Below are 249,958 nucleotides of genomic sequence, written 5' to 3'. Positions count from 1 at the left end.
AATGTAGAAGAAGAAAAGGGTGAAAACCTTGCTGAAATAATAACAGAAATCCTGGCAGAAGTATTAGAGATAACTAAAGAGAAGATGATGGATGGAATGGATGAAGTATTCTGTGTCTATACAAGATACGCAATGAGAAATCAATTGCCAAGAGAATTTCATATTAGAATTACTAAGAAAACTATTAAAACACATACTGCAGGTGGCAAGGGACAAAACGTTAAAGTACAAAGACAAAGAAGTTGTGGTACTGAAACAAGTATCAAGAAGAGTGAGAGAGATGAGAATACCTATTTCTGACTAAAGAGTTACTCAAGAGAGGAGTAAACTACAGATGGTTGATACCAGAAGGTCTCATGTTCGCCTGGCAGGAACAAAGACACAGAATTGACACAGTCGAAAAAGCTGAGCTATTCTATTTAGAATATTTTAGAGGAAAGGTGGAAGATACAAGAAAAGAAGAATCGCTAATTGAATTTGAAGAGGAGTGTATAACAGCAATTGAAAAAGAAGAAGGAGCAGTAGGTGGTGTACCCAGAGAGCAACGAGAACCAAGATCTACTAGAGCAACAAATCCTTCTTATAAAGTCTAAAATGGAGGAGAGAAAATTGATTGCAATTAATATAAATGGACTCAATTTAGCTACTAAAAGAAAAGTATTTCACAAACTAGAGAAATTAAAGTTTGATATAATCTGCTTACAAGAAGTACATATTAAAAAACATGAATGTATACTGAAACAACAAAAATTAGGGAAATTATTTACAGCATTGACACAATGTAAAACGAGAGGAGTGGTCTTATACATTACAGACACAATCCCCGCAGAACAAATCTATACAGATGATGATGGAAGGATTTTGATGGTAGAGATAATGAACAATAATGTAAAAACACTTTTAATAGCAATTTATGCTCCAAATGATAGCCAAGAATTCTACAGGAAATTATATATGAAAATAATTGAACTGGACTATGTTAATATCTGTATAATGGGGGATTTTAATGGAATAATTAATGATAAATTGGACTACTAAACACAGAAAACAACAAAGAAAATTAGAAAGACATTGCCAAAATCCTTCTTTCGAATGATAGAGGAAATAAACTTAAAAGATGCATGGAGAGAGAGAAATGTGGAAAATAAACAATATACTTTTTATTCAAATAGACATGCATCATGGTCTAGAATAGATATGATATGGATGTCAGCAGAATTGCTTTCCAACATACAAGAAATTTAAATAGAAACGAGTACTTGGGCAGATCATAACCCAAAAACAGTTACATGGAAAGGACAAAAGAGGAGATCTAGATGGACTTTAAATAATCAGATATTAAAGGAAAAAGACTTTAAACAGAAAATTGAGAGAGAACTGGCTTTCTTTTTTAAAGAAAATTAAAAAGAGGATACATCATTACAGAATCTCTGGGACATGATGAAGGCCTACAGAAGAGGTTTGGTAATAGAATACACAAGAAAAAGAAATATAAAACAGAAAAAAACTTTTAAAACACTGGAAGATGAGCATAAGAGACTGGGAAAAGAGTTACAGAAATTTCCACAAAAAAAGACATTAAAATTAAAATGGACATAAGTAAACATAAAATGGGATTAATGGAAAAAGTGGAATTAGCACAAAAAAATTAAAAATGCTAAACAGAACTATTTTGAAGATGCAAACAAACCAGGCAGATGGTTAGCTTATAAACTGAGAAAGGAATCAAGAAGGATAAACAAACTAACAGATGAACAGATGTCTGCTATGGAAATGCGGAAAAAAAAAATTATACAAGATTATTATGGAAAATTGTATCATCAAGAGAATGTTCAGGAAGAAAGAATTAAGCAATATCTACAGGAAGCGATTTACTCCAGATACCCAAAGACATTGAAACAATGTTAGAAGGGAACATAATGATGATGGAATTAACAGAAGCTTTAAAAAAACAAAACATTGGAAAAGCACCAGGTCTGGATGGATTGCCAGAAGAATTTTATAAGACATTTCAGGAAACACTGAATCTTCAATTACTAGAAGTTATGAATGAAGTTATGTCAAAGAAGCGAATACCCAAAACACGGTCAGAAGCATACATTATACTTGTACCGAAGGAAGACATAGACCCACAGCAAGTTAAAAATTATAGACCTATATCCCTACTAAATTCAGAGTATAAAATATTTGCTTCAATTTTGGCAGAAAGACTGAAAATAATTTTATACATTCTGATCAAAATGGATTTCTGCCAAAAAGACAAATAAAAAACAATGTGAGAATAATTCTGGACACTTTGGAATACTATGGGGCACATCCTGAAAAGCAAATAGACTTGATGTTTTTAGATGCACAAAAAGCCTTTGACAACGTGAGTTGGCAATTCATCTTACTGCAATTGTTACAAAAGGTAAAAAATTTATTCAAGTCATAGAAACAATATGTATTATAAGCAAACTGCAAAGGTTATGATAAATGGAGAGTTAACAGATTCGATAGATATAAAAAAGGGGACCAGACAAGATTGTCCACTGTTGCCTCTGCTGTTTGTATTAACATTGGAAGTGTTGAATAGGAACATTAGAGAAGAAAAAGAAATAAAAGGAATGAAAATTAAAAAGAAAGAGTATAAATTGCAAGCCTTTGCAGATGAGGATCCACTGGAAACAGCACCTAAATTAATAGAAAAGAAAAGTATGGAAAAGTACCAGGTTTGAAAATAAATAAAGATAAAACAAAGATATTAACAAGGAACATATCCGCAAGATGAAAGAAAGAGTTGGAGGAAGTCTTGAAATCCAGGTCACAAACAAAGTTAAGTATTTAGGGATATACATTACATCAAGATGTAGCACACTGAAGGAGGATAACTATCGTAAACTCAAACAACATATTGTGTCAGATTTGATAAAATGGGAAAATTTACAATTATCATTGATTGGGAGAATATCTACAATTAAGATGAATGTATTGCCTAGAATTTTATACTTATTCCAGACAATTCCAATCAGATTAGGGAAAGAGTTTTTTGAGGATCTAAATAAAATAGTGTTAAAATACATTTGGCAAGAAAAGAAAGTGAGAATAAAACTTAAATTGCTACAAGATGCAAGAATAAGAGGAGGATTCGCTTTGCCCAATTGGGAATTATACTATCAGGTGACAAACTTGATGTGGGTAAAGGAATGGATAACATTAAGGAACAGTAGATTATTGACTTTAGAAGGACATGACTTGCTGTTAGGATGGCATGCCTTCCTCTGGTATAAGGGAACTAAAACACAGGGGTATTTTAAAGACATTATATTCGAGAGGCATTGTTTTTAAACTGGGAGAAAATTAAAAAAGCAATATTATTTAAAAATTCCATTATGGTTATCTACTATCGAAGCTTTTTCTTATCCAATAACATATAAAAAGGAACAAACAGATATGGTGAGATATTGAATGAAAAGTGTGAACTTAAATCTATACAAGCATTGGAAGAACAAGGTATAAAGATGAATTGGTTTTCATATGTACAAATACAATCTAGATTCGATAGAGATCTTAAGACAGAATGTTTCTATGATAAGTTGACTGATTTAGATAAAATCTTGATAGGTACTGATGAAAAGGTAATTAAAAAACTCTATGGACATTTACTAGAATTTAAATTAGAGGAAGAACAAGTTAAAGAAAGAATGATTGCTTGGGGGTGGAAATTTGGATATGGGAGTGATTTAGAGAAATGGCAAAAATTGTGGTCTCAAAACTATAAAATGACAATGTCAACTGCTTATAAAGAAAATTTGTATGTTTTACAGGTGACATCTACCCCCGACAAGAATTGCGAGAATGTTTACGAACAAATCAGATAAGTTGGAAATGTCACCTGGTTCATATTACCATATGTGATGGACGTGTCTGGATGGAAAAAGATATTGGACTAAAATCAACACATGGTTGGAAAAAATGATAAAACACATAGACTTTAAACCAGAGATATTTTATTGGGAATTATACTGGAAATATACAATAAAGAATTGAAATATTTGATTGTAAATGTTTTAACAGCGGCTAGAATTGTATTTGCTAAGAATTGGTAAAATGAAAAAATACCTATGCAGGAGGAAGTTATTAAGAAAATTATGGACTGTTCTGAAATGAGTAAATTGACATTTGAAATTAGAGAACAAGAAGATAAACAATTTTATATGATATGGGATTTATTTTATCAGTGGTTAGATAAAAAGGCATGGCAATGAAATAGATTAGGAAATTTCATGATAGAAGACTAATAGATTGATATAGAATACAATACAAAAATATAACCATTGGATGAATGCATAATATAAATTTATAATAAAACTTAGAATATCTTGTATAAAATGATGGAACAATAGTTTAGTCAAATGAATGATTAATAACTGATAAATGTATAAGTATATGTTAGATTGACAATGTGAGAACTTATACAACCTGTGAGTAATGACTATGAAAGGATAGCACAAAAGATTTGTAACCAACTGACACACTGTATGTATATAACTGGAAGATGGTTTTATGTTTTTATGTTGTTTGTATATGTTTGTCTTAAAAAATAAAAAAAAATAATTAAAAAAAATCCCAATTTGGCTATCCACAATGGAAACAATGATCCACCCAAATAATTTAGACTTGAACAAAATGTTAAAATATAAAGACCTATTAGATATTCATGAAAATTTAAAAACAATGCAAGACCTCCAAGAACAAGGGCTACGAGTTGACTGGTGGACTTATCTCCAATTACAAGACCAATACAAAAAAGATATAAAGGTGTTGTGGCCCTGATTCCTGAGCCTATGCTGTCAGAGGAAGAAGACCTGGAAGATGAGGAGGAGGAACTGGGAATGCCTTCCTCCCCAGGACCTTCCTCTCTGTCAATTCCTTCTTCCCTGATAATGCCTCAGGTTTCATCAGACAACCGAGAGGAACAGCCTGAGATTAATCAGGAGGAAGGCATATCGGAGCAGCCCCTGACAGGGAGTAAAGAGGAAGAGTGTTGGCTTGATCCTAAGCAGCGTTCTAGGGAGAAACGTGAGCAGCAACATAGGAGGCGTGGGAGGGTCAGAGAGTGAGCTGAGTCATTGAGCCACACCCCAAAGTGGGTGTGTTTTCGGCTGGAACTTTGTATGGGACAAAGTTTAATCTTACTTCAGATTTTCTTCGTGAATGATTTTTGTGGACTGCCTTGTAATTTTCTGTGAGTAGATTTTTATTTGTTATCAGTTCGGACTTGGCAGGCAGAGCATGTTGGAATGCCAAGGATATTATCAGTTCCAAAGAATTAACTCTATGAAGTCCGAGCCAGCTTGCCTGCCTGTGTTTGTGTGAGTTTGTATTCTTTCATCTTTTGAGAAAGAAGAAAAGTGAGACAGAACATAAAGGATCATGGAATATACCTGAAACCACAACAATTAGACAAAATTCTATTGAGACCAGATAAAAAAATATATCTAAAATTTACAAATATCTTCTGGAAGTAGAATTAGAAGAAGTAGTGAAAGGATGCATGGGGTCAAAATATTGGACATAGTATAAACTATCAGATTGGGAGAGCATATGGAACAGAAATCACAAAATAACAAAATTAGCAATTTATAGATTAAATGTATATATTTGCACAAATTATATTTATAAATATGCACAAAAGATAGAAATGTATGAGATTGATGTCACAGAACTGTTAATGTAATGATTATCTTTTTGTTTTTAAAAGACATAAAAGACTAATAAAGTTTAAACAAAACAAAAAATAAAATCCGAGCTCTGTGTCAAAAGTTGTATTTTCTGGCTGAATTGAGTTCTACCCACCATTTTGAGATGTGATGGGATAACTCCTCAGGGAAAGCTCAGATCCGAAAATGAAGTAGATTTTCAACGTTTTCCACACTGGGAAACATGAAAATGAAGTCCTCTTCAAAATCCGAGCTCTGTGTCAAATGTTGGGTTTTCTGGCTGAATTCTACCCACAATTTTGAGATATGCCATGGGATAACTCCTCAGGGAAAGCTCAGATCTGAAAATGAAGTGGATTTTCAACGTTTTCCACCCTGGGGAACATGAAAATGAAGTTTTCAAAATCCGAACTCTGCATCAAAGGTTGTGTTTTCTGGCTGAATTGTGTTCGACCCACCATTTTGAGATATGCCTTGGGATAACTCCTCAGGGAAAGCTCGAATCCAAAAATGAAGTGGATTTTCAGTTTTCCACCCTGGGGAACATGAAAATGAAGTTCTTTTCGAAATCTGAGCTCTGCGTCAAATGTTGGGTTTTCTGGCTGAATTCTACCCACAATTTTGGGATATGCCAAGATAACTCCTCAGGGAAAGCTCGGATCCAAAAATGGTTTTTCAACATTTTCCAATGGTGGAGCGTGAATATGTGTTTCTTTTCAAAATCTGAGCTGTGTGTCAAAGTTGTGTTCTCTGATGAATTGAGTTCTGTGTTGAAAAACCACTTCATTTTCAGATCCAAGATTTATCTGAAGACTTAGCCTTGTATTCAAGGTTTCCCTGTATAGTTGGTAGAATTCAATTTAGCCAGAAAACTCCACTTTTGACACAGAGCTCAGATTTGGAAAAGAAACACATATTCATGTTTCCCTGGATCAGAATCGCTGAAAAACCAATTCATTTTCACATCAGGTGTGGTATGCTGGCTTGACAGCCGCAGATAGAAAGACATTACAGAACGTGGTGAGCAAAGCACAAAACATCGTGGGCTGTTCCCTAATCCACTAGATGACATTGCTAGGGCTCACTGCTTTTTTTTAGACTCACACCATGGTCAGTGCTTCTTCACTCTCCTACCCTTGGGTAGGAGCTATAGAAATAAAGCAAGCTGCACCCACAGGCTGAACAGTTTCTATCCGTGGGCTGTCAGATTCCTGAACTTCATGTCAACATAGTATGACTTGAAGGGCCAGCGTGTTGTGCAACAAGGTCACATGGTGCAATAAGTTTGGGACTGGGTTAAGGACTTCTGTCTTCACTGTGAGTTGTGTTGGGGGCATGGGTGGGATAAAACCTGGTCGGACCGGTTCTATAGAACCAGTTGTAATGATTCTGCCCAGTTTGGAGAACCGGCAAATTGCATCACTGGCTGGCCCCTCCCCTCTCCTCCCTGCCAACTCACTCCTTACCTGGCATACGCAGCTGTAGGTAGCACCCTTTAGTTTCTTTAAAAAGACACATTATTGATGACAGAAGCATTTTATATATTTTATTGATATTAATGCATATTATTACTGGTTTTCACATCTGCAGTAAAGAAACGCAAATTATTCTTGGTGAGAGCATGAGAACTATGCCCATGAAATATTGCTGCTCTTCTTGGTTTCTTTCCCACTGATTATGCTGGTTAGGCTTGCCGGGTAGTTTTAAAACATTTGAAGGTCAGAGTCACATACATTTGCTCTGCACAGCATTTACAAATCAGAATATTTTCATTTTTTTCTGATCAGCAATATTTAGCAGTTATGGTACTTTATCTTAAATAAAATATAGTATAATAGTAGCAAGTTTTTATAGAAGTACTTTCTAAAACAAACAAGTAAATTTCTTCTGTTGTTATGGAACATAGAATAATAGGGTTGGAAGGGAGTTTGAAGGTTTTCTAGTCCAACCCTCTGCTCAAGCAGGAGATCCTATACCATTTTGTGCAAATGATTATAATTTTTTAATGCTTTAGATAATTTTCCATTTGGCTAGATACACTAAATGTTACTTTTTTAAAAAATTAGACAGCCACACTATTAGGAATTTGATCTGGGGAAAGATAATAATAGGGAAGTTTTTTGTTCCTGTTACGTTCAGCAATGTAACTGGCAATTCCATCAAGATTCTTGCGGAATTTCCTCATGGCCTCTTTTACTGGCTTCTCTGTGAAGTGTTCATCTGGATATATTCCCAGAAACACCTGAATGGAGAAGACCAAAAAAATGCAACATATTGGAAAAAGTAGACAAGGTTTACAAATATTATAATCAGAATATAGCAAAGATTTTAATTGCAGCTCACCCGAGTACTAGTTGCTGGATCTTTTGATCAGAGGTGGTATTCAACAGGTTCTGACCAGTTCTGGAGAACTGGTAGTGGAAATTTTGAGTAGTTCAGAGAACAAGCAAATACCACCTCTGACTGGCCCCGCCCCCATCTATTCTCTGCCTCCTGAGTCCCAGCTGTTTGGCTGGGTCTTCTTTTGTTGTCCTGCACAAGAGAACAGAGCTGGAAAAATGGGGTGGGGAGGGAATGGGATTTTGCAGTAACCTTCCCCCAGGAAACACAAAAGCTATCTACCAGTTAGTTCAATATTGTAGTTATCAGTACTGAAGCTGGTTGTTCATTACTTTAGTACATTTAACCTCTTATATGTACCATAATGTTGTACCAAATTTTAATTTATTCAATTCAAAGATAATTTGATCCAATCTCCAAATCAAATTAATTTTCTGAATAGTGTTGACATTTTCTTGTTTTTATTTCTTTGTTCCCCTCACTCCTTTTCATTTATATAGCTATCCATGAACAGCTATCCAATGTCTACTACAATGCTTGTGGGGAAAAAAGGCCAGGTCTTCAAGGCTTTTTAAAAGGCTAGGAAGAGATTTGCCAGACCACAGGGGAAAGAGTAGGTGTCTCTACTGAGAAAGTATGATACACCTTTTGGATGTAAGAATTGTCTGGTAGTTGGGTAACTCCCCCCCCGCCATCCAACAAAACAAATACAATGCTTCTAAATCAATTCAGTGCAGGTAAATTAATATGATAAGGCAATCATATTTCTGATATTGGCAACAATACAGCAACCAAACCAAAAAAGTAATGCCTACTATGATTGACTGTCAACCTGAAGCTGTCCTGACCAAAGCCATTTTGCCCACTTCAACATTGCCACACTGAGAGGTCAGGGAGGGAGGATTTGAGATTTTTGTAGCCAAAACAAAGTACTTTTCTTGGGACCAATGATTTTCCACGCCATGATTAGTGGGAATCATGGCATGAACCACTTCTTTGCATTTACTGCCCAGCCTGCCTTGCAAGCCACAACCTGTGGTCAAAGCCAGGTGAAGAGAGCTATAGGAAGGGACAGTATGACCCAAAGACTGAGAAATGAACTGCAAGCAGACCTTGTTGTAGAGGGATGACAAGGAGGCACTGACCCTAAGAGATGTACTACCTGGAAAGGCTCAAAATTGTACATCCCCACAAGTGTATGGCTCCAAGTTCTCCAATAAAGCCACAACTCTAAACAAGCAGGGCATTTTGGCTACTTGAAGACCTTGCATTTAGCTCAAAGTCAGTTTTGATGACTGAAAAGGAAAAAAGACATTGAGGACTATGTCAAAAGCTATGCCACTTGTGCAGCCATTAAGAAAAGGCCAAGAAAGCCTCCAGGGCTATTGCAGCAAGTGGAGGACCCCTCCAGGCTTTGGGAGGAGATTACCATTGACTTTATTGTGGAGTTCCCTGAAAGGAGGGAGAATATGGTCATTTGGACCATATTTGATCCATTCCCAAAGCAAGCCCACTTTACCGCCTGCCCAGGGCTCCCTTTCACAAAAAAGCTAGCCAAGCTATTTATCAAGCAGATCTATAGGCTACATGGCGTTCCCTTCAAGATTATTCTGACCGGGGGAGGGGGATTCCAATTAACTTCTAAGTTCTGAAGGGAGTTTGATAGGTCCATTAGGTCCTTGCAGGGACTTAGCTCGGCCTTCCATCCAAGTACCAATGGGTTGGTGGAATGAACTAATGCCATAATAGAACAGTATATAAGGTGCTATGTTAACTACCAGCAGTCCAACAAGGCAGAGCTGCTGGCATTTGCAGAGGTGGCGTACAACAACGCTGTCCACAGTAGCACTGACATGACCCCATTCCAAATCACAACCAGTGTGGAATTTGTTCACATGCCCGAATTACCCAGAGAGCCCCCTTCGTCCATGTCACTACATTAATGGATGGAGTCTCTGAAGCAGGGGTGGGAGAATACAAAGCAGGCATTGCAGGAAGTGGCAAAAACTTATAAAAAAACACATTACAAATGCCATTCTGGGTTGGAAGTAAGGTTTACCTCTCCACAAAATACCTGAAATTAAAGCTTCCATGCAAGAAGCTAGGACTGAAGTTTATCGGTCCTTTTCCCATAGTGAAAGTGATTAACCCTGTTACAGGACAGCTTAGTCTCCCTCGCCTTTTAGGGAAAGTGCATCCAATCTTTCACAATAGCTTGTTAAAGCCAGCAGTAAAGAAGTTCAAAATAGCGGAGCCTTTTCTGGAGAGCCTTGCTGCAGGGGGCACAGCAGGTGCGGCTGCAAATGGAAGTGGCCCTTTCACCTTGCAGGGATCGGGAGGCTGAAATCCTGCAGGAGCATCAAGTGGATTCCGTCTTGGGGACCAATTCTTGGGCATTTTAAGAAGGCAGCCCACGAAAGGAAGGGCTGAACCTGGGTGAGCTGGGTAGACTGGCAGCAGGACAGATGCCACCAAAGCCCCAGGTGAGCCTTTCCACTGAGCATCCCCCGACTCCCCCACTTCCCAGCAACTTTCATCTTAAAATCTTAATTTGGTTCCTGTTCAAATGTACTTATAAAGAAGGCTTAGCAATTCTGCAATCAACTGTATAAGTTATCCATTTTTTATTAATTTTCTTCTCAATAACACAGAAGAGGAGAAAGATCAGTTATTGCTTTTTCTGCACCTGCAAGCCCCCCCATCTGAATGTTGCTGGTTGCTGCCAAAGCCATGCCACCACTGCTTTCCAGCACAGCTGCTGCTGATGCCCCCTGTGCCTCTTGCCAGTGGGCATGCACCAGAAGCATGCCAGAAGCATCAGAGGTGAATTTAATCATCTTGCAGGGGAATTGGCCATGCAGATTTGTGTTGTGAGGCATCACCCATGACTAGGCATTGATGGAGAAGTGGTGTAGTAGTAGTGGCAGCAGTATATCACTGGAGGGCCAGCCATGGACGAAGGCCTGCAGTGGGTCAGCTGAGTTGGAAAAGTCCAGGTGAAATGGTCATGGTCATGATGAATTGTCCTAGTACCTTTTTGACAGCTGACAAGCATATTCCAACTGAAGTGTAGCCTGAACCTCCTTCCTTATATTTTTAGACCAAGTCATTATAATTTTAACTTATTGTTTGATCCTCCTCCATCCTATATTTAGGCATTAGGTTTTTCTAATCCAGATGCAGAACTTTATATGACCTCCTATTAAATTCCATCCTATTCATTTCAGCTTACTGTTCAAGGTGGTATTTATCTTTTTGAACTTTCTTTCCAACTAAAGTATTAGTCATCCCAATTTTGTGCTACCTGCAGATTTTAGAAATGTCCCTGTACTGCTTCATTCAATTAACTGATAAAAATGTTGAGCAATAGCCTGTAAAATTGTGACGTTTCTTGGAAGGAAGTTTCAAGTGAAGTCCTCTTGAAACTATACCTCCTCAATTACACTTGAAGCTTCCTTCCAAGATGGAGTAGAATTATTAACAATCATTTTTATATATTTGTGTGCATTCAACTGTTAAGTCCATATAATAGTAGTATTCTCTAACTGATATTTTAATTTTATGAATATTTTTAGAATCTTATTGAAGGCTTTCCTTGAGGTCCATGTACACAATACTTACCTCCAGTCCACTAAAACACACAAACATACTTCTAGGAAGAATGTGGAGTCTGGAGTTCACTTTTATGTTATAAATAAAAAAGCATTTAAATATTGAGACAAGCCTCACTTCATTTTCTTGAAATTGACTCAAAGCCCAAACAGCACCAAGATGCCAACAAGACCGTCCCCTGTCAGGTAAACTCTTGATGATATACTCAATGGTGGTTTTCCCCTTTTCTGTAGGTGGTGGGCAGCGCATAGTTGGAGGAGCGTTTGGAATCCAGGAACACCAATCATACTGAAAATCAAAGAAAACAGGTAGTAAGATTAAGTATTAGGCATTATTGAGAAATTAAAAGAAGAAACAATAGAACAATAATATTGCAAACTGGCATGTAATCTTATAAAATTAAAATGATCTTAAACAAAAATAGTCAATAATTTTTAGGTGACTGGAAAATACTTCTGTTTACACAGCAATAATTGGGAGGCATTCCTGCATCTACCTCCTGTTAATTGTATTTTACACTAGAAAGATAGAAAACTTTATGCAGGAAGTCCTTTTTAGTGACTATTCACAATTACTATCCTGATGAACAGTGTCAGCATTTAGTACAAAAGGCTTCAGTGTGAAACTGATTAAAATGTGGTTAGTTTCAGGCAGCAGCGTTCTCATTTGATTAAAACCACAAAGCTGATCCGATAAACTTTCACTTGATCTTTTTTAGGGAAGTGCTGTGCGGTGGAGAAAAGCAGCTCAGAAAGAGGTGGCTTGTTTAAGCAATCTCTCTGCAGTAGTGGAAATCAGAGAACAAACATGGCACAGAAACGCCCAAAACCAGCAATGGGAAATAGTCACTCATACCCCTTTAAGGAGAAAGCTGAAACAGATTGTTACACATCTGGGGATCTTGAGCTCCACCCCACTCAAAAGACATGTAGGCTACATCAACTCAGCTTCTAGTACAATTTGTCTGACCAAGAGTTTGAGCGGATCATATTAACATAGCAATAGCACTTAGACTTATATACTGCTTTATAGTACTTTACAACCCTCTCAAAGCGATTTACAGAGTCAGCATATTGCCCCCAACAATCTGGGTTTTACCCACCTCAGAAGGATGGAAGACTGAGTCAACCTTGAGCCTGATGGGATTTGATCTGCCAAATTGCAGTAGGAGTAGCTTGCAGTACTGCACTCTAACCACTGCGCCACTGAGAACATACCCCAAAGCCTGCACTAAATGGCACATTTACCAACAAAATCTTAATTTCCCCAATTCAAGTGACCAGCTTCAAAACATTGTACAGAACATAATGAATGGCACCCATTATGTTTTAAAGCCATTGGGAATCATCAGGAGAAAGAATTCCCTTTAGAATTCTGCAATTTCTATTTATAGTACCATTACATAGCTGGAACAAAACCTTCTAATAAGAGGGATGAGAGGTGAAATATGGGTGACATCATGCAGTGCCCTTGGAGCAAGCAGTCTTTAAAAGGAGCTACAGTGGGCTACAGTGCCCTGAGCAATCTTGATTGGGTGAATGGAGCAACAAAGTAATCACTTTGGAAACAGATTTTCAAGAAGCAAGGAATGTTGTTAGACATGTTGGGGAGGAGAGTAAAGAATGTGAGGGAGGTGCAAGTAATAGAAAGATGGAAAGAGATAATAGGAATAAGAATTTGTGGGGCAACGAGGGACAGAGAATGAAGAATAGAGATGAATGTGTGCAAATGTGATAAAAACTGACAGATTTAGGAGAAAACATGAGATGGGATGAGGTTTCTACTAGGACAGGGGTGTCAAACTCAAGGCCTGGGGGCCAGATCCAGCCTGCAGGGTGCTTAGATTTGGCCCCCAGGCCTTGAGTTGACCCTGGAAACAGCAGACTGGCCTGCAGTGCCTCTGCCAGTGAAAATGGAGGCCCGCCCAAGCTCTGTTTTCACTGGCAGAGGCAGAGGTTGCAGAGGGATGCAGGAGGCCATCGCATCCAAAAATGGAGCTTGGGCGCCCATTTTATCTGGCAGAGCACTCAGGCCACTAAAGGCACCCCTGACATGAGTGATACCCAGCTGGCCCCACCCCTTGCCCATGCGCCCCTTCCCCCCAAGGTCAAACACAGCCTGATGTGGCCCTCAATCAGTGGTGGTATTCAGCCAGTTCGCACTGGATTGGGCGAACCGGTAGCAAGAATTTGGCATGGCTCACTGAACCGGTAGTAAGTTCTGGCTGGCCACGCCCCCACCTCGTCGCCCTGTCTGATGCTCGCTCACCCCACCCGCCTGCCTGACATTCGCCTAAGGTATTTCTTTCTTTTTTTTTCCCTCCCAACAATCAGCTGTAGATAAGATCAGCTGTGCCCGGATTTCCCTTACTGAGGCCCAGGAAGGCAAAAAATGGTGGGAGGAGCTCAGCCCCCCCTCCATTTTTTGCCTTCCAGAGCCCCAGAGGAGCCTTAGGGGAGCAAAAGAGGCTTCTCTGAGGCTAGGAAGCTCCCAAAACGGACCTTGGAGGGGTGCTGTGTGCCCCTCCCATGCTTGTTCCTTTTCTTCCAGAGCCCCAGAGGAGCTTTAGGGGAGCAAAAATGACCCCCCCAGAGGCTCCTCTGTGGCTAGGAAGCTCCCCAAAATGGGTGGAGGCTGCAAAAAAAGAGCCATGCCTACCAAAGTCACATGGCCACACCCACCAAGCTATGCCCACAGAACCAGTAGTAAAAGTTTTTGAATCCCACCACTGCCCTCAATGAAATCAAGTTGACACCACTGGAGCTTGAAGGAACAGATGCAAGAGTTGAAAAGAAATCAGCATGGAAGGCATGATCAGAAGAGGAAAATGAAAGGAAAGTTAAGGAGAAAGAGCAGCCTCTCTAACTGTTCCAGCAGGAACAATTAACAAAAGCTTTAAAGAAAGTTCCAATCCTAGCTGTAAAAAGGGAAAACTGATTTCTGAGATTCTGAGGAAACTGGTCTCAGAACATCTCTCCTTAATCAATTCTAGGGTTGCCCCATTGCTGTGGTAGGTAAACACAATACTGCCTGGCAGTATTGGAGGGGATTTTGAAAAACCCTTCAGGATATAGATAAGACAAAAGTTGTCTACACCAAGAGAGAAAAAGATGGACCAGAGATGGATTGCACTTCATGAAGACTGGCAAGAATGCATTTGAAAAACATCTGGCTCAGCTCATCTACACTAAATCTGGTGGGGAAGAATGACCAACTAATAGAACTAAACATAAATCAGATAACAAGGAAGGGAAGGTAAAGTATAAATCAGGAGAAAAACTAGGGCCTCAGATTAGCACACTGTTGTAGCTATTCCACCATTAAGCAGACATTGTCAAACACGGATACAGGGATGTTTGCACGTATCTAATGACCTTGTTTTAGCCAACTGCAAAATGTTTCAATATGATCGCGAAACACTGACTGTTGTTACTTTCCGTCCCAGGACACGTTAGCTCTGTATGATAAGCATACTTGCAAGCTTGCAAACTATCACATACTTTGTTCTTTGTTTATGATTTTCTTCCATATAAGGTAAAACTCTGCTACCCCCGTGTGCTCCCCCTCCCGCTTGAAATAGAATAATAAAAGAGGTTTGTGCAAAGCACTCGGGGCTGCTGCTGCTGCTGCTGCTGCTGCTGGGACCATTCCACCTGCCCCGGGCGCGATGTGCTCCCTCCTCTGAAGCAATCAGATGTCTGGTGTCTGTTATTGGTATTCACCCTTGCGAGGGTCCCGCTAAACTTCTTCCCTGCGGGGAATTCCATAGGCAGTGAAAGAACGCCGACGGAACAACGGACCGGTCGCTCGGCGCGACATACTGTCAAGCCTGAATTTAGTTTGGCAGTGGAATCGTATGAATTCAGTTTGACACACTTGAGAAATGAAAGTGGGGAGAACTGAAGTGGATGAAGCTCCAGCCAAAACAACACAGCTGGGCAATGGAGTTCTAGCCCAATTGGAGGACTTTTCCATGGAACAGCTGACCACCCCACCACAGAGCCAGGCCCAGCTTCTGTAGCAACACAGAGCCCTGGTCGGACCTGAGGGAGTTTCTGGAGCCCTCAGCAACCAGTCGCTGGGTGAGTCAGGTCCCAGGGAGAAGAGGACTGTTCCAGTATGTATGTGCTCAGTGCGGAAGCGACTAGGGCCCCTGCCTAAGAGGCGGAAATATCTCACCATGCCCAAAGTGGAAGCCCTGAGGGAGATTCCTTGCCAGTCAACTGATGAGCCTGAAGAATTGCAGGAATCCCCTTCCCTTCCAACCGAGGAAGCCATGAGGCAACTGGGGGCCATGAGGCAGCTGGCCCTATGAGGCAACTAATGGCCCCACACTAGAACCAGGTACTTGTGGTCCGATGAGGGGGGAAGGAGACCCTGCCTAGGAGACGAGAGAGGGGAGGATTTGCCCTGCAAGCTGTAGAAATACCTTCCTCCTCCCCTCTTGAGGAAGATAAAACCCCACTGACCTATGACACTGATGACAAAGGGGAAGACGACCCAATGGTGAGTGAGTCACAGACGAACACAATACAGAAGCCTGATGATGGCAGATGAGATTCTGCCGAAACGTTGCTACAACTTTAAAAGCATACATATATATACTGCTCAAAAAAATAAAGGGAACACTTAAACAACACTGATTGACAATCAATTTCACATGCTGTTGTGCAAATGGAATAGACAACAGGTGGAAAGCATAGACAGTTAGCAAGACATCCCCAATAAAGGAGTGGTACTGCAGGTGGTGACCACAGACCGCTTCTCAGTTCCTATGCTTTCTGGCTGATGGTTTGGTCACTTTTGAATGCTGGCAGTGCTTTCACTCTAGTGGTAGCATGAGACGGAGTCAACAACCCACACAAGTGGCTCAGGTAGTGCAGCTCATCCAGAATGGCACATCAATGCGAGCTGTGGCAAGAAGGTTTGCTGTGTCTGTCAGCGTAATGTCCAGAGCATGGAGGCGCTACCAGGAGACAGGCCAGTACATCAGGAGACATGGAGGAGGCCGTAGGACAACCCAGCATCAGGACCGCTACCTCCGCCTTTGTGCAAGGAGGGACAGGAGGAGCACTGCCAGAGCCCTGTAAAATGACCTCCAACAGGCCACAAATGTGCATGTGACTGCTCAAACAGTCGGAAACAGACTCCATGAGGGTGGTATGAGGGCCTGATGTCCACATATTTATTATACCACAGATTTATTGCAACTTCTTGAATTCTTGTGGTGTAATTTCCTGAGTTTTCTGATGTGATATCCTGAGCGGGTGGCTGTGATGTAGCTATTCTGGGTTTTAGTCTGGCTTCAAGTTTGGGGTCTGGGTCTGTGTTCTTGGCATGTGTCAGCTTGTTTGGTTTTGGGGTCGGGGGGTGAGACAGCTGGCTACCACAACAGGATACCACAACAAAAGAACTCGCAAGCCCATCACACAACCCATTACCCAAGCCATTAAAACACGAGAGGCTAATGGAAAAAAGATCACTACAAAACAAACGACCCAGGAGATTACAGCACAAGATCCAGGATATCTCCACAACAAAACTCACAAGGCCATCACACAGCCCATTATACCAACATCAACTCCATCAACCAATCAAGAGGCAGCAGCGCAGCCAACCAGCCCAGCACACCAACCCCCACCACCAGTATGTATAGAGAGGCGGCAGCTCTGATCACACACTGCTTGCACTGGCACGAAGCCGAAAGCACCAGCCTGAGGATGGCGAGTGGGACCTCGCCGAAATGTCGCCAAGATACTCTTAATCTTACACGGAAAAAGACCCAAACACACCTAGACCTACATATATGTGTGTGTGTGTGTGTGTGTGTGTGTGTGTGTGTGTGTATGTATACGTATATATGTTATGTCTCACCTGTACCAATGAGGTGAGAAGTCCAAATTTCCAACTAAACAGAAACAAGCAAACAAGTCCAGTAATTACAGGGTTAAATTCCTTGAGCCGATAAGGTTCTTGGCAGTCTCACACAAGCTGTCTGCCAAGTCCAATAAGAAAGCAGGAACATGAGAGGGCAGAGCTGATGTCACAACGGTATGGCTGGCAATCTCGGGGCTCTGAGATTGCAGCCGATATCTTCGCCCCTGGTCGGTCCAAATGACCTAAACTGTCCCGTAGAGATGGTGATAGTGAAGGGCACATCCTGTGGATCCCAGGGACACCGCAAAGTCCCTGGTTGATTCAGTAGAAGTCTCTTTTGCTGGCGGCGGAGAGGCAGCCCCAAAGCTGCTGAAATTGGGACAACTCTGGAAAGGAAGAGATTGAAAGAGAAAGTGTGTCGGCTGGGTGAGAACGTTTTTTTTTACTAATATTTTGAGATTTGAAAGGACACTCTAAGAATAAGAAGAAATTTGTAAGATTCTTGACAAAATTGAATAAGCGGCGATTTTTAAAGAGAGATGTCAAAGTGAGGCTTGGCTTTTTATTTCTTTACTTTTTTACTGGACCTTTATCGCGACTTAGCAGTTGTTAACTGGACTGATTTTTCCTTTATATATATTCTTTTCTCTTCTCCTTTTTGATTTTTCAACCTTTTGGATTAGAGGCTCCCTTTAGTTATTTTTCTTTTATATATATATGTATATACTCTCTCTTTTTTTTTAACTTCTATTACGTTTTCCCTGGGAAAGGGTGGGGGAAGTGAGAACGAAGAAATTTTGTAACACTGCCAACTAGAGGCTTGAAAATATTTTATTTGAAGTTGAGAGAATTGTGAAAGACTCATTTTCAAGGACATTGCAACTTGATAAGATAGAGGGAAGAGCATGGGTGAGTGTTATTACAAGTGTTCTTCTGGACTTCTATCAACAACTAAATACTTGAAGCTTGGCTTTGAAGCTTGTGGAGAAGATAGTCATAACAAGAGCCTAGGATAATTAAATAAAGTGCAGTGTTTTGTTTTGTTTTTAGTTGTGTTACCCCCCCCTTACCAGCTCTACTGTAAACTTTTATTTTTGTAATATTTTTATGTTCCCTTTTTATTTTAAAGGGAAAGCCTCAGAATTTTTCCTTTTTCTTCTTTTATTGGGACTTTTGCTTCTTCCATCCATGTTTTTGGTTTATTCTTATGGTTTTTTTTTATTATTGAGATTTTCAATTGGATTAAGGTGTGAAGAACCTGAAGAAAATTTTCTTTTATTTTTTTTTCATTCTCTTTATTTTTTTCTTATTATTATTGGGCTTTTTTCTTCTTCCTATTTTTATGCATTATTTTGGATTACAATTGACTGTTTTATAATTGGATTAAGGTTCAGAAGAACCTGAAGAACTTTTTCTTGAACTTCCGGTTGCAAGGCTTCGACGGCGGCAGGAATCCACTTCTCTGTGGGTCCCTGCTGTGCTCGCCGCTGAGGTACCCCCGATCCAACTGGATTTGGGGGTTGTCGCTACCGCAAAGGGGTAGAGGAAGACAGAGGAGATCCGGGCAGGGGTCTGGGGATATCGCACCCAGCTTCATCACTGAAGGCTTTTAAGAAGAGATTGGACTGCCATTTGTCAGAGATGGTGTAGGGTTTCCTGCTTGGGTGGGGATTGGACTAGATGAACTATGGTACAAGGTCCCTTTCAACTCTGTTAATCTGTCTGTCTGACTTAGCCACTTGGATAAAACCTCAGGCCACTTTTTTTTTTTGTCAATGTAGTTTCTCAATTCCTCCATCTCTTTTGAGGTCATTGAGTACATTTTTGGTTTAGTGAGTTTTTCCTGGCAGGATCCCAATGGCATAGTTTGTGAGATTGTGGGGAGGTGGGACATCACACTTCTCGTAGAACGCCTCCACTAAATCTCTGTACTCTTTGGAGATGGATGGCTTCCCTGGTGGCTGCTCAGGTGCGGCCTTCAAACATTCAGGCTTCTCCTCTCTATCTTTCTGCTGTTTGGCATGCCACAGATTTTCCCTGCTGCACTGGGACTTTTCCTCTCTATTGCCACCCTTCTTCCCCCTTTTTGTCAGCATATGACGGGGCTCCATTTGGATAACCAGGACAACCCCAATATCATAGCTTCTGCCATCTTTGGTGCCCCTATGAATCGGATAGTCTCTTGGTGATCTATCTCTAGGTGCACTGGCTCTGTTAGGTACATGGCCAGAGACCCCCCTCACCAGCGAGTTATCCACCTGCTCAAACTTCATAGGGTGGTCCAGCTTCCTCACTTGCACTCCCTCCTTCTACACTATTTGCAAGCTGATTATGTATCAGGTGCATCCTGAGTCTATGAGTGCTCTCATCTCTTCCTGGGCTCCCGATTTGGGTGCTACGATCTTCATGGGACTAACAAGGGGCTGATCGTTCCACTTATCATTGGGTCATCCTCCCATTCACTGTCGTTCTCATTTCAGGTCCTCTCTGGTTGGAGTTCCCTCCCCTTCGCAGATCGGGGGGAAGACCTCCACAACCTGGTGCGCCACTTCTCCTTCCCTCTCCTTGGCGGTTCCTTTGGCTTCAGAGGGGCTGGGGTTCTCATAGCCACCCTGGGTGCCAGTCTCTGGTAGACTGCATCTCGGTGACCCTCCTGGCCACACTATAAGCATAAACCGGGAACACCCCCCAGGGTTTTGGCAGGAATTTCCAGCCCAGTGAGTACCTCTCTTGATCCTTCCATCTTGGACTATGAATGAATGACGCCTCAGGAGAGATGAGGGAACTTGGTTCTGGCTGCATCCATTGCCACTATCCACCATCCACCACAGCTGTCTGGAGGAGGGTCTCAGCCATCACAGCCTCACCCCATGCTGCTGGTGACTCAGCCTCCTCCACCATCTGGGTACCAATGTGCAATTGGAGTCTCTATCACCAGCCCCATATTGGGCTTGGCGCTTGTGCTCCTTTACATTCCACCCAGGCCATCTTCCCCTGAGTCAACACAGCTCTTCTGGAAGTAACTGGACAGGCTTGAGGAGCCCTAGGTTAGTTAGAATCTTGGGTTTGTCAGTCAGAATGTCAAGTTCTGACTGACGAACCCAATCCAACAAGCACTGATGAGACAATCCAATATCTAATGCAAAGTTTTATTGAGTACATCATTTTGCCACAGAATGAAAGTGAAAGCCAGCTCTGGGGAATTCCCAGGAAATTCAGTATAATTAAAGTGTAGAATCCTCTCTCCTCCCATTAGTATATGTCACATTGTCCAATTAGGTGTCCAGGTGTTGTTCTGGAAAGATCTGGTAAACACCAGTTGAAATGTCCTTCGTTCTCATGGGACTGTTTCTTGTTATCATCTGGAATGCACATTCCAATCTCTTCCTCCCTCCCCCTGGTCTATTGGCAAGCTGTGAGGCAGTGAAAATGAAAGCAATTTGAATATACTTTGTAGCTTGATGGCATTTGCATGCATTTGCCTGAGACATTTCAGGTGACGCTTGCACAAGTGGGGCCACAAGTGCCCATGACAAGGCTCATGGGAGTGGGGCTGAAAGAGCTCATGATGATGCTTGAGCGAGTGGGAACCTGTGTGCCCCCAGAGGCATATGCACCAGCCAGCCACTCAAACCAATAGAGCTTTGCCCGCAGCACAGCAGTAGGCCGTGGCCCACAGGTTGGAGACCTGGAGTATATTACAGACCATCCAAACAAGCAGAAGAAATAGATGAACTTTTTGCTAAATAACTAACAATGTATGTAGTAAACATACCACAGTAGTAATGGCAAACTTTAACTACTCTGATATGAACTGGAAGACAAACTCTGCAGCAAGTGGGAGATCAAAGAGATCCTTAACCAACCTAGCTGGCAACTTTGTTATCTAAAAGGTAGAGGACAGAACTAGAGGAAAAGCTATATTGGACCAAATTTTACTAATAAAGAAAAAGTGATAGAAGGAGTTGAAGTTGCTGGAACTTTGGGCCAGAGTGACTATATCATATTGGAATTCAATATAATGCAAACACAAGCAATAGAACATAATCCAGCCAGTGTATTAAACTTTAAAAGAGCTGATTTTAACAAACAGAAAGGGAGCTTATGAAAAATTCCACGGATGAAAATCCTAAAGGGGAAAACAACTCAAGAAGTGTGGGAAACTCTGAAAAATATGATCATAAAAGCCCAGTCCAAAACAATACCACCGAAAAAGAAAAACAAGAAATTTAAAAAATGGAAAGTGACACATAACTAAGGCAATATAACAGCAGGTAGCCCAAATTTGCAGAGATGAAGTCAGGAAAGTAAAGGTTCAGAATAAATAAACACTGGCAACAAATAAAGACTGGCAACAAAAGTCAAAGATGATGATGATGATGGTTGTTGTTGTTGTTGTTGTTGCAGCAAATTGTGTTTGGTTCCTGGTCAGGGAAACAAATCTGATCGGGATTCAACTTTCCAGCAGGTAGGTGCAGCCAATTTAACCCGGGACCAGTGAATCCACGATTTTATTTCAGCAACCTTGACAGCAAGGGAAGAGCACATGACTACAGTATAGGGCCCTTTCCACTTCAGACTCAAAGTTTTCCTTTTCCAATCCTTAACCCAGACTTCCTGCCCCAGATGTATATTATGTGGAGAGGTGACTAGTACATGGGGTTTGCATGTTAAAACGTAGTGTTGTAAAGTATTTAGGAGATACAATAGGGAGGCAGGGGGCAAGATAATAAGAGAAGGGGTAGAAGAGAGATTACCACAGCTTCAGAAAATCAACAAACAAACAACAAGGAAGTCATCTTAAAGAGAAAATAGTGCCAACTTAGTAAACTTAAGTAGTACCACGTAATAAAGAAAGCAAATTGGGTGAGCTAAAGTTCCATCTTCCAGCTAGAGGTTTCTTTTCAGCCTTCCAATCAGCAAATGGTGAAATGTGCTGACTAATCTGCAGTCCCAAAACCGTCTTTCCCAGCCTACTGTTCGCCTCTGGCTTCTTCCTCTTGCTGCTGCTTCTTTCTTTGCTTTCCAACTTTTAAATCCACATACAAATCTTCCAAAGTCCAATATAATGCTCAATTTATCTTCTCCCCAATATTAAATAGATGTAATAGTCATGTTGTGCTCAGACCAGTTCCGGACCTCCAATCTCCAGGTTTTAGCAATCTCCCTCTTTCCCCAGAGCTTCCCCCTCACAGGGTAAAACTGTGCTTTCCTTCGCTCTCCATTATAATCTTTCCATTTTCCCAATTGCTTTTCTGGCCGCTCTCCGCCCAACTTCCAAGAGGTGCTTATCACAACCAGGAGAGAAGAATTTATGCTATCATTCTTCTGTCATTCTACTCCCTTCAGACTTCAAAGAATCCAAGATATAAACCGTTTCTCTGTTCCTGTTACTCGATCTCGCAGGCTGTCACTGCTTTGCTTATTCACTCAAGTGGCAGACCGGATTGGAAGCCGCCATAAAATGACAGCTTACTCTTTAGCGCCCGAGCTCGGGAGCTTCCCTCTTCACTGTCGGGGAGTTGCCTTCCCCCTCTGCAGCTTGAGGATCTCCACGTTGACACGAACCTCTCCGGGTTCATGTATCCCTGGGGATCGCTCCTGACGCCAGAAAAGGTGTTCGAAGCCTGCACCAGACTTCTTCACCTCCGTTCTCCTGTCCTGCCACTCTCACACCCATAATTTTACTTACTGGGAAGAGGAGGATACACTATTATCAAAGAGTTAAGAGTTTACTGTTGTAAATATTAATAGTAAAAAGGGATAAACTTTGTTGATATAATCTATTTATAAATTATTTAGACTACTTATGACATTTAAGATTAATCCCTTAAAGTGTTAATTGATGTACTATTGTTGACCAATTTTCTTATTACATTGACTAGAATATTGTTGCAGATCTCTATTTATGATATAGGGGAAAAGACTGTGGAGTGAGATATAAAATTGAAATACGTGAATAGTCTTTCAAGTACAGGACCCAAATACTGAATGGTGATTTGGGATAATATATTTAAAATTGTGCATCAACAAAAACAAATACTTAGAGAGATGACATCCACAACAACTATGGCCTTAAAAACAGGAAAGAAGGCTATCCCGACCCTATCGACTACGTTGACAGCCACCCCACCAACATCTCAAAAAACCATCGAGGAGTCTTTAATAGGGAAAAGCAGCCCAATGTCCCCAATATTAATATACAAACTTCCATATTAGTCTTGCAGGAAGCTATATCTAAAATGCAAGAAATGATGATTAAAAATCACAAGGAAACTAGAGCAGATATAAGCGAATTGAAAGATGAGATGGGGAAACTGAAGGCTGAAATGAAAGCGGATATATCGAAGGTGGAGGGTAAGATAGGGTCTCTACAGTAGGCCATGGAGAGAAACGAAGTGAAAATAAAAGATATAGAGAGTAGAACAACACGCATGGAGACTAACTTTGAAAGGATGGATGAGGAATTTAAAAATGTACTTAGAGAAATGGAAGACTCTCTGGTCCACCTCGAGATGGACAAAGCAATGGCGTATTTAAGATTCCAGAATGTGGCGGAAGCCAAAAATGAAGAATTGGAACATTTGATGGCAGAAATATTGGCTGAATGGCTAGGAAAGGAAAAAGATGATCTAATTAAAGAGTTTGATGAGGTATATAGGGTTAGCACAAGCTACGCCAGGCGTAACAACTGTCCAAGAGAAATTCATATCCGCTTCTCTAGGAGATGTCTGAGGGATTTAATTTTGAAAATGTCTAGGGAGGAAACAATATCATATAAAGGCAGAGAAATTAGGATTTTAAAACAAATTCCAAAGAGAGTGAGGATGATAAGACAAGATTATAAATTTTTAGCTAATGATTTAAATAAAGAAGGAATCCATTTTAAATGGTTAATCCCGGAAGGGATGTTAATTACATGGAAAGAGAGGAAAATCAAAATAGAATCGATAGAACAGGCCCAAGTTTTTCATCAACAGCTCACAGATAAGAATAGTCAACCCACCAAAGAAGAACCTAAAACAAGACCACAGGAGGTCCGATATTATCACAGAACCCAAAAGGAACGACTTTCTCCAATTTCAGGAAGTGATAATCCACAACATGGGAGAGAAGAGCAAATCCCACAACAACAACAACAAGAGAACCGAATCATTACTAGGCAAAAATCTCAAGCAAAGTAGATAAATGGTGGAGGGGAAGAAGTTGCTCTCCATCAATATAAACGGATTAAATTCATTATTAAAAAGAAAAAGGATATTCTCAAAACTTATTCAACATAACGCAGATATAATATGTCTTCAAGAGACACATATTTGAAGAATGACGAAAGACATCTAATTTGTCCAAAATTAGGTAAACTTTTTACAGCACCGGCCGACCAACACAAGAAAAAGGAATTGCAATTTATGTAAAACAAGATGTAAAGGCAGAATTAATCTGGTTGGATCCCGAAGGAAGAACTCTGGTTATACAAGTTTGGATAAACCACATCACATTTTTACTTGTAGCAATCTATGCCCCAAATGATGACCAGGGAAATTTTTAAACACCTTCACCAAAAAATAGTAGGCTTTGAAAAAGAAACATTTGCTTGATTGGCGATTTTAACTCCATTGCAGATTACCAGAAAGACCATAGTAATATGGGGAAAAACAAGAAGGGGAAAAGGGAACTTTCTGCGGCATGTAAGGAAATGTTGAGAGAGTTAAATTTAAAAGATCTATGGAGGGAACGGAATCTTGAAGGAAAACAATTTACATATTATTCTAACCCACATAAGACTTGGACCAGAATAGATAGGGCTTGGATGGATTTGGACTTGTCTAATGAAATAAAAGAAATCAAAATCCTACCGAATGAATGGGCTGATCATAACCCAATACAGCTAATTTGGAGAGATAGGAGACGAATAAAAAAAAGATGGACACTAAATAACCAAATTGTAAATGAAGAAGAGTAATCAATAAGCTGAAAGAGGAGCTAAACTATTTTCTAAAAGATAATAATAATGAAACAACTTCAAAACAGAACATTTGGGATACTATGAAAGCAATTATAAGAGGCACAACAATTTCCTATAATGCTATGAGAAACAAGAGAATTTATGCCCAACAAAACGCGTTACAACAACAAATCCAAGACTTAGAAATACAATTACAAAAACCCTAAGACCCAAGGACTACAAAATCAGTTAATACTAGCCAAACATAAGCTGAATTTAATTGAACAAGATAAAATAGAAGTTAGCTTGAGAAGGTCCAAACAAAATTATTTTGAACACGCCAATAAACCAGGAAGATGGCTATCTTATAAACTTAAAAAGAAAAAGAAAAGAGATTGATACACCAATTAATAGACGAGAAAGGCATCCCACAACACGAGATTGAGAAGAAAAAGGATATTATATTAAACTATTTCCAAAGATTATATAAAAAGAAGAAATCAATGAGGATAAAATAAGAACTTATCTGGAGAATACGAATGATAAAACAATAGGGGAAGGAGACAAAGAATTACTAAATAAGGATATTACATGGTCTGAGTTAAAATCTGCAATCGAAAATCAATGTAATAATAAATCCCCTGGTCCAGATGGGATTCCAGTAGAATTGTATAAAGCCACAATAGATTTAGTAGGGCCTCTGATGCTGGAAGTGTTTAACGAAGTACTTTTGGCTGCCAAAATGCCAGACTCATGGAGGGAGGCGTTGATTGCGTTAATTCCGAAGGAGGATGTGGATGCCAGATATATCAACAATTATAGACCAATCTCACTTTTAAATGCCGATTATAAATTATTTACCTCAATTATTGCGAATAGAGTAAAACAAGTTTTAAATTTATACATTCATGAAGACCAAAATGGTTTCCTTCCATTCCGCCAAATTAAAAACAATTTAAGAACCATTATTGACGTCTTAGAATATTATGAAGCTCATCCAGAGAAACAATTTACACTCATGTTTCTAGATGCGGAGAAAGCATTCGATAACTTACATTGGCACTTTTTAATACAAAAAATCTATAACATGAATCTGGGCACTAAATTCGAGAATATTATCACAACAATTTACAATACCCAACAAGCCAATATACTAATTAATGGTGAACAAACAGGCCCACTAAGCATTGAAAAGGGCGTTAGACAGGGTTGCCCTCTCTCACCCCTCTTATTTATATTTGCTTTAGAATCATTGTTAACGCGATAAGACAAAATTCTGAAATCCAAGGGTTAGGGTCAAAGCAGAGGAATATAAATTACAGGCGTTTGCAGACGATATGGTTTTCTTCCTAGAGGATCCCATGGAAAAAGGACATAATCTAATAAAAGAACTAGAACAATATGGTTCAGTAGCAGGATTAAAGATTAACAGAAATAAGACGAAATTACTGACTAAAAATCTAACAGAGAACCAGAGGAAAGAATTAGAAAAAACCATGGGGATACAGGCAACAAAAAAGGTCAAATATTTAGGCATATGGTTAACACCACATAGTAAATCACTCAAAGAGAATAATTATGATAAACTGTTACAGCAAATTAAGAAAGATCTAGAATCTTGGAATAAGTTGCAGCTTTCTTTACTGGGCAGGATTGCCACAATCAAAATGAACATTTTACCAAAACTCCTTTACTTATTCCAGACAATCCCAATAAAATTACCAAAAAAATTTTTTGATGATATAAATAAGGTAACTCTTAAATTTATTTGGCAAGGGAAAAAAGCTAGAATCAGTATTAAGGCCTTACAAGATACAAAAAGTAGAGGTGGGCTAGCGCTTCCAAACTGGGAATTATATTATTGGGCAGCCAACTTATTATGGTTAAAAGACTGGGTCAATTTACGGAATAAAAGAACTCTAGCCTTGGAAGGGCACGACCTTCAGAGAGGATGGCACGCATTTCTATGGGATGTGGGGAAAACTAAACAGGCGTACTTTCATAGACATCTTATTAGAGACTCACTATTAACTAATTGGAAAAAAAATATGTAAAAAACATTATTTAAAAATTCCGATTTGGCTTTCAACAATGGAGGCAATGGTTCATCCCAACAATTTGGATATAACAAAAATGACTAAATATAAAGATTTATTAGACCCTTTAGGAAAATTAAGAACTCGACAGGACTTACAGGAACAGGGATTTAAAATTGATCAGTGGTTATATATACAAATCCATAGTAGATACAAACAAGATATCAAAGAGTTTGGAATCTATAGCAAATTACAACACTTAGATAAAATCTTATTAGGATCAAATAAAAAGAATATCTCTAAATTTTATAAATATTTATTGGAGGTAGAATTAGAGCAAGAGATAGTGAAAGGGAACATGATAATGTGGAGTAGGAATATTGGAAGAAGCATTACATTAACAGAATGGGAAAAGATCTGGAATAGAATCATTAAGATTACAAAATCTGCGGCGTACAAAGAAAATATGTATAAAATGTTATATAGATGGCACTTACCCCCTTCGAGGTTAGCGAAAATGAACCCAAACTCTAGTCCAAAATGTTGGGAATGTAAAAACATAGAGGGAACCTACTTTCATATGTGGTGGACCTGTAAAGAAGCCCAGAAATACTGGCAAAAAATTAGAAAATGGCTGGAGGAGATAACCAAAGAACAAATTGAATACAAACCAGAGTTCTTCCTACTAGGGATCTCTGATAAACATTTTCCTAAAAACGAAATATATAATAATTCATATTCTAACTGCGGCCAGATTAGCATTTGCCCAGTGCTGGAAATCATCCCGTTTACCTACAGATCAATTGGTCATTCAGAAAATATGTGACTGCGCAGAAATGGACAATTTAACCATAGCTCTTAAAAATAAAGAGTCTTCAGCATTTGATAATAATTGGAATGCGTGGTATAATTGGTTATATCAGAGATAAACTGTTCAATGAGCATAAATAAGCATAAATAACCATAAATAGGGATAAGATGTGTATATTTAAAGTAAGGTAGGAGAATTGGATCTTGTAGACTGTCAAAAGAATATCTGTCTGGTTTTAACGTATTTTCTTTTTCTTCCGTCTCTTTGTTTTTTTTCTTTCTTTTATACTTCTTTTTCTCCTTTTTCGGTCGCAAGACCGAGCGTTTTTTTTCTTTTTTCCTCTCTTTCTCTTCTTTCTTTCTTCTTTTTCTCTCTCTGTTTCTTATGTAATGTTGTTATGTTATTTTTTTAATTGTAAATTCAATAAAATTTATATATATAAAAAAATAAAACGTAGTGTTGCAATTTCTGGACTATTTCATTGAGGGTCTGGAGCTGTTGCAATCTAATAGTATCCGAAATCTTTGTATTTCCACAAATATTGAGACGCACCAGGTTGGGGACTCAGCCATATAATAATTCGAATGGGGAGACCGAGATGTCTCTGCGTGGGGCGCAGCATACAGCTACTAGCGCTGAACTCAGGGCGTCAGTCCACTGCAGATGAGTTTCCTGACAGATCTTAGCTAATTTGTCTTTAATGGTTCTATTAACCCCTTTCCACCCTCCCTCCAGAAGGGGCATGAAAACTGCAATGTAGCTTCCAAGTAATACCTAACACCTTAGCCAACTGCTGGGTTGCTTTGTGAATGAACTCCGGACCATTATCAGAAGAAATCCTAGAGGGTAGGCCATAACGAGGGATTACAATGTGAAGTAATGCCCTTGCTATTTCAGTTGCCTTTTTAGTGCGTGTTGGTACACACTCAGGCCATCCTGTATACGTGCACACAATTACCAGGAGCGCGTTATAGGGGCCGCAGCGGGGTATATCAGTAAAGTCAACCATTAACGAATCGAAAGGGTAGCAGGCTCTTGGTTGATGGCCCTGGGGTGGTTGTGGGCCTTGCCTGGGATTGTTCGTTGCACACACCTCACATCGGGCACATATATTGGCTGCTATACTACTTATTTTGTTTATATACAGTTCCCTCTTAAGTGCCTTTGTCAGGGCTGTCTTCCCTAGGTGCAGTTGTTTGTGCACCTGACGCACGACATCCCATGCTAAATGTGTTGGTATATACACTCTATTATCTGCTAGGATCCACCAATCGCCTCCCTGGTGTGCCCCAAGTGCCTCAATTTGTGCCATATCATCATCGGAGTAGTGAGGTCGTGGGTGCTCATTAGGCACCCAGATGGCAAGGTTTCTTTCTCTGGGAGTGAATTCCTTCTGGGCGGCTGCACACGCCTGCCTATCTGCTTTCTCGTTTCCCCTCTGTACGTCGGTAAGTACCTTCTGATGACCCCAGCAGTGCATGACTGCCACCTTCCTAGGGGCCCATACGCTTTCTAAAAGGTGTAATATTTGAGGGCCATATTTAATATCCTTGCCCCCTGCAGTGATGAGCCCTTTCTTTATACAGAGCCCCATGGACTTGAACTGTGAGGAAAGCATACTTCGAATCCGTGTAGATGTTGACAGCCAACCCTTTGGCTAGTTCTAGAGCTCTTGTTAGTGCATGCAGTTCTGCCAGCTGTGCGCTTGTTCCTGGGGGGAGGGCCTCCGCTTCCCATACATCATCTAGAGTGATCACTGCATATCCTGCCTTTCTCATTCCCTCCTGTAAGTACCTAGTGCCATCTGTGAACAGGGTGCAATCTGGAGTAGGGAGAGGTATGTCAGTCATGTCCGGGCGACTAGAGTACGTCTCCTCTATCGTCTGAATACAGTCATGGGTTAGTTCAGTATTGGGTTCGGGTAGTAATGTGGCAGGGTTTAATATGGTGGACGGGATAATAGTAATCATCGGGTTATGAGTAAGGAGTCCCTGGTATTTCAGCATGTGAGGATTGGTCAACCATAAATGGCCCTTTGTCTCCAGTGCTGCTTTAAGAGCATGGGGGGTGGGGGTGTAGATATCTAATTGCTGGCCAAAGGTCAATTTACTGGCTTCTGTGTTAAAATGGCAGTCCCGGCCACCGCCTTAAGGCAAGCGGGCCATCCCTTGGCCACATTGTCAAGTTGTTTGGAAAGGTATGCTACAGGGCGATGCCAGGTCCCCACGATCTGGGTAAGGACACCCACCGCCACATTCTGTTTAGTATCCACAAACAACTGAAATGGTTTTTCTAAATCCGGGAGGCCTAAGCTGGGGGCCTGCAGTAGGGCTCGTTTAAGCATCTGGAAGCTATTGTTTTCCCTTTCAGCCCACTCTAGCGGTTCACTGTCAGCACCTTTTGTAGCCTCGTATAGGGGTTTGGCAATGAGACTAAAATTGGGGATCCAAATGCGACAGAATCCCGCTGCGCCCCAAAATCCCCTCAGATCCCTCCTATTAGTGGGTGTAGGGAGCTGACATATTGCTTCCTTACGCTCATGGCCTAAGGTACGCTTCCCTTGTTCTATATCACAGCCCAAATGTCTAACTTTTTGCACAACTAACTGTGCCTTTTTCCTAGAGGCCTTGTATCCTAGACCCTGTAAAAGGGTTAACAACGCATGCGTATTGTTCCAGCATACGTCTTCATTATGTCCAGTAACCAATAGGTCATCTACGTATTGTAGGACTACATCGGGAGATGGTATGTCTAAGTTCTCGAGATCTTTTGCCAGTGCAGCACCAAAGAGAGTCGGTGAGTTCTTAAACACCTGGGGTAGCCTGGTCCAGGTGTACTGCTGCTTTTGCCCCATGGTGGGGTTTTCCCACTCAAAGGCGAATAGATGCTGACTATTTTCATGTATAGGTATTGTGAAAAAAGCATCTTTTAAATCTATAACTGAAAACCACTGGGCAGCCTGGGGGATAAGGCCCAATATCACATACGGGTTTGGGACCACTGGATGGATGGTCACTGTAGCTAAGTTAACGGGCCTCAAATCCTGAATTGGGCGAAAATGGCCTTCTCCCTTCGGGATGGGCAGTATCGGGGTATTCCAGGGTGACTCAGTGGGCACCAGAATATTATGTGCCAAATATAGATCGATAATATCCTGGATGGCCTGCATAATGTGGCGTGGGTATGCTCTTTGTCGGATCCTTACTGGCGCCTTCATCGGTAATTCCTCGACTAAGATAGAAGGATGGTGGGCTGCAAAACCGGGGGGGGGGAGTTATCCTCTGCCCATAAGTGCGGAACATTAAACTGTTTCCACTTGTCCTCATCACTGTTCCCAAGATCCCTGGCTACCATGAGCCGCCATGATTCCTCCAGGGGTACAGACAGGCCTACTTTCCCGTACCCCATACTCATGGATCCATCCTCCTTGAAAGAAATTTGTGCCTGAAATTTGCAGAGCAGGTCCCTTCCCAGTAAGGGGACAGGACAGTCAGGCATATATACAAACTGGTGGGTTATGGCCTGTCCCTTTAAGGTGCACTTAAGGGGTTCTAGGAAGGGGCGTTGCAATATATTCCCGGTTGCCCCCTGGATATTAATAGCCTGTTGGGATGCCTGTGCCAAGGGTTGAGTTAAAACAGACCGGGTGGCACCTGTATCTACCAAGAAGGTGACCGGTTTGCCTCCAACATGTAGGCTGACCATAGGTTCTGGGAGGCTATGTGAACCCAGTCAGCCTCAGTCCCATTCTTCTACCTGTGCTAAACCCATTAGGGGAGGTCTCCCCAGGCCCTTCCTAGCATCTTGCCTACCCCGGCCCCTTTCCAGGGGCCTTCTCTGGCCATTTTCAACTACAAAACTGAGATTCCTTGGAGGTCCCCCTGCATCTACAGTTCTCTCAATTTTATTCCTTTCGGGGCACTCCCCTTTCCAGTGTCCTTGCTTCCTACAGAAGGCGCACTGATTGCAGCTGAGCTCTTGCCTGCCTCCCCTCGGCAGACTATTTCCCCTGCCCCTGGTGGGGTTGAACCCCCTGCCTCTTGGTGTCCACATCATGGCAGCCGCCATTAACTCGGCTTTTCTTTGCATTTTCTGATCCTTTTTCCTTTCCTCCTCCTTATCCCTGTTTGCAAAGACTTTTCTGGCCACCTCCATCAGTTCACTCATGGGTTTTCCCAAGGCACCCTCGAGTCTTTGCAATTTACGCCTTATGTCTGAGGCGCTCTGAGAAATGAATGCCATAGTCAACATTCAGGCATTCTCTGGGTCAGTGGGGTCAATAGGGGTATACATACAATAGGCATCAATGAGGTGTGTGTAAAATGCCTCCGGGCTCTCTGTAGGGTCCTGTAATATTAAAGAGGGCTTTGACATATTGATTACAGGCTTCCCTGCGAGGCGGATGGCCTGCACCATGAGAGACTGGTAATCTCTCAGTTGTGCCTTCCCTTCATCCCTGTAAAGATCCCAGTCCGGGTTATTGGACGGGTATTTTTCATCCATAAGGTCTGTCATGGAATGATACAGTCTAACATCAGGCTTCAGTATCTCACTTACTGCATTCCTAATCTTTTCCCTTTCCTCGGGGGTGAATAATGTCCCCATGAGTTGTTGGATATCTAGCCAGTTGGGATTGTGGGCGTCCACTATCGTCTTCACTAAGTCGGCCACCTCGGTGGGTGTATACCATAGTGTAACTTCCAATTCAGCAAGTCCGAGGAGGTAAAGGGCACATGTTGGAACAGTGAGAGCATGACTGATTCAGAAGGGTTTCTCGGATTGATTGCTAACTGATCAACTTGCCTAAGGGGGGCTACCAGAGAAGGTTGTTCAGTTTTTGCCCTAGTCCTAGCTGCTATTGGCTCGGTTTGATGTGAGGTGCTTGGTATTGCCATTAGTTGGTCCGGGGGAGTTAAATCGGGCGCAGGCAGGATAGGGTCAGGCCATTCCTCCACCGGAGTAGAAGCCGGCTGGCGGGACCCATCAGCCTGCGCTGACCGGTCTGTTCTTGGGGGTTTGGAGGGGCTTCTCACATAGGGAGATAGCTGATCTAATTGGGCCATGAAACCAGATACCACTGTCGACTCCTCACCTTCTGTACCACTATCAAATCCCCCTGGGGGAACTTACGGTGGAGGATGCGGTGCTTCCTCTGGGCAGCTGGTAAAACTTGTGTGGCCTTCTGTAGCTTTTTAAGAGGGACATTTCACGATAATAGGGCCTTACATCGTCGCATTTTGAGTTTTCTCAACCATGGAGGGGGGTGGTTCAACAAATCCAGCCAAACGTCTATGTATGGGGCCTGATCCGGGTGTCCCAGAGTAGGGTGGAATACTAGGCGGTGTACCTGCACTGCTATAGGAATATCTAGTGTGCCTATCGGGGGCCAACCAAACCCAAATGTGGGCCACTCTGTCTCGCAGAATTTCCGCAGTTTCAGCCTACTCCACCTATAACCGTAATCCTGTGATTGATATGCCTCCTTAAAATGCTTTAGCATAACCTCTAACGGGGTCACAGGCTTGCTTTCTCCACCACCCATGGACCACCCGAATAACCAGACAAGACAAATGAGGAAAAGGGATTGGAGAGGAGGGTATGGGGTCCCCCCTTTTCCAGACACAATAAGGAGTTGCGTACATACACGCCCGACCCAGGGAGCTGGATGCACACCGTCTCCAATGGGAACTGCGGACGCCACTCGCTTTCTACTGACCCACAGTGCCGGACACTCACGGTCACCAATGGGAACTGCAGTAGTCTCTCATCACACGCAAACTTAACAGTTCCTCCCACCTTACCTTAAGAGAGGGTGATCAGTCCTCTCCTCCGTCCCTGTTTACAGGGAGGGATTATTTCCCAGATTTAATACTTGCCTTCAGGCGTCTTCCTTCTCCACAGCTGGCCAGTCCCTGTCCTGTTCTCCTCACCTCTCACCAGTGGTTCTTGGGATTGTCGATTGCCGACGCCAGAGAACAGCAGTCTGAGGAAGTCCCTCGGATGCAATGGACCGATGGCGCCTGGGATGTTCCCTTCAACTCACCGATACACTGGCTGTCGGGATGGACCCCCCAGAGGGCCTCAGGGCCCCTTGCGTCCTGCTGCAGTCGCCATTAAATGTTGCAGCAAATTGTGTTTCCGAATCAGGACACAAGACCACGAGAGGTGGAAGAATACAGGTTTATTTGCGCAAAGCGTTCAGAGCATAAGCATGACAAATTCTGAACCCCGAGCCCCTCCTGGGTCAATGCTTTTATACCATAAATGACATCAGCAAGGACTTGGGCGTTCTCCTTATCATATTTACCAAATATGGACAAAAATGTATAACATATTATGAAAACATACATTTCCAGGAGAGGAAGTATCATGAAGATATGAAACATGTTTTGATCATTCAGTTATCTTACACAACCAACATTTTCCATGTCCACCCTTGTTTACAGTAATATGGTTACTTCAAGTTCCTTAAATCAGCAACCCTGTGGGTTTATGTTAAGCAAGAGCTAGAGGAAGCTATAACCTTTGCTAGGCATGGCCTATTATGGCTTATAGTGCAGAGAATATACTTTTGTATGATTATATTCCTTGTTATATTCGTGGTCCACTTCATTATTATTATTATTATTCACAAAAAAAGTGTGGATCGTCGACATTGCCATACCTGGTGACAGCAGAATCAATGAGAAACAACTTGAAAAAATTACCAGATATCAAGACTTGAAAATCGAACTGCAGAGACTCTGGCATAAACCAGTGCAGATGGTTCCAGTGGGTACTCGGCACACTGGGTGCTGTGCCTAAAGACCTAGGCAAGCACTTAAAAACAATTAGCACTGACAAAATCACCATTGGTCAGCTGCAGAAGGCCACCTTACTGGGGTCTGCTCGCATAATCCACTGATACATCACACAGTCCTAAACGCTTGTGTTCGACTAGTGATTTGTGATACGAAACCCAGCATAGTTATCCCGTTTGCTGTGTATCTTGCTTTGTGAATGAATAATAATAATAATAATAATAATAATAATAATAATAATAATAATAATGATGATGATGATGATGATGATGATGTTTCTTTCAACATATAAATAACAAGAAAAAGGTGAAGGAAACAGTAGATCCAAGGAAGTAACAGGCAGCAGAGACAAAGCAGAACTGCTTAACTCATTCTTTGCATTAGTCTTCACACAAAAAGAAATTATTGTCCAATTATGAGATGATCTTTTGTGATGAGACCTGTCAGCCGGATCTCCAGCATGGGGTTCAGCTACCATAGTAATGGGGAGAGGGAGGACATGGCATTTGGATTGGGGAAGTGAGCTGGTGAAGTGCAGTCCCATCTGAATTGAAAGGGAGGTTTACTCTAAAGAATTATTACACTGCTGAGTGGAGTTGTTTACACCCAGTCAAGGTCAACCGTCCTAGAACTCCAGATAGATGAAAATACCTGAAGATGTACTTCACATGACATTATGAGGGACATGGAATGGAATATTCAGGCTGGGTCCCCGAGGGGAGGGATTTGGGGAAACATTCAATCTGTACATTTCACACATTTTGAATCAGATCTTGCCTTGCTTTCGCTGCTATCATTTCAAACTCAGTAAAAATACCTCTTCTCTATCTCAATGGAATTGGGAGTTTTCTTTCTTGGGTATTGAATGGAGGTAGCCCTGACATTAGGCAAGATCTGCTTTATTGGCCAACTGAGAGAGAGAGAGAGAGAGAGAGAGAGAGAGAGAGAGAGAGAGAGAGAGAGAGAGAGAACCTGATACAGTCTCGGAGAGTTATATCCTGATATAACTCTCCAAGTTATATCCTGAATGATTCTCTCTGTGTCTCTGTCTTCTCTCTGTCTTCTATTCTCTCTATCTCTCTCTGTCTCTCTCTGACACACAAACAGGTTGGATCTTTTTTTCTTTCCTTCTGCCCCACTCACCAGAGACCCCTGGATTCCCTCCCCAACCCTGCCTGTCTCCTACAGGCACCACCCACATGAGTGACATAGAGTTGGCCATGCCCACTCAGTCACATGACCCCCCCCAACCATGCCTAGGAAGAATCAGTTGTTAAATTATTTGAATCCCACCACTGGTAGTAAAAACTCAGAATTCAAATTAAATTTCTGTGTTGGCACTTTGTGATAAAAAGTGGATTTGGGGTTGCAATTTAGGCACTCAGTCCCTAAAAGGTTTGCCATCACTGCCCTAAGCCAAAAATCTACTCAATGACCATGAGAGCTGGACGAGCTGCAAGCCGTTATTGACAAGAATTTAAAGCAGGGCTTCATCCAACCAACTAGGCTGTGGGTGGCTGCCCTAGTGTTGTTTCACAAGAAAAATGATGGATCTCTTGTCTGTTCTTGGATTATAAAGGGCTCAACACAGAGTTTTTAGAGAATCTTTACCCACTGCCCCAATGAAGGACACGATGGTGCATCTGGCCAAAGGAAAAATTTTTACTAAGCTGGACTTGAGGGAAATGTATTACAGAATCCACATTAAAGAAGGAGACAGGTGGAAAACTGCTTTCAATTGTCCTTTGGGCTTTTCCAGTTCAGGATGTTCCCCTTTGAATTACAAGGGGCACCTCCTGTGTTTATGCAATTGATCAATTAAGTGCTGCTGAGCATTTGTACAAGGGGGTCCTGATTTACTTAGATGGCATTCTTATATACAGGGAAACTATGGAGGAACATGTGAAGTTAGTGTGTGCAGTCCTGAATCACCATTGAACTGTATGCTAAACTGTCTAAGTGTGAATTTCACCAGGATAAAATGGGTGCCCCTTGCACTGGAAAGCAGTTGCAAAGTTTCCTAGGTTTTGCAATTTTTTTATAGACAATTCATCCCCTCATTTGCATTACCCATTACCAACCTTCTGAAAGCAAAGGGAAATGCCAAGCCTAAACCTAGCCATTCCCTTGAGTGGATGATGGAATGCCAAGCAGTCTTTGAGAAACTCAAGTGTCAGTTTGCAGCTGAACCCATACTTAAGCATCCCAACAAGGATGCCCTGTTTGTTGTCCAGGCTGACACCAGTGACTGTAGGCGCCATGCTCTTGTAGGCCAAAGACAAAGGGGCCCTATGCTTATACCTCCAGGAAATTAACGGAAACTGAGAGGAGATGGGCAATTTGGAAGAAGGAAGTGTTTGCGATCCAATGGGCACTATGAACTTGGAGACATTTCCTTGAAGGGGCAAAGCACCCTTTGAAGTGTGGACTGATCATAAAAACCTGGAAGCCCTGAAAACTCCCTGAAAATTGTCACCCAAGCAAGTTCGTTGGGTGCAATACTTCATTTTAACTTTACCTTGTACTACAGTACATTCATGGGGAAATACTTTATAGTGGATTATCCCAGTCATGGTACAGTTAGAGCTGCCCAAAACCCTTTGGCGGATCCACCCAGTATTTCATGTTAGTTGCTCAAACCTGAGCAAGTGTCTTCCATTTGGCCTGTCCAGCCTGCTCCCCCCCAGTTCCCCTTCTTTGATGTCAAGGAAATCCTAGATTCCAGGAAATACCGGGGAAAACTACAATATTTGGTGGCCTATAAACACTATCTGGTGGCCTATAAACACAAGTTCACTATTAGTGGTACCTAATAGTGAACTTGCATTTTCATGCTTTCTTTTTTTCTTTTTTTTAAAATATAGTTTATTAGTTTTTACAATTAAAATCAACCAACAATACATACACAAATAGGCAAAGGAAAGGAAAGAAAAGAGGAGAAGGGGAAAAGAAAAGAATTTAGAAAAAAGAAAGAAAAGGGAAAAAGGAAAAAGAAAAAAGGGAGAGAGAAGGTTAAAAGCATTCTTGTTTTTACAGTTTGCAAGATCTTTTTTTTTTCATAACCTAAATTTATGTCATGTACCCACACCTGTTCTTTACTTATATCTCTACCTCATTATTATAAGTTAATACTTTTCTCTTATGCCTTAAGATATATAATTTATCTTTGGTCAATCCAATTGTACCAACAATTCCAGCTATCATAATATAATGAAGTGTTTTTGTTTTTTAGCGCCAAAGTCAATTTATCCATTTCTGCACATTTTGAAATTTTTTCAATGATCATTTCATCTGATGGAATTTGATGTTGTTTCCAGTGTTGAGCGAAGGCTAATCTGGCGCTGTTAAAATGTGTATTGTTATGTATTTGGCTTTTTTGGAGATTTGCTTGTCAAAAATCCCTAACAGGAAGGACTCTGGTTTGTATTCGATCTGCTCCTTTGTAATTTCTTCCAACCAAGTTTTGATTTTCTTCCAGTACTTTTAGGTTTCTGTACAAGACCACCACATATGGAAAAAGGTTCCTTCTTTTTTCCTACACTTCCAGCAAGACGGACTCATGATAGGGTGCATCTTTGCTAACCTCTAAGGGGGGAGGTGCCATCTATAGAACATTTTATAAAGATCTTCCTTATATGCTGCCAATTTGGTGATCTTATTATTTCTGCCCCAAACTTTCTCCCACTCCGCTAATGTGATGCTGCGCCCTACGTTCTTACTCCATGCGATCATATTTCCTTTTACGATTTCTTCTTCTCTCTAATAAGTAATTATAAAATTTTGTTATGTTTTTTTTATTTGATCCTTGCTGGTGGCAAGGCAAGGACGGTCAGAGGGGCAGAAATCCGCTTGCGGTTCCAGCTATCCTCTTCTTGAGTTTGGTGTGATCTTTTGGGGTGCTCGAGTCTTGGAGAGACTCGTGCTAGCGTGGGGGGAACCTCGGGCTGTAGTGTGGGGAAGGCAACCCCCCTGCAACGAAGAGGAAGCCCTCCAGAGCCCAACGATCAAGAACAGCCTCCTGTCAATGGAGGCTCCGAAGTCCGGACTGCCACCGATGTGAAGGAAAGAGTGAGTGACAGTTTGCAAGTTCATTGGGAAAGAGAGTGGTGGTAAAAGTTAGTGGCGGAGAGGAAAATTGGAAGAGTACAGATTGATTTTAGGCTGTTATATACTGTGCGAACGTCTGCCTTGAGCCCTAAGAGAAAGCGGCTATAAGAGAATCGGACAAGTGAAAGTGAAGGGGCTTGGCAGGCGGAAGAGAGACGGAAATAACAAAGAATTAAAGAGGAATTTGGAATTTGGAAGACCAGCAGTAGGGAGTGATTGAATAGATTCTGTCACCACTTACATTTGGACAGACGCTATAAAACCAGAGCCAGAAGTAGAACGAAGTCAACCAGGGAAAGGAAAAAAAAACAGAGTGGCGCCATAGGCGGCATTTAGAACACTGAAGTGGCTACAACAAAGTAACTGATTCAATTGACTGAATGGACACAATTTATTCTACAAACTCCGGGAAACTTGAGAACTTGTTTTATTGGAGGAGACAGTTCCTTTCTCTATTTGAAGGAAATCAGAACAATTGATTTAAGGAACACTAAAACACAAGTGAAATCGGAAGCCTTTGAACGAGTGGGAACTTTGCTTACTGGTAGCTGTTACTCAGCAATTTTTCATTTGCCATTTCCGGTGTGCTCGAAGTGAAAGCTCCCAAATTGAAAAGCGGAAACTAAAAATTCCTATCTCTAGAAATTTCCTTTTTCTTCCCCTCTACTCTTTTCTTTTCTCTGTGTACATATTTACTAAAAATAGCCTCTCTTCCTTTCTAATAGTTGATGTTATGTTATGTTGAAATATGCTTGCTTTTTTTGATTTCCTCTCGATAAATATGTATATTTAGTAAAGAAATATTAGAGTGTTAAAATATTGGATTAATTAATTTAGTTAAGTTAAGTTATTAATAATAGATTGTTATATTTTGAACAGGAATATAGGGGAGACAGTAAGAATATTAAGCAATAGTTATTTAACAATTTCAGAGCTCTTTAGATCAATATTATATTTCATTGTGCGACTATATCTATGATTATAATATATTGCGTAGTTAAGGTTACTTTACATTTAAGTTAAACCAGAGAAATATATATATACTTTACTAATTAGTTAAGAATACAGTTATGAAACGGATTGATAGAGCTTGGTCAATTTTAGTAATAGAATTAAGAACACTGAATGCCAATTTGGAATAATATATTTAGCATTGTACAACAACAAAAACAAATCTTAAAGAAAATGACTACTACAATTACCACAGCATTGAAATCTCGAAGAAAGGTCAATCCCACAATAACAACTACCTTGGCAACAACTTCACCTATGGCACAAAAAGCAATAGAGGAAACACTACCAATAGAGAAGCAAACTAGCATTTCGAATGCGAACATTCAAGCAATGTTTCTAACCCTACAGGACTCATTGACAAGATTGCAAGAAACAATGACTAAAAACCACAGTGAAACAAGGGCAGATATTAACGAATTGAAGGAAGAGATGGGGAAACTAAAGATAGAAATGAAAGCGGACATTTCCAAAGTAGAGGATAAAGTGAGAGTATTGCAGCAGGCCTTGGAGAAAAATGAAGTTATAATAAAAGAGGTAGAGAAAAGAACTATACGAACGAAAAGGAAATTAGAAAGGCTGGAGGAAGATCTCAAAAGCGTGAGCAAAGAAATGGAGGACTCATTGGTCCTCCTAGAAATGGACAAGACAGCAACCTAACTGAGATTCCAAAATGTGGCAGAATCAAAAGAAGAAGACCTGGAATACTTGATGGCAGAAATACTGGCCGGTCTATTGAAGATGGATAAAGACGACATTCAAAAAGAGTTCGATGAAGTTTACCAGGTCAATACAAACTATGCAAGATGCCACAAATGCTCCAGGGAAGTCCACATACAATTCACCAGAAGATGTGTCCGAGATATGATATATAGAACCTCAAGAGATAAAACAATAACGTACAAAGAGAAAGAAATTGTGATCCTTAAACAGATACCGAGGAGAATAAGGGAACAAAGGCATGATTATAAATTTCTGGCAGCATATTTAAATCAAAAAAGAATTACATTCAAATGGCTTATTCCAGAAGGGATGCTAGTGTCGTGGAAAGAGAGGAAAATTAAAATAGACACTATGGAAAAAGCTCAGGACTTTTACGAATGGATGGTTGGCCCACAGGAGCAAAGTAGTAGGGAGGAACTAGACACAAATTCTCAAGAAGAATAAAAATAGAACTGGAACTGTAGGGAACCAAGAGAACACTTATCCACAACAAAAGACAGAAGGAACCACATTAACACAAGCGCAAGAAGAGAGAGGAATTGTTACATGACAAAGAGCAAAACAAAACTAAATAGATGGGAGAAGGAAAAAAATTACTATCAATAAACATAAACGGTTTAAATTCGACAAATAAAAGAAAAAGGATATTAACTAAATTAATCAAACAAAATGCAGATATAATATGCCTACAAGAAACCCATATAAAGAAGAAGGATGAAAAATATTTGGAATGCCCGAAATTAGGAAAGTTATTTACCACACCAGCGGATGAGGAGAAAAAGAAGGGAATCGCAGTATATGTGAAAGAGGATTTGAAATCAGAGCTAATATCGTCGGACTCAGAAGGAAGGACTCTGGGTTTGCAGATCTGGATAAATGATATTCCAATTCTTTTAGTTGTAATTTATGCCCCTAGTGGAGACCAAAAACAGTTTTTTAAACATCTATATAGAAAATTGGTTGAAATGCAAAACAGAAACATTTGTATTATAGGAGATTTCAACTCCATTGCTGATTTTCAAAAAGATCACAGTAATGGCAGAAACAATAAAAAGGGGAAGAGAGAGCTCCCTAAGATCTGTAGGGAAATGATGAAAGAGCTAAGTCTGACAGATATATGGAGAAGACTACATCCTGAAAAAAGACAATTTACATCCTATTCAAATCCCCACCAAACATGGACACCGGTCGACATGGCATGGATGAACGGGGAATTAGCAAATGAGACAAAAGAAGTGGAAATTTTGCCTAATGGCAAAATTTTGCCTAATGGGCAGACCATAACCCAATACAGGTAATATGGAAGGGTAGGGAAAAACCAAAGAAAAGATGGACTTTAAATACTCAATTAATAAGAGAGAAAGAATACATTAATAAATTAAAGGAGGAATTACATTTTTTTATAAAAGAAAATGATAAGGGAGAAACCACGAAACAAAATATTTGGGATATGATGAAGGCGGTAATAAGAGGTATAACAATCTCCTATAACACCAAGAGAAACAAGGAAAAATATTCCCAACAAAACATATTACAACAAAGAATTAAGGAGCTAGAAACCCTTCTACAAAATACCCCAAAAGAATCCAATCTGCAAAATCAGATAAGAATAGCTAAACACAAATTGAATTTAATTGAACAAGAGAAAATAACCATGAATTTGAATTTGGCTAGACAAACCTATTTTGAACATGCCAACAAGCCAGGAAGATGGCTATCTTATAAATTAAAAAAAAAGAAAGAGAAGAGATTGATATATCAATTAATAGATAGTAAGGGAGATACATACTAGGAAATAGAACAGAAAAAAGAAATCATCCATAAATACTTTGAAGATCTATATAAAAAAGAAGATGTCAGTGAAGATAGAATAAGGAATTATTTAGATGAAGTGACGGATAAGGCAATTGGGGAAGAAATGGTTGAACTACTAAATAAAGACATTACTGAATCGGAATTGAAATCAGCAATAGAGAACCAGAAAAATAATAAAACCCCGGGCCCAGACGGGATCCCAGGGGAGCTGTACAAGGCAATAGCAGAACAAATTGGACCACTTATGGTGGAAGTCTTCAATGAGGTTCTACTGGCAGCCAGGATGCCGGACTCATGGAGTGAGGCATTAATTTCACTGATTCCGAAGGAGGACACGGATCCCAGATACATAAACAACTACAGGCCGATTTCACTCTTAAATACTGATTATAAAATATTCACTTCTATTATAGCAAACAGATTAAAAAGAACGTTAAATTTGTATATACACGAAGATCAAAACGGATTTCTCCGAACTAGGCAAATAAAGAACAATTTAAGAATAGTATTAGACATACTAGAATTTTACGAAGCCCACCACAAGAAACAAGTAGCACTTATGTTCCTAAATGCAGAGAAGGCTTTCGATAATCTAAATTGGCAATTTTTAATTCAAAAAATTTATAAGTTGAATTTGGGCACCAAATTTGAAAACATTATAACAACCATATATGACACACAACAAGCTAATATAATAGTAAATGGGGAATGTACTCACCCAATAAAGATAGAAAAAGGAGTGAGACAGGGTTGGCCACTCTCTCCCTGCTCTTCATACTAGCATTAGAGACATTATTAATGCGAATTAGGCGGAATTCAGATATAAAGGGATTAACGGTTAAGAAAGAGGAATATAAATTGCAAGCATTTGTGGATGATATGATTTTCTTTATCGAAGAACCAAAAGACAGGGGACCAAAATTGATGAGTGAATTAGAAAATTCGGAGCAGTAGCAAGACTCAAAATAAATAGGAAAAAAACCAAATTAATGACTAAAAACCTAACAGAAAAACCAAAAATAGAACTAGAAGAAACAATGCATATACAAGTGACAAAGAAAGTGAAATACCTAGGAATCTGGCTAACACCACACTGTAAGACACTTAAAGAAAACAATTATGATAAATTGATACACCAAGTAAAGAAAGATTTAGAATTATGGGGGAAACTTCAAATTTCACTACTAGGTCGAATCGCCACCATTAAAATGAACATTCTCCCCAAATTCTTGTACCTATTCCAAACGATCCCAATTAAATTACATAAAAAGTTTTTTGAAGAACTCAATAGAATAACCCTGAAATTTATTTGGCAAGGGAAAAAACCCAGAATAAATGTAAAAGCAATGCAGGATATGAAGAGCAGGGGAGGGTTAGCATTTCCAAACTGGGAGTTATACCATATGGCCACCTCGTTAGTTTGGCTAAAGGATTGGGTGAATTTAACCAACAAAAGAATACTATTTCTAGAAGGCCACAATTTACAAAGGGGGTGGCATGCTTTTTTATGGGATGTAGGGAAAACCAGTCAAAAATATTTCCATAGACATTTAATCAGAGACGCACTATTAACAAATTGGAGGAAAATACGGAAAAAACATTATACAAAAGTACCAGTATGGATTTCAACAATAGAGGCAATGATTCACTCAAACAATCTGGAGATTACCAAAATGATTAAATACAAAGACTTATTGGACCCACAAGGGAATTTGAAACCAAGGCTGGAACTTCAGGAGCAAGGACAAAAAATTAATCAATGGGTTTATCTTCAGATTCAAAGCAGATACAAACAGGACAAAAAAGAATTCAGAATTAATAATAAACTGCATTTTCATGCTTTCAAACTGCTAGGTGGGCAGGAGCTGGGGCAAGGAATTTGAGTGCATCCTGTTGCGCAGCACCCAGATCTTGAGTTTGGGTTGTCAGCTTTCCAGCTGACAAGCTCAGCATCTTTAACTGCTGAACCATCATGCCCCCTTTATCTAAAATTACATAATGGAAATATAAGCATCTCCTTATATCAATTAACTGCTACAGATACTGTCATGTTTCACTATGGGGATAACAATAACTATTTCATTCTTTGACAAAGTGACTAAATTAGTGGATCAGTGAAATGCACTGTGCATAATATACTTAAATTTTAATAATGTATTTGACAAAGTAAACCACAATTAGTTCTTGGTAAATTAAAAATTGTTGGATAGACAGCATTACCATCAGATGGATTTGTAACTGACTGAAAAACAGCATTCAATGTGTAGTCCTTAATGGAACTACATCTTCAGGTCAAGTTTTTTTTTAAATTTATATATAAACATTTTGAATACAGTGTATTTTCCAGGCATACCATTTTATAAAAGAAAAGAAAAAAGAAACATATATACTAATAACAATAGTAGCAGTACAACAGAATGATTTTAACCATATTTATAATTATGTTAACTTATTTGTAAGCCTATAGATTATATTAACATACTCAGTTATAAACCATGTTCATGTTTAATTTATACATAGTAATACTATAGAAATAGTGGGGATAATGGACATCCTTGTCTTGTGCCTTTTTTAATATAAAATTTTTCTGTCACATCTCCATTCACCATTATTTTAGCTCTCTGGTTTGTGTAAATCGTCTTAATCATACTGATCATAATCATTTTTTGCCAAAGTCCATACATTTTAATTGTTGCATCATAAATTGCCAGTTTACATTATCAAATGCTTTCTGAGCATCTAAAAAGATTAATGCCAGTTGTTTTTCACAATGTACTTCATAGTACTCCAGTGTATCTAAAATTCTCACATTGTTTCTGATTTGCCTTTTAGATAAAAACCCATTTTGGTCAGAATGTATAAACTTGTTCAAAAATCTTTTAAGTCTTTCAGCTATTATTGAAGCAAATATTTTATAATCTGCATTTAATAAGGATATAGTTCTTTATTTGTGTTAGGTCTGAATCTTCTTTTGGGATTAAAGTGATATTAGTTCTGTCCATGTATGTGGTATCTTGACTTCTAATAAAACTTCATTATATACCTCTAACATTGACAAACTCAATGTATCTTGTAGATCTTTATACATTTCTGTTGGTAGACCATCTAGACTTGGTGTTCTATTATTCTTTTGTCTTTTAATCGCCTCTACTAATTCTGCCATTGTTATTCTTTCATTCAACATATTCTTCACTGTTTCCAACACTTTTGGTAGGTTAGCTTTTTCCAAATATTATTTTTTTCTCTGGTACTTTTTCATGGTCATTTAGCTTCTTATAGAACTCCTGAATTATATATTTTTTCTTTTCCATTTGATAGTGTAGTATACCTTTCTCATCCTGCAGTTTACTTATCAATTTCTTCTCTTTCTCCTTCAATTTATAGGCTAGCCACCTTCTAGGTTTATTAGCATTTTCAAAAAAAATGTTTTGCTCTTTTTATTTGTTGTGCCAGTTCTTTTTTCATTATATTTAACTTATGCTTAATCATCTCCATTTCATTTTTTAGATTTATCTTTTGTGATTCTTTTTATAACTCTGCTTCAAGTCTTTTATATTCTTCTGAAGTCTTTTGGTATTGTTTCTCTTTCTTATTTTTCTTTGCTACATAGGTTATAGCTAATCTTCTAATATAAGCTTTTGCTGTGTCCCACATGTTCTGTAATGAGGTCTCCTCCTTCCTGTTCTCTTTTTTAAAATCCCATGTCTCTTTCCATCATCTGTATAAATTCTTTATCTTTTAGTATAGATTGATTTAAAGTCCATCTTACTCTTCTCTTCCAACTAATTTTAACTGGACTACGATCAGCCCACAGATTTGTTTCTATTTCTATCTCTTGTGTTTAGTTCTGAGGTCATCCAAATCATATCTATTCTAGACCAAAATTGATGTGTGTTAGAGTACAATGTGTATTGGTTTTTCCCTGGGTTGTATAGCTAGTTCTTCTGTAATTTTAAAAAAAGTTCTGGGTAGTCTTTCTTAGTTTTTGGGGGTTTTTTTTGCTACTTTTGTAGTCAAGTTTTGTATCAACTATTACATTAAAATATCCTAAGAGACAAATATTTTCATATTCTGTTTCAAGTAACTCCTTATGAAGTTTTTAATAAAATTCTTCTTGTCCATTGTTAGATAGCAACTAAGAGTATCTGTTTTTGATTTAAGGTCACTTCCACCATCAAAATTCTCCCTTATTCATCTTTAAAAATTTGACGAGCATTTATTGTTTCTTTGATCTATAACACCACTGTTTCTCCCCTCACTTCTTGTTCCTCTTTCAGGTAGAAGTGGCGATCATGAAATTCCATTGTTTGTCCAATGAATCCAATCTATATCTTTGTTCATGCCAAGTAACTAGTGTTCCCTCAGGTATCAGCCATCTAAAGTTTACATTGAATTTAATCAACATTGAAGTAAAAAATGATACTGTTTCCAAATGTCTCTTACTTTCCTAGGGATCTGTTTCAAGACTACCAATTGTTTCCCCTTATGTTGCAATGGTTTGTCTCTTGTCTTGTTGAGTATCTCGTCTGTTATTGATTTTTTCACAAATCTCACATGTACTCTTCTTGGAAGATTATGCCTCCTCACATAATTTGTGTGTATTCTAAAAGTTTCATCTATTTCTGCTTCCATTTCCTGCTTATCCATCCCTAGAACTACATCTTCATAGAGGAAAGTAAGCAGTAGGGTAATCTAAGGTTCTTTTTAGGCCCACTACATTTCAACATCTTCATAAATGATTCAGTGAGGGGAACTCAGCAAATTTGTAGATGACACTAAACTGAACAGAAATAGCCAACAGTCCAGAACATTAGACCCTATCTAACAAAATGAAATTCAATATAGAGAAAAGTAAGGTTTTATACTTAGACAAGAAAAACCAAATGTACAGGTACAGATTAAGTGAAATCTGGCTCAATAATAGTAACTATGAGAGGGATCTTGAAGTCCCAGTGGATAATCACCAGCATTTGTGGCAGCAGTCAAAAAAGCCAATGCTAACCCTAACCCTAACCCTTGCATTAACAGAGAGATGGAATCAAGATCATGTGAAGTATTAGTGCTGATTTAGAAGTCCTTGGTAATGTTGCATACAGTTTTGGTCACCTCAATATAAGAAAAAGATGTTGAGATTCTGGAAAGAGTGCAGAAAAAAGCAACAAAGATGATTAGAGGGCTGGAGGCTAAAATGTATGAAGAATTGATAGTCTAGTGAAAAGAAGGACTAGAAATGACATGATAGCAGTGTCCCAACATTTGAGTGGCTGGCTCAAAGAAGGGAGGGGTCAATATATTTTTCAAAGCAGTAGAAGGCAAAACAAGAAGCAATTGATGGAAACTAAACAAGGAGAGAAGCAACCTAGAACTAAGGATAAAATTTTCCTAACAATGAGAACAATTAAACAGTGGAAATTGTGGGTGCTCAATCACTGGAGGCTTTTAAGAAGAGACTGGACAGCCACTTGTTTGGAATGGTATAATGTCTCCTGGTGGAGCAGGGTTTTGGACTAGAACAGAGGTCTCCAACCTTGGCAACTTTAAGACTTGTGGACTTCAACTCCCAGAGTTCTAGAAGTTGAAGTTAAATTCTGGAAGTTGAAGTCCACAAGTCTTAAAGTTGCCAAGGTTGGAGACCCCTGGACTAGAAGACCTCCAAGATCTTCTGTTATTCTGTTAATAAGTGCCATAGATTTAATCAGTTGTTTGCCTCTTAATACTTGTGAATAAACACAGTAACAAGTCTAAAAAATTTAGCTGTGTCCAGTTTCAGGGACAGATTGTATGCTGAGGGGTGCAGGCAGTGTGCAAGTTGCCCTTCTCTGATCAAAAGATAATTTTATTTCTTACCTCTCCTTTCACTAATTTTTGCTTTTCTTCTGACACCAATGTGACTAATTAATTAATTAAACATGCCATTTGAAATCCACCTTTCTATTCTGTCTTTCCTGTGTTTTCTGCAGAAGGAAAATGTTTTCTTCCATTTTTTTACATTTCATATTTTTGTCAATTGTAAAAGTTTATAACCCATATGATTACATTTAAATAAACTTACCTGACCAAAATTTACAGCTGCATGTTGTGCTGAACTTGTAAATATTACTACGGTAAGATATTCAGAAAGCTTTTCTCGTGTCTTAATTGTCTTAGGAAATCCTGAAAATCAAAAAAGAGAGGAAGAGAAAATATTTTTAAAACTTGAAGGAAGGCAATAGAATCTTTCCCAAGTTGCTTGAAATGAATTTTCTGTATTCTTCTTGTAAGAGCAAGCCAATGAAATTATTTTATAGGTGTGTGTGAAAATAAACTAATATATTGAAAAAAATGCCAATGTTTATTCCTCTAATTTGTATAGTCAACCACTTCAGAAGCAATTGATTCTGGGCATCCATACAACAAAACTAAAACAATATCTAAAAGAATTATCATCAAGAAATATTAAGTCATTAAAGAACTACAAAAATAACTAAAGCAAGAACAAATGAAGAAATAATAGTAATGGAGCCACTTCATTCATTCACCCATCTCTTGGGGTCCCCAGGCTTGCTGGCATAACTTAGAACTTGGAAGCAATGAAACTATCCTCACCTCAGGGTGGAGCATATTCCATACCACAGGCACCAAAAAAGATCTGCTGCCTAGAGCCTATTAAATGTAGCTTCCTAGACAATGGAAGCCATAACATTCCCTTTCTATTAGATTTGGTGTGATGGGTAGATGAAACTGGGGAGAGGCAGTCCATCAATAATCCAATCCTATGCTATGTAGGGTTTTAAAGGTCAACACTAGCACTTGGTTAACTGGACCCTGAAACAAACTAGTAATCAATGCATCTTACCCAGCAGAGGTGTAACATGTGCTCTGAAATTTCTGAATAGTGTTTAATGGTAGTCCCATGTGGAACAAAGTCCAAATGAGAGGTGACCAGGGCATGAGTGATTGTAAACAGGGCCCCTTCATCCAAGAATGGGCATAACTAATGTCCAATAAAAGCCCACTGTCATCTGTTCATTGATCAGGAACTGGTTGTTAAATTATTTGAATCTCACCATTGGATAGTACCACTTTATTAGTATAGTGAGACCCCAAAACCAGTTCTGGTTGTCACAATATAAAAAAGTAGTTGATATCCTTGAAAGAGTGCAGAGAAGAACCGGAGTCTGTAGGTTAAACTGTGTGAGAAGGGTTAAGGAAACTATGCATGTCTACCCTATCAAAAAGAAGGATTAAAGATGATATGAATGCTGCCTTCCTTACTTGAAGGCTATCACAGAGAAGAGGGAAGACTTCCAAAGTATCTGAAGCCAAGACAAGAAGTAATGGGTGGACGCTTTGTAAAGAGAGATCCAACCTAGAACTAAGGAGAAATTTCATGGCAGTGAGAACAATTAATCTGTGGAATGGGTTATCTTCAGTAGTTATGGATATTCCATCACTAAGCCTTCTCAAGAAGAGATTGGGCTGTTAGAATTATAAGATCTTCTGATCAAAAAGGAAGTTGGACCAGAAAAGGTTCAAAGTCCCTTCCAATCCTATTATTCCATGTTTTACATTTTAAGTTCTGAATATATTTTATTGCAAGAGAAGAAATGTGTTGATTTATGGGTTAGGAGTCTGGTAGTATATTTTCTAAATAACAGATCTTATTAAAAGGATTGAGCTTTTGTTAGTCAGAAAAGATTCTACTGGTCTCCTAATATAGAAGACAACATTTTTATATCAACCTTTTCTTATTATTTATTTATTAAATTTATATGTCACCCATCTCATGGTCAGGTGACTATGGGCAACTTATAACATCATAAAATCTAAAAATTGAAATATTAAAACATTGAAACATTAAATATGAAAATTTATACAGATTAAATACCTGAAAAACCAGAATACAATGGGGTGGGGGTGGGATCTTCTTCCTGGTCCACTAACCATCTCCAGTATGGATTGCCTCCATGGCATTTGGCAGAGCCAGGTTTTGAGGCTGTTTCTGAAGGCCACAAGGATGATAGCCACAGCAGAAAAAGTCTTTCTTCTGGGCCTTGCCCACCAGAATTCTTTGATCTAAAGGGTTTGCAGTATGCCCCTTATACCAGAACAAGTGGGATGAGTCAATAGCATTGGGCTAAGATATTCCCCATGTAGTCTGGATCAATGTCATAAAAGACTTTAAAGGTGATAACTAATACCTGGAATTGGATTCAGAAGCAAACTGGTAGTTCCCCCATCCAGAACCCCAAAGTCTCTAGCCACCATGAGAAAGCAATTACAGCAACATTTAGGTCACCTGGGATAGAAATATAGTATAAAGCATACTGATGATGCCTCATCCCATGCTGGCAGATGATCTTACCCAGCTGCTTCATCTAGATATTAAAAAGAAGTAGAGAGAGAACTGAACCCTGTGGCACACCATAAGTGTCTATGAGCTGGAACTTTTGATCCCTATTAATCCCAATCAGTCTTGGAGAAGAGCCAAACCAGCACAAAACTGTACCACCCATCAAAAGATCCTGCAGCTGCCCCCAAAACATACCATGGTTGATGATATCAAAGGCTACTGATAAATCAAAGTGAGCAAGATGGATGCACTATCCCCACCCTGCTTTCAGCAGAATCATCAACAAGTATGACCAATACTATTTCTGTCCCATAATCAGCCCTGAAACCAGACTGGAAAGAGTCCAGATAATCTGTTTCATCCAGGACCCACTGAAGCTGCCAAGGGAAGATGGTTAACTGTATGAAAGTTGTCCAAGCGGGTGATCTAATAATATTTTTTTGAGGAGGGGGCAAATAAAAGCCTCTCTAAAAGATCATGGGAACATCCCACCCTGTAGTGATGTATTTATCACTGCCTGAACCCATGTGGAGGTCACTGTAGTGGAGACTTTCACTCATTGTTCCTATTCCACTGCTACCAATGGAACGTTCTTAATATTTTATTTTTTATTTTTTCTCAGGCTTCTATTTTTGTCAGAAAAGGAAGATATTTGTCTGTTTGTTTGAAATGTATTAAAGAAATAAGCTATAGAATTGGTTAAAAAAAGGAAAGTTCTATCACATCAGCTTAAGTGCACTGGAACAAAAACAGAAGTGAACTGCAACAGAAGTTGTACATCACCTGAATCCTTGTTGCCCCTCATCCCATAGACAAAGATGTCCTTCACAAAAGCCTTGAGTTCCAAGTCTTCACACACTGCTTCTTCACTTCCATAATATATGTTAATAATATCTGTCACAAAACTTCAGAAAATATAAAAAAACTTAATGAAAATGTATCCTGTCACTTTAATTTTCAACCCTCCCCAGTTACTAACTTGTAAAAACATGTATGCATACACTTTTGTGAAAAATATTTCTAACACAAGTCTCAACTTTACAAAAAAACACTAACTTCTCAGAAGCAAAATGGAGTAAAGATGATTTGCATGCATATAATTTTATGCATGTGTTTATCAATATAGGTTCACCATGAAATAAAAACATGTACAAAGGTTATCTTGCCATTTTCGATTATCTGTCTCAGAGACAATGTATCTGATTTAACAAACAAATCCATGCTTGTTTGTAGTGATTGCCTTGTTCATTTTTAGGTTTTCACAAAGCTGCTGCTTGCTGTCTTCCAGGTTTTTCCAGGTATTGATATCAAATTAACTGGTCTATACCCAAATGTGCTTTTTTCAAGAGGCAACTGGAGTTTCTGATTTTTCTTTGAAGATGTTTTGCTTTTCATCCAAGAAGCTTCATCAGAAAAAAAAGCACATTTGGGACAACCATGATCTGGATGACTGAGAATCTCCATAGACATTAACTATAGACTATAGTTTCTTGGATCCACTTTTTCCTGCTTCTTAAACACTGGAATCACATCAGCTATTTTCCAGTCCTCTGGCAGTTTCCTTGTACTCCAGGAGCTCTGAAATATTTTTTAAAAGATATTTAAGATATTTTTAAAAGATATTTAAGATTTTTTATTATTTTTTCCCAATCTACATCCATATTGTGTGTGAACAGAGTTGATTCTCGGTATTATTCATATTAATCCAGTTCATCATAACAATATCAGTAATCTCCATCACATTTGTCAAATTTAAGTAATCCTCATTATATTGTTTAAACATACATAAACTAAAAAAGCCTAACTCATCTGTCAGATCTGTGCATCTGCCATTCTCCGATGGAAGAAGGCGGAGGGGGTGGATTTGATACATTTAATTCTTTTCCTCTCTATGTATCCTAAATATCCTATTTCTTACATTGGCTTTGTATAATCTTTTACACATTTTCAACGCCGTTGCCTGGCGCCCCAGATGTCTGGAAAAATCTCAACTCTTTGAGGGATGTAAGGGGAGAAGGGGCCATGTGGATTACAGTGCTGGAAGATAACTCCTGGGAACCTTTCCTTATCTGCTTTCTCAGAGACAGTAGGATAATAACATGTTCACACCTGTGGATTGGTGGAATCCACATCTAACTGCGGGGAGGGGTTCTAATTCCCTTTATCTTAGTTGCATGCCCTGAGGGACCCCAGACCCTGCTTTGAATTTTGACCTGCTATTACCCCTCTTCAATAAAAGATTCCTTTTGGAATACAAAGTTTTCAAGAGTTCATACTTAGATTTTGAAAGGGGGGGAAGAGGCTGGTCCTTACATAAAACAGGGTCTGCAATAGTGGTCAATCCGGAGAGATTTTTTTTTTCTTCCAAAAATTTTACTCTACCAAGGGGACCCTGAAACAATGTCTAAACATAGCAGCGAGCAAGGGGAAGCTGAGTGCTGGGGAGAAACCTCAAAAACAACCCAGCCCGACACCAGCTCTGTACATTCCATCAAAGACATCAAAGCTGTCTTCAAAAGTTCCACAAAGCCCAGATGGTCTATAGGTGTAGGAAAAAGGGACAGCTGGGATGGAAGAGCTAGGGGAGTAAACCTCACCTGTGGTAGCCGAAAACCAGGGTGGAAAATGGAACTGGAAGCCCTTTCCAATCAGGAAGAGCTGATTGAGGAACAGCTGGCAGGTAATCAATTGAAGAGGTACATAAACCGCCTCGTGAGGGAAGCCCTGGAAGACCCCAATGTCTGAGATGAACCAGGTCACCAGCGAAGGAAAGTGAGCGAACCAGCATCCGAGGAACCCGAGCCGTCACCTCTGATCTAGCCGAGACTAATCAAGCAACCGACAAAGCCTGTCAACATGACCAGCAGCCGTGCCAGGTGCCCAACCTCCTATCAGTTGAGAGCAAGGGATTAATCCTGGACAACCCAGAGACCTACAGCTGAAGAGAAATATCACACCCTGGAGGCAAAATTCAATGGAGACCCCCCCATAAACTTTTTTTTTTTCCTGGCATAAGTCCTCACCTATATGCAAGAATAAGGGTGGGACTTCCCAACCAGTACACAAATGCGAGTCATTACCCTAGCCCTAGAAGGGGCAGTGGCCAGATGGACGGTAATCCTCCATAACATTGATGCTCCAGAACTGCAGAACCTCAATTGATTCATGACAGCCCTACGCCATCGCTTCGAAGACCCCCTCGCCGATCACAATGCCCGCCATCGCATTAGGTCGTAAAGCAGGGCCTTCGCCTACATCAAGGAATTCCGTGACCTGGCTGACTGAGTTGACTGGCCAGAAGATATTCTAGTCTGATGGTTCAAAGATGGACACAACAATGACCTGTACACTGCCTGTCTGGCCCGCAGGGCCCCTAGCCACCTGCATGAATGGTACCTGGTGGCAGAGGATGCAGAGATCAACATGACCTAAAACCAGTACCGCACCAGCAGGGCTTGGAGAAGATCCCCACCACAGGGGAAGTGGGAACCTTTCAAACCCCAAACCCCCATGGCACCAAGGCCATCTGGCTGCTTTAAGTATGGGGAGGAGGGGCACTGTGCAGAGGAGTGCCATTAGAAAACCCCCGCCAGAAAACCTGATCGTTCAACAGCAGGGGAACCTGGAAAACCCAACCACTGAGGAAAAGAAACCGCTGTCAGTGTGTGCTCCTTTCAAAATCCAAGAAAGAAATACTCGGACTCCATGGTTCAGAGCAAAGTTCTTCTTTTACTGGAAGATGAAAAGGAAGCTACAAATGGAATTCCGAAAGTGAGAATTTGGCGCGCAGATCACACATACAAAGAAATGGAATTGTTCCCACCCCCCGAAGTCCAGAAGTCTCTTCCAATTAAAAGTTCTGAATATGATCATGTGAGCATCTTCAGGTGGTGATGAGGCCTCTGTCCGTTGACCTTGACATATTTTGATAAGACTTCGCAGCTGTGCAAAAAGGATAGAGGCTAGCAAGGAAATGGAAAGTTGGAAAGAAGAAATCCCCCCCTTCTTCTGCCCACAGTAAAGGAATGCAAAACACCTCCAGCTCTCTTCCCCCCCACAATTACCCCTCCCCCCGTTGCTAATGACAGCCGAAAGAAGTAAGCCTAGCAGTAGAGAAACTAAGGGAGAGATAAAGGGGATGGATAGTAGTTGGGGTACCCAAAGAGATCTTGAGGCTGACATTCGGACCCCCCTAGAAAAAGGGCATTAGTCCCTGTAAGAGAGAATAAAAAGATATGTTAAGCATTGCATACATTCTTATGGTTTATCAGGATACTTAGTATAAAATTTCTTTAGCAGGTCAGGAGCCCTAACGTCTTTTTCGTTCACCCACTCAGCATGAGAGGGGGGAAAATGTTTCCAGGCTACAAGATATTGTAGATGACCCCTCCATTTCCAAGAGTCTAAAATCTCTTTAATCTCAAAATGTTGTTCACCCTCAATCAACAATGGGACGGGGGGATCAATCTGGGTCGGTCTCAATGTACAGGTATGTTCGGGTTTTAGCAGGCTAACATGGAAAACAGGATGAATGCGACGAAGAGTTTTTGGTAGAGTCAATTGAACCGTCACAGGATTCACAATTCGCTCAATAGGGAAAGGCCCCACATACTTAGGACCTAACTTCTTTGATTTCTGAGTGGTCTGCAGATACTTGGTTGAGAGGAATACTTTGTCGCCTACTTGATATGACTTTTGTGGGGCTCTCTTCTTGTCCGCAAACTTCTTATGGGATTGATGCGCTTCGTCCAGAGCTTTACGAGCGACTGGACAATTGAGTTGTAGTTGAGATATCCAGTCATCCAATGACTGGATATTGGGTTTCTCATGAGGAGTTCAGGTATGGGTACAAAATCTTGTCCCGTGGCCACTTTGAAAGGGGTAAAACCAGTACTGCTGTGAACGGAGTTGTTATCGCCACTTCTGCAAAAGGTAGCAGATCCACCCAGTTGTCTTGCTGATAATTTATGTAACACCGGAGATATTGCTCTAACACCCGTTAGTCCTCTCACAGGCCCCATTAGTTTGGGGGTGGTGGGCGGAGCTTAAACCTTGGGTGGAGCCTATTAACTTCAAAAATTCCCTCCAGAAGTTCGAGGTAAATTGAACCCCTCGATCTGATATTACACGTTCAGGAACACCATGCAGTCTGTAGACGTGTATAATGAACAGTTTGGCTAATGACTTCGCCGAGGGAATCTTGGAGCAAGGTATGAAATGTGCCTGTTTGGAAAACAAGTCGGTCACCACCCAGATGACCGTGTGCCCAGCACTCTCAGGTAAATCTACTATAAAGTCCATAGAGATTTCTTTCCAAGGGGCAGTTGGTCTGGCCACATTCTGTAACAGACCTGGCGGCTTACCAGGAGGTCTCTTAGCTGAGGCGCAAACTGGGCAGCTTGCTACATAAGTTTCAATGTCTTTTTTCAAGGAGGGCCACCAGAACTGCCGTTTCACCAGGTGTAAGGTCTTCACGAAACCAAAGTGACCCGCTGCCTTGGAATCATGAGTTTGTTGTAATACTTGGCTCCTCAATGTTTTTGGTACATACAGCTTCGTTCCCATCCAGGCTAACCCATCTCTAACGGTGCAGTTATTTGCATTTGCCTGGAACCATTCATCTGTTTTCAAAGCTTCTTTAAATCGTTCGATCAAATCATTGGACAGATCTGCCTCTTGTTTCTTCTTTTCCGCTCTGGTGACCACTGGTGCTGCCAGCTGTGTGGTGGGCACAATCGGACTTATCACTTCTTTTCGAACACTGTTGTATTGTGGCATCCTAGATAAAGCATCCGCCATAAAATTCTTTCCTCCTGGGATGTATTTCAGAAAGAAATTGAATCGTTTGAAGTACTGGGCCCATCTAACTTGCTTAGGAGATAATTTCCGAGGCGTTTTTAAGGCCTCCAGATTTTTATGATCAGTCCAAACCTCAAATGGGTACCTCGCGCCTTCCAGAAAATGCCTCCAGGTCATTAGAGCCCAGCAGACTGCAAAAGCTTCTTTCTCCCAGACAGCCCATCTACGTTCAGTGTCAGTTAATTTACGGGAGGTGTAGGCACACGGTTGTAGTGTCCCCTTCTCGTTTAACTGAAGTAAGACCGCTCCTACCGCCACATCACTCGCATCAGCTTGGATCACGAAGGGGACATCCATGTCCAGATGCTTTAGCACTGGTTCTGCAGCGAATAGTCTTTTTAGCTTCTCAAAAGCGGCTTGGCACTCCATAGACCAATTCAACGGCTGACTGGGCTTTGGCTTCGCTACTCCCTTTGTTTTTAGGAGGTTGGTGATAGGCATGGCTATTTTAGCAAAGCATGGGATGAATTGCCGGTAAAAGTTGGCAAATCCAAGGAAACTTTGAAGTTGTTTTCGGGTTCTCGGTGGGGCCCACTCTAATACGGCTCGTACCTTCTCTGGGTCCATCTCGAGACCCTCGGGTGAGATACGATATCCTAGGTAGTCAATCTTTTCTTGATGGAACTCACATTTGGACAATTTGGCGTACAATTTGGCAGCGCGCAGTTTGTGCAGCACGGACCGTACCAGTTTCACATGTTGGTCTCTGGTCTCCGAGTAGATAAGGATATCGTCCAGGTAGACCAAAACCCCCTTGTATAAATGTTCGTGAAGCACCTGGTTGATCAATTGCATGAAAACAGCTGGTGCCCCCTGTAGGCCAAACGGGAGAACATTGAACTGGAAGCAACCCATCGGGCAGTTGAATGCAGTTTTCCACTCGTCTCCCTCTTTAATTCGGATTCGGTAATAAGCCTCCCTCAAGTCCAGTTTCGTGAAGATCTTTCCCTTGGCCAGGTGAGCTAACATGTCCTTCATTAGAGGAAGGGGGTACACATTCTCCACGGACACCGCGTTCAAATTTCGATAGTCCACCACCAAGCGCTTGGAGCCATCTTTCTTCTCGCGGAACATCACAGGGGCCGCCACTCGAGGTCTGGCAGGTTGGATGAACCCTCGTTTCAAGTTCTTGTCGATAAACGATCTCAATTCCTCTAACTCCCTTGGGGTCATCAAATACATCTTTGGTTTCGGTAGCGTCACTCCCGGTAGAAATTCGATGCTACAGTCGGTTGACCGATGGGGAGGGAGCTCATCGGAGGCCTCTTCGCTAAAAACCTCTTTTAGGTCCCAGTACTCTTTCGGGATTTTCTCCTCCCCTTCTATGCGCTCGGCCCCTGTGGAAGCTGTCTCAGCAGGGGTTTGGGGCTTCGGATGGGGATTCTCCCCCGGTTCCAGGGGGGGTTGCTCCTCCCCTTCCGGAGGTTGGTCAGTATGAATCCGTATCCACCCCTTTCTCCAGTTCACTTGGGGATTCCATTTCCGAAGCCAGGGCAACCCCAAGATTAGGGACTGTTCCATCCCGGGAGCCACAATAAAACACAAGGTCTCGCTGTGAGTTCCCATGGTCATCTCTAAGGGCTCCGTTATGAACCGTGCAGGGCAACCTCCCGCTTCAGACCCATCCAATTGGCAAAAGGATATGGGCGTTTTCAAATTTCTTAGTCCAATGCCCATGCCTTTAACTACTTTCATACTAATTAGGCACCTCGTGCACCCTGAGTCCAATAAGGCCAACATCTCCCCCTCGGTACCCGATGTGGGCACCCTTAGCTTAATTGGGATGGTAAGGGGACCCCGGTTAGGACTTACCGGGATGTCGTCTTCCGAGTCGGTTTCACTCTCGTCGGGAGGAGTCGGAGGTCCCAGCTCCTTTTCCGCTGGGGGAGCAACTTCTATAACCTCCCCTATCTTTAGCCCGGTTTCGCGAGGCCTGGTTGGGGAGGATTCGGGCTTCTTTCCAGGGCCCCGTCCCTTCTTTGGATCTGGTTTGACTCGACAATCCGCAATTCGGTGGCCTTCCTTCCCACAACGAAAACAGGCAGTGGATTTGGCCCTTGTCATCACCCCTCCCCTTCGGGGTTTAGGGATCTCTCGGAGTCGGGGAGGGAGCAGGTTGCTCCATGCAGGGCCTCCTCGGCGTCTGCTTCGGGCTAGATCCATTTCTACTTCTTCCGCTAGCAGGTACCACAACTGCAAGTCATGCGGATCCCTTCTGGAGATGCACATGTGGTATACCTCTTCATTTAGGCCATCTTTGTAGGCTTCTATTAGAGCCTCCTGGGACCAGCCTCGGATGCGATATGCCAGCTGTCTAAACTTTTGGGTGTAGTCAGCAACTGATCTTCCCCCTTGAGTTATGGTTTTCATTCTAATCCTGGCCCTTCTCTCCGCCAGAGGGTCTTCAAACCTCCTCCTCAAGGCAGTCATGAAAACATCAAGGCTTCGCAGTTGGGGGGAGTTATCATTATACAGAGTCACCACCCAGTCAGCTGCCATCCCCTCCAGGGTTCTGGTAACACATCTTACTTTGGCTGCTTCAGAGGTGAACTCCCTTTCATATTCTGCCATATAGCTTCCAACCTGCACCAGGAAAAACCCCAAATCCTTGGGATTTCCTCCAAACTTCACATCTAAGGAGGGCAGGTGGCGTCTTCTAGGCATTACCCCGCTGCTGGGGCTCCCCAGACGGGGGCTGGTGGTTGCGCTGGCATGGGCTGGGCCAGGGAGGTGGTGGCAGCCCGACTTCCCCAGGCTGAACTCGCTCTCTCTTCCCCCTCATATGTTGGAGCCCTGCCGGTTTTCTCAGAAGCATCCTTAAAGCTTTTCCCGGCTTGATCCAGCCTGCATTCCATCTCCTCCCCCTCTTGCCACAGCCATTCCCTCGCACCTCTTCGACTTACAGTGATTCCAGGAGGGGGGGGGGGTCTTCCGGATCTCTCCATCCAACTCCTAACGACCATCTGGGCATCTCAGCTGGAGTTTCTTCCAGTGTAAGGTCAGCTAACAATTCGGTGGCTGGCATCTCTGGTAACAGCATTGGCTGCCCCCCCACAGCTCCCTGCTCATCCTCCTCGCCGGCTGGAGATGACATGATGTGAAAAACCCCTCGGAAGAAAAATTGGTGTTTTCTCCGGGTGGGCTGATGGGACTTTCGGAATAATGTCAGTGTGTGCTCCTTTCAAAATCCAAGAAAGAAATACTCGGACTCCATGGTTCAGAGCAAAGTTCTTCTTTTACTGGAAGATGAAAAGGAAGCTACAAATGGAATTCCAAAAGTGAGAATTTGGCGCGCAGATCACACATACAAAGAAATGGAATTGTTCCCACCCCCCGAAGTCCAGAAGTCTCTTCCAATTAAAAGTTCTGAATATGATCATGTGAGCATCTTCAGGTGGTGATGAGGCCTCTGTCCGTTGACCTTGACATATTTTGATAAGACTTCGCAGCTGTGCAAAAAGGATAGAGGCTAGCAAGGAAATGGAAAGTTGGAAAGAAGAAATCCCCCCTTCTTCTGCCCACAGTAAAGGAATGCAAAACACCTCCAGCTCTCTTCCCCCCACAATTACCCCTCCCCCGTTGCTAATGACAGCCGAAAGAAGTAAGCCTAGCAGTAGAGAAACTAAGGGAGAGATAAAGGGGATGGATAGTAGTTGGGGTACCCAAAGAGATCTTGAGGCTGACATCCGCACTGAGAAGCTGAGAAGCCGTGGGGTTTCGATCCTCTCCAAACCCAGAGGAAGAAACTCCAGAGCCCCGAGAAGACCTGAGCCAGTCCAAAAGTGATCTGGAAGATGACTTCCTGGTAAGCGACCCAATCAAACTGCTCACTCTACCCCAACACTGTTTATCCCCAGCTGAAGGAAGGGGGAGGAAGTAGCAGCATTACTGGATTTGGGGTGCATTCAGTGCCTAATGAACCCAACCCTAGTAGGGAGATTGAGAATCCACCTAAGGAGAATGAAAAATCCCATCGCTTTCTGCCAATTAGACAGGACTATAGTGAGGATGGGGGAGCAAGCCAGCTTTACCACAGAACCATTACAAATAAAACTGGGTGACCATAGGACTTCTGGTTGGGCGCTGCGTTGATGTGGAGCTGAGGAGCGGATCGCTGCTCTGAAAGGATCCAATTTTCGCTGTTTGGTGGCTTCCAGATGTGTGTCGGACCTCGGAGGGGTAGACAGATGAAAGCAGAAGACCTGGAGGTCTCAGGGAGGTGCCGCAAACCTGGAGACTACAAGAGAATCCCCTGAAAACCAACAGCAGAAGAGGGAGATCGTACAGATCGGAACCAAAGACGTGGCAGCCCAGCAGCTTAAAAAAGAAGGAAGGAAGCAAAGAGTAGAGAACAGCAAATTGAGTAGTGGAAAGGTGAAATTAAAGAACATTTTCAGAATACTGATTTATACTACAAAGGGAAATTGAAATTCCAAACCAAACAGTGTAGCGAAGTGGCAGAAACATGGGAAGGAGTACTAACTAAAGAAATGGCAGTAATTCGTGCTGATTAGTGGAGTGCTGAAAACTGAGGAGCTGAAGGGTGAGACAACAGCATTTACTTTTATCTTGGGAGTTGAAAAGTGGGTTGTATAATTATATTTTTTGGTGTTTGACATTTGAGAACTGTGGGAACAAAGATAAAGTGACAGTGATGGTATCCAATTGAGACAGAGAGATCGAAAGAACAGCTCAGAGTAATAACTTGAAAGGAGAACAATTGACACTTTGAAAGATTTAAGGAAAGGATTGAGGAAAGAAACTTTATAATAATTGCAATATTTGTCTGATAGCTGTGATAACGAAAAAAGGAAGAAATAAGATAACTAAGATTTATAAGTGAAATCGGGACCGTGTGGAGAAAAAGAATAAAGGAACAAGAAGAAACCAAAAGAGAAAGGAGAAATGAAACGGTGGAAGTGACTATGCAAATTTAAAGAGGACATTTTGAACTCGAACTAAGAACTGTAATAAGGTATTTATCCAAAAAAGAAGAAGATGACGACGACCATGGACACCACTCAACTGGTCAAACATAGATGTAACTAAATAGTATTGGTAAAGCATAATCTTAATAGATATGTATGTGTTAGAATATTGAGCTAAGAATACTGGTTAATAATTTTTAAATAACTGAACAATTGAAATGTGTTGTATAAATATAGAATTCAGACCTCTAAATAATAATCATATAGTCATATAGTAAGAACTTAAATATTTTTATTCTGCTATAAGCATATAATTAAGATGTCGGTATGTGCTCCTTTCAAAATCCAAGAAAGAAATACTCAGACTCCATGGTTCAGAGCAAAGTTCTTCTTTTACTGGAAGATGAAAAGGAAGCTACAAATGGAATTCGAAAGTGAGAATTTGGCGCAGATCACACATACAAAGAAATGGAATTGTTCCCACCCCCAAAGTCCAGAAGTCTCTGCCAATTAAAAGTTCCGAATATGATCATGTGAGTATCTTCAGGTAGTGATGAGGCCTCTGTCCGTTGACCTTGACATATTTTGATAAGACCTCGCAGCTGCGCAAAAAGGATAGAGGCTAGGAAAGAAATGGAAAATTGGAAAGAAGAAATCCCCCTTCTTCTGCCCACAGTAAAAGAATGCAAAACACCTCCAGCTCTCTTCCCCCACAATTACCCCCCCCCCGTTGCTAATGACAGCCGAAAGAAGTAAGCCTAGTAGTAGAGATACTAAGGGAGAAATAAAGGATAATAGTTGGGGTACCGAAGAGATCTTGAGGCTGACATTCGGACCCCCTAGAAAAAGGACATTAGTCCCTGTAAGAGAGAATAAAAGATATGTTAAGCATTGCATACATTCTTATGGTTTATCAGGATACTTAGTATAAAATTTCTTTAGCAGGTCAGGAGCCCTAACGTCTTTTCGTTCACCCACTCAGCATGAGAGGGGGGAAATGTTTCCAGGCTACAAGATATTGTAGGCGACCCCTCCTTTTCGAGAGTCTAAAATCTCTTTAACTTCAAAATGTTGTTCACCCTCAATCAACAATGGGACGGGGGATCAGTCTGGGTCGGTCTCAATGTACAGGTGTGTTCGGGTTTTAGCAGGCTGACATGGAAAACAGGATGAATGCGACGAAGAGTCTTTGGTAGCGTCAATTGAACTGTCACGGGATTCACAATTCGCTCAATAGGAAAGGCCCCACATACTTAGGGCCTAACTTCTTTGATCTCTGAGTGGTTTGCAGATACTTGGTTGAGAGGAATACTTTGTCGCCTACTTGATACGACTGTTGTGGGGCTCTTTTCTTGTCTGCAAACTTCTTATGGGATTGATGCGCTTCGTCCAGAGCTTTGCGGCGACTGGCCAATTGAGTTGTAGTTGAGATATCCAGTCATCCAATGACTGGATATTGGGTTTCTCGCGAGGAAGTTCAGGTATGGGTACAAAATCTTGTCCCGTGGCCACTTTGAACGGGGTAAAACCAGTGCTGCTGTGAACGGAGTTGTTATACGCTACTTCGGCAAAAGGTAGCAGGTCCACCCAGTTGTCTTGCTGATAATTTATGTAACATCGGAGATATTGCTCTAGCACCCGTTAGTCCTCTCGCAGGCTCCATTAGTTTGGGGGTGGTGGGCGGAGCTTAACCCTTGGGTGGAGCCTATTAACTTCAAAAATTCCCTCCAGAAGTTCGAGGTAAATTGAACTCCTCGATCTGATATTATACGTTCAGGAACACCATGCAGTCTGTAGACGTGTATAATGAACAGTTTGGCTAACGACTTCGCCGAGGAATCTTGGTGCAAGGTATGAAATGTGCCTGTTTGGAAAACAAGTCGGTCACCACCCAGATCACCGTGTGCCCAGCACTCTCAGGTAAATCTACTATAAAGTCCATAGAGATTTCCTTCCAAGGGGCAGTTGGCCTGGCCACATTCTGCAACAGACCTGGCGGCTTACCGGGAGGTCTCTTAGCTGAGGCGCAAACTGGGCAGCTTGCTACATAAGTTTCAATGTCTTTTTCAAAGAGGGCCACCAGAACTGCCGTTTCACCAGGTGTAAGGTCTTCACGAAACCAAAGTGACCCGCTGCCTTGGAATCATGAGTTTGTTGTAATACTTGGCTCCTCAATGTTTTAGGTACATACAGCTTCGTTCCCATCCAGGCTAACCCATCTCTAACAGTGCAGTTATTTGCATTTGCCTGGAACCATTCATCTGTTTTCAAAGCTTCTTTAAATTGTTCGATCAAATCATTGGACAGATCTGCCTCTTGTTTCTTCTTTTGCGCCTGGTGACCACTGGTGCTGCCAGCTGTGTGGTGGGCACAATCGGACTTATCACTTCTTTTCGAACACTGTTGTATTGTGGCATCCTAGATAAAGCATCCGCCATAAAATTCTTTCCTCCTGGGATGTACTTCAGAAAGAAATTGAATCGTTTGAAGTACTGGGCCCACCTAACTTGCTTAGGAGATAGTTTCCGAGGCGTTTTTAAGGCCTCCAGGTTTTTATGATCAGTCCAAACCTCAAATGGGTACCTCGCGCCTTCCAGAAAATGCCTCCAGGTCATTAGAGCCCAGCAGACTGCAAAAGCTTCTTTCTCCCAGACAGCCCATCTACGTTCAGTGTCAGTTAATTTACGGGATGTGTAGGCACACGGTTGTAGTGTCCCCTTCTCGTTTAATTGAAGTAAGACCGCTCCTACCGCTACATCACTTGCATCAGCTTGGATCACGAAGGGGACATCCATGTCCGGATGCTTTAGCACTGGCTCGGCAGCAAATAGTCTTTTAGCTTCTCAAAAGCGGCTTGGCACTCCATAGACCAATTCAACGGCTGGCTAGGCTTTGGCTTCGCTTCTCCCTTTGTTTTTAGGAGGTTGGTGATAGGCATGGCTATTTTAGCAAAACATGGGATGAATTGCCGGTAAAAGTTAGCAAATCCAAGGAAACTTTGAAGTTGTTTTCGGGTTCTTGGTGGGGCCCACTCCAATACGGCTCGTACCTTCTCCGGGTCCATCTCAAGACCCTCGGGTGAGATACGATATCCCAGGTAGTCAATCTTTTCTTGATGGAACTCACATTTGGACAATTTGGCGTACAATTTGGCAGCGCGCAATTTGTGCAGCACGGACCGTACCAGTTTCACATGTTGGTCTCTGGTCTCCGAGTAGATAAGGATATCGTCAAGGTAGACCAAAACCCCCTTGTATAAATGTTCGTGGAGCACTTGGTTGATCAATTGCATGAAGACAGCTGGTGCCCCCTGTAGGCCAAACGGGAGAACATTGAATTGGAAGCAACCTATTGGGCAATTGAATGCAGTTTTCCACTCGTCTCCTCTTTAATTCGGATTCGGTAATAGGCCTCCCTCAAGTCCAGTTTCGTGAAGATCTTCCCCTTGGCCAGGTGAGCCAACATGTCCTTCATTAGAGGGAGGGGTACACATTTTCCACGGATACCGCGTTCAAATTTCGGTAGTCCACCACCAAGCGCTTGGAGCCATCTTTCTTCTCGCGGAACATCACAGGGCCGCCACTCGAGGTCTGGCAGGTTGGATGAACCCTCGTTTCAAATTCTTGTCGATAAGCGATCTCAATTCCTCTAACTCCTTTGGGGTCATCGAATACATCTTTGGTTTCGGTAGTGTCACCCCGGTAGAAATTCAATGCTGCAATCGGTTGACCGATGGGGAGGGAGCTCATCGGAGGCCTCTTCGCTAAAAACTTCTCTTAGGTCCCAGTACTCTTTCGGGATTTTCTCCTCCCCTTCTATGCGTTCGGCCCCTGTGGAAGCTGTCTCAGCAGGGGTTTGGGGCTTGGGATGGGGATTCTCCCCGGTTTAAGGGGGTTTGCTCCTCCCTTCCTGGAGGTTGGTCAGTACGAATCCGTATCCACCCCTTTCTCCAGTTTACTTGGGGATTCCATTTCCGAAGCCAGGGCAATCCCAAGATTAGGGAGTGTTCCATCCGGGAGCCACAATAAAGCACAAGGTCTCGCTGTGGGTTCCCATGGTCATCTCTAAGGGCTCCGTTATAAACTGTGCAGGGCAACCCCCGCTTCAGACCCATCTAATTGGTAAAAGGATATGGGCGTTTTCAAATTTCTCAGTCCAATGCCCATGCCTTTAACTACTTTCATGCTAATTAGGCACCTCGTGCACCCGAGTCCAATAAGGCCAGCATTTCCCCTCAGTACCCGAGGTGGGCACCCTTAATTTAATTGGAATGGTAAGGGGCCCGGTTAGGACTTACCGAGACGTCATCTTCGAGTCGGTCTCACTCTCGTCGGGAGGAGTCGGGGGTCCCAGCTCTTTTTCCGCTGGGGAGTGACTTCTACAACCTCCCTATTGTTAGCCCGGTTTCGCGAGGCCTGGTTGGGGAGGATTCGGGCTTCCTTCCAGGGCCCCGTCCTTTTTTGGATCTGGTTTGACTCGACAATCCGCACTGTGGTGGCCTTCCTTCCCACAACGGAAACAGGCAGTGGATTTGGCCCTTGTCATCACCCCTCCCTTCCGGGGCTTAGGGATCTCTCGGAGCCGAGGAGGGAGCATGGTGCTCCATGCGGAGCCTCCTCTGCGTCTACTTCGGGCTAGATCTATTTCCACCTCTTCCGCTAACAGGTACCACAACTGCAAGTCATGGGGATCCCTTCTGGAGATGCACATGTGGTATACCTCTTCATTTAGGCCATCTTTGTAGGCTTCTATTAGAGCTTCCTGGGACCAGCCTCGAATGCGATATGCCAGCTGTCTGAACTCTTGGGTGTAGTCAGCAACTGATCTTCCCCCTTGAGTTATGGTTTTCATCCTGATCCTGGCCCTTCTCTCTGCCAGAGGGTCTTCAAACCTCCTCCTCAAGGCAGTCATAAAAACATCAAGGCTTCGCAGTTGGGGTGAGTTATCATTATACAGAGTCACCACCCAGTCAGCTGCCATCCCCTCCAGGGTTCTGGTAACACATCTTACTTTGGCTGCTTCAGAGGTGAACTCCCTTTCATATTCTGCCATATAGCTTCCAACCTGCACCAGGAAAAACCCCAAGTCCTTGGGATTTCCTCCAAACTTCACATCTAAGGAGGGCAGGTGGCGTCTTCTAGGCATTACCCCGCTGCTGGGGCTCCCCAGACGGGAGCTGGTGTTTGCGCCGGCGTGGGATGGGCCAGGGGGTGGTGGCAGCCCGACTTCCCCAGGCTGAACTCGCTCTCTCTTCCCCTCATATGTTGGAGCCCTACCGGGTTTCTCAGAAGCATCCTTAAAGCTTTTCCCGGCAGTCCAGCCTGCATTCCATCTCCTCCCCCTGCCACAGCCGTTCCTCGCACCTCTTCGACTTACAGTGACTCCAGGAGGGGGTCTTCCGGATTTTTCCATCCAACTCCTAACGACCATCTGGGCATCTCGGTTGGAGTTTCTTCCAGTGTAAGGTCAGCTAACAAATCGGTGGCTGGCATCTCTGGTAACAGCATTTGCTGCCCCCACAGCTCCCTGCTCATCCTCCTCGCTGGCTGGAGATGACATGATGTGAAAACCCCTCGGAAGAAAAATTGGTGTTTTCTCCGGGTGGGCTGATGGGGACTTTCGGAATAATGTCGGTATGTGCTCCTTTCAAAATCCAAGAAAGAAATACTCAGACTCCATGGTTCAGAGCAAAGTTCTTCTTTTACTGGAAGATGAAAAGGAAGCTACAAATGGAATTCAAAGTGAGAATTTGGCGCGCAGATCACACATACAAAGAAATGGAATTGTTCCCACCCCCAAAGTCCAGAAGTCTCTGCCAATTAAAAGTTCGAATATGATCATGTGAGTATCTTCAGGTAGTGATGAGGCCTCTGTCCGTTGACCTTGACATATTTTGATAAGACCTCGCAGCTGCGCAAAAGGATAGAGGCTAGGAAAGAAATGGAAAATTGGAAAGAAGAAATCCCCCCTTCTTCTGCCCACAGTAAAAGAATGCAAAACACCTCCAGCTCTCTTCCCCCACAATTACCCCTCCCCCATTGCTAATGACAGCCGAAAGAAGTAAGCCTAGTAGTAGAGATACTAAGGGAGAAATAAAGGATAATAGTTGGGGTACCCGAAGAGATCTTGAGGCTGACATAAGAACTCTAAAGAAATAGATTAATTGATATTTATATATAGATAAGAATTTAATTACTTTAATGAATTGGCTGCTTTAAATTAATTAAGCGTATAAGACTGTTGATTCTGTGAGTAAATATATTTGTATTTGTTTAATATTGAATTCTCTTAAGTATTGTAATAGTTGAATAAGTTCAATAAGTAAAAATAGAAATAAGAGCTGATTGTGAATTTCCATAATAGAATTTTGGTAATTAATAATTTAATAATATATGTATTAATATTACTGTTGAACTGAAAAGGAGAGGAAAATAGTACTCTACTAGGGATAGTTGATGGTAGGTTGGAAAGAGCTGCTACAGATAGTTAAAATGGCGACAACTTCAATTACAACTCTAAAATCAGGAAAGAAAACTACAACAACGATGTCTTCACCTATGGGGCAGAGATCTATAGATGCAATGCTATTGCCAGAAAAAACTAGTTCAGCTCAAAGCCTGCAGACAGTACAGGCAACGCTCACTATGATGGAGGAAATGATGGCAAAAACCCACAAATTGATAGCGAGGAACCACGAAGACATGAAAACAGAGATGAGGACTGAAATAGGAGAAGTGAAAAATGAAATACAAAATTTGAATAGTAAGATTGGAAAGATGCAGGAAGAAGTGATAAAAAGTGAATAGAAATTAAATTTAGTAGAGGCAAGAATGGAGATGGTGGAGAAGAAATGAGAGGATTCAGAACAAAATTGGAAAGTGCTTTACTGAGAACTCTGGGATTCGATGGTACACATGGAATTAGAGAAGGCATCATTTCATCTTAGGTTCCAAAATTTGGTGGAAGACAGAAAGGAAGATTTATGTGCAATTATGACAAATCTGATAGCAGCGGCCTTATAGAAACCCAAAATGGAAATTGAAAATGATGTAGATGAGATCTACAAAGTATATACATACTGTGCGAGGGGACATAGACTACCCCGAGAGGTTTACATTTGATTTGCGAGGAAGACAACACGAGACCTGCTCTATAGTAAGACCAGAGATGAACCACTTGTATACAAAGATCATGAAGTGGTTACACTGAAACAAATACCCAGGAGAGTTAGAGAGCAGAGAAGGGGCTACCAGTTTTTATCAACTCAACATTAGAAATGGTATTCCATTTAGGTGGCTCACCCCAGAGGGGCTTTTAGTTTCATGGCAGGACAAAAAATACACGAGGAAGAACAAGAAAGTAGAGACAACTTAAATATGAGAAGCCAAGAGGAACAACTCTCCGGAGAAAAAGAATCTGATCCACACCATGAACCCCAATGGGCTGACCATAATCCCATTCAAATTGAATGAAAAGGAGAGAAAAATTGGAAGATGGACATTTAACAATACCATATTAAGAGATAAATATATCAAAATGATAAAGAAATAATTGAACGTATTTTTTGAAATAAATAAAAGAGAGCATACCTCCCTACAGAATCTTTGAGATATGACCAAAGCCTATGTGAGAGGTCTAACTATTGCTTACAACATTATAAAGAATAAATAAAAAAGACAGCAACAAAATGTATGGAAGGAGAAACTGAAAGATTTGGAAACAAGTAGACAAAAGGACCCGAACAATCCAAACCTTAAGAAAGAAATAGATCTGATAAAACATAAGATAAATCTAAATGTGGAGGAAGATATGTGTTAGGAATAACATAGGTTACCTAACGTAGTTTGGGTAAAATAATATATATAAACTATGATTGTAAGTTTAAGTGTGTGTCACTTTAAAACTGCAAAGCATGTAATTTTGGGTGCGGTGTGAAACCACCATAAGAGGGAGCAAGAGAACCTGATTGATTGCTGACAATTACTGGATTGCATGGATTGATGGTTTGTTAACTGCGTGTTTCCCCTACTGCTGAGTTGCTGAAGGAAGAGAGGAGTTTTTTGACTTCTTCATATCTCTACTGCGAGGAGATATTACTGGACTGATATTTGTAAGTTTACTGACCTCTCTTTTTCGACACTGGAATTTGCAACTGAATAATCCCTGGACGGACTGGACTAGTGAATGATATATGGACTGTTTTGACTATGCTATAACTTTTACCGGAATAAACTGTTTAATTAGCACTGTGTATCTGTTTTACTGAGTGTAAGCTACAAAAACGTTTATCTCACATATTTTGCCTGCCTGAGTGACTGCTGTGCAGATTCTGCTAGGGTGTATCCCTAACACTGATTATGGGCCCAGCTGCACAGTCAGACTAACCAGGATATAACAGGCTTATATAAAGTGAGAGTTAGTGTAGTTACACAATACTGTAAACAGACAGCTGTGTTTTATTAATTATAGTTTAATATCCAGAGAAAGATGGCACAAGTCAATTTACCAAGTTTGTCTCTAATATCCAAACTGGATGGAACAAACTATGTTTCATGGTCTATGAAATGCAGCCTACTTCTACGTAGAGAAGGTTTGTGGAGTAGGCTTGAAAGGGATCAACTCAGAAGGGAACAACCACAAGAAGAGGAATTATCTTCGTCAGCCTACACAATTAGAAAATGTTTTAATTGTGGAAGAAAAGGACATTTGGCTAGATTCTGCAAGAAAGAAAAACGCCACAATGCCAGCCAGAATGCTAAAAGGCATCAAAAGGATAAAAAATGCTTAGAGTTAGCCATGTATAGCAACAAAACTGTGAACAATAATAATTTTTGGGTGGTAGATAGTGGAGCATCGCACTGCATAACAAAAGATAAGAAAAGATTTATTAAGATGTCCACGAGTTCACAGCAGATATCGTTAGCTAATGGCTGGAAACTTAAAGCAAAAGCTGAAGGTACTGCATATTGTTCTTGCATACAAGAAAATGTAAAAATGTTATATGTACCACAACTTAAGTTTAATTTGCTTTCGGTTAGAGTTTTGATTAAACTAGGTTATGTAGTTACCTTTGGGGAGAAAACTGCATAATAGAAAAGGAAGGTTAAAAAGTGACTGCAACTTTAAAAGGTGAATTGTATGTGTTAAATGATAATCAATTAGAGGTGGCTAACACAGTGTATAATAACGTTAAGCCTCATGATGAATGCATACATTTGTTACACAGACGTTTAGGGCATATAAATTTTAAAATGCTCAAGCAAACGGTTGAACTGTCTAAAGGTATAAAACTGAAGCCTTGCAGTAAGTATTTGCACTGCAATGCTTGCAGTCAAGAAAAAAGCAAGGTAATACCAGCAAATAGAGTTAATGGATTTAAAACTAAGGAGCCTCTAGAGGTCGTATTTGCTGATATTATAGGTCCTAAAAAACCAAGTGTGGGAGGTGCTCGTTATATATTAAGTATAATGGATCATTATTCTAGATATGGTTTCTGTTATTTAATGAAGAGTAAAACGAAACATATCAGAATTTCTTTAATTGGTTGAAGTTTGCAGAAAGAAAAACTAAAAGGAAACTAGTAACTCTTGTAACTGATAATGGTGCAATTTATAAATAATAAATTCCAAAACAAGACTGAAGATGGCAGGTGTAGAACATAAAAAGTCTGCACCATATAGGCCACAACATAATTCCTTTATAGAAAGACGAGGCCAAACACTACAGGCAATGGCTCGTACTATGTTGTCGGATTCAGGATTACCTGAAAATTTGTGGGGAGAAGCAATAATGTGTGGTAATCATATATTGAATAATGTTGTTAACTCAACAACAGGTGAATTACCATTCACACGGTGGCATGGTAGAAAACCTGACCTAAGCTACATGCACACATTTGGAGCACCAGCATGGGTGCATATTCCTACACAACTGAGACATAAAGGACAGCATAGGGCTAAAAGATTATTTTTTGTAGGTTACGAATCTAACCATAAATCTTACAGGTTCTGGGAAGAGGGGACAACTAGAATTTACTGTAGTGCTAGTGCACAATTCCTGGAACATGTAGGATGGGAAAAACTGGAGCAAGATTCGAATAAAGATGTAATTATAGAAACCTACAAAAGACCAAACCACCATATCAGTAATAAGAAAAGTCCAATTAAAGAGGAAGTAAAGGAAGAGCAAATAGGACCAAAACAGGAAGAAATAAGTGAACAAGAAGAAATAGATAACCAGGAACAGGTGATAGATAAAAGTCCACCTGTAAGCCCTGTACTACCTAGACGGTCAACACAGGAAAGCAGACCACCTGATAGGTACCAAGCAAGTGTAGTTCGCCAAGTTAGTAAAATTCCAACTACTGTGGAAGAACTAAAAATGTATCCTGCAAAGGATCAAGAGAATTGGCATACAGCAATGCAAAAGGAACTGAATTCATTAAAACAGATGGGAGTCTATGAGAATGCTAAATTACCTCCAGGTGAAAAGTCCATTGGCTGTAAATGGATATTTAAATTAAAAACAGGTAAAAATGGGACTGTTACCCATAAGGCTAGGTTGGTAGCTCAAGGATTTAATCAAACTGCATGTGATTATGATGAAGTGTTTGCACCAGGTCTAAAAGCGACAACCTTGAGAGCAGTTTTAGTGTGGGCAGCTAAGAAAAACTATATCATAAATCATTTAGATGTAGAAACTGCTTATCTGCATGCACCGTTGCAGCACACTATATACCTAAAGAAACCTGTAGGGATTAAGGATGATAAAACTAATAATGACTGCTGGAAACTTAAAAAGAGTCTCTATGGATTAAAAGAATCTGGTTACGAATGGAACCAATATATTGTTAAGGAGTTAAACAATATAGGGTTTAAAGCAGGTTTAGCTGATCCATGTTTATTTAAAAGAGAGACAAATGGAATAGTGTCATTATTATTGTTGTTTACAGATGATATTGCATTAATTACAAAAACTAATAATGAAGCTACTGAAATAATATCATTATTAGGTAAGAGGATAAAATTAAAGCAATTAGGAGAGATAAAACAGTATCTAGGATTGACAATAAATAAAACCAATGGTGGCTATAAGATATCTCAAGAGGATAAGATTTATCAATTACTAAAAACATATAAGATGGAACTTTGTAAACCAGCAAAAACTCCAATGAGTCAGGAATTTTGCCGCACTGATGCTCAGGGTTCAAAATTCGATAAGACTATCTATCAGTCGCTAATTGGCAGTCTATCGTACATTACTAATTGGTCAAGGCCAGATATTGCCTATAGCGTTAATCAATTGGCTCGATTCAACGCTGAACCCGCTGAACGACACTGGCAAGCAGCAAAACGTATCTTAAGATATCTTAAAAGGACAATGCACTATGCATTGTATTTGGAGCCAAAAGATGATTTGATTTTAAGTGCATACGCTGATGCAAGTTTTGCAACAGATATAAACACTAGGAAATCAACTTCAGGAATGGCTATACTATTAGGAAAAGCATTGATTGGTTGGAGGTCAATTAGACAGCAACACATAAGTATGTCCACAATGGAAGCAGAATTTTCATGTCTATCCTTATTATGTACTGATTTAATTCTGTATAAACAGTTGTTGTTGGATATGGGATTAACTGTTAACGATTCCATTGTAGTGTATGAGGACAATCAAGCAGCCATACAGATGGCTACAAATATTGCTGTGAAAACGAGATCTAAGCATACAGATCTTAGATATCTGAATGTAAGACAATCTGTAAAGGATGGTTTAATAAGATTGGAATATTGTATGACTGAACAAAATATTGCTGATCAATTTACAAAAGCCCAAGGTGCAGTCAAACACAAAGAGAGTTGTGATGACTATGGGTTAAGGTTGTAAATAGATATATATATTATTATATTACCCAAAAGGGGAGAATGTTAGGAATAACATAGGTTACCTAACGTAGTTTGGGTAAAATAATATATATAAACTATGATTGTAAGTTTAAGTTGAATGAAAAGGAGAGAAAAATTGGAAGATGGACATTTAACAATACCATATTAAGAGATAAATATATCAAAATGATAAAGAAATAATTGAACGTATTTTTTGAAATAAATAAAAGAGAGCATACCTCCCTACAGAATCTTTGAGATATGACCAAAGCCTATGTGAGAGGTCTAACTATTGCTTACAACATTATAAAGAATAAATAAAAAAGACAGCAACAAAATGTATGGAAGGAGAAACTGAAAGATTTGGAAACAAGTAGACAAAAGGACCCGAACAATCCAAACCTTAAGAAAGAAATAGATCTGGTAAAACATAAGATAAATCTAAATGTGGAGGAAGATATGGCCCGGAAAATTAAATTAGGAAAACAAAATTATTTTGAAAATGCAAATAAGCCGGGGAGGTGGTTAGCCCATAAAATTAAAAAAGAACCAGAAAAGAGAACGATCGTAGCTCTCCAAGATCAGGAAGGGAAATTATGCACGCAGACCCAAGAAAAGAAAGAAATTGCTAAGGTGTTTTTTATGAAATTGTATAAACAGGAAGAAATACCAGAAGAATCTACTGATCAATACTTGAATGAAAAGAACTTGCCCGAAATCACTAATGAAGAGAAACAAAATTCTAATAATAAAATATCTATAGAAGAAATTAGGAAGGCAATCAGAACATAAAAAGCAAATAAGACCCCTGGCCCAGATTGAATTCCTTTGGAATTCTATAAGGAATTCCAAGAAACAATAGAGGAGATATTGGTGGGTTTGTACAATGAAGCCCTGGAGAATGCTAACATATTTAAATCATGGATGGAAGCATATATTACCCATATTTATAAAGAACAATCAGACCCACAAAAAATTCAAAACTATAGACCAGGGGTGTCCAACGTTTCACCTTCCCTGGCCCACATTAGAACATGAAAATTTGGTTTGGGCCGCACATAAAATAAAATAACAGTAACGAAACCTGATCATCCAAAAAAACCATAGAAACCATAGTTAACATATTAAATTTATTTGGAAATGAAGTTAGTGAGATGTTTTTATTATTTATTATTAATTATTTATTAAAAATTATTTATTTTTTATCACGGTTTTTTTATCACGGTTTTTTTTATCACGGTTTATTTTCCGGCCAAATTTTGCCGGGGGGGGGGAAGTTCCCCCGCCTCGCGCCTACCTCTCCTCCTGCAAATGGCCCGGCTGGATGAGGCAGGACTGGAAGGCAGAAGCAGCAGTGGCAGAGGGGGTGGCGGCGGGGCAGAAGCAGCAGCAGCAGCGGGGGCAAAAGCGGCGGCGGCAGCAGAAGCAGCGGCGGGGGCAGAAGCCATGGTGGGGGCAGCAGCGGCGGGAGCAGAAGCAGCAGTGGTGGAGGGGGCAGAAGCAGTGGCAGCGGCGGGAGCGGCGGCGGGGGCAGAAGCAGCAGCGGTGGCGGAGGAAGAAGCGGTGGCAGCGGTGGCAGGGGCAGAAGCAGCAGCGGCAGGGGCAGACACGGATGCGGTGGCAGAAGCGGCAGCGATGGCGGGGGCAGAAGTAGCAGCGGGGGCAGAAGCGGCGGCGGGGGCAGAAGCGGTGGCAGTGGCAGTGGCAGCAACAGCAGGAGGTGGCGCTCTGACGGCACCCGCCTTTTCTGTTGCTGCTTGGCCTGGCGCTCGCCTCGCCCCGCCTCGCGCCTGCCTCTCCTCCTCCTCCTCGCTGGCTCTGGCACGAAGGTTGGGGTGGGCACTGAGCCGCATTACGAGGCAACCTGGGCCGCATGTGGCCCGCGGGCCGCGGGTTGGACAAGCCTGCTATAGACCAATATCACTTTGAAATGTAGATTACAAAATAATGGCCACAATATTGGGGGAAAGATTAAAGAGAGTATTAAGTAGAATTATCCACACTGATCAGAATGCCTTCCTCCCCCATAGGCAAATAAAAACAAATATAAGGACCATTATAGATATATTAGAATATTACGAAGCATACACAACCAAGACAATGGCATTGATATTTTTAGACGCCCAGGAGGCATTTGACAACCTAAATTGGAATTTTCTTACTAAACAACTGATAGCCATGAAGTTTGGTGAAAATTTTATAGGATTCATTAAGACAATTTATAACATGCAAACTGCAAAAATATTAATAAATGTGGAAAATACAGATACCATAAAGATAAATAAGGGAGTATGACAAGGCTTCCCCCCTAGCTCCTCTATTGTATATACTGGCAAAGAATTTTTTTGTAGAATTAAACAAATGTATATCTAAATTTATATGGCAGAGGAAAAAACCCAGAGTGAAATATAAGTTATTACAGGATGCCAAGGAAAAAGGAGAATTTGGCCTTCCAGATTTTGAATTATATTATGATGCTGCTATAGTAAACTGGCTTAAGGATTGGGTTAAATTAGAAAATAGAAGGTTATTAGTCTTAGAGGGTTTTGATCTCCAACTTGGCTGGCACGCTTTCATGTGGGATGGAAAATCTAAACATTCACATTTCCAAAGGCACCATGTAAGAAATGTGTTGTTTACTATCTGGGGAAAGATTAAAAAAAAACACTACCCAAAGGTTCCATTGTGGCTGTCTACATTGGAAGCAGCTACACATCCAAATGTATTGGATTATGAAAATATTGTTAGGCATAAAGATTTACTATACGACACTGGAGAGCTTAAAAATAGGAACCAACTACAAATTCAAGGAAAGGAGATAGCATGGTGGCCCTTTGCACAAATACAAACCCATTATAAAAAAGATAGAGAACAATTTGGCTTTAATATGACTCCACAAGAATAAGATAAAATATGGCTAGAAGAGGAAAAGAAAACAATTAGTAAAACACATAAATATCTTTTGGACTATAAATTAAAAGAAGAAACAGTTACAGAATCTATGATAATTTGGGCTAAAAATGTGGGTCATAGTATTGAATTAGGTAAGTGGGAACACATTTGGCAAACAAATTACAAATTAACCATGTCAGTCTCGTATAAAGAAAACTTATATAAAATGGTTCATTGCTGGCACTACCTCCTGTGAAACTGGCTAAGATGTCCCCCAACTTACCACCCAATTGTTGGATATGTAACTATGCACAAGGAACGTATTTTCACATGTGGTGGACTTGCCCATATGCTCAGAAATTTTGGAGAAATATTAAAAATTGGATTTTAAACATAATAAAACAAAATTTAAAACCTGAACCCGAAACCTTTCTGCTAAGTATGATAGATTCAAACATGGAGAAAAAAATCAATATTTAATTTTGCATATCATAACTGCGGCCAGAATAACCTACGCACAAAACTGTAAACTGTCTTCCATTCCTTCAGAGGATATGGTAATTTAAAAAAAATACATGAATGCGCTGAGGTGGATAGCCTAACCAAGCTGTTAAAAAATAAACAAGATAGGGACTATTATGAAATATGGAACATTTGGTATGAGTGGTTAAAGAAAAGGTAATATTTGATATTTGGATAAGTTATGGAAAAGACAGAAGACATGCATTTAATCACAAACTATATAGAGAAATTAAAACTTTAACAGAATGAAGGAGTTATTGTAACAAGGCAGATCATGTTAATAAAGAAAAAAAAATTAACCATTGCTCAATATATGCTGTAAAATGTATATATGTTGATTTGTCTGTTTTAAATGTATGTCAAATAAATATTTTTTCTAGAATAAAAACAAACAAACAAACAAAACTGGGGTACCATAGTGAGACTCTTACGTTCATTGTAATCCCGGGAATGGAAGGGCCACTAGTCCTAGGACTGACATGGCTACGGACATGGAACCCTAAAATAAACTGGAAGTGAGGAACCATACAATTCCAGAAACATATAACATTCGCAAACATCCTGGGGGGGCGGGAGGGAGGAAAGGAAAAGAAAACAGAGAAATGGTTATGGCTGGCCAACCTGCTGAACCCACTAGCATTCCCAAAGAATACCAGGATTCGGCCGAAATATTTAGCGAGGAGGCATCTGATCAACTCCTGCTTCATTGCACCATGGATTGTGCCATTGAGATCCTGCTGGGGCCTAAATTTCCAAAACCAAAAATGTACTACATGTCCCCTAGAGAACTAAATGAACTCAGAGTGTTTATTGACAAAAATCTAAAAAGGGGTTTCATCGAACCCACCCAACCAAAAATAGCAGCTCCAGTATTATTCCATGAAAAGAAAGATGGCACCCTATGCCTCTGCATGGATTTCTGAAACCTGAACACTATCACTGTGGAAAATATTAATCCACTCCTCCCTATGAAGGACATGCTGACCCACCTCTCTAAAGGAAATTTTTTTCATAGTTAGATTTACGAGAGGCACACTACCGCATCAAAATTAGGAAAGGGTATGAGTGGAAGATTGCTTTTAACACTCTGCTGGGGTGCCATCAGTTTAAAGTCCTTTGAAGCTTTTTGGACTATAAGGAGCCCCTTCCATATTTATGCAACTAATTAACGAGGTGCTCCATGAACTTTTGTACAAAGGAGTGCTAGTTAACTTGTTGACATTTTAATTTACACCAAAACAAAGAACACATAAAATTAGTCTCATGAAATTCCAAGCCACCAAACTATATGCAAAACTTTCTTGGTGGGTTCCACCAAGAAAAAATCGACTACCTGGGATACAGAATATCCCACGAGGGAACAGAGATGGATCCACAAAACGTAAAAGCCATTATTGATTGGGAGCCACCCCAAACTTGCAAATAACTATAAAGTTTCCTGGGTTTTGCAAACTTTTACTGTCAGTTCATTCCAGCTTTTGTGAATATTGCCCTCCCCATCACAAGCTTCTTAAAAACGAAACTGGGGGGGCGGGGAAACCAAAGTCAAGACAACCCCTTAACTGGACAATGAAATGCCAAGCAGCATTCAAAAAACTTAAAGCAATTATTCTCAGCAGAACCAATTCTAAAACACTCAGACCCAGAGCAACCATTTGTCATCCATGTGGACGCCAGTGATGTAGCAGTAGGAGCAATTCTACACCAAAAGAATGAACATGGACAATTGCAACCATGTGCTTACACTTCCAAGAAATTGTCAGAAACCAAGCAAAGATGGGCATATGGGAGAAAGAGGCATATGCCATGCGATGGGCCCTCCTCACATGGAGACATTTCCTAGAAGGGAATAAAATCCCCTTCGAAGTCTGGACTGATCATAAAAATTTAGAAGCCCTGAAAACTCCACAGAAACTCTCCCCCAAGCAAGTATGTTGGCTGCAATATTTTAAATGCTTTAATTTCACTCTCAGGTATCTCCCAGAGGGGAAAAACTTCTTGGCCTATGCCCTGTCCAGGAAACCCAAATACAACCCAGCAACAAGATTGAAATTGTTAAACCCATATCCAACCAACCCAGTTAGCAGAGGGAAAGGGAAAAAAGAACCACTTGCTGACAACGCAACAGCTTCCAAATTTAAGGAGGCACTTCTTCCATCTTCACTGAGTCTTTGCACTTCTCCACCTTTGGTTCAGTGCTGGGGCTCAGCACCCTGGACAAGCCCCCTTTCGGGGTGCTGGTAGTTTTTAGAAATTTGGGATAATGTCAGCGTTCCAACAAACCTACACTCCAACTGATAACTCTGAGAAAGACATTGCTCAAAAGTTCTTTTTTATTTGGATAGTAACTGGGGGAATCCTGAATCTGAAAATTCCAGGCTTGCTTGCAATAATCAAAACTACAAATCCAAACCCCTACACCCATCATCACATCACATGCCCCAATCATCATCCGTCCTTTCCTCTCACATATGCGCACACTAGCATGACCTTGAACTACAAAAAGAATGTTATTTTTTAAAAATAAAATTTTATTTCAGTTTTCCACATATTAAAAACATCTTTTTTAGTGAACAGCATGATGCCAGGTTATCACATTTCCATACAAACATGACTATAATTTCATACTCATCTTTCACATTTAATTTCATATTCATTACTTTACATATTTTGTATTATTTTTATCAGATACTTTCCTCCAGATTATTTTATATATTTTTTCAATTCATTACTTAACCTATTTTCTTAATCTTTAAATAAATCTCATATCTTTATACACATTATACTTTATACTTTTATCTGTCAAGTTTGAAATTTCATCGCATATTCTTATTTCATCGTTCCAAAAATTCCATCTCAATTCAAACATTTCAAAAAAGTTTTCCCCACAATTACCAATTAGAATGTGCCACCCCTAAAGCTTATATATCATTTAATTAATCCCCTTTAAATTCCCATAATTATTTAACTAAAAAATTTATAATAATCTTCTAACTACTATATAACATATATACCTTTTAATTCAGATTCCGCAAGTTCCCCCTTTAATTACATAAAAAATAATTATGATTTCAAAAAGAAAAAATAATCTATTCAATTCATCATAAAGACTGATATTATTCTCTTTACAACAATCCTCATATTTCATTTCAGCTGTAATCTATAAATTCACTAAACTTAGTTAATAAACTTGCCATAATTTCACTTTTTTCATTTCCCTTCCATTTAACTTTGTATATTGTTTAGAAAAGACAAACATTCCAATAACAAAACAATATCAGTTCCAGTCTTTCATTTTAATAATCTATATTTCCCTCTTTTCTAATGAATTTGTTACTTCTAATACATTTATATCACACCTCTTCAACTTGCAGAGTCCCCTTTCTTAATTCTTAATTAACCATTATCTCTGTCTTTTAAACAAACAATTTCTTTTCATTTTTATTCGAGTTCCATATTTCTTTGTTTCCTGATCCTGTTTCTTATTGTCTCTTTTTCCCTTCATTCTTCCCCTTCTTTTCTTACCCCAAGTTTTGTCCCCCTCCCTCTTTAAAACTTCCTTCTGCATTTCCCTTTTCTGCTTTTTCCTTTTCCTTTGTTTGGTTTTCAAAATAATCCCCTTTTTAATTACCTCCTCAAACCTCCAATTTTTAATTCCCATTTTTTCCTCCTTCACTTTAATTTTTGTTGTTCCAAATGTTCATTAAAGATGGCCTCTTCTTCAATCAGCTCCTCTTCTTCTGGCACTCTTTGTTGTTCTTCATGCTCTAAAATCGCCACTTCTAAAAGTTGCAAGGCAGAGCAAAACGATTTGCCTTCTTCTTGTAGCTTTTCTTTCATGTTTCTAAGTTCCATTTTTAATTCCAAAAACAATGCTGCCATTTTTAATCCACTTCTATCCAGTAACTTAATTCAACCAGTGTCTATGAAATTTATTTCCAACGATCAGCTTTTATTAATTCCTCTTTAGGTTTATCAGATTCATCCCATAGTTCAGTGTCCATAGATTAAAGTTTATACCAAAATTACCAAACAACCTCAAAATAGTTTCTTCCTGCTTTTTCCTTTTTTTAAATATTCAATATTCTACTTTCATTTTCTAGGGTCTCTATTTTATTGTTTCAAAATTTCAGTTATATTGTATCAAGTGAAACTTTAGAAGAACCAGGCTAAAAAAACCCACAAGTAATCTTTTACCACTAGATGGCACTCTCCGTTATGTTCAAATTCAACTCTTTTTGCCTTCTGCTTTTTCCTTCTATTTGAGGCTTTTTTGTTAACGTTCAAAGAGCCAATAAGTCCAAATGTCAATTGTTGTTTTTTAGTTTCCCTTTGACATGTTCAGGTTCAGCTTAGGTTAAGCCTATTTAGTGTCAAACTTATATTTTTATCCAATTTAAACAGATAGTTTCTTCTGGCTTTCTAGGTTCGAAGCCACTTGCAGCTGTCAAAAGACATTTTTTCTTCCCTTTCTTTGTCCGCCACTTTAATTGTCTTTTAAAAGTATTTCTTAAATTTTAAATCCCGGGGTACTTGCTCCAAGTTAGCCCAGTTTCTATGCTGTCCTCTTCTTTCTGCTCCTGCACAATCTTGTTCCGGTTAGCTCTTCCTCTTCGGGATGGCCATGTTTTATCACCACTACAGCTGTCTTCGGAGGGGAGTAAAATGCCAAGTCAGGGAGAGAAGATGCAGCTCCTCTCGACCCAGCTGGCGGTCTCCCCTTTCTTTACCACCCCTACAGGGTGGTTCTGGCCCCAGATGCAGATGATTGGAGCCCTCCAAAGGGAAAGCACGGGTCGAAGCCATGGACGATCACGGTCTCCGTCTGTCTTTGAGAAAGTCCAACCAGAAGTTCAAAAATAATGTTATTTTGTCTAACTATACATGCCCCAAGAACTTCTACACTCCTACTTCCCCAGGCTCAAATGTGGCAGCATGGGAGCATCTGGTTTCAATATGGCTTCCAAAACTGACAACATGTAGTATTAAATATGTTGAGCCTTAACTGTAACCTTCTGTTACTATTCCTAATAGGAATAATTCTGGCTTAAATTGTATATGTCCTCCCACCATTTGCTCTAACCATTTCTGAATCTGTCAATATTTCCTTGTGTGGTTACATGTTCACCACATATGATAGTATGTGCCTGGTAGATGCAAGGGAAATGCAAGGGCATTTCCAACATTTCAGTGATAAATTTCTAAACATTTTGGCCAACCTTGCTGGAGGAAGATGCCACCTATAAAACGTTTTGTATAAATTTTCCTTATGTGATGTGGCCAGTGTTAATTTCCTATTCTTTTCCCAAAGATTCTGCCATCTAGCCGATTCAATATTATATCCAAAATTTTTGGCCCATACCACCAGTTTCTTTAACCTGTTCTTCCTACATTTTATAGTCTAATGGGTATTTATATTTCACCTTAATCAATTTATCATCAAACCCTACTAACAGTTTTATCTAGTGTTGTTAATTTGCTATTAATGCCCCATGTTTTCACATCCTGTGTGTATCATGACTATATTTGTAGATACGACCACCACTGCAGTTCTACCCCTTGTGCTATTAGTTCTGATCTGGTTTTCAATTCTCTTTTCTCATTTAATATATCCTTATATACAACAATTTTCCCAATATTTATCAGATTTGGGTGCATTAGCACTTCTAGTGTAGAGAGCCAGACTGGAATTTCCATGTAATTTTTCTGTTTAATTTTGATCTACACCACCAAGAGTGCCTGTTTTATGTAAAGTCTATGAAAGTATTTGTGTACTGTGCCTTTTTCGTACCAAAGAAAAGTGTGCCATCCTGCTTGAATATCATGGCCTTCAGTATTAGTAGCCTCTTATTCCTTAATGTTATCCATTCTTTTATCCAGGTGAGTGCTACAGCTTGATAGTATAACTCCCAGTCGGGCAGGCCAAACCCTCCTTTCTCTTTGGCATGTTGCATTAATTTCAGTTTGATTCTCAGTCTCTTTCTTTGCCATATAAATTTCAACATTGTTTGGTTCAATTTTTAAAAAAACTTTTCTCTAACTTTATAGGGATGTTTTGAAATAAAAGAGTATCTTTGGTAAAATATTCATTTTGATTGTGGCTATTCTGCCCATTAAGGTGGGTTTTAGGTTCTTCCACCTCTCGAGATCCACCTTTATTTGATTTGTTAATTTAGTGTAGTTATCTTCTTTAAGCGTTATGCACCTTGCTGTTAGGTATATTCCTAAATACTTCACTTTTTTTCACTATTAGAATACTTATTCCTTTTATCAATTCATCCTTCTGTTCATTTGTCATGTTCTTAACTATCATTTTAGTTTTCTCCTCCTTTTTAATCCCGCTACTTCTCGGTATTCTACCAGTCCCTCCAGAAGCTTCACACCAGACAGTAAGGGCTCCTCTAGAATAAAAACTAAATGGTCTGCGAAGGCTTGTAATTTGTACTTTTCTCTTCTGATTTTCAATCCTTTAATTTGTTCATCTTTCTGAATGTTCCTCATCAATACTTCCAGTGTTAGGATAAACAGCAGCAGAGATAGTGGGCAATCTTGTATTGTGTCTTTCTGTATTGCAAAGCTTTGTGTCACCTCACCATTCATTATTACTCTGGCCTCTTGTTTTGAATATATTGCCCTGAACATATTTATAAATTTGTCACCAAAATCCATATACCTCAATTGTTGTAACATAAATTTCCAATTTACATTATCAAATGCCTTTTGGGTGTCTAAGAAAAGCAATGTCACTTGTTTCTCACTATGTGTTTCATAGTATTCTAATATGTTTAATACTGTTCTCATGTTATTCTTTATCTGCCTTTTAGGTAAGAAGACATTTTGGTCAACATGTATGTACTAAGGAATCTTTTCAAATGTTCACGGCTATTATAGATGCAAATATTTTATAGTCTGTATTCAATAGTGAAATGGGCCTTTTGGATTAGCATTGAGTCTGCATCCTCCTTTGGAATCAACACTATGTTGGCCTCCACCCAGGATGATGGTATCTTCACTTCCATAAGAATGGCATTATAAACCTCTAGTAGCGTTTGGCCTAGACCAGTGGTGGCTAACCTTTTTGGGCTCCTGTGCCAAAAATTGTGTGTGCGAAGGCAATGCACACCTCCCATGCCCTCTATGCATGCATGTGCAATCCCCACCCAGCCATCCCCTACCTGCACTGCACCTCACAGCAGATTTTGGGCCTCCCAAAGGCTTGAGGAAGGCTTCTGCAGGCTTCAAACTAGCCCCATTTCGTCACTTCTGGTATTTTTGGAAAAACAGGAAGTGATGAAACATGGCTAGTTTTTGACCTGCAAAACCTGCAGAAGCCTTCCTCAAGCCTTTGGGAGGCAAAAAGGCCCTCAAACCTGCCAAACATCAGCTGTGAGGCATGCACATGTGAAGTGAGGTAAGTTTGCCTGCAGCTCGCGTGCTGGCACAAATGGCTCTGTGTGCTACCTGTGGCACACTTGCCATAGGTTCACCATCACGGGCCTAGACTATCCTGAAGTTCTTCATATAGTTCTGCTGGCAGTCCATCGGGGCCTGGTACTTTGTTGTTCTTTCATTTTTTTGACAGCCTCTATTGCTATAGTTTTGGCATTCTTATTTCTTCGTTGAGCATATCTTTTATTTCTTCTGGTACTTTGGGTAGTTCAGCCTTTTCTATTTACTGTTGATTTTTTTCTTATTGTATAGCCTTCATTTTCGTTTCTTGTAGAAGACCTGAATTATATTCTTTTTGTCTTCATTTTGGTAACAGATATTTCCAACTTTATCTTGCCATTTATTGACCCATTTCTTTTCTTTCTATTTCTTCGGTTTATATGCTAGCCACCTCCTGGTTTGTTCACATTATCAAAAAAATATAATCTTATAGTGCCAACTCTCCCAACTATCTGCCCATGTCCCAATCTCCTTATCAAAAGTATATTCCTGTCTCTCCAATTGTCAATTTATCTCTTTTATTTTCTTCAGTCTTTTTTTCCTTTATCAGCTGGTTTGTCAGTCCTATTTTTGCTCCAGTCCTTGGTTTATTTGTTGATGTGGCCAATCCATGTTTTTAGCGCTCCTCTTGCTTGTCATTTCTCTGGCCTTCCTCTTCATTGAGTTGTTGCTTCATGTGCTGGTTTTTCTGATCGATATTCTTTCCCTGTTTGTGTTCCATTGGCTGGCTTAAGTCCATTTCATATAGTCTTACTGTTGATTCCACTAATTCATGGGCAGTGTCAGCCTCAAGATCTCTTCGGGTACCCCAACTATTATCCTTTATTTCTCCCTTAGTATCTCTACTACTAGGCTTACTTCTTTCGGCTGTCATTAGCAACGGGGGAGGGGTAATTGTGGGGGGAAGAGAGCTGGAGGTGTTTTGCATTCTTTTACTGTGGGCAGAAGAAGGGGGATTTCTTCTTTCCAATTTTCCATTTCTTTCCTAGCCTCTATCCTTTTGCGCAGCTGCGAGGTCTTATCAAAATATGTCAAGGTCAACGGACAGAGGCCTCATCACTACCTGAAGATGCTCACATGATCATATTCGAACTTTTAATTGGCAGAGACTTCTGGACTTTGGGGGTGGGAACAATTCCATTTCTTTGTATGTGTGATCTATGGCACACAAATTCTCACTTTGAATTCCATTTGCTTTTCCGAATTCGTCTTCCCCTTCTTTTTCTTACCCCAAGTTTTGTCCCCCTCCTCTTCAAAACTTCCTTCTGCATTTCCCTTTCCAATATTTTCCTTTTCAACTTTGTTTGGTTTTCAAAATAATCCCTTTTAATTACCTCCTCAAACCTCAATTTTTAATTCGGGGGGATTTTCCTCCTTCCTTTTAATTTTGTTGTTCCAAATGCTAAATAGAATGGCCTCTTCTTCAATCAGCTCTCTTCTTCACAGCACTCTTTGTTGTTCTTCATGCTCTAAAATCGCCCACTTCAAAAAGTTGCAGGCAAACAAAACGTTCTTCTTGAGCTTTTCCATTTTCGTGTTCTAAGTTCCATTTTTAATTCCCAAAACAATGCTGCCATTTTGGAATCCATCTATCCAGTAACTTAATTCAACAGTCTCTGTAAATTTATTTCCAACGATCCAACTTTTATTAATTCCTCTTTAGGTTTATCAGATTCATCCCATAGTTCCGGTGTCCATGAGTTAAAGTTTTATGCAAAATTACCGACAACCTCAAAATAGTTTCTTCCTGCTTTTCCTTTTCCCCAAATATTCAATATTCTACTTTTCATTTTCGGGGGTCTCTGTTTATTGTTTCAAAATTTCAGTTATGTTATCAAGTGAAACTTTAGAAGAAGCCAGGCTAAAAAACCCACAAGTAATCTTTTACCACTAGATGGCACTCTCCGTTATGTTCAAATTCAACTCTTTTGCCTTCTTCTTTTTCCTTCTATTTGAAGGCTTTTGTTCAACGTTCAAGGCAATAAAGTCAAATATCCAATTGTTGTTTTAGTTTCCCTTTGACATTGTTCAGGTTCAGCTTAGAGTTAAGCCTATTTAGTGTCAAACTTATATTTTTATCAATTTAAACAGATAGTTTCTTCTGGCTCTGGGTTGAAGCCACTTGCAGCTGTCAAGGACATTTTTCTTCCCTTTTCTTTGTCACTTCCACTTTAATTGTCTTTTAAAAAATATTTCTTAAATTTTAAATCCGAGTCTGCTACCTCCAAGTTAGCCCAGTTTCTATGCTGTCCTCTTCTTTCTGCTCCTGCACAATCTTGAGCTCATTAGCTCTTCCTCTTGAGTTGGCCATGTTTTATCACCACTACAGCTGTCTTAGGAGGGAGATGAAACGCCAAGTCAGGAGAAGATGCAGCTCCTCTCGATTTCCAGCTGGCGGTCTCCCCACTTTCTTTACCACCCTACATGGGAGGTGGTTCTAGCCCCCAGATGCAGATGCGATTGGAGCCCTCAAAGGGAAAGCACAGGTCGAGGAAGCCATGGGCGATCACGGGGTCTCCGTCTGTCTTTGAAAGAAGTCAACCAGAAGTTCAAAAATAATGTTATTTTGTCTAACTATACATGCCCCAAGAACTTCTACACTCCTACTTCCCCAGGCTCAAATGTGGCAGCATGGGAGCATCTGGTTCAATATGGCTTCCAAAACTGACAACATGTAGTATTAAATATGTTGAGCCTTAACTGTAACCTTCTGTTACTATTCCTAATAGGAATAATTCTGGCTTAAATTGTATATGTCCTCCCACCATTTGCTCTAACCATTTCTGAATCTGTCAATATTTCCTTGTGTGGTTACATGTTCACCACATATGATAGTATGTGCCTGGTAGATGCAAGGGAAATGCAAGGGCATTTCCAACATTTCAGTGATAAATTTCTAAACATTTTGGCCAACCTTGCTGGAGGAAGATGCCACCTATAAACGTTTTGTATAAATTTTCCTTATGTGATGTGGCCAGTGTTAATTTCCTATTCTTTTCCCAAAGATTCTGCCATCTAGCTGATTCAATATTATATCCAAAATTTTTTGGCCCATACCACCAGTTTCTTTAACCTGTTCTTCCTACATTTTATAGTCTAATGGGTATTTATATTTCACCTTAATCAATTTATCATCAAACCCTACTAACAGTTTTATCTAGTGTTGTTAATTTGCTATTAATGCCCCATGTTTTCACATCCTGTGTGTATCATGACTATATTTGTAGATACGACCACCACTGCAGTTCTACCCCTTGTGCTATTAGTTCTGATCTGGTTTTCAATTCTCTTTTCTCATTTAATATATCCTTATATACAACAATTTTCCCAATATTTATCAGATTTGGGTGCATTAGCACTTCTAGTGTAGAGAGCCAGACTGGAATTTCCATGTAATTTTTCTGTTTAATTTTGATCTACACCACCAAGAGTGCCTGTTTTATGTAAAGTCTATGAAAGTATTTGTGTACTGTGCCTTTTTCGTACCAAAGAAAAGTGTGCCATCCTGCTTGAATATCATGGCCTTCAGTATTAGTAGCCTCTTATTCCTTAATGTTATCCATTCTTTTATCCAGGTGAGTGCTACAGCTTGATAGTATAACTCCCAGTCGGGCAGGCCAAACCCTCCTTTCTCTTTGGCATGTTGCATTAATTTCAGTTTGATTCTCAGTCTCTTTCTTTGCCATATAAATTTCAACATTGTTTGGTTCAATTTTTTAAAAAAACTTTTCTCTAACTTTATAGGGATGTTTTGAAATAAAAAGAGTATCTTTGGTAAAATATTCATTTTGATTGTGGCTATTCTGCCCATTAAGGTGGGTTTTAGGTTCTTCCACCTCTCGAGATCCACCTTTATTTGATTTGTTAATTTAGTGTAGTTATCTTCTTTAAGCGTTATGCACCTTGCTGTTAGGTATATTCCTAAATACTTCACTTTTTTCACTATTAGAATACTTATTCCTTTTATCAATTCATCCTTCTGTTCATTTGTCATGTTCTTAACTATCATTTTAGTTTTCTCCTCCTTTTTAATCCCGCTACTTCTCGGTATTCTACCAGTCCCTCCAGAAGCTTCACACCAGACAGTAAGGGCTCCTCTAGAATAAAAACTAAATGGTCTGCGAAGGCTTGTAATTTGTACTTTTCTCTTCTGATTTTCAATCCTTTAATTTGTTCATCTTTCTGAATGTTCCTCATCAATACTTCCAGTGTTAGGATAAACAGCAGCAGAGATAGTGGGCAATCTTGTATTGTGTCTTTCTGTATTGCAAAGCTTTGTGTCACCTCACCATTCATTATTACTCTGGCCTCTTGTTTTGAATATATTGCCCTGAACATATTTATAAATTTGTCACCAAAATCCATATACCTCAATTGTTGTAACATAAATTTCCAATTTACATTATCAAATGCCTTTTGGGTGTCTAAGAAAAGCAATGTCACTTGTTTCTCACTATGTGTTTCATAGTATTCTAATATGTTTAATACTGTTCTCATGTTATTCTTTATCTGCCTTTTAGGTAAGAAGACATTTTGGTCAACATGTATGTACTAAGGAATCTTTTCAAATGTTCGGCTATTATAGATGCAAATATTTTATAGTCTGTATTCAATAGTGAAATGGGCCTTTTGGATTAGCATTGAGTCTGCATCCTCCTTTGGAATCAACACTATGTTGGCCTCCCACCCAGGATGATGGTATCTTCACTTCCATAAGAATGGCATTATAAACCTCTAGTAGCGTTTGGCCTAGACCAGTGGTGGCTAACCTTTTTGGGCTCCTGTGCCAAAAATTGTGTGTGCGAAGGCAATGCACACCTCCCATGCCCTCTATGCATGCATGCGCAATCCCCACCCAGCCATCCCCTACCTGCACTGCACCTCACAGCAGATTTTGGGCCTCCCAAAGGCTTGAGGAAGGCTTCTGCAGGCTTCAAACTAGCCCCATTTCGTCACTTCTGGTATTTTTGGAAAAACAGGAAGTGATGAAACATGGCTAGTTTTTGACCTGCAAAACCTGCAGAAGCCTTCCTCAAGCCTTTGGGAGGCCAAAAAGGGCCTCAAACCTGCCAAACATCAGCTGTGAGGCATGCACATGTGAAGTGAGGTAAGTTTGCCTGCAGCTCGCGTGCTGGCACAAATGGCTCTGTGTGCTACCTGTGGCACACTTGCCATAGGTTCACCATCACGGGCCTAGACTATCCTGAAGTTCTTCATATAGTTCTGCTGGCAGTCCATCGGGGCCTGGTACTTTGTTGTTCTTTCATTTTTTTGACAGCCTCTATTGCTATAGTTTTGGCATTCTTATTTCTTCGTTGAGCATATCTTTTATTTCTTCTGGTACTTTGGGTAGTTCAGCCTTTTCTATTTACTGTTGATTTTTTTCTTCGTATAGCCTTCATTTTCGTTTCTTGTAGAAGACCTGAATTATATTCTTTTTGTCTTCATTTTGGTAACAGATATTTCCAACTTTATCTTGCCATTTATTGACCCATTTCTTTTCTTTCTATTTCTTCGGTTTATATGCTAGCCACCTCCCTGGTTTGTTCACATTATCAAAAAAATATAATCTTATAGTGCCAACTCTCCCAACTATCTGCCCATGTCCCAATCTCCTTATCAAAAGTATATTCCTGTCTCTCCAATTGTCAATTTATCTCTTTTATTTTCTTCAGTCTTTTTTCCTTTATCAGCTGGTTTGTCAGTCCTATTTTTGCTCCAGTCCTTGGTTTATTTGTTGATGTGGCCAATCCATGTTTTTAGCGCTCCTCTTGCTTGTCATTTCTCTGGCCTTCCTCTTCATTGAGTTGTTGCTTCATGTGCTGGTTTTTCTGATCGATATTCTTTCCCTGTTTGTGTTCCATTGGCTGGCTTAAGTCCATTTCATATAGTCTTACTGTTGATTCCACTAATTCATGGGCAGTTTGGTCTTTATTCATTGTTCTTTGCAAGATATTTTCCATTTTCTCATCCATCCTATCAATCAGATCCATAATATTTCAGAACAACAAAAATACTGAAAAGTCCTCTCGTTTCCACAGCTGTGCCTTCAACTCATATCATAGTAGCAATAAAAGTGGAATAAACGGTCACACCTTTGAGAGTCCAAACTTATAAAAATATGATTTTCCAATCATTAGTGGATGGGGCTCTCCTCTCAAATTTCCATGCTGACTTTTTTCCAACAGATGTTTATTTCACTCAATCTCCATTTCTTTCCAAACAAAATCAATTATTTAAATAAGCCAAGTTCAACATTTACTCAGTACTCTGATAATCCAAAGTATTTTTCAAGATCTTTAAATCTGCTCTGTGATTTTAGTCTTTTATTCCAACTTCCCAGAATCTCTTTTATAAAATGTCTTTTTCACTCAATCTCCTTTAAAAAAAAAGGTCAATTGTTTAAATGAACCAATTCCAGTATTTACTCAATACTCTGATAATCCAAGGTATTTTCCAAATTATTTAAGTCTACTCCGTAGTTTTAGTCTTTTATTTTAGATTCCCAGTGTCTCTTTTATAAAACATCTTTCTTATTTCTGCCTCTGGTAAGCATAAGGCAATAAACAGTTAAAGATCACAGCCACCAAATATCAAATATTTCAAAAGAAATCCTAAGTTATAGGAGTATGCTTTATTTTCCAATCATTAGTAGATGACTGAGACACCAGCATGCTGCTGGGGTCTAGGCAAGAGTGAAGGAACCTCCCCCAACCCTACCAAGGGTCAATTCAGTGAACAATCAGGATTACAGATGTGACCACATGACATGAACTACATTTCCCAGGATGCATTAACTACATTTACCATGAGGCATTCCCTTAAGGGGACAGCTCCCAATTCTAACTTAACTAACTCAATTCCCATTACCTATATACTGTCTGGAGAGCACTGTCTCTTATCACGGATTTTTTATTCCTTGGCGTTAATTTTTAAGTAAAAGAAGAATCATCTCACCCAGCAATAATCTCTATTCACTGCTCTCTTCGCTCCTGCACTTTCTTAAGTGTTCTGACTGTCCTCGCTTGATGGCAGCCATGTTGACTGACTGCCGCTGCTCCTCATCTTTGGACAAGGGGGATTTTCCAAGTCAGGGAGGAGAGATGTGGCTCTCCTCGACCTGCAAGCTGCCCCCTTTACTTCACCACCCCTATAGCTCCTTTTGGAGCCCTCCAATGGCGAGAGCTTGGAGCGGGGCTGCAGAGCTCACAGTCCTTGCCTCCAATGTCACCAGAAGCACAGCCAGAAGCCCAGGAGCTCTGAAATATTTTGTTCACTGGTTCTGAGATCTGCTAGCTCCTTCAGTACCCTAGAATGTAAACAAACTGGTCCTAGTAATCTGAACTCTTCTAAGGTAGATAGGTGTTCTTTTATCAATTTTATTGCCTATTTTGACCTGCATTCCTGTTCTGTTTCCCACAATGCTGTTTTTGATAGGTTGAGGTCTTTTTTCTCTTTTTGCAGGGAAAGATGCAAAGTAGGAATTAAACAATATCACTTCCTCCCTGCTGCTTGGCACCTTCTTGCCATCTTCTCCAATTACTGAACTGATCATTTCCTTAACTTTATTCTTGTTCCTTACATTCTTGTTCCTTACTTTTTTTGTTATTTTTGGTATTTATTGCAAATTCATTCTCAGCCTTAGCCTTTCTGACTATCTGTGCAGATTCAGGCTATTTACTAATATGTTTTAGTTATATGTTACTCTTTCCATTTTTTTCTACATCTTTATTATCCCGCAGTTTGTCAGAGAGCTCTTTATGCAACTGTGTTGGTCTCATCTATTGACTCTTGTTTTTATTTCTCTGAGGTACTCTTTTATTTAGACCGGTGGTTCACAAACTTTATCAGTCCACTGCCCCCTTGGTGCTACAAACTCATCCTTGCAGGAGTGGGATTCAAATTTCTGTGGGCGTGGCCTAATTTGAGGCTTGCTGGTCACGTGACTGGCTGGGTGTGGCTTGCTGGCTGGGCATGACTTGGTGGTCACGTGACCAGGTAGGTGTGGTTTGTTGGTCACATGACTGAGTGGTTGTGGCCAGGTGACTGGCAAACCAAATACAAGTGGTCCTCACTTAATGACCAGTTGCTTAGCAAATGTTCTAATTTATGACTAGCCTCCCCAGAGCTACTTGACCTGTTTTTGGAGTTTTGACAGCCATGCGCACACACACAAACACACATACACACACACTCCCTTCTAACTCTGCTGGAGCAGGTCATTGGACTAGAATCGGCAAAGCATTTCTGATTAGATTCTAAAGAATCTAATCAGAGATGCTTTGCCGATTCTTGTTGATTTATTTGTATTTCTTTATTTTATGTTGCTGAATTGCATTGACATGTGTTATGTCTTTGGGACTGGTTGGAGTTCCCAACCAGGTCCGCTGTTTGAGCGGGAGCACCAGCAGCTCCCATTGGTTGGCTCCGTTTGACAGTCGGCTATAAAAGCCGGCTGTCGGGCAGAGCCAGCTGTTGTTCGCTTGCAGTCTGCCTGTTAGCTGGGCAGACGCGACAACCCTTTATTCCCCAGAATAAAGACTGTTACTTGTATGCTCTGGTCTAAGCCTCTCATTACCATCGCTCTACAACACTGGCGACGAAGGTGGGATGATTGCAGGCTAGCCAGAAGCACTCATATCCGAAAGAGCTGAAAATCACGCTAGCGGAACACACAAGCACTGAAATTGCAGCCATCTCGCTCACAGAGAGCCCGAGTTCAGATCGCTGTGATTTAAACCTGAAAGTCACGGGCGCTGAAGCCGCAGCCGCCCACGCTCGCAGAAGAGCGCGAAATTCAAACCGCTGTCGTTTGAATTCAGTCACTCAAGCGAAGTTAGTTACGGCGCTGTAGCCACAGCTGCCAACGCTCACAGAGAGCGCGAAATTCAAACTGCCTTCACAAGGGCTGAAAATCACTGAGCGAGTCTAGGGCGTGCAGCCACAGCCGCCAGCGCTCACAGTAAGCGCATACCCAAGGGCCACGACCACCCAGAGAGATAGTCCAGTCTGCCAAAGAGACTGAGGGTCCCAAAATGAATGCCAATCCGGCATTCCCACCATTCAAGCCCAATGAGGAAAAGTGGGACTCCTACAAGAACCGCTTCAACCATTTCCTCGATGCCATCGGTCTGGCTGATGCTGCGGAGCATAGGAAGAAATCCTACTTCCTAAGCTATTGTGGGGCTGCAGTCTTCGATACCGCCACGGCACTTTTCGCACCACGTGAGATCAGAAACGTTCCGTGGAACGAATTACAGGAAACACCCTCCAATCACTACTCCCCAAAACCTTCCCAGATTGCAAGACGCTTCGCGTTCAGGATGAGGAAGCAAGCTGAGGGGGAGTCTATCAACCAGTACATGGCCGCCCTGAGGACAGCAGCTCTACAATGTGAATTTAAGAACTATTTAGACGACATGCTGCTCGACCAACTCGTCTGTGGGGTAAGAGATCTAAGGCTCCAAAGATGTTTGCTGGCCAGGAAAGATTTAAATCTTTCCCAGGCCGTAGAGGAAGCCCTAGCTGCTGAACTCTCCACCCAATCAGCAGCTGAGATCCAGGGCACCACACGCAAGCCGGGTACTTCCACCATCCACTCAGAAGAGGTAATGGGCGAAGATGACCCCGCAGAATTTTCTGACATCCATCGTCTCAAGCCGATGAAACAATCACAGGTAGGAGCGAGGCAGAGAAACAACAGTGGCCCAAAACAAATTCCTTTGTGCCTAACCTGTGGAGGTTCCCACTCCCGGGCATCTTGCAGGTTCAGAAACGCCAGCTGCCTAAACTGCCACAAGAAAGGTCACCTCGCAAGAGTCTGCCAGGCAGCACGCGTTTTTCCTCAGAAGTCTTCTTCATCTCCCGGCCTCCAAAGGCAAGTAGAAGACTACTATACGTGCTACCACGCTAACCACACTTTCCACACCCCCAATAAAATTACACTTTCTGTCTCCTTAGAAGGTAAGCCTTGCCACATGGAGGTAGACACGGGGTCAGCGCTCTCAATCATCTCCTGGGAGACATTAAAGAAGATCCAGCCCAGACTGTCAAGGAAGCAGCTACAAAGGTGCCACCTCACCCTGAGGGACTACCAAGGAAAGAACATCCCTGTCCTCGGGAAAGGCAAGTTCCTTGTTAAATTCCAAGCCTTCAAAGGCCATTTGCCTTTAGTGGTCGTTAATGGTGCCCTGCCTAGTCTCTTGGGGTTAGATTGGTTCCCCTCTCTCGGCCTTAGTGTAACAGGGATCCATGCTGTCTCAACTTCGGATGTAGATACATTGTTCTCAGACTATTCTGACGTTTTTAGCAGCGAGCTGGGTTGTTATAATGGCACTCCCATCTCCTTCTCCGTAGACCCCCAGGCAGTTCCCGTCCGCCTAAAACCTTGCAGAGTACCTTTCGCCATCCGCCCCAAATTGGACGCGGAACTAGATAAGCTTCTCAAACAAGGGGTGATAGAACCCACAGATTTCGCCAAGTGGGAGACCCCCATAGTCACCCCACTTAAAAAAGATGGTAGTCTGAGAATCTGTGCGGACTATAAGACGTCCCTCAACCGTTATCTTCAGGTTAGCGCATATCCTGTTCCAGTCATTCAGCACCTGTTACACACATTCGAACCCGGCACCATTTTCGCCAAGCTAGACATGTCACAGGCATACCAACAGTTCCCTGTCGATAGCCAGACAGCAGATTTACAGACCATAGTAACCCACAGAGGAGCATTCAGGTGTAAATGCCTCCAGTTTGGCGTTAGTGTAGCCCCAGGTATTTTCCAATCACTAATGGAAAGAATTCTCCAAGGTCTCCCTGGCGTAGTCCCATATTTTGATGATATTTTGGTCTCAGCTATGGACAGGCCCCAACTCATCCAGAGAGTCAGAGCAGTGTTAGAGAAGTTCAGACAGCATGGCCTCAAACTCAAACGGGAGAAGTGCACCATCGCCACTAGACAGGTGGACTTTCTAGGATACAGGTTAGACGCCTCAGGCATCCATCCAGTGGAATCAAAAGTGAAGGCCATCCACGAGGCACCCACACCTACTAACAAAACTGAGCTACAAGCCTTTCTGGGGTTATTAAATTTCTACGCTTCGTTCCTCCCACACAAAGCATCGGTCGCTGAACCTTTGCACAGACTATTAGATAAGGACACACCATGGCACTGGGAGCCCAAAGAAACTCATGCATTTAAAGCGGTCAAATCTCTACTCACCTCAGAGGCCGTTTTGATCCAATTTGACCAACGCCTCCCCTTGGTACTAGCCGCTGACGCATCCCCTTTCGGGATAGGAGCTGTCCTAAGTCACAGACTTCCCAATGGTTCCGAGGCACCAATTGCTTTTTTCTCGAGAACTTTCTCAATGACTGAAAGAAACTACAGCCAGATTGACAAAGAGGCCCTGGCTGCAGTGGCGGCAGTTAAAAAATTCCACGAATTTCTCTTCGGGCACCATTTCGAACTCATTACTGATCACAAACCGCTTTTAGGACTTTTATCGGGGGACAAGCAAACTCCACAGGTACTGTCACCCAGGATGACCAGATGGACCTTGTTCCTGGCAGCTTACTCGTACAGTAGGTACGTCACCAATTTGGGCATCAGACACGTCCTCACGGCCCCCTTTCACCCTGCTAGCAACGGGATGGCGGAGAGAGCAGTCAGGTCAGCTAAGGAGGCACTGGCCAGGTTCGGCCAAGAGGACTGGCACTCTAAGTTGTCTCGCTTCCTCCTCAGCCAGCATACAACACCTTGCACGAGTACGAATAAATCCCCGGCCGAACTTTTAATGGGGAGACGCCTGAGGACTACTTTAGACAGGCTGCACCCCCACTACTGCCCAGACACCCCATTGGGGTCTGACAGCCAGGTCAGAGACTTTGCTTTACAGGACCAAGTGTTTGCGAGAAACTACGCAGGGGATCCGTTGTGGGTACCAGGGCAGGTCGTGGCTGTCACGGGCCCAAGATCCTACCGGGTTCAATTGGAGGATGGTCGCGTGTGGCGGAGGCACCTGGACCAACTGAGGAGGCGACGGAGCGGTCTGACCAGCATAGAGCCGAACCCACCTGACAGCCTTCAAGTTCCCCACCAGGGTCCAGTTGGAAACTTCCTGAGGGACCAGACATTCCCCATAGAGCAGAGGGAACCAAGGATAGACTGCCAGCCTGAGTCTCCGCCTCAACCACCCAGTGGGGTCACCAGTCATTCGGGCCGAGACTGTTTGCCGAGCCAGCCCGAACGAGAGGAGTCATGCCAGTTCCAAGATCCTGCACCAAGCCAAGTTCATACCCCGACGACCTCTGAGCCCTGCTCCATGGACTTGATGCCCACCGGCAGTTCCCCTGAGCTACGACGTTCCGGTCGCCAGCGCAGGCCACCGACATACCTCGAGGACTATGCATGTTCCCAGCCAGGGGGAAGGGGTGTTATGTCTTTGGGACTGGTTGGAGTTCCCAACCAGGTTCGCTGTTTGAGCGGGAGCACCAGCAGCTCCCATTGGTTGGCTCCGTTTGACAGTCGGCTATAAAAGCTGGCTGTCGGGCAGAGCCAGCCATTGTTCGCTTGCAGTCTGCCTGTTAGCTGGGCAGACGCGACAACCCTTTATTCCCCAGAATAAAGACTGTTACTTGTATGCTCTGGTCTAAGCCTCTCATTACCATCGCTCTACAACAACATGTGTGTCCCTTCTTGTGCATAGCCCAGAAACTTTTGTAATTCTTTGCAGCAAAAATTACCGGCCTCTGGCGTTGCTCTACTTTTCAAATACTCCGCCACTGCTGGAGTGTTCCTACTGTTCTAGGTGCCAGCCCCACAGGTCCACCCCATTTAGCCCACTGCACTGGAGGGACCTGCCCAAGCAAGTCCAAGCGGAGCAGTGCACCAAGTCAATGGGGTGAGCCTGAAAGAGGGAAAGAGAGAGAGAAAAGAGAGAGAGAGAAAAGGAAGAAAAGAAAGGAGACAGAAAGAAAACGGGACAAAGAAAGAAGGAGGGGATAGAAGGAAGGGACAGAGAGAAAAAGAAACAAAGAAGGAGGGTGGGAGGGAGGAGAAAGATAATATCTATTCTACTCCAATCACCTGCTCCAGCAGGGTTAGAAGGGAGTGTGTGTGTTCTCCTTGCAATTTACCAGTACATTTTGGTTTTGCCTTCTTCAAAATTGGCACTGTAATATATTAGGGAAAAGTACCTTTTAGGTCAGAGGTCTGGTCCAATGGATCCAGTTTAAATCCTCAACAAAATGTGAGAGCTTCCTGATAGTCTTAATCATGTTTCGTCCACAAAACCTTTAATTAGAAGCCAAAGATGTTTCAATGTTCTGGCAAAGATGCTGGCAAAGGTGGGGAAAAGGGCCTCTAAACTAGGCCTCATTTCAATCTGGTGCATCAGGTCTCTCTCTTTCTCTCGTTCCCTCTCTCTCTATCCCTTCCTTAACCTATCTACCTATTTTCTGCCCAGGCAGGCCTGGGCTAATCCTGCATCACCCTGTTTCCCCTTTCCCCTTGCCATGGCTGCTTGCTTTCTTCCTTCTCCCAGGGGATATGCCGCTTCCAGCCTGGCCTGGCCTGCGGGTCAGTGGCCAGCCCTTGGGGAGCATCTCCGCTGTGCTGGGGCTGAAAGGGGTGGTGGAGGTGCTCCAGGAGAGCAGGCAGATGTCCCAGTGGAACTTGCAGCAGCCTGGGACATCCGCCCGCCCTACTCTCCCGCCGCTGTGGCCGCTTGCTTTCTTCCTTTTTTCCTCTGGAAGGAAGAAAGTGAGCGGTGGAAGAGGTGCCCCACTTTCTGGGGCTGCCTCCCAGTCCTGGAGCAGCACCACTGTCGCCACCGCCATTTGCTTTCTTCCTTCTCCCACCACCTGCTGCTCTGGAGCTTGCCAGATCAGTTCACCCCACACCTAGTGTGTGTGTGTGTGTGTGTGTGTGTGAGAGAGAGAGAGAGAGAGAGAGAGAGAGAGAGAAATAGGAAGGAAGTGAGAGAGAGAAAACTCTGTGCTATTATTTTTAATTGTTCCATTATTTATCATGTGTTAGTATTTTACACTCCCCTAGACCTAGAGTGATTTTACTGCCTTTCTTTTGCCCAGAGCTATCACATATTTTTCAGGGATTTACATGCATTCAATGTCTATCGTCCAGAGAATAAATATGCGTGTGTTTATTTTGTACAACAGGTTGCATAAGTCCAGCTTAATATGCTATTCTGGCTGGTATACGATGTTTCGTATACGTACAATAAAAGCACTCTTGTGATCTTTGACTTTTAGCTTGCTGTCAAACATCACCCATAATACTAATTACTGTTTTGAACAATATGCAGGTTGTATTACACAAATGGCTAATTTACATGTGAAATTATGACTGAAAAATTTCTGCACCTATATTGGTTTAGCAGTTCAGCTGATGAAGTCCCTCTGCAAATATGGATGGGACTAAGTGCCTTTAAATTGAATTGGATCAGTGGTGGGAATCAAATTTTTTTACTGCCGGTTCTGTGGGCATGGATTATTTGATGGACGTGGCTTGGTGGTCATGTGACTGGGTGAGCATGGCTTGGTGGTTATGTGACTGGGTGGGTGTGGCCAACTCAATATCACTCACGTCAAGGGCTGGCTTGCCTGGCCCCTCCCCTCCTAGCCATTCCTTGTCACACCCAGCCTCAACTTATCTATAGTTCTGTAAAAATGTTGTTCACTTTTTTTTGACACTCCAGGCACTTTACTCACAAGAGGAAGCTATACTTCTAGCGTCCATGAGGAATCCAGCCTTGGAGTAGTTTTGCAGGTTAACAGACATGCATTTGCAGTTCCTTTAAGCTTCTCCATGGCTGGATTCCACCCCCCCCCCCTCAACCTTCACTCCCTCTCACTTCAGGCACTTTACTCACAAGGGGAAAGCAATGCTTCTAGCATCCATGAGGAATCCAGCCTTGTAGCAGTTTTGGAACTTAACGGACCACTCCTCTGCCCACAGTCATGTGTTTCAAAGTGCCTGCTTGAAAATGCATGGCTAGGGTAGAGGAGCAGTCCTCCTTTAAACTGCTCCAAGCCTCGGTTCCTCGTGGGCGCTGGCTAGCTGCAACTGCATGTCTGTTAACCTGCAAAATTGCTCCAAGGCTGGATTCCTCCCAAAGCACCTCCGTGGATGGTGGCAGCGGCAGCAGCATCCACCCTCCCTCCCAAAGATCTCCGGCAGCCACTTGCTTTCTTGTGGGTGGTGGCGGGAGGGCAGGGCAGGGCAGGGCAGGGCAGGTGGATGTCCCAGCCAGGGCTGCACATGCAGTGCGCAATTTTCAGCAACCCTGGCTGGGACATCCACCCACCCTCACTGCACCATGGCCACCACGTGGTAGGGAAAGCTGGGAAAGCGCCATGTGGGATAGAACCACATTGGCTTAGCCAGCTAGCTGGGGACGGAAGGGAAGGCCCAGAAAAGTCTGGGGATGGTGGGGGAGGGGGTAGCACGACTTGAAGGCTTACCTGTGAGCAGGAAGATCAGGGCTGCTCGGTTGGGGCACAGGCACCATGTAGGAAGGCTAGAATGGAAAGCCACGAGAACCCAGAAGGGGAGGAGTGACTGGGCGGGGCAAGTGGCAGGCGGGTGGGTGGGGTGGGCGGAGTGAGCAAGCATCAGGCAGGCAGGGAGAGCAAGCGAGCGAGTGGAGACCGGGTGACCGAGTCAGGGGTGTGGCCAGCCAAATGTTGCTACTGGTTCGGCGACCCATGCCAAATTCTTGCTACTGGTTTGCCCGATTCAGTGTGAACCAGCTGAATACCACCACTGAATTGGATCTGCCTTTTTGTAAAAATGTATGGGTTGGATAGCCAGGCTGATTTTATTTCTTTTTTTTTTCCTCTACAAAGGATTGCATTTGGGAAACATTAAATCAATACTGATTTTCCAGGAGGGATTTGTGAATAATACATTAATATTTTCTGGCTCCTGCTTATATTTTCTGTTTAGACTCTTGTACATGTCCTTGGAAAGACTATTAATGCCAGTAGTACTGAGGTTTGTCCCGCCTTTAGATCTCTTTGAGAGAGAGAGAGAGGGAGAGAGAGATGGAGATGTGGCTTCTTGGGAGTGCATTTTGGAGAAGTATCAAGAGAAATGCTAAAAGGGCAATCAGTTTGGAATTAAATTCCAAATGAAATTGGGTCTTCAGGGTAAAGAGACATGAAGAACTTTCAATTGCAGGTTTCTAAAAATCTTATTTAAAAATGAACTCTAGTGGCAGCTGTGTAACTCTTAGCTATTTAGCTCAGGAATAACAAGAGTTGAAAGGGACTTTGGAGGTCTTCTAGTCCAACCCCCTGCTCAGGCAGAAAACTGAGAATGCCAAAATCTGAGTAGAGGTCCTGGGAAAGGTGTCAGAATAACAGACAGGACCTTGGGGGGAACCCTGTACCATTTCAGAGAAATGGCTGTCCAGTCTTTTCTTAAAAACTTCCAGGGATTGAGCACCCAGAACTTCTGGAGACAAGCAGTTCCACTGGTTAATTGTTCTCACTGTCAGGAAGTTTCTCCTTAGATTTAGGTTGCTTCTGTCTTTGTTCAGTTTCCTTCCATTGCTTCTTGTTTGCCTTCTGGTACTTTGGAAAATACATTGCCCCCCCCCCCCTTCTTTCTGGCAGCCCTTTAGAAGCCTGTTGTTTATCACACTCTTGGGCAAAGCATGTGAGTGGTCCATGAAAGTACATCTATAGTATGTAGATAATAAAGTAAAAAAAAGGTGAACAACATTTTTACAGAACTATAGATAGGTTGAGGCTGGGTGTGACAAGGAATGGCTGGGAGGGGAGGGGCCAGGCGAAGCACCCCTTGACATGAGTGACTGAGTTGGCAATGCCCACCCAGTCACATGACAACCAGGCCCTGCCCACCCAGTCACATGACCAAGCACGCCCACCCAGTCACATGACCATCAAGCCACATCCACCAAGCAACCCACAGCACCAGTAGTAAAAAAATTTGAATCCCACCACTGGATGAAATGATAGAAGGCATTGAAGTTACAGGAATCTTGAGGGGGTGGGAATGACCATGCAATATAGGAATTCAACATCATGCAAGCATAAATAAAGTCAAACGGAAATTAGAAATATGGGGACATAAAAAGGATAAACGTTAAAACAGAGATTTGTTAAAGTAGATAAGCTAAATATTGTTATTCTAGTATTAATGTTATTGTGTTACATATTATTGTAAACATTTTGATTATGATTACCGAAAAACAATTTTACCCAGACAACACACTGCTTGATTGAAATTGATTTTTTATATGTTATACAAATAAAATAAATAAAACATAAAATAAAAGAATGAAAAGTGAAAAGAAGGGCACATAATGAAGGCAGAATATCATAAAATAGTCTGAGCCTGCAAAGATGAAGCCAGGAAAGCTAAGGCTCAAAATAAACTAAGGCTTTATGACAAAAGTAAAAAATATCAAAAATTAAAAAAAACTTCTCAACGAAGTAGTCCTTAATGGTACTACATCCACATGGACAGAAATAAGTAGTGGTGTACCATAAGGTGCCTCTTAGGTCCAGTACGCTTCAATATCTTCATAGATGACTTAGATAAGGGAATAGAAGGGGAACTCATCAAATTTGCAGATAAACTGGCAGGAATAGTCAACATCCCTGAAGTCAAGCTCAGGATCCAAAAAGTTCTTGACAAATTTGAATGGGTCCTATTCAACAAAATGAATTAATGTGGAAAAAAGCAAAGTTTCACATTTGGGCAGGAAAAATCAAAGGTATAAGTACAGTTTAGGTGAGACCTGGCTCAAAAATAGTAACTGTGAGAGGGACCTTGGAGTCCTAGTGAATGATCACTTGAATATGAGCCAACAATGTGCAACAGCAACAGCAGCCAAAAATGCTAATACAATCCTGGGTTGTATCAACAGAGGCATAGAATCAAGATCACGTGAAGTATTAGTACCACTTTATAAAATCCTAGTAAGACCATACCTGGAATACTGCAACCAATTTTGGTCACTGTACTACAAAAAATACGTTGAGACTTTGGAAAAAATTCAGAGAAGAGCAACTAAGATGACCATAGGCCTGGAGACTAAAACATATGAAGAATAGCTGTAGTAGTATTTGGGTTTTGACTAGTCTAAAGAAAAGAAAAATTAGTATTTGAGGGGCTGCCACAAAGAAGAGGGGGTCTAATTATTCTCCAAAGCACCAGATGGCAGGAGAAGAAACAATGATTGGAAATTGATCAAAGAGAGAAGGAACCTGGGATTGAGGAGAAAATTCCTAACAGTGAGGACAATTAACAAGTGGAACAGTTTGCCTTCAGAAATCATGGGCACCCCATCACTGGAGGTTTTTAAGAAGAGACTAAACAGTCACTTATCTGAAATAGTATAGGTTCTCCAGCTTGAGCAAGGGGCTGAACTAGAAGACCTCCAAAGTACCCTCGAAATTCTATTCTATTCTATTCTATTCTATTCTATTCTATTCTATTCTATTCTGTTCTGTTCTGTTCTGTTCTGTTCTGTTCTGTTCTGTTCTATTCTATTTTATTCTACATGTGAAAAACAAGGAAAAAATCAAGGAAATTATTGGTCCATTTTTTGCATCTGTCTTTATATAAACGGGGAAAAAACCCAGTCCAACCTATCAAAAACAGTACCATAAAAGACAGATTAGGAATACAAATTAAAATAGGCAAGAAAATAGTAAGAGAATATCTGTGCACCCTAGATGAGTTCAAATCACCAAGACCAGAAAGATTACATGTCAAAGTTTTGAAGGAACTGGCAGATGTGATCTCAGAATCACTGAACCATAACTTTCAAAGATCCTGAAGCACCAGGAAACTTCCAGGAGGCTGGAAAAGAGCTGATGTAGCTTTCTTCTTCAAAAAAAGAAAAAAAAATAGATCCAGGAACCCACAGACCTGTCAACATCCCAAAAACTGGCAGGAGCATGGCCCTGCTTAAGTTTGCCCAAGTAGAACTTTGTGGGGGTTTGCTGGATTGTTTTTTCTGAAAAACAACACATTGTCTGACCACCCTAAGAACCTTAGCTAAGATTCTAGGACAAATATAGTCCTTTATGAGGAACTCAATCAGAGCCTTGGAACCCCAATGTGTACTTGCATGTAATTCTCTCAGGAGGCCCCACAATTCATGCACTGGTAGAAGTTTTTTTCCCATTTTTCTTCAACCAATTCCCCTGATAAACAGCACCCATACTCTGTGCCTATATGAAGGAGCCATCACAGGCAAATGGGAAGGAATGAGTTCATAAACATATCAAGAGGAAAGGATACCTCAGCCAGCAGACATGGTGGTGCAATTAGCCAGGGCATTTCCCCGGCTGTGTTTACTGTCATCCTTACTATGGGCTCTTACATGCATAATGGCTACCTTGCTGGGAAACAAAATAGCATCCAATAAACTCAATATTTCAGATCCATATTTAACTGCCTTGTGCAGTGAGCAACCCACGCTCCTTCCACAAGGCACCATGTACATGTACGCTTCTTCCACAAGGCACCATGTATGTTCAACACCAAAAGCAAAGATACTGTCTGTAAAAATATTAACAACTGCACTTTCCGATAATTCTAAGGCTTTGGTCAAAGCAATGAGCTCAGTCTTTTGGGCTGAAGTTCCCACAAGGAGAGCTGCTGCGTCCAATACTTGGTCCAAAGTATACCACAGCATACCCAGCCAGGCTTTTTCCCTAGCACATGAAATTGTCACCATCTGTATACAGGTCCCTATCTGCATCCTTAAGTGGCTGGTCTACCAGATGCGGATGACCTCAGTGATGGTTCAGACACAATCATGAGTAACATTTTGTTCTAGTTAGGGAAGAAAGGTAGTTGAATTAAATCTGCCACTCCACTTTAAGTGTATATGTGGATTATCAAGAAGGGCTATTTGATACTTCTCAAGGTGACTGGCTGTTAGCCAATGGCCTCCCTTTGACTCTAGCAGCTCCTGGATGGAATGAGGAGTCTCAATGACAATGTTGATGCCAAAAGTTAATCACTCAGCAGCTTCTAATAAAAGGATGATGGCTGCTGCCGCACAGAATCATGCAGGCCATCCTTGGGAAATGGGGTCAAGTTGTTTAGAGAAGTATGCCACTGGGCACTCCCAACTTCCAAGGGTTTAGGTTAAACCACCGGCAGCTACCCCCTTGCTCTCTGCAACAAACAAGATAAAAGGTTTTGATAGTGTCAAATGCTATCTGATAGTAGCTTGTCCATTAAAAGAGGTCCCTATTGGAGCCTTTTGTAGCTTGACCCAGGTCTTTTGCCATTAAAGCAAAATTTAAATACAACAAAACTGAGAAACCTCATAGCTGGCATTTTGTTGTAGGTAGTTTAAGAAAACAGACAGCTTGGATCTGCTTCTGTGAGAACTTCCTAGTACCCTGAGATGAAATGTCCAGTGCAGTGGCCTAGAGGTGGAGTTCTCTCCTCACAATCAGGAGGCTGTGAGTTCGATCCTAGGTAGAGGCTAATATTTGGAATAGACTCTCCTGCTCAAGCAGGGGGTTGGATTAGATGATCTCCAAGATCCCTTCCAACTCTGTTGTTCTATGTAACCTAAATATCTGACCTCCTGCTTAACAAGTTGTGCCTTAGCATGAGAATCCTTATAGCCCTACTTGCATAGGGAGTTCATTAGGGAAACAGAGTTCTGAAGACAATCATCCTCAGAAGTGTCAGCCAACAACAGGTCATCTACTTATTGCCAACACAACTGCAGTGGCTGCCATGTGGCCAAGTTAATGGCCAATACCTTCCCAAAGATAGTGGGGCTATTCTTAAAACCCTGGGACATAACAGTCCAGCAAAGTTGTTTATGTTGCCACTGAAAGGCAAAAAGGGATTAGCTAACAGAAGCCAAGGGAACACAGAAGGAAACATCTTTAAGACCAGTAACTGTATATCATATGAGATGAGGGCTTAACTGACTAATAAAACTATAAGGATTGGGACCATCTGACGCAATGTAACTGTCAATTATCCAGTTGGCATTCCCAGAAAAAGAAACTCCTGGGACATTATTTTACCAAGAGTATAAATTTTACTGAATAAATCTATATTGGCAGAGAAGAAGCGAAACCAGCTCTGGGCTTCCTGCACAAACACACACATAGTGTGTGCTTACTCTAGCTTTATTTAGCACTTCATGCACAGCAGGCCACATGGCTTTTGGAGTGTCCATCCAGTTGGCTAATGACACTGAGGATGGAACTTTAAAAAATGTTTTATTTGTTTTATTAATATAATATATACAAATTCCATTTCAACAAACAGTGTGTTGTCTGGGTACAATTGTTTTTAGACAATCATAATCAAGGTGTTTACAATAATTCATCACAATAACATTAATACTGTAGTAACAATAATATTTTGTTTGTCCATTTTAACAAATTTCCATTTTAACATTTATCCTTTTTATGCCCCTTTCTTTCTAACTTCTGTTTTTACTGTCTAGCCATCAATAAAATAAGTCTGCCAGTGTGTAAGAAATTATAAGCTAATAAGCCATAACAAGTCAACCAATAGGAACTGTTTGGTGACTAAGAAGCAGGATTTGTTGGGAGCCATGTCAGACAGCTTAGAGCCTGGGTGTGGCTTAGCTTGACTGATCTGTATGTGTGTGCGTGTGTGCGTGTGTGTGTGTGTGTGTGTGTGTGTGTGTATGATATATAGATATATATAAAGAGAGAGAGAGAGAGAGAGAGAGAGAGAGAGAGATCAGATTGACTGATCTGTATGTGTGTGTGTGTGTATGTATGTATGTATGTATGGTATTCAGCTTTGTTCGGGTATTTTCCCACGTCATTATAGTTGTGCTTTTAAAGTGTGTCTGTGAGTCTGACTCACAGACGAACACAATACAGAAGTCTGATGATGGCAGATGAGATTCTGCCGAAACGTTGCTACAACTTTAAAAGCACAACTATAATGACGTGGGAAAATACCCGAACAAAGCTGAAGAACATAAATGTAAGTACCTGCGAAAACTTAAGAAAACACACACACACACACACACACATATGTATGTATCTATATATATATATGTATATGTATATGTATGTGTATATGTGTGTGTGTGTGTGTGTGTGTGTGTGTATATTGTGGCTCCGGACTTGGATTCAGCTCCTGTGACTGATATGAGTTCAAGTAAGGAGGACATGGCAGAAAAATATGAGCTGGCATGGCTCAGTGATTGGACTGGTAACCAGGATGAGGAGATGGACGTGACAAAGGAAGACAGACCTGATGTATTAGAATTGTCAGGACCTTTGACCTCCTCTGGTTCCTTATCTGATCAACAGCCGGGAATGGCTGACAGGGAAGTTTTGAGAGAGTCTTCTAGTGGAGATGAGAACTTGGAAAATTTGTGGTTAAATGTAAGGAACAGAAGACGTTTGAGAACGCAAACTCAGCTGGAACGAAGGAGGAGGGCGAGTCAGTAAATTAGCACGTTGCCTCAATGAGTATAAAAGGACACAGCTGGGCTGGTAAAATTTGCCAGGAACAAAGTGACTTATTGAGTGAGGACGTTACAGCAAGAAGCTCTGAGACTTGAGATTTATTGCCAGGACTGCTTTGCCGGACAGAGTAAAGATTTATGCTGTGGATTGAGATTTCTGCCAGCCGTTATCTTGTAAGACTTCTTTCTGTTTGATTTAATTTTGAAACGGCTGCTTTCTGTTTTGTTCGTTTGAATTTTGAAGGGGAGTCATAACATATATATATATATATATATATGACATTCAGCTTTGTTCGGGTATTTTCCCACATCATTATAGTTGTGCTTTTAAAGTTGTAGCAACGTTTTGGCAGAATCTCATCTGCCATCATCAGACTTCTGTATTGTGTTCGTCTATGAGTCAGACTTTTACATTTGCCCTACATATGAGGTACTACAGACAAAATCAGTAAGATACTACATAGGCATCACATCAAGACTGCCTTCAAAACAGACAGAAAAATAGAAGCCATCCTTAGAAACCCCAAAGATAACATTGACCTGGAAAACCAAGGCATATATGAAGTCCCCTGTGCATCATGCCCGGCCACATACATTGGACAGACCAATAGAAGAATAAGTACCCGCCTGGATGAACACAAAAATGCAGTAAAAAAGCTGGAACACACTTCCTCACTAGTCCAACACACGAAAGACACAGGTCATAGCATCAACTTCAATGGCACCAAAACCCTAGCAATTATAGAAAACCCTAGCAATTATCAGAGAAGCCATAGAGATTGAAAAAAGACCTGAAAGCATGAATAGAAGAGATGATTCCACCAGACTGTCAATCATTTGGAAGCCTGCACTCACAAACAAAAAAATATCCACACCACTAGCCAGGCAAACACCCGGGCACAAACAGATCCCCCCTGAAACCTCCAGCTCAAACACACCCCAACCAAGCACCCAGATGAAACCTAGCTTCCTAACAAATGATAGCCGTCCATTTACTTGGAGCCAAGCTGCTCTAAAAGCCTCCAATACAGGAACACAATGTTGCCAGCCAATCAAGACACACACACACAAAAAAAGCCACAAAACAGACAGAAGATATTAGAAACACCAATCAAGCAGAACACAGCAAACTCCAAGACCAATAAACACAGACCAAGACTCCCAACCAATCAGGATGAAGAAAAAATCATTCTGGCACAGCAGTAGGCTAGCCCCAAATTTAAAACTGAAACAACTATAAAAATTTGACTCATAGACGAACACAATACAGAAGCCTGATGATGGCAGATGAGATTCTGCCAAAATGTTGCTACAACTTTAAAAGCACAACTATAATGACGTGGGAAAATACCCAAACAAAGCCGAATACCATACATGTAAGTACCCGAGAAAACTTGATATATGTGTGTGTGTGTGTGTGTGTGTGTGTTATGCCTTACCTGTATCCACAGGTGAGCAATCACAATTCTGAAGTTCCAAAAATATAAGCAACCAAAAACAAACCCCAACCAAGATAACTGCTGAAGTTTTTCCAGTCCTCAGCAGTAATTCCGTTATCTGTTTGGCAAACCTGAAGTGCCTATAAATCACAATGCCTCAGAGAATCTTCACAAGACTTTCGCTCTAACCAGACACTTTGCTTCTGGCAAATTACTCAAGCCAATCCATTTCCTTTTATCCCCTAAGGGGGCGTGTTAGTCTCGTCAATTAATTATCGGCTCGACGCCTCCTTCCCAATTGAGACTGACGTCTCAATCTCCGTCTATTTCTCACATCAAGCCAGGATCCCTCAAAGTTCTCCTCCTCTCCTGAAACCTCTCACCCATTTTCCTGATTATCTGCCACCGGCTGCTGCATAATCAGAGAGGGAGACTTGGGGGAGGTAGAAGACTCTGACAGCTCTAATAAATTAGGTTCGTCTCTCATAGCCAAGTCCACTTCCTCATCCTGGCTACCCTCAGAATCACTCAGCAATGCAGGCTCAAATTTCACTGCCAGATCCTCTTCGCTCGAGCTCACATCTGCCAACAGAACAGATTCCAATCCCGGAGTCACAACATATATATATATCTGTTGGTTAGCAAATCTTTGCTTCTGTGATTATGCGTCATACTTTATATTATTGTATATAAAGAAGTTTCTTTTATAAATGAATCCTGCTGAATTATTTACTTGTGTGATGGTTGGATTGCTGCAAACTCTGACAGGTTATGGGCCCAGAGCACACCAAGCACATTGTAAAACTGAACTGTAATTAAGCTGAAGCCTGTATTATAAGCAAAACAGGAGGCTTGCAGGATGGCTGTTGATTTCAAGGAGAGCTCTCTGCCTCGATCTCAGAGATTGCTAAGATACAGATAGTCCTTGGGATCCCACTGGGGTGGGATCCGACTGGTGTAACTACCAGTTCAATGATTTTACGTTTTGTGTGAGCCTGATGCACGCTGTGCGCGTGTGTATATCATCATCAGCTAGCTGCCTGGATAGCTGAGCAGCGCTGCATGCAGGTACGCAGCAGTTGAAAAAGCACTTTTTTCCTGCTTTTTCAACTGCAACTGTGTCGCGCAAAGCAGCTGCAGTTGAAAAAGCAGGAAATAGAGGTCAGGTAAGAGCCCGGGCAGGTAGATGGGCCAAAACAGCAGCAAACATAGAACCGGTTCTATGTATGCTCTCTGTTTGCTGCTCTTCAGAGCAATTGGTTCTACAGAAGTGGACAGAACCGGTAGAATCCCACCCCTGGTTATGACCATTCATTAAATGACTGTTCAGAGTTAAGATGGCACTGAACAACTTAGGACTGGTCTGTGAAGTTGCAGCGATAGCAGTATTCCCATAGTCATGTAATCGTGATTCAGGCACTTGGGTACAGCTCACAATTATGATGGTTGCACTGTTCTGTGGTCCCATAGTTGCTATTTGTGACCTTCTCTGATGGCTTCCTTCCTGAAGTCAATGGGAAAGTTGGCAGGAGGTTGCAAATCACTCCTGCTGTTTTATTGCCTGTCCATCTCTGTGCTCCTTAGTATTTGGCCCCAGCACCTGCCCACCTGCCATAGTGCCCATCTGTGATACCCACCCATCCATAACTCTATCTGCCTGGGATTCTACCTCATCCCATATTACTCCCCATTTATAAGATCCTCACTTAAAACAACTCACATGGTTCTGGGGTTACAATGACAACTGGGATTGCCATTGCTAAGCACTTTCATGTGACATAATGGTTTATGACCACATCACTTAGTAATGCACATTCTTGTCCCAACTGCCATGGTCCACTTAACAACTACATGGTCCACATGGTCATTAAGTGAATTCGGCTTCCCTATGGACTTCATTGGTCAGGTTGCAAAGGGGGATCACATGACTCTGGGACACAAATTGTCATAAGTATGAGTCAGTTGCCAAGTGTCCCTGTCCGAATATGGATCATCTGACTATGGGGAGGCTGCAATGGTCATTAAGTGTGAAAAACAGTCATGTCCCTTTTTTCAGTGCCATTGCAACGGAGATTCGGGGAAACCAGATTCACTTAGCGACTGTATGACTCACTTAAGAGCGGCAAGTACTCGCTTAACAATGGTGGCAAGATCAGTGGTAAAGTTGATGAAAGCTCTTGCTTAGGACCAACATTTGGGCTCAATTGTTGTCATAAGTCAAGGACTATTTTTGCCTTCCTCTGCATGTCAGCCTTGCTTAGTAAACTCCTTCCCTTTTCTGAGAATTTCTCCTCTGTGTTTAAGGCACCAAAATAACCCAGTTGACATAAGGTCTCCTGCTGGAGCAGGGGGTTGGACTACATGACCTCAGAGATCCCTTCCAGCCCTGGGTTGCTGTGCTGTTTCAAAATACCATCTGAAGCTTCCAGGTGTTTGTGGTCCTTCCTTCCTCTCCTTTTTCCTCCCTCCCACCTTTCATCCATATCTCGTTCACCTTCCCTTCCCTTCCCTTCCCCTCTCTCCCCCTCCTTCCTTCCTTCCTTCCTTCCTTCCTTCCTTCCTTCCTTCCTTCCTTCCTTCCTTCCTTCCTTCCTTTTTCTTTCTCTCCTCCTTCACCCCTTGGATGAAGCCAGCATAATTACCCCCCCCAGCTCTTCCCTCCCCTTACTTACCCCCTCCTTTCTTCTCCTAAAAAGTGTTTGGCTTTCCTAAAGCCATTTGGCTGCAGATCCTCCCCCAAACCCCACCACTAAGATTGCACCATGGCTTATGGCTGCCGGCACTGGCAGCTAGCAGATTGGTTGGCAGCTAACTGTCCTGGGCAGTGAAAAACCCAGGACGAACCATGCTTTGGAGAATCAGCTGCGCTGAACCATGTGGGACAGAGGGGCTGTGGCCCATTGACCAGGGCGAATGGGCAGGGGCATGTCAGCCGAAGAGAAAAGTCAGAGGAGAATCGCACAAGGAGGAACACTGGCGGAGAAGGAGGCGCAGCCAAGGGTAGGAGACAAAAAGTCCCATTCCAGTGCATTAGCAGGTCTTAAAATCAATAAACAGAAGATGCATTGTCTTTCCCATTTTAGAGTATAACTGGTGGGAGGGATGAGGAGGGAGAGACTGAAAAAGTTGTTACATTCCCACGTCTTCCCATTTAGGGTTTGATATCTTTCATTCATGAATTCATGGCATATATTCTGTATATGCTTAAAGGAATGTAGTACAAAACTATTGCCTGTTACATCTGTATGCAAAGTTAATTGAAAAGTATCTGTACAGTATTATAATAGGGAATCTGACTGAGAGGATTTTCACCTTTTGAAGTCTTATCTTGAATCAGGTTGATTCCTCTGGGCTTCTACCTTTGTTTGCTCCCTGTATTTTGTGACTCAGTTAGGGTTTTTGTGATTATGTATTTTTTTATTAGCAATTTGCAAAGAGAATCGAAAGCAATTAGTGAATATTAATTTCCTGGAAAGGAATGCATGATGGTTAATACAATACCAGAACAGCTTTTTTTTTACATGATGCACTGAAATTAGCAAAATCCAGTTTCTCTCTTCAGTACAATGAATTTGTATTGCTCTTCTCAGTTTTACTGATCTATTGTAGGTAGACACAAAGAAAAGGAACATAGGGAATGTAGGCTGTTTTCTGTCAAGCTAATCATCCCCCCCTCCCCCCCGCAAATGGTACCTGATGTTCATTTGGCTTATAAAAACTAGATGTGGTATCTTTTTTATTCAATTTATATAGCCACCCATCACACATACATAACTCTACACAGCTTACAATAAAATGGTAAAATACAAAATATCAAAACTAAAACACATAGCAGTCAGGCATCCTTCAAATATCTATCAGCTGTCAGGGTTCTGATGATTGCCCAAATAATAACGAGAAAAATAAGCTTTGTCACATATCCAGGACCCCAAGCTGGGTCCTAAAATTAAAAGGCCTTATGAAAAACCAGAAGAACCTGGTCAATCTAATCTGAAGTAAACAATGGTCCAAAGGACTCACCTTCTGGGTCTCAACAGTCAACCCTTCTTAACTGACATTACCCTCCTGCATATGAATGAGAGTTAAAGAGAGTAGGGGAATGTGGTCCTGTGACTATAACCTAGTCACAAACCATGAAGATCTTTAAAGATAACAACCACCACCATGAATTACATTTGGAAATACAGTGAAAGCCAATGCAGCTTGCAGGGCAGTGATGTTACATGCCCTGAATAATTGGTGCTATTATTTGCGTTGCTACATTTGTGCATCAGTTAAAGCTTCTGAATATTCTTTAAGAGCAGCCTCACATAGAGCACATTGCAACAGTCTGGAAATTATGAGGTCATGAGCGGGGTATCCCGGTCCAGGAATAAGACCAACTGATGCACACTTCAAAGTTGTACAAAAGCCCTCTTAGCCACAGCTGCCATGTGCCCCTTCTGTAGAGACACAAATGCAGGATGATCCTCAGATTGCATACCATGTCTATCTAGAGTGATGACATCCCATCCAGAAGTCTGAGCATTTGACTATTTGCAATCTATACTTAGAAGGTTATATGGTTACTATAGCTTGTAGAAATATAGCATTCATCCCTGCAATAATTTGAAGTTATCTAAAATAGAAGACAAGTAGAATACACAGGTATTGGCTAAACAAAGAATTACCTATATAAACTCATCTTTTCCAACTATGCTACATTATTTATATTACTGCTATCTAAAAACTTAATAAAATGAAAATCTTAACCAGATATTATTGCAACTTTTTACCTTTTGATTGCATCCCATACTTTAACTCCATCATCCCGATAGTAGTAGTACGGAATATTCTCATTGCTTTCCATATGTCTTGACTTGATTTCTTCAGGAAAGCAGAGAGAGCTGTAGGTAAGATGTTTCATTGCTCGCTGGACCATTTGCACATGCCCACCACCTCCAGTGGCATTTGCCTTTAGCAACCAAAACAAACAATATAGGTCATTAAGAAAAACAGTTGAAAAAGACTCCACATTCCTAAGATTAGTAGGTCACACAGAAGGATGCAATGGTTGGTATGTGTCCTCCTCTAGCTTCTACACAGGCTTGTTTGCATATTAAAGGTTTAGTCATTCAACTTCCCCACATTTTCTAAAGAAACCTTACACACTATTTACACTACAGAAAAAAAAAACGAAAGAAATATTTGTATTTAATGGGTGGGTTTTCCCCTCTTTTTTAGGAAATAAGGACAATTCAGCTGCTCCCCAGTTCTATTAATATACAGTAGTAAATAGGGAAAGCAAAATTGGTGTCCACCAGCTAGGATGTTATTTTGAAGTTCAGGGGGGAGGCTTTTTCAAATTTCATGATGTGACATTTAAAGCAGTCAGAAAATTGGGATTGAGTGAGTCAGGGCCATTTAATGTAATTAGTAGTCTATGCAGAAGCAGATGCAATGGTTTTGCCTGGGTACCATAAAGCTAGAAGCATTGATGATTTATATCATTATAAAATGACAAAGCCAGTTGTTGTAGGATGAAACAAAGAAATAGCCCATTCTACTTTTATTGTATGAAGAAGCTTCAACTGTTGTTAAATTCCTTAAAGAAGCTTACAGTGATGAAAGCAAGATTCCCAGAGATTAGGAGATGTAGATTTGTTAACATGAAACAGGGTTACAAAAACTTGAAAATTGGATATGCCTTCATTTATTAATCAGGACGTTGAGATTTATTTCCCATTACCTTTTATCTTCTTTTTAAGTCTTGGTTTAATGGAGAAGATGTTAATTGCTTATTTGATACCAAAAAAAATGTCCAACTGTTCTTGTTCTGCAATATTTTGAAAATGTTTTCCTTCCCTGGATCAGAAAATTTTATTATAGCTGCCCTACAGTTGAAAGGGAAGAATGAAATATGCCTAAAATATAATTGCCCTTACAATATAGAGGGAAAAGGAAATAGCCTTGAGGGACAAAAGGAAGATCTGCTACAAGAGCAACAATAAAAGAGGCCTGTATGTAATGTTGAGTAATCATCTCAGACAAGCCCTTCCTTTTTCCTGAAACAATTTGGTTTCAGGAAAAAATTGTCCTGCAATCTTCAACTCCTACACTGCAAAACAAATCGATTACTCTACTTGACCAGGGTAAAGCTATAGACACAATTTACATAGACTGCTGCAAAACCTTTGAATCAGTGGTACATGACAAACTACTGTTGAAACTAAATTCTTATGGCATTTCTGGATCCCTTCATAAGTGGATTACTGTGTTCCTGTCAAACAGGCAACAAATAGTAAAAATAGGGAGCGCTATATCAAACCTGTTCCAGTTAACAGCAGTGTCCCCCAAGGCAGCGTTCCAGGACCCACTCTCTTTATACTCTATATAATTGACCTTTGCGATCACCTTATAAGCAACTGCGTCCTCTTCGCGGATGACATAAAACTATTCAACAGCACAGACAATGCTACTATCCTTCAAAGTGACCTTGATTATGTGTCTGAATGGTCAAACAATTGGCAACTCCAAATCCCGACCAACAAATGCTCTGTTCTACACATTGGTAAAAAAAAATCAGTACACCAAATACAAACTAGGCGGATATGACCTCGTTGACGATCCTCACTCTGTCAGGGACCTTGGAGTACTCATATCAAATTACCTAAGCGCCAGAGCTCACTGTAACAGCATTACCAAAAAGGCATTAAGAGTTGTAAATCTAATCTTATGAAGCTTCTCCTCCAGAAATATCGAATTGCTAACTAGAGCATACAAAACTTTTGCCAGACCAATATTCTAATACAGCTCATTAGTCTGAAATCCACACTGCATATTGGACATTAATACAATTGAGTGAGTCCAGAAGTATTTCACGAGAAGAGTACTATACTCCTCTGCTCACAACAAAATACCCTATATCACCAGGCTTGAGATATTGGGCTTGTACAACCTTGAACTACGCCGCCTACGGTTAGACTTAAATTATCACACAAAATTATCTGCTACAATGTCCTATCAGTCAATGACTACTTCAGTTTCAACCACAACAATACAAGAGCACACAACAGATACAAACTCAATGTAAATCACTTCAAACTCGATTACAGAAAGTACGACTTCAGCAATAGAGATGCCTGGAATGCACTACCTGATTCTGTTGTTACATCCTCTAACCCCCACTCCTTTAACCTCAAACTATCCACTATTGACCTCACCCCATTCCTAAGAGGTCTGTAAGGGGCGTGCATAAGTGCACCATCGTGCCTACCATCCCTGTCCTATTGTCCCCATTTATTCGTACCTATTTTCTGTATTCTTACTCATGTTTATACTGTGTTTCTCCAACAATATGTCCCCCCAATAGGAAGGCCCAGAACTGTTTTTATTGGCATGAGTGAAATTAAGCCCCGTCCCCCAAATTTGGGACTATTTAGGGGAAGGGCAGGGGGTGCTGGGGGGGTGCAAACTTGCTATTAGGAGTGGTCCACAGGCAGCTACACCTCGCCACCAGGCTGGTCCTAATGGCTGATCATGGCGGAGCATGGAGAGCTCCCTACCCCCAAGTGTCTTTGCAACAGACCTGGGTATGGTGCTGGCTGTAGGCTGGGTCAGCGGGTGGGCATTGTCGTGGATGGCGGCGGAGCACTTTGTGTCACAGGACCTTCGTCGACCGCGGCTTCCTCTGCCGCCATCACTTTCCCTTCTGCCCTCGCCATGGCTTATGCTACGTTCGGAGTGCTGCCAGCAGAGGCTAGACACACCCCGCTGCTGATAAGCACCTGCCCTTCCGCAGGGGCATCACTTTGCTTGACGGTTGCATCGACAACATCCTGCAAGTCAGTGAGTCATTCGGGCTTTGGTGGATGGAAGCAGCGGCGAGAAGGTGATGCTATCATTTGTCCCCCCCCACGCCCCGCTTTGCTTCCTGTCCCAGAGCTTCAGATCACGGTCTCGTCAGAGTCTATCCCTCCCGCCTGCATTCTTCAAGTGGACTCTCTTGGCTCATTCAGCTGTACGGTCAGGCACTCTCCTCTTGCCCCAGCTGCCTGAACCCCCCCCCCCGTGGACCTTTCCCCCCCTCTCTAAGCTTTGTTTATTTTCATTCCCTCTGTCAGTTCCCTAAAAATACAGACTGGCAGGGGAGGAGGAAGCTGAATGAATGAATCAGCAGGAGAATCCTCTGGGAAGCTTAAGGAAAGGAGTGGGGAGGGAGAGAGGGAAGAGTGTCTTTGGGATTTGCCAGGATAAATCCAGGAGGTGGATTTGCATCCTATTTCTGTCCTTCAAGGAGATGAAGGAAGATTTTAAAGAAAAAGTGAACGATGTGGCAGACATTAATATGGATAGACAAAATGAAGAGGAGATACAAGCTCTAACTGATGTTGAAAGCCAAGGAGTTACAAACACAAAAGGTATTCACTTGTATTTCCAATGGAAGATCAACATCCAATGAGGGAACAGAAACTTTTAGCAGTAATCCACTAGCTTAAGGGATGGTGCTGTTAAGAGAACTTTAGATTCCAAGACCACAGTCTACATTACCTACCCAAAAGGCTTCTGGCAAGGGATGGTCTGTACCTCATAAGGACAGAACTAAAATTGGTGGGTGAAAACTACAAGGAAGTAGGTTCAAACTGCATGTCAGGAGGAACAATGAACTAGTAGAATGGATTGCCCATGAAAGGATGAGTTTTAATTTGCTGGAGGTCTTCAAACCTCTAGGGAATTATCTGTCAAAGTTGCTCTAGTGGATTCTGCTATAATTAGATCAGACTAGATGATCTTTAAAATAATTTTCAACTTAGAGAAGGAGGGAAGTTTCAATCTCTTTATAAAGCTATTCCACCTCTCTGGACTTAATAAATATATTCAGGTAAAATGGATGGGTGGGAAGAACTACATGGAAGACTTTTTCCTTATAGCTTGGGTTAGAGTTAAGATTTCCTGTTATCCCCCAGAACTATGGAAGTGGCATCATTTTGTGAATGTGTGTGTGTGTGTGTGTATGCATGTGCATGCATGCTTTCATGTCAATCTTGATTCCTGAAAACTGCCTGGAGGGGTTCATTTTTCATTACAAGGTTATTTGGAGGTGATTTGCCATTGCCTGCTTCTTAGGGCAGAGAAAAGGTGATAGGTCCAAGGTCATTCAGCTGGCTTTGTGCCTAAGGTAGAACTAGAAGTCATGGATATTCTGGTTTATAGCATGGTGCTTTAACCTCTAAACGAACTGGCTAAACTTACCTTGTCAAAAAGTCCATATTCACAGATAAGTTGCTCTCGAGCTTTGGTGTTTATAGCTATTGTAAACCGTACATGAGGTATCAGGAGCTAAAAATGAGAAGAAGGAAAAAGAGATTACTGGATGAAAAACTTTTCATATCTTTCTAAATATTACCATAAACTTTAGAAATGGCTATGTAGTGAGCAAGGCTGAGCCTATAAGATTGCACTTTTCTCAAACTTTTCTCTCAGAAAGCATCTAAAAGAAGCTCAGTACTTGGTAGTTTCCACTCCTAACCATCAAAGAGGCATTTCATTTTGTGTCCTTCTCATTCATCTCTGGTGTGTTTGAGACAAAGAGCTCCCCATTCCTACTACTTTTCTGTTGGGTTTTTTAGGTAATAAAAAAAATTGAAAATACTGACTACCAGCTACCAGCCACCTACTTCAGAATCTGTTGGGAATGACACAAGAAAAATTTGCATCACATTTCCTTCTGTACAGTTATTTAACAATTTTCTAATTAAAAGTTTCAAAGAAAATACTGTATTTCTCTTCTTCTGTCTCTTCAATTCTGGAAATCTGGGATTTTTGAAAACAGACTTAAGTGGCACTTCCTCCTTCATTTTTCCGCATTGGAACAATGAGCCCAAAGTCACCCAGTGAGCTTCCATAGCTTCAAAAAGTGGCACCTCCCATTGCAAACCAGTGAGACTAGAGACTAGAGCTAGCAGAGCACTGGGAGACAATTTCATTCATAGTAGCTCCCAAAATAACAGATGCAGTCATACTGGGACTTTCTTGGCTAGACAAGTGGGGCCCAACCATCTGGTGGTAAGAGGACAACCACAGATTGAGGATAGCAATTACCATTAAATAGGAGCACCACCAATGCAGGGAACCCCCTCCGAGAGTTCACCAAAACAACTGGCAGCCACCTCTGACAGAACCCCAGAGGCTGGACAGATCTCAAGAGACTATCAGGACCTCACTGAAGTATTCAGTGAGACTGAGTGTGAGATTCTGCCTCTCCACCGCAAACATACTACACCATAGAAATCATCCCCGGGGCAAAATTACCAAAGCCCAAAATGTATGCCATGATGAAATGCAAGAAATGTGCAAATATATGGACAAAAACCTAGAAAGGGGTTTCATCGAACCGACCAAGCCAAGGGATGCAAGTCCTGTTCAAAGAAAAAAAAGATGGGACCATGAAATTATATGTTGACTTTAGAGCGATCAATGGACTGCATGCACACAACTTATATCTCCTCCCACTCATGAAGGACATGCTATCCCACCTGGCCAAAGGGAAGGTCTTTACTAAATTAGACCTCAGAGAAGCATACTATCGAGTCTGCATCAGAGAGGGAGATGAATGGAAAACAACATTCAACTGTCCCCTAGGGAGTTTCCAATTCAAAGTCATGCCTTTCGGACTACAGGGAGCCCCAGCGGTGTTCATGAAATTAATAAACAAAGTGCTACATGAACATCTTTACAAGAGGGTCCTTGTCGACTTGGGCAACATTCTCATCTACACTGAGATGATGGACGACCACGTACTCCTAATGAACCAAATACTGGAGAAACTTCTAGCAGCAAATCTGTACATCAAGCTGTCGAAATGCGAATTTCACCCCGCACAGTTGGACTACCTGGGATACTGAGTCTCCAATAAAGGCATAGAGATGGACCCAGCCAAAGTACAAACTGTCCTCGATTGGCAAGCCCCTCACACCCGCAGACAGCTACAAAGCTTCCTGGGATTTGCAAACTTCTACCATCTATTCATCCCTTTCTTCACAAGGATTGCCAAACCCATGGCAGACCTTCTAAAGACAGCACAAAAATGAAACCTCACCTGTGACAATCCCTACAGTGGGACCTAACTTGCCAAGAAGCATTTGAAATGCTGAAAAAACTGTTTGCAAAAGAACATGTGCTGAAGCACCCTGACCCTGAACAATCCTTCATCGTTCAAGCAGATGCCAGTGATGTGGCAGTGGGAGCAGTGTTACTCCAAAGAAACGACCAAGGAAACCTACAGCCCTGTACCTACATCTCCCGTAAACTCACAGACATAGAGAAGCGATGGGCCACATGGGAGAAAGAGGCTTTTGCAATAAGATGGCACTGCAAACCTGGCATCACCTGCCAGAAGGGGGCCAGAATCCATTTGAAGTTTGGACTGACAATAAAAATCTGGAAAACTTTAGAACCCTGCAAAAACTGTCACCCAAACAAGTCTGCTGGGCCCAATACTTCAACCCATTCGACCTTGTGCTAAAGCACATCCCAGGGGGAAAGAACTTTCTGGCTGACGCCCTCTCTCACATGCCCCAGTATAAATGCGAAAGGGAGAAGATTATAAATGCCATCACCCCCCCATCCAAATAGCTGCCCGAGTAACCACCAGACGACAATGCCGTGACTGACAAGACTGACCCACAGACGACTTAGCCACAAAATTAAAAACCAAACTGCTAGCAGACCGTTGGTTCCAGGACAATCAACACATCTTAATGAAAAGAGATGACCTAGCCCGGAAAAGAACAAAACTCTTCCTCCCAGGATCCCTACGTACGCTAGTCCTTCAGAGGAACCAACATGCCAAACCGGCAGGCCATTTCAGGTTCTTAAAGACTTTACATTTAGCTTGGGGGCAATTCTGGTGGCCTGGCGTAAAGAAAGACATGGATAGCTATGTGAAGAGTTGCACCATTTGCACTGCGATGAAAAAACGACCAGGAAAACCCCCCAGATTGCTACAGATGGTTGTGGAATCAATGAGGCTGTGGGAGGTGATCGCAATGGATTTCATAGTAGAGTTACCAAAAAGTGGAGGAAACATGGTGATCTGGACTGTAATAGACTTATTTTCCAAACAGGTGCATTTCATACCTTGCAACGGGCTACACCAGTTCGTCAAACTATTTTTGAAACACATCTACCACCTGCATGGAGTGCCATGGAGAATTCTCAGATAGAGGAGTTCAGTTCACGGCCAAATTTTGGAAGGAGTTCCTGTGGAGGGTTGGGTCGTCCCAGGGCCTTAGCTTGGCTTTTCATTCAAGCGCCAATGGGGGGCAGAGAGATTGAACACCATGGTAGAAAAGTATCTGAGATGCTACGTGAATTATCAGCAATCCAATTGGGTAGACCTTCTGCCTTTTGCAGAGGCCACGTACAATAATGCTGTTCACAGTAGTACGGGACTAATCCCCTTCAAAGTAGTGAGCAGCATGGACTTTGTTCCAATGCCTGAGTATCCAAGGGATCCTCCCTCCTCAGTCAGCCTGACCAATTGGATGCCAACGCTGAAAGCAACTTGGGAGAATGTAAAAAAGACGCTGGCAAAAGTGGCACAGAGCTATAAGAAACAGGCAGACAAACACCAGGCCCCGCAAAGGCCACTCCAGGTGGGGGAGAAAGTCTACCTCTCCATCAAATACTTGAGGTTAAGGCTCACTAGTAAGAAGTTGGGGCCAAAGTCATAGGACCTTTCCCCATAGTCATTAACTCAGTCATGGTGTAACTGAAATTGCCCCGACTGCTAGGGAAAATACACCCGGTGTTCTATAGTAGCCTCTTAAAACCCATGGTGGGATCAACCCTGAGGCCGCCACCTTGTGAACCCCCAGACCCTGTGGTCATAGGGGCCAAACCCATTATGAGGTGCAGTGAATCCTCGATTCGAGGTGGCACAGGAGACTACTCCAATATTTAATAAAGTGGAAGGGCTACCCCTTATTAGAGGCATTTTGGGTAAAGAGTAGGAACGTCCAAGCCGATCGCCTTGTGATGAGGTTCCATGCAGAAAACCCAACCAAACCTGGTTGTTTTTTTCACAACCCTAAGTTCTATACCTGTAATAAATTTGTTTTCTTTTTGTGTTGGACAGATCACCTTCAAGAAGTAACGGGAGCTGAATGTCAACTAAAAAGATACTGCTTTGGTCTTTTTAGCTGGCAGTGCATTTCTTAAGTGCCTAGATAATCACCCTGGCAGCCCAAAGCAAGAATATTACCAGAGAGCATGATTGATGACTCTTAGGGATGGATGTGTCCCATTGGAGAATATACATCCAGGAGGTGGGGGGAAGACCACGGTCAAGGGGAAATTGAATGATGTATTTTAGTTTTAGCTGCACCCAGATAACACCAACATGGCTGCTTCTAATAAATTAATTTTCTTTTCTCTGAGATGTGGCTAGAGCTTATGATTTGAATGGGGGTGGATTTGTTGGAGTCCTAACAAGATTAAGTTTGGCAATTAAAGAAGTGGAATATTATATGATATGGGATTTATTTTATAAATGGTTGGAAAATAAAGTAAAAACAAATGAATATTGTTATGATAAGATTTATAAGGTTGAGTAGTTTTTAATATGAATGTAACCATAGTAAGAACGTATACAAAATATGAATATTTGCACAAGATATATGTACCCAGTCTTCATACTGTATAACTGAAAAATGGATTTATTGTTAAATAAAATAAAAAAAATATTTGGCAAAAAAAAAAGAACCAGCAAAGAAAAAAAAACCTCTGGAGACAGAAAATCTAGACGTACTCCCAAGAATGTAATAAATGTTAACAGAGAGGCAGTTTCTATAAGCAGGGCAATAAAGATTACGCTAGAAACAACATCAGAATGTTTCCTTCCTCCCTTCCTTACAGGATTAGCCCTATAAAGTAGAAAAAAACAAAAGATTTCTTCCAACATCGGTTCTCCAGACTGCTTAGAAAGTTAACAAGTGAGAACCGGTAGAATCCCACCCCTGGATATATGCTACAATCACTGTAATGCTCGAGATGCTTGGATAATAGGATTATGAAGAACAGCAATACATACACCCTCTCTCTCTCTCTTGGTTTTCAGTCTGCTGCCTTAACCACTACATCAAATTGGCCTTATTATAATATAGATTACAAAATAATATATCTTATTCTAGTGTTTTAATAACCCACCTTAAAGAGAGGATGGACTGCAGGCAATTGTCGGAACATAGCCACTGCAAAAACTTCTGAAATTAAGTGAGTCCGAAGCAGATGCGTCACAGTCTGATGTATATGGAAATCAGAGGAACGTACCCATATTTTGGCTAATAACCAATCATATTTAGCATCAGATGGAAGGAAGATAGGATTGCTTTGTTCAGGAGTTTGATTTATCTGAAAGATTTAATAGAATAGTTAATATCTTCAACAACAACTAAAATGTTATTTTAATTGGATAAAACCAAAATTACCTGAATTGCAATAGGGATAATTTTATTCTCCAAATTCTTATACAATAAACAGATAGGAGCAGCCAAATACTGTACTGTGCAGGGGTCTGTTTTATTGACGTCAACATCATCTAGAAGTTCATAGTCCACAATGAAAATATTTCCTAGCTGTCCAAAAAAAAAAATATTATGCAGCTTGAGATGTAAAAATCATCCTGGGAAGCATTAAGTATTTTTATCTTTGGAATATTTATATCACAAACAGATAAATAAAAAAATTGTAATAGGCTGAACTAATTACTTCTGCCAGTTTCTTAGCCTTGAGTGCTCTTTCCATAACCGGGAGTACTTAGGCCTTTACTTTCCACATCATCTCTAGTTCCTCTACTACATCTTGTGGTAGCATCACTGTCTTGTAGTCCTTGTCTACTAACATGATGTCTTGTTGATTGGCTTGTATCTACCTGCCCTTCTCGATCTAGAAGTTGCACAGAATGTTAGCTCTATTATTCCCCACAACCTTCTATGAAATATTCTTTCTGGAGGAGGGTCTAGCCCATACACTACACTGTGTGCAGATGTTCCTGTATACAATGCCAACTACTTGATTCTACAGTTCAGTGTATGCTGTTCCTACTTGTATCTTACACACTGCCACTATGTGTTGGACTGTCTCTGAGACCTCTCTGCATAATCTGTACCTCGGATCCAGTCTAGAGCAGTAGACTCTTGTTTTTAGGATTAGTGCCTTGGTGCTATCTTTTAGTTAAATCCTTTCCAACCATGGGTAGGTTTTCTGCCACCTCTGTTGAGTTATTTGTTGATGGTAGATCCATGCAGGGTTTTGCCTTGCTATGGCACTTCCTCTGTTTGATCTTCCACCATGTCTGCTGTTTCTCTTAGCAGCTCATCTTTGGATGTCATATTATTTATGTACTCCTGGATGCTTTGGGTTTCATGCAGGGCAATGGCTTTGACACTTGCCAGACCTAGCTTCCCTCTTTCTGATGCTGGGTGTTGGGCTTGGGAGAGGACATTTCAAGGACATTGTCAAGAGCTCCGGGTTCTTCACATCAGAAGCTTCCACATCCTCCTTTGGCCAATTCACTTTATCAACATGGCATCTGATCACTGGCAAAGCAGACATGTTGATGGTATGAATCTTGTTTTTCCTACTGAACTGGCTCTTCAGGAACTGTCTTATCCTTTGGTGATACTTGGATTTTTCTCCTTGTTTTCTCCTTGTGGCTCTCATGTAACTTTAGGATGCCAAGGTATTTGTAGTTGTTCTGTACTATCAGAACTACAAGGCACCTACTGATCGTTCCTCTTAATTAGTCTTAATTATCTTCCTTCTCTTGATTACCATCTGACCACACATCTTCAGTCTGAACAACATCTCAATGTCCGTACTGTAGATATGTCAATGGATCAAATAGTTGAATTCTTAGCATGTAGCTTAAGGTCAGGATGATGGTAGTTTCATTTTTGAACTTGTATTCATAGGCATAACTTGCAATTGTCTGGCTGAGGGGCTTCAAGTCTGCATGCATTAACATGACATAAGCCCCACCTGATGGCCTTGTGTGTGCTAGCTAACTGAACTGCCAGTTTTGACTTCCACAGCCCCATTGTGTTTCTTGAAGAAGGTTCTTAGTGTCCTGTTGGTCTTGTATAGTGCTAAACATTCACAGGATTTCTTGTAGCCAATTCAACCTGTAGATTGGTCTGTTTAGATCTTGAGTCTTGGGCAACTGCTCTATCTATGAGCAACTGGTATTTTGAGCCTCTGGTGTTGTTTCCAATGCCCTTCTGAGTTGTTCTTATATACCAGCCCATATGGTCCTTTAGCTTGGCAGTTATGAAACCTGATAGGATTTTCCATGTTGTAAGGAGGCAAGTTATGGTTGGTAGATGGACAGAGCTATTCCCTTGTGGGAGTCTTTCATGAACAGCACTGCTCTTCCTGGATTAGCCAATTTGGCTGAGAGCCTGCTGCAAGAATTTGGTTCATCTGTGTTGCTAGATGTTCATGCCAGGTGTTGTCCAATTCTTTATGTTCCTGATCCACTGTTGGATATCTACTATGATGGTGATTGGTACCTATTCTGGAGATGACTGTGGTCTGTTCTTAGGTCCTGCAACCACTTTGCATTGGCATATTGTGCTTTCTTTTTCTCCTATGTGTTCTTCTAATGTTCTCCAATTTCTGTTGTTGGTAGTTCTACTATTACTGTGATATTGCACTTCAATTGGGAGTACACCTTGGATGGTTCTTTAGAGAATAGAGCATTTATCTTCTTAGCCTCTGCTTCTCTACTGTATCTCCTTAACTTGGTAGCCAGAGCTGTGAGCCTTTGTTTAGCAGTCTCTAAGGCTTCAGATGGAGTTATTTTTATAGCCAAGACTTATAGTTTATCTTTATAACCTTTATAACTAACTGTAATACCACCAGCTGGTTAACTTTTCTCCTAGCTGCATTGATCTTAAGACTCCAACCTCATTTTCCAAGGCTGAGGGGCAGGTATATATTGTTCTTGACCTATAGTTGAGCATCTTGAAGATTACAGTGACTAGCATATATCAATTTATTAATTTATGATTGTAGTAGAGATGGTTACAAGGGTTTTATTGGCATCTAGTATATTATCTAATGGTACTTCTTCAGTAAGCATCGATAATTAGTCTTGAGAATTGACTGCAGCTAGTTAATCCATGATTCTATGTCTCATACAAGCTTGCTCTGTTCTGTAATGGAGGGGTAGCAGTGACATTCTAGCTTTGTGTTGACTGCACATCCACTCTTTTTTTTTGTAAAGATTTTTTTATTTTTTAAGACAAACATATACAGACAAAAACATAAAAACATAAAACCATCTTTCAGTTGTGTACATACAGTGTGTCAGTTGGTTACAAATCTTTTGTGCTATCCTTTCACAGTCCTTACTCACAAGTTGTAAAGGTTCTCAAATTGTCGATCTAAAATATGCTTATATATCTATCAGTTATTAGTCAATCATTTGACTAAAGTATAATTCCATCATTTCATACAAAATATTCTAGTTTTTATTATAAATTTATATTATACATTCATCCAATGATTATATATTTTGTATTATATTCTATATCAATCTATTAATCTTCTATTACAAAACTTCCTAGTCTATTTCATTACCATGTCTTTTTATCTCACCATTGCTGAAATAAGTCCCATATCATATAAAATTGTTTATCTTCTTGTTCTCTAATTTCAAATGTCAATTTACTCATATCAGCATAGTCCATAATTTTCTTAATAACTTCCTCCTGCATAGGTATTTTTTCATTTTTCCAATTCTTAACAAATACAATTCTAGACGCTGTTAAAACATTTACAATCAAATATTTCAATTCTTTATTGTATATTTCCAGTATAATTCCCAATAAAAATATCTCTGGTTTAAAGTCTATGTGTTGTTTTATCATTTTTTCCTACCATGTGTGGATTTTAGTCCAATATCTTTTTGCATGGTCACCACATATGGTAATATGAACCAGGCATCTGATGACATTTCCAACATTTATCCAATTTGTTCTTAAACATTCTTGCGATTCTCATCAGGGATAGATGCCACCTGTAAAATATCTTATACAAATTTTCTTTATAAGCAGTTGACATTGTCATTTTATAGTTTTGAGACCATAACTTTTGCCATTTCTCTAAGTCAATCCCATATCCAAATTTCCCCCTCCCCTGAGCAATCATTGTTTCTTTAACTTGTTCCTCCTCTAATTTAAATTCTAGTAAATGTCCATAAAAAATTTTAATTACTTTTTCATCAGCACCTATCAAGATTTTATCTAAATCAGTCAACTTATCATAAAAACCTTCTGTTTTAAGATCTTTATCAAATCTAGATTGTATTTATATGAAAACCAATTCATCTTTATACCTTGTTCTTCCAATGCTTGCATAGATTTAAGTTCACCCTTTTCATTCAATATCTCACCATATCTAACTGTTCGTTCCTTTTTATATGTTACTGGATAAGAAAAAGCTTCAATAATAGATATCCATAATGGAATTTTTAAATAATATTGCTTTTTTTTTAATCTTCTCCCAGTTTAAAAACAATGCCTCTCGAATATAATGTCTTCTAAAACACCCCTGTGTTTTAGTTCCCTTATACCGGAGGAAAGCATGCCATCCCAACAGCAAGTCATGTCATTCTAAAGTCAATAATCTGCTGTTCCTTAATGTTATACATTCCTTTACCCACATCAAGTTTGTCACCTGATAATTCCCAATTGGGCAAAGCGAATCCTCCTCTTATTCTTGCATCTTGTAGCAATTTAAGTTTTATTCTCGCTTTCTTACCCTGCCAAATGTATTTTAACACTATTTTGTTTAAGTCTTCAAAGAACTCTTTCCCTAATCTAATTGGAATTGTCTGGAATAAATATAAGATTCTAGGCGGTACATTCATCTTAATTGTAGATATTCTCCCAATCAATGATAACTGTAAATTTTCCCATTTTGTCAAGTCTGTTGCAATCTGTTGTTTGAATTTAAGATAGTTATCCTCCTTCAGTGTACTACATCTTGCTGTTATATACTGTATATCCCTAAATACTTAACCTTATTTGTGACCTGGATTTCCAAGACTTAAGTATCAGGTCATCTGAAAAAGCTTGCAATTTATACTCTTCCTTTTTAATTTTCATTCCTTTTATTTCTTTTTCTTCTCTAATGTTCCTATTCAGCACTTCCAATGTTAACACAAACAACAGAGGCGACAGTGGACAATCTTGTGTAGTCCCTTTTCTTATATCTATAGAATCTGTTAACTCTTCATTTATCATAACCTTTGCAGTTTGCTTATAATACATATTGTTTCTATGGCTTGGATAAATTTTTTACCAAAGCCCATTTGTTCCAGTTGCAATAACATAAATCATCAACTCACATTGCCAAAGGCTTTTTGTGGATCTAAAAATATCAGAGCCATTTGCTTTTCAGGATGTGCCTCATAATATTCCAAAGTATCCAGAATTATTCTCATATTATCTTTAATTTGTCTCTTTGGCAGAAATCCGTTTTGATCAGCATGAATAAAGTTATTAAAATATCTTTTCCGTCTTTCTACCAAGATTGAAGCAAAGATTTTATAGTCTGAGTTTAACAGGGATATAGGTCTATAGTTTTTAACTTGCTGTGGGTCTGTATCTTCCTTCGGTACAAGTATAATGTATGCATCTGACCATGTTTTGGGTATTCTCTTCTTTGACATAACTTCATTCATAACTTCTAGTAATTGAAGATTCAGCGTTTCCTGAAATGTCTTATAAAATTCCGCTGGTAATCCATCCAGACCTGGTGCTTTTCCAATGTTTTGTTTTTTTAAAGCTTCTGTTAATTCCACCACCATTATGTTCCCTTCTAACATTGTTTCAATGTCTTTGGGTATCTGGGGTAAATTCGTTTCCTGTAGATATTGCTTAATTCTTTCTCCTTGAATATTCTCTTGATGATACAACTTTCCACAATAATCTTGTATAATTTTTTTCTTCTCCGCATTTCCATAGCAGACACGTCCTTCTTCATCTATTAGTTGACTTATCCTTCTTGATTCTCTTTCCTTTCTCAGTTTATAGGCTAACCATCTGCCTGGTTTGTTTGCATCTTCAAAATAGTTCTGTTTAGCATTTTTACTTTTTTGTGCTATTTCCTCTTTTTCCATTAATGCTATTTTATGTTGTTATGTCCATTTTAATTTTAATGTCTTTTTTGTGGAAATTTTTCCAGTCTCCAGTCTTCCAGTGTTTTAAAAGTTTTTTTCTGTTTTATATTTCTTTTTCTTGTGTATTCTATTATCAAACGTCTTCTGTAGGCCTTCATCATGTCCCAGAGATTCTGTAATGATGTATCCTCTTTTTAATTTTCTTTACAAAAGAAAGCCAGTTCTCTCTCAATTTTCTGTTTAAAGTCTTTTTCCTTTAATATCTGATTATTTAAAGTCCATCTAGATCTCCTCTTTTGTCCTTTCCATGTAACTGTTTTTGGGTTATGATCTGCCCAAGTACTTGTTTCTATTTAAATTTCTTGTATGTTGGAAAGCAATTCTGCTGACATCCATATCATATCTATTCTAGACCATGATGCATGTCTATTTGAATAAAAAGTATATTGTTTATTTTCCACATTTCTCTCTCTCCATGCATCTTTTAAGTTTATTTCCTCTATCATTCGAAAGAAGGATTTTGGCAATGTCTTTCTAATTTTCTTTGTTGTTTTCTGTGTTTAGTAGTCCAATTTATCATTAATTATTCCATTAAAATCCCCCATTATACAGATATTAACATAGTCCAGTTCAATTATTTTCATATATAATTTCCTGTAGAATTCTTGGTTATCATTTGGAGAATAAATTGCTATTAAAAATGTTTTTACATTATTGTTCATTATCTCTACCATCAAAATCCTTCCATCATCATCTGTATAGATTGGTTCTGCCAGGATTGTATCTCTAATGTATAAGACCACTCCTCTCTTTTTACATTGTGTCAATGCTGTAAATAATTTCCCTAATTTTTTGTTGTTTCAGTATACATTCATGTTGTTTTTTAATATGTACTTCTTGTAAACAGATTATATCAAACTTTAATTTCTCTAGTTTGTGGAATACTTTTCTTCTTTTAGTAGCTAAATTGAGTCCATTTATATTAATTGTAATCAATTTTCTCTCATCCATTTTAGACTTTATAAGAAGGATTTGTTGCTCTAGTACATCTTGGTTCTTGTTGCTCTCTGGGTACACCACCCACTGCTCCTTCTTTTTCAATTGCTGTTATACACTCCTCTTGAAATTCAATTAGTGACTCTTCTTTTCTTGTATCTTCCTCCCTTCCTCTAAAATATTCTAAATAGAATAGCTCAGCTTTTTCAACTGCGTCAATTCTGTGTCTTTGTTCCTGCCAGGTGAACATAAGACCTTCTGGTATCAACCATCTGTAGTTTACTCCTCTCTTGAGTAACTCTTTAGTCAGAAATAGGTATTCTTTTCTCATCTCTCTCACTCTTCTGGGTACTTGTTTCAGTACCACAATTTCTTTGTCTTTGTACTTTAATGTTTTGTCTCTTGCCACCTGCAGTATCTGTGTTTTAATAGTTTTATTAGTAAATCTAATATGAACTTCTCTTGGCAATTTATTTCTCATTGTGTATCTCATTGTAGACATGGAATACTTCATCCATTCCTTCCATCATCTTCTCTTTAGTTATCTCTAATGCTTCTGCCAGGATTTCTGTCATTATTTCAGCAAGGCTTTACCCTTTGCTTCTTCTATGATTTTAGAATCTCAGATAAAATTCTGACCTGTCGATTTCCCATCCCAATGATCTGCTCCTGTCTCTTTCCACTTCACTCAATCGAGTATCAATATCTCCAATTTTCTTATCTCTTTGTACATCTTGTTCTTCAATTTTCTGGAATCTGTCCTCATATTTCATCATCATCTGTTGAATATTCTCAACTTTTTCATTTGTCTTTTCAGTTCTTTGTTCAATATTCTCTGTCCTCTTTTCAATATTGTCTGTTTTTGCTTGTATCTTTTGGATTCCTTGCATAATCATCTGCAGTGTCACTTCCTTCTCCTTCTCCTGTTGCAACATCATCTGTATTTATCGTCCTCCAGATGATGAAGAGGAGGCAGTTGGTATTGAAGAAGCTGAGGCTGCTGTCTTTCTACTCATCTTGTAATACTTGGTAAAAAAAAGAAGAAGAAGAAAGAAAAAACAAGAGCAGACAACTGCCACCCCAATAAAAATATAAAAAGAAAAAAGAAAAAGGGGAAAAGGAAAAATCTTCAGGCACTTGTATACCTTAATCCAATTGATTCCAATTATATAAAAAAGGAAGAAAAGAAACAATGTAAAAAGAAGAGAGGGTGAAAAAGTAAAATAAGTTAAAGAAAAAATAAAAAAAATAAAAATAGAAGTCTTATGTATTTCCCTTAATAAAAAAGGTAAAGCAAAAGAAAAGGAGCGGGAAAATATACTCTAGTTCCTGGATCAAAAGCTATAGTCCAAGCATAAAAATACAGCTGGAGGGAAAGTAAAAAAAAGGGATAACAAACAGTTAAAGCGAACCACTGCCACTAAATGTCCAAGGCTCTTTGGTAAATCAAATCAGACTTTCCAGTTCTATTCAAGCCTCTAGATGGCAGTGTTACTTATTTCCCTTCACTTTCACTTCCCCTTGCATATCCAAAGCTAGGAATAGATTTTAAAAAGTAAAGTCTTTAGAAAAAAAGGAAAAAAATAAGCCTCAAATGAAAAAGCTAAAAAAAAAAAATCTTAATCAAAAGAGACTTTCAAAGAAATTATTTAAAAAATAAAAAATTAGAAAAGAAGACCAGTCCAGTTTAAAATTGAGAAGCTTTTGCCTAATTCCAGGTTCCAATAAAAAGGAAAAAAAAACCTTCAGTTTAAACTTAGCTTAATCTTGCTGCTTGACTTCTTTTATATTCACTTTTAATTTCACTTTAAGTGTTTTAGGATGTTCTCTCCAAAAAATAGTAAGTAGAAATTCATCTCACCAAACTGACACACTTTCTTTCCAGATCTCTTCCGTTCCAGAACTGTCCCAGCTTCAGCAGCTTGAATGGCTGCCTCTCCACCGCCAGCAAAAAGGGCTTCTCCTAGATCTACCAGGGACTTTGCGGTGCCCCTGGGATTGACAGGATGTTCCTTCTCTATCACCGTCTCTATGGACGGTTTAGGTCCGGTGGGACCGTCCAACAGCAGAGATATCGACGGCGATCTTGGAGCCTGAAGATCGCGCATCATACAGCCGTGATGCCAGCTCCGCCGTCCCATCCACTCATTCTTCTATGTCTTCTCGAGTCTGGGATATGTAGTTGCTTTATCTTAGGTTGTAAGATGAATTTACTATGTTGAAGCATTGAGTAACGAGCTGTTTTCACAGTTAGTGTGGATGCAGGTCTTCTATCCATTCATAGTTTACAATTTAAATCCCTCCCTTAAATTTATCCTCATGGAATAAAATCATTTTTCTTCTCTTATTTTCAAATTTGTTCAATAATATTTTACAAACTTTGGGAATTATTCAATGTTACATAGAAGGACAGAAAACATACATTTACAAACTCATTTTATAAATACAAAAAAAGCTACCTTAAAGCTTTCTTTCAATATATATATCAAGCTTATAAAAATCCAGTCTAACTAATTAACTCATTAAATTTTAGTCACTTCCTCCAGCTCTCTTAATAGAAAAAAATATTTTTTCTTCTCAGGAATATCTATCAAGTCTCTTTTCGTCAAGAAATCCTCAACCTTGTTAATATCCATGAAAAAAGAGTCCCAAAGTTGTTCTGTTAAAATGTTGCACATTAGCTTGGAGCACTTCCTCATAGAATAACATCTTCTTTGGGGTGTCTATAAAATCTTTTCTTCTCAAAGGATTCTCAACCTTGTTAATATCCATGAAGAAAAAATTGCAAACTTGACCTCTTAAAAATTGTGAATTTACTTGGCACTCTTGTTTCAATTGCGCTGAGAGGGTTATATTCCAACCATTATCATAATAAAAGCTGGTGTCAGATATGCATTCCAAAATTGCAATTATTTGCATTTTTCAATATTTGTAGAGTTGTCTCAATGGGCTGACAATTTTCTACACTTAATTGTGTTGCCTGCCCTTTATAAAAATCATCTATATAATTTGTATCTTCAGTACTTAGCCAATTTATAATACCAGTGATTCTCTGTAGGGAGCTTCCCAAAATTTTCCTGATGACAGACCTGAGTTCAGGTTTAAGCATCTTTGTAGCTCACTCTAGTGGCCAAACTGTATTTTTATTTATTTATTTATTTATTCAATTAATCAATCAATCACAATAGAGCTAGAAGGGACCTTGGAGGTCTTCTAGTCCAGCCCCCCACTTAAGCAGGAGATCCTATACCATTTTATACAAGTAACTGTCCAGTCTCTTCTTAAAAACTTCCAATGACTTCCCACAACATCTGAAGGCAAGCTGTTCCACCAGTTAATTGCCTGGTTAGGAAGTTTTGCCTTAATTTCACATTGCTTCTCTTTGATTAGTTTCCATCCATTGTTCCTTGTCCTGCCCTCTGGTCCTTTGGAAAATAAATTGACAGACTCCTCTTTGTGGCAGCCTCTCAAATACTGGAATACTGCTATCATCTCCAGTATCATGTACTGCTAGACTAGCCAAACCCAATTCCTGCAAATGTTCTTCATAGATTTTAGTCTCCGGGCCTTTAATCATCTTAGATGCTCTTATTTGAACTTTTCCCAAAGTCTCAACATTTTTTTTAATGTAGTGACCAAAACTGGATGCAGTATTCTAAGTGTGTTCTTACTAAGGCTTTATAAAGTGGTACTAATACTTCACGTGATTTTGGGTCTATGCTTCTGTTTATAAACCAAGGATTGTATTAGTTTTTTTGGCTGCTACTGCACGTTCCTGACTCATGTTTAAGTGATCGTACACTAGGACTCCAAGGTCCCTCTCACAGTTACTGTTTTGGAGCCAGGTTTCATCTAATCTGTACTTGTACCTTTAGTTTTTCCTGCCCAGGTATAAAACTTTTGTTTTTCTCCACATTAAATTTCATTTTGTTGGATAGTGCCAGGGGTAGGATTCTACCGGTTCCATCTGGTTCTATAGAACCAGATGTTATGATTCTGCTTAGTTCGGAGAACCGGCAAATCATGTGCCTGGCTGGCCCTGCCCCTTCCCCTCCTGGCCACTTGCCTCTTATGAGGCTGAAGATATGTTGCTGGAGCTGCCGGGCTTTAAGCCTTAAAGCTTAAATTTTACCCTTAATCTCTTTCTCCCCTCCCCACACCTGCGCCTATCCCATTTGAAAGATATTGAGTTTTGCTGTTGCTGACAACATCCTCCATGCTTCCTAAATGAGGTAGATTGAGTGGGAAGTGGCTGGTGTGTGTGCGTGTGAAATTAAGCCTCCTTCCTATAAAATCCATTCAGAAAAAAAAGGAGCAGATATTGTTTAATTCTTCTTCAGCCCAGATTGCTGGGAGAGAAAGCAGTTTAAAAGTATTATTTAATTAACTAATTTATTGGCTTCCCGGCACTTGTAGCACTGAGTAGCTGCTTGCCTTTTAAAATCCAGCACTGAAGCCCAAGAGTGCTGGATTTCAAAATAAAAGCCAAGGAGCTCAGTGATACAAGGAGAAGTTCCAGGAAGCGTTGTTGGAGCTGAACCGGGCTTTGAAGCATTTTAAAGTAGCCTGGAGCAAGTATCCCTTGGTGGGGGGGAACTTTAATATCTGTAAAGCTGTGTCCTTGTGGTGAAGGGGCAGTTTATATTACATTTTATAGATTAATCCACCAGTAGAAAATAGGTAACATCCATTTGAGGTCAATCCATGCATTTAGGGAGGAGGAGGAGGAAATATTAAATCAGAGCCTTGGTACAAGGGGCAATCCTTGATGGTTCTGTCCAAGCAGAGACAGGAGTGTGGTAAGTATGGAATCTTACTAAATCAATTCATACAGAGATACAATGCTCAGTATCTTTAAAGTTGGTAATTCTTTCATGTTACTGACTTGGGAGTAATCAAATGATCAGGTCTCATGCTGCCTGGGGAATTCGGGGAACTGAAGTCCACATGTCTTAAAGTTGCTAAGCTTGAAAAACATCAGAAATACAACTACTTGGGACTTCCGGTTTGAGCTTCTTTGGCGACAGACCGAAACCTCGTCTCTCCGAGGTTTCGATCCGTGCTCGCCGCTGGAGCGCCCCGAGCCGGCTGGTTTTGGGGCTAAGCCACCCTGTAGAGGTGGTGAAGAGCGGAGAGACTGCCTGCAGGGTTGAGGAGAGCTGCATCTTTCCTCCCCAGCTGGCCATTACTCCCTTTCCCAAAGGCGGTTGTAGCGGTTGTCAGAAATGGCCACCACAAAGAAGAACTCGACTGGAAAAGAATGTGCAGGAGGAAGATAAGAAGAGAAAGTTTTGGTTGACCGGGTCAAACAGCAAAAGCATCAAATAAGGTACCTTGGAATTTAAACTTAACAACATTGTTCCCAAAGAAGATTTTGAAGCTGCGAAGGAGAGAGAGAAGGGAAAGGATTAGTTTTTTTTTCTTCCCTTCCTTATACTGACAGCTAAGAGACTTAAGCAAGAAACTGGAAAAAAAATCCACTTTGACATTAATAGGCATCTAAGCTGAAAATAAAAGTCAAAGGGATAATAAAAATTTCTGGACATTTAAAAGTTTTTAAAAGCTGGAAAGGAGAAAAAAAAAAGAATAGAAGGGCAGGGTCTGGAAAAATGGAGGAGACTGCCTAGAATAAAGGAATGGAATTGTAATTAAAAGGAACTTACAGTGAAATTTTAACAAGATTCCTCAAAGATACATTTTAATGGAAACTTGGTAACAAAATAATAGAACTCTAGGAAGAGAAAGTGGAAAAAAGAAGTAAGTAGAAACAGCCTTGGATTATTTGGATTACTTGGTGATTTTGGGTTTTTGCATCTAGATGACTAAAATTAACTGGGTGGCTGTTTAAAAGTTTTAAAAATGGTATCACTCTTAGAAGAACTGAAAACGGAACTTTAAAAATGGAAAGAAGACGCACAAGAAGTTCTTTTGGCTTCATGTTTCGATTCTTAGAAATGGAGATCTGGAACTATGAGAAATGCTTGCAGAACAAGAAGATTGGGACAAAGAAGAAGCCATCTTTAACAATCAAATAATTTTAAGTGGGAGGGAAAAAGAAAAGGGGTGAAAGAGAGTGAAAGGTTTAAGATTAGAAAAAACAACCAAAAAGTAGAAGAACAATTTGAAAGATAAGTATAATATTAGAAAGCAACAGAAGAGGGGATTACAGATGAGAGAGTTAGAAGTAGAGAGATGAGGGGGTAAAAAGGGGAGGGAGAAGAAGAGGGGGAAGAAGGCAAGGAAAAGAAGTTGTAAAAGACAGAAACAAGAAATGGAAAAACAGGGAAAAGATATAAGGATTGTAACCATAAGTTTGTTTAGAGATAATGGGTGAAAATTTAATTGTAAAAAGGATTCTGCAAAGGTACATAAGATAGCTTTGTCATATTACAAATAGAAATAACTTTAGAAAATATGATGATGGATAAAATATTTATTGTAATGCAGTGGGATGTTTGTTAATAAATAAATGAATTAAAATGATTGAGAGAATTAAAAGAGAACATTTTTAATTATTAGTAATGATTTATAAAAATATAAGTGAGAAATATGGAAAAAAAGGAATTAACTATGGAAAGTTTATAAGTGTTCCCAAGGAACTATGATATTCAATTGAAAAGAAATGTTAAAGATGTTAAGATTTTAATGCATATTAAAGATAGAATTGAATTGGAATGGAATGTGTTTTATTTACATATATATATATATTTCTTTTTAAGAATATAGTGTCTATTTTAAGAATATACCAAGCAGAATTCGATTGGAAGTTATGTATTATATTGAATGCTATAATCTTAAAGCTATACATTGAAGCTTAAATAAGAGCTTGAATGGATAAAATTAAAGGATATAAAGGTGTCATACTGTAATTGGTAACTACAGGGAAAAATTTGCTTAGTAAGAAAAGATAATGTGAAATTGTAACAGGACAGACAAAAGTATAAATATAATGATTTGAATTGAGATAATTAAAACAAAGTTGAGAAAATTAGAAGAGGGGAACAAATATGTAGAAAATATAAAATGGTAAGATATGGAATGGAATATAAAAATGAGCATGAAATTGAGTTTTGTGTCTGTATGAAGAAATGATAACCTGGGACCATGCTATTTTCAAAAAAGATGCTTTATTTGTATTTTGTTTTTGTGAAAACCCAAATAAAATTTTCAAAAAAAAAAAGAAATACTTCTTGTGAGCCTGGGTTATTTTCCTGCATTTTGGGAATAAGGAAATTATCCTATGTGCTTGGTGCAGAGATGCAGCTGAAATTTAGTTAGATGCTAATTGGAAGGTTAAAACCACAGATACAGATAGTCTTTGACTTTCAACTATTTGTTTAGCCACCATTTAAAGTTACAACAGCACTGAAAAAGTGACTTATATTCCCCCTCCCAAGGGATGGACAGGGAGAGAGAGAGAGAGGGAGGGAGGGAAAGAGACAAGAGACAGAGAGAAAGTGGGGGGGAAGAGAGAGACAAGACACACAAACACACAGAGAAAGAGAGAGGGAAAGAGAGACAAGAGACACAGAGAGAGAGGGAGGGAAAGAGAGACAAGAGACACATACAGATAGAGAGAAAGAGAGGGAGGGGTGGAAAGAGAGAGAGAAGACAGAGAGAGAAGACACAGAGAGAGAGAGAGAGAGAGAGAGAAAGGGAGGGAGGGAAAGAGAAAGAGACAAAAGACAGAGATGAGAAAGAAAGAAAAAGGGAGAAAGAAAAAGAGATGAGAAAGAGGGAGAAAGAAAGTGTGAGAGAGAGATACTTGTTTAAAAGAAAATAGAAAAATGGTTCTTTAAATGTTTAAGGTTGCAGACCCCGGGTTAGGCAAACACCATGGTCATTAAGTGAACCTTGTGGTCATTAAGCAAACACTGTGGTTGTTAAATAAGTCCATTTTCCCCAATGGGCATTTTTAACCGGAAACCAGAAGGAATTGTTGGAAACTGGTAAAAACATAGAAAACCTCAGTCACAAGACTGCGTGGGATGTTGTAACCGATCATAAGTGTGTGTGTGTGTGCGCACGCGTGCACATGGCTGTCAAAACACAAAAAACAGGTCAAGTAGCTCTAGGGAGGTCAGTCGTAAATTAGAACACTTGCTAAGCAACTGGCCATTAAGTGAGGACACTTATATTTGGTTTGCTAATCACATGGCCACCTAGCCACGCCTACCCATCACATGACCAACAAGCCATGCTCAGCCAGTCACATGACCACCTAGCCACAACCAGCCAGTCACATGACCACAAAACCATGCCAATCAGCCAGCTACACCCACCCAGTCACATACCCAAGCCACACCCCAAAATTAGGCCACGCCCACAGAGACAGTTGTTAAGAAATTTGAATCCCACCTCTGGATAGGGCCCCTTGTTCAAGTCTGTCAAGATCTTTTTAGATCTTGAGCTTGTCTTCTAGGGTGTTGGCTATTCCTGCCAGCTTAGTGTCATCCACAAATTTGACAAGCTCCCCTTCTATTCCCTCATCTAAGTCATTTATGAATATATTGAAAAGTACTGGGCCTAAGACAGAATCTTGTGATAACGCACTGCTTACTTCCCTCCATGTAGATACAGTACCTTTAAGGACTGCTCATTGAGTATGGTTTGTCAGCCACTTAGAAATCCATCTACTGGTGATACAGTCTATCCCACATTTTTCTAGCTTACCAAGAAGTAGGTTATGGTTTACTTTGTCAAATGCCTTGTTGAAGTCTAAATATACTATGTCCACAGCATTTCGCTGGTGTACTAATTTAGTCCCTTTGTCAAAGAATGAAATAAGATTAGTTTGGCATGATCTGTTTTTAACAAACCCATGCTGGCTACTAGTCATGGATTTATTTGTTTCTAGATGTTTACAGATCTGTTTTTATTATTTTTTTCCAGTATCTTCCCAGGTATTGATGTTAGACTGATTGGTCTGTAGTTTCCTGTGTCATTCCCCCCACTTTCTTTTTTGAAAATGGGAGCCACATCAGCACTTTTCCACTCCCTGGTAGTTCCCTGGTGCTCCAAGGTTTTTTAAAGATATGATACAGTGGTTCTGAGATCTGCCAGCTCCTTTAGAACTCTGGGATGTAATCCATCAGATCTTAGTGATTTATATTCATCAAGATCGGACAAGCATTTTCTTGCTTATTTTGATTTTTATATCTAGTCTGTCTTTTACAGTTATGTTTTTGGTAGGTTGGGCTATCCTTTTTACATGCAAAGAATGAGCTAAGCAGCTCTGCTTTCTCTCTACTGCCAGTTAGTTCCTTGCCATCTTCTGTCTTTAGTGAACTGACTGTTTTCTTGACTTTTTTCTTATTATTTATATGTTGAAAGAAACTTTTTAATATTATCTTTGATTTTTGATGCATGTCTTTGTTCATTCTGAGCTTTTTGCTTTCCTGACTTCATCTTTGAAGAGTCGGCCTATCTGCTCATATTCTGCCTTAGTTATGTGTCCCTCTTTCCATTTTTTGTCTTTCAGTTTATCAGAGAGCGCTCTCTGCAGCCATGCTGGTTTCTTCTTGGATTTCTTGTTTTTGTTTTTCCATGGTATTGTGTTGGACTGGGCTTTTATAATCATATTTTTCAGTGTTTGCTTCTTGAGTTGTTTTCCCCTTTAGGATTTTTATCCATGAAATTTTGCTTAGTCTCTGAGTTTCTTAAAATCAGCTCTTTTAAAGTTTAAGGCACCGGTTGATTATATTGTGTTGCTTGTGTTTGCATTATATTGAATTCCAAGTATGACATGGTCACTCTCATCTAAGGTTCTGGTAATTTCAACTCCCTCTATCACTTCTTCTCTATTAGTAAGAATTGGGTCCAATATAATTTTTCCTCTAGTTCTCTTCTCTACTTTTTGAATGACAAAGTTGTCAGCTAAGTTGGTTAGGAATCTGTTCGATCTCCCACTTATTGTAGAGTTTGTCTCCCAGTTGATATCAGGATAGTTAAAGTCTTCCATTACTACTGTGGTATGTGTCAAGATTGAATCATTTTGCTTCTTTCAAACCTTAATGTTCTTCAAACTTGCCAATGAACTGGGAGGAGGGAAGGGGGAATTGGAATGGAGGAGGGAAGGGGGAATTGGAATGATGGGAATGTGTATGTGGATCGTGAGAGCTTGGAATCCATCAAGATCAACACTGCAAGTGCTTGAGAAAGTGATGGACATCTCATAATTAGACAATGTGATCATCCAGGGGTATGGAGAAGTGGGAGCTATTGTTTAACTAGGCAAGCATTTGCACTTGAAAAACCAGAGCTGCTTTTGTTTCTTCAGTACCAAAATGGTGTAACCAATAAAGTTTTACTTTTGGAAATTCAAACCTGCTGAGAGTGTTTCCTTATTTTGGGTTCACTAGTCAAAAAGTTGACAGCATGTTTCCTACATACATTTGTAAATTGATTGGCAAAGAGTTCAACTTTTTCTTCTGCTTGATTGGGTAGTATACGCCTATAGCAATGTCATTTTTTCCCTTTTATAATGACCCATATGGATTTTAGGTTTTCATCCTTGGTTTTGTCTATTTCTTTTCTCCAATTTGATGTGTAATTAATACCTATATATTTTCTTTATTAATTTTTCATCCATTCCAGTTAATATCTGGTCCAATTCTGTTAATTCTTTATTAAAACTATACATTTTAGCATCTTTCTCATATCAAGATTGTATCTGCACTTGTGGCCACCATGCTATATCCATCCCTTGACTATTCAGTTCTTGCTTAGTTTTTAATTCCCCCTTTTCATTCAAAATATATTTATATCTTATATTTTTTCCATATTAACATTATGATATATTAATGCTTCCATTGTGGAAAGCCAGACAGGTATTTTTAAATAATATTGTCCTTTAATTTTTACCCATGCTGATACTAATTCATTTCTAATATAATGTCTTGGAAAATAACTATGTATCTTATTTTTCCCATACCATAAGAAAGCATGCCAACCTAATTGAAGGCCGTGTCAGTCTAAAGTTAATAGACTTTTATAATACTCCAATGTGTTCAACATCATCGTCATATTGTTTTAATCTGCCTCTGGCAGAAATCCATTCCGATCTACATGTATAAATTCATTCAAAACCCTTTTTAATCTCCTATTATTGGAGCATCTATTTTGTAGTCCGCATTCAATAAGAATATTGATCTATAGTTCTTTATCGGTGTTAAATCTAAATCGTCTTTCGGTGTAAGAGTAATATTTGCTTCCATCCATGAATTTAGTACTTTTGCTGCTAGAACTTCATTATAAGCTTCCAACATAACTGGGCCTAATGCATCTTGTAAATGTTTATAAAATTCTGCCGGTCACCCATCTGGCCCTGGCGTTTTATTATTCTTTTGTCTCTTAATCTTCTGTCAATTCCATCATAATTATTCGCTCGTTCAACATAACCTTAACTGTTTCGAGTACTTTAGGAAGTTCAGATTGTTCCAAATATTGTTTTATTCTGTTTTTTGGGGTTTTCTCCTGATCATACAGTTTCCCGTAATACCACTGAATTATTATTTTTTATCTTTGTTTTGGTAATAGTCTCTTTCTCATCCATTAGTCAATGTATCAAGTTTTTTTCTTTCTCTTTTTTCAGTATATATGCCAACCATCTTCCTGGTTTATTTGCCTTTTCAAAAAAGTTCTGTCACACTTTTGATTTTCTGTGCCAATTTTTTTTAAATAAATTCAATTTATGCTTTATTAAATCCATTTGATTTTTCAAATTCTTTTTCGTGGTTCTTTCTGTAATTTTAATTCTAATCTTTTATGTTCTTCTAACACTTTTTTATTTTGTTTCTTCTTATTTTTCTTATTCATGTATATTATGATTAATCCCCAATATACACTTTAGCAGTATCCCATATAGTTTGCAGAGAGGTCTCCTTTCCTGTTCTCTTTAAAGAAAAAGTCCAGTTCTTTTTCGATAGTTTCTATAAATTTCTTATCTTGCAAAATTGCTGGGTTCAGTGTCTATCTCAATTTTCTTTTTTGTCCTTTCCATACAACTTTGACTGGATTATGATCTGACCAAACATTTGATTCTATTTCTATCTCTTGCACATATGCTTTCAATTCTGATGACATCCATACCATGTCTATTCTTGACCAAGATATATGTCTATTTGAATAGAATGAGTATTGATTTTTCTTGAGGTGTGTCTCTCTCTCTATACATCTTGAATACTTATTTCTTCTGTCATTTTAAAGAAAGTTTTAGGGAGTGTTTTCCTAGCTTTTTTACCTGTTTTACTACTCTTATAATCAAGATCTGCATCTACAATTGCATTGAAATCTTCTACCACACAGATATTTTCACATTCCAATTCTATAATTTTCTTACGGAGTTTTCCATAAAACTCTTCTTGTTTATTGTTTGGTGTATATATCGCTATCAAGAGCATCTTATGTTTCATTGTTACCTCCACCATCAATATTCTCCCATCCTCATCTGCAAAAATTTGTCTAGCATTTTATTCTTTAATATAGAAAGCCACATGCCTTTTTTGTTGTGCTAATGAAAAATATAATTTCCCAATTTTAGGATTTTACAGTAATTTACTGTATTTTTTTTTTAATGTCAACCTCTTGAAGACAATCAAATCTAGTTTTAATTTTTCTAATTTATTAAATTCTTTTCCTTTTCATAGGTGAATTCAGTTCAATTATATTAATTGATAATAATTTTGTTTCTTCTTCCATCATTTACTTATAGATAGGTTTGGCTGTTGTTCTTGCTTCTTTCTGTTCTTCTGCTCTTGCTTCTTCTTGTTCTCTTCTTTCCTTTTGCTCTGTTTCAGTTTCTTCTTGTTGTGTACTTTCCTCGCCTAACGGTTCCTCTTGTTTTTTATCATCTATTTCCTCTCTTCTCCCTTTTTCCTCATATGATGCAAACTACTGATAGTAGAATTGCTCTGCTTTGTCTTTTGCAGCCATCCTCAAACTACGGCCCGCTGACGCAATGTATCCAGCCAGGACTACTATTTCTCTCCCTTTATATTTCAATGAGTCATCTCTTGTTCTTTGAAGAATTTCCACTCTTATTGCCTTCTTTGAGAATCTCACATGTACCTCTCTGGGGAGTTTATTCCTTCTTGTGTAGCTTGTGTGTATTCTAAATATTTCATCTATTCCAGCAAGCATTTCTCATTTACTTACTTCCAATGCATCGGCCAACAACTCTAGCATTTTTTCAGCAACATCTTCCCCTTTTTCCTGCTCAATATTCTGAAATCTCAAAAATATTTTGCTCTATCCATCTTTAGCATAATTATGGATAACTCAAGGTCATTGTCTACCTGGGTCAGCCTATAGTCCATCTCTTCCACTTTCTTATCTGTTTGTTCTGTTTTCTCTTCTACTTTCTGAATTCGTTGCTCACTTTTAGTAATTTGTCAGGATTCCAGCAGTTACTCCAATTAAATCATGAGCCTCGAGCCACACTCCCAAAACTAAAAAAGATTTATTTGAAGGTAGCATTCTACGTCCAGCATTTACCTGGGCATAGCCAACTCTGAGATACATAATTCACTGTTACCCTTGATCCTGCTTTTCCCCCCACCCCACCCCTCTGGGTTTATCATCCAATCAAAAAAGTCCATAACCAAGAGTCATCAATCATGCTCTCCAATTAGATTTTTTGCGCAGCAAAAGCTTCAGCCATCTAATCAGTGTTTGAAGAAAATATGAATGGAATGTACTTTCAATTCCACATTGCCATCTGCTCTTTGAAATTCCCCCCTTCTTTCTGTTGTCAACTATAAAATGTGTATACAAAATGTTTTATGAGTTGACATAATTATTTCCTGGATGTTATCCATTTTATCCTCCATCTTTTGCATTTTTATCCTCCATCTTTTGCAATTTACAAGAGTTCTTGACTTTTTGTTCTCTGTCTTGAAAAATTAATCACTATCTTCCCTGTTTTAAGTTTTTCTCGAGAAGGCTTTCATTTCATATAAGTGATATCTGCACCTTTAATTGCCCCTCAAAGCCTACTGGGAACTAGTGCAGCTTTGCAAAACAAGGATTCTTTCAGCTTGATGAAAGAGTTCATGTATATCTCTGAAAATATCAGGAAATGATTTTTGTTCTGACTTTCCTGCTGCTTTTATTTCTGTACTGTTTTTACGAGGGATGATTTGTTTCATACTAAACACAGAATACTTGGGCCATCTCAAGATTTTCCCATTGGAACACAGCTTATTTAGAATACTCTGTTTAGGGCAATGGAAAATGGAGCAGAAGTGTTCAGAGATGTTTTAGAACTAGGGCAAAGAAAAGTTTTCCTGACATCAGGAATAGTTTCCAAGTAATTATAAGTAATAAGTAGTTTTTCAACATTGGAACAAACTTGTTCAGATAATACAATGGAATGCAATGCAATGGAATGGGATAGGGATAGACTAGACTAGACTAGACTAGGACTAGAACAAAATAGTTTATTAGCCAAGTGTGATTGGATATACTTGTACATACAAACAACAAAGTAATATAATAATAATATACCAATAAGAGAAGATAGTAGAAAAGATGAGAAGGATAATGGTAATACAACTATACTATATATTATCTAACACGGTACTGTGGGGATTGTCTGTCAGAAATGTTTAAATGTTTGAATATATGCTAGGTGGCTTTCTGTCAGGGATGCTGTATCAGTGGATTTCTGCACTTCTGTACTTAACAGAAGCATTGGACTAGATGATGTCCAAGGTACTTTTTAAGGCTTATACTCTAAAAGTTTTAATTTCATTATATTTTAGGAAACTGGGTTATCTTTACACATATTTAAGATTGTTCTATACTTAGAAAGCAAGTAATGCTAAGGTTTACACCCATGGATGATGTTATATTCTTAAAATTAGGCATTCTTATTTTTATTTGAGAGCTAGCTATCATACAATTGCTAATTATATTTTTGCATTAGAACGGAAAACACTTTTCTCCTAGACAATTTAATCAGCCTCTACAACATTTGTAAAATGTTTCATAGCTAAACACTGAAATAACTGTGTATTCTAAGTAGATACCTTTATTTCCTGCTCCAGAGTTAGATTTCTCTCCAAACTGTATTCTACCATTTCTGTGGTCACTGGGAACTTTTTTGGTAGTTCTATGCATTTTTTAATTAATACAGGATTGCAGCCATTCAGAAACTGGTATCCAAACATAAAATCTTCTTGCCAGTGCTGCATTACATATTCTAAGGAGAAAAAACAACAAAGATTGTTTTAGGAGTATTCCTGATGATTATCAAACAATTCAAGAAAACAGGAAAATGAAAATAATATTAAAATATATACTATGAAGTATTTTTGGTAGATATGCAATCTTCTGCAGGGCCTCTAATTTTAAATATTTATAAAAACAGGCCATATGTATATTTCATGCTATTTACTGTCAGAATTTGTAGTGATCCAGCCAGCACACTAGCAAATAATTCAGCAGGCTTCATTATATACTTCTTTATATACAATAATATAAAACATGATGCATGTATACAATACCCATGCAATCTTGCAATGTGGTAGAGAGAAGTAGCAAGTACAAGAAGCATATCAAGCAAAGACAAACGAACTCTCTTATACACAGAACAGTTAAGCCACGCCCAGTCTCCAAGTCATCTCACATGGCTCACACAACAAAATCCTGTGTTTCAGTCAGCAAACAGTCCCCACTGGCTGACTTGTTGCCATGGCTATTCCAGTTCATGAATTCTTTTACACTGACACTCCTCCCTTTATGACAGGAATAGACATAAAACCAAATAACTTAAATATTCTTCCCATGGTGCACTCTACCCAATGGCTCCACCTGCCAGATTGTCCTCTGAAGAACAGTGAAGCAAGCTAATTAATTTACATTTGATGGCTTCTCTTACATTACAATATTTAATATCTACATACTTGCTTCTATTCTTTACTCTGTCACCTGTTGCCATTTTAATGCAAGCAGCATTATCTTCAAACACTGTTACAGCTTTATTTATTTTTATGTTTAAATCCTGTAATTAGATGTACGTACCAAGTTATGTCTGAACAAAGTTCAGATAGAACAATAAACACTTCCCCAAGATGGTGCCCAACAAGGATGGTGAGGTTCTTGCTCCCGGAGAGCTTATCACATTTTAGATCCTTTTAGAACCTCCACCTTCACCAGAAATTGCCAGAAATCATGCGCTGAAGCTCCCGTGAGTAACCAAGATCCCTTGGGATCCCAAGATTCCCCCACAGCCAACCCCGGTGAAGCAGCCTGGGCAAGCTCCCACAGCCTTTCCCAGCAGCCATAGCCTTCCAACCCTGAGCCCCTGCAAAGCACAATTCCCCAGTGGCAGGGCAGGGCAATTTCCTGGAGGTAGGGCCATTGGACAATCTCCTACAACCTCCCCAGCAGCCATAACGCTTGAGCCCCGAGCCCCGGTGGAGCGCAAATACCAGGAGGCAATTAAAGAGCCAGGAGGCAATTAGAGAGCCAAGCTGGAGCACAGCCATCTCCACTCAGTTTTCCGAGCCCTGGATAAATACAGTTCTCCAGAGGCAGCCAGAAAGCCAAGCCAGAACAGACTTACAGTCAGACAATCTAATCCCAGCAAGAAAAACTTATTGTTTTTTGTTGTTACCAGGAAACAATCTTGCTAGAAAATAATTCCTACAATCTCTCACCAACCTCTACCTCACCAGGAAACAATTACTTAGTAGCCATTAAAACAAAAGAAACCACATGGCTTTAGGGAATCTTCCAGTCCTAAGATTCCTTGGGTGGAGTCTTGAACAGAGTCAGTTGTGAACAGTGTCAGCTGTGGTTCCCCAAACATGATTCCCTAAATGGAGTCAGTGTGTTTCAATAATTCAGTGTGTTTTACTCTGTTTCAATAATTCAGCGTGTTTTTAGTCATCCTGTTACAGCCTTAAAGCCTACTTCTGTGTGTTCCAGACCTACAGCTTTTACATGTCTCACCCAGCGGATCGGATAACAGCAGCCATCAAAGCAATAAATCCTTCTCACCCATCAGATAGCAGCAGTTAGCAAAGCAATAACCCTTTACTTTCTGACCCTCAATACTACTTCATTATTTTAATATTTAAACAATGATTACTTCATTACCTCAAAACTTATAACTTTTCTACCTCATGACCTATATCAATGATTAGATAATGATGTCTCTAAATCAATTTCTATAAAATAATTAATTTATCAATGGATTAACTGATTTACTGTTTTGATTGATTAGTCAAATTAGTGATTTAGTGAACTTAATTGACCAGTGTGATTAGTGATTAGTGTAATTAATTGATTAGGCTGATTGTTGTTTAGCAAAATCATTTGACTAGGGTGATTATTGTAATTGATTAACTCATGTGATATTGGCTATATTGATTACCCAAATATCTTGTTTCATTAAGCAATTTAATCAACGTACCATCTCAACAAACCTACCATGCCAGAAAAAAATCAAGTGCCAAACCACAAGCTAAAGAGAAAGAAATCCCCACCAATGAACCACAAGACTCCTGCACATGCTTTATATGTAATGAAACTCTAAAGGATAATAAAAATTCCACCAAATGTTCCCTATATGACAACTATGCTCACCATGGCTGCTTGGGATTACCCAAGCAAATGACTCAATTTCTAGAATCATCCAATCATGCATTTCAATATTTCTGCCCATCATGCAGACCCAAACTGGACAAATCTTCCTGTTTGAAAGAGTTGATACCATAGAAACATGAATAACATCCCTTGACACCATAGTAGCATCCCTGGACACTTTAAAAGAAAGATTAACTAACCTTGAAAAAAAGACACAACACAAAAAAACGAACATTCAATAGCTACAAACATCTCTACCCAACAACCGCAACCCAATCCACAGAAAACCACAAATCTGAAAACTTCCGGTTTGTCGGCTTCGGTGACAGCAGGGATTCGCTTTTCTCCGCGATCCCTACTGTGCTAGCCACCTTGGTGCCTCCGATCCTGACGGATTTGGAGGCTAAGGCTGCCCTGTTGGGGCAGCTGAAGAAAGGGGGGATCCGGACAGGGGTTGAGGGATATCGCAAACCCCCTCCCCAGCTGGCAATAACCCCCTTCTCTCAAGACAGTGGAGCGGTGGTCTTAATGGCCGCCATAAAGAAGCCGGCAACTGGATAAAGAATGTGCAGGAGGAAGAAGAAGGAGTTTTAAAACGAAAGATTTTTCTTGGTCGAACCGGGACCTTAAGGACATATTCAACACCTGGGAAAGTATTGGCTTTTTTCTGGACGCTACAATGTTCCCAATTGATGTTTTCAGCGGCGAAGAAAAGTGATGAAAACAGAAAGTTACTCTCCCTCCCTTATGGAATTAACAAATGGACAAGGGAAACCTTCCTTTTAATAGAAGGTAAAACCTAAACTCCTTTGTTATAAGTGGGAAGGGAGAAGCTTGGAAAAAAATTTTTTTACTCTAAGACTTTGCTGGAGGAGATGCCTTGAAGATAAAGAGAATAGAAATTAATTCTAAAAAAGATCTAAAGCACAGACTGGACGTTTTTTCTTTCCCTAATTTGACTTCACCCCTAGAAGAGAAATTGTAAAAAGAAGAAGTTTGTACTCTGCCTGGACTGTTTGATGATTGTGGGATTTTGGGACTTTTGGGAACTGTTTTAAGTTTGGAAATAACTGATTGGCTTAATAATAAGAAGAGGATACAGAAAAAGAAGAAGAAACAGTTTAAAATGGCTCTATCTCTTGATGAACTAAAAAAACAATATTTAAAAATAAGGAAAGAAGGCAAAGATGTTATGGGAGAAGCCCTTTGTTTCCTAGATATGGCGCTTGTCAGCAAATTAAACAACAGCTGGAAGAAGCTGAGGAAGAAGAAGCCATTTTTAATGAACTAAATGGTGTGACTAAGAAAGAAAGGAAAAAGAGAGGAGCGAAAAGGAAGGACTTAAGAAATAAAAAAATATTTATGAAAGAGAAAAAGAAGATGTAAAAACAACAGAATGCTAGAAAGCAAAAGGAAAGAGGAATGCAACAGAAAGGGAAAACCAAGAAGGCAGAGGTTTGGAGAGGAGGGGGTAAAAAGTTTAGGTGGGCTAAGAAGGAAAGGGAAAAGGGGGAAAAAAGTTACAAAGGTATAAAACAAGATGGAGAAAAGAAATTTTTTTTAGGGATAATGGGTAATGTATGGGTTGTTTTTTTTTTTAAAAAAAGGGGGGATTCTGCAAAGTACACATGAGTATTGTAATAGTGGTATTTGTATTATAAGTAGATAATCAGAACTTTTTAAGATCTAATAAAAGACTAAAATATTAAGGTATAACTTTAAAATGTTTAATAATGAATGATATTAAGTTTTAATAAAATACTAAAGGGAATGTTTAAAATATTAGTTTAAATATAGAGTTTAATGGATTAATGTGTTGACTGTTATGGATTTATTATTGTAGTATTGGTTTCTGAAATAGTAGAATGTACTAAGCAGAATCTGATTGGGATTTAGGTGTTATTTAAAATTTTAATTTAGGGGAATGATAGAAAGGCATCATACTCTGATTAGTGATTCCAGGGGAAACTATTCTTTTTTATATTGGAAATGAGACAGATGTAAATGGAGAAATGGACAAAAGATATAAAAATATTTTTCTTTAAAGCAAGATTAAATATATAAAACAGAATTAAGACGAGGCAAAAGTGGAGAGGAGTTATATAATAGATATAGAATGGTAAACAAGATAGGTAATAGTACATAAGAAGAGCATGAATTCAATTGAAGTCCATACAAGAAGAGGCAATCTGGGGCCAAGTTACTTTCTAAAAGAAAGTTTTATGTTTTTATGTTTGTCTTATGTGTGTGTGTTCAATTAAGAATTAAATAATAAAATCTCGGAGGAAGACTAGATGAGAACAATTATAAACAAGCTAGAGGAAAATATAAATGTGATGATTGAATAGCAGATAAATTAGAAAGGAAATATGATTGAATAATGATTAAAGAGAAACAATGTGGAATTTGGTAAAGGGAATTTACGTGTTTATATGGAAATGGGATAAATTATAAGTATGTGATATAAAGCAATGTGTTACCTGCCTTGTAAAGATTTACAATGGAAAGAGGTTTTATGTTTTTAATGTTTAATGATGTTTTGTTTTGTTTGTTTGTTTGTAAAATCAATAAAACTTGTTTAAAAAAAAAAAGAAAACCACAAATCCAACAAATAATGATATACAAATCCTCATCAAAGAAGCTGTCGAGAGCAAACGGAAGCGTCCAAAAGCCATCTTATTTGGTCTAGAGAACAGCAATGACGATGATGACATCACAATTGTCCGCATCATCATCAGTGACTATCAAATATCAACCAACCCTGATGAAATACTTGACATTTCCAGCATCAGCCCAGAGTTCAAAAACAGTGATGGCTTGGTGGCCTCATGCCTCTGCAGGGTCATTTTGCAAAAATGAATCAAGCACACATAAATTCTTTTACACTATAAATTCACTCCAATGCCAAAAGCAACACCAACCATAAGAACCTCCATTCTCACCCTGACCTAACCTTACAGCAAGGTGTATGATCCCATAAACTATGCTCTGAGCTCAAAAGACTCCATGAACAAGGAAATACTAACTTATACATTGATTACCGCACAGAATGTATCAAAAGCAAGACCTTCAATGTACATCCCAATAACCATCACCCCAACATCCAACATTAGGCATGCACGCCCCTTACTTTCTCCAGACCCACTACTACATATCTAAAATGCAAACTACTCAATGCAAGAAGCCTCGCAAACAAAATGCATGAATTCCTCATCTTATTAGGCACGACCACATTCAACATTATATTTGTCTGTGAGACCTGGCTAAATTCATCTTTTCCAGACTCCATTACCACAGTCAGCGAATATCACGTTTATCGGTCAGATCCCGAATTCCGTAGAGGAAGGTGGAGTTGCTATCTTCTACAAAAAAATCCCTTAATCTAAAAAAGTTTTAAATTACACAGGAACTTGCTCTTAAAGAGACCATTGTATGTGATCTGTCTTTAAATACCACAATCCACTTCTTACAGAGCCACTGATTATGACATAGTTCATGCAAACAAGCTAACTTCACTGCTAATGTGGGTTGCCTCTTGCCCTCACCCTCTTATTTTCCTTAGTGACCTCAATCTACCTCTTATAGATTGGACCCTAAATGAATGTACATCCGAAACCATACATGCAGCCCTGTAGAATGCTGTCACTACACTGGGACTGGATCAATTAGTAACTAACAACACTAGACTCAATAACTGCCTCGACCTTATCTTCTGCAACAGCTCAAACTCAAAATATGGCCTACAAATACAAGAACCCTTTTCAAACAGTGACCACAGTATGATCGACTTTTGTCTCAATTTACACCCTCACAAAGAGGATCATAATGATGGATCCCCAAAATACAACTTCAAAAAAGCCACCTATGATCTCATAGATGCTGGCCTATCATCTCTTCATTGGCACATTCTGTTCTCTAGCTGTAATACTATAGAAGACCATTATAATGCATTCTTGTTCGGACTTGAAAGGGTCATTAAACTATATGTACCATTAGTAACCCCCAAAATAAAAAAAACAAATTACCCATAACAATAAGGAAACTTCAATCAAAAAAAAGATCGCTATGGTGTAAAAACAAAACTAGCTACGTAGCAAACTTTTAAAACCAATACAACACCCTATGCCAACAGATAAAGGCAGAATGCACAAATTACCACTGCAAACAAGAGGAAAACCTCCTACATACAAAATCCACCCACGCCTTCTACAACTTTGTTAACACCAAACTTAAAGACTCAAGAACCATCCCACCCCGAAAAGGAGCAAATGGGAAAGACTGCAACAATGAAGCTGTTAAGGCCAATCTCTTCAACACATTCTTCAGTTCAGTCTTTGTAAACAGCAATGGTTCATGCCCCACATTTCCTAGTCATACCACAACTAACTGTAATGACATACTACATATTGACTTTACAGAAGATAATGTAGAAAATGCACTATGTAACCTAAAACCGTCCCTTATCTATTGGCCCTGATGAATTATATGCATACTTCTTAAAAAAGCTCTTCTCTGCCATAGCGGAACCCCTAAGCATTATATATGAGATATCATTCAGAACCAGCTCCTGGTCCTTAGCTACGGTCACCCCTATCTTCAAAAAAGGTGACCCCAACCTGGTTGAAAACTACAGACCAATCTCACTGTGTTGTGTCCACATGCAAAGTCATGGAATCAATCATTAACCAATTCATCACTCTCCACTTAGAGTCAAACAACCTATTGTCCAAAAAACAATTTGGTTTCAGGAAAAAATTGTCCTGCAATCTTCAACTCCTACACTGCAAAAACATATGGACTACTCTATTTGACCAGGGTAAAGCTACAGATGCAATTTACGTAGACTTCTGCAAAGCCTTTGATTCAGTGGTCCATGACAAACTACTGTTAAAACTAAACTCTTACAGCATTTCCAGATCCCTTCATAAGTGGATTACTGTGTTCCTGTCAAACAGGCAACAAATAGTAAAAATAGGGAGCGCTATATCAAACCCTGCTCCAGTTAACAGCGGTGTCCCCCAAGGCAGTGTTCTCGAACCCACTCTCTTTATACTCTATATAAATGACCTTTGCGATCACCTTATAAGCAACTGTGTCCTCTTTGCGGATGACGTAAAACTATTCAAAACCACCAACAATGCTATTATCCTTCAAAGCGACTTTGATTATGTGTCAGAATGGTCAAACATCTGGCAACTCGAAATCTTGACCAACAAATGCTCTGTCCTACACATTGGTAAAAAAAATCAGTACACCAAATACAAACTAGGTGGATATGACCTCATTGGCGATCCTCACTCTGTCAAGGACCTTGGAGTTCTCATATCAAATGACCTAAGCGCCAGAGCTCACTGTAACAGCATTACCAAAACTGTTTTTTGCTTCTTTTCTCACTTTCTCTTTCCAGGGGCTTTGTTATCTTATAACAAGGTTTCAGCTACAATGTATCTTTTGCAAGCCTTGTTAAAATTCCACTATCAATTTTTTTTAAGTTCCAAGTGGTCTCCTCCATTTTCCAGATTCCACCCTCTTTTTTCCTTTTTCCCTCCGCTGCTTTCTTTCTTTTTTTAAAGAAAGTTTTTAAATTATCCAAGAATCTTTATCCCTTTGACATTTTATTTTCAGCTATCCCAATAGCCTATTAATGTCAAATTGGAATAGTATCGATTTCTTATTTGAATCTCTTCTTAGTTCCAAGTCAGTTAAAACTGTCGATGTTAGAGGGAAAAAAGCCAATTCTGTTTCTTTTCCTTTTCTCTTTTGCAGCTTAAAATCTTTTTTAGGAATAGTATTAGTCTTTAAAATTCAGGTTCCAGGTACCTTAAATAGATGTTCTCCATTCAACTCTGTCAGTCAAACTTTCTCCTTTAAACTTCCTCTTGCATAATCTTGTCCGTTTGGGTTCTTCTTTGATGTGGCCATTTCTGACCACCACTGCAACCACCTTTGGGAAAGGGAGTAATGCCCAGCCAAGGAGGAGAGATGCAGCTCTCCTCAACCCCGCTGATGGCTCCCCCTTCTTCACTACCTCTATGGGGTGGCTTCAGCCCCGAATCTGGGCAGATTGGGGCGCTCCAGCGGCAAGCACGGATCAAAACCGTGGACTATCGTGATTTCAGTCCGTTGCCAAAGAAGCCCAAACCGGAAGTCAGCTCCAAATAATACCACAATCCCAGAATTGGACTTTCTGGTTTTTACATAATTGGCATAATCACTGTCAATGTAACATTTTAACTTTAATTCTTCAAAGACCTGTATTTGAAGACCCAAATTCACAGTTACTTTCAAAGACCTGAGAATCCTTTTTACATCCATCCAATGCAATTTTGTTGGTGCAGCAGTAAAGCGACTTAAGACGCTTACTGCACAAGCTATGTCTGGTCTGGACCACTGTGACAGATATAACAGGCTCCCTATTGCTGACTGATATATCTCTTGATCACAAGCTTCACTTTTGTCCTCACCCAAATTGTTATAAAAATCTGTACTCATAAGGGTTAAAGTAGAATTACTATATTTCATAGTAATACTATCTTTCTCAAATAGCTGTTCAATTATTATTTTTTTGAGAACATAACAATCTTTCTTTCTTTTTTTTTTGTATCTCTACACCAAGATAATTTTGTATTTCATCCAAATTTTTCAATTCAAACTTCTTCTCTGATTAACAATTTTTTTTACCCGTGACACATCTTTTGCAATGAAACAAAGATAATCCACAAATGCTAATAATTGACAATCCTCACCTTCTAACTTTCCAGTATATATGCAACCATCAGCCTTGCAACTCTTGAACCTAAGACCCTTCAATGCTGTATCTAAACAGATAGTCCAATTCCTGGCTGACTGCTTCAGCCCATAAATGGCCTTGTGCAATTTATACAGTGTTAGATTTTTTACTTTCATACCCTGGTTGTGCTGTCCAGACAGTTTAGAGTTAATGGGATTTGGGATAGTTAATTAGGAATTGAGAGCTGTCCCCTTAAGGGAATGCATCATGGTAAATGTAGTTAAGGATCCTGGGAAATGTAGTTCATGTCATGTGGCCAAATCTGTAATCCTAATTGGTCATTAAATTGACCCTTGTTGGGTTGGGGGAGGCTCCCTCACTTTTGCCTGAACACAGCCTCGTGGTAGCTGCTCTACCACCCCCTGCCTCTACGATATGGGATGAAAGAGATAACCATCTTTCTACACCACAATTCAGATATGCAAAGGATTGGACATTAAGAAGAACCTTGTCATAAATGTGAGTTGATAGGATGCCTGATGAACCAATAAAAGGACTTTGTATGGATGCTTTGTGGAGTTACCCTGTCTGCTTTATGCCATCCAGACATTAATAAGCAGAACACTGGTGCTTGAATCATGTAAATTTCTTCTTCTAGTTCTGCACTGAGGAATGCTGTGATTATATCAAAATGCCAAATTTTATGGTCACATTCCATACCAACACTAGTGCCAACCTTATGCTTTCATTCTTTACCATAGGCACGAATACCTCATGATAGTGCATGTTTTTCCTCTGTGAAAAACCTTGTGCCACTAATCTTGCCTTATATTAGATCTCATTGTAGGGTAGTACTTTCTTTTTGTATACCCATTTACATCCTACAGCTTTGCAACCCTGTCGCAAAGTCATAGATGTGAATACTTTATGTTCACCCATGGATTTCATTTCCATGGCTTCTTTCCACTTCACTTGTTTTAGGAAATATAAGCTAATACTTCCTTATAGTTTCTTGATTCATACCATACCTTATACACCTGTACTTCACTAGCAGAATACCTGTCAGGTGGAATCCCCTTGTTTGATCGCTCTGACCTGCATGACATTAACTGCTCTTGTGTTTCAACCCTCTCACTTCATATCTGAGTTATCATCTTCTCCTGATATCTTTTCTTGCCTTTTTTCAGCTTCTTGTCCCTGAACATTGTCACTAAGTGAGTTACCGTCACTAAGTGGATCACGTCACTAAGTGGAACTTTCAAAAAATTGGCATCAATTCTGTTCCAATTTTGCTCTGCAAAGTTAGCAGACCTGGAAATCACTATTCTTTTGCTCCCATCGCTAAAGCAATAGCTCTTTGAGCCAGGCTCATAGCTTGAGCTTTCTAGCCTTTGATTGACCTTTTCTCCTGATTGCTTTTGGAATATGCACCCATGCATTGCTTACAAACACCCTTAAATGTGCCAGAGATGGCTTTCTCCCATATAACACTGCATATGGAGTATCATTAATAGATGAACTCCACAGCCTATTGATTCAATAATTAGCAGTCGACATGGTTTCACCCCAATATCACCTTAGACCAGAATTCTCCAGCAGTGAATCCTTCATTGTTTGCAAGACTCCATTCCACCTCTCAGCTATACCATTCTCAGCTGCTGTGTATGGAATAGGGCATCTGTGTTTTATTCCTAACTGTCCCAGCTACTGTTGAAAACTTGCTGACAGGAATTCTGAACCTTTCAATTTGCAGCTGACATACCTGTTGTTTATATCTTCTTTCTATGAAGCTTGCCCATTGCTTAAATTTCTGTAGCAGCTCTATTATACTTTTTAGTATAATAGCAAAAACCAAATCTGTTGTAGTCATCTACAATGACTAGTGCATACTTTGCTCCTCCCAAACTGGCTTGCATTGGCCCAACCAAATCTGCATCTACCAGCTCCAGAGCTCTTACTGTCTGCCTTGTGCTACTCTTGCTTATTGGGAATGCCTTGGACTTTGATGATTTACATATGGCACAGTCCAAGTATGCCTTACACCCCTTTAAGTTTAAACCTTCTGCAAACTGTTGCATCTTTTGCAAAACTTTGAAGCTGGCATGGCCAAGCTTTCTGTGCAAGAGATGAATGCATGAATCATGTTGTGCCACATTTCCAAATGTTTGGGCACATTGAATCTTTTGTCCCTGCAACACATAAAGATTATCCTGTTTTACGCCCTGTGCATATACAGTCCCATTTCTTCTTATGAGACATCTCCCATTTATAAATGTGGTTTTGAACCCTTGTTTGTCTAGACTAGAGACACTCAGTAAATTACACTCCATTTCAGGCACACATGTTACTAAACTTTTCCTCAAAACATGGAATCAGCACACTGCCTTTTCCTATGACTTTAGCCTTCTGGCCCTTTGCCAAGGCTACTGCATCTCCTCCAGATGGATCCATTCTAAAAAACAGTTTTGAATTATTAACAGTTGTTTGACTAGCCCCACTTTCTATTTGTCTGTGCTATTACAATAGCTAACTTTTGCAACAGCCGCTTGTCCATCTGATGTTTTTCTTCCTTGAAAACAGTCTTTCTTTAAATGAATCTTATCACCACAGATGAAACACTGTCATTGTTTCTGTTCTTCCTTCTTAGAAAATCTTTGCTGGGCTGTAATCTGGCCTTTTCTGTTACTCTAGTCTTTGCAGACATCCAGTCTTTGCTTGCTCCTTGGGCCTTACACCCCTCAGGAATTTCTCCTTGTGTCTTCTACTAAAATGGGGTTTGTCTTCTTCAGAAATCAAGCAGGCTTTAAGGGCTTCCATACATAATTCCTGTTCTGGTTTGCATTCAAAACTGGCTGAAACAGTGCCCCATGTTTCATCAAGACTGTTTAACACCAACAGCACTTTCTGAGATTCAGGAATCTGCATTCCACGTTGTTCTAACTCAATAAACAGAGCCTGCATGTGCAGCAAACGCTTCTCTTCACTCTCTTATGGTAGCAGCCAGGCTCTGTACAATTGTCTTGATAATTGCACAATATTGCATGCTGATGCACTCACATACACACTTCTCAATTTCAGCCAAACCTCCTTTGCAGTTTTTAAATCAGGTACATTCAAGAATTGTTCATCTTCCAAACTTAAAATGATGTAGGCCAGTGCCTTATCATGCTGCTTTTGATCTGCAGCTGCTATTGGCCCCTGGGATGGATTAATAACAATATCCCGGAGCTCTTTAGCCTTCAAGAAGCATTCAATTTTTTGCAGCCCAAATGATATAATTCTTCTGTCCCAATAGAGGCAGAGAGCTCTCCTTGAAATCAACAGCCATTCTGCAAGCTTTCTTAGCCTTGTTCTCTTTTGTTTATAATGCAGGCTGTCCCTTAGCTTGATTACAGTTCAGTCTTACTGTTGTTTGGACTGGCTGGGTGTGCTCTGGGCCCATAATTTGTCAGAGTTTGTAGTGATCCAGCCAACACACAAGCAAATAATTCAGAGAAAAGAGAGAGAAGTAGTAGCAAGTACAAGAAGAAGCACTCAAGCAAAAACAAAATGAATTCTCTTATACACAGAACAGTTATGCTAAACCATGCCCAGGCTCCAAGCCGTCTCACATGACTCACACAACAAAATTCTGTGTTTTAGTCACCAAACAGTCCCCGTTGGCTGACTTGTTGCCATGGCTATTCCAGTTTATGAATTCTTATACACTGACAATTACTATATGTTACTTACTATTATACATTACAGGTAGTCATGTAACAGCAGTAAATGCAAGCTAATTTACTGGAAGCTAGTAAATGCCAAAAATATGATTACTTGATGGGGGTGGGTGGGTGGAGCCATTAGAACTTCAAAAACAAGTTGTAAGTACTTCTGGGGGGATTATTCATAATTTCCAGCATATGCCAAGTGGCTGGTCATTAAAGAAGGACTCCCCACAACAAATTAAGAAGTGAAGGAGAGGTGGAAGGAATAGGAGAAAGAAGAGGAGAGAAAGGAAATGGAATGATTATTTTAAATCAGCAGCAGCAACTGTTACAAAACATAAAGCCCCTCCCATCACCGTAATAGCACCATGATATCATAGAACATCATCAGAGTTGGAAGGGACCTTGAAGATATTCTAGTCCAACCTCCTGCTGAAGCAGGAAACTCTATACAATTTCAGACAAATTCAAATTCAGTCTCTTCTTAAAAACCTCCAGTGATTGAGCAATTTCTGAAGGCAAGCTGTTCCACTAGTTCATTGTTCTCACTGTCAGGACATTTCTCCTTCATTCTAGATTGCTTCTCTCCTTGGTTAATTTCTATCCATCATTTCTTTGCCTTCTGGTGCTTTGGGAAATAAATTGACCTTCTCGTTTGTAGTAGCCCCTCAAATATTGGAACACTGCCATACTATCATTTTACCTCCCTACTCTTTTTTTTCACTAGACTATATATATATCCAATTCCTACAACTGTTCTTCATATGTTCTAGCCTCCAGCCCCCTAATCATGTTTGTTGCTCTTTTTTGCACTCTTTCCAGAGTTTCAACATCTTTTTTTATATTGTGGTGACTATAACTGGATGCAGCATTCCAAGTGTGATCTTACAAAGACTTTATGAAGTGGTACTAACATTTCATATGATCTTGATTCTATCCCTCTGCTAATGCAGCCTAGGATTGGGTTGGCTTTTTTGGCTGCTGTGACACACTGCTGGTTCATATTTAAGTGATTGTCTGCTAAGACTCCAAGATCCATGTCACAGTTATTGCTATTGAGCTATGTTTCACCTAATCTGTAACTGTAGAGTTTTCTTGTCTAAGTGTAAAACCTTGCCTTCGTCTACATTGAATTTCATTTTGTTAGAAAATGGACAAAATAGACTGCTAAATTGGCCATGCCCACCCAGTCACATGACCACCTAGCCACGCCCACCTAGTCACATGACCACCTAGCCATGCCTACCCAGCTGGTCCGGGGCCCCCTGCAGTCTGAGGGACCGTGAATCAGCCCCCTGTTTAAAGTTTGAGTACCCCTGCCATAAACAAACAGCAAAGGTGACTATTCACTGAGAATTTCAATATAATGAAAGGGACAAGGCAAGGTTATCCTTTATCCCCATAGTTATTTATATTAACCTTAGAAGGCATATTAACATTAGACAAGATATTGAAATAAAAGGTGTGAGAATAAAGAAGGAGTAGTTAATAAAGAAAGTTACAGGCCTTCACTGATAATTTGGTGTTCATTTTAGAAGGCCTATAGGAAACAGGACCTAAATTAATTGCCAAGATAGAAGAATATGGTGCAGTTGCAGGATTGAAAATAAACAAAAAGAAAATGAAAATATTGGTTAAAAACTTCACAGATAAACAGAAGAGAGAATTTACAAGAATGATGAACATGCAGATTATAAGAAAGTTAAATATTTAGGAGTTCAATTAATAGCAAGATGTGTATCCCTCAAAGAAGATAACTACAATAAACAATGCACAACTGGAAAACTGGAAAAATCTACAATTGTCCCTATTGGGTAGAGTAGCTACAATTAAGATGAATATTCTGCTGAGAGTATTGTACCTGTTTCAGACAATCCCAATAAAGCTGGGGGGGGGGGGATATTTTGAAGAATTAAAATAAGATGATATTAAAATTTGTATGGCAAGATAGAAAACCGAGAATTAAAAATGCTATGGAGGAGCCAGCTGGTGTTGTCGTAAACAGGTGTGCAGATGGGATTTCTGCGGAGCACAGCTGGTTTCTGTCTGTCCCAGAGGCTCTTCGGAGCCAAAGCCACCCTGTAGGGACAACGGGAGAGGAAGGGCTCTCCGCAGATCACAAACGGATGGGGCTCCATTTTGCTGGTCAGGAGAAATACTTCCTGAAAGAAGGCAGAGAAGAAGATGGCCATTAATGGCTGAAGCGAAGCAATGACCGCTGATCAGAGTAAGCGGTGAGAAAGCAGAAGGAAGCAGTGGATTGGGCCTGGATAAAGACCTTTTTCAAACTCTTACCAAAGTGAGTGGAATTCCTATGCTGATTTAAGAAGAAAGGGGGGCTCCAGAGAGAAGGAGGGAAGAGAATCTCTTCTCTCTCTCTCCACTTTTGAAGCGGCAAGAAAAAAATACAGAGCAGTCACAGATCCATAACAATAAGGAAGGTGTGTAGGGAGAGTTGTTATAAAAAAAATCAGAGAGACTGGGTTAGACTGAACTTGTTAAAGAAGATCAGAATAAAACAAACTTGGGATATAGACAATTCGTAATTATACTGAGTCACTTTCCTGAACTTTGGGCTAAAACAGGGGACGTAAAATGTCTTTCCCCTCTTACATTGACATATAAAGTATGGTAAGAAGAGAAGAAAGGAGCAAGGAGGACATCTACTAGCCAAAATGGGTATAAAATGTGGATTAAAGCTGTCTTCACTTTTTGGGAATACTGATCTACCGGAGGTTGACGACTTAACAAGACTTGGGGACTTGGGAATTATAAACATTCTCTATGGATCTAAAATATTACGGGCCAAAGTGGGTATAAAATGGAAGCATTGTGGAAGTGACAAATATTACCTTTTCTCTCTTCTCACTTCTTGGGCACTTTATAACTCTGGCTGACTTATGGTGGATTACAAACAATGTGGGTTAAAGCTGTTTTCACTTTTTTGCAGGGGTAGGATTCAAATGTTTAAACAATGGGTTTTGTGGGTGTGGCTTAATTTGTGAGTGTGGCTTGGTGGTCATGTGACTGGCTGGGCACGGCTTAGTGGCCATGTGACTGGCAAACCAAATACAAGTGGTCCTCGCTTAATGGCTGGTTGCTTAGCAAGCATTCTAATTTATAACTGACCTCCCCAGAACTACTTGACCTGTTTTTGGAGTTTTGACAGCCATGTGCATGCACACGCACACACACACACAACCCTTCTAACCCTGCTATTCTATAATTCTGTAAGGATCTCCTGCTTGAACAAGGAGTTGGACTAGAAGATGACCTCTGAGATCCCTTCCAGGCCAGCCCTAGATTGCTGTGCTGTTTCAAAAGTCTTCTGAAGCCAGGGTTTGTGTCCTTCCTTCCTCTCCTTTTATTTCTCTCTCCCACCCTCCCTCCCTCCTTCCCTCTATGTATCTATCTATCCATCCATATATCTCATCACTTTTTCCTCCCTCCCTCCCTCTCTTTCTTTGTTTTTCTCTTTCTTTCTGTCCCTTCTTTCCATCCCCCCCTTTCTTTGTCTATCCCTTTTCTTCTTTTCTCTTCCTTTTTCTTTCTCTTCCTTTTTCTTTCTTTCCCTTTACTTTCTTTTCTTTCTTGTCTCTTCCTTCTCTCTTTCTCCCTCTACCTCTCTTTCTCTCTCTTTCTCTTCCCCTCTCTCTCTTTTTCTCTTTCTTTCCCTCTCTTTCTATCCTTTCCCTTTCTCCTTCCCTCTCTCCTAAAGCTAGGAGACCCACCTGAAACACACACACATATGCTTCCAACAAAATACTTGATGAGGGTTCTTCCCAGCCAGTCTCCCAGAGTCCTAGGGACCAGGCATGAACAGATGATTGTGCCCGGTCCCACATTGCCCGGAAAGGGTGGCAGGCAAGGCTTCCAGATCCAACAAAGGGGCTGCGGATGGGACTTCCTCCCCTCCCTCTTTTGGGGAAAGGAAAGGGCTGGGAACTTCAAGTGAGGCACCCACCCCAGTGGCAGCTCTGGGCTAGGCACCGGTTTGGCTTTCCTGACTGCCTGCAAACTTACCTTCCTCCCACGGCTGGTGGCAGAGGGAAAGATGAGCCAGCCAGGCCAGAGCCATCACCACTCTGCTCCTCGCCAGCCCGCATCTCGTCACCTGCCCAGATTCTCCACAGCTGCTGGACCTCGCGACTGTCAGGGGGGTATGTGAAGTGACCAGGAAGCATGAGGCTATGCTACTTGACAGCCGCCCCTCTCTCGCCAGGCTGAGCGTTTTAGCCAAGTGTGGGCCTCCGTTGTGAGAACGGTGTGAGCTCCATGAGCTGGAAGGTAAAGTTGACAGCAGGGAAGGGAGATCCATTCTGGCGAGGCTTGATTCGCACTATTCTCACAGGGGTGGCCGCATTTGGCCAAAGAGTATGGGCCGACGGGCAGCAGAGGGAAGGGGTGGAAGGCAAAGAAGTGATGTGGGCAGCATAGCATCATGCTCCCTGGTTGCCCCCCCGCTCCCACCCCACCCCTAGCAGGCAAGACCCAGCAGCTGCAGAGAATCCAGGCGTGGGGTGAGATGCAGGCTGGTGGGGACCCAAGTGGCGACAGATCAGCCCTGGATCTCCTTCCTCTCTGCCACCAGCAAGCTAGGCAAGCTGGAGGCTGGGAACAGGGGGGCAGTTAGCTAGGCCACTAGTGTTGCATGGGATGGAGCCTCGGCACTGGTGGTGAAGCAAACCAGGCAGGGATGGTGGGGAGGGAGCAACTAGCTAGACTGCGAGCACTGAGGGCGCTGGTGGCATGGCAGTGGAGGCCTATGCCGGCCCGGGAGTCAGGGCTCAACTCTTTGAGGCACTTTTTGTCTGACTTCTCTGATCAGATCTGTTCAGTATGGTTGAACCTCTGGCACAGCTCTCATCTTCCTCAACAGCACACAAGCCCCACAACCACATCAAGGTAGTGCCTCATTGGGGGATGATGATTACTATTATTATCTTTCTTCTAATTGCATATAGGGCATTGTGGAACACAGAATAATGGACTAAAAGGAGGATGGAAGTGGGTTTTTCTTTCTTATACCTACTGGTTAAGTGAAATCTGGGGTACTGGAGGGTTATATATGTGTCAAAGGTGATTGGAAGTGTTGGATATTGAAAAAACTGACAAAATTGCTGACTATGACAAGCACTTCAACTTTAACTAAAATAGAATTCGGGAGGAAAACTTCCTCCACACCATCATCAACTACCTCAAGCCGACCCAATCAGAGGTCAATAGAAGACATGATACAATTGGAGAGATCAAACCCATTTAAGAAATTGCAATCGATGCAAGAGAGTATGACAAAAAAAACATGACGAAATGAAGAGGGAAATAGAAGTGAGAAGTGATACAGGAGAATTAAAAGACAAGATACAAAAGATGGATGAAAAGTTTGAAAATTTCCAGCAATTGATTGCAAAAAGCAAACAGAAAATACAAGAAATAGAAGAGAGGATAGAGAAAGAAAAAAAAGTGTAGATGAAATAAACAATAGACTGATCCAGGCAACAGAGTCAGAAACCACAGTAATATTCCTAGAGACAGAAAAAGCAGCACATTGTTTGAGATTCCAGAATATAGAAGAGGAGAAAGGGGAAGATTTACCAGACATTATGGCAGAGTTATTTGCAAAGGCATTAGGGACAGAGAAAGAAGAGATGCTGATAGAAATTGATGAAACATAGAATTCACACGAATTACGCAAGGAGGCACAAATTACCAAAGGAAGTGCATGTAAGATTAGTGAAGAAATCAATGAGGGACGAAGTGCTTAACAAGGCAAGAGATGAGCCAATACACTATAAAGAGAAACAACTAGTAGTTTTGAAACAGGTCCCAAGAAGAGTGAGGGAGCTGCAGAAGCCTACTGAATACCTACTGAATCCCTACTGAATCCCTACTGAATACCGATTATAAAATATTCGCCTCAATAGTAGCAGAAAGACTGAAGAGATTCTTGAAGGAGTTCATATCCCCTGATCAAAATGGTTTTATACCTAAAAGGCAGATAAGAAATAATATGAGAGTAATATTAGATACATTGGAATACTACGAAGCACATAATGAAAAGCAATTGGCATTGTTGTTCCTAGATGCTCAAAAGGTGTTCAATAGTGTGAACTGGCAATTCATGCTACACCAACTAAGATATATGGACTTTGGAGATACATTTATAAATATGTTCAAGGCAATATATACAAATCAGAAAGCTAAAGTGATCATGAATGGTGAGGTAACTGAAACATTTTCAATAAGAAAAGGTGCAAGGCAAGGCAGTCCATTATCTCCATTGTTATTTATCGTAATACTGGAAATACTAACTAGAAATATCAGGCAAAATGAGCAATCAAAGGAATAGAAATCAAAAGAGAAAAGTATAAACTACAAGCTTTTGCAGACAATCTAGTTTTCATCTTAGAGGAGCCATTAGAATCAGGCCCAAGACTCACAGAGAAATTAGAGGAGTACAGAGAGGTGGTGGGATTGAAGATAAATAAGGAAAAAACCAAAATGATAGTTAAAAACTTCACAAACAGAGGGATGAATGAATAAACGAAATGGGTATCCAGATAGTGAAAAAAGTGAAATACTTAGGAATCTACCTATCAGCAAGATGTACAACAATTAAGGACAATTATACAAAATTAATGTTGGATTTGGAGAGATGGAAAAGCCTGCAACTTTCTATGATGGGTAGTATAGCTACAATAAAGATGAATATATTGCTGCTTTTCTTATTCCAAACAATACCAATAAAATTAGAGAAGAAATATTTTGATGAGTTGAATAAAATAGTGTTGAAATCTATTTGGCAAGGGAAAAAATGAGAATAAAAGTGAAATTACTGCAAGAATCAAAAGGGAATGGAGGCTTTGGACTATCTGACTGGGAATTGTATCACCAAGCAGCTGCACTAACATGGATGAAAGAGTGGATAACCTTGAAGCATAGAAGACATAGAGGCATAGTATTGGAGGGTCACGGCCATCAACTAGGGTGGCATGTGTTTCTCTGGTACAGGAGAAATGCGACACATTGATACTTCCAAAGATATTATGTAAGGAACACATTGTTATCAGTGTGCAATAAAATTAAGCAGTAAAACTACATGAAAATACCAATCTGGCACTCCACTCTAGAAGCACTGATACATCCAAATGCTATAAATATTGTGGGGGGCGGGGTGTCTTATAAAGATATATTAAATGAGAATGGTGAACTGAAAACTAGATTAGAATTAGGAAATCAAGGGGTGGAACTAGAGTAGTGGACATATCTGCAGATACAAACGTGTTATGTGAAAGATGTGAAAACATGGGGTTTTTATAGAGAACCAACAACATTGGATAAGATATTAGTGGGGACAGATGACAAACTGATAAAGATGTTATATAATTACTTATTAAATTATAAAATGGAAGAAGAGCAAGTTAAAGAGACGATGATAGCATGGGTCAAAAATTTTGGACATAGTATAGATTTGGATAAATGGCAAAAGCTTTGGGAGAGAAATCGGAAACTGACAATGGCCACATCCTATAAGGAAAATCTCTATAAAATGTTTTATAGGTGGCATCTGCCCCGGCAAGATTAGCTAAAATGTTTAAAAATATGTCCCCAATCTGTTGAAAATGTAAACAATCACCTGGTAATATTACAGTATGGCCTCCCCCAATAGGAAGTCCCAGCATGTTTTATAGGCATGAAATGAAATTAAGCCCCCCCCCCCCAAATTAAGGCCTATATTAAAACATGCGAAATGGGGAATGGTGGGGGGGGGCTTGCTGTTAGGAAGTACTTTTGTTGCATACCCGGATATTGTGCTGCCTGCGTTGACCCCAATATGAAGTGCCCCACCAATGCCGAGGTCAACATCCAAGCCATCGCTGCCCGCCCGCCCAAAGATGCAAGGGGGGGAAATTAAGTCACCTCCGAAAAGACAGCCTAGCCATTTTTTCGGGGCTCAAAAAAAATAAGACCTGGCCTTATTATATGAGAAACACGGTAGTAATCCAGAAAGTATTAGAATGTGGACAAAGTCACCCTAGAATTAAAAGGCAAAGAAAAGTCCAAGTATATGTGATCAGGGATAATTGGTATGAATGGCTGAATAGTAGGAATAAGAATAGTAGGGATAAGAAAAATGGATATAAATGAATATAAATGTATGGAGATCTGTATATGTAACAACGATACCACAGTGTTGATAAAGATGAGAATGAGATATGTAAAAGTGAAAAGGCATTTTTTTAAAAATAGGATATATGTTATTCTGTTTTTACAACTGTTTTATAGTAATTGGAATGTCATGGTCAATTACACTGTATTCAATATATATATATATATATATAAACAATAAAAAATATATTCAAAAATTTAACATAAGTAGAGGAGGTTTCGGTCTTCAGACTGGGAGCTGTATTACCAAGCATTGGCACTTACGTGGGTGAAAGAGTGGATTAATTTGAGGAATACATGATTATTAACACTGGAAGATCATGATCTGCAGTTGGGATGGCATGCCTTTTTATGGGACAAGAAGGGTAAGATACTATACTATTTCCAGAGGAATCACATTAGGAATGCATTACTGCTAGTATGGACCACAATTAAAGAGCAACACTATCTGAAAGTGCCAGTCTGGTTATCTACAATGGAGGCATTGGTACATCCTAATGTCATGAATATGGAAAAAAATCATACAAGGATACAAGGACATACTAAATGAAGGGGAAGAATTAAAAACTAAAGAAGAACTAAATAGATTAGGGATTGACCTATCATGGTGGCCACAATTACATATACAAACCAGATATGAAAAAGATAGGAAGGTGTATGAGTTTTATAAAGAACCAAATGAGCTAGATCAGATTCTAATGGGAGGAAGAACAAGTAAAAGAAACTATGATAATTTGGGCTAAGAATTTTGGCTGTGCAATAGAACTGGCAGACGTTATGAGATAGAAATAAGGTTACAACGTCAACAGCATATATAAATAAAATTTCTATAAATGTTTTATAGATGGCACCTTTCACCTGCAAAAATAGTGAATACATACAAATATCACTAAATAAAATAGTAGTCCATTTTATTACAATTCAATAAAAATTACTCAATTACGTTTTTCTGGGAAGGGAGGGGGAAAGTGAGAACAAAGAAACTTTGTAACACTGCCAACTAGAGGCTTGAAAATATTTTAGTGGAGAGAACTGTGGAGAGAACTGTGGAGAGAACTGTGGAGAGAACTGTGAAAGACTCCTTCTCAAGGACTTTGCATCTTGATAAGATAGAGGGAAGAGCGCGGGAGAATATTATTACAGGTGTTCTTCTGGACTTCTATCAACAATCTAACACTTGAAGCTTGGTTTTGAAGTTTGTGGAGAAGAGAGTCATAATAAGAGCCTTGGATAATTAAATAAATTCCAGTGTGTTTTCTTCTATTTTCTTTTAGTTGTGTTACCCCTCCTTACCAGCTCTACTGTAAACTTTTATTTTTGCAATATTTTTATTTTTGCCTTTTATTTTAAAGGGAAAGCCTCAGAATTTTTCCTTTTTTCTTTTTTTTCATTGGGATTTTTGCTTCTTCCACCCATGTTTTTGGTTTATTTTGGTTTCTTTTTATTATTGAGATCTCTCAATTGAATTAAGGTGTGAAGAACCTGAAGAAACTTTTTTCTTATTTTTTTTCTTATTATTATTGGGCTTTTTTCTTATTATTTTTATCCTTTATTGTGGATTATAATTGACTATTTCATAATTGGCTTAAGGTCCAGAAGAACCTGAAGAATTTTTTCTTTTCCTTTTTCCTTTACTATCACTGGGCTTTTTACTCTTTACTATTTTTATTTCCCACTTTGGATTATAATTGGCTACCTTACTAATTGGACTAAAGTCTAAAAGAATTTGAAGGTCTTGAATCATTCAAAATGAGTAGGAAACTCATACCTTCTGGCGTCTCTACCTCTACTTCTGCCTCCCCACCATCTGGAGGACAACGTTTAATTCAGACAATTTTAAAGCAAGATAAAGAACAAGAAAAAGTGACCCTACAGAAGATTATGCAAGGAATCCAAGATCTCAAGACAAAATCAGATACCATTGAAAAGAGAACAGAGAATATTGAACAAAGAATAGAGCACAGTGAACAAAGAACAGGGAAGACCGATGAAAAAATTGAAAATATCCAACAAATGATGGTGATGTATGATGAGAGATTCCAAAAAATTGAAGAAGAAGATAAACAAAGAGAGGAGAAGATTGGAAATACTGACAGCAGATTAACAGTGGTTGAGCAGATAAAAGTGGGATGCTGAAGTGGGAGATGGATAGGTCAGAATTCTATCTCAGATTTCAAAATATAGAGGAAGAAAAAGGACAAAATTTAGCTGCAATAATGATAGAAATTCTGGCTGAAGCTTTGGAAATAACAGGAAAAGATGATGGATGGAGTAGATGAGGTATACCGAATCTTTACAAGATATGCGATGAGAAACAATTTACCAAGAGAAGTTCACATTAGATTTACCAAAAAATCCATTAAAACACAAATATTACAAGTGGCAAGAGAGAAGATATTGAAATACAAAGACAAGGAGATTGTAGTTTTAAAACAAATAGAAGAGTGAGAGAGATGAGAAGAGAATATCGATTTTTGACTAAAATGCTATTGAAAAAGGAGGTGAATTATAGATGGTTGATTCCAGAAGGACTAGAGTTTACATGGCAAGAACAGAGACACAGAATTGATTCAATTGAGAAAGCAGAACTTTTCTACGCAGAATTTTTTGGAAGGAGAGAGGAAGAGGCAGAAAAAGAGGTTTCACTAATTGAATTCCAAGAGGACCAAATGGGGACTGAAAAAGAAGAAGGCACAGTAGGTGGACAGGTGGAAATCAAAGAACAACATGAACCAAGATCTACGAGAACTGTCAAACCTAATTACAAAATATAATCATGGAAGAGAAAAAACTGATTACAATGAATATAAATGGACTTAATTCGGCTGTTAAAAGAAGGAAAATTTTTCATAAATTAGAGAAATTAAAATTTGATATAATTTGTTTACAAGAAGTACATATTAAAAAACAATATGAACAATTGTTAGTACAGCCAAAATTAGGGAAAATATTTACTTCTTTGACTCAATGTAAGAAAAGAGGAGTGGTTTTATTCATTAAAGAGGCTATCCCAGCAAAATTGATTTATACCGATGAAGATGGAAGAGTATTAATGGTGGAAATAATGGACAATAATATAAAAACACTCTTGATTGCAATTTATGCTCCGAATGATAAACAAGAAGAATTCTATAAAAAATTATACATGAAAAATTGGACTGGACTATGCCAATACAGTTATGATGGGAGATTTTAATAGAATTGTGGACAATAAACTGGACTATACAGCAATAACAACAAAGCAAAACAGAAAGACTCTCCCTAAATCCTTTTTTAAAATGATAGATGAATTAAATCTAAAAGATATATGGAGAGAAAGAAATGCTAAAACTAAACAATATACTTTTTATTCAAACAGACATTTATCATGGTCCAGATTAGATATGATTTGGATCTCAACAGAACTAATATCTAACATTCAAGAAATAAATATTGAAACAAGTACTTGGGCAGACCATAATCCAATGACAATTAAATGGAAAGGACAAAAAAAAAAGATCGAGATGGATGCTAAATAATACTATTTTAAAGGAAAAAGATTTTATACAATGGATTGAGAAAGAATTGGCTTTTTTCTTTAGAGAAAATAAAAAAGAAGATACCGTATATACTCGAGTATAAGTCGACCCGAATATAAGCTGAGGCACCTAATTTTACCACAAAAAACTGGGAAAACCTATTGACTCAAGTATAAGCCTAGGGTGGGAAATGCAGCAGCTACTGGTAAATTTCAAAAATAAAAATAGATACCAATAAAATTACATTAATTGAGGCATCAGTAGGTTAAATGTTTTTGAATATTTATTTCAAAGAAAAACAGTAAACTAGCTCTGTAAGTAGAAAAGAGAGTCAAGAAAACCAATATGGTATCAACAATAACTTTAAAAGTACAAAAACCTTAGCTCAATCAGCAACCAAGCTAAAACACAAGAGTTAAAATCCTTCAAAACTGGATTCCTCCTCATCTTCTGTATGTCCAAACAGAGCTTCAACATTATCTGGTGTGAGGCTATCAGCATAGACATTGTCGTCATCACTGAGTTCGCAGTCATCACCATCACTGCTGTCGTTCTCATACAAAGCGCTGTCTTCACTGCCATCCATAGCATTACTAATGCCACATTTCTTGAAGGCACGTTGCACCATGTCCTCTGGAATCTCTTCCCATGCATCACGAACCCACTTTGCTATTAATTCTATGTCGGGCTTCATCAGATTTCCAACTTTTGTCAATCGGGCTTGACCAGATGACATCCATTCATGCCACATTTTTCGCACACAGTCTTTAAAAGGTTTGCTTAAACACACATCTAGGGGCTGCAATACAGATGTAAGCCCACCTGGAATAACGGCCAAAGTAACTTGAGAAGACTTTGCCAATTTTTTTATGTCATCAGATGTGTGGGCTCTGAACATATCCCAAACTAGCAATGATGGTTTTTTCTTTAAGGCTGTTCCTGGACGTCCATTCCAAATTTCTTCCAGCCATTTTTTTGTTCCGTCTTCATCCATCCAGCCTTTAATATGTGCACGCACTGTAATTCGTGGTGGGAATTTGACCTTTTTAGGCAAGGTCTTTCTTTTAAAAATAATGACAGGCCGCAGCTTAGTTCCATTAGCCAAACATGACAGAACGACTGTGAAATGGTTTTTTTCATTTCCTGTGGTTCTGAGTAAAATAGTTTTTTCTCCCAAACTTGCCACAGTTCTGTTGCTAGGAAGATCAAAGGTCATAGGTGTTTCATCCATATTCCCAATATCTCCCAGGTCAAAGTTATGGATCCTTCTTTGTTTTATGATGAATGAATGGAATGACATCACTTTCTCATCAAGGTCTTTTGGCAACTTCTGTGAAATCTTTGTTCTTTGCCGCAAACATAAGGCATGTCTATTCATAAAGCGGGTACACCATCCTGCTGACACAACAAAATTTTTAATGCCTGGTGCTTTTAATTTGTCATCTTTAGCCATTTGAAGGGCACGTAAGCGAATTCCCATGCGTGTCACGCAGTAACCATTTTGACGACACTCCATAACCCATTTATGCAATTCAGTCTCTAAGCTTCATATGAAGGCTTTAAACCACGTCGAGCTTTTTTTGCCTTTGGAATCTTTTCCAAGTCAGCTTTCCTTTTCCGCCATTCCCTCACTTGTTTTTTGTCAACACAAAATTCCCTACTTGCAATACTGTTATTGCTCTCTTCTGCTCTTGACACAACCTTAAGTTTGAAACCAGCTTCGTATGACCTGCGTTTTTGTTTTGGTCCAGGATTAGACGTATTGGGATCCATTTCTAACAGGATAAAAAAAAAGACTTTGAAAACTTTTGAACAGTACGCATGCACTCATATTATTTGTGGACAAAAGTGGATATTCATTCAGGCTAGAGTGCTTTAAAATGTAAATGAGGTTAGTTTCACACACACTCATGCACACCGTTACGCTTTCCATAAACTATTTTTTAGTGCATGACAGATGAAGTGCATGACAGATGACAGTCCTCTTAGGAAACTTTAGATCTTAACTGGCATTACATTTAAAATCAAACATGTTCACATCCTTAACATCTCAATATTTTTCCATGGCAAAGTGTTTCTCAAATAATAATCCATAGAAAATTCTCACCCACCTGCATTGACCAAATAAAATAAATACTAATATTTTGAACATGGAGAAAGCTGTATACCTATCTGCCATTTAGCTGTCCAAAATGAGAAGCCAGCCTGGGGAGGGGAAGGAAACTCATACCACAAACATGAGATTCTACCCATTGACTCTTGCTAAAGTGCATGATAATTGCTAAAGTGCATGATAATCCTTTTTGTAATAGCATGTTAACTAAAGAAGAAATGAATTTGAGGGATGGTGCTCGTAGCAAACTTTCTCTGCTTGGATTTTGGCTCAGAAGTCCTGAGAAACAATCACATTTCAATGGGCTTTAGTATCTTGGAGAAGAATAAAGGGTCTGAGATACTTTTCTCTCTGTTGATAATGGTACTTCTCATCAATCAGGTGGTGGGCTATGAAGCAGGAAACAGACCAAGTGTACAGAGTGAGAAAAAAAGTTTCACATAGATGTCATGATCCAAATCAGAAAATAAACCAGGATAAGGCTCAATCCAGGTTTTAGTTAAGAACTAAAAGTTGCAAACTTCACATTTCAACTTTTTAATTTTCTTCAGGTTTTAGCAGCCCCAGTGATAATGGTAACAGCACTGAAGTAATAGTAGACTTCTATGAAATATAACTAAAAGGCATGTTGCTTTCATTAGTGTCAAGATGGCATGAATTAACATGGCATAAATACTCAATTGCAAGTTAACTTCATTCACTCTTGGCATTAAAAAATGCCACGGGGAGGGAATTATTATCTAATTAAAACTTTCACTAGGACAATTGAGAATAAGTTTGATGTTCACAATTTCCTCTTTGAAAGAGACCAGTAAATAGAGAACAAGAAGATGAAGAAAAAGAAGTGTGTTTTTTCACACTTTTCACACTGCAGTGAACAAAAATGGCATCGTAGGAACAGGCTTATTCTCAGTCCAACGGTTTGTTTCTGATTTCTTCCCTGATTTAAGGGAAATTTGGGAAACGAGCTCACTATCATGAAAGGTTTAATTGATTCACTAACCCAAAAGATGATGCTTGAAAATTTCGTGGAGAGAGAGAGAGATATCATAAGAACGGCTACTGCTTTTTTCACCAGCCCTGGGCATTGGGGGCTTGCAAGGGAGAGAGTGACTCCTGCCTCCCACTGTCATCATCATCTTCTTCTTTGGGGTTAGTGAATCAATTAATTTGGGAAACGATCTCACTATCATGAAAGGTTTAATTGATTCACTAACCCAAAAGATGATGATGATGATGACAGTGGGAGGCAGGAGTCACTCTCCCTTGCAAGAAACGGCAAGAGCCGTTCTTATGATCTCTCTCTCTCTCTCCCCGGAATTTTCAAGCCCTTTCCAGCACGTGCGATCTGCCGCTGCTGCTTTGCACCTTGCAAATGCAAAAACCCCGGGATTTTGCATTTGCAAGGTGCAAAGGGGCGGCGGCGGATTGCGCGTGCTGGAAAGGGCTTGACTATTCCGGAGAGAGAGAGAGAGAGATCATAAATGAATCAGTCCGCTGCTTTCAGTCGCTCAGGAGGAGGAGGAGGAGGAGGTGGTGGCGGCTCGCATTGTTTTCTGAGCCCGCGAGCCTAGAGCCTAGAGCTCAGAAAACACATGAGCCGCCACCACCACCTCCTCCCAAGCAGACTGAAAGCAGCTGGGGCTGAGGAAACGAAGCCAAGTGGAGCCGAAGCCACCTCGGCTTGCGTTGTTTTCTGAGCCCGCAAGCCTAGAGCCTAGAGCTCAGAAAACAATGCGAGCCGCCACCACCACCTCCTCCTCCTCCCGAGCGGACTGAAAGCAGCTGGGGCTGAGGAAACGAAGCCAAGCGGGGCCAAAGCCACCTTGGCTCATGTTGTTTTCTGAGCCTGCGAGCCTTGCTGGCTGCCTCTGCTTCCTTAGGGGCGGGGAAGGGGGCTCCATCTGGACCAAGGGTGAGTCTCCCCCTCAGTTTCCCCTGAAGGATCTTCAGTCGCTTTTGCCTTCTCCCTACGTCTTCCCTCTGTTAAAATCCCCCCCCGCCTCCCCCCACACACTTATTTTCGGGCAGATAGATTTCGTGTCTGAGCATTCTCACATGGGTTTTTTCAGAGGGGAATCTCACTCGAGTATAAGCCGAGGGGGGGGGGGTTTCAGCACAAAAAATGTGCTGAAAACTCAGCTTATACTCGAGTATATACGGTACTTCAATTCAGAACGTTTGGGATACAATGAAGGCATACGCTAGAGGCTTGATAATAGACTACATAAGAAAAAAGAATATCAGGAAAAGGCAAGCCACTAAAGTTTTCGAAGATGAGTATAAAAGACTTGAAAAAGAACTACAGAAAATGCCACAGAAAAAAGATATTAAACTAAAATTGGACATAATTAAACATAAGATGGGTCTAATAGAGAAAGAAAAATTGGCACAGAAAATTAGAAGTGCTAAACAGAACTATTTTGAAGATGCAAATAAACCAGGTAGATGGCTAGCATATAAATTGAGAAAGGAGAAAGAATCAAGGAAAATATCGCAGTTAATAGATGATCAAGGTCAAGTTTGCTATGGTAATAAAGAGAAAAAGGAAATTATTCGAGACTTCTACGGGCAACTATATAAGCAAGAGAATATTGATGAGGAAAAAGTCAAACAGTATCTACAGAATCCTAATCTACCTAAGATATCTAAAGAGACTGAAAAAATGTTAGAAAGCAATATAACAATGATGGAATTAATCGAAGCACTTAAGAAACAAAATAATGGGAAAGCACCAGGTCCAGGTGGGCTTCCGGCAGAATTCTACAAAACACTAGAAGAATCATTGAGCATTCCATTGCTAGAAGTCATGAATGAAGCTATGTCAGAGAAGATGATACCTAAAACATGGTCAGAGGCTTATATTATACTTATTCCAAAAGAAGAGGCTGATCCATTGCAAATCAAGAATTATAGACCTATTTCTTTACTAAATGCAGACTATAAAATCTTTGCTTCAATCTTGGCAGAAAGACTTAAAAAATATCTAAATAACTTTATTCATTCAGATCAAAATGGATTTCTGCCAAAGAGACAAATTAAAGACAATATGAGAGTAATCCTGGATACTTTGGAATATTATGAGGCACATCCTGAAAAGCAAATGGCTTTGATATTCCTAGATGCCCAAAAGGCATTTGATAATGTGAACTGGAGATTTATGTTACTACTACTGGAACAGATGGGTTTTGCCATAAAATTTATCCAAGCAATAGAAGCTATATACCATAAGGAAACGGCAAATGTAATGATAGAGGGAGAATTCACAGATTCTATTAATATAAGAAAAGGTACAAGACAAGGATGCCCTCTATCACCTTTACTATTTGTATTGACTTTGGAAGTGTTGAATAGAAATATTAGAGATGATAAAAGCATAAAAGGAATGAAAATTAAAAAGGAAGAATTTAAACTGCAAGCTTTTGCGGATGATTTAGCCTTTATTTTGGAAGACCCTTTAGAAACAGCTCCAAAACTATTGGAAAAGATAGAGGCATACGGTGAGGTGGCTGGTCTGAAAATAAATAAAGATAAAACAAAGATTTTGACAAAGAATATGTTACTAAGACAAAGAGAAGAACTGGCAGACCTATTGAAAATTCAAGTCATGAACAAGGTTAAGTATTTGGAGATATATTTGACATCAAGATGTAGTACATTAAAAGAGAATAATTATATCAAACTTAAACAACAGATAGCCTTAGATTTGAAGAAATGGGAAAATCTACAATTGTCATTAATAGGGAGAATCTCAACAATCAAGATGAATATCTTACCCAGAATTTTATATTTGTTTCAAACAATAACAATTAGGCTCGGAAAAGACTATTTTGAAGATCTAAATAAAATTGTGTTGAAGTATGAAGGTAAGAAAGTGAGAATAAAGCTAAAACTGTTACAAGATGCTAGAAATAGAGGAGGTTTTGGTTTGCCTAATTGGGAGTTGTACTATCAAGCTGCAAATCTGATGTGGGCCAAGGAATGGATAACATTAAGAAAGACCAGATTGTTGAAATTAGAAGGTCATGATTTGCTGTTGGGTTGGCATGCCTTTTTATGGTATAACGGAACTAAAACACAGGGTTATTTTAGAAGACCTCATATACAGGAGTCTTTGTGGTTAAATTGGGAGAAGATCAAAAGACAATATTATTTGAAAATTCCAGTTTGGTTATCGACCATTGAAGCATTTTCCTATCCTATAATTTATAAGAAGGAACAAACAGTTAGATATGGGGAAATATTGGATGAAAAGGGTGAACTTAAATCGATGCAAAATTTAGAGCAGGGGTGTCCAACCTTTCACCTTCCCTGGGCCACATTAGAAGATGAAAATTTGGTTTGGGCCGCACATAAAATAAAATAACAGTAACAATACCTGATCATCCAAAAAACCCATAGAAAACATAGTTAACATATTAAATTTATTTGGAAATGAAGTTAGTGAGATGTTTTTATTATTAATTATTTATTAAAAATTATTTATTTTTTATCACAGTTTTTTTTATCACGGTTTTTTTATCATGGTTTATTTTCCGGCCAAATTTTGCGGGGGGGGGGAGAAAGCTCGCCCGCCTCGCGCCTACCTCTCCTCCTGCAAATGGCCCGGCTGGATGAGGCAGGACTGGAAGGCAGAAGCAGCAGCAGCGGCGGGGGCAGAAGCAGCGGCGGGGGCAGTGGCGGCGGGGGCAGAAGCAGCAGTGGTGGTGGGGGCAGAAGCGGAGGTGGCGGGGGCAGAAGCGGCAGCGATGGCAGGGGCAGAAGTGGCAGCAGGGGCAGAAGCGGCGGGGGCAGAAGTGGCGGCGATGGCGGTGGTGGCAACAGCAGGAGGTGGCGCTCTGACGGCGCCTGCTTTTTCTGTTGCTGCTTGGCCTGGCGCTCGCCTTGCCCTGCCTCGCGCCTGCTTCTCCTCCTCCTCCTCACTGGCTCTGGCACAAAGGTTGGGGTGGGCACTGGGCCGCATTACAAGGTGACCTGGGCCGCATGCGGCCCTTGGGCCGCAGGTTGGACAAGCCTGACTTAGAATTTTAGATAATAATGACTATATAAAAAGATATTTTTTCTTTTCTTTGTTATTGATATCATATCTATAAAATGTTTTCAGGATAGATTTGGTATGACTATATGATTTGTTATAAAATAAGCTAAGTAAATTATAGTTATCTCATAAAGTATGAATGAATAAAATTATAATCAAATGATTGTTTAATAGTGATATTAGGATATATAATTTTTGATTGATAATATGAGTTATTATGTAATGTAACTGTAATTGGGACTACGAAATGAATGCACAAAAACTGGCAAACCAACCAACACACTGTTTGTATATTTATGAAAGAAAGCTGGATGTTTTTATGTTTTGTTTGTTTTGTTTGTTTTTAAAAATTAATAAAATTGTTTTCAAAAAAAAAATTACTCAATATACCTCTACAGTTCCAACGTCTCAATATTTAAACACTCCCACAGAGCCAGTTATTAGTAAAATTTAATCAATCTTATAGTTATGTCTTCAAATCCCTTAAGTTTATAAAATTTTAAATTCTTTAGTATTTTATAGTCTTTTAATTTTCCAATTATTTGTCTTCCCAATTGTTCAGATTTTAAGGTCTTATTTTCCTTCTTTTTTCTTTTCTTCTATCACTTTTCTTCTTTTACCTCATATGATATTCTGTCAAGAATCTGGTGGAGACTGACTGAGGGAGAGGAGAAACAGCCGACAGGGAGTGGAAGAGACCAGAGGTTGTGGAGGAGGCTGGGGAAGGGCAGAAGCCGGCTGAGCAGTCAGAGGAGGACCCAGGCCCATCTCCTAGCCATCCTAGGGCATGCAGGGAGGAGAGGATAAGGGAGAGATGTGGCCTACTCGAGAGGAGAGAGCCTCTTCATGGGCTGCAGGTGTGAGAACTGCATAAGAGTTTGGACCTGCATTCTGGCAAACGCTGGAGACAAAGCATGTTTCATTTTGGTCTGAAGTTACTTTGGTTGGCATCCTTCCAACAGACTGTGCCTTGTTATCTCCTTGAATTTGGTAAATACTTCTCCTGTTCCGTTGTGGAAATTTCGTCATTATTGTTTGTTTGGTTTTTATTTCACCTTTATCTATTTGTTGAATTTGGACTGTATTGCTTTCTTTTGAAGATTATTTTTGAGTACGTTTTATCTCCAACTGAGTATTATTGAACAGTGGGGCCAAGTTGGAGACATTAAAGGACATTTATTTACATTTTGGATCTTGTTATGTTTGTGTTACACTCTGGGTCATCACAAGTCCACTATGTCTTCTGCAATCTTTCAAGTCCTCAGTCCAATAATCAGTTTCAATAGAATGTAGTTATTAGCAATTTAACTCATTTTAAAAATCTTCAAGAGGGGAGTAAAACTCAGTAATTCAAAAAGTCCTAATCGCCTTCTAAGATAAAGTCAAGGTCAGGCCGTTTTCCAGGCTCTGTATACCTTTTTCTGTTATGTATATTAGACATTCCTGTATTTTCACTGCAAGTTCTCACGCTGTAGTGCTCTCTTCTTCCAGAGGATGGGATTCCTTCCAAGTTCCAGCATTAAACAGTATGTCAAAAACAGCTCTATTTTCCAAAAGATCCAGAGTATTTAAGAATACAAATAAAAAAGATGGTTTCTCCCAAAAATCACCTTTCAAGATGTTTAGCTCTTTTCCAGACTTTCTATATTTTAAAGCTTCCTTTTGGCATTCGTTCACCTCTTAATTTTCAATCTCTAAACTTCTCCATGCATTTAATCACAACTTCCTTAGTGCTTGGAAATTATTTTTAAAAATTCTTATATTTAAATCAAGTCTTTGAAGTAAGAGTTGGATATTATCTCACACAGTTTCAATGCTCTGGCCACACACTGCTCCAGCACTAATCTTTTGGTCCCGGTTGTCCCAGTTTGTGACTGCCAAAAATGGCCGTTGTCCCTGCTGCCTCTCAGAAGAGCTTGTTTCTGACCTAATGAGGAAATTGCAAGTTCCTTTGGTCCACGAAGCGCCTCTCCTTTCTTCACTGCCCCTATAAGGTAGCTTTGACCCCATAGGGTCTCCTGACAGCAGTTGTCGGCTGGATTTCATGGGGCTCAGCACAGTCCGCTAATTTTCAATCCATTCTCACCTCGACATCAACTGGAAGTTGTGGAATTTCTTAACTAACCTATCAGCTTTTATATCCCAACTTTAGATCTAAGTGGCTCCAGGCAATGGCTATCCCTTCCATTGGTAATAGGTATTGTAGCCTCCCCTTATATAGTCTGGAATCTAGTATTCATTGTACCTTGTAATGTGTCTCCCTTTACACTATGATTGGTTTTGGGACTTTCCAGTCTACTGGCCTCAGTTGAGATCTTATTACTGGCTTTAATGAGCTGCTGTGGAAAACTGGATGCACTTTCCCTAGGAGGTGGGGAAGATCAGTTCCATCATAATAGGATTAATGATTTTCACGATAGGAAAATGTCCTATAAACTTTGGCCCTAGCTTTTTACAGAGTAGCTTTAACCTTAGATATTTGGTGGAAAGATACACATTGTCCCCTAATCAGAAAGGTGACTGGGTGGACAGATGTTTATTGACTTGCACTTTTTGCATTTTCACTGTTTCTCAAAGGGATTGTTTAGTGGTTGGTTTCCCACACTATTCTCAATGACTCCATCCATTTGATTAAGCTCATGGAGGAAGGTGGCTCCCTAGGGAGTTCAGGCATGGGAATGAATTCCATGCCGGTTGTGATTTTGAAGGGGGTTAGTCTGGTGCTACTGTGCACGATATTGTTATATGCTATCTCAGAAAAAGGTAGGTCTTCCATTTAGTGTGCTGGTAATTGACATAGCACCTTAAATATTGTTCTATCATTGCGTTAGTCCGTTTCACTGCCACATTAGTATTCAGATGAAAAGCCCAAGCTAAGTCCCTGGGAGGACCGAACAGATCTAATAAATTCCCTCCAGAATTTAGCTATGAATTGGATCCCCTGGTCCAAAATAATTATTTTAGATACCCTGTGCAGCCTGTAGATGTGCTTAACAAATAGTTTGGCCAGCTTGTGTGCTGATGGGAGGATGGGGCAGGCTATAAAATTGGGCTTGCTTAGAGAAAAGATTGGTCACCATCCAAATGGCCATACCCCCACTCTCCCATGGATGGGACAGATCAGTTCCTTGTTGGAGCAGCCCTGGCGGTTTTCCTGGCTGCTTTTTCATTGCAGTGTATGTTGCACAGCTTTTGATATAGTTCTCAATGTCCTTCTTCATCTTTGGACACCAAAATTGCCTCCTTTGACAGATGCAAGACTTTTAGGAACCCAAAGTGTCCTGCTTGTTTTGCATTATGGCTTCTTTGAAGTACTTGGAGGCGAAGATTGTGGGGGCATACAGTTTAGCACATTTCCAGGCTAGTCGATCTCTAAAGGCTTGTTGTCCTGGCACCATGAGTTGGCTGGAAGCTTGATTTGGTGCTTTCATGTCAAATCCCCACCCCTCATCGGCTCTGTGCCTTTACACCTGTTTTTCTGGTGGTGACATATGCCATTTTTGGGTAGGCATGGACCACTTCCTCATGTTTGCTGTTGTATTGTGGCATTTGTGATAAGGCATCTGCCAAAAGGTCTCCCCCCCCAGATTACTTTAAAGTGAAAGTTAATTGGTTGAAGTACTGCGCCCACTGAACCTGCTTAAGTTAAAGTTTCCACAAGGTCCTAAGCACCTCTAGGTTTTTGTGGTCAGTCCATACTTCAAAAAGGACTTGGCTTCCCTCAAGGAAGTGTTGCCATGTTAGCAGGGCCCAGCAGACTGCATACGCTTCCTTTTCCCATACTGCCCACCTTCTCTTGGTCTCTGTTAGCTTTCGGAAAGTGTAAGCACATGTTGTAGTTTCCCCTTGGCATTTTCTTGGAGAAGGGCTGCAGCCACTATCACATCCCTGGTATCCACTTGGACAATGAAGGGGTGTTCAGGGTCTGGGTGTTTAAGAATTGGTTCTTTGGTGAAGAGCCTCTTGAGTGTTTTGAATGCCTTCTGGTGGAATGCCACAAGGCATTTGAAACACTCAAGAGGTTCTTCAGGGTCCACTTCAGGGATTACCCTGGCCAGGGTTTCACTCTCCCACCCTTAATTTTCAAAAGTTTGGTGATTGGGAGGGCAATTTCAGCAAAGAAGGGGATGAACTGTCTATAAAAATTGGCGAACCCCAGGAAGCTTTGGAGCTACTTATGGGTTCGAGGAAGTTACCAGTCTAGGATGGCTTTGACTTTTCCTGGGTCCTGGTATCCTAGATAGTCTAGGCTGTTCTTGTGGAATTCATAGTTAAGATAGTTTGGCAAATAGGTTTGCCGCTAGGAGTTTTTGAGTACCTGGCATACCAATATGATGTGCTTCTCCAGGGTTTCAGTGAAGGTGAGAATGTCATTTAAATATACAAGGACATTTTGTTTGTCCCTTTTAGCTATTAAAATATTAACCAGTTTTATTTGCAAATGATTTATAACTGTCAAAATCATTCTTGTATCTTGTCAATTTTAAATCCATATCCAGAACAGTCTGCTTCTTAATTATATCTTGTCTACTTTTAAAAATTCATTTTTATTATAACAGACAATCTTACATAAAAACTCTGTTGTTATCATTGTTAACAAATGTTTTTGAATTCTCAAGTGTTTAAATAATTTTCTCCATTCTAATTAGTGGGTCTTCTTCAATTATAATGTTTAGTTCTTCCTGGTTCCCTCTAGTAACTAGTCTCTTATCATGTTTTCCTCTAATCCACAACATTTTCCCAGGGAAAGATTTCTTATGCTTAAATTCAAAATCTTTATGTATTTTAATAGGATTTTAAACAAACTACGGGAAATATTCTTATAATTATTTCATAATTTTATTTCCAGTCAATCTGGCTTCTTAGTCGATTTTAAAAATTTCCAAAATCAACATTCTAATAATCTTTTGCTGCTTAGTTCCAAATAGAAAATCTTTTCTTTAAGTTCTTAAAGTTACACAAAACTTCTTTCACCTAGTATTGAAGAAAATCACCCAATGCAATAAAACCTGTCTCTCTGAAGATTCTTAATATCCCAAAAGCAATTTAAAGCTATATCCAATGAAACCAATTAAAAAAGGAAATGAGCAAACTTGATGTCGCTTTTAAAAGCTACGAACCACCACAAAGCAAACTCTCCTGGCTCCCAAAATTTACAACCCACTGAAGTCCACTGTTTACAATCCCATCATGGGGAGCAGCCATATGAAAATGATCCTAAGTCTCTCCTTCATCTAGAGCAGGGGTCCCCAACTCCTGAGCCGCTGCCCACTACCGCCAGCCCATCGCTTGCTGGAACTGGGTACGTCTGTCTAGTCTGATGGAAAGAAGGACTAGGGGTGACATGATAGCAGTCTTCCAATATTTCAGGGGGCTGCCACAAAGAAGAGTGAGTCAAGCTATTCTCCAAAGCACCTGAAGATTGGACAAGAACCAATAGGTGGAAACTTATCAAGGAAAAAAGCAACCTAGAACTAAGGAAAAATTTCCTGACAGAACAATTAATGAAACAACTTGCCTCCAGAGGCTGTGAATGTTCCAACACTGTTTTTAAGAAGAGATTGGATAACCATTTGCCTGAAGTGGTGTAGGTTTTCCTGCCTAAGCAGGAAGTTGGACTAGAAGACCTTCTAGGTCCCTTCCGACTCTGTTATTCTATTCTATCCATAATAAAACAATGGTAGTACCTTCCAGCTTTATAAAATAAAATATTGAATTTCACCAGTATATCATTTTTGCAGAAATTGGTAAGATTATATGCTACACCACCAAAGATGTGAAAGATACATCAATTCCTTAAGTTTATATGATATCAACTGTTGTATTCTGCAGAATGAGTTTTGTTCATTTCACTGTGTGAAAATAAATTACAAAAATGTAATTGATCTTTTTTACTTTAATAATATAAGTATTGTGTAAAATAAAGTGACATGTCTAAAAAGTCTCTGCAACTGGAAAACCCATTCATGCCCAAAGAGTAAGATCAATAACCAAGCTAGAATCTGATGGCTTGGTTTGATATGTCAAAAATAATAAATGAACCAAAATCATGGACAACAAAGATATGATTATTATCAATGCTTGGCATAAAATTAAACTTTGTTTATATAGCAATGTTATGGATATTCCTGATTTTAATATGTGATGAGAATGAAATAGCTCCCTAACATTCATCCAAGGTGTGGTACAGACTGTAGCACAATATGTAGTTTGCTCATATTAGAACTATTTCAATATGGGCTCAGTAAGTATTTTATTTATATATTTCAATTTGGTAGGCTGGAGGACTCTATCCTGTTTTATTAAAATTATTTGTAATGTGCATATAATTATAGACATTTGTCTGCCCTTTTATATGTTATGATTACTTTACCAATAGGCTTATCCATATGAAAACTATTTTGTGAATTCCCATATCCATAGACTTTATTAATTGCATCTAACATTCACCTAAGATTCTATAATTGCCCTCAGATATAAGAAGTTTTGAAATAATCAAATTTAGAAATAAAACATACATTTCTATAAATTACAGTTGCTTTTAATTGTGTTTCTCTGTGATTTTAAGTATTAAGCTAACAAAAATTGACAAATGTGTTTATCAGATCTGTAGGCATCAGGTTTGGGACTGATTTTATTATACCTTAATAAAAGGTATAATAAATATCAGTGCCTTAAAATTTGAACTATATATAACTCATTTTTTAATGCAAGTTATCAACAATGATCAAAACTCACCAGATATTGTATTACTTATTTTGACAAAGATCTTCTCAAAATCTGCAAAGTCACTCCAGGAGGATTGGAACATATGCATGAAACGATTGATATAGAGATTTTCCATTCTAAAACCCCAAAAACAGCATACTGCATGGTTATAGTTATAACATGACTTTCTTCCATGTCTCACACAATTTTTACTTGTTTAAAATATCATTTTGCTTCAGCTTGTAATTTTTGGAAATCAGAATCTGGTTATAAATCAGAATGTACAGTAAAGATGTTTTTATACCACACTCAGATGGACAAAAATCCTTGCATATGGTTCTATCCTGCTGCTAGTCATGGTTGATAATTGAAGGAATGAATGTTATATGATTCTAAAGATAATTTCTATCTTCTTCTGGAATTCAGTGTTTTACAAACGTTTTATGTCCTAGGCCCATGATGGTAAACCTATGGCATGTGTGTCACAGGTGACACGCACAGCCATTTGTGCCAGCACGTGAGCTACAGGCAAACTTACCCAAAGGTATTTTACGAAAATACCAGAAGTGACAAAATGGGGCTAGTTTTCAGCCTGCAAAGCCTGCAGAAGCCTTCCTCAAGCCTTTGGGAGGCCAAAAAAGGCCTCAAACCCGCCGAAAACCAGCTATGAGGCATAGTGCTGGTAAGGGGGTGGCAGTCAGTGGGTGAGTGGGTATTGCACACGCATGCGTAGAGAGCGTGCGTGGATGCGCATTGCCTTCTTGGTGCTGGCACGTGAGCACGAGTGTGCAAGCACGCACACAATTTTTGGCACAGAAGCCCAAAAAGGTTAGCCACCACTGTCCTAGGCCGACTCCTCAATAAAATATAATCTTCTGATACTCAGTTTACTAATTATTCTAGTAGTAGAGATATAAAGTAAAATGTGTTATTTTCCTGACCATTTTGGAAAGGAAGCCTGTTTTCCAAAAGGTACAGGAAAATTTTTGCAAGCAACAATTTCTATAGTTTTCACAAATGCTACCAGCAAAAAAGAGGATGAATGAATCTTCTCCAATTTGTAAGGATCATCTTGCATTAATGCCTCATCCTATCTGAAATGTTCTAGAGATTATCCTCATGGGAAAAATCATGATTTTTGCTTGCAAATTTCATTTGTCAATAGTTTTGTCAATTGTTAGAATGTAAAAGCTTCAAAATCTAAATAAACCAGGCAACCTTTGTCTCTTTTTAAGTTTCTGCTTAAACTAAAATTTTGATGGTGATGTTAAGAGCCATTTGTGATTTCCAGGTAAGTCAACAGGAATCATGAATTTTACTTTAGGTCTGGAACTTCAGAACAGTGCGATGACTCAGCAGTTAAGATGCTGGGCTTGTTGGCTGGAAAGCCAATAGCCGGGGTATGAAACCAGATTGTTGTGTGAAGGAGTAAGCTCTGGTCTTAGCTAGATCCTGCCCACCTAACAGTTCAAAAGCATGCAAATGCGAGTAGCTAAATAGGTACCACTTTGATAGGGAGGAAATAGCGCTCTGTAATGCCATGCTGGCCACATGATTGAGGGAATATCTTTGGACAGCACTGCCTCAATGGCCCTTGAAACTGAGATAAGCGCTGCCCTCTATAGTCGGTTATGACTAGCGGAGTAAAATCTGCAGTCTCCTTTCCTTTTCTGGAACTAAACTAAACAAGTAGCCTTGGATTTCAATCAAGGATAGGAGCATCCTAGACTTGGGTATAAGATGGGCAGCTATATAAATGTTTTAAATTAATTAAGTAAAAAAATATTCCCCCAATAAGAATTGCATTCCATTTTGGTACTATCTCAGGGGCAGCAACATGTTGGGTAGAGCTGAAGCAAAGAATAATTAAGGTCAGAAACAAAAGTATCATAGAATCATAGGACTGGAAGCGAACTTAGAGGTGTTCTAGTCCAACCCCTTGCCCAAGGAAGGAGTCCTTATACCATCCTGGACAATGGTTGTCTAATCTTTTCTCCAATGATGGAGCACCCAGAATTCCACGAGGCAAGCTATTTTACTGATTTATTGTTCTATCAGAAAATTCCTTCTTAGTTCCAGCCTTGATCTTCCTCTGATGATTTTCCACCCATTGCTTCTTGTCCTTCCCTCAGTTGTATCATTTAGCCTTCAGATACCTTATCTTTGTTGCTCTTCTCTGCACTCTTTCTAGGGCTTCAGCATCTTTTTCATATTGTGGTGGATGCAATATTCCTAGTATGGCCTTAGTAGTGTATGCTATCACTTCTCATGATCTTGATGTTGTATGTTAATGCAGCATAGAGCTCCATTATTTCCTTGTTTCCCGCCTGTTTGCCCCGTGCACCCTGTATGCTATGATTTGCCTGATGACATTCCTGCTGTGTTGATTTACCTGATTATGCTCCTGTTTGCCTCTCTTATTTACTGTAAATATATTTATTTATATAAAACCACAAGTTCTTGTCAGTGTCTCTGACTCTATTTGGACGTTGGCTGTGCAATTCCCTGACATTACCTTTCTGTTGTTTCAATTTCTGAGGGAGGCACCCCGCCCTGTAAGATTAGTTCCTTACAGAGCCAGTCTCATTACAAACTCCTCCAATTTTGCAACATTCTAGCATAGGGGTATCAAGGCCCACGGGCTGGATCTGGCCCTTGGGGTGCTAAATCTGGCCCACAGGGCTGGCCTGGAAATATCAAAGGACTGGGCTGCAGTGCCTTTGCCAGCTAAAATGGGCTATGGGGGGCACATGTGAGCCCCCCATATCCTGTTTTCAGCCTCCACTGCCTCTTGCAGTACTCTACTGGCCGAAAACGGGTCACGCGGAGACCCCGCAAGGCACCCACAAGGCTCGTTTTTGGCTAGCAGAGTGCTGCTGGAGTCTGTGGGTGCTGAAAACGGGGTACATGGGGTACAGCCTGTTTTTGGCTGACAAAGTGTTGTTGGAGGCCAGCAAGGCTGAAAAAGGGCCATGCAGGGGCCTCACGGAGCTTCTGCACTGCCCATTTTCAGCCAGGAGAGTGTTACAGGAGGCCAGGGAGGCCAAAAATGAGGCACCGGGGGGGGAGCACATGCAGCCTCCTGCACCTTGTTTTGGCCAGCGAGGTACTGCAGGAGGCATCTATCCCGTCTCTCCCCCCCACTCCCTCCCCCCTGGCCCATGGAGAACTACAATGCTGATCTGGCCCTTGAAGAAATCCAGTTTGATACCCCTGTTTTAGCAATACTGTAGAGTTTTTTTTTAAAGGAGCTTCCATTTTTTAAGGAGGCTCCAAAACTGCACAAACAATTGGAGCCTCCATAAAAAATGGAGACGCCCTTTAAAAAAAACTTTACAGGATCTGAGAATAGAACCTGTTGCAAAATCAGAGGAGTTTGTCATGAGGCTGGCTCTGTTAGGAACTGATCCTACAGGGCTGGGTGCCTCTCTCAAAAACTGAAACAGCAGAAAGTAAAGAGAGAGCTTAGGGGAGACCTAATAGCAGATTTCCAATACCTGAAGGATTATTACAGGAAAGAGGGGATGGATTTACTCTCCATAGCATCTGATGGCAAAACAAGAAGCTATGGGTAGAATCTTGTCAGAAAGAGATCCAACTGGAAATAAGGAGGAGTTTCCTGTCAATGACAATGATTACTCAATGGAACAGCTTGTCTTCCAGAGTTGTGGGTGTTCCACAGCAGGACATTTTCAAGAAAAGATAGGAGAATCATTTGTCCAGGATGGTATCAGAACCCTGCCTTGGGTAGGGGGTTGGAGTAGAAGATCTCTGAGGTCCCTTCCAGCGCTATGATTCAACGATTCAATACCAAACTATGGTCTCAACCTAATATGAGAGTCGTTACTATACTCACGCTTTGGTGTAATTCAAGATAAAGTCAACTCCCTTTTCACTGTCAAATTGGATGTTGCGAGGCAATTCCTTATGATATTTGGCATCTATGTTCAAAGGAAAACCTGGATGCCATTCTGCCCATCTAGGTAAAAATAAGAATCATTGAACAGAAATCTTTGAGTGATTTTCAGGACTAAAACAATAAAATATTTTAAAATATTAATATTTCAGATCAAGGAAACAAATGGTTATCAGTTCTTTGTTTTAAAATCCAACTGGGAGAACTCTGGGGAGGAAAAATTTGGAAATGACTGGCAACTGAGATGGATATAGATAATATAGAAGAATGGCTATCGAATTTCTTGGAATACATGTTGGAATATATTTTGTATTGCAACAACTACAGGACTGAGGGGTTCTTGGTGCTCTTTGGGTTTTTCTTGCAGATATTTCATTACCCTAAACTAGGTGACATCATCAGTGCAACGAAGGAGTCCTGTTTGCTGTCATTTTATATTCTGTGACTTGCCTGTCTACATGGGTGGTGGTGGTCTTTGAGATTCTTTGGTTGAGCAGTTTACTAATGGCTCTTTGGCAGTTTCTTGATTGGGGAATTGTTTGCTTGATTGTTGTCCATTAAGACTTAGATTAACCTTGGAGTTAATCTAAGCTGATATGGGTGCTGATTACTGATGAAGAGGTGCTGGAGTCTTTGTTTTTTTTTAGCTGGTTGATTGTCTCTTTTGCATATATTAGAAGTTGTAAATGTCTATGTTTCTACTGATAGCAGATTTAACAGATTAACAGAATTGGAAGGGATCTTGTAGGTCATCTAGTCCAACCCCCCTCCAAGCAGGAGACCCTACATCATTTCTGACAGATCAGTCCAGTCTCTTCTTGAAAGCTTCCAGTGATGAAGCTCCCAAAACTTCCGAAAGAAAGTTGTTCCATTGGCTGATTATTCTGTCAGAAAATTTATCCTTGTTTTTAGGTTTAATCTCTCCTTGAGCAGTTTCCACCCATTATCCCATCCTTGTCTGACCTTTGGGTGCCTTATAAAATAGCTTGACCCCTTCCTCTATGTGGCAGTCTCTCAAATATTAGAATACTGCTATCATGTCTCTCTTGGTCCTTCTCTTTACCAGACTAGTCATGCCCAGTTCCTGCAATCGTTCATTGTATGTTTTAGCCTCTAGTCCCTAATCATCTTGGTTGCTCTTCTCTGCACTCTTTCTAGAGTCTCAACATCGTTTTTATAGTGTAGTGACCAAAACTGGATGCAGTACACTAAACTGTGGTCTTACTAAGGCTTTATAGAGTGGTATTAGTACCTCACTTGATCTTGATTGTATCCCTCTGTTAATGCAACTTAGGGTACCATTGGCTTTTTTGGCTGCCAACACACACTTTTGGTTCATACTATATTTAATTGGTTGTCCATTAAGACTCCAAAATCCCTGTCACAGTTATTGCTATTAAGCCTGGTTTCACCCAGTCTGTATTTGTATTTTTGGTTTTTCTTGCCTAAGTGTAGGACTTTACTTTTCTCTAAATTGAATTTCATTTTGTTAGATAGGGCCCAGTGTTCAAGTCTGTCAAGATCCATCTGGATCTTGAGCCTTTCGTGTAGGGTGTTGGCCGGGGGTGCAATTCAACCAGTATAACAACTGGTTCAGTGACTGTGCGCTCTGTGCTCTATCCACGTGCTCCACGTTTAAAAAAGCTAATGCTGAGGCATGGCAAACCGCTCTGCTGCGCAAATCAGCTCTGCTCTAACAAAAAGACCTAAAGCACAGGAAAGAGCAGGGACAGGCGGGTGGGCTCACATGCTCGTCGGGAAGAACCAGTTCGGAGCCAGCTGATCGTTGGAACAAAAGGTTCGCCTGAACTGGTCCAAACAGGGAGAATCCCACCTCTGGTGTTGGCTATTCCTGCCAGCTTAGTATCATCCGCAAATTTAGTAAGTTCCCCTTCTGTTCCCTCATCTAAATCATTTATGAACATATTGAAGAGTACTAGGTCTAAGACAGAACCTTGTGGTTTCCCACTGCTTACTTTCCTCCATGTAGATGAAGTACAATTAAGGACTTCTTGTTGAGTATAGTTTGTCAGCCAGTTACAAATCCATCTGATGGTGAGGCTATCCATCCCTCTTTTTTCTAGCTTACCAAGAAGTAGTTTGTGGTCTATTTTATTGAATGCCTTGCTGAAGTCTAAGTATATTATGTCCACAGTATTTCACTGGTCTACTAATGTAGTCACTATGCAGAAGACTGAAATAAGATTGGTTTGGCATAATTTGTTTTTAACAAACCTGTGCTGACTAGTTATTACTTTTACTTGTTTCTAGATATTGGCAGATCTGGGGCATTACTACTACTGTTGTTATTGTTGTTTTGTTGTATTATTATTATTATTATTATTATTATTATTATTATTATTATTATTATTATTATTATTATTATTATTATTATTATTATTATTATTATTATTATCCAGTATCTTCCCAGGGTTGATTAGTTTGTAGTTTCCTGGGTCTGTTTTTTTCCCTTCCCTTTTTTTTTGAAGAAGGGAATCATTTCAGTTCTTTTCCAGTCCTCTAGTAGTTCTCTGGTGCTCCAGGATCTTTGAAAGATGTAGTACAGTGGTTCTGAGACGACATCTGCCAGCTCCTTTAGAACTCTGGGATGTTCCTCTCACAGTTACTGCTATTAAGCCTAGTTTCAGCCAGTCTATATGGTTGTCTTGCCTAAGTTTTAAGACTTTACTTTTCTCTATATTGAACTTCACTTTGTTAGATAGGGCCCAGAGTTCAAGCCTGTCAAGATCCATCTGGAACTTGAGCCTGTCATCTGGCTATTCCTGTCAGTTTATTATCATCCGCAAATTTGGTAAGTTCCCCTTCTATTCCCTCATCTAAGTCATTTATGAAAATATTGAAGAGTACTGGGCCTAAGACAGAACCTTCTGATGAAGCTCCCACAACTTCTGAAGGCAATATGTTCCATTGGTTGATTGCTCTGTCAGAAAAGTTCTCCTTATTTCCAGGTTGAATTTCTCCTTGTTCAGTTTCCATTCATTATTCCTTGTTTGGCCTTCAGGTGCTTTGGAAAATAGCTTTGTCAGAGTGCCAGTCTTCTAGAAATTCCCTGGAATTTTCGGTCTAGGATTGTCACATTTTTCCCAATTGAAACTATGGTTAAATCTGTCTATATGTTGTGAAATTAAATAATTTTTGTCATGTCTTCTGACTGCCAGTTGGTCTTAGTGGATGCATTCTGCTAATCTTCTGTCTGTTTGTCCTACATAGTGGTTGTTACAGTTCTTACAGTTCTCTATGTTGTAGATGACTCCCATTTTTTATTCTGGGGTTGATGGGTCTTTTGGTTTCCTTTGGTTACAGGAGTACCAAACTCTATTTCATTGAAAGTGGTATCAGGGTTGTATTTGACCTTAGGGATCTGGGAGTGTGTGGCTGGGGGGCTATGGCCAGGATGGGTGTGGTCAGCTCGACATCACTTGTTGGGGCACCTGTGGCAATCCTTTTTTTCATCTGCAATGGCATCCTGCAGCTCTCTGCCAGCAAAAACAGAGCTCAGGAGGGCTGTGTGCAGTCCTGAACTGTTTTCACTGACAGAGACACCGAGGGCTGGTCTTCACTGTTTCCAGGCAGCCCCATTGATCAGATCTAAGCACCTCGTGGGATGGATCTGGCCCGCTGGCCTTGAGTTTGACACCCCAGGCTTAGGATGTTTGAAGAACTTTAATTGGCTTGGGTGCTGTGCTGATTCCATGTGGTTGTAGTAGTCTATTGGTGGTTTCAACTCTGGAATCCTTATTAAAAGGTGCCACACAGCTGCGGAGGATGGAAGGGGTCTGCTGTTGTTTGAGTAGCTTTCAGTAGACAAAATAGATATATAAAACTTTCAAGGTCATTCTCTATGACACAGCAAGAATTGTAGCTGAAGGGTGATTGGTTCACGTGATTTATGAAGTGAAAGAAAAGGGGTGGGTGTAGGTTGAGTCTTCTGGGAAGTCTGGGAGGAAACTTTAGTTTTGGAATTCCACAGACGTGCCAAGTTTCTGTTTTAACAAAGCACTTTGAGATTATGGTTGTCTCGGAATTACTGATTGGAACGGATAATTTCTGGAACCCTGACATTATTCTGAAATTCAACTAAAGGCGAACTCATACACTTTATAGTGACTCCAAGAATGTCAGAATCGGTCATATTGGGACTTGCTTGGCTAGATAAATGGGCCCCTACCATCAAGTGGGGAGATGGATTCAGGAAAATCATTATTGGGGTGGACCCACTGCCCCCCTTCCTCCCACTAAGAAAACACCACCCGACTTGAATCCAAAACCTGAAACAGCAGCCACAGCCTCGAACCTTCTCCCAGGTACTCCCCAAATACCCAAACAATACAAAGACTTTGCTGAAGCATTCAGTGAAGAAGAATGTAATGTTTTACCTCCACATCAAGCCACTGATTGCGCCATAGAATTAGAACCCGGGGCAAAACTACCAAAACCAAAGATCTATTCCTTGACACCGGCTGAAATGACTGAATTGAGGAAATACATCGATAACAATTTGGACAGAGGTTTTATTGAACCTGCCAAATCAAGGTTAGCTGCCCCGTGCTGTTCAAGGAAAAGAAAGATGGCGGGTTGATATTATGTGTCAATTTTAGGGGCATAAACGCTGTGTGCGTCAAAAATATGTACCCTCTCCCCCTCATGAAAAGACTTATGAAACCACCTGTCAAAAGGCAAGATCTTCACCAAGCTAGATCTGAGAGAAACTTACTACGTATAAAAGAAGGAGACGAATGGAAAACAGACTTCAACTGTCCTTTGGATAGTTTCCAATTCTGAGTCATGCCTTTCGGACTCCAAAGGCCCCTCGCAGCATTTATGCAACTCATCAACAAGGTATTACATCCATATTTGTACAAGGGGGTCCTAGTCTACCTGGCTGACATCCTTATATTCAGCGAAACCATCAAAGAACACATTAAATTGGTCAGACAAATGCTGTAAAAACTTTTAGCCGCCAAGTTAAACATAAAACTACCAAAATGCGAATTTTATTTTTTTTCCCAAGCAAATTTTATTAATTTTACAAAACAATATACAAACAAACAAAACATAAAATATAATAACGTAAGAAATCTTTTTCTAAAAAAAACCAATGCAACATCTTATTTAAGGACAGAATTATTCCAAATTATCACATTTCCATATAAACACAATTTAGTATATATATTTACCTTATCTATTCAACTTCATATCTTATCCCAACTTCTCTTTATTACTCCCTTTCCTTCTATTTATTCGAATTATAACTCTTTAACTTTAGATTGTATACATTTTTTATATCCATCTGTCTTATACAATTTCATTGTTCTCTTCCAATACACAAACAGACCAAAACATAAAACATAGAAACATAAAACATCTTTTCTGAAAGTTGCTTGATCCCGGGTTAAAACTCATCGTACAGACACAACTTCAAAAATCATGTTCCTTTTATATACCATTCCATATCTTATTACCGTTTTCCATTTTCTATATAGCTTCTTCCTTCTTTTAACTCTCTTAGTTTTATTCTACTTATCTCATCTCAGTTCAAATCATAATACTTGTCATTCTTTGTCTGTTCTCAACTATCCATTCATCTTTACTCTTTAGACAAAACTTCTCCTGTACACTGATTGGAGTATGACGCCTTTCACTCTTTCCCCTAACCTAATAATACTTAATATCACACATAACTTGTATTGGGATTCTGTTTAGCACATCCTAAAATTACACAATGTATTATATAGAGAAAAAAAAAGGGGGGGGGAAAGAAAGAACAGCAACAACAAAAGGACAAATTTATAGATATATATAATGTGGCTAATACCCCTGTCAATACCATTTTAATCATACATATTAATACTCATTTATATCTTAAACATTTTATTCTAAAAACACCTATAATAACACAATCTTATGTACCTTACAGTATCCCTTTTTCAATTATTTACCCATTGTCTCTAAATAAATTTTGTTTCTTTAAATCTTGCTTCCCATCATTAAGACTTCTCACCCCTTCCTTTCTCCCTTGCTTGTTCTTCTCCTTACCCTTTTTACCCCTTCGTCTCTCCACCTCCCTTTTCTTCTTCTGCTTTCCCCCTTTCTGTTGTTTTCTAACCTTATATCCACCTTTCAACTCATTTTTATCTTTTTGGGGGTTTTTTTAGGTCTTAAAATCCCTTTTTTCTTTTCCCCTTTCCTCTCCTCCCCAGATAGGATCACATGTTCATCAAAGATGGTTTCTTCTTTGTCCCAATTATCCTGCTGGGCAATTGATTCTCCATAAGAACGTACCGTCATTTCTAGAGATTGAAAAAGAATGCCCAAAGTATCTTTCCAGTCTTGTTCTTCCTTTTTGTATTTTTGATATTCAGTTTTGGATTCATCCACGGATAATGCCATTATAAAGAGGAAAAGTTTTTCCCAAAACAACCACCCAAATGTTTTTAAGCAAAGAAAAAAAAAGATTTCCCAAAAGATCCAAAGTCACCAAACAATCCAGATAAACTATTTCTTTTAGCACTTTTTCCTTTCTTCCGTTTCTTTTTCTGGAGTTACTATTAAATCACAAAGTTCCAATTGAAATATTAATGTTCAAGTGGCTCTTTAAAATTCTAGGCAGTCTGCTCCTTATTTTCAAATTCTACTTCAATTTTTTTTCCTCTCCCTTCCCACTCACAGCAAAAGAAAATTTTTTCTTTAAATATTTAGAAATCCATATCCCTTTGGCATTAGCATAGTCTTTAGCATTTAGCATACTTTCAATGCGGGTTTTCCGATTTCTCTCAAAGCTGTTCCATTTGGAAGGAGAGTGAAAAGAAAAAAAGTTTTCCCTTTAATATTCTTTCGCTGCTTATTCAGTCTGGGAATGATGTATCTTTAAAAAGTATTAAATATCAGGATACTTTCACTGTTACTTTGTCCTGGTCAGCAAAGATCACTTTCACTTCTTCACAGCTCCTTCAGCACTTTCTTTTTCCAGCTGAGCTCTTCTATGTGGCAGCCATTACAGACCGCCACTCAGCTGCCTTTGGAGAGGGAGATTTAGCCGGCTAGGGAAGAGAGATGCGACGTCTCTCGTCCCTGCCAGAGCCCCCCAGTCTTCACCACCTTCTGCAAAGGTGGCTTAGCCCCAAAGCCAAATGGCTCGGGGCACTCAGGCAGTGAACACAGGCAGGGACCGCGCACAGTCGCGGATTCCTGCCTGCCCAAAGCACCGCAAACCGGAAGACCTCCAAAATGCGAATTTTACAAGGAGTCATCGAATTACCTGGGTTACTGAAAATCATACCAGGGAATTGAAATGGATCCAGAAAAAGTGAAAGTCATGCTGGATTGGCAACCCCCCAAAACACGCAAGCAACTTCAAAGTTTTTTGGGTTTTGCCAATTTTTATAGGCAATTCCTTCCTTCTTTTGCCGAGGTCACTCTTCCTTTAACGGATTTGTTAAAAACTGGTCCTTCCACCCTGAAACCAAAGTCCAGCCAACCCCTTGCTTGAACAATGGACTGTCAGAAAGCTTTTGAAACTTTAAAATGCCTTTTTGCAGCTGAGCCCATTCTTCAATACCCAGACCCGACCAGACCTTTTATAGTCCAAGCTGATGCTAGTGATGTGGCAGTAGTGGCCATTCTGCTACAAAAGGACTCTCAGAACTGACTAATGCCTTGCACTTATGTGTCCAAAAAGCTAATGGATACAGAGTGAAGATAGGCGGTCTGGGAGAAAGAAGCATTTGCAGTATGATGGTCTTTGTTGACTTGGAGGCATTTCCTAGAAGGAGTGAAGGAGCCATTTGAGGTGTGAACTGATCACAAAAACCTCGAAGCTCTAAAGACACCTCAAAACTATCACCTAAACAAGTCCGCTGGCCTCAATACTTCAAGCCGTTCAACTTCAACATTCCCGGCCTAGGGAACCCCAGTTTGACAGCCACCAAGAGGAAATAGTACAGGCTTTGATATCAGTAGCTCAATCGGCAGACCAAGTAACCACTCAAGGCCCCCAAGCCAACCGCAACCCCAAATGCCTAGAAAACAAACTGACCACAGAGTTGAAAGCAGCCCTACTGACTGATCCCTGGTTTGCAGAACATCAAACCGAATTAACAATCAATGAAGGACTGGCTTGGAAAGGGACTAAACTTTATGTACCTGCAATCCTAAAACTAATGGTACTAAAGCATAGCCATGACTCGCAGATGGGAGGACACTTCGAGTTCTTAAAAACCCTACATTTAGTCAGAAGACAGTTCTGGTGACCAAAAATGAAACCTGACGTCGAGGACTATGTAAAAAGTTGTTCAATTTGTGCCATGATTAAACACAGAACTGGAAACCCCCCTGGTCTCCTCCAACAAGTAGCTGACCCAACACAGCCATGAGAAGAAATCGCAATGGACTTTATCATAGAATTACCTGAGAGTGCAGAAAATAAAATCCTTTGGAGTGTTATCGACTTATTCTCTAAGCAGGCCCATTTTACAGCCTGTAAAGGAGCTTGCAAAACTGTTCGTGAAGCATATCTATAGGCTACATGGAGTACCTCGTAGAATAATATCAGATGGGTACAATTTACTGCTAAGTTCTGGAGGGAGTTTTTAAAGTCTATTGGGTCATCCCAAGGGTTATCCTCAGCGTTCCATCTGACCTGCAACGAAGCAGCAGAAAGGGCTAACGCCATGGTGGAACAATACATTAGATGCTATGTAAATTGTCAACAGGAAAACTGGGCTGAATTATTACCACTTGCAGAGGTTGCTTATAATAATGTAGTACACAGCAGCACAGGGTTGACTCCATTCCAAATCAACACTGGCATGGAATTTGTCCCTAAGCCAGAATTACCTAGAGAACCTCCTACATCCATATTTGTAACAAAATGGATGAATTCGTTAAAAAAGGTTGGGAGAATATGAAAAAAGCTTTGACTGAAGCTGCAAAGGATTACAAAAAGCAAGCGGACAAACATAGATCTCTCCAACTACCATTTAAAGTAGGAGACAAAGTATTATTTGTCAACCAAATATCTTAGATTAAAACTTCCTAGTAAGAAGTTGGGACCTAAATTCTTAGGTCCATTCCCAATTTCAAAAATAATCAATCCGGTCACGGTCCAACTAACTCTTCCCTGGCTGTTGGGAAAAATTCACCCAGTGTTCCATGGTAGTTTATTAAAACCAGCTAGTACATCAATGATAAGACCTATACCATCGCTCTCCCAAGCCCTTTAATCGTATAGGGTGAGACACATTATGAAATCAAAAAGATCCTTGATTCTAGATTACACTGAGGACAATTGCAATATTTGGTCTTATGAAAAGGTTACCCTATATCGGATGCTACTTGGGTAAAAAGTTGGGATGTACATGCAGATAGATTGGTTAACCAATTTCATGAGGAATTTCCCAACAAACCAAACGGTCATCTTGGAGAGGGGAGAGGGGGTTAAGATATAACATCAACCTCTTTGTTTCTTTTTTTTTTTTAGGAGGCGAATTTTTCAAGAGGAGACGCCTATCAGCTTTGGAATCCGTATTAAAAGCTGCCAAACAGCTGTGGAGGTTGGAAGGGGGCTGCTGTTGTTTGAGTAGCTTTCAGTAGACAAAGATATATAAAACTTTCAAGATCATTCTCTATGGTGCAGCAAGAATTGTAGCTGAAGGGTGATTGGTTCATGTAATTTATGATGTGAAAGAAAAGGGGTGGGTGTAGGTTGACTCTTCTGGGAAGTCTGGGAGGAAACTTTAGTTTCAGAATTCCACAGACATGCCAAGGTTCTTTTTTAATAAAGCACTTTGAGATTATGGTTGTCTCGGAGTTATTGGAATGGATAATTTCTGGAACCCTGACAGGTGATTTCTGAGATTCTCTTAATGTATGGCAGTACATTTCAGAGTTTGTGTTGATTGTGCTGTATTGGGTTGAGTGGTCAGGGACTTTTTGATAAAGTTGTGTATATTCATTTTGTTGGAATGCACTGTATAAATGTTCAATTTCCTTTTTTTGCTGTTCTAGGTTGTTGCAGTGTGTTTAGTCTCATTTAAACAAAGTCCTTACACACAACTTCTCTTGTGGGAGGTTGGGTTGTTCTCTTGTGGGAGGTTGGTAGTGGAGCACCTGGTTAGTATGGGTAGTTTTTCTGTAGACTTGCATTTCTAGTTTGCCATTGTGGTCTCTGCTGATCAGGATGTCCAGGAAGGGTAGTGAGTTGTTTCCTACTTCTCTAGTAAACTGGATTCCTTTAAAAATTATTGATGGTTCTGTGGGTGTTCTCTAATTGGTTCTTTATTATTAAGGGGAAGGGTTAGGGTTGTCTACATATCTGATCCATATTTTTTGTTGTATTTATGGACATGCTATAGCTTCTATACCAGGGGTCAACAATCTTTTGGACCTCAGGGACACTAAATTCATAATTTTAAATCCTGCAGACCACTAATATGAATCCAGCGGGCTGCTCACTGAAGTGCCTGGACTCCCAGTGATGAGATGGGTCCTTCAGGCACTTAGCTTGGCTATCTGTTTCTGCAACGTTAAACACTCAAAGAGTCACTTAGACCCATTTCCCACAGAAAACAAAACACTGGGATCTCTCATCTCTCTCTATCTCTCTCTCATCTCTCTCATCTCACATTTCCCGCTCTGTCTGTCTCTCTGTTTCTTTCTCTCTTTTTCTCTCTAATCTCTATCTTTCTCTCTCAACTCTTCGTCTCTCTCTCTCTCTCTCTCTCTCTGTATCTCTTTCTCTCTCTCTCTCATCTCTCTCCCCTTTGTCTCTCTCTGTCTCTTTTTCTCTCATCTCTGCATTTCTTTATCTCTCTCATCTTTCTTTATCTGTCTCTCTCTCTCTTTCTCCCTCTCTCATCTCTCATCTCTCCCCCCCACCCCCTTTGTCTGCCTCTGTCTCTGTCTCTCCCTTGGACCGAATTATTTCCTCAAAGACACTGACTATGGCTACATATTTGATTCTTATTCAAATTCTGATGTGCCCTCAGGATCAATATTGAATGCAACTCAATGTGTTCTAAAAAATTCAACATTTTAAAAATATGCAGGATAGATTATTCAAAGCTAAATACTAAAATTAATCCCATCCAACAAAGTAGACATACGTTTCAAAGTATACTTACTGTAAAGAAAATCTGAAATTATATCTAATGAGATTTCTTTCTTCAATGTACTATTGAAAATATAACAAAACAGGGTGTCACCTGACCCCTTGCCATTCCAGAGCAGGGGATTAACCCCAGCCAACCCAGAGACCTACAACTGCAGAGAAAGATCCCACCCTTGACGGTGAAATTTGAAGGGGACCCCCAGAAATTGGGATTCTTCCTGGCACAAGTCCTCATCTATATGCAAGAATACGGGCGGAACTTCCCGACCCAGGGGGGCCAAGTGCGAGTCATCACCCTAGCCCTAAAAGGGACAGCTGCCAGATGGATGGTAACCTTCCACAACGTTGATGCCCCAGAGCTGAGGAACCTCAATTGATTCATGACAGCCCTATGCCACCACTTTGAAGCCCCACTCATGAATCGAAAAGCCCGCAACCACATCAGGGTCGTAAAGCAAAGCTGTCACCCTGTAGCCGAATACACTGAGGAATTTCGTGACCTGGCTGGCCGAATCAACTGGCCAGAAGATATTCTAGTCTGCTGGTTCAAAGATGGACTCAACGACAACCTGTACACTGCCTGCCTGGCCCGTGGGGCCCCTAACCTTTTGCATGAATGGTACCTGATGGCAGAGGAGGTGGAGATAGACATGGCCATAACCAGTACTGCAGCAGCAGGGTTTGGAGAAGATCCCCACTCCAGAGGAAGTGGGAGTTTTCCAAATCCCAAATGACCATGATTACAAAGACCATCTGGCTGTTTTAAATGTAGAAAGGAGGGGCACCGCTCAGTGGAGTACCATTCCAAAAACCCCGCCAGAAAGCCAGACTACCCATCAGAGGGAAAACCTGGAAAATCCAACACCAAGGAAAAGAAACCGCCCTGAGGAGCCAAGAAACCATGAAGTTTCGGTCTCCCCTCAAACTCAGAGGAAGAATCCCCAATGCCCCAAGGAGACTTGAGCCACTCTGAAAGCAATCTGGAAGATGACCCGTTGGTGAGCAGCCCAATCGAACCACTCACTCTCCCTCTAAGACTGTTTATCCCCAGCCAAGAAAAGTGGGAGGAAGTAGCAGCATTACTGGATTCGGGATGCACCCGGTGCCTAATCAACCCCACTCTAGTAGGGAAATTGGGAATCGACTTAAGGAAAATGGAAAACCCCATCATTTTCTACCAATTAGATGGGACTATAGCTGGGGGTGGGGGAGCCAGCCAGCTTTGCCACAGAACCATTGCAAATAGAACTGGGGAACCATAGCGAGATGCTCATGTTCATTGTAGCCCCAGGAATGGAAGGGCCACTAGTCCTAGGACACACAAGGCTATGGAAATGGAATCCAAAAATAAACCAGAATAGAGGAACTGTACATTTCCAGAAACATGTATCATTTGCAAACATCCCAGAGCGGGGAAAGGAAAGAAAACAGAACAGAGAACCAGCCATGGCCAGCCAGCGGGATGAACCCATTAACATCCCCAAAGAGTACCAGGATTTGGCCCAAGTATTTAGCGAGAAGGCTTCTGATGAATTCCCACCTCATGGTGCCACAGACTGTGCCAATGAAATACTGCCAGGGGCTAAACTTCCAAAACCAAAAATGTACTGCATGTCCCCCCCGAGAACTAAATGAACCCAGAACATTTATCGATAAAAATCTAAAACATTTTCCGGTTTGCAAGGCTTCAGCGGTGGCAGGAATCCGCGATCATGCACGGTTCCTGCTGCGCTCGCCGCCAAAGTGCGTCCGATCCAGGTGGATCTGGAGGATATGGTTGCCCCGTAGAGGCAACCGAAGATAGAGGAGATCCGGGTAAGGGCTTGGGGGTATCGCAAACCCCCTCCTCAGCTGGCTAAACTCCTTTTCCCAAGGCGGTGGAGCGGTGGTCAGCAATGGCCACCACAAAGAAGCCTGCAGCCGGGTAAGATTGTGCTGGAGGAAGTCGGAGAAAGTGAAAGTTTTTGGCTGAACCAGGACAACAAGGAACCTTTAAACACCCTGGAAATCTAATCGCTTGAGTGATACATTGTTTCCCAAAGAAGACTGTAAAAGCGGCGGAAGAAAATTGAAAGGGAAAGTTATTTTCTCTCATGCTCCATCCCCACAGAAATAGCAGATGGAAATCTGAAAAACCTGCTTGGGCACAGAAGGTAAAACTTGAAATTTAAAGCCAAGGGGATAAAAGATTTCTGAACATTGGAATTAAAAACTAAAAATTTTTTTTGCTATAAGTGGGAGGGAAGAGGTAAAGAACTCATTTTAAGATTGTACTGAAGGAGACTGCTTGGAGTTTATAAGACTAGAAATAAATGGCAATTAGATTTCTAAAAAATTACTTTGGAACTGTGTAATTGAATTCCACCCCAGGAAGAGAAAATATAAAAAGAAGGAAGTACTAAATGAAACAGTTTGTTCTGGTTTGGATTGCTTTGTGACTTTGGGATTTTTGGGAACTATTTCTTGAAAGATTAAAAACATTTGGGTTGTTCTTAAAAAAAATGCCATTATCTGTTCAAGAATTGCAAATGGAATTTCAAAAGCTAAAAGAAGAGGAACAAGAAGGCAAGGGCTCTTTTGGATCTATTTTTCACTTTTTAGAAATGGCGATTTCTACCTACCAAGAAATACAACAACAAGAAGGCTGGGATGAAGAAGAAGCCATCTTTAATGGACAAATAATCTTAGTTGAGGAAGAAAAGAGAAAGGGGGGAAAGAAATGGAGGATTCAGAACTTAAAAAAGCAACCAAGAAAGGGAAAAATAAGGTGAAAAATCTATACAATGTCAGAAAGCAACAGAAAAGAGAAATACAACAGAGAGGGAAGATTAAGAGAGTGGAGTTTGAGAGATGGGGGGGCAAAAAGGCTAGAATTGATAAGAAAGGAAGGGAAAAAGGAAAGAGAAGTCATAAAGGTTTAAAACAAGATGTTAAAAAACAGGTTTTTTTTTCAGACAAAAGGTAAAATATAATTTAAAAAAAATGATTCTGCAAAAGTACATAAAACTGTATTGTAGATATTAGTACTTGAAATTGAGTTAGAAAATTGAAATATTATATGAGTTAATAATGCATTAAAGGGAATGTATAAAATGTTTAAGACTTAACAATAGAGTTTAACTTTCTATGGAATATTGTTCTTACTATATTATAAACTTAATTCCTTTTTTTTGTTTTATCATTCTAAACTGTAGTACTTAGAATGTACTAAGCAGAATCAGTATGGAAAGTATGTTTTATTTTAAGTGTTAAATTTAGGGGAAAGATAAAAAAATTGTCATACTTCAACCAGTGATTACAGGAGAAATATTGTATTAGAAAGAAAAGATAAATAGATAATTGAAAGAGAACGGACAAAAGATGCAAGTATAATTATCTAAACTGAGATGAAATAAATAAAATAGAATTAAGAGAGTGAATAGAAGAGAGAAAATATATAGAAAATATAGAATGTTAAATAAGATATAAAATAGTATATTAAGTGAGCATGAATTTAATTTAGGTCTGTACAAAAAGATGTAACCCAGGGTAAGCCGCTTTCCAAAAAGAAGTTTTATGTATTTATGTTTTGTGTCTTGTTTGTCTATGTTTGAATTAATAAAATCCTAGAAGAATGTTGGAAGAGAATAACGAAATTGTAAATAAGATAGATGGATACAATGAATATATATAATCCAAGGCAAAAGAAATACAACTGAATAGAAGGAAAGGGAGAAATAAAGAGAAGTTGGGAAAAGATATGAAGTTGAACAGATAAGATAAATATACATATGAAATTGTGCTTGTATGGAAATATGATAATTTGGAATTATCCTGTCTTTAAATAAGATGTTTTATTTGTTTTTTAGAAAAGATTTCTTATGTTATTATATTCTATGTTTTGTTTGTTTGTGTATTGTTTTTAAAAATTAATAAATTTTGTTTTTTTTTTAAAAAAATCTAAAACGGGGTTTCATTGAACCTATCTGACCGAAAATAGCAGCCCCAATATTATTCAGCAAAAAGGTGGCTCCCTTCACCTTTGCGTAGATTTCCATAACCTGAACACCATCAGCATGGTGTACCCACTCCCCCTCATGAAGGACATGCTAGCTCACCTCTCTAAAGGATTTTTTTTTTCAAAGTTAGATCTATAAGAGGCATACTACCGCATCAGAATAAGGGACAGGGATGATTGGAAGACTGCTTTCAACATCCCACTGGGATGCTACCAGTTTAAAGTACTCCCTTTCGGACTACAAGGAGCACCTGCCGTATTTATGCAACTAATTAATAAGGTTCTCCATGATTTTTTGTACAAAAGGGTTCTAGTTTATCTCGATGACATTTTAATCTACACTGAAACAAAAGAAGAGCACATAAAGTTACTCCAAGCAGTTCTCACAAAATTCCAAAACACCAAACTATATGAAAAACACTCTAAATGTGAGTTCAATCAAGAAAAAAATCAACTACTTGGGATATAGAATATCCCATGAGGGAATAGAGATGGACTAACAAAAAGTAAAAGCTCTCATTGATTGGTAGCTGCCCCATACTCACAAACAACTGCAAAAAGCTTCCTGGGTTTTACTGTCAGTTCATTCCAGCTTTTGCAAATATCGCCCTCCCCATCATGAGCTTGTTAAAAATGAAAGGGGGGAACCAAAGCCAAGGCAACCCCTTATCTGGATGATGGAATGCCAAGTGTTATTCGAAAAATTTAAAACAACTATTCTCAGCAGAACCAATCCTGAAACACCCAGAACCTGAACAACCATTTGTCATCCAAGAGGACGCTAGCGATGTAGCAGTAGGAGCAATTCTACTCCAAAAGAATGACCATGTGCTTATACTTCCAAGAAACTGATAGAAACCGAGCAAAAATGGACCGTATGGGAGAAAGAGGCATATACTGTGTGATAGGCACTCCTCACATGGAGACAGTTCCTAGAAAGGAACAAAACCCCTTCGAAGTCTGGATTGATCATAAAAATCTAGAAGCCCTGAAAACTCCATGGAAACTCTCCCCAAGTATGTTGGGCCCAATATTTTAAATGTTTTAATTTCACTCTGAAATATCTCCCAAGGGGAAAAAATTTCTTGGAAGATGCCCTGTCCAGGAAACCCCAATACAACAGCAAAAAGATTGAGGTTATAAAACCGATGATCTAACCGACCCAACTAGCAGCCAAAGTAATTACCCGAGCACAAGAGAAGAAAGAACTACTAACTGACAATGCAATGACTTCCAAATTTACGGAGCCACTACTTAAGGACAACTGGCTCCAGGCTAACAAAAACATTTACTTACTCAAAGATGGTCTAGCCTGGGTAGAAAACAAACTTTACATCCCTGCCAACCAGAGAATGGACCTCATGAAATGATGCCACAACTCAAAAATAGCTTGGCACTTTGGATTTGTAAAAACCCTGCATCTCATCAAAAGACAATTCTGGGGGCCATCACTCAAAAAAGATACTGAAAGCTATATTGCTAGTTGCCCCATATGTGCTGCTGCAAAAAAGAGGACAAGGAAAATCCTGTGAACTTTTAGAAACAGTGGCAGAACCTTCAGCACCCTGAAGAGAGATTTCTATGGACTTTATAGTGGAGCTCCCTGAAAGTGCAGGAAACACTGTTATTTGAGTTGTAATGGACCTTTTTTCAAAACAGGTTCATTTTGTACCCTATCAAAAGATCCCAACAGCCAAGGCATTGGCAAGATGTTTTTAATACACATTTATCGCCTCCATAGAGCTCCCCAATGGATTATCTCAGATGGGGTGTGCAATTCACAGCCCACATTTTGGTGGGCGTTTTTAAACCTATTAGGCTCCACCCAAAGGTTGTCCTCTTCAAATCATCCCCAAAGTAATGGCTCAATAGAGAGAGCTAATGGCATATTAGAACAATATTTAAGATGCTTTATTAATTACCAACAGGACAATTGGACTGACTTTCTATCTTTTGCAGAGGTAGCGTACAATAACCCAGTCCACAGTAGCACTGGTTTCACCCCATTCCAGGTAGCCACAGGACAAGTATTCAACTCCATGCCAGAGCATGGAGCGCTTCATGCCAAGGAAACTGAAATTCCCTCCCTTAAGGAATGGATAAATAATTTGCAAACCACTTGGCCAGTGGTCAGACTAGCCTTACAAGAGGCTAGAGTAGCTTTTAAAGCTCAAGCGGACAAAAAACACCGTTCAAAGTTGAGGACCGCGTATCTACAAAGTTCCTAAAATCATTACAACCCTCTAAGAAACTGGGACCTAAATTCATTGGTCCATTTTCCATCTCCAGAATCATCAACCCTGTTACTGTAGAGCTCCTACTCTCCAAGACACTCAGACAGAATCATCAACCCTGTTACTGTAGAGCTCCTACTCTCCAAGACACTCAGACAGGTTCAACCAGTATTTCACTGTAGCCTACTCAAACCAGAGATCACTTCAAAACTTAGACACCCCCCCCCCACCTTCTCACACCTCCAACTCCCATTATGGTACACAGGGAACAACATTTTGAAATTAAAGATATCCTTGATTCGCGCACTCACCGTGGATCCACACAATATTTAGTAGCTTAGAAACACCTTCCCTCTCCTCACAAAATGAGCGGGTAGCCAAACAACATGTAAAAAGCCCCCACATTACTATGGAAGTTCCACCTGAAATACCCTCACAAAACATCTTAAGTTGTAAATGTAACACATGTTTTATGTCTTCCAGGTGGATTTCTCAATTTTTTGAGGAGGGCAATATTTCAGATCCATGGAAGAAGGGGGGAGGGGTTCCATACAAGTAATCCTTTTTTATGTAACCTAAATATCTTAATTCTTGTATTGAATCTATAGAACTTGCACATAATATACAACTGGGGACTGGAGCCCAGATTCCTAGAAACTTTGTTACCTCTTGAAGAGATAGCAAGAGGAGAAGGGGTGATAAAAATTCCAACTCAGAAAGAAACTCCCTGGCAAGCTCTTCTCAACTATGTTCCCAGAATAAAAAAATGGGGGGGTGGGATTAACATGTTGCTTCTTTGTATTGACAAAATCCACATCGGACTAAGGGAAGGGCTTCTAACTCCTTTTATCTAAGATGCATGCCTGGAGGCATATTCGACCCTGGTTTGAACATCACCTGGATACCTTCCTTTTCAATAAAGAATTCCTTTTGAAATACCCAGTTTTCAAAAGTTCATTCTTATCATCTGAAGGGGAGAGAGTTTGGGCATTTGGAGAGGTTGGAATTCCACAAGACCAGATGATTCTTGTACGATTTTAAGGTTTTATTTAATGGTGGAGGAAATTCCTGGACCCTCACACAAGACTATGAATTGTATTCAATCCCTGAAATAGTTGCTGATTTTATGAAAACTCACCTATACAACTTCTGGCGTTCTTCCAATTCCTTACGTCTGTGGTGCTTAAGGATTTGAGTTTTCTCATCATCAAAAAGCTTGGCTGCAGAAGCAATGATACGCAATGATAATTTAAAGATATGAAATATAAAAATGCTTAATTTTTATGTAATGCATTTTAAAATCTCTACAATAAAAAAGATTGCCAGCAGTTTATATTCTTTTAGGAAATTATTAGTTTTCCTCCCTGTCAAATTGATAGGGAGCCAATTTCAATGAATCTCAGCTGCCCTTTGGTCTGTTCGATACTCCTCGGTATTATTTAGTTATTTCTACCCTGTCTTCATTATTTCTAATAACTCAAGGCAGAGAACATTATGCATCCTAATTCTCAAGCATTCTAATTTCTGAAGGTAATGCTATACTGATAAAGGCCATTGCAGGATTTTTTCCATATTAATTAAAATTTCAACCAAAGCATATCATCAGGTCTTTCCAATATCTGAGTTGACATATCTAAAATAATGCTCTTGGGCCTTACTGCTAAGTGTCTACTAGACTTTCAGCACTTGTCAATGTTTTGTTCCTGTGCAATCTAGAATAACATTAACTTTTTAATATGACCAAATATTTCCTACCTAATCATCATTTTCATTGTGTTCATTTTTAAAATAGGAAGTGAGAGTACTATACTTTTTTATATCTTGTCACTGGTGGTTTATATTCAAGCATAATATTAAATATTGTGATAACATTATTGTAATAGGAAAGAAGTTTCCACCTCCTAATTTTCACCTCCTCTTGGGCTTCTATTCATAATTTGGAAATGGTCCGTTTGTCAACTTGTGAAGCTTTCCTGACCTGCCCAAGTTGCCATAAGCAGGGGGATGGGAAATCGCAGCTCGCAGCTGCACCGAAGAATTCACACCTCAGTAAAAATAAAACACATCCTAGGTGGCCGAAGTCAAGGCCATCTCCATGGAGACATGCAACAGCCAGAGGGAGTGACTTCTATGATCCACAAAATTGCTTCGTTGGGAAATGTGACTGGTGACACACCTTGGGGGAGGGGGCAACAGGGTCAGAGGCAAGGCACAAACTGAGTGAAGTCAGAGCTGGCTTCACTTAGTTCGTGCTGGCATGGCGCTCCTAATAAACAACTGGATTTTTCTTGCTAAATGGCTTGAGGCTCCTGCTTTTATTAGGGCATTGGTCAGAACCATGACATCAAGCCAGCTCTCCAAAAAAATAACCAAAAACGACCGGGATTCCTGAGCCCCAGACTTGCTATCTGATACCTGGGGTACCTGGAGAGAAACTCAGGCCACCATGGCAGAAGCCGGAATCTCCAAAGAAAGCCTGCTTCTGGCAACCCAGAAGGAGGCAGGTCCTATGCCCACCCAAGGAATTCCAAGAACCAGCAGCCCAATCGGAACCCAAGTGCAGCTGTCCCTGGCCATGGAAACCGAGACATCCAGGATGCCCACCTCAGCGACCAAAGCAGAAATGGATGAGTATTTGTGGAAAAAAATTCCCTAAAGCAGCTGAGGCCAAATTCCCCTACCCTAGCTCCTGTTGGATGGGGCAACACATAAGCAAGCTAGAAAGACTGAAGTGGATGAGGAAGTGGGAAGAGGTCAGAACTCCAAAATCTCTACTTGGAACCAGAGGTGAATCCTTGGAACAATTGAGGGAGAAATTTGACAGAGCCACCCTTCGCAATGAGGGGCTGTCATGATGCCCAAAAGAAAGGGGGAAAGAGATGGGGGGGTACAAACTCCCTGAAGTGAAGAGAAGCCCGATCCAACCCACTAAGCTCCAAATAGCCAGCCCTAAGCTTAAGCTGGACCTAACCATGGAGCAACCCCCGGGAAGCCCACGCACACCCACCTGCCCAAAATTGGAGAGGCAGACAAGAATGCAGCCCCCCTTCTCCACTCACCAGAAGGAAACTGAGTCCGAGCTGCCACCAGTGGCTCCTCTGAGCTACAAACAAACCGCCCAAGCAGGGCAAACCCCCTCTCCACAAACTAGAGCCGATGGAGACCACTAAGTGCACCAGGAGCAGACAGATGGGGCCCAACAAGATGAGGGAGTGGCAGTGTTGAACGAGCTGCCTCAATTTAGGGGGAAATTCAATGGGGACCCAGATCAATTAGCTCTATTCCTTGACTCCGCTGGAGTCCATCAAAATTGTTATAGACACCTCTACTCATCGCATAGAGCCATTGTGAACTCCATCACCATGGGATTAGAGGGAGAAGCAAATGAACGGCTAGCAGTCTTTCATAGGGGAAGAGCCCTCCAACTGCAGGACATTGATGAATTCCTGCAAAAGTTAGAAGTCAGATTCAAGGAGGTGGAGGAGGATCAATGCGCGGAGGATGAGATTTGGAATTAAAGAAGAGACTGTGACTGATTAAAGAACACATCCGTGAGTTCAGAAGGGTCATGGGAAAGCTACCACCCTGGCTGAAGGAGCTACTAGTCCCTTTTTTCAGCGAAAGCCGTTTAGGCTTGGTGACTGGTTTCGAATAGCAATAAAGATTGACTGCAGCTGGAAACAGGAAGTGACATTGCAGCGATACCAGTTGCAAGGGAATGGAGCTCTCCATCCCTGCACGAGCTTCTTCTTGCTTGTGGGCTTCAGAAGAAGCCAAAACCACCCTGAACGGGCAGTGAAACAAAAGAGGAGCGTCCTGTGAGGTTCCAGGGGAGAACACACTCCCCTGTAGAGCCCCAGGGCTTTCTTTGCCCTCTGTGCCACGCCAGGAAAAAGCAGCCAAGATGGCTGCCACAAGTCTGGAGATAGCTTCAACCTAAGAAAAGTGCTGGAGCAGAGCCAGTGAACAGTGTTTGGAACTGGGTTCTTTAAAGAACAACTCTGAGAAAAAGAAGATTCAGAAAAAGAGTAACTCAGAACTATCTTTAAAGTGGCAGAGTCTCAGCACAGTGAGTAAAATTTCCAGATTTTTAAAACAAAAGGAAAATTTGCTAAGACAGAAAACTTGACTTTTTAATTGGACTGTGGCTGTGGATAGGCATTGTAAATTACTGGAACCACCTATATAAAAATTGATATTATATTTGCATTTTGGAGAAAATGAGTAAAATCAAATAAGAAATAAGAAAGATAAAGTGAAAACTGATGCAAGAATGTCAAAGGAAGGCACAATATATTCCCCAAACTCTGATAAAGGCCTGGCTTTGGACGACTCAAAGGGGAGAATAAGGAAAACTTTACCATTAAAAAGAACCCTGAAAGTTTCAATATAGACTGATTTTATTTTTGGATTATCTAGAAGAATAGATTGACTAACTTGGGGATACAAAGACTCCTGGACATTGGACATTAAACTCTTTGTTTGAAAAGTGACTTTGGCTTGAATAAAAGATTATTAGATTATTGGATTATTAGACGAAAAGAAATAAAAGAAACAAAACAAAGATGAGTGGAATTTGGGAAGAAATCATGTTGGAAATTCAGGATATGAAGGATACTTTGACAAGAAGATATGAGGAGATCTTGAATAAAATACAGACTATGAATGTAGATATGGAAATTAGGACCCAAATGACGAAGAGAAAACAGGGTGTCCAGAAAGAGGAGTTAACTGAAAGAGCAGTCAGAAAAACACAAGACAAAACAACAAATTAAAAAAAATGATAATATGGAGATAAAAATAAAAATGACAATAATTGATGATATAAACCAGTGGTTCCCAAACTTTTTCAGTCCACTGGCCCCTTGATGCTACAAACTCATCCTCAGTGTCCCCCACCCAGGGTGGGATTCAAATTTCTGTGGGCGTGACCTAATTTGAGGGCATGGCTTGCTGGTCACGTGACTGGGTGGACGTGGCTTGCTGGTCACATGACTGGGTAGGTGTGGTTTGGTGGTCATGTGACTGGGTGGTCATGGCCAGGTAACTGGCAAACCAAATACAAGTGGTCCTCACTTAATGGCCAGTTGTTTAGCAAGTGTTCTAATTTATGACTGGCCTCCCCAGAGCTACTTGACCTGTTTTTGGAGTTTTGACAGCCATGCATGCACACACACACATTCCCTTCTAACCCTGCTGAAGCAGGTTAGAATCAGCAAAAAACTAGAATCAGCAAAGCATCTCTGATTAGATTCTAGTAGTGAATAGTGAATAGAATCAGAGATGCTTTGCCAATTCTTGTTGATTTGTTTTATTTGTATTTCTTTATTTTATGCTGCTGAATTGCACTGACATGTGTGTCCCTTCTTGTGCACAGCCCAGAAGCTTTTGTGATTCTTTGCAGCAAAAATTACTGTCCTTTGTCTTTGCTCTACTTTTCAAACGTGCTGTCACTGCTGCGTTCTATGTGCCAGCCCCGCAGTTCCATCCCATTGAGCCCACTGCACCGAAGGGACCTGCCCAAGCAAGTCTGAGCGAAGTGGTGCACCAAGTCAATGGGGTGAGCCTGAGAGAAGAAAAGAGAGAGAAAGAAAAGAAAGAGAGAGAGGAAGAAAGAAGGAAGAAAAGAAAGCAAAAAGGGAAAGAACGATAAAGGGACAGACAAAGAAAGGGGAGGGTGGAAGGAAGGGACAGAAAGAAAAAGAAATAAAGAAGGAGGGAGGGAGGGAGAAGAAAGATAATGAGATATCTATTCTAGTCCAATCACCTGCTCCAGCAGGGTTAGAAGGGAGTGTGCGTGTCTGTGTTCTTGTAATTTACCAGTATATTTTGGTTTTGCCTTCTTCAGAATTGGCATTGTAATACATTGTGGGAAAGTAGTTTTTTAGGCTGGAGATCTGGTCCAATGGATCCTGTTTAAAGTCTCAACAAAATGTGAGAGCTTCAATGTTTCGTCCACAAAACCTTTAATAGAAGCCAAAGATGTTTCAACGTGGAAAAGGGCCTCGGTCTAAACTAGGCCTCATTTCAATCTGATGTATCAGGTTTCTCTCTCTCTCTCTCTCTCTCTCTCGCAGGTAGGCAGGCAGGCCTTTTGGATGGATGGATGGATAGATAGGTGGATAGGTAGGTAGGTAGACAGAAAGGCAGGCAGGTAGGTAGGCAGGAAGGCAGGCAGACAGACAGACAGACCTTTTGGATGGATGGAGAGAATACAAAAGAGGCGGCACTTTGGGAATGTAGAGCAAAGCTAGAGTGACTTTCCCAATGTGCTGCTGCCGCTGTGTTTGACACCATTGAGCCCCTTGCACCACTCTGGTGCAACAGTCAATGGGATGAGCTTGTGGTGCCGGCGCCTCGAATGCCCCCGCTGCCTCTTAACACCCCCCCCTTCAGCAGCCACTTCCAAGCAGAGCCCATCCCACCTCCCATAATCCCCAACATTGCTTTGCACCAACTTCTAGGCCTTGGCCCACCAAGCAAAACCTCCTGACACTCGATTCCACCAAGAACGCTCAACATGCTGAAAGGCCCGCCCTACGTAATTCCTGCGACACAACTACAAGGCAGCTCATGCATTTTTATCTCACTTCCTTTGGGAGACCTTCCTCACAGCTGGCTTGACCCGGTCTATGTCACAGCTCAGTGCAGGCAGCGCTTCCAGGATGGGAAGAGTGAATCCTGCCTGTAGCACTGCGCTGATCCCGGGCCTGCAAAAAACCTCCAGCCACCGTGTGTTTTTTTCGGTACAGCTAGACTCCTCCAGTGCCGCCCTGCCAGCCCCCTTGCCTCTTAGCGCCCCCCAAGGCACCCCACCACCCCCAGGGGCGGTACCACCCACTTTGGGAACCACTAATATAAACCAAGGGGAGAATATTTTAAGTGAAGTTAAACAGGAATTGGAATTGAAGGGAGCTTCCTTTGGGAGAGAGACAGGTAGGTAACTTGAAAATGAGACAATTGAACTGGGAGAGAAGGGAGAAATGTCTAAGGATGGGCCAAAAAATGGTAGCGTTTAGAGGTAAAGATCCAAGAGACAAGCTAAGAAACAACCCAAGCTTTATTGCAAGTGAGAGATGATGGATAACAAAAAATGACTAGAAATTAGAAAAAGAGGGATTAAGGGAATAGAATTTTACATTATAAGGTGAATTAATAATAAGGGAATTTAGAATTTCAATGAGAGTAATTTTGAACATGTTATATTGAATAATTAAATAATTGAATACAATCTAACATAAATATGTGTACGATTAATCAATTTATATAAGATTGTTGTAATACATATGAATATTAACATTTTATTTGAAGGAAAAGGAATGACATCTAGAATTTGGTTGATATAAAAATAACAAAAATAATATATTGAGATAAGATAATAATAAAAGAGTATAACTTAATAAAACTGTACTATTAGAATTATATAACATCAAACATAAATATGATGAATGCTATTTTATTTGTAATAAACAAGTAAAATGTGATAAGAAAGGAGATATTTCTGAATATAATAGTGGCATAGTTAAAAATCAGAAAGGGGATAAATAATGGAAGAGTCACCCAATATAAATTGTTGAATTTTTATTAGAATTTTATAAGTCTGTTAAGCACCACAAATATGATTAATAATATTTTATTTGTAGTTAAAAGAGGGATATTCAGAATATGGAGATTGACACAAAAATAAGATATTGAAATGGTGAATAATCAAAGAATGAAAAATTACAATTTAACAAAATATGTGTATCAATATTAAGATTGTCAACTATTAAATATGAAGAATATTGTCATATTTGTTCTAAAACGTAAGACACTCTGGTGCCACACTGTTCACACAATGATTTGTAAAAAACAAGAAAAAAATAAACATTTTATTAAAAACAAAGATTGACTGTGGCTTGAGCACAACAACATGCGAAGGCAGCGAGGTCTCAGAGAGAAAGGACAACCAGATCAGAGACCACCTGACTGACAGGACACCGTGGCAACACAGCCGGCCCCAAGACCAACACTCCCCCAAGGCCTGTTGAAATGCTATAGATGCAGAGGGATAGGCCACTTTGCATTGGCTTGTGCCACTCCAGCTCCGAAACCCAAGCCAGAGCCACCACCCAAGACGCAATTGGAGCAAGGCCGCAGGTGTGCCGACAAATTAGAGATCAGAGCAAAGAAATTGGCCCACCCGATTCAGTTTGAGAAAGTTGACGTGTACGTATTGCGTGGAGCACATGCCACTCACCTAACCAAACCAGTGAGGCTAGAGCTAGTGGACCACTGGGAAATCAGTTCAATTCATAATAGCTCCCAAAATGACAGAGATTGTCATTCTGGGGCTCTCTTGGCTAGCCAAGTAAAGCCTGACTATCTGGTGGCAAAGAGGCAGCTGGAGGCTGAAGATAGCTAGAGGCTCCCAGCCCCCTCTGCACCAGCAAACAGAGGCATCACCCACACTGGAAATGCCACCCAGAGCCCCAACCACTGGCAGCCACCTCTGAACAAACCCCAGAGGCTGAACAGATCTCTGAAGCAGTAGTCGTGAACCAGTGGGCCGGAGACCACGGGTGGTCCACAAGAAAATGTTGGTGGTCTGCAGAGAAATGTCACCCCCAAAGCATCCTCCCAAAGCAATTAATCCAGGGAACACAAGGCTACGCCACCCACATGGCCCACGGGAACACAATATGAGGTAGTGAGGGGAGGGGGGAAGATGGTGGAGGGGGGGAACTTGCCCCACTCACCTCACGTGCCTTGCCTGGCCACCTCGCTTGGGGGAGAGAAAGAAAGACTTCTGCTGCTTCTGCTGCTTTCCTTGCATAAAGCCAAAAGTTTCTCTCTCTCTCTCTCTCCCCCTGAAAACAGAGTTGTAGAGGGTATCCTGCAATCCCAAATAAAGAATGATCGATGGGTAGGAAAGCAGGGCCGGGAATTTTCCTGCAGACTTTTTTTGTGATTTTCCCAGGGTCTCTGGTCCGCAGAATTTCAAATTATGAGTCTGGTGGTCCCTGAGGTCCAAAAAGGTTGGTGACCCCGATACAGATTGTGCACGTACATGCCGTTGATCCCCCTGAAATCTACACATAACCTTATAGCTCCATCTTTTTTTCTCTTTAAATATGATTGAGGCTGCAACTCGTGGCTAGGGTTTTATCTATGCATTCACGCAATTCTTTCATTTCCCAGGGCATCATGACATACATTTTGGGTTTGGGAAGCTTTGCACTGGGAATGAATTTGATGGCACAGTCTGTTGCATGGTGGGAGGAGGGTAGGACATCGCACTTGGTTTCACTGAACACTTCAGTGAGGTTGTGGTATTCTCCAGAGCAGGGTTGCCAACCTTTTGGACCTCCACCGAACTCATAATTTTATATCCCAGAGACCCTGGGAAAATCACAAAAAAAAGTCTGCAAGAAAATTCCTCACCCTGCTTTCCTACCGATTGACCATTCTTTATTTGGGATCACAGGATACCATCTCCAGCTTCATTCTCAGGAGGAGGGAGGAGAGGGGAGAGAGAGAGAGAGAGAGAGAGAGAGAGAGAGAGAGAGACTTTTGGCTTCATGCAAGGAAAGCAGCAGAAGCAGCAGAAGTCTTTCTTTCTCTCCCCCAAATTCTGCCAGAAATGAGTCTTTGTGAGGCTTGTTGCACCGGCGCAGCCTCTTGGAGCAGGATGCCTTGAAGGGTTCCAAAAACTTATTTCTGGTGGAGTTTGGGGGAGAGAAAGAAAGACTTTTGCTGCTTTCCTTGTGTACAGCCAAAAGCATAAGAAGAAGTGGAAAGAAGCAGCCCAGTGGTCAGGCGAGGTGCGTGGGGCAATTGGGGAAAGTCCCCTTCACAACCTCATGTTGTTTGCAATGCAAGTGATGCAAGCCTTGTGTTCCCGCTGGCCATGTGGGTGACGCACCCTTGTGTTCCTGTGCAGCCTGGATTAATTGCTTTGGGGGGTGCTTTGGGAGTGACATTTCTCTGCGGACCATCAAAATTTTCTTGCGGACCACCAGTGGTCCCCGGCCCACTGTTTGGCGACCACTGGTCTATATCCCCTCCCTCTTATGAAGACATGCTGTCCCACTTAGCCAAATAGAAGGTCTTCATTAAACTAGACCTCAGAGAAGCATATTACCAAGTCCGAATCAGGCAGGTAGACGAATGCAAAAAAACCTTGAACTGCCCACTAGGAAGCTTTCAATTCAAAGTAATGCCTTTTGGGCGGCAGGGCTCCCTGGCAGTGTTTATACAGTTAATACATGAAGTGCTGCATGAGCACCTCTATAAGGGGGTTCTCATCTACCTGGACGACATCCTCATCTTTACTGAGACCATAGAGAACCACATACCCTAATCCATCAGGTGCTTGAAAAGCTTTTGGCAGCAAATTTCTCTGTCACATTGTCAAAATGCGAATTTCATTGCTCCCAGCTAGACTACCTGGGCTGTCTAGACTACCTGAGTGTCAAACAAAAGGATAGTAGAGATGGACCCAGCCAAAGTACAAGCCGTCCTAGAGTGGCAGCCCCCTCGCACCCGCAGACAGTTACAAAGGTTCCTGCAATTTGCAAACTTTTACAGACAATTCATCCCCTCCCTTGCGAAAATTGCCAAACCCATGACAGAACTCCTAAAAACAGGGATTCCAGGGATGAAGCACAGCCCAGGGCAACCGCTACAGTGGGATCTAACTTACTAAAAAGCATTTGAAACACTAAAGACGCAAAAGAACCTGTACTGAAACATCCTGACCCCGAACAACCCTTCATCATCCAAACAGATGCCAGCGACGTGGCAGTAGGAGCCATCTTACTCCAAAGAAACTGCCAGGTAAAACTACAACCTTGTGCCTATACCTCCCATAAACTCATTGACATGGAAAGAAGATGGGCAGTGTGGGAAAAGGAGGCTTTTGCAGTAAGATGGGCACTACTAAGCTGGTGCCACTATGAAAAAGAGACCAGGAAAACTCTCTGGGTTGCTGCAACAGGTGGCAGAGCCAACAAGGCCATGGGAGGAAATTGCAATTGACTGTATAGTAGTTACCAAAGAGCAGGGGAAACACAATGATCTGGACTGTGATTGACCTATTCTTTAAGCAGGCACACTTCATACCCTGCAGCGGACTACCCTCACCCCACCACATAGCCAAACTCTTCCTGAAGCACATCTACCACCTGTACGGGGTACCACACAGAACCATCTTGGACAGAGGGGTCCAGTTCATGTCTAAGTTCTAGAGGGAATTTTTGCGATCCATTGGGTCATCCCAGGGCCTTAGCTCAGCTTTCCATACAAATACCAATGGCAAGGTGGAGAGACTTAATGCCATGGTAGAACAGTACCTAAGCTGCTACATAAACTGCCAATAGTCCAGTTGGGTGGACCTTCTGCCCTTCACAGAGGTTGCTTACAATAATGCTCTTCACGGTAGCACAGTATTAACCCCTTTCAAAGTAGTAAGTGGTATGGGCTTTGTTCCAATGCTGGAATACTCAAGGGAACCCCTCTCCTCAGTCGGTTTGACTGATTGGCTGTCAATGCTAAAAGTGGCATGGGAAAACGTCAAGATAAATTTTCTACAAGTTGACTACAATAACAGTTTGTTAACAGGGGGTTTTCAAACTTAGATCTTTTCTTTTTCTATTATTATTGTCTTTTTCTATTATTATTATCTTTTTCTATTATTATTGTCACATTAATTTATGTATTAATACATTGCAAATAGATTTAGTAGTTTAAAATTTGGATGGCCTGTTTCACAAGAGATAGGAAACTAATATTGCTGTAGTATATTAATCAGTATCCAACTGGAGGGGGATAATATGTAAATATATGTTAAGGTTTTTTTATTTACTTTTAATGTCTTGTTTGTTTTGTGTTTTTTCTTTGTCTTTTTTTTAAAAAAATAACTTTTTTGAATTAAATAAAAATAGAACCACAAAAGAGGGGGGAGAGAGGGGGAGAGAGAGAGAGAAAGAGAAAGAATAGGAAAGATTCCATGGATGGAAACTCTAGAGAGAAAAATAGTTCAGGATGCTTGGCAAGCCCTGCAAAACAAGATGATAAATGCCCAAGCAAGAGCTATACCATAATGAAAGAAGAGGCTCCCGAAATCAGATTGTTTGTGCAAAGAGCTGTGTGACAAACTGAGGAAGAAGTATAAAAAATGGAAAGAGGGGCACAAATAACTAGAACAAAATACCAGCATTTAACCCAAATCTGCAAGGACAGAGTCAGGAAGCTCAGAATGAACTAAGATTTGCAATAAATATCAAAAATAACCAAAAAAAGTTTATTTCAATATATAATGAACAAGAAAAAAGTCAAAGAAATTATAGCTTCACCAATGGTAGAAGATGACAGGCAGCAGGGAAAAAGAAGAACTACTTAATTTCTTCTTTTCAGAAGGGAGAAAATAACCTAATCTATCAAAAGCAGCACTGAGGGAGATAGAGCAGAAATGCAAGTCACAGTAGGCAAGGAATTGGTAAGAGAACACCTATCCACTTTGGACAAGTTCAAATTATAAGACCAAATGGTTTACATTTCAGGGTTCTGAAGGAACTGGCAGAACCACTGAATAAAATCTTGCAGAGCTTCTGGAGCTTCTGGAACTGCCAGAAGACTGGGAAATAGCTAATATGGTTCTGATTTTCAAAAAGGAGGGGAATGAGGATCCAGAAAACTACAGACTAATCAATATCTGGGAAAATCCTGGAAAGATAACCAAGCAGCAAATTTGTGAGCACCTAGAAATGAACAAGGTGATTACTAGAAGCCCACATGGGTTTTTAAAAGCAGGTCATGCCATACCTACCTTATTGCTTTTTTTAATAGGGTGACGAAATTAGTGGATCAAGGACCTGCTGTGCATATAGAATACTTAGACTTTAGTAAGGCATTTGACAAGTACATCACAGCCTACTTCTTGGTAAGATAGAACAATGTGGGATAGACTATGAGATGGATTCACAATTGGCTGACCAATTGCACTTGTACAATCTATAAAGATTTCATTTTCATCAAACCACAATAATCTTCCTAATTGGTATATATTAGAGGCATTAAAAGGGAAGTATCTTATCAAAACTATGCTTTTGCTCTTCCAAATTTGAAACGTTTTAATCTGTTTTACACTAGAAAAATAATTTGGATAAAAAACATTGATTTATGAAATATATAAACTTATTTGACTTCAACATAGTATAAAATTCCTCTGTGAGGAAGGTTCCAAAACGTAATAAAATGCATGCATATATATTATTTAGCTTAATACTTTTATATACATCTAGCAAAATTGTTATTATTCTACATTTTAAAAATCTCATCCTTGATACCCTAATTCATTCCTGAATTCAAACTGGATAACATTCAAAACAGATTTCTATTGCCCCTATCTATCATGCCCTTCTTGGAGTCTGATTCTGAGGGGGAGATTGAGCAACTGACAGGGAGTGGGAGTGTGCTCCAGTGGCTATGGAAGAAACGGGAGAAGCGCACAGTCCAGCTGGGCATTCAGAGGAAGACCCAGGGCCACCCCGTCTTCATCCTAGGGCACACAGGGAAGAACAGAGAAGGGAGCAACGTGGCTTACGGGAGAAAAAAAGGCCCTTGATCCCTTTCATTAGTTGCAGCTGGGAGAACAGGATATAAGAAGGACGTTTGCACACAGCACCTTGCTGGAAGCAAAACATGCATTATCTTTGTCGAGGCTTATCTGGGTTTTGGCGTCCTCCCAACTGTGTGTGCTTCATTATCTTTTGTAAGTCTGCAATTTATTATTCTGGCCAGTCATATTAATTACTTCAGCGTGGTTTGTGTTGGTTTTTTTTATTTCTAATTTATCTGTACTTTGGGTTAAGACTGCGTTACCCCCTTTGTAGACTGTTTTTGGAAGAGTTTGATCTCCTCCATAACTGGACATTGGGGGCCAAGTTGGAGGTATTAAAGGGACTTTACCTATTTTTGTGACTTTGTTGCTTTTGTGCCATGCCCCGGGTCATCACACTATCTCAGTGGTGGCTAACCTTTTTGGGCTCCTGTGCCAAAAATTGCGTGTGCGCCAGTGCACATGCACTCATGTGCCAACACCCCGAATTCAATGCACAGCCCCCTTCCCACACCCCCTGTGCATGCATGCGCAATCCCCCCCGTCACCTTCTTACCTGTACTGCACCTCACAGCTGATTTTTTGGATGGTTTGAGGACTTTTTTTGGCCTCCCAGGGGCTTGGAAAAAGCCTGTGCATGGCTTTTCAGGCCAAATTATAGGCCCATTTCATCACTTCTGGTATTACACAAAGTGATGAAACGGGCCTATAATTCAGCCTGAAAAACCTTGCAGATGCTTTTTCCAAGCCTCTGGGAGGCCAAAAAAGGCCTCAAACCAACCGGGGGAAAAAAAATCAGCTGTGAGGCACAGTGAGGTAAGTTTGCCTGTGGTTCGTGTGCCAGTACAAGTGGCTCTGCGTGCCACTTGTGGCATGGATGCCGTAGATTCGCCATCACAGCACTACCTGCTGCTTTAAACCAGTTTTAAAAAAATCTTTTAAAAACACGATTCATCAAATTTATCATAAAGTATTCACTGCATTTTCTCTCTGTTTTAGACTGGGGAATAAAAGTATTAGTTTTAATTTTGAAAGTTTGTTCAAAATCTGTGCCAGTTTTGTGTATTAGTTTTAACATTTCTGCAGACATGGCATCAGATCCCAACATCTCTCAATTTTTAAAATTGTTTCTTAATGTAGATTTTTTTACATATAAATTTGTATTTATATAATTATGATGTGGTGTACTGTCATTAAAAGCCTAGTCCATATGCACTTCATACACATGCAGCTTTTCTTCACTGTCAGGTACGTTACCCCTTTTCTATCTATTATACAGGAAGATAGAGGGAAATAGAAGTTCAGCATTCTTGTTAAGAGGGTAAATACTATGCAAACAGTTATGATAGCAGAAAGAGGAACATATTGAAAGGCAGGTTTTGAAACAGGAAAATGAGCTTTAGAAAAGCAGAAGAGACAGATTAGTTGCAGTATTTCCAAACTAAGTGTAGGAGGGGAAGTTAAAATACTCAGAAAAAGAGTTGCTATCTGCTCTTGAAATGTAATGCAATCCTGAGCTGAATGAAGAATTTCATAGCAACATTTTATGTCAGATAGTGGAAGTTACTGGCTTGTTTATTGCTACAATTTATAACTGATAAGTATTGAAAATTGAAAAACTGTGAAAATATCTACAGACCCCTCACATCCTGGACATAAATTGTTTCAACTTCTACCCTCAAAATGATGCTATAGGGCACTGCACACCAGAACAACTAGACACAAGGACAGTTTTTCCCAAATGCCATCACTCTGCTAAACAAATAATTCCCACAACACTGTCAAATTGTTTACTGAGACTGTATTACTATTATTCTTCTCATTCTTCCTAATACCTATCTCTTCCCACTTATGGCTATAACCATGTTGCTTGTATCATTTATATTGTTTTATCTGTTTCTTGGTATGATTTGATTACATATTAGTAACCTATGACTATCACTAAGTGTTGTATCTTATGATTCTTGATTAATGTATTTTATTTTTTCTTTACGTACATTGAAAGCATATGCATCAAAGACAAATTCCATTGTGTGTCCAATCACACTTGGCCAATAAAGAATTCTTCTATTCTATTCTATTCTATTCTATTCTATTCTATTCTATTCTCATATTATTGGGAAAAGGCTGAGAGACAGCTGCAGTGCATTAGGTGCAGGAGCAAATTTTGCAACAGTTGATCAGTTTTAGAAGCAAAGGTAGAAGAGAGACAGAGAAGGAGGGGTTGGTTATGTCACTGCAATGACATAAAGCAACCTGGAATTAAGGAGAAACTCCCTAACAGAACAATTAACCAGTAGAACAGATTGTCTTCAGAAATTGTGGAGATTTTTAAGAAGAGACTGAACAGCCACTTGTCTGAAATGGTATAGTGTCCCGTTTGAGCAGGGGGATGAATTAGAGGAGGATCCTTCCAGCTCTATTCTATTCTTAAAAGCAGCTGCAGAGAAGGAAAACCCTTTACTCAGACACTGAAAATATTAATTGGATTTCAGCAGCGAGGATTTTCATCTCCTGAGTGGAGAGACATTTGTACAAGGCCTGTGCCAGGCCTTCCAGGGCTCCTCCATCCTGTGGCACTTCATACTGCTTACCTTACCACATCCCAGAGTCTCCTAGACTACCCTCCATGAGGTGTGCTCATTTGGGATATAGTTTTAATATAATATTAATATTTCCTCTTTTTATTGCTTCTGTCACTTTCAAACCCTTTTAAGCACTCTGTATCATTTAACTGTGTTAATCATGGAATTTAATTCATAGCAGCTACAGAATATTATTTCTATTAATCATCACAATGCTTTGAAAAGCACTGTTTTGCTTTCAAGTCTTCAAGATTCAGTAGCTAATGGCCAATGTAGTTTTATGAAGTCTCCTGGAAATGGGCCACAACTGGAAAAATGTTTGGCTGGTGCATCATCAGTTTCAATTGGGAAGTTCAAAAAGAGGAAGATGGCAAAATCCCAGAATTGCATATGCAGTTAAGCACTCAAAAGCAGAATACAAATAGAGAAGTAGGAAATCGGGCTATAGAGTTTCAAGGACAGAGACCAAGTGGTACCACTCAAACCACAGATGTTTCTATGTTGATGCACAAGGTATGGGGGGGAAAATCCAACAAAATCTAGAGATCCTAATTTTAGAAAACAAGTATCATGTGTCACTTCACTGAAACATGGTGAATGATATTCATTATACCAACATTAACAGAAGCATAAAGTTATGCTCTGCTTCACTCCACCCTGGTCAGACCCCATTTGAAATACTGTATTCAGTTCTGAGTACCATAGTTCAAGATGATAAACTGAAGTAAATTACAGAATAATAGTGGTGTAAAGTACAGACCTTGGGAGTATTCTAGTCCAAACACTGCTCAAGCAGAGACTGTATACCATTCTGGACAAAGGATTAAGTTAAATTAAGAATTAAGTTAAAAGTTAAGAGGATGGATACAAAAAGGGTGAGCAGAGTAAAAATCAAGTCTGAAGAGGAACAATTAGAAGATTACAGAGGTCTTACAGAAGAGACAAAGAAGGCGAGATATTATAGAGTGTTCAAATACCTGAAGTTGTCTCATAGAATAGGAAATACACTTACCTCGACCATCTCGGAAAATCACCTCTTTTTCATCTGTAATCCATGTGTAACATGGAAACTCCAGGTAATCACCAACTGGTGTTTTCACAGTGATATATTTAAGGTACCAATCATCAGGAAACCAGTACTTCCGCTTTTCAATTTTTATCAGTTGGATTTCCCCCAAGTCCTCTGTCACTGTAACTTCATAAGTATCAGTCTGGGAAGGGTGGAAAAAAGACTGTAATCTGCTGGACAACCTAAATGCATCCCCCTGCAAATAATTTCACTTCCCATTTTCTTTTTTTTATTACTTTTTTATTAATATAAATAGAAAAAGCATTTTCAAAGTCCATATAGACAGTGTGTTCTCTGGTTACAATTCTCTTGGGTAATATTCATCATAGTAATATTATTATTCTCTAATAGTAATCTCATGACAGTGCTTTTTCCTCATAATTTTAATACATGTTGTTAATACTGATCAAAATTAATCAAAATTAATAAGTTACAGTGATCAACCCTAATGATATTAATCTTTCTCTTGTAATTTTCAAAGTTCTAACTCCTGTTTCTCTTATTTAACCATCGATAAAACAGATTCCATACCTCAAAATATTCAGTGTCTTCCTTTTCTTTAATTTCAAATGTTAGTTTATTCATTTCTGCATATTCTAAAATTTTTGTTATTATGTTTTCTTCTGTGGGGATCTCCTCGCCCTTCCAATGTTGTGCAAACACTATTCTGGCCGCTGTTAATAAATATATTATTAAATATGCATTCCGTTTACTGTATTTATCTAGTATGATGCCCAATATAAATATTTCCGGTTTTAAATCTATATGTTCATCTTTTTTTCTAGCCAGGTGTGTACTTTAATCCAATATTTTTTTGCTTTCGGACATGTCCACCACACGTGGTAATACGAGCCCGGGGTTTGGTTGCACTTCCAACACTTGGCAGATATATTCTTAAACATTCTAGCTATTCTTGCTGGGGGAAAGTGCCATTTGTAAAACATTTTGTATAAAATTTCTTTGTATGCAATGGACATTGTCAATTTATAGTTTGTCCCACAACTGTTGCCATTTGTCCAATTCTATCAAATACCCAAAAATTTTAGCCCATGCTATCATGGTTTCTTTTACTTGCTCCTCTTCCATTCTAATAGTCAATAAATAATTATAGAATTTTTTAATCAGTTTCTCCTTCGGTGTTATTAAGATTTGATCCTATTCTGTTGGTTCTTTATAAAAACCATGTTATAACATCTTTATAATATCTAGATTGTATCTGTACATGCGGCCACCATGCTAAATTTGTCTATTCAATTCCTTTTTATTTTTAAATTCCTCCTTCTCATTTAAAATATCTTTGTATCTTACAATTTTTTCCATGTCCATCACATTTGGATATGTTAGTGCCTCTATCGTGGACAGCCAGATGGGTATTTTCAAATAGTGTTTTTCCTTGATTTTTGCCCATATTGAGAGCAGAACATTTCTAATGTAGTGTGCCTGAAAGTATTTATGTGTTTTGTGTTTCACGTACCATAGAAAGGAATGCCACCCCAGTTGTAAATCATGTCCCTCCAGTACAAGTAATCGTCTATGTCTCAGAGTTATCTATTCCTAAGGGCAGCTGCTTGACAATATAGTTCCGAATTTGGCAACCCAAAACCTCCTGTATTGGTAGAGTCTTGCATTAATCTCAGCCTAATTCTTGCCTTTCTACTTTGCCATATAAATTTGGTTACCATTCTATTTAGTTCCTCAAGATATTTCCTTTCTAGCTTTATTGGTATTGTTTGGAACAGGCATAACAGTCTCGGTAAGATATTCATTTTCAGGAGTGTTAATTTCAAGCCAACAAGACTTTGTTGATGTGCTTTTAGCAGGCTTTGTCACCATTGCCCTTGCTATTTTGTGAAACAGGTCCAAAGCAACTGGTTGTGAATCATGTCTTAAACAGTCAGTTCATGTCTGTCTCCATCATGACAGCAGAATTAGGGCAATATTCAGATGTGTAAGACTACAGCTCTCAGCTCTCAAAATCTCCCTAGATAGCATAGCCATAGAAGTTGAAACTCTATACCTCTGAAGTTTTCCACTTTGGGAAATGCTGCACTAGAACCAATCCTAACATGTTTCTGGCTTTATATATGCCACAGGACACACAATAGATTTGGCATTCTGTTCGACTACTGTTGAGAATCTATAGGCAGGAATACTCTGTGTGATTCCATTGTAACTGATGTATATATTACTATTTCAAAGTTTATACTATTCACATTGCTAATTATAAACTCTTGTTGTATATGTGTGGCCTGAACAAGCCTTTCAGCAATTTTCATTTAATACTGTCTTTTAGTCAATTGTTTTTGTCTACATATATTTTTATAACTAACCAGACATTATCAATTTAATTTTGTATATTTGAATACTAATTCTCTTGTGCTGGTTAATGACTACAATAAAGTTATCTCTCTCTGTAACTGATATATATAATTTCTTAGTCAGTTTTACACCAGAAGCTAGTATAGTCTTTTGCCCTGGTACAGGATTGGTTGAAGCAGGGGTGGGATTCAATTTTTTTTACTACCAGTTCTGTGGGCATGGCTTGGTGAGCATGGCAGGGGAAGGATACTGTAAAATCTCCAGTCAAAGGTGGTGTTTGCCAGTTCTCCGAACTACTCAAAATTTCCACTACTGGTTCTCCAAAAATGGTCAGAACCTGCTGAATACCATCTCTGGGTTAAAGGTGGTAGACCCAAGCATCTGATAGAACTAGCTGGTGCCCTATATATACCTGGCAATTTGTTCACCTTATTTGTGATGTTATTAAAACTCTCATTTATGGAATACTCCTTGAAATTACTTCATGCTGATTGTTGTTTTTTATTGTTCACTGATAAAGGGAAATAATTGGCTTAACTGAGATGGGGAAGTGGAATATTTTACAACAGAAAATATTTTTATAACAGGAACAGAAACAGGACTTTAACTAAAGAAGCATGCATACTGAATGTATATGTATCACATAAGTTGTAAAAGAATAGCTAATACAATCAAGAAGAAAAATATATGACAGAGGTCTTTATCATAAACACTGTAGGACTATAGCATATAGCACATAATATGATCAATACAGAATCTTACATTAACTTGATTTTCACAGGTATAGATCAACCCCCCTTCTCATGTATGCACCTGTTAAACAAATCTATATGACATGTTTGCATAACATTTGGATATTTATAGTAAACATGAAAATTAAGGACTATAACAATTTAATTTTTACAAATATAAGGAAAAACAAGGCAAGTGTGACTAACAAGATTTAATTTGCATATGTGTGACAGACTAATTATTTCACTATCACCTGTGAGATTAGGAACACAATTGAAATATGCAGGCTCAAAATCAAGCAATAAAAACACATTTTTGTTGGACTGGAGCAGTTAAAAACTTTTACATTTCTATATTTGAGATTAAGCATTTCCTCGGTATGCAGTTTGCATACCGAGCAAATAGATTGACAGATGATGCTGTTAATATAGCTCTGCACTACATCCTACAACACCTTAAATCTCCAAATATCTATGCAAGGGTCCTTTTTGTAGACTTCAGTTCAACATTCAATACCATCATTCCAGACATTCTTCTAATTAAACTAAACCAGCTAGCGGTACCTGAACACACTTGTGAGTGGATCATAGATGTCCTAACAGACAGGAAGCAGCAGATGAAGCTAAACAGAATCACATCTGATACCTGTACAATTAGCACACACACACCCCCCAAGGCTGTGTGTTTTTTCCACTTCTCTTCTTTGTATATACCAATGACTGTATCTCAAACGATCCATCTGTTAAAATACTGAACTTTACAGATGATACAACAATGATCGGTCTCATTTGAGAGAACAATGAATCCACATACAGATGGAAGGTTGTACAACTTGCCTTGTGGTGTAACCAGAACAATCTGAAACTGAACACACTCAATTCTGTAGAAATAGACTTTAGGAGAAATCCTCCCATACTATCGCCTCTTACAATACTAGACAACAAAGTATCAACAGTAGACCTTCAAATTTCTAGGTTCTCTCATATCATAAGACCTAAAATTGACATCTAACATCAAAAACGTCATCATTCTTTGTTGTGCAAAGAATGTTCTTTCTGCGCCAACTCAGAAAGCTCAAAGTGCCCAAGGAGCTGCTAATACAGTTCTACAGAGGAATGATTGAGTCTGTCACTTGCACCGCTATAACTGTCTGGTTTGGTTCTGCAACCCAACAAGACAAACACAGACTTCAGAGAGTAATTAAGACTGCAGAAAAAACCATTAGTACCAACCTGCCTTCAATTGAGGACCTGTATACTGCAGGAGTCAAAAAGAGGGCTGTGAAAATATTTACAGACCCTTCACAACCTGGACATAAACTGTTTCAACTCCTTCCCTCAAAACAATGCTATAGGGCATTGCACACCAGAACAACTAGACACAAGGACAGTTCCCCCCCACCATCCTTATGATTTATATTGACTGTTTCCTGGTATGATCTGATTCCTTATCGTACCCTATGACTATTAAGTGTTGTACCTTATGATTCTTGACAAATATATCTTTTGTACACTGAGAGCTTATGCACTTGGCCAATAAAGAATTCTATTCTATTCTAGACTATTCAAAGAACACAATGAAGAAACAAAAGCCCCGACATTCTGAGATGAACTGAGGAAGTTACCAAGTGCTTCTTACAAATATCATTTTGCCCACTTTCACAATCCTGATACAGCAAACCAGATAATTCTGATTCACTGTACTAGAAAAAGTATGAATACGGATTCTCCACTCTAGATAGTGCGCTACTGTATGGCCGTTTTCGCTGTATGCGGTCCAGAAAAAACAAATGTTTGCTTGTTAGCAAACAGAGGCAGGATCCTTTCCTGGAAAATAGCTCTCCTATTGATCATGCAACATAAAAGTTTCCGCAGCTGCGTCATAATACAGAAGGTATAATATACTTTTCGCTTTCCGCGAGAAGGCAAATTAGCATTCAAAATTGTTGCATGCTATTCAGGAGGCAAAGATGTGTTATACTGCGGCAGAATGCAAACATCCCTCGATAGCTTAGAAGAAATGATATAACAGTGTAAATAGGAAGCCAATATCAATGAAGAACTACTGAGAGATAAGGAAAGAAAGGACTTTTTGTCGCTATAAAACTTAATCTCAAATAACTTGTGCTTAGAGAGAACCGATCGTACATATCTCGAGTGATATTCCACAGCCCGCCCACAACCTCACTCACAGCACCGCGCTCGAAGTCATTATAGAAGGGCTTGTCAAGTAGGTGTCTCTCGCTCGTGCCGGCTAAGCCCACCAAGGTAAGGTAGATATAGTCGTCGGTCCCTGCGAACCACTGATTTCCCGTCGCCACTGTCACTAAGTAGGATGGCATGACTAGAGCTCAGTAGTAGTGCTCCACTTTGCTAATAAATTCAAAATTTATGGAACGATTGTAGTAATTCTATGAACGGGGCGGAGCGGGGCGGAACAAATTGGCAGTCACAACCAGCCATCTTGCTTTTTTCCCGCCCAGAAGGGGAGGGGAAGTAATAGTTGATAAGGCGTAAAGCGTGTGCATTCTCATTTCTGAAATGAAATCTCTAAGTCTGAAGGGGGTACCTCTAAATCATATTATTTTAACAGAATAGTAGAAAACGTATACCATGGAACAGATGGAATTTGCAGCAAAATACAATATAATTGTCTAAATGTTTCTGCCTGCCTAAATCATGCTTTAGTAGGAAGCTAAAACAGATTTAATCTTTGTTTTGTATCCTTGATATCCCCTTTTAAACTTTTTCTATTTGACCTAAACATTAGGTGGCTTTACAAGTTTTTGAGTTGTAAAAATAACCAAAGATGCTAATTTTCTTTTATCTGTAATCAAGTTTTGGCTAAAAGTACCACTTTCTGCTTTTATTTTAATTTTTATTATAGTTTTAGAGCCTGAAAACTGCTTTTGTTTGCAAAGTTACTTTAAAATAACCGAGGTAACCTATTCTTAATTAACTTTGCAGGAAGACAATAGAAGCAAATCGCTATTTGCATATCAAAACACATTTTAAATAGCTTTTAACTATATAGTGGTTCTTCCCTGGTGAATGTGACTACAACATCTCTAAGTACCTAAAACTTCAAATTGAATAAAGACATAATGCTATAATCATAGACCAGCTTATAAACAGAAAGAAAACTAAGTGTGAGATTGCAAATACTATAGCAAAACTATTCTAAAAGTAGTGTGGTAAAGATGTTGAGATATTTACAATAAACAGCCACACTAAGAGAAATAAATCACACTAATAATTAATAGCAACTATCAATAAAATGAATCCAAGGGCTCTGGAAATTTGAGTGCTATAGATGAGGTATTACTAAATGCAACTGTGCGTTGTAGTAGTAGTAATATGAAAGAACATGAGATAGTATTTCAGAGATTCCTCCACTACAAAGTCTTTTTTCAAACGGAATGCTCTGTTGTTTCTCCTCAAAAAACAAATAGATTAATATTGGAAAAGATGGCTGGTTAATCAACTGGAATAGGTCACAATGTCATACAAATATACTCATTGTGGCTTATATTGCTAAGAATCTGACTTTGTAAATACATGAAAAACATGTTGTCTTTAATGTCTGTTGAGTACTGTATTGCTTGTTCATATTTTAAAGTATGACAACAGCCTGAATGCATGAATATATGAAATATATAAGTGTTTTTAAAATTAAGTCAGAAGTATTTTCCATTATGCTAATTCTTAATAAAGCCAATTTCAGAAACAAATACCAACATAAAAGTAGTCAAATTCTGCCTGATCTATCCTGGTAAACTAACATATAAATCTCTTTTGTATTCCTTTTAGCAAGTCTAGCCAAACTCATTGCCCGGATGTGTCATGTGCTGGCCACACCCACCCCGGTTTAGCAAAAGGGGGGGAAAGTCATAATACATCACATGATGTGATGACACAAGTTTGACACCCCTGATGTAGAGCATGGGTACCCAACCTTTTGGCTTCTGAGTGAAGAGAAAATATAATATAAAATATATAAATCATATGTTAAAAGCTTATGATCTTGTGAAGTCACATTGCTAGTCATCCAGAAGCATAAGGGCCATAGGCTGCAGGTTGGATACGGCTGCTGTAGAAACTATTTGGCAAATGCTAAGAGAAAATAAAGCTGTGTAAAAAAATTGAACATAAGAATGCTGCAAAATATATAACAATTCCTTTTGTTCAAAGCCTTCTCTGAACAAGTGTAAATGCAGGTAGAAACAAAGTAGACCTTAATGAGGATCATGTGAGCAATATAGAAGGTTCTCATATAAATGTTTCCCTGCATATTTTTTTATTTTATTTTATATTTAATGCATGGTAAAATATTTTAAATATTGGTCTTTGCCTGTAAGTAATTTCATATATAGAATCATCATAAAACTTTTACAAATGAAAAAAAAATCAGAATTGTTGAAAAGTCCCTTCAGACCATGAGGCCCTAAGGCACACATGGCTGTATAACAACCCCCAGGCCACATCTGGCCTTTTGGCTGTCCTTGTCTGGCCCATGGAGATCAATTGGAAATTAGATGTTAAATATAATAAACAAGCCTGCCGCAGGGGCAGCAGAAGCTGAGTTGACTTCATCTGTGCATTCCTTCAGTTAGCTGATGGCAGTAGCAAAGTTTTTTTCTACACTGTGCAGTGCTCACACCTTGCCTAAGGCAGCGGCAGTGATCATCTTGTGTGGGGACCTGGGCTTTGCCTCTCAAAGCAGAGGCTTCTGCATGAGTGGGTGGAGCACAGTCATGTTTAGCCCTCCATAACAGCTCCAATTTGTCATGTGACAAATTACTCATCTCTGTCTTAAGGTGAATTTTAATTTATATCTAAATCTGGTTCTGTGGTTCAAACCATTGAAAAGCCAGCCATCAGGAAATTAAAACAAGTTAGTGCTAAAAGTTAGAATAAGATGAGAAATTTGCAGTCCTTCAATTCCTGAATTACTTCAGAGAATTACTTTTACCACTGCCATTCTGTCTGGATCTGCCAGCTGTGTATAAAATGGAAAATATGTTTTGTCTCGTGCTGGATATTTCTGATGTGCCATTTCAGTTTAGCCAGTGTAAGAGAAGCAGAACCCAGAATATTTTGGCTATTCCAGTTTCCAATAAAGTAAAAACCAGAGAAAATGAATGGTGTTCCAGGAAGAGCATATCAAAGCTATGTACTTTTCTCTAATCGAAGCGTTCTCAACACATTTACTTGTATTTAAAACAAAACTAGAAACATTTATGAACAGGATGTTTGATACAACATAAGACCTACACAACTCTTGTTTTGAAGTACAAGAAACAGTTCAATAGATCTATATGACCACAACAAATCTATCATTACCATATATGTAAATATTCCTTTTTAGTGACAGATATCAAAACATATTATGAGAGTTGTTTCAGGTTAGTATGTCTTATACAGATATCCAGCATCAATTTGTACATAAGGCAGTAGAGACATACACACAATATATAAAAACATCCTGTTTCAAGAACAACTTCTGCCTTTCTTTTAACTAAGTAGCATGAAGAGGTCTGGAGTTTTTTTTTCATTATGTGCTGGTGGCAAAAGGATGCTTTGAATTTGGGGTGAAATGATGTTGGCCAACAAACTTTCTTCATCAGGTAACCTTAACAAATGGAATCAGCTAATTTTATATAGCAATTAGTTTGGATACAATTAATAACATGTGGATTAGTAATAGCTGTATTGTAGGACTGTAAATAAGCTTTGAAACACAGTAGGAAGAAAATTCTGGACAAGTTTTATTAGTAGACATATCTGCCAGAGCACTCCTAATCAGACCTAACTTACTGACTTTTGGCAAGCTTATTATATCATAATGTACCAGGTGACAGTTCACTGGAATTCTGAGGAAAAAGTGCAGATTAATTACTTCAGTTCCAGATCTCTATTGATTTCTATCTCTAGAGTTGTTCTGGAATTGGCAGATTCTAAAAATAATACACCATCTTTAAATTATAGGATTCAAAGGAGATTCTAGTCCAACCTAATAACCCAGTGCAGGAATCCTCATAGAAGTAGTCCTTGCTTAATTATGCTAATTAAGACCAGAAACTCTGTCATTAAACAATGTGGCTATTAGTTAAAAAAAACCATATAATACACTGCCTAACAGAACAGTTTCAACAGCCCTACTTGCCCTGTGCAATATTTTCTTGAAGTATTATCCTCATTATTACCTCAATTTCCAGTGGAAATCTGCATAAAACAAAACAAAAAGGAATATTTTATATGAAATAGTAATAGTAGAGTTCTTGCAATAAGAACAGAATATGGTTGTTAATTGGGAAACTGGTTCCTATCATTTAAACATTCAAACTGATATCTTGAAAATACAAAGATAGAAGACCGACCAAGAAACTAAATACGAGATTTACATTAAAAAGGTAGTCCTCAACTTATGACCATAATTGAGCCTAAAATTTTTGTTGCTAAGCAAAACAGCTAAGTGAGTTGTACCCCAATTTATGATCTTTTTTGCCACAACTAGTAAGTGAACCACTGCAGTTGTTATGTGAATCTAGACTTTCCCCATTGACTTTGCTTGTCGGAAGCCAGCTGGGAAGCTAACAAATGATCCCAGGACATTGCAACTGTCATAAATACATGCCAGTTGCCAAGCCACATTTTGATCACAGGACCCAAATTTTGATCACATGATGATCAAAATGCTACAATGGTCATAAGTATGAAAACAAGTTATAAGTCACTTTTTTCAGTGCTTTTGTAACTTTGAAGTGTTACTTAAAGTTGTAAATTGGGGACTACCTGTACATTTATTTCAGTGCTAAGATGTGAATGGCAAGAGACAACTTAACTTTGGAGTTTAAAATTCTTTGGCCTTGTCAGAATTGAGAAGTTATTTTGTTTATTCTGTAGAATTTTTATGACATTACTCATGGAACTGAATTTACTTGCAACTAGGTAAATTCCCAAAATAGATGTGCATACCTTGTAGAGAGCAGTATCATCACAGAATCTGTTGCATGACCATTTATCTTTTGTGATACAAAAGTTGAAACAAACTTCTATGAAATAGAGGGGTTAATTTTTCAAAATATACAGTATATTCAAGCTCTCGGGAAGAAGCCTGCTCTTCTACTGTATTTTTTCAAGAAGAGATACTCAGCTAGTCGATTATTCACAGTTTGAAACATTTATGAGGGCATTTGTCAATTCAGTATAAGTTGAGAAAGGCCACAGAGTAAACAGTCTTCCCTTTCCTTGCTTAGTCATGAGGAATTGTCCAAAAGCTTCTGCTTTTGAAACTGTATGCTTCAAAATAAAACCAAACCTGATTTGGTTCAGATGGTATGACAATCGAGTTAGCCAGAAATAAAAGCTGAAGTATTTCTCCAGCTGTACAGAAATATGTCTAACAGTGGCTGCTGTAGCTCAGTCAGAACACACACGGCCTCAGTTTAGCATGATATTTAAATATTTACAGTGAAGTGAACTCAAATTATTTCCCCATTTCACTTACCAGTCATAGAAGCCAGATGAAGAAATATTTTATGGACTTACTAAATTAACAGAGTAATGAGTCAAGAGATTTGACAATATAAAATTAGTATTGATTGGATAAACTAAAAAAAACTGTGTTATGTACACATACACACATGTGCCACTCTTGAAACAGGAATTTAACAAGGAATACCCATTAGAATCCCCTACCAGGGCTGCACTTATTTTTGTTTGTCTGTTAACTGTAGTGTTGAATAGTAGGTGGATCAAATGAGGCTACTCTCAGCTGGAAAAATGTTTTGTCTTCCAAGCAATTAACTGCTACAAAAGAAAATCATTAGCCTCATCAAGTTCTGACATTTGGAAATAGCAGCAATTCTCATTATAAGGAAATATCTAGGCAGATTCTAATATACATCCTCTGATATTAGCTACTTAACAGTGATATGCTTACTATTATTAAATATCCCTCTTCGGGGGTCTATTAATCTCTTACAGCCACCAGAACCGCACATAAACAATCAGCATAATAAAAAACACAGCAATAGCAGCAAGCTTGGCATAGGTGGAACGCATGTTCAGATATTTCGCATCCTGGCGGTATTTCTTGGACAAACTGGACAGATTGTTTGCCTTGGAATCCAATGCTGTTTGAAGAAAAGATAGCATGCAAACAAAAATATTATATTCATGAAATGTCAACATTATTTATAAGACAGTAGACCTCTATCCAGGTGTTTAAGACTGATTTTAGTCTGACATATATGATTCAATCTTTTCCATTATAGGTTTCCCTCAAACAGGTAGGAAATTTTTTGTCTTTGATAATCAGCATTTTTTATTTAGATTAGAGACACTGACTTAAAATTACTGTAAACCACAAAAGAGAATTCATGGAAGTCAAATTCTTTCATTTCCCCTAACTATTACAAAACCTTTTGGAAAAAAAAACTCAGTGAAAGGCTAGTGAACTTTCATAAGCAATGGGATGAGGCACTCAGTTTGCAGAAAGGAAGTTTCTTATTACCTCTTCTCCCCATTAACTACTCCCTTTGTTTTGGGAACAGTCTGCACACCTTGCAGCGTTTCACCTTCAGGTGTTAGAATTCTCTCAGGCTACAGATAGTGCATCTGCATTCCTCAAATTCTCTCCCAAGCCACTCATACATTCCAATCACTCACCTCCCCCCTCCCTGGTTTCTGTTGCCTAGTTGCAAGCAGGGATGCATAGCGAGTCAGCCATGAAAGCCACAGCTTTTTCAGCAAAACCCGGATTCAGGTTTAGGCTCTGGATAAACCAGTCCAAAACTTTGGTCTTCTGGTAAAAACATTCTTTTGTTTAGAGGTATGCTTTGGGTCATCATGCTGAAAATTGACATTCCTCTTCATCCTCAGCATTAGGCAGATGCCTAAGTTTTGTGCCAAAATTGACTGATATTTGGAACTGTTCATAATTCCCTCCACATTGACTGAAGCCCCAATTTTAGCTGAAGAAAAGCAGTCCCAAAGCATAAATGCTGCCACCACTGCCATGCTTCACTGTGGCTACGGTGTACTTGTGGTGATGTGCAATGTTATTTTTACACCACACCATTTGGAAATATGGCCAGAAAGTACAGTCTTGAGCTCATCAGACCAGAGCACCTTTTCTCACATGCTTTTGTCATACTTTATGTAGGTTTTTGTAAACTGGCTTGGATGTTTTTCTTTGTAATGTTTTTCTTGTCACCATATCCCACAGCCCAGACATATGAAGAATATGAGAGATTATTGGCACCTGTAGTACACAACCAGCAGTTGCCAGAAATTCCTGCAGCTCCTTTAATGTTGCTGCATGTCTCTTGACAGTCTCTCAATTCTTCATAATGTCATTTTTGTGCCATATTTTCTCTACTTGTTGATGACTGTCTTCATGGTTCCATGGTATATCCAATACCTTGGAAATTTTTTGTACTCTTCTCCTGACATAGTTTCCAACAATGAGATCCCTTTGATGCCTTTGCAGATCATGGCTTTTGCTGTAAGAGGCAACTGAGTAAATGTCATAAAAATCCTACACAGCTGAACGTTATATGTGCTTGATCAGTCACTTTGATGGCAGATGTGTACTTTTTGATCTCAGTCTGAATGTTATTGGTTAATTCTGAACATACCCACATACCCATTTATAAAGAGGCATGTTATTGTAACTTTTTCTCCAAAAGATTTCAATTTGACTTTTTATATCTGCTGTAGTTCCTACTTAGACTATTTATAGCATGAAATAATTTTTATTTACATGAAATATTAGCTTTTATATTCAAAAGTGTATTTAACAATTCTTTCTATATGATTTCTATTGTAAAAGCCCATGTTTTTAAGCAGGGACTTTTGCACAGAGGGGAAAATTATCAGTACCTACTTGCTGTTTATTATCAATTACAAAGAGAACAGCTGCAGCTACAGCACATTTCTAGTTCATATTTAAGTGATAGTCTGCTAGGACATCACAATCCCTCTTGCAGTTACTATTGTTGAGCCAGTTACCACCTATTCTATAGCTGTGCATTTGCTTTTTCCTACCTAAATGCAGGATCTTGCTTTTCTCTCCACTGAATTGCATTTTGTTGGCTAGGGCCCACAGTGCTCAGGTCTGCTCCTTTTGAATCATGAGTCTGCCTCTCAAGTTGTTGGCAGTGCCCCCCCATTTTGGTGTTGTCCTTCTGTTCCCTCATCCAGATAATTATTGAAATGGTGAAAAGCACTGGGTCCAATAACAGAACCTCGAGGTACCCCACTGTATGGAGTACCATACATCTATACTCCATGTAGATATAGTTTCATTAATGACTACATTCTGAATGAAATTGGCCAGCCAACTGCAAATCCATCTGTTGGTAGCACTGTCTATTCTACATGTTGGTAGGAATCTACACTTTTAGAATTATCTCCAGTTTGGGAAAGATTTTTAACCAAATTAATTCTGGTGGACCTTTCCTCATGAAAGTTTAACTCAAACTCAGAAATAATGGTTAGGAAAAATACAAATTGTTTGCTCTGTTATGTAAACAGAAACTTTTTTCCCCTATATCAATTATTTGTCCATAGGTCAAATAAAATGATAGAATACAGCAATAACAGACACCTGCTACTCTGTCGTTGCATTCTTCAGCTAACATCAGCTTCCAGTTAGGCAAGATAATTGCTTGCCTGCTTAATCACTAACTAAAACAGGTAGTGACCAAGTAGAAGAAGGGCATGAACAGGTAAGATGAAGGGATTTCTATTAGGAAATATATGTTCTTAATCTTAGCAAAAAGAAAGGGTGCAATGAGGGTAACTAGAAAGTAGTGCAACAGAATAAGCTACATAATTTTAGTTGCCAAACAATAAACTATTCCACCACAGACAAAGAATAATGCTGAGGAAGAGAATGAAAGCCACCTGAGGGCCTTAAAAGTCTTGACAGATGGACGCTGAGAATTAGGCAGCAGCGCAGCCTCTTTTCCTGTTCCCTATGGTTGGATTATGGGCTTTACCAAGTTGTTGATTATTTCCAAGCACCCAGTGGTTCCTATCTGCCTTTTCCTGCTTTTTATTTCTCTCAAGAAAAATAACTGACAAAATTCACCTTTTCTCAAACTGTTCCAAGTTGGAATGAACAATTCCAATGGATGAAAACACTGTTCAATAAGCAGTGCTATTGATGTATACTTATTATACATTGCACTGATTCCTCAGCATGAAATAGCGGCACTAAAACTCAAGATTACAAATGATTTAGAACTTCTCACAAAAATTATGATTTTCCCTGTCTGCTTGTTTGTTTTTTACAAAATAGAACATATATTTGCATGCTATGTTTCAAGTAAATTCCCAGAGGAATTTAGTACATGCTATTAAAATACAAACCAATTTTTTAAAAGGCCTTCATATGGTATCCAAAACAGCAAAGTAATTGCACATTCCATATTTGTTTTTCTTGGTATGAATCTTTTGTTGCCTCTTGAGGATTAGAATGGTCCTTCCCTTATCTACAGGAAGTATTTTATGCAAAGCAGTTTGCCAGTTTTATTCTGCAATCATATATTTAAACTTCTCCTAAAATGGGCAATATTTTGCAAACTATGTTCTGTGAAACCCTAGAGTTACACAATAATATGATGGGCTAAGGTGGTGGGATCAATAATAGCAAGATAGATCACAAAAAAGTTCACAGAACAAGATCTATGACCTGAAAATGGAAAACATCTGGTTTATGGATCCCTGTTACCTGAAAGAGTTTCACCTCGTTGTAAGACTTCTTCAATGTTGGCTACCATGATTCTTTGTACATCTTGTAACTCTGTATTAATAGACCCAAGATTTCTTCTTGCACGGCTATCTATATATACCTTCTTGGTTTTCTGGATATAAGTATCTGGAATAAAAAGCAATTGTTAATGTAAGAGTATTTTCTTTCCAGATTCTTAATCAATTTATATTCTCAAATCATGCTGTAAAGAGGCATTATTGCAAGAAATGGAAAAAAGAGGAGGTGGAGAAGAAAGATAATTAACTGTTCTAGGAAAAAGTATAATGAACCTGTTGTCTGTTAATTTCCTCAGTAGGGTTCAGGGTTATAGTTATACTGATAGCAAATATAGTCATTAACCACAATCTGATTATATCCTTGTTATACTATATGCAATTTAAATTACCTACCTCTTATTTAGTAAAATAAAACTTCTCAAGTACAGGTAGTCCTTATTTAATGAACACTCATACAGTGACTGAAATTATGACAGCACTGAATGAGGAGACTTATAACCATCCTTGTCATAACAGCCTTGTGGTCACATCATCATGATTCAGATATTCAGGAACTAGCTCACAATTATGATAGTTGTAGCATTCTGCAGTTACATTATCACCATTTGTACCCTTTGCTGTCAGTTTCCAACAAGCAAAGTCAATGGGGAAGTCATCTGGTCACAAATTGTGATCATGTGACATCATGCTTAACAATCATGCAGGATTCACATAACAATGGTGAGCTGAACTGTCACAACTGCTGCCATAATGTGACATTGCTCATTATAACCACATTGCTTAACAACAATAGTTGCCACAGTTTCAATTACCGTATTTCCCCATGTATAAGCACCCCCTTTGTATAAGCCACCCCCCCAATTTTTGGACTGTGAAGTTTTGAAAAAAATATTTTATTAGAGAAACAAGTTATGAAGAAAGAAAATTTACAAAGAAACAAAATTCGACGTCTAGATCTACAACTTCGGTCATGATGCCGAAAGCGGTGCGGGCGACGCTAGCAATCTACGCATCGGAACGAGAGTAGGAACGAAGCATTCAGGCCGATGCCTAGCGTATGCATTTCTATCACGTACTCGCACTCGTAATCGTATCATCACGTACAATTTTTACAAAAAAGTATAGCATACTGCTGGAAAACCAGTTTATTCCTACTTTATTATTTTATGCATTTTTCACGTACAAAAAGTGTACCTGCTTTGTATATGCCACCCCCGTACTTTTTGGGCTTGAAAATTTTGGAAAAAAGGGGTGGCTTATACATGGGGAAATACGGTACTGTTCTGAGGACTACCGATACTGCAATTAAATGCACTCTAATAAGGCAAAACACATAGATGGCATAGGAAATGGCCCTGAAGGATAGGAGGAAGAACTGCTATCAAGACAACAAGCAGGCAAGCAGGACCTGAGCCTCTTCTAAGAAAATGGTTTGAGTAAATGTCTCAGGCCCCTCCCTGGCTCACACTAATAAAAGAGAGGGGAGAAGCACATTTAAAGTTGCAAGACTGCATTACTATAACTATTATAAAAGAAGTTCCAACTTATATAGCATTGGTTTCTTAGTCTGGTTTGACAGAACAATGTAAGATGTGAAGTATTTTAAATGCAAACATCACTGTTTATTGATTATTCTATCTCTTTGAATCTTTTCATGTATATGCCACACAATCTTTTTATCACATCAGTTGAAGCAGAAATCAGAGAATTTAGATATGCAATTCAGAATACTTTAGTAACTTGCTAAAAGAAGTGGAATGAGCTGATGAGGAAGGGACATTAAGATTACCAAAATGCTGGCCCTGGACTATCCTTAAATCATTAATCTCCAGAAATAAATCTCACCAAACTCAATGAAAGAATAGGGTCTGGACACCATTGGCACCTTTTTTCCATGTTGTTCATCAAATTCTGAGTGCAAATCTTCCAGGTATGCAAAAGCCATTTTTTTAGGGAAAGCAGCTTCACATAGTATCAGATAACAAACTCCTTTTTCAATAATGTAACTGTAAAAGAAGATATAAGCCAACTATTAACCTGGAAGAAAAATGAACCCCTACCTTGGACTATTAATTTCAGTGGCCATACTGCAAACAACATTCCAATCTATATTACAAGACACAAATTATATTAGCCCTGAATTATACTTAGAGTTCTACCGCATTTTAAACAAGGGCAATGGTGAGGAAAGCTCACACCTGTGCTTCATCATGCTTGTCATCTTTAACTTTGTTTTATTGATTTTATTCAATGGGCTACCCTTTAAGAGCAATTGGAAGCTTCAACTAGTACAGAACAGAGTCTAGGGACCCCTAGAGGGGCCCATGTTACATCACTGTTCATCAGTGTAGTTGGTTTGCTTTTGGATGCATTTCGAAGTGTTCGTTATTATCTATAAAGCCCTACATGGCATGGGTCCAGGTTTCACCCCTTTAAGACAGGTCTGCCCCACCCATGCTGGCAGAGGAGGCATGCTGCTCATTCCACCCATGCCAGGTCAAGGAATTCCAGGTGGCAGGGTCCAGGAAAAGAGCCTTCTTGGCTGTGGCCTTGGCCTTTTGGAACATCTTGCTCCCTGAGGTGAGATTGGCTTCCACCCTTCTGACTTTCTGAAAGAGATTGAAGATTGCCTCTGGCAGTTGGCTTGGGGGAATATCACACTAGAAGTTGTTGATTGACTAATAGTAGTTCCCACTTCTCCCCCTTACCTTCTGTTACTTTCCTCCCCATCCTTTAGTTTTAGTTATAATCTGTATTTTCATTGTGATTTTATTGCAATTTTATATATTGGTGTGTGTGTGTGTGTATGTGTCTATATTTCAGTAGCACAAATTGCAAACAGAAATATATTACATTGGGAAGAAAAAATGTAGGAGACTAATATCATATGGGGAATTCATATCTTGAAAAGCTACTTCTGAAAAAGACGAACTCATTGACAAGCTGAACATGACTCAGCAGTGTAAACATTAGCAGGTAGAAAGGCTACTGCAATTCCTGACTGCCTTAGAAGCAACATTGTCTTAAAGAAATATCTTCTTTCTCTCTACTTCACTCTAGTTGATTTTTCTGTAGTAATGTATATGATTCTGGGCATCACATTTCTAAAAGGATATTGACAAGTTACAATGGATTCCAAAGAGGACCCTATGTGATGATGGAACCTAGTATGATGATGGAACTTAGTATGTTCAGAAAAGAAGACTTAGGGAAGACATAAGGTACATAAAGGAAAACTACTGAAAAAATGGGCAAGACCTATTTTCCTAAAAACAAAAGAATAAAGAATACAAATTATAGTTGCCTGAATTTTATTTAGGAGAGCTAAATTGGTATAGAGTTAAGGCTAGAAACTGGGACACTATGAGTTTTAGTCCTGCTTTAGCACAAAGCCAGTTGGGTGACCTTGACCTAATACTTTCTCCCAGCAAACCAATTCTGAAAACCTTGAAAGGCAACTGCAGGGACTTGTTCAGGCAGTCACCAGCGAATCAGACAGCGAATTGAACAAAATAAAAATAATTCATTTAAACACAAGAAAATATTTCCTAATGCTAAGATCTGTACAAAAATGGAATATTCTACTCTAAAGTTGTAGATTTTACAATCCCTTTTTAAGAAAAAAGATTTTAAGATTTTTAAGAAAAACTGTGCACATATTGTTGTACATTACAGAGGATTGAAATAGATAATTCTTACCATCCATTCCATGAATTCCTAGAATGCCGTGATTCTATGAACCTGCTGTGTTCTTGCAGACTGAGGAACTGACTCACGTCCCTGAATGCTTCTTCTAGAATCCAAGACCCTCTGAGGTTTACTACAATGCTTTTAATTAGTTGGGGGTTCGGTAGAGCCCATAGCTAAGATTCTGTGCAGTTCGGAGAACCCCCAAATACAACTCCTGGCTGGCCCCGCCCACCCACCCCTTCAAGGAGTCCCCACGCAGCCCGTTTTGGATGCAGGTAAGTACAGGATGCACGCAGAGGCTCGGCGAAAGTTCAGGAAGGCCAGAGATGGGCCCATGTCTGCTTCCAGAGAGCTTCCAGAGCCCGGGGAGGCCATTTTCACCCTCCTGGAAGCTCAAGGAAAGCCTCCGGAGCCCAGGGAGAGCAAAAATGCCCCCCACCATGGTGGAGGCCAACTAGGTCACATCCACCATGACCACACCCACCCAGCAACGGGGCAGAGAACTCTTTGCTAAAATTTTTGAAGTCTACCTCTGGTTAGAGATAATAATTACATTTAGGCCTTTCTGAATTTCATTTGGAGGGAAGAGCACCCAATAATTCCTACATAGTTACTTGGATCAATATTTATTTGTAATAACTGAGGATATTGTTAAGCACTATGTTCCATTAGCTTGATACAAGATTTGCTATTTATACTTACTGAAAAGTCATTGGTCCAGCTTCTAATGTGCATCTGGTAGGAGACTGTTCGTTGAGCTTCCGAAATAATTGCTTGGCCTGGCTCTGATACTGCTGCAAATCTCGTCCCGACTATGAAAAAAAAAAAACAATCCGCCCAAACAAACAAAATCAATTAGATATATAATTGCAGATTCCTGTTCTCCAGTAGCATTCATTAAGCAGGTAAAATAAAGAGAAAATCCCTAACTGTATGATCCATCTTCTAAGTGGGAGGAAGAATGAACTCAATTTAGATTGGGACCCATTATCTAACGCTAAACGTTAGAAAACTCTAAGGAGCTTAATTTTGCTATAAACTTCAGTAACTAGCAAAACTCACAGATGTTATTTCTAGCCTAGGCAACCAGCATTTCGAGGTAAATAAAGAAAAATTAACCTTATGCAACCCAATTAGTTTTACTGCTAAATATCTTTCGATTTCAATGCTAGCATTTAGCGAGTGCACTTTAAAGGCTTAAGCCGCATTGTATATATTAATCAGAAATTAAATCCTGAGTAGAAACGAAGAGAAAAAAAAAAACCCAGAGTATCTCACACTCACCTGTTCATCCTCCTGCATAGAAGCCGCTAAAGGAAGCCCATCAGCCACCCGCGCAATCATCGTTAGAAGTACCATCTTCTTGGACGATCAATACCTACAAGTTCAGAATCCTACCCGCCCGACTATACTGAGCTGGCCGGAAGCCGCAAAACCAAGTTCCGGTACCCTATAAGAACTCTCTTGCCTGTTTCCTGTGCAATCATATCTCCGGTCAAGAACTGAGGTGTCCAACTTTTTGGTTCCGGTAAAAGTGACGAACATTTGGGGGGGGGGGGGGTTCCTCTCAGAAGTAGGGAGGGGTATGTCTTCACCAGCACCAGCAAAGATCGTAAGCCTGAAAGCCTAAGTGTCATTTGCTTCGGCGACGGTAGTTGCAACAACACAGTTACAGAATAGCGTGGGCGTTCTAATAACCTCTCCACTTGGAGGGGGGACATTGAGCAATAAGAATGCGCCAATGAATGGTTCGAGCGCCAGCTGCGTCTCTCTAGCACAATACCGAACGGGGTTGTCCTCACACTCCTTTTTCTACTTATCTTTCTCAGAGCTCCTTTTCATCTGGTGCAGTTTCTAAATGCTATAAGCGCTATTTTCGGAAAAGAAGTATAATTCGCACTGTAGACATGACAATTACCTAATATTTTACATGCAAGCCTTTTGTGAAGAAGGAGGTTAACTGCCACTTCTAGGGCAGATTTTTTAAAAAACATTGCTGTTTGTTATCAGGAAAAGTTGCTATTGACGTAAATAAAGCCAATGTAGTCATAGGCTGTGTCAATAGAGGGGTAGTAGTGAGATTAGATGAAGTGTTAGTACTGTTTTATACTGCATTAGTAAGACCACACTTGTAATACTGTGTCCAATTTGGTCACATAATACAAAAAAAGATGTTGGTCCTGGTGGCAGATCTGCAAGGCCCTAAAACTTGCAAAGCAGCCACAGTACTTTTTTAAAAAAAAAAAAAAACTTGCATCGTATACTGACCCTGCAGCACTATTGCTTCTGCCCACCACCCAATTGGCTGGCAGTTATTTGTCCCGTGGAGCCAAAGGCCCAAGTGAAATGGTGTTTGGGCAAATGGGCAGGGAAGAAGGGTGAGAGGTGGAGGGCCAAGAGAGGGAGGACCAGCAGGGAAGGAAAGGTGACGGCAAATGAGCTGAGGCAGGTGGCCTGGGGGAAAAAGGATGTAGGAAATTAACACCCACCCCTCTCCTAGGAAAATGAAATATTTTAGAATATACTAAAAAGGCAGAATATATCCCCTAAAAGGGGAAGTAGAAACTCAGAGGCAGAAGCTCACCCCCCACCTTTGTTAATGGCAGGCCATTAAGGCCTGGGCAGAGTATTCTACATAACAAAGCCCTCTCCCCACCTCACCACATGGCCGGAGAAGATTGCATCAGCCAACACTCAGGTGAAGCCATGTGGTCCAGACAAAGCCTACAAAGTTAGCTACCATGTTTCTCAGAAAATACGACCCACCCCAATAATAAGCCCAATCCTAATTTTGGGGGGAACTAATATACCCCTACCCTGAAAATAAGCCTGGGGGAGTGGCAGTGTGGGCATGGGAGGGCAAGTGCAGAGAGGGGCAAAAGTCATTCTGTGCTGAAGCAGAGGCATTCCAAGAGCCTTCAGCATTTCCCAGGATTGCAACGCTGAAGATTCGGAACAGAGCCTTCTGCGTTGCAATCCTGGGATACACTGAAGACTGAGAGTGGAGCTGTTTTTGTGAAACGCAGGAAAATCGGGAGAGGAATTTTCCTACCTGTTATCCATTCCTCTTAGAGCAGGACCCTGCAAGGCTTGTTGTGGTGTTGCACTCATGAATGGCAGCACTTCCGTGACCTTCATCACACTAGTACAGCTGGCATCCTACCGTGAGCAACTGTACCAGTGTATCCAAACTCATGGCGATGCCACCGCTCGCACGCACAACAGCACAGCAATCCTTGCAGGGTCCTGTTCGAAGAGGCTGCGCGGATGTGACGAACCTCACAGCAATGCCACCGCTTGCACACACAACGCTACAATGAGCCTTGCAGGGTCGTGGGACCCTGAAAGGCTTGTTGTAGCATTGTGCGTGCAAGTGACAGCACAGCAATCCTTTCAGGGTACTGTTCGAAGAGGCTACGCCGATGTGACGAACCTCACAGCTGCCGCTCGCACACACGCATGCTACAAAAAGCCTTGCAGGGTCCTGGGATATGCTGAAGGCTTGGAGTAGAGCTGCTTTTTCAAAAGGCAGGAAAATAGGGAGGGAAAGGGAGCTTGAGGAATAGATGACAGGTAGGAAAAACCCCCTCTTGTTTGCCAAAAACCCTTCATTCCGAATGCTGAAGTTTTGGAATTGAGGCTTTTTAGCGAACAGGGAGGAAAATGGGTAGGGGGAATTTTCCTGCCTGCCATTCTTCCCTCAGTCTGTGCTAAGTTTGTGGAATAGCTCCTTTTGGCTGCTACAGAAGCGACCCGGTGGAGAGGCAAGGGTGTGCATGGGGCGCTTTCAGCTGCTAAAGAAGGGGCAAGTTGGAGAGGCAAGGCACATGGGGCGTTCCTTCGGATAGAAGCAGCCCAGTGGCCCGGCAAGGCACATGGGGAGAAAATTAAGACACCCCTCGAAAAGATGGCCTAGCCATTTTTTCGGGGGTCTAAAAAAAAAGGCCCTGTCTTATTTTCTAAGAAACACGGTAAGACCCCCCCACCTCTGGGAGTCTGACAGCCAATGAGATACATTTCTTATACAGGAACAGGAAACACTAATGTAGGGCCCAACAGAGGGTATAAAACTAAGGGTCTCTCAGCATCTCAGCCCTTCTTTTCCTTCATTCAACATCTTGAAACATGTGATCATCCTTTTCACTTTGGAGCTCCAAGCCATGTGATCCTGTCCACCATTAAACCATTTTTCCAAACAGCCTCCATGTTTCTAGTGTATTTTTCCCCACTTGGAACTGAACCCAGAAGGATAATTTCTCCAACAATTAGATGCAGCCAAGGGTCCGTGTCTAAACGTCCCATTCCAAGATGTTGAGACTCTAATCTAGAAAGAGTGCAGAGAAAAGCAGCAAAGGGACTGGAGGCCAAACCACAAAATGAAGAGTTTTAACAGATTAACAGAATTGAAAGTGACTTTTTAAGTCATCTAGTCCAACCCGCCCCCCTACAAGTACTACACCATTTCTGACAGGTGGCAATCCAGGCTCTTCTTGAAAGCTTCCATAATGAAGCTCCCACAACTTGTGAAGGCAAGCTGTTCCATTGGCTAGTTATTCTCAATGTCAGAAAATTGCTCCTGATTTCTAGGTTTAATCTCTCCTTGATTAGTTTCCATCCATTATTCCTTGTCTGACCTTCAGGTCCTTTGGAAAACAGATTGACCCACTCTTCTCTGTGATGGCCCCTCAAATATTGCAACATTGTTATCATGTCTCCCCAGTGCTTCTCATCACTACACTAGCCATGCCGAGTACCAGCAACCGTTCATCGTAAGTTTAGCCTCCATTCCCCTAATAATCTTGGTTGCTCTTCTCTGCACTTTTTCTAGAGTCTCAACATCTTTTTTTATAGTGTGGTGACCAAAATTGGATGCAATAATCTAGGTGTGGTCTTACTAAGGCTTTATACAGTGGTATTAGTATCTCATTTGATCTTGACTGAATTCCTCTGTTAATACAATTTAGGATTGCATTGGCTTTTTGGACTGCTGCCACACAGTGTTGGCTCCTATTTAATCAGGGGTCGGATTCAATTTTTTAAACAATCAGTTCTGTGGGCAGGGCTTAATTTGTGGGTGTGACTTGGTGGTCATGTGACTGGGTGGGCGTGGTTTACTGATCACATGACTAGATAGGCGTGGGTTGGTGGTCACGTGACCGGATGGGCATGGCATGGTGGCCATGTGACTGGCAAACCAAATACAAGTGGTCCTCGCTTAATGGCCGGTTGCTTAGCAAGTGTTCTAATTTATGACTGACCTCCCGAGTTACTTGACCTGTTTTTGGAGTTTTGACAGCTATGCATGCGCACGCACACACACACACACACACACAAACACACACACTCCCTTCTAACCCTGCTATTCTATTATTCTGTAAGGATCTCCTGCTGGAGCAGGAGGTTGGACTAGAATATGTCCTCCGAGATCCCTTCCAGGCCAGCCCTAGATTGCTGTGCTGCTTCAAATAGTCTTCTAAAGTCAGGGTTTCTCTCCTTTTTTTCTCTCCCTCCCTCCCTCCTTCCATGTATTTATCTATCCATTCATTTACCTCATTCACTTTCTCTTCTCTCTCTCTCTTTTTTTCCCTTCCTTCCATTCCCTCTCTTTCTTTGTCTATCCCTTTTCTTCCTTTCTCTTCTTTTCTCTCTCCCTTTTTCTTTCTTTCCCTTTCCTCTTTACTTTCTTGTCTCTTCCATCTCTCTTTTTCTCTCTCTTTCTCTCTCTCTCTTTCCCCCCCCCCTCTCTCTCTATTCCTTCCCTTCCTCCTTCCCTTCCTCCTAAAGCCAGGAGACCCACCTGAAACACACACACACACCAACAAAGTACTTGCCCAGCAGCATTGCTCATGATGAGGGTTCTTCCTGGCAAGTCTCCAAAAGTCCCAGGGACCGGGCACAATTGTCCGTTCACACCTGATCCCACGTTGCCCAACCCTGAAGGCAAGGCTTCTGGGTCCAACAAAGGGGCCATGAGCGGGACTTCCTCCCATCCCTCTTTTGGGCTGGGAACTTCAAGTGAGGCGTACACTGCAGCCTTGCCCACCCCACCAGCAGCTCTCGACTAGGCAGCAGTTTGAGCTTTCCCAGCTGCCTGCAAACTTACCTTCCTCCCACGGCTGGTGGCAGAGGGAAAGGTGAGCCAGCCAGGGCAGAGCAGTCGTCACTCAACTCCCCACCAGGCTGCATCTTGTCCACTGCTCAGATTCTCTGTAGCTGCTGGGGCTCATGGCTGCCGGGCTGTGTGGGAGGCGACCAGGAAGCACAAGGCTACACCACCTGCATCACCCCTCTGCCAGCCACCCTACCTTTGCTGGGCCAAGTGTTTTAGCTGAGTGCGGGAGGCAAAGGGGCAATGCGGGCCAGGCAGCATAGCGTCATGCTCCCTAGTTGCTCCCCCTGCCCCTAACAGACAAGGCCCAGCAGCTGCAGAGAATCCAGGCAGGAGGCGAGATGCAGGCTGGTGGGGACCTGAGGGGTGATGAGTTAGCCCTGACTCACCTTCCTCTGTGCCACCAGCAAGGCAGGTAAGCTGGAGGCTGGGGACAGTTGGGAGGGGGAAGCTTGCTAGGCTGTGAGTGCCACATGGGATGGAGCTGCGGTGCTGGCGGCTAAGCAAGCCAGAAAGGGACAGTTGGGGGGGAAGCTAGCTAGGCCACGAGTGCTGAGGATGGTGGCGGCATGGCGGTGGCAGCCTAGGTTAGCCTGGGAGTCGGGACTCAACTGGGGCTTGTGGTGGTGGCAATGGTGAGGGTGGCAGTGGTAGTGCAGTGGTGGTAGCCTAGGCTGGCCCAGGAGTCAGGACTCAACTGGGCCTGGCAGCAGCAGCAACATATAGGCAACCAGGGCTTGCAGAGCCTCACTCACCTGGGGAGATCATGGCAGAAGGCAGACAGCAATGGCTGGCAGGCAGGCAGGTGTGTGAAGACAGACTGCAGGCAGTGATGGCACATGGCCGAGATAAGGAGGGGCAGAGCAGGCGGGGGAAGAATGCAGTCAGCAATGGTCGTGCATGCATGCAATGTTGTGCATACGCGATAAGGACTGACTGGGCAGAGCGCGTAGAAGCGGGTGGAGAGGGGCAGAGCCAGCCAAAGACCCAATTTACCAGTTCTCTGAATTAATGAGAATTATAACAACTGGTTCTACTGAACTGGTCCGAACCAGTAGAATCCCACCCCTGTATTTAATTGGTTGTTATAATTCTCATTAATTCTTATTATTCGTATTTAACTCCTTTCCCCCTTATTACCACACTTTGCATTATTTGATCATTGAAAATGGCTTCTTCTTTGTCCCACCCTTCTTCTTGCTCTTGAAGCTTTTCCTTTTGCTTTTCATAGTTCAGGATCTCCATTTCAAAAAATTCAAATACGAAGCTAAAGGATCTTCCTCCCCTTCTTTCTGTTTTTTAAGACTCATCTTCAATTCCTCCAGGAGTGATGGCATTTTAAACACTTTTGAACAACCACCCGATTGACTTTAAGTAAAAACAGAAAAAGAAAGAAAAAACCAATGCCCCAAACTTTTTTTTTTAAATACCAAATTATCCCAGACTGTTCCTTCTTGTTTCTTTCCTTTACTTTTCCTTTCCATGGGTTACTGTATCTTTTAATAAGATTTCAGTTACAATGTATCCTCGGGAGTCTTTTCAAAGTTTCACTGTTAATCCTCTTTATTTTTCCAGGTGGCACTCCATTTTCCCATTATTCCAAGTCTCTCCCTTTTGCCTGCACTCTTCTCCTTTTTAGGGCTTTAAAATGCCCAAGAAAAAATCTTTATTCTCCTTTTGACACTTAGATTTCAGCTTAAGGTTGCCTATTAGTGTCAAAATAATATAAATTTCTTTCCATACCATTTGTAATTGTCAATATAAAGGTAAAAAAAGGTTTTTTAACCTCCTTTTCTCTCTCCTTCACCGCTTAAATATCTTCTTTCAGAAGTATCCCTCTAGGTACTTTTAGATTCAGGGTACCTTGCTTAGCTGTTCTCTGTTGTTTAGCCCGATTTATCCTGCTTTCCTCTTTGTCTTCCTCCTGCACAATCTTATCCAGTCAGGTTCTTCTTTGAGGTGGCCATTTCTGACCGCCGCTGCAACTACCTTCAGGGAAGGGAGTTTAGACCAGCCAAGGAGGAGAGATGCGGCTCCCCTCCACTCGGCTAGCAATCCCCCCCTCTTCACCACCTCTACAGGGTGGCTTCAGCCCCGAATCCAAAGGATCAGGGCGCTCCAGCGGCGAGCACAGATCGAAACTGTGCATGATCGTGGATTTCGGTCTGTCGCTGAAGAAACCCTTCCGGTTTCTTATACACATATTTGATTGGATGGGCTGTTCGAACTATGGTGGGTGAGAATGTTGCCATCACTTTGTATATGTGGTTTTTGCATGTAAATACTCAGATCTAGAATTCCTTTGATGCTACCACTTGATTTCCAGTAAAAGTTTATTTTCCCTTATTTCCAAGTCTAAGAGTGTCTTTCTTGGATTTTGAATGGAGCACCATCTGACATTATTCTAGATCTCTGTTTACCAGCTCACCTGGAGAATTAATACTCTTTCTTCCATGGGGGTCTGAAAACAATGTCCAATTCAGCTAGCAACCAAGAGGATTTGGGAGCTACTGGAAAAACAACATCCCTGCTTCTGGATGCTGCAGGGGAGGCGAGTTGCTAGCAGGGCTGCACCTCAATGAGAAACCGGTGGTCCGACCCAAATGGTCCTTGGGAGTCAGATGGAAGGAACCGGAGGAAACCCCCCCTCCAGGGGTGACAACTACTCGACAGCGCCAAGGAGAGGAGGCTTGGCATGAGGCACAAAAGATAAATCTCCTGCTAGCGCAAGCCTTAAATCTCCTGAATGAAGCTGTGGGAAGAATCAAACCTGATCAAAGGTATGAGTTGCTAACTTGTGAGAGAGAGAAGGAGGAGGCAGCAGCAGCACTGGGAGCTTTGCCAGCCATCCCCATAAATCAACCTGGTGTCAGCGTTCCAGGGAAAATCGATTCCTCTCAGTAACTCCAGGACACACATCATCTCAAAGTACTTTTATTAGATCAGTGTCTGGCACATACTGTGGAAATCCAGAACTAAATCTTTCCAGCTTCTCCACAAAGTCCCAACCTTAAAAACCATCCCCTTTTTCCTCGTCACTACATCACATGCCCCAATCTGAAAGTAAGTTCTAATTCTTTCTGGACCATATTCTGTAACCTTGAACTATCAAAATAAAATATTTTGTATACTAAGAGCTACTCAATAAAGATCAACCCCTCCCACTTTCTCCACTATGTGGCAGCGATGAATTCCATATCTGACAGGCACTCCCCCTTGAAAAGTTTATCTCCTATAAGAAAATAAGAAACAAAACAAGCAGGGGTTAATGCATTGTCCTTAACCCCCTCCCCCCCTCCAAAAAGGCCCTTCGGTTCATGGGGGAATTCCTCATGGAATTGGTTAACCAATCTATCTGCATGTACATCCCAACTTTTTTCCCAAGTAGCATCTGATACAGGGTAACCCTTCCATAATAACAAATATTGTAACCGTCCTTGGTGTAATCCGGAATCGAGGATTTTCTTGATTTCATAATGCGTCTCA

The 249,958-nt window shown here is 40.1% G+C and overlaps 3 protein-coding genes across 5 annotated transcripts; all 3 read right to left on the bottom strand.

Moving 5' to 3' along the window:
- Positions 1 to 7,226: 7,226 nt before the first annotated feature.
- On the bottom strand, positions 7,227 to 227,378 carry ALOX5 (arachidonate 5-lipoxygenase). 3 transcript variants are annotated; one of them, XM_026718714.2, is made up of 14 exons: positions 227,085 to 227,378; positions 221,786 to 221,984; positions 205,727 to 205,808; positions 187,170 to 187,292; positions 183,344 to 183,450; positions 144,768 to 144,940; positions 123,044 to 123,190; positions 122,763 to 122,966; positions 117,807 to 117,893; positions 113,351 to 113,529; positions 51,895 to 52,016; positions 48,832 to 48,932; positions 11,772 to 11,942; positions 7,227 to 7,944 (listed from the first exon to the last, which is right to left on the bottom strand). In XM_026718714.2, the coding sequence occupies exons 1-14, from the start codon at positions 227,232 to 227,234 to the stop codon at positions 7,765 to 7,767; spliced, it is 2,025 nt and encodes a 674-aa protein (XP_026574499.1). In that variant the 5' UTR covers positions 227,235 to 227,378; the 3' UTR covers positions 7,227 to 7,764. The 3 variants fall into 3 exon arrangements, with proteins under 3 accessions (XP_026574499.1, XP_087786659.1, XP_087786660.1); XM_087930533.1 differs by lacking the exon at positions 227,085 to 227,378 and adding an exon at positions 222,374 to 222,513; XM_087930534.1 differs by lacking the exons at positions 7,227 to 7,944; positions 11,772 to 11,942 and adding an exon at positions 20,789 to 20,944.
- Positions 169,716 to 171,546, bottom strand: POGK (pogo transposable element derived with KRAB domain). Its single transcript, XM_087930535.1, has 2 exons — positions 171,392 to 171,546; positions 169,716 to 171,319 (listed from the first exon to the last, which is right to left on the bottom strand). Exon 2 carries the CDS (start codon positions 170,968 to 170,970, stop codon positions 169,870 to 169,872), a length of 1,101 nt encoding a protein of 366 aa, XP_087786661.1. The 5' UTR covers positions 170,971 to 171,319; positions 171,392 to 171,546; the 3' UTR covers positions 169,716 to 169,869.
- A 2,829-nt stretch (positions 227,379 to 230,207) lies between the features above and the next one.
- Positions 230,208 to 241,792, bottom strand: LOC113448143 (vesicle-trafficking protein SEC22b). The gene is made up of 5 exons (XM_026718722.2): positions 241,648 to 241,792; positions 241,066 to 241,175; positions 238,519 to 238,679; positions 236,636 to 236,782; positions 230,208 to 233,030 (listed from the first exon to the last, which is right to left on the bottom strand). The coding sequence occupies exons 1-5, from the start codon at positions 241,720 to 241,722 to the stop codon at positions 232,876 to 232,878; spliced, it is 648 nt and encodes a 215-aa protein (XP_026574507.1). The 5' UTR covers positions 241,723 to 241,792; the 3' UTR covers positions 230,208 to 232,875.
- Between the last annotated feature and the right edge of the window lie 8,166 nt (positions 241,793 to 249,958).

The sequence above is a fragment of the Pseudonaja textilis genome, chromosome 3 (genome assembly GCF_049901715.1).
Source record: "Pseudonaja textilis isolate UNSWEBS1 chromosome 3, rPseTex1.2, whole genome shotgun sequence".
Classification (NCBI taxonomy): Eukaryota; Metazoa; Chordata; class Lepidosauria; order Squamata; family Elapidae; genus Pseudonaja; species Pseudonaja textilis.
The sequence above is the reverse complement of the archived record's forward strand: the minus strand, read 5'-3'. Positions and strand labels throughout refer to the sequence as shown.

Coding starts and splice junctions, on each gene's coding strand:
- POGK (XM_087930535.1), bottom strand. CDS start 170,970: ATGGAGTGTCGTCAAAATGGTTACTGCGTGACACGCATGGGAATTCGC.
- ALOX5 (XM_026718714.2), bottom strand. CDS start 227,234: ATGCCATCCTACTTAGTGACAGTGGCGACGGGAAATCAGTGGTTCGCA. Junction 221,985..227,084: donor ATGACTTCGAGCGCGGTGCT/GTGAGTGAGGTT, acceptor CACCCTTCCCAG/ACTGATACTTATGAAGTTAC. Junction 113,530..117,806: donor AATATGGACTTTTTGACAAG/GTAAGTTTAGCC, acceptor TGGTTGCTAAAG/GCAAATGCCACTGGAGGTGG.
- LOC113448143 (XM_026718722.2), bottom strand. CDS start 241,722: ATGGTACTTCTAACGATGATTGCGCGGGTGGCTGATGGGCTTCCTTTA. Junction 236,783..238,518: donor CTATTCTTTCATTGAGTTTG/GTGAGATTTATT, acceptor TTTTTATTCCAG/ATACTTATATCCAGAAAACC. Junction 233,031..236,635: donor ACGAGGTGAAACTCTTTCAG/GTAACAGGGATC, acceptor TTCTTCAAACAG/CATTGGATTCCAAGGCAAAC.